Source organism: Myotis daubentonii, chromosome 3, assembly GCF_963259705.1.
Source record: "Myotis daubentonii chromosome 3, mMyoDau2.1, whole genome shotgun sequence".
NCBI classification, from domain to species: domain Eukaryota; kingdom Metazoa; phylum Chordata; class Mammalia; order Chiroptera; family Vespertilionidae; genus Myotis; species Myotis daubentonii.
Genome location: NC_081842.1, coordinates 149,358,336 through 149,646,693, shown reverse-complemented (window position 1 = coordinate 149,646,693; position 288,358 = coordinate 149,358,336). Strand labels below are relative to the sequence as shown.

The following is a 288,358-nucleotide window of genomic DNA, read 5'->3' as shown; positions in this document are numbered from 1 at the left end:
TGGGCTATTCCCAGAAATTCTGATTCACTGGGTCAGAGATGGGGCCACGGATATCTGCCTCTTAATGACTCTCTCGGTGATCCCAAAGCAAACAGACCAGACTTTCAGAAATAATACTGGAGACATAAAGCCTATTAAATCATAGTAATAAAAAGAGACCACATCATAAGTATCTATTCGCGTCCACTGCGAATTTCATAGGGAAGAAAGGGGGAGTCCTACGGGAGGAAAGGGTGGGGCCCTAGCGCCCACCCTAGAGCCTGAGCTATCAAAGGAGGACAGGAGGTGCAGAGAGGGAAGTCTTGATCTGAAGGCTCAAACTGAATTCCGCCCCTTCCCTGCCCTATGACACTGGGCTCCTTTGGAACAACTAAGCATTGACTGTGAAGTAATTTGGGGATCCTGAGGTGTGACCCCCCTTGGCTAAGTGTTACCCTTGGGAAAGTTATCCTTCAAAAATCACATTGACCCTCTGCAGGAATTGGTGCTAATTCCTGTTTGTTTTCCTTTTGTGCGGTGCATCCCAGCCAAGAGTTGCTCAATTTACCTTTAAAAGGGCGGGGAAAGACTCCCTCTCTGGAACTACCTCTGCCTTCTGAGCCTTGGTGACAGTGGTTTGTAGGGCACAAACTAAACCACTGCTAGTTGGACCGTCCAGTTCACTTAGCACAGTAATAAGCAACAGCCTTCTCTGTGCTGACTTGCTCATCTTACTATCATTCCTGCTGGGTAACACGAATATTGTAGTTCACTCAACTTGTTTGTGTCCTGTGGTATTTTAAACAAATGACGTACATTCAAGAAACCTAACGACTAAATCATATTGTTGCCATCCTAGAATTTTTAACTCTTTGAAAGCAATAGCAGCCTTGTCTGTGTCTTGGTGTGTGTTTTCCAAGGAAACTGTGGCCATTTCCAAACGTCACCTGTGTCCTCTGTGGTTTAATCTCCCACACCATCAACTTCTTGGCTGGGTATGGGGTGATTGTTAACATGAAGGAAGAGCTGGTAAATTTGATACCAGGGTCCTTCACTCCTGTCTTCCTCCTCCCCTCCCCCCACCCCTCATCCCCCAGTCACCTAGGGTGTGCGCACACATACATGCACACACACACACACACACACATCACAAACAATGGAGAGCTCTGTGTTAAAGACAGAGGTCAGACAGGGTGTTTTTCCCAGGTTTTCTTATCAAGACCCCCTTTCCTTCGTTCGGTGGGACAGGAAACTGGAGCTCACAGGACATCTTTGACTAACAGTCAATAACAGAGTGAAAAGCCACAGAAATGAGAATATCATTAAAAGTTCTCAACCAAGGTTAATTTGCCCACTTTTAAAAACAGCTATTATTCATTGAGGACATGCTCAGTACTGTCCTTTGTGCAAAGCACTATGCACAGTGCTCTTCATGCATGAACACAGTCAGTCCCCTAACCACACGTTACAAATATTATTATTTCTATTTTATAGAAAACCAAGGTAGGGTCCTGAGGCTCAGGAACTTTCCCAAGCTCACAGAACCAGTAAAGAGCAGAGCTGGAGTTTGAACCCAGCTCTACTGTGTATCACATAATGCTGCCCTTGTGCCACCTTCTCCAAGACAATGCAGCTTCGTGGAGGAAGCACTGAATTTGGAGTCAGAAAGCTTTGCTCAAGCGCCAGCTCTGCCTCCAAATGTGAACTTGGGCAAGTAATTTGAACCTTTTGATTTCATCTGTTTTTCCTGTCTATAAAATCCCAGCAGGATTATTGAGAGTTTCACAGAAGATAACATATGGAAAACCACTTTGCAAACCGAGGTGTGCTCTAGAAGACATAATTATTATCATCAAAGCCCGCTGTCCCATGGTACAAATGCACCGCGTCCCTTTCCCTTTGCTTGAATTGCAACATGGGCAATGGATAAAGGCCTGTATTAACATAGCTCATGAGCCTTGTGGTTGGATTTCACATCAAAGGGAAGAGTCCCAATGGTTGTGAATCGGGGGCCCAGCTAGTTTTTAGCCTGTACATCATACTGCCCAGAGCAGCATCTGCAAGGCAGGCACTGTGTCTTTCCATAAAGGAGGAGAAGTGAAAGGACTCTGTGCCTCTGTAACTTTACAGTGTAGTAATTCTTTCTAAACAGAGCTCAAAGCACACTGTTTATGGTCTTTTGAAGAGAGTGGCAATGGGAGTCAAAATGCCAGCACAACCAGAGATATCCTCGCCATTGTAGAATGCATCAACGCAGAAATTATAATAGACATTTGTTTCATAATTTGTGAGTTGTGCTCTTCAGCCAAGATTATCACACCCCAGTCCCCTAACAAAATATAACCTCTATTTCATTTGTAATTTTGGGTGAGGATGGGAGCCGAGGTTAGCATTCTAGCATCTAATGAAAAACTATTTCCAGATTCAGTTTTGGTTGGGAATTATCCACCATTCCTCCCGCATGTAATCTAAGTGCCAGGGGTCCTTCTGGGGTTAAGCCTTGAGCCTTTCCTTGTTTGAGCTGGTAGCACAATCAGTAACTACCTCCATCGAGGAATTTGATAGTACTAAACCAGGTACTTGTAGACATAAGAAAGCAATAATTGAGGCAGTAAGCCAAATAATTAAAAACAAAAAATCCAATCTTTTCATTCATCAGATATAGGTAGAGAATGCTTTTAGAATTCCTCTTGACTCTTTTTACCACCTTGTTTTATAATCTATATATATAAAAGTCCAATATGCAAAGTGTCCCCTCTGGAGTTTGACCTACCAGGGGTTCAATCGCTTGCTATGACGTGCACTGACCACCAGGGGTGGAGTGAAGGGAGGCCCCAGCCTGCAGCTGGGGAAGGGAGGCCCCAGCAGGAGGCCAGCAGCCACTAGGGACCCTACCCATGCACAATTTCGTGCACTGGGCCTCTAGTATCTGTATAAAGACCCTTATGAAATCAATAAAAATAAATAGGAGAGACAAAGGAATTCTGAATGTAAAATACATAATATGTCTCATATTTATGTCAACTCCCAGACTCCATGACAAAGAGACCATTTAAGATCAAATTTATGTCTGGAAAAATTGTAAGCCTATTAATGGGATGCATGCAAACAAAGGCATGAATACTACCAGACCATACTCAAGAGAGTCTTTAATTTTATTTTTCGCAAGGCCCAAAGGAGCTTTTTCTAAAACGTGAGCTTGAGATCCCAAATGGGATTTGGGACAGTAAGCCTATGTCTATATCCGTAGCCTAAGCTGCTCCTGCGGTCTTGGGCAGCGGTTTGAGTCCCAGGTGAACCAGTAAGAGTTGCTGTTCTAGGCCCTCCACCATCCATTGTGACCCACATCAGATGTCTTGACATTCCCAGTGATTCATTACAAAGAGTAAACATGAGAGAGGGTGGGTGGATTCCACTCAACCAGTCCTGGAAACACATGTACTAATACCTGAATCTTCTCTCTCTCTCTCTTTCTTTCTTTCTTTCTTTCTTTCTTTCTTTCTTTCTTTCTTTCTTTCTTTCTTTCTTTCTTTCTTTCTTCCTTCCTTCCTTCCTTCCTTCCTTCCTTCCTTCCTTCCTTCCTTCCTTTCTTTCTTTCTTTCTTTCTTTCTTTCTTTCTTTCTTTCTTTCTTTCTTTCTTTCTTTCTTTCTTTCTTTCTTTCTTTCTTTCTTTCTTTCTTTCTTTTTTACAGAGAGGAAGGGAGAAGGATAGAGAGTTAGAAACATCAATGAGAGCGAAACATCGATCAGCTGCCTCCTGCACATCTCCTACTGGTGATGTGCCCGCAACCAAGGTACATGTCCTTAACTAGAATCAAACCTTTAGTCTGCAGGCCCACGCTTTATCCACTGAGCCAAACCAGTTAGGGCTGTATCTTATCTTTATTACATAAAGGGCCCATTAAGCCCTTGGGTCTGCCTAATTTTGAGAAAGGACAATGAGATAAGTTGTAATCAGTAGAGAATCACTATTTAGACCAGTGGTTCTCAACCTTCCTAATGCCGAGACCCTTAATACAGGTCCTCATGTTGTGGTGACCCCCAACCATAAAATTATTTTCATTGCTTCTTCATAACTGTAATTTTGCTACTGTTATGAATCAATGTAAATATCTGATATGCAGGATGTATTTTCATTGTTACAAATTGAACATAATTAAAGCATAGTGATTAATCACAAAAACAATATGTAATTATATATATGTTTTCTGATCGTCTTAGACGACCCCTGTGAAAGGGTCGTTTGACCCCCAGAGGGGTCACGACCCACAGGTTGAGAACTGCTGATTTAGACTTACTGATTAACCTATGGCTTTACGTTCCAGCATTTGGGAAATTTTAACCTTTCAGAAGCCTTTTGGCAAACAATGAGTGGGGTAACATTTTTAGGACAGGATAATGGGAAAGATGGATGGCTAGTCTATATGTTGATTTGAAAGCTATATTAGGTGGGTTTGATGCTCTGGGCAGCACATACTGCAAACACCAACCCAAACTGACTGAAACAATAAGGACATTTATTACTTCACATAACAGGAAATCCAAAGGCAGGTGTGCTCCAGATGGGATGTGTCAGGGTTCTGTTTCATGTATCACTGACTCTCCTTGCCTGGCTCACCCCGAGTCAGCTTTACCCTTGACTGAAAGCAAGATGGCTGTCCTGCAAGTACCATCCCAAACATGGCAGCATCCACAGGGAGAAGAATCTGTCTCTTCTTGCTCCTCCTTCTTGGGGGCAAGAAACATCTTTCCCCAATCCCCCTCAGCAGACCCCATCTTTCATTGGACAGAATTGGATCACATGTCCATTCCTAAACCAATCAATGGGACTCCCATGAGTCGCTTAAACTGAATTTGCTTATGAAGCCAATCTCCTGAATTATATTGAGAATGGAAAACTGAAAAAAATCAGAGTTCTATCAGGAAAGAAGGAACAAGAAAGAGGAATGGAGCCTCAGTAAGCAACCAACCGAGTCTGGTACAGAAAATAGTCTTTGTTGAGTCTGAGTATAGCATTACCACGTGCTTTATCCTCTTGAGACAACATCACTTGGTTTACTCTACAGTTTTCTATCAGATGTGTGTGTGTGTGTGTGTGTGTGTGTGTGTGTATGTGTGTGAAGCATCATTTTTCTCTGAACTTGGGCTACAATCTTGTTCCTTTTTTCCTTAGCCGAGACCACAATGGAAATCCTACTCCTACTATAAAAACACTCGAGTGCTATCAGAGGATCAGACCATATAAGGTGCTGGGGACCTTTTTATTTTAAATAAGAAACAAAACTATTTATACTTTTACAAGGAGTCTGCCCTATTTTAGTAAATATTTGGCAAAGCTTCTTGATGAAAAGAGCAAACTGACCCTTGTTCTGCAGGGTTGTTTGGCCATAACTGAAATCGTTCATTAATTTTCTGAAAATAGAAGCAGCGAGTGTGTGTTCTTTTGCACCAGAACTAAAGTAGTGCTTACTTGCGATTTGTTTTAAGCCGTGTTTACTGAGGCATTGCTGGTCAGGTGTCTTTTGAACCTTGGTCCTAATCAGACCCTGTTCTGAGTCACCACCACCAAATGGTATATTCGGATGGAGCAGAGATACATTAATCTGGCCCTGGAGAGTGTGGTGTGTTTGACAATACATTTCAAATGGGATTTCAGAGGTCCTGGATTTGGTAACGAGCCCCAACTGTTTTGAGATGCAGTGATTCCCGAGGTTATTAAACAGGACGCATTCTGAGAAGCTTGTTGAGTACCATATGTTCCTGATTCATTGGCAGTTAACTCATTCTGTGGTGTGGGGCTTGCAGGAAACACTCCAAGCCCAACCACCCTTGCTTCTTTAAAGGTATCCTCTTGCCAGCTGGATTTGGAAGGGTGTGATACAGCTGCAAGAAGCGTTTTAAGTCATTCTCCGAAACTTATGTAGGCCAGCTGGATTGGAAATTATCCCAGGGTGCCACACAGCAGACTGGGCTGAGGCTGGATGCAGGGTCTGGCATGGCTGCCTCTGTCCCTGTCACAGTCCAAACGTGGCTCTGCCTCCAGAGGTCTGGGCAGACAGTTTCTGATCCTAAATCAAAGCCGCTCAGAAGAAAAGCAGTCACTAGGTATCAAGGAAAGGATTTAGAATTCTAAAATTCCAGGACTGGAAATTGCCTTAAAGATCATGTAGTTCAGCCCGGCCAGCGTGGCTCAGTGGTTAAGCATCGACCCATGAACCAGGAGGTCACGGTTTGATTCCTGGCCTGGGGCACATGCCCGGGTTGCAGGCTCGATCCTCAGTTGGGGGCATGCAGGAGGCAGCCGATCAATGATTCTCTCTTATCATTAATGTTTCTATCTCTCCCTCTTCCTTCCCCTCTGAAATCAATAAAAATATATATATATATATATAAAAAGAAAAAATAATGTGCAGCCTGTTTCTGTGGATCAGGTGTGGGGCCAAGATCTGGCATTTTTAACCAGGTAACTCAATGCTGCTGGTCCAGGGACCCGCCCCCTCTCTGACTTGCTATACAACGTAAGGGCAGCATTCTGGTGACCAGGCCCACAGCGGCCTCCAAGACCCTCAAGTTGTCCAGCTGCAGCACCCAGGGACAGGGCAAGTGACATGCTGTTCCTAACGATTCTGCAGGAAGTGAATCTCGCTTGGTCCCTAGTTTCAAGGTCTCACATGTTTATTAAGCCGAGCCTTCGGTCTCAGGGCAATACCATTTTGCAGATCTCATGACTGTGACGTCAGCATTCTAGAGTCCCTCCCCTAACACTGGTTCTTATTCCTTAGCAGTTAATGCTTCCAGGCTACAATTGGGCTAGGTGCCAAGGTTGCATTTGGAGGACAGGTGTGATACCAGGGGACAGGTGGATGATACATTTGATTCAGGCTGGGAGCTAAATTATGTTTAAAACAGTTGCTGGCCACCTTACAAGCTTTGGTGCAGTTGGGAGCAGGAGTGAAAGTAGAGGCAACAGCAAAATCTCACAAAGCAGCCAGGAAAATTGTGAATTAGAGGAAAGAGACTTGAAAGCGAAGTGTTTGTGGTTTAAGAGAATTGTAGAAATTGTTATGGGCCAACACAGCTGAGAGGCCTTAATAGGCTGCAATTAAAGTGGGTGGGTAATTTTGTGTTTGAAACTCTACATTGGGCACTTCTGGAGAGTCAGGAAGTTCAAAGAGTTTCAAGAACGATTTCTATACCTAGAGATGGGGTCCAGAGATGACCATACAAGTGTAACTTTGAGTTTTGCTACCAGTTGCCAGGCTCTTCCTTTTTTCTGACCATCTGTGGTTGGCAGAGGGTACAAAAAGATGGCTGTGGGCAGAGAGATGAGATCGAAGGTCAGAAAAGCCCACCTGCTTTATCCTATATAATAAGAGCATAATAAGCAAATCGACTGAACAGTGGAACGACCAGTCGGCGGGGGGCGGGGCGGTGAGCAGGTGGTGCCAGGCCAGCCAAGGCGCATGCCAGCAGGCAGAGGGAGGGAACAGCAATGGGGGAGGGGCAGCAACCAGCGGGGCAGAAGGGTGATGGGGGGGGGGGAGTGCTGGCACTGTCCCCTGATTGGCCCATCTGGTCGCCTCCCTCAGAGGGAGGCCAGACTTCGGGAATGGGCCTTAGCCATCAGTAGGACCTCCCATGAGGACTCCCAGACTATGAGAGGGCACAGGCTGGGCTGAGGGGCCCCTCCACCCCCAATGCACAAATTTTCAAGCACCAGGCCTCTAGTATATATATTTTGATTTTTTGATTGATTTCAGAGACGAAGGGAGAAGAAGAGAGAGATAGAAACATCAGTGATGAGAGGGAATCATTGATTGGCTGCCTCCTGCATGCCCCTCACTGGGGATCAAGCCCGCAACCCAGGCATGTGCCCTTGACCGGAATTGAACCCAGGACCCTTGAGTCCACAGGCTGACGCTCTATCCACAGAGCAAAACCGGCAAGGGCAGTAATTCCAGCTTTTGCTTCAAGACTCAGTTCACCTGACATCCACCCACCCCCTGTCTGTCCCCTGAGCTGTATCCCCAGCTCCCATCACAGGCCCCATCCCAGCAAACAGCTGGAATGAGAAGGAAGGACAGAAAAGAGGAGAAGGGGGAAGGAGGAAGAGAAAACCGAGGAGGAAAGAAAAAAAGAGAGAGCTAGAACAAAGCACTGGGAAGCCAGCCTTTCGGAGTTCCAAGAATGTTTTCCAAAATTCTTCCAGCCCAGGTCCTATTTAATGGCTCTGCTTTCCAGCTTAGCTTGACTGCACGTGTGTAGTAAAACTAAATGACGTCTGAGTGGGATTAAAACGTGACCCTCTCCGAGGCATTGGCTGTGGCCACACCAGCCGGAATATGGAAGAAGACCTGGCTGTCTAATTTGTAGCTTGTGTGGATTCCCTGTGTGTTTGCAGCCAGGTGAAAGACGAAGCGGGCAGGACACAGGCCCCCTCCCTCAGAACCCAGAGGGCTGACTCCTCAGGGGGCCACCTCCGCAGACAGGAACAGAAGCCTTAGGGCCCCACGGCTCGCTGATGCTGCATTTCCCCCACCCGCTATGGGAGACTGTGTTATTTCAGCCATGCTTCACTGGACGGCAAATATGTGAGCTGCTTTATGAGGATCCGGGATGTTGCCAGGTCTTCAAGTTCACAGCTGAGCTGCCTCCACACGAGTTAATCACTCACACCAGACGCTGTTTGCGGCGTGGCTGGGGAGCATGCACATCCCCCAGCACGTACAGCGAGGAGGTGTGCTGAGCCCAGAGAAAGCTCACATAAGGCCACATTTCCCAAAACGCAGGGGACTCCTGCCCCAATTTCTTTTGGCAATGGCAGTTGTAAAATAGTTGCACAAGGAGTTTCCTTGGCACACACTCACTTGCATATACCAGAAAACGAAGCTTTATTTATTTATTTATTTATTTATTTTTTTGGGGGGGGGGTACCAAATTACTTTATTGGAAGGAACGGTACAAATGACAGACATGAGTGGATGATCTGGTACAAGTTATAGAAAAGGTAAAGGTCGCGCCAACATGCAGTACTGCTTGGGGGACCAGGAAGTCTCCCCGAGGCCACGGGAAGCAGCCAAGGCTTAGCTCTCATCGCTGTCCCCCAGGGTGTGCTTGTCAAAGAGGTGCTCGGCCATCCCCGCTTCAGGGGCCCCCAACCTGCGCAAGTTGGTGACGTGGTCGCCCAGTTCTTTGATGGATTTCACCTGCTCATTCAGGTAGTGCGTCTCAATGAAGTCACACAAATGAGGGTCATTTTTCTCAGTGGCCAGTTTGTGCAAGTCCAGTAGTGACTGATTCACACTTTTTTCCAAGTGCAGCGCACACTCCATTGCGTTCAGCCCGTTCTCCCAGTGGTCGCGGCCTGGTTTCTTGATGTCCTGGAGGAAGATGCGGCCGCCGCGCTGGTTCTGCAGCTTCATCAGCTTCTCCGCGTGCTCCCTCTCCTCGTGCGATTGGTGAAGGAAGTATTTGGCAAAGTTCTTCAAAGCCACATCGCCGCGGTCAAAGTAGTAAGACACGGACAGGTAGACGTAGGACGCGTACAGCTCCAGGTTGATCTGGCGGTTGATGGTGGCCTCCGAGTCCTGGTGGTAGTTCTGGCGCACCTGCGAGGCGGGCGCGGTGGACATGGCGGCGGCGCTGGAGCGCAGGCGGGGGGCCTTGGGTGGTCGGGGTCCGGGGCGCTGCGAGGAGGAGGCGGAGGTGGAGGCGGTGGCGGCGGGTTCCGTCCAAGCACTGTTGAAGCAGGAAACCTGGGCCGCTCTCCGCGGAGACTGTCAATTTTTTAAAAAAATTTGTATTGAATTTATTGGCATGACTGGTTAAAAAATTGTATAGGTTTAAGGTGTACAATTCTGTAACACATCATCTGTATATTGTATTGTGTGTTCACCCCCCCAAGTCAAGTCTCCTTCCATCACCATTTATCTCCCCTTTATCCTCTTCTACCTCCCCTCACCTCTCTTTCCCTCTGGTAATCACTGTTGTCTGTGCCTATGGTTTTGGTTTTTTAATTTGCTTAATTTCTTCACTTTTTCACCCAGCCCCCATTTTTAAATTTGCTTAATTTCTTCACTTTTTTCACCCATTCCACCGGGACACAAGATGTGACTTTGGGTCCAAATTGTAACTTTCGGTTTGGTATTTCTGTTCTTATAAAACTCAATGTTGGGAACCAAGATGGCGGCATAGGTAAACGCCTGTACTTGCTGCCTCTCACAACCACATCAAAATAACAACTGAAAGGCAGAACAACGACCACCCAGACCCATGGGAAAGCTGGCTGAGTGGAAGTTCCACAGCTAGAGAGGTGAGGCAAGCGCATCGGGACTGGCAAGAGGTGCAGAGGCGTGGAAAGTGCTGGCACCTGGATGTGCTGTTCTTTAAACCGACAGGGTACTGGACTGTCTGGCATCGAGCCAGAATGTGAGGGCAGCTTTCTCTCAGAGGTGCTTGTAGCCATCATTGTTCCTTCTAGGGAGCGCGGGACACAGAGACACGGGGACCTCTCTGGTGCAGGGCTGACTGGCAGGCATTGCTGTTTGCTCCACCTTGGTGATTCCCAGAGACCCCACCCCACCCAATTTACAACAAGCTGTGCACATTGTCTTTTGCATATGAATGGCCTGTGCTCTCTCCCCCTAAAACCTGTCAAACTGCAGCTGGGTCAGAGAGCCCCAGAGCTTCCAAAAGAAGGCCCAAGGCTGGCAGCAGCAGCCGGCCTTGCTTCACAGCTGGGCCTCGTCCAGGCACTTCCAAACCCCATACAACAGTGGTTCTCAACCTTCCTAATGCCGCGACCCTTTAATACAGTTCCTCATGTTGTGGTGACCCCCAACCATAAAGTTATTTTCATTGCTACTTCATAACTGTAACTTTGCTATTGTTATGAATCGTAATGTAAATATCTGATATGCAGGATGTATTTTCATTGTTACAAATTGAACATAATTAAAGCATAGTGATTAATCACAAAAACAATATGTAATTATATATGTGTTTTCTGATGGTCTTAGGCAACCCCTGTGAAAGGGTTGTTCGACCCCCAAAGGGGTCGCGACCCACAGGTTGAGAACCGTTGCCATACAAAGAGGAGGGATCTGCCGATGTTTCTGTGGCTCCTGCTGGGCAGCCCCAGACTGGCTGACCTTGCACCTCCTTGGAGATCCATTAGCCAGGGTACCCAGTGGTCAGTGTGAGACCGTACCAGATTATAACTCTTCACATCCATAAGAGACATACTCAGGGGGCAGACTCAGTGAGCACCAAAGCCCCACTAAAGCAAGTCCTGCCCCATAAGGGTGTCTCCTGCACAACCGATCTTCCAGCGTAGACACAGCTGGTCATCACAGCCAATTGGCCTGGAGGTCAATTCCTCCCAGTGATACCAACAGCAATAAAGGCTTAACTACAACAAGACTGTGTGCACACCGCCCACAAAGGAGTGCATCAAGAGCGACCACTTCCGGTGACTGGGGAGGCTGAGCCACTGGGCCCTATAGGACACCTAGCACAGAAAGCCACTCTATCAACTCAAGGACACTTAGCAGCTACCCAGTACATAAAAACAAACACAGGGAAACAGCCAAAATGCAGAGACAAAGGAACAAGTCACAAATGAAAGAAATAAAAGAAAGAAGACTACTGGATATAGAGTTCAAAACCACTGTTATAAGGTTACTCAAGAATCTTCTAGAAACCTCCGAGAAATTTAGTGAGAACCTCAAGGATATGAAAAAGGACCAATCAGAGATTAAGCATACATGGACTGAAATAAAGAATAATATACAGAGTTCCAACAGCAGACTACAGGATCCCAAGACTCAAGGCAAAAATTTGAAATACGAAGAAGCAAAAAACACCCAACTGGAAAAGCAAAAATAAAAAAAGAATCCAAAAACATGAAGATAATGTAAGGAGCCTCTGGGACAACTTCAAGCATACCAACAACCTAATAATAGGGGTGCCAGAAGAAGAGAGAGAGAGAGCAAGATATTGAAAACCTATTTGAAGAAATGACAGAAAACTTCCCCTACCTGGTGAAAGAAATAGACTTACAAGTCCAGGAAGTGCAGAGAACCCCAAACAAGAGGAATCCAAAGAGGACCATACCAAGACACATCATAATTAAAATGCCAAGAGCAAAAGACAAAGAGAGAATCTTAAAAGCAGCAAGAGAAAAACAGTTAGTTACCTACAAGGGAGTACCCATAGGACTGTCAGCTGATTTCTCAACAGAAACTATGCAGGGCAGATGAGAGTGGAAAGAAATATACAAAAGGATGAATAGCAAGAAACTACAACCAAGATTACTCTACCCAGCAAAGCTATCATTTAGAATCAAAGGTCAGATAAAGAGCTTCACCGACAAGAAAAAGCTAAAGGAGTTCATCACCACCAAACCAGCATTATATGAAATGCTGAAGGGTATTCTCTCAGAGGAGGAAGAAGAAAAAGGTAAAGATAAAAAATTATGAATAACAAAGTGACAACAAATACATATCTATTAACAAGTGAACCTAAAAATCAAATGACTAAAAAACCTGACAAACCGAACAGACTGGTGAATGTAATAGAATCAGGGGCATGGAAAGGGAGCAAACTGACAATTCTCAGGGGGGATTGGGCGGTTGTGGGGGGTGTGGGAAAAGATTGGACAAAGAGCTTACACCTATGGACAAGGTCAGTGTGTGTGTGGGGGAGGTCTGGAGTGGGGTGGGAACTGGGTGGAGGGGAGCTATGAGGGGAAAAAAGAGGAACATCTATAATAATCTGAATAGTAAAGATAAAAACAAAACAAAACTCAATGTTGCTTGCAAGTCTACTTTGAGTCCCTGTATGAGTCAGTGGAGTGCCTTAAAACACTTCTAAATGTAGAGACCGTGTAAGGTGTCAACTCAGCCACCTTGAAGCCAAGTCTCCCAGAATGCCCTTCCCTCTACTATTCCAGGTGAGATTCGGGAGGCCAAAGTGAGGCAGTGGCCATTTTTATGCTCTGAAGTTCCTGGCAGCTCACATGTTTGCTGTTGGGCATCTACGTTATTGGTGAATTCCTCTGGGTCCTGCACCAGGTACGTGTGCAATTCTGACAAAGGGCACCAGCTTCTTTTGCAGGTCACCCACATCCTCAAGGCTGTGAATGGTGAGACAAATGCAGGTACAGTTGTCCTCATGAGTTCCAGTTTGTCTTCGCTCTCCATCACTGCACAGCCAGTTTTAATCCTGCTGACTATGGCGACTTCAGTCCCAGCACCCAATGTGGAGGCAACAGCAGTCTTGCACACACTTGCAAGAATAAGGTGCATAAGTGACACCTAATAACGGCCAACCCTCATTTTAGTCATTAGTTTGTTGTCCCCTTTCTCAATGAGGACTTTTCATCATGGGTGTTGATGACCAGTTGACCAAATTGCTGCTTTTAATACACTTTTTATTCTCTCTCTTCCTTTCTCTGTGGTAATTGTTCTACATGGTTTCATGCCCTGACCCGACTCCCAGGAGATAACCTGCTCCTCTGAAAAGATAGGGCCAGCTGATGCAAACTCTCACACCTCAAAATGTCCCTACATTTTTACCCATACCCTCTCCTTCATATCTCTCTGAGTAATAACTATTCTCCCTTGCCCATACTGACCCCTCTTCCTGGGCCATGGGCCCAACTCCTGTCCCTCATTCCTGCTTGTTTCACCTGTCTCTCATTCTCTTAACATCCTTCTCTCCCGTTCCACAGTATCCCTCCCCTGGTCCTCAAACCCATGTGGGTCACCTAGTCCATTGTTAAAAGCACCTTTCCTTGACCCTGCTATTAACTCAAACTACTTTATCTTTTCCTCCCATCAAACTCCCTGAAAGGGAAACTGTTACCCCACTGCCCCAGCACCCTTTTTTAATTTGGTTCTTGAAAGCAGACTGTGACCCCCACCTTCTATAGCAGTGGTTCTGGGCTTTAGCTGCATTTAGGAATCACCTGGAGCCCAAGATGCTCTTAAAGGCGGAAAGAGACAACATTGTAAAACTAAAGCAATTGAAGAAAATAGAGAGGAAGTGGACATGTTTGCTACCTAAAAATTTTAAAGCTTTCTGGTAAATTATCTTATTATATTAATGAGCAAATTTTGCATATTAATACCCAATGCTGGTGAGAACAAGCTTCTCATTCATTGCTAATGACTGCATAACTAGATATAATCTTTTGGGAAAACAATCTAGCAAACTATATCCAGAGACATAAAGATGTACATATTATTTAACTCATTATTTCTACTTCTAGAAATCTATCCTAAGGCAGTAATTCAAATACTAAAATAAGTTAAAGTCTCCAAAATGTGTATTTCAGCATTATCTACACTAACAAAAGACAAACATGCAAATTGACCAAACATGCAAATTGACTATGCCTTAAGCCACACCCACCAGCCAATCAGAATGACGGTATGCAAATTAACCCAACCAAGATGGCGGCCAGCAGCCATGGAGCTGAAGTGAGCAGGAGGCTTGGTTGCTCCAGTGATGGAGGAAGCCAAGCTTCCCACCTGCTGCAGCCAGCTCTGAGCTCCACTCAAAGCAGCAAAGTTTCAATTATAGAAGTTAAATAAATCCCAGAATAAAAAAGAAAAGAAAAAAAGGAGAGGCTGGGAGCTTCCATCGCTGGGGGGCTTGGCCAGCCTGAAAACGGCCCTCAGCCCCTCACCCAGACTGGCCAGGCACCCCAGTGGGGACCTCCCACCCTAAAGGGGGTATGGCCAGCCTGAAAACAGGCATCAGCCCCTCACCCAGGCTGGCTAAACCTCCATGGGGTGAGGGTCCCCACTGGGGGGGCTTGACCAGCCTGCAAACACCCATCAGCCCCCCACCCAGGCTAGCCAGGCACCCCAGCAGGACCCCCACCCTGATCCGGGACACCCTTCAGGGCAAACCAGCCGGCCCCCACCCGTACATCAGGCCTCTATCCTATATAATAAAAGGGTAATATGCAAACTGACCCTAACAGCAGAATGACTGGGAATGACTGGTCACTATGAGACACACTGACCACCAGGGGGCAGATGCTCAATGCAAGAACTGCCCCCTGGTGGTCAGTGTGCTCCCACAGGGGGAGCTCTGCTCAGCCACAAGCCAGGCTGATGGATGCCAGTACAGCGGTGGTGGTGAGAGCCTCTCCCACCTCCTCAGCAGTGCTAAGGATGTCTGACTGCAGCTTAGGCCTGCTCCCTGCTGGCAAGTGGACATCCCCCAAGGGCTCCCGGGCTGCCAGAGTGATGTCTGACTGCCATCTTAGGCCCAATCCCCCGGGGAGTGGGCCTAAACCAGCAGGTGGTCATCCCCCAAGGGGTCGCAGACTGCAAGAGGGCACAGGCCAGGCTGAGGGACCCCCCGAGTGCACAAATTTTTGTGCACTGGGCCTCTAGTTTATAATAAAATTGTAAACAACCTTAATAAAGAGAATAGTAAATGTATTTGTGGTGCATTCAATGGTTGGACTATTAATGTACACATTAAAGCATAATTATAAGGATTATAACGTTAAAAAACCTTATGATATAATGATATGTGGGGGGGAAAGCAAAACATCTATACTAATAAAAGGGTAATATGCTAATTAGACCAGACATCTTCTGGACGACCTTCTGGACAAAGCCATGGTGGCAGGGCCAAGGCAGAGGCGGTTAGGGTGATCAGGTCAGCAGGGGAGAGCAGTTAGGGGGTTCAGGCTAGCAGGGGAGAGCAGTTAGGGGGATCAAGGAGGAAGGCAGGTGAGTGATTAGGAGCCAGCGGTCCCAGATTGAGAGAGGGATGTCCAACTGCCAGCAGTCGGACACCCCCTAAGGGGTCCCGGATTGGAGAAGGTACAGGCTGAGCCAGGGGAACATCCCACCCCCACCCCATGCATGATTTTCGTGCACCGGGCCTCTCGTGTAGTTACAATGTAGGGGAAAAGTCAGTTAATACATTGTATAAATCAAGCCTGGCTTAAACTAACTGTGTGGCTTTTTAAATTTCACATTTTAATAATGATTTCTAACCATTGGAAATTTGGGGCAAATAGGCTTCTAAAAAAACCCCTTTTTAAAAAAAGCATTCTTCCATGCCGTGGCAGGAATGGCTCAGTGGTTGAGCATTGTCCCACGCACCCAGAGGTCCCCCTTTGGTTCCCCAGCAGGGTACATGCCCAGGTTGCTCCCAGTAGGGGGCCTGCAGGAAACAGCAAATCCATGTTTTTCCCTTTCCCTTCTTCTCTCTCTCAAATCAATAAAAAACCATATTCTTTTTTTTAAAAAAAAAAAAAGCACAAAAAACACTCTTCCAGCCCGCTATAAATTTTTAGTTTTGCCTTAGTTGACTTCTTCAAATATATTTGGCAACAAGGATAGCAGGCTGGTTTTGTCCTAATTGTGCTCAGCCTGAACTTGAGTCTTGTAAACATGGCTCGAGATGATAACACAATTCCCTTCAGCCACATCCCTTCTGAGGGAAGCGGTTCTCATTTCCCCAGCTGCAAGATTTATGGGAGACATTGGACTTTATCCTCTCGTTTCACTTCCATCGGCAACATGATTTCTCTAGTGAATTATTTTTTTTTCTCGTGGCAAAAAGAAGAAATATTCAGGCTTGCAGTTGAGTGCTGATTCTAGAACTCAATCCTAAGGGACATCGTTCTCAGCTTTCTCTGAATTCCCCGGGACAACATTTGATGATAATTGTGTTTTGGATTCCCCATTTGGCCTGGGGAAGGGACTTGGGTAAAAGAAAAAAATGATAGTTTCATATCTTCATTTTAATTTAGTGATAGAAAAACATCCCACAGTGAAACAAAACATGTGACTGATTGGAAATATAAAGATGGCCTCTGAGATTTTTTAAAAAAATCCAAAACAAGGAGAGGCTTATAGTAAATATGGAGGAACACCTCAGACTTTGAAAGGCCCACGTGCGGTGTTTCTCCCACCTGGATTTTTGCCAGGTGTGGTCACCATTTGCCACCCCCTCCCACTGAGGACCGGGGTCCTCTTGTAGTGTAAGCACGGTCTTGTTCCAGGTTAGTGTTTCATTTAGAGAACAAGAGGATGTTGAACTTTGAGAATAGGGGTCAGATGGTGTCACCATGAAATACAGCACCGGCTGCACTGCTCGGGGCTTCCTTGGATCAAGGCGAACACTGAATCCTGTGGGGACGAGGCTCAGTTCTCTAAGAGAAGATACAGCAAACGCCTCCTCTCCCCACTCCCAGCCCTGCTTCTGGCGAGGACGTTTGATGTCTCTGCAAACAGGTTTAAACACACCTTTGCTAACCGAACTGAAAATATCTTGCTAGTTGGTGCTGAAAAAAAGCACAGATTTCTAGTTTCTTTTTTTTGTTTAACGTCCTAACTTGCCTGCAGCTGATTCCTTGTAAGCCTGCTGTACTTTGCGTTGGAAGCCCAGGATTGTGGCTTCATTCCCCTTAGCCCAGAGTTCAGTTTGACTCCAACATCCTGTTTTAAAAGCTCCAACTTTATTTACTTGTGTGACCTGGGGGCATTCACCTGTTTTTGTTTTTCCCCTCAGTGGACTCCAGGGTAGTGCATGAGATATGGGCTTAAAGCAAAGTACTATACAGTATTCCAGAAAGAGCCAAGCTATGCAGAAACACACCTGTTTGTCATTGTTCAGTTTGGAAGCCTTTTATACAAAGGACAGCGAAGCATTTATGTTGCCTGTGGGAATAGCATAGAGTTTGAGATCCGTTAGTTCTAGTGATATATGATGCGCCATTTTCTACTTCCAATTACAGGAGCATTTAGGCAAAACCCAGAGTTCACTCTAAACGCAGCCTCGTGAGCAGCCTTTGCACACAGGCCCTTCCTGTCGGGCGTGCTCTGGAGACAGAGGAAGGTGGGTGGATCACGAAGCAGCCATCCCCGCTCCAAGCACATACTCGTGGGGCTGAGGCCCACTTTCATGGTAAAGGAAGAGATACATCGGAGATGTTAGAAGAGAAGGCAGCCAACACTGACTTTTCTATTCAATTTTTTGTTTATCCCTCATTTCCTGAGGAGGGTTCTTTGGGGCCTCAGAGCCGAGCTGGGCTGAGGTCAACTTGGGTACTGTGTTTACATTCAATAGTGCAGCAGAGGGACTGGCAGGAAACTCCCTGAGGCACTTCAGTGATAGGAGACTGGTGACACAGAGGGAAACCGAGGCCGTGGGCTGCAAACGTGTCATGGGTAACGTGGACTTGGAGCCCCGTTTCCCAAGCTTGGGCATAATCTTTCTTTTCCTAAATAAAAAGTGACTTTTCAGGAAGCAAGTGGGAACCTGGGCGTGTGGGAACGTTGCAGCAGGATGTAGTTAGAGCCTATGCTGAGAATTCAGATTCGGTTGCATTCTTCCCGGTTGTGCCCCAAACCCACTGCATGAGCTTGGGAAAGCTGCCTTATTTCTCTGTGCCCTGCGGCACAGAGTGGGGAGAGGACAAGTGAGGGCACCATCAAAGGCTGAAGCACTTTTCTTAAGTTTTCCTAACCCTTTAAGGCAGCGGTTCTCAACCTATGGGTCGCGACCCTTTTGGCGGTCGAACGACCCTTTCACAGGGGTCCCCTAAGCCATCCTGCATATCAGATATTTACATTACGATTCATAACAGTAGCAACATTACAGATATGAAGTAGCAACGAGAATAATTTTATGGTTGGGTCACAACATGAGGAACTGTATTTAAAGGGCCAGAAGGTTGAGAACCACTGCTTTAAGGAGATGAAATCAAAAACACGTAAGAGAAAAGCAAAGTCAGTGATTTAGGCTTCACTTGGAAAATAGCCCATGTTTCGTTTACCTTCTCCAGGAGCTTATCCTCCACATAGCTGTGAAAGACGTTCCTAAAACTCCCATCAAATTCCCCTGCTTCCCCTGCTTGAAGTCCACTCCAAGCTGCCTGTTCCCTGTAGAACACAGGTCAGGTTCCTTGACTCCACAGCTCAGGACCCTCTGTGTCCCACCCCTCCCCCCACGCACTTCCAGGGGCTCCGGAAGGCTGTACTCAGAGCGGTAGAAAGGACCCCACTGCTGTGGCCACAGTGGAGATACATAAGAGCATGAAAAGGCCTCATCAGAGCATCCACCAAGGCCAACTGCGTAGAAACCCAGGAGGTGGTGTCCTTGGCCACCCTGTGTGCTATTACTTCCAAGAGTCAGGGTGTCTCCACTGATCTTCCACAGATGTTTCTTATCACTCCTCGTCTTTGTTCTTGACCCTGGTTTGCTGAAACTCTGTTTCTGTGCTTGTCTGTCAGGTTTGCTGAGCTCTCCAGTCCCAGGAGTAGCGAAGGGCACAGACGCATCAGTCCCAGGAGTAGCGAAGGGCACAGACGTGTCTGTCCAGGGCCTGAAATACACAAACACAGGTAGTGAGCTCCTGACATGTCACAGAGTTCAGGCTGCTGGCAAATTGCCAAGGGCAGAGAAGCACAGGGTTCTGGGTGAGCATGGCTCAGGGGAGACCCAGCCCCGATCTGGGCCTACCTCCCCTGCCTTGGGGCTCACAGGCGCCACATTTTCTGGTGTATACTTTCTGGGGGAGGGGCATTTTGCTCCTCTGTCCTCAGGCCTCCTACTGAATTGGTTTTACTAGTTCGGCCCTAGAAGTGTTCAGTTCTCTCTGGACACCCCAGCTATTTAGCTGCCCATGAGCTCCAATGGCTTCATGATTCTATCTTGGAAAGGACTGAGTCACCTTACGAGGTCCACCAGAGAGCAGTCCCGTCTCCCTCACCTTCAGATCAGATAAACAAGTGAGTCAAGAATAATTACAGCAATCTTATTCTGGGTAGGTAAGACTGGGCCAGCCCTTTCCTGCTTTTATTCCTCTCCCTTATACTCTGATGAAGCTGTTATCATACCCATTTTTTAGAGGTGGAAGCGCAAACTCAGGCTCAGTAATATACTGCGGTTAGAGCTAGAAATGAATGGAGCTGATATTTCAATCAGGTCCAATTCCAAAGACTGCTCTCTTCCATTGCACTTATTATATTGTACTTACTGGGCTAGATACTTTACTAAGTACTTTACTTGTAATAACTCATTCAAGTTCAGGAGGAAAGGACTATATTCTCCATCTTACAGATGAAAAACTAAGGCCTGGAGAGGTTAAGTAACTTGCCTAATATCACACAGCTAGCAGAGACAGGATTTAATCCAGCAGCCTGGCTCCAGAGTCTGTGCCCCTTACCCCTGGGACCCACAGACTCTTCAAGCCCCAACTTCCTAAGGTTGGCAGCACAACCAACATTGCTCAAACACCTGTCTTAAGCCAGCATGGTGTGAGGCACGGAGAAAGGAACGTAGAGGGATATATGTCATGGCACCAAGGAGTTTACGAGGTCCAACTAACAGGTCACGGCAGTGTGAGGCCTTTACAAAGGTATGCTGAGGGTCATGTCCACCCTGCATCTCCAGGTTTACTTCTAAAAACTAGAACAGAGTTCCTTTTTGGAAATCTTTACAATGCACAGGCTTCTATGCTGTCGGGGGAGGCTGAGAAATAGCAAAAGCCTGTCTTTGGCTTTATCTCCTTAGATACAGGAGAAATCTGCAGTTATGTGGGATCCGAGGAGAGCCAAGCTTTTGATACTGTCCAGTTCTGCCTGCAGAGAAAGGCAGCGGCCGGAGCGGAGGATGGCCATGGAAGTCTGACCCGGGGCAGCTTGGCAGCAACCAAAAAAGCCAGGTGCCCCCAGCCTGGGCCCAAGCCTTCCACAGGCAGCCAGAAGGCTTTGTCCAGCATCTGTTCAACGTCTTTAGTTCCTCTGGGCAAAGTTGGGGCGGGGGCAAGGACTAGATCCTCATGGACACCCTGGTTCAGAGCGCATGGTCAGTTAAGAACACAGACTTTGGAGCCAGATAGAGTGGAAATCCAGCTGTGAGGCCTGGGGCAAGTTGCTGGCTCCCACTACGCCCATGGTTCCTTTATAAAATGGGGCTAATATCAGTGCCCACCTCATAGGGCTCTTGTGAGTGTTAAATGCAAAAATCGTACTAAATCTAGGATCTGGCACATAGCCAGTGCTCTGTAAATGTTAACAATTAATAATAAATTCTAAAATCCAAGTCAACTGTTCACTCTTTTCTGAATCCTTCTGCCCCTTCCCTATATCCTTTCCCCCCAGTTAGCCTCTCCCTTCTCTGAGCTTGTAGAGTGTATCTATCTCGGCTGTGGACTTATCATGCTGAATGGTAATTGTGTCTGCCTGGCTCCTCTACTAGACCATGAACTCTTATCGGGGAGCTGAGCCATATCTGTGTGCCCACACAGAGGCACTGTCAGTCCTGGCGGGAGGAGCTGATTAAACACAATCCTATCCTGTTCTGCCTTATTGACCTGAGAGGCCTCCTACACCAGGGTCCCATGGACCGTGACTGGAGGCCTGAACCAATGTGTCTGCTGTTCCAGCAATGCTTTCCTCTGAAGATCCTCTTTGCTACCACCTGGGCCTTCACCCAGCAGCGGAACACAGGTAAGAAAACAAACAGGAATTCAAACCCTGAGCCGCGTTTCCAGATGGGGTCAGCAGGAGATACAGCAGACTGTTCAGCCGCCCCGAGTTTTTCGTGTTGCAACAGTTTCCTAAATTAGCCCCCACCTTTTTATTTTTTTCTCTTTCCTCCAATTTTTTTTCCGCACACCCGAAGTGCTTCTCGAAGTTTTACATGCATACAAGCCACCTGGAGCTATTATTGGGGTGAGGCCAAGGTACTGCGTTTCTAATTAGCTCCCGGGAGATGCAGGTGCTGCTGGTCCTCATTCAACACTTTGAGAACCAAAGCTGTGCTCTGCTGCCAGAATAATCTTCCTCATGCAGAGCTGTGATCACGTCACGTCAGTGGATTTGAGCAGATCTTTCACCCAACAACATGTAAGGATGGCAAATGAACACATGAAAAGATGCTCAACAGCGTTAGGCATTAGGGAGCTGCAGAGTAAAACCGCAATGAGATGCCACTACACACCTGCCAGAGTGGATGAAACTAAAACATAGAGTCCCATGTGCGGATGAGAATGCACAATAACTGGGACTTCCAAGCCCTGCTGGGGAGAACAGCTGCTTTGGAAAACAGTTTGGCGGTGTGTGTTTTTTTAAGTGAAAGATACACACATAAACACGTGACCTGATCATCTTACTCTTACTTGCTTAGATATTTGCCCGAGTAAATGGAAAACGTATGTTCACACAAAAATCTGTACATGAATGTTGTTAGTGGGTTCATGCAGAATCACCCCAAATATCCTTCCGCTGATGAACTGAATGAACGAACTGTGATGTATCCACACAGTGGAATACTACTGAGGAAAAAACTGACTCTTGACCACAAAAACATGATGAATCTCAAATGTGCTATTCTATGTGAAACAAATCAGACACAAGAAGCTACTTGATCTATGATTCCGTTTATAGGACATTCTGGAAAAGGCAAAGCTAGAGATAGACCACAGAGCGTGAGTATGAGGGGCTAAAGTAGGGGCGGGGTTGACTGCAAAGACACAACGGAACTTTGTGGGCTGCTGGGAATATTCTATAGCTCGATTGTGATAGTGTTTACATGACTATATACGCACATTTGCAAAGCTCGGAACACTAAAAAGGATGAAGTTTAGTGCATGTAGGTTAGACTTCAAAAATGTTGTCATCAATAAAAAACCTTTAGTGACTCCCATTTGCCCAAGGAATTAAAAAATTCCAGACCCTCTACCCTTTCTAACCATCTGTACTATTTTTCCTAAACACTGGCTAAACTTAGCTTTCACCCCAGGGAGTGAGTTTTCTTCTGCCCTGGATTTTCTTCTCTTCTTCCATGAAATAGATTGATAATAAACACTGAATGAATGAACGGCTTCTCCCAATAATATTCCTCAATTCCCCATTGAGCAAGGATGGTCCATGGAAAGACAAAACGGCAGCCCTGCCCTTTCCCTCAGTGAGGAGCTCAGTTATTTGTAAGGGTTTTTGTTTTACTCTGGTTGATTCTTTGGACACTCAAGCCCCAAGTGTGCTCAAGAGGCAGCAGTGAGCAGGCAGCTTGCAGCCGCGGAAAGGGCCTGGCCTGGCACATGTCCCACAGCTCAGGACGCGTCCAGCATAGGTGAGGAGAGGCCCGCCCTGCTGACAGGAGGGGCTGCGGTGGTGTCACCAGGCTGGCGTGATTGATTCGCCTGTCCTCACTCGCTTGTTAGCAGAAGGGCTCCTCACGTCCCCACACCCACTGCCTTCCTCTGGGGGAGGCTCCCGCCCTGGCAGGTCTGTCCTCCCTGCACTGCCCCTCCCAGGGCCTCTCACCAGTTCATCAGTCCTCACCACTCTTTCTCCTCAGCCCTGGCGCTGACAGACGTCCAGGAGGGAGCTGTGTGGGGATGGATTCTGAGAGCTGACTCCCTGGTTGTTTACACTGAGAAGGCAGTTTGGGAGCCCTAACCAAGCACCCTAAATCTTTGACCAAGTCCCTACGATGAAGCTAAGCCCCGAGGGAGACGCACATACGCCACACACGTACACACAGGGGAAAATTCTATTCCTCAGTGGGTCTTTGGCCGCAAGCCTCCACATTGTCTGCTGTTGAGCCAGGAGCAGCCTGGAGCTGTATAGGCTACAGGCAGGTCTGGAGCCTTAGTGAGAATCTGGCTGAGGGGGTCCAGCACCTTTATCTGGACTTTATGATTCTTGAGGAAAGGTAAATAAATAAATAAATAAATAAATAAATAAATAAATAAATAAAAATAAGGGGGCAGGCTGTTTGCCCCATTCAGGCTCCTCTGACAACATGGCCCCCAGCCTCTTCGCTTGGCCTCTGGCCCAGGCATTCCCTCCTTATGAGGAGGAGGTGAGGAGGGGGCCCAAGACTCATCTGGGGTTCGAGGATGGTAATATGGAAAAATTCAAAATACCTGCAACGTGTATATAAACTCCCTGCCAGGGCACAGTGCAAAATGAAAATGTAGAGTCTCTTGTTCAAAAGGCAGGAAAAAGTGCCTTTAAAAAGTATTAAAATAGCCCTGGCCAGTTTTTCTCAGTAGTCAGAGCGCCGGCCCAAGGACCGAAGGGTCACAGGTTCAATTCCCAGTCAGGGCACAAGCCCAGGTTGTGAGTTCAGTCCCTTGTTGGGGCACATACAGAAGGCAACTGATTGATGTTTTTCCTCTCTCTCTCTCTTTCTCTCTCTCCCTCTTTCTCTCCCTCTCTCCCTTGCTCTCTCTGAACATATCCTCAGATGAGGATTAAATTTAAAAAAAAGATCCTCCTCACCTCCTAAATACCATCACACTGAAGATAAAATTTAAACATATAAATTTTGGGGGGAAGTGGTGGATACAAGCATTCAGTGTATAACATCCCACCTGAAACTTAAAGAAAGGAAATAAATTATTAACTTACAAAGCTTTTCATCCATGGTCTCTCTTTATTTTCCATGTTGTTGTTGTTTTTTAATTTATTAGATATATAGTGTTGTTCTAAGTAAAGAAAAATGAACATTTTAAGTTATTAGCATGACTTTTGCCATTCGTTTCTATATTATTCAATGCCTGTTCTAAATGCAAATATGAGAGCATCTAATTCATATGTGTAATCACTGAATTATATACTCTGTATTTCATAGCTCACATTTGCCTATGTATTTCATTCTTACCAGAACAGAGGAGATGCTGCCAAAATGAATGCAATTGATTTTACTGCACTGTGAACGTGTTCTACCAATACTCTCCCTGCAGCTTACTGGTGAGTAGGAAGGACTGAAAGGAAAGGAAGGATGATTTGGCCCGTCTTTCCTTTTCCTTCTATGTCTTCCTCTCTCCCTCTTCCCACCTTCTGGGAAGGTCACCGCCCAACCCTGGCTGCCTTCCCTGCTTCTTGGGGTGACTCTCCCGTAAGAAGGCTGATGTCTGCACAGAGGGTGCAGGCTCCGGTCCTCCCAGAGCTGCAGGCCTCTCCGAGGCCCAGGAACCTCAGCACCGAGACACATCTGTGTATCTCATGTTCGGTCATTAAAATGGTGATATAACGGGAGGATTGAGCATTTAGTATGCAGATGTACACCCACATATCAGAACTGCTTCTGGCCTGGCGCCTCTCAGAGTTCTCCGGGATAGACGTTTCTCCTGCTTTCGCCTGCAGGCCTCTCTCCTGGAAGCTCAAAGGTGAGTCGTCAGGCTGGGTTCTGAGGCAGAGGAAGTGGGCAGAGGACATCTCAAGCCAGATCCCTACTGTCCTCTCCATTTGCATAGGCCCCTATGCGTCTTTGAACTCCCTCCATTCTCTGAAGGACCCACTTGTACATCATCCTTGTGGATCCCCTTGACCATCAGTGAGATGAATCTCAGGAGAAGCAACTCAAGCTAAAGGGAGAGCCCAGTACATAATCTCTCTCTCTCTCTCTCTCTCTCTCTCTCTCTCTCTCTCTCTCTCTCTCTCTCTCTCCCCCCTCCAGGTTCTTCTCCTCTATTCCTAAGTGGGTCTTCACTCTCACAGGTTCTTCACCCTTGCAGGAAAGATTTCAAGGATGAGTCAGAGTGCGAACAAAAGCAAGTTTTATTCAGTAGAGACAAAGACAGAGGCCAGATGAGGCCGATGCTGTGAAAGAAGTAAGTGCAGTCCAAGCGGACGGGGTGAACTCGCGAGTAAGTTGCGCACATGGTCAGTTAGTTCTTGGGATTTTATACTTCCAGTTTTTGAATTTTGTGGCGCTAAATTCTGTCTCCACCTCCTGGCTGGTGGGGAGAAGAGCGGGGAGGGGCCTTGCTCCTAGCATGGTCCATTCCAAAGTGTCGTGGCATTTGTCCCCCTCGGCCCCTTCTACTTGTGGTGCCAGCTTTCAGGATAATGATGGTATAACCAGCTCTGGGGTCTCCGGTAAATTTTCCCTCCATCTTGATCTTGTGTTAGGTAGTTCTTAGTGACTTCTGCAGCCACCACAGAGGTTTCCTGCCATAGACTGTTTCTCTTCGATCGTGGGTGGAGGCGGGGGCACTGGTGAGAGGGCCTAGGGGCTTAGCCTGTGCTGTGGGCTCCGACTCCCTCGTCCCACTTGTCAGGATCTTCCCTTAACTTCTTTCTCTCCTGTCTCAGTGCTGTACTGAGGGTCACTCCCCTCCCTGCCCTCACTTCCCTCCCTCCCCTCCCTCCCTGCTGGACACGGTGGCTTCTGCAGGAACCAAGCACCCTGCCCTCAGGTACTCCATCACATCATGATGTTATAGTTTCGCGACAATACTTACCATTATACTTTATTAGTTACCTACTTGTCAGGTGTCTCCTATCACCCGGGAATGTTAGCTCCATGAAGAGAGGGTCCTTATCTGCCGTGCTGCCTGCTATAGTGACAGAGCACATAGTAAGCACTCAAAATGCGTTAAATGAACAAATGAATAAGTAGGTGGTATTTTGTTGATCTTGGTTCCCTTACTTAGCACCTCACTGCCCATGTGCCCTCTAGACTCTCAACAGCCAAGAGATATTGGGTCTCAAGCTTTGTCTCCCTGGGAGTAGAAGGGGGTTACCATGGCCAACAACTGGACAGTGGATCATAGGGGCTTTGGGTTGATGTGAGAGATGTCTGGGACCCCCCTGAGCACAGCCAGCAGAAACCCCTCATACCCCCACTACCACCAAGGCAAAGCCAGCACCTTGCACTCTATCCTTTTCCATACCTCTCAGGCAGGGTGCCGCCATCTGTGACGCCTTTTACCCTTCAGCTTGCCCTTGGGGTTCATTTGGTTAGGGTGTTAGGGTGAGGGTAACAGGACCCTTCATCTCTGAGGGTAGTAAGGGAGGCGAGCAGACGGGGCCACCAGCAGGCACCGGAGTTCCTGAGCAGGTGCTGCTGCTCACCCCTGAATGTGGACCTGCCGCAGGAAAGAGGGTCAGCACAGCCGAGCGGCAGACCCTCCCAGGCCCCGCTGCCCGCAGCATGGGTTAAGAATGTGAGTTATGCTGCCCTTATGAACAAAGTGGATAGTTTCACTTTATGGGTTGATACCAGGATTAATCAGCTCAGGGAAATGAAGGGGAAGGTTGCAGCCATGACCCTGACAATCCTTGGCCTGCACTCTGTCGGCCAACCCACGTCATTAGCACTTGATTTCGGTGCACAGTTTGCGTCTGCTGGTGGAAGGTCCAGGGTCTTACCCCATGAGTTTCCAAAATAAACAATTTCTAAGTGTCCTTAAAAAAATAACATTTTTTAAATTTTTTAATTAGTACATAACCACTATAGAAAACCCCAAAAAGAACAGATAACTATGTAAATATTAGTATAAGCCAGTTTAGTATTTTTCAATATATATGCATATATGTATATAAAGCTTTGCTTTTGTTGATTTTGTGGGGGAGGGGTTAAAATTAAGTTCACATAAAATTAGAGTCTGCCTTTTTACTTAGTAACTATCATGAGTACTTCTGTATGCTGTTAATCTCATTTTTAATGGCTGCAGAGTGTGGCATTGTATGGATGGATCACAATTTACCTAATCATCTCCTTGTAAGTGGACATTTATGTTAACTTATGATTTATTAATATAATAAAAACATGTCAGTAAACATATTGTGAGTCAAAGGTAAGCACATGTATATGAAAGAAGAGAAACTGCTTAAACGTTGTGTGTTTCCAAAACTTGTGCCACCTCAGAACCTGTAGAATCTACACTAATAAAAGAGAAACATGGTAATTGACGTACGACCGCTACCCTTTTCATTGGCTAATCAGTGAGATATGCAAATTAACTGTCACCCAAGATGGCAGCCGGCAGCCAGGCAGCTTGAAACTAACATGAGGCTTGCTTACCTCAGTGACGGAGGACTCCAACGTTCCCCACCTGCGGCTGCAGGCCTCTGAGCCTGCAGTTTCAAACATTGTAACAAATACCGCCGGACTTCAGCCAGCAGGTTCGCAACATTGTATGCAAAGGCCAGAAACCAACTTTCAGCCCAGGCCTAAGAGCTGGAGCCAAGCCTCAAGCTAAAGCTGGCCCAGAATAAATAAATAAAAAGGAAAAAAGGAGCGTTTGGGAGTTCAGTCACCCCCAGCCTGAAAACAGCCCTCAGCCCCTCACTCAGACTGGCCAGGCACCCCAGTGGGGACCCCCACCCTGAAGGGTGTGTGACCAGATGCAAACAGCCATCATCCCCTCACCCAAGCTGGCCAGGCACCCCAGTGGGGACCCCCACCCTGATTCAGGACACCCTTCAGCAAACGAGCTGGCACCCACCCATGCACCAGGCCTCTATCCTATATAGTAAAAGGGTAATATGCCTCCCAGCACCGGGATCAGTGTGACTGGGTGCAGGGCCCCAACCCCCTGATTGCCCTGTGGCTCTGTGTGTGACAGGGTGTGGCGCCCCAACCCCCTGATCGGCCCTGCTCTGTGTGTGACAGGGTAGAGCCATAACGTCCCCATCAGCCCTGCCCTGAGTGTGAGAGTGGCGGCGCCCCAACCCCCTGATTGGCCCTGCTCTGTGGGTGATAGAGGGCGGCGCCCCAACCCACTGATCCGCCCTGCTCTGTATGTGACAGGGGACGGTGCCCCAACTCCCCTATCGGACCTACTCTGTGAGTGACAGGGGGGAGCTCCTCAACCCCCTGATGGGCCCTGCTCTGTGCATGACAGGAGGGAGCTCCCCAACCCCCTGATGGGCCCTGCTCTGTGCATGACAGGGTACGGAGCCCCAACCCCCCTGATGGGCCCTGCTCTGTGCATGACAGGGGGCAATGCCCCAACCCCCAGATTGGCCCTGCTCTGTGCGTGACAGGGGGTCGCCCCGCAACCTCCCCATTGACCCTGCCTTGAGTGTGACAGGGGGTGGTGCCCCAACCCCCCAATCGGCCCTGCTCTGAGCCCGACCAGGGGCTGCACCTAGGGATTAGGCCTGCCCTCTGCCACCCGGGAGCAGGCCTAAGCCAGCAGGTTGTTATCTCCTAAGGGGTCCCAGACTGCGAGAGGGCACAGGTTGAGCTGAGGGACCCCCCCTTCCCCCCGAGTGCACAAATTTTTGTGCACCAGGCCTCTAGTCTTTATATAAAAGCCTAAGCTACCGTTATAACTGATCGACCGGTTGCTATATATTTACTAGAGGCCCAGTGCACTGGCCACCAGGAGGCAGACACTCAATGCAGGAGCTGCCCCCTGGTGGTCAGTGTGCTCTCACAGCCAACCTTCCATGCCCAGCCAACCTCCCATGGTCCCTCCCCCTGGCCAGCCGACCCCAATCGGCCCCAATCACTAGCCAGGCCGAGGAACCCCACCCATGCATGAATTCGTGCACCAGGCCTCTAGTTTCTATATAAATTACATATGAATGTATCTATCTATTCCAATAAAAAGGTAATATGCTAATTAGACCAGACATCTTCCAGACATCCTTCCGAGCAAAGCCATGATGGTGGGGGGCCAAGACAGAGGCGATTAGGGGTGATCAGGCCAGCAGGGGAGCAGTTAGGGGGCGATCAGGCTGGCAGGCAGAGGTGGTTAGGGGCAATCAGGCAGGCAGGCAAGCGAGTGATTAGGAGCCAGCGATCCTGGACTGTAAGAGGGATGTCTGACTGCTGTGGGCTTAAACCGGCAGTCGGACATCCCCGACGGGTCCTGGATTGGAGAGGGTGCAGCCAGGCTGAGGGGAGCCCCTCCCATGCACAAATTTCATGCACTGAGCCTCTAGTAAATATATAAACAATGATAACTTTGGAAATTATCCAACTGCTGGGGTCCTGCTGGCACTCAGCATTTGCTCTTCCATCTGACAAGTTCCAGCAAGGAATGTCTGCTAATGTCAGTTTGTCCTTCGAATAGAGGGTCTTCCCTGTGCCTAGGTAACACTCTTGTTCTCAGTACACACAGGCTATTCTCAGCTGAGTCTAGAAGCTCGTCTTCCGAAACATCCCTGGCTGAGGCATTAAGCAGACTTTTGGCTCTGGGTTTCTAAATCACCCCCAAGGAGAGGCTGTGCATTCAGGGTCTGTCACCTGTGAGCTGGAACAGAACTTCGTCACTCAGCTTAAAGATTCAGAGCTCAATGGTATCAGAGCACAAGGGACTGAGACCAGGAAATATGCTTGGACTGAGGACCAGCCGAGTGCACACGTCTGTTGGCACAGGTAGCTAGATATTAGTAAAGAGAGTCAGACATCAAGCATAATAAACTAAGCCTGGTTCCCTACGAAGTTGCAGCATTCATATGTGCCTCAGGGGAACAGATCATTGCCCTGCCAAGGGGATTACTACCCCTCCTTCCCGTGTAGGGATGAAGGACCAGCTTTCCAATCTCCACACGGTACAGCTGGTCCCTCGCCAGGACTAAGGGAGGGAAGAAGAAAACAGTAGTGGGGAAATTCCTGTGCTGGGTACATGTGCAGAAGAAGCCAAGATGGTTCAGGGGGAGGTCCTTCTATGAGGCATGTGCAGGAAGAACTAAGATGGTGACCATAAGGGCAGGAGCCTAGCCTGGGAGAAGGATTGAACTGGAGAAGGGACACAGAACCCTGTAAGATTTAGGAAATGGATTGGTTAGGAGGAGGACCCAATACCAGCCCACAAAAGATTAGGAAGTTCATTGGTTAGTTTGAACTTAGTTCATTGGTTAGCCTGGTCCTTCCCAAACCCAATATAACATAATCCAAACTTAACAAAGCGGTCTCTCTCTCAACACACGCTGGCCCAGCTCTTTCATGCATTCTCTCTTCAGAGAGCCCTGTAGCCACCTGAGGCCCAGCAGCTGCGTGGACTCCAAGCGCCGGCTCCAAGCCAAGCCTGAATGGGGCAATGCACGCCAGGCAGAGTGCAGCTGGGAGCAGACTACGCTAGCTGGACAAGGGCAGAGGCCGAACTGGACGAAGCTTTGGCATGGCACAGAAATTTTGGACACTGGCCTTTCTTCTGGGCTTGATGAAAACAAAGCTGGATTTTTCCCACAGCAGGACAGAGCTGAGCCCAGAACTTTTGCGTTTGCTCCAGCATCAATAAACCTCACCACTACCTCTCATCCTCCCATGCGTGGCTCTTCCGAAATGCTTTGCTTGTGACTCCATGAAAGGACCCCATGTCTACTGGCAGCAGAGGGACACCACTAAGTTCTGCTTTTGCAAGGGAAGGGAAGGGCAGCTACAATTTATTTGCTCATGCACGCCTTCATTCGTCCCGACTTTTTGGCTCTTTGGCAGAGCCAGAAAGTGGGGAGAGTCCAAGTGGCACTGGGGTCTCTTGAGCCTCTGGGATTCCCAGAGGCTGAGCAATCCCAGAAAGTCTAAAGCCTGTCTACCATTTGCCTGCGACTGGTGCCTAGTCCAGATGACATGGGCCTCTTCCAGGTCTCCCAGATGCTTCGTGTGGGTCCAAGTTATGCTAAAAAGGATCCAGCAAGTTCCCAGTCTGGTCTACACCCATAATTCCAGGATTGAGTGACTCAGGGTTTCAGAAGATATTTCAATGCTAACTTACCACTCTGAGGAAAGGGCTGTGTCACCTGTGGGCCAGAAACAAGTTCAAGGCTTCCCCAGCCCAGCTTTCATTTTCATCCTGGGGTTTATGATGGGGGTTGGCATTCTGCTACCCCATGTCCAGCCAGAATATAGTGACAGGGCCACATTTCACAGAGACTCCTTAGAGACCCATGGTGTCCTTGTCCACCCTCTCCTCTTAGCCAGCTTTTTAACCAAAGTAGAGAGAAGAAGGGTAGATGTGGGATTGGAGGTAAAGGGGGTTGTCTACACAGCCTGGAGCCCACCTGTGAGGGACCATGTGTGCAGCTCTCAGGCACATGCTGTAGGTGTGTTGCTGGTGAAAATGAGGTCCTTTCACGGACTTACGAGGAACGCATTTCAGGAGACCCACGCACTGAAGGATGAGACGTAGCGGTAAGGCTTATCAAGCTGAGCACACATAAAAGCCTGTCCTGGGTTCAGTTTTGATTGCCGCCACAGTGCCCTACCCAGGCTCACTCTTGGAGCCTGCGCTTGGATTCCACATCATCCAATATCCGCTGATCAGCCCATGCATTGCAAAGTCATATTTAGCCTTTTGCTTTTTCCTAATATACATCATGATGTTATTTGCTCCATTTCTAACATTTGTAACTTTCAGCCTCCATTGTGCCTGCAAACAGGTACCCTGGCTTTCAGCCCTCTGGCTTTAAGATCTTCACAAACAAATAAAATCCTGAAAAAATAATATAAAAACTCAAGACCCTATCATCTGACTTTAATAACCTCCTCCCAGACTCTGAGTTAAGCAGATTAGGACAGGAGGTTTTTGCATTCCTGACGTATTTGGTGAAAGGGTGCTCACCCTTTCCCCCGCCCCCCACCCCTACCCCCTGCACTACAACGCCTGTTGTGGGATTCCTGGCCTCAGAAGCTACTCTGCCCTGACTCCCTGGGGCGTTGCAAGTAAACTGGAGTGGCCTCCTCCCCTCCAGGGCACCCACAGTCCTTTCCAAGGACGGTCTTGTTGCCAGATTGTGGGAACATCTGTACTATATGCAAAGAAACCAAGCAGATGAGCTTGGTTCAGAGTTCAGCCACAACTCAGCATGGTCTTGTTAATGACCACATGTGTGGGGTCACCATTTCCCAGGGGCTGCCTAGAGAGACGGGCTCATAGGCACAGCGGCTCAGGAGTGCATTAGGGGAAGCTCCTCAGACAGGCACTGTGGATGTGGCAAGGAGGGAAGAGAGCAATGGAGCCCGAAGAACTCCTTCGATTGGAGATAAGTGAGGACTGCCTGTGGGAAACTCCTCGCCTGCCCTCCCTGACACACGTCCCCTCCTCAGCCTGAATGGGTCCGCCCACAAGACAGAAATGCAGAAGAAAGGAAACAGAGGACACGCCCTCTGGAGCCCGATTTGCTGTCCCACAGTGTGTACAAAGGGGCCAAGGTGGTGGCCCTTTGGCTTGATGGGGCTGGTCAGTAGCAACTAAGATGTCCCAACCTTGTGCTCTGTGGTCAGTGAAGCCGATCATAGAAATATAGACTTTTCAAGAGGCAAACTCTGTCTAGTGGTGCTGCTGTCCCAGTCCCAGTCTAGAAACGAAGGACATGGTTGAGTAAGAAGTGGGCTCAGTGCTTGGCAGAAGCCCGGTGTTGTCTAACCAGGCTTGTACCTGGAGTCACCAGCACCTGGACACCTTGTCAGTAGGGCTCAACTCTGACATGCGAGCCCACTGGTGTGTGTCCTGTCCTGAGCAACTTGGCCTGGAGCAAAGTCACCAGAATCATTAAGTAAAGGTTCCCTTACTTAAAAAACTCATAGACAAATATTAAGACCTAGTCTGCTTATCCTCATATCAATCTATATAAAAGGCTAATATGCTGAGTGTCCTTCCCACCTTTTGACCAGTCATTATGACGTGCAGTGACCACCAGGGGGCAGACGCTCAATGCAGGAGCTGCCGTGATGCACACAGAGAAATAGCACCACGGACCTGGCACCCACAAAACAACACTTGGCTTCTCCCAAGTGGGACACAGGCCCTGCCACCACCCCAGAGCAACAGCCCACCAAATCACAGCCGATGCTGCCAAGACCCCATGGCACAAAAGGCAGCCCATAGCCCAGCCCAGCCCAAAATGGTTGCTGTGAGTGCCAGGTAATGATGTCACGTAGCAACGCCCAGCTTCCTCTCCCTAGTGATGACTAGCCCCCTTACAGTTTCTTCAACCCAGGAACACAACTTGCTTTATAGCCAGGTGGAAACACTTTACATTGTAACCAAATGTCTGTGAAGCGTTTTCCCATGCCTCATCTCATTTGATCCTCACAGAAGTCCTGGAGTAGGTAGATAGGAGACTCGGTGGAATCCTATTTTCTTTTCATTAGTCAGAAAACAGAGATTTGGAAAGCTTAGAAACTTGACCTGACTGAAAACAAGTAAGAAATGGTGGACCTTGATGACTTAAGGTTTTCTCACTGCGCAGAATAGAGTCAGACACTGCTGCGGTTAAATATTTCACCCTTTGTTCTCCCTGCGTGATCTACAGTAATAATCTGCTTCGTGTTGATATTTACTGCTGTGTTGCTGACAATTATCTGAAAGAGAAGTTGGGGTGCTTCACTGGGCTGGAAAAAGTTTAGCTAAATCAGAACACAGGTCTAATTAAGCAAGTTTATTCTATATATATAAAAGGCTAAGTTGACTCGCGCATGTGAGATACATATAAAGCTCTTGTTGGCACCAATCCCAAGTGTGTGTTTTGATCTGTCATTGTCGATCGTGAATTTGGTTGACATTTCTATTATAGAGAAAGGGCGGATAGTGATATTAAAATATTTCTTCTAATTAATTTCCTTTCAGTGTGCACAAATCCGTGCACCAGGCCACTAGTTTTAAAATAATAACAGCTATCATTTAAGGAGGCTCTACTATGCTTCCGTGAATATACTGGCCATTTTGCATTATCTCATTTAATCTTTATGAAAACCTTGGCATTTTTTAACATACCATTTTATCCCCCCTTTTCAGATGACAAAATTGAGGATTCAAGAAATTAAGTAATTTTTACAAGTTTATATAACTAGTAGTGGCAGAGAATTTTAAAGCAGGTCTGCTTAATTTTAAAACTCATCTGGCCCTAGCTGGTTTGGCTCAGAGGATAGAGCATTGACCAGCAGACTGAGGGGTTCCAGGTTTGATTCTGGTCAAGGGCACATGCCAGGGTTGTGGGCTCGATCCCCAGTAGGGGGCATGCAGGAGGCAGCTGATCAATGATTTTCTCTCATCATTGATGTTTCTATCTCTCTCTCCCTCTCCCTTCCTCTCTGAAATCAATAAAAATATATTTTAAGAAAAACAGAACTCATGCTATCACTCCCTCCAAGCCCCCTTACGTGATGCACAGTGGCCATGCTATTACATTCTGATAAGGACTGAATTCTGGAAACAAAAAGGAAACAAGGAAAGGACCTGGATTCCTAAGGTCTTGACTCAATGACTCTAGTTCCCAGTTACCAAGTCCTGGGTCTAAAATACACTTTTTTAAATATTCAGAGAGGAAGGGAGAGGGAGAGAGATAGAAACATCAATGATGAGAGAGAATCATTGATCAGCTGCCTCCTGCATGCCCCTCACTGGGGATCAAGCATGCAACCCAAGCATGTGCCCTGACCAGGAATCGAACTGTAACCTCCTGGTTCATAGGTTGACACTCAATCACTGAGCCACACCAACCGGGCTAAAATCTGTTTTTTTTAAAAAAAAACCGCAAACCTTGGGTCTGGAGTGGCTGAAACCATAGGCTTGCCTCAGACATAGATACAATGTAAAATCTTTAATTCTCTCTCAGGGTTTAGAGCCATCTGCTGCTCTGTCCCTGGGACCAGCTTTCCCAGGTAGGCAGCCATTGTTTAGAATGAGCCACTCCCCTGGGTAGCTCTTTTCCCCCAAATCACAGCATCGGTGATTACCACTGGGAAAAAATGCATCCATTACCTCCGCAGTGATTTCAACTCTTAACCCTCACATGTTGGCTTCCTCTGCCTTGGAGGATTTCAGTAAGTTGAGTGGAAAGAATAACAAATATTTTTAGAGTACTGTATTCGGTTTACAAAGGAAATTGCTGGCTTATTTATTTAATTTTTTGTAGGTCAAGAGTAGTGAAATATCGACTTCTTGTTCAGCCTTATGCAAACCTTGCTGACTGAATCAATCAATCAATCAATCTTCAATTAATGCACCAGCCAGCTCTCCTCTCCCTCATCCTCTCCCTCATCCTCTCCCTCAACCTCTCCCTCATCCTCTCCTACAGTAGGGAGGGCAGATACAAATGCTCTCAATTACTAACAGTGAGAGATGAACAAGTACTCACTTGCTCTGCTCCTCAGTCTCTACCTTTCCAAATGATTCCTAGAATAACTGCCTCAAAGGGTATGTTTATTTATTCATCCAACCATCCATTCATTCATTTATTCAGCAAATGGCATTTCTCAAGGTGAGGTCCTGAGGGTGACTGGAGAATGGGGGACTTACCGGTAGATGGGCAGAGAGGAGGGGGAGGGGCAGGAGGAGCAGCCTAGCACAGACACTGAGCCGGACTACACTCCGCATATCTGGGTCAGGGAAAGAAAACAGCTTGATGGAATAGAGGAAGCATTTAGGAGGGTGTGGTCGAGTAGGTTGGAGAAGGAATGGGGTCAGATCATGGAGGATCTTAAAAAATTAGGCAGGGGAGTTTGCATTTTAAAATCATCAGTCATCGCGCTGGAAGGAAAGAAAGGAAATATCTGTCGCAGCCCACAGATTTCAGACAGGAAAGATGCGACCTTTTTTTCTTTATTGAGGGAAAATATGATCTTATTTATTTATTTTTGTTATTTCTTATTTTTTTTAAAAGATGCTACTTTTTTTAAAAATTGATTTTTAGAGAGCGAGGAAGGGAGAGGGAGAAATGAGAAATACGGATGTGGCTGCCTCCTGCATGCCCCCCACAGGGGATTGAGCCCGAAATTCGAAATTCGGGCATGTGTCCTGACCCAGAACCCAGCCAGCACGGGATGATGCCCTCTGAGCTGCACTGGCCAGGGCAAGTTGCTACTTCTCAATTGTACGAAACACACAACTTAGAGGCTGGCACTGCAGAGTAAACTAGAATTATTTCTTGCTTCCTTGTCTGTTGCTTATTATACCTCATCACACTGAACTGGACTTGCCCTTCAGATTAAAAAATAACTTTTACCTAACAAGCTGTTTTATTTATAGGCTGTTACTATTTAAAACTCTTTGACATTTCTAAAACTGGCAAAAAGAAATCGTAGGTTCTTAAGGAGAATTTCTTGGCAGTGACATAACAAAAGTGTTTTAGAAACATTCTCCTATTGAGAGTATTCTAACTAGACCAGAAAAAAGAGTGACTGGAGTCAGGAAAAGGGACAAATCAGTGAGGCCACAGCGATGCATTGGAGCAAAGGCCAGGATTACAGATGAAGCCAGAAGATTGGTGATCTTCTGACAACACTGGGGGGGGCCCGACAAGGGCCAGCTCTGGCTGGAGAGCAATGTTAAATTTAAAGGAGAGAAGCTGATGTTTAGAAGGAGCTTGGAGACACAAGACTAGACATGTAGGTGAGGCTGACACTGGAAACAGATTCAGGAATCATTAGCACTGAGGTAAATATGGAAACTGTAAGAGTGGATGAATTGTTCACCAAGGGTGAGAGTCTTGTGAGAAAACCCCAGGTCTATGGTGGAGACAGCCAATTGTGCTTCAAAATCCATGTCCCGTACCACAGAATGGAGGTGTTGCTGCGGAAGAGACTTCCCAGCCACAAACTACTGGTATATTCTCCAGCTCCCCGTGCACCCGAAGTGATCTTGGGACTAGTTATCTCCTATGGAGAGTGAGTGGAAGTGATCGGTGTCATTTCCCGGCCAAAGTCTTAAAGCAGCTGTACCGTTTCCACTCTCCTTTTCCCCTTTGGCCGGCTGGATGCAGGTAACATCAAAACCCAGGAGTCCAGGGGGATGGTGAGCTGTAGACTGGCAGAGCGTAGTCCCTGGAGAGGGGAAACCCACCGGTCAACAAGGAAACCGCTGCGGACTAATCCATGAGCAAGACATCGACTTCTGTGATTGGGCCATTATGATTTTTGGAACTATTTGCTATTGAAGGTTGGCCTACAACAAGGGCTCTGAAGGAATGCCAGGTTGGTGAGGTGAATGGTAGGGCAAAGGGGATTTTTAAAAAAGCAGAATATTCAACTAAGGAAAACAGAGGAGTGATTTGAGAAACAGGAGAAAAGTGCAGCGTTATAGACATCAAGGTAGGAGCACATCCTCAAGCAGAAAAGAACTGGTCAACAGTGCGCAAGGTTCAAAGATACACGGAAGGGTGATCATAAGGGAGAAAACATTAGACCTGCCCTTAAGAAGGTCGTTCGCAACCTTCCACAAACAAAATGCAGCTAGGAGCAGGCGTTTCAGAGAAGACCCAAGGCCACATGGCCGGTATTCTCTTTATTTCCACTTGTTTTGCTGTTGGGCTTTTCTCTCCTGGCTCTGAAGGATCCTGAACTTCAGAACATCCCCAGAGGACTATGAAGCACAGCCCAGAAACAATGGAAAAGTGACGTGAACCCTGCCATTAGGTAATGCCGTGGAAGAGCCCCTTGGTTGGGCTGCTTTAGAGGAACCAACTCCTGACACATCTGGGACTGCAAGCCCGGGAGGACAAACAGGGGAGGCATTTTTGTTTGTAAGGGGAAAGGAAAAAGAGAGTTCCAGCCTTGACCCAGACTGACTGCAGCACCCCCCTGGGAAGCAGCAGGTGGGGATCCTCCTGAATGTGTTGCAAGAAGAGGCAGCACCTGCAGGTCAGGGGAAGGGGCCAGCACTGGGGCTGGAGCCAGCACAGAGCAGGAGTGAAGTCGGGCCAGGCCTCAAGCCAGGAACTTTCTGTATTTGGGGAGTCTTCAGGAAAATAGACTAAATCTTGTAGTCTGCTTCTCCTGCCTTATGTAGTTATATTCGTTTAAATGATGTACAAAAACAAAACAAATCAAATCCTCAGTAACATTTAAAAAGGCCTTTCTGCGCACCCTGAGGTCAGCCTGAGCTTTGGAATCAGACCAGGGTTCAAATCCTGACTCGCACCACATGATGCCAAGGAGGGCCGGGGGGCGGGCTCGGCGGGCTCTAACCCCATCTCCATCCGTCTCCACCAGCCACCCAAAGACAATATAAAAAGTGCACCACAAATGTCAGCGATGTAAACTGTAACTAAATGCATCGTCAGAAATGAAAATGGAGCAAGTGCAGCTTCATGATAAGTCTCCAGGCGCTCATTTCAACCCCATTGTCACCCCTGAGCCCCTTGCACGTCATGAATGGCTCCAGGAATGATGTCTTCTCGTTCTTGGCAAGTTGTCTAGCTCCCTTTCATCTTGGGTTCTTTGTCGGGGAAGCAACCTCCCCCGGCTGTGGTGAGGAGTACCTGAGATGACATATAAACTATCTGCTTGCCCCCCCGCCCCTCTTTTCCTGACAGAAGCTTGGTCATGGTCTGCTTCTGAAGTATCCTTTGCTACCGTGTGAGTCGGAAATTGTACAGCACAGGAGAAAGCGGAACGTGCCTTTCCTGGGCCCTCATTTGTCTGGATGCAGCCCGATACTCGGCGTCCTCACAGGTAAGTGCTAGGACAAGCCAAGTCACTCATCCGACCCAGAAGGCAGAAACCTTAGGGGAAAAACTCCCAAACCAAGATCATTACAATATGGATCACAGAGTCACCCAGCTTCCCACCCAATATCAGAATTTCTCCCCACAGCTTCCACAATGGGTGATCAGCCAGGATCTTCTTGACTAGGATCTTCTAGTTCACTGATTTCTTTTTCCTTTTTAAAAAAAATTTTTTTAAATTGATTTTAGAGATAGAGAAACATTGATGAAAGAGAAACATTGATAGGCTGCCTCCTGCATGCCCCCTAACAGGGATCAAGCCTGCAACTTGGGCTTGTCCCCTGACCGGAAATCAATCCAGCCTTTTGGTGTGTGGGATGATGCTCAACCAACTGAGCCATACCAGCTAGGGCACTGCTTTCTTTATGAGGCCTTCATTCCATCGCCAACCAACCTTATGTTGAGTCAAATCCACTTTTTTGGTGACTTTCTCCAAGTGATCCTTGTTCTGCTCTTTGGAGCAAACCAGCATAAATATAATTCCTTTTCCACATGACCACCATTTGAATATTTTACCACCATTAGCAGGTCCTCCCCCATCGTCTGTCCACAGCATCTCTTTTTCAAAGTTAACGACCTCCACTCCCTCAACATGATACACAGACTTTTAGCATCCTACTTATCCATCTTTGACCTTGCTCTTATTCATCAAAAACCTTTTAAAATGTTATTAATAATAGGGCCATAGTGATCTATACAGAAACCAAGATGGCGGCATAGGTTAACGCCGGAGATTGCTGCCTCGAACAACCACTTCAAAAAACAACTAAAAGATGGAACAGACATCATCCAGAACCACAGGAAGGCTGGCTGAGTGGAAATTTTACAACTAGGAGGAAAGAGAATATCATACCCAGACTCAGAGGAGGCGCAGTGCTGAAGTGAAATACTAAGGTGCGGCTGGAGGCAGAGGGCGCAGTTGTTGTTTTCAATCGGGAGGGAGTTTCAGACTCTGAGTTTCAGATCCAGGCGAGTCTTTAGGGACCCAGACTCAAACGGGAGAAGCGGGACTGTCTGGCTTCGGTCGGAACTCGAAGGCAGCTTTCTCTCCGAGGTTTGCAGCGATTGCTGGGACTCTGTGAAGCAGAGCCCCTAGGGACAGAGCTGAGAGCAGCCATAACTGCTCACTCCAGCCCGCCCTGTAGATCCCCAGGGACCCGCCCCGCCCAAGCCCTGCTCAGAGCCATTTGCTGGATAGCCTCAGGCAAACGCTAGATTAGCACCACCCTAGAGATCCAGCACAGAAGCTCTCCCACTGCAGACACAGCGGACTCTCATAGCCAGTTAGCCTGGAGGTCAAATCACCCCCGGTATTGCTGACAACAATCAAGGCTTAACTACAACAAGACTGCTCACAAAGACCACTAGGGGGTGCACCAAGAAAGCATAAAAAATGCGGAGACAAAGAAACAGGACAAAACTGTCAATGGAGGATATTGAGTTCAGAACCTCACTTTTAAGGTCTCTTAAGAACTGTCTAGAAGCCGCTGATAAATGTAGTGAGAGCCTCAAGAAATCTAATGAGACCCTCGATGTTATGATAAAGAACCAACTAGAAATTAAGCATACACGGACTGAAATAACGAATACTGTACAGACTCCCAACAGCAGACCAGAGGAGCGCAAGAATCAAGGCAAAGATTTGAAATGCGAAGAAGCAAAAAACACCCAACCAGAAAAGCAAAATGAAAAATGAATCCGAAAATACGAAGATAGTGTAAGGAGCCTCTGGGACAACTTCAAGCGCACCAACATCAGAATTATAGGGGTGCCAGAAGATGAGAGAGAGCAAGATATTGAAAACCTATTTGAAGAAATAATGACAGAAAAATTCCCCCACCTGGTGAAAGAAATAGACTTACAGGTCCAGGAAGTGCAGAGAACCCCAAACAAAAGGAATTCAAAGAGGATCACACCAAGACACATCATAATTAAAATGCCAAGAGCAAAAGACAAAGTGAGAATCTTAAAAGCAGCAAGAGAAAGAAACTCAGTTACCTACAAGGGAATACCCATACGACTGTCAGCTGATTTCTCAACAGAAACTTTGCAGGCCAGAAGGGAATAGCAAGAAATATTCAAAGTGATGAATACCAAGAACCTACAACCAAGATTACTTTATCCAGCAAAGCTATCATTCAGAACGGAAGGTCAGATAAAGAGCTTCACAGATAAGGAAAAGCTAAAGGAGTTCATCACCACCAAACCAGTATTATATGAAATGCTGAAAGGTATCCTTTAAGAAGAGGAAGAAGAAGAAAAAGGTAAAGATACAAATTATGAACAACAAGCATGCATCCATCAACAAGTGAATCTAAGAATCAAGTGAATAAGTAATCTGGTGATTATAATAGAATCAGGGACATAGAAAGGGAATGGACTGACTATTCTTGGGGGGGAAAGGGGTGTGGGAGATGCGGGAAGAGACTGGACAAATATCGTGCACCTATGGATGAGGACAGTGGGTGGGGAGTGAGGGTGGAGGGTGGGGAGGGAACTGGGAGGAGGGGAGTTATGGGGGGAAAAAAGAGGAACAAATGTAATAATCTGAACAATAAAGGTTTAATTTAAAAAAACAAAAAGCAAAGTGCAAAAAAAAAAAAAATAGGGCCACAGTGGACCCAAAGCACCCAGGTGTAACTTAAACAAGGAAGAGTACAAAGAGAATACTGTCAACCTTGATCTGCAGAGTAAGATAGTTTTTTTAAAATATATATACATATTATTGATTTTTTACAGAGAGGAAGGGAGAGGGATAGAGAGTTAGAAACATCGATGAGAGAGAAACATTAATCAGCTGCCTCCTGCACACTCCCTACTGGGGATGTGCCTGCAACCAAGGTACATGCCCTTGACCGGAATTGAACCAGGGACGCTTGATCCGCAGGTTGACTCTCTATTCACTGAGCCAAACCGGTTACGGCTATAAGATAGCTTTTTTCAGTTGCTTTCCACCCCCCCTCTCCCCCCCAGTAACCAAGTACTTTATATTGACCCGTATCCAGTGTGGGTCAACTAAAACTATTGCTTTTTACTTCTGATTTCAAACAGCACCAGGCTAACTGCCCTGGTAGAAATTTGCCTAAATTTCTTCTAAAGTACATATGAAGCTGCAGAAAGATAAAACAAAAACAAAAAAACCCTTTACCACCAAAAGCTAAGACCAACAGGAAACTACTTGCCTAAATCTAGAAGAAATTTATATTTAAAAAATGTTTAAATGAACAGGGAAAAACAACTGGCTATCATTCTGTCAGTTTCCACTGGAAATGGGGAGGGAGGTCTCTAACCATCCAGAAGACGGCAGGAAGAGGTTTTATTCCTTCTGGCTGTCCTGTTTCCCTGCTTAGAAACCTGGGGTCTATACCACAAAAACCTGGTAGCTATTCCTTTACCATGTGGATGCTACATTTTGAGTTGATACAAATATATATATATATATATATATATATATATATATATATATATATACATATCCATTACATATAGCCATTTCCATCTTTCACCATTCATTTAGAGCAGTGATGGCGAAACTTTTGAGCTCGGCATGTCAGCATTTTGAAAAACCCTAACTTAACTCTGGTGCCGTGTCACATATAGAAATTTTTTGATATTGGCAACCATAGTAAAACAAAGACTTATATTTTTGATATTTATTTTATACATTTAAATTCCATTTAACAAAGAAAAATCAACCCAAAAAATGAGTTCGCGTGTCACCTCTGACACGCGTGTCATAGGTTCGCTATCACTGATTTAGAGACTAATTCTAGGAAGTATATGAAACTGGGAGTGGTCAATGCATTGCATTCTTGAAGGAATAATCACCAGATAAAATGCTGTCGCTGGGGATATGGCAAGGTGTCCTGGTGACAATATACAGTGAGGAAGGTATCCTAGGAACAGACATGGAGGGAGGAATTCAGCAAACAGAACCACACTAGGGAAATGATAGCTAAATTATCAAAATTGGGCAGACATCAAGTCTCATCAACCTATAGCTCTGAGAAAATTCCATCATACCAAAATGTCCATTCACTAGAACCAAATAAAACCCACACACCCTGTCTGTGGTTGAATCTGAAACTGGCTCTCTTTTCATTCAAAAAGGAGTAATCAGAAAGAGAAAAACTGTCATTGGAAACATGAAAAATGATTACACGGAAGAAGACCAGACGAAGAACATTTCTCTGAAAATGACCTCCTGCAGGGGAACGAGGAACCATTTTTAGAAAACTGTGTAATATCCTCAGAAAGATGCAAGAAGACGAGGCTTTTAAGAAAGAGGTGCAGATAAGTCACAAAGAGAAAACAATGCGAGATAAACAGAGTGAGATAAATAGAAATGAGAGATAAGTGAGGTAAATAAGAATATTAACAGCACTACAAATGTAATGTTTCATATTCAATAATATAACATGAACGTGTACATTGGAATGAATAAACAGCAGAACTAGCCCTGTGGAAAAATAAGTGAGAATTCTGGAGGTCACAGTTGAGATATTCTGTAATACAGAGGAAAAGAATGAGGAAATAAAAATGGTGGGTGAGAAGATGGTAGACACAGAGAACAGAAAACATGATTCAATCTAATGAGCATGATGGGAACAAGACCAACAGAAACTGAGACAAATCAAAGACATAACTGGAAATTTCTTTCTCGTGATGGAAAACATTTGCGCATGCAGGTGGACGAGACTCATTAGGTTCTAGGTAAAATGAAAGAAAACTGACATATACCTAGATGCATCCTGAGCACATTTCTAAAATGGAAAGAAAAAAAAGAAAAGAATCCTTCAGGAATCAGGTTAAAAATAATAATAATTTACTTACAAAGGAGCAGAAACTAGATTAATCTCTGACTTCTCGGCAGTGCTAACTGACAGAAGACAATGCAACCATATCTACAAATTTTTGATGGAAAAAGATTGTGATCTATGAATTTTGTATTTAACCATGCGGTCGCTGATTAATGAAGACAACACAAAGACATGCTCAGATAGTTAAGAACTCAGAAATAGATCACCCATGGTCTTTTCTTAATATTACTTGAGGACATACACTGACCAACTGATAAAAAATTAAAAAGTAACAACACACACACACACACACACACACACACACACAATGGAGCAGGACTTTCCTTACACAGTTTGAAATCACATTCATAAATAAGTATATTGTGTGTGCTGTGTAGATATTGTGTAGTTCAGAGATCTCTTAGCCCTTGTGAGAAACATTGTTGGTTGCTACTGAACATTTTTCTTCCTTCCTCTTCTTCCAGAACCACCCCACTTTTGTTCATATGCTTCTCCTTACCTAACCATGAGCTTCAAAGAAAGCTGGTCTCAGTCAGACGCAGGGTGTGGACTGTCATGGGCTATCTCCAGTTTATAAATGGCTTAAATGTGGACATCTGACCTAATCCTGACCTATACTACATGAAGGAAATCTGTAGGTATAGTTTTCCACTCTTAAATAGAACATGTAGAAGGCTCCTCTTCCCTGGTCATTGCCAGGTTTGGAGCTGGCCTATGGACTATGCTAATAAATAGACCTCGATGGCAAAGCCAGAAGAGGCAAGAAATCTAGGCTTTTGCTGATATTATTATTAGCTAAATTAACTAAACCTGGGCCTGCAGTGTGATACTAGGTGTATTTATTATTTAATACAAACGAGCCAGAATTTTCCCACTTACACTCAACAAAGCACTCTAAGTGACAGCCCTGAAATGTTAACTTAGCCATCCCTCTACTGCTTCCACCCCTCTCTGTACCAAGAAACATATTTCTTGAGCCATATCCTTTAGCCTACAGTTCATATGGAATCTCTTGCGTTATTAGATGACCATGTATAACAATAACTGGTGCTGTTCTTGTCCAGATTTTTCTAACAATGGCTAAGCTTATTACATAGTGAAGACTCTGTGCCAAGAAAACTGCTCAACAAAAGATCTTTTCTCTCCCTCTTCACAAAAGCAGTATTGCATCGAGTGACATAAAGAACTTTTTCATTGCTAAAGAACTTGAAAAATGATTTTTATGCATCTTTAAGGCTTGTGTTAAATGACCCAACTTATTGGAAATTTCTTAAATGAAGAAAGACAATAAATCATCCAGGGACAGATATTATAATCATTAAATAACCTCTTTCTAAATCATATGACTTGTGGCTATTTCTGAATTAAATGGCACTTAAATCAGCATTATTATTATCTGAACTCGGTAAATACATAGAAAACACCTAATAAAATAGTAAATAGTAAAAACTGAAATTGTTTATGATGATTCTTTCTGCATAGTGGGAAATGGTTGATTATTACTTTCTTCTTTAAACTATAGATACTTAAACTCACTTTTGTCACATCTCTTCCTTGTTTTCTAAGTACATGATCTTCCCTGATCCAGGAAGTACATGGCACCAACCCCTTTTCCTGAAAAGAGCAAAGTGAAACATTCCCCTCCTGTCAGCTCTGAAGAGCAAGTATATTTTCTTTCCCAATTCAGTTTTTCCTGAATTAGATTTGCATTTTTTTTTTTTTAGCTCTAGCGAAATCTCTCCCACTGAGGTTACAGATCTGGCCTCTCTCCCTTTGGTGCTCTTGATGGGTTCAGATCATCCTAATTTGTTCCTCAGGCACCAAATTCTGCCCATTTTACCTCTGCTCTATCTTCTTCCAAGAACTAGTTTCTTGACATTCCACTTTGGAATTCTTTCTTTATATTACTTCTTTCATCCTGACTAGAAGTGAGATAGATAGATAGATTGATAGATAGATAGATAGATAGATAGATAGATAGATAGATAGATAGATAATAATTTCCTAGAGGCCTGGTGCACAAAAATTCGTGCACTCCAGGGGGTCCCTCAGCCCAGCCTGCGCCCTCTCACAGTCCGGGACCCTTCAGGGGATGTCCTATTGATGGCTTAGGCCCGCTAAGTCACAATCTGGCCTCCCTCCTCAGGAGGCAACAGGGCTGATCAGGGAACTGTGCCAGCCAGTGTGCCCCCCCTCATTGCGCCACCGCTGGTCGCTGCTGCCTCCCCCCATCGCCATCCCCTTCCTCTGCCCACTGGCATGCACCTTGGCTGACCTGGTGCTGCCTGCTCGCTGGCCCCATCCCCCACTGATTGGTCATCCTGCTGATCAGTCAATTTTCATATTATGCTTTTATTATATAGGACATATATCCTATATAATAAAAGGGTAATATACTAATTTACCCTCATGCTGTCGCAAAGATGGCGGCGCTCACAGCCAATAAGGAGGGAATATGCTAATTGACTGCCCTGCCCTCAAAGATGGCGGGGCCCACAGCCACAAGATGGTGGCGTCCAGTCCCCTCAGCCCTGCTGGGGTGGCAGGCACATGGCAAGGCTAGGCCTGGCCCCAGGCGGGCTCGGCTGCTCCGCGCGCCTGCCTCTGGAGACCCCCAGTCCCTTAAGGCCCCCAGCCGCCCAGGGCCAGCCCGAGGCACAGGCAAGCCTCAGATGGCCAGTCACTATGAGGCACACTGACCACCTCTTGGTCCCTCCCCCCAGCTGGCAGGCTCCGATTACCTGATGGTGAACGGGGAACCGAGGGTGGGGGGTGGGTGGTGGCAGGGGGTGGGGCCGGAAGATGGCCCTGATCACAGCCCAGGCCTAGGGACCATACCCATGCACGAATTTGTGCACTGGGCCTCTAGTGTATATGTGTGTGTGTGTGTGTGTGTGTGTGTGTGTATAATTTTTTTTCTTCATTGATTTCAGAGAAGAAGGAGAAGGCAAACTGCCTGTTAATTCTACCTGTTCACTGCCAAGACGTCTTAGGAAAACTGCTTTTAATTCTCTCCTGGTGCATTTGTACCTGGAGGGCAGATCAAGTTGATTTTGATCACCTGACATTCTACTTCCTACAAGGGTGTCTCCTAATCCTATTCCATGAAATGCTGAATGCCATGGACCCCAAGATGGGTAGGGCCACTCGGGCAGATTCTGACTGTAACAGATAAATTAATTATTTGTTTTGAGGATGCTTATTTTGATGTGGAGGAACAGAGGCTAGACTGTAACTAGCTCAGGAAAGGGGGAATACATTTTAAAAATAAACATGAGGGGAAAAAAAGATCAGGAATGATATAGCAATTTAAGGGCAGAAACTATAGCATGGCTGGGCTCCACGGGAAAACAGACCAGGATCTGGAAATCTAGGAGATCTGCTTCTCTCTGAGTGACTGTTCCCTTCTCCTCCCCAAGCTGACCAACTTCCTTTGCTTATCCATATTTTCAAATCCCTCATAACTTTGTAATGCCTTTGACTTACCATAGCCACCAAGGATTCTACCTAATAGCAACTTTCTTTTTTTTTAATCGTCACCTAAGGGTATGTTTTTTAATTGATTTTTAGAGAGAGAGGAAGTGGGGTGGAGAGAGAGACATTGATGTGAGAGAGAAACATTGATCAGTTGCTTCCCATACGTGCCCTCACTGGGGAGCAAACATGCAACCTAGGTATGTGTCCGACCTGGAAACGAACCTGCAACTTTTTGGTGTACGGGATGATATTCCAGCTAACTGAGCCACCTGGACAAGGCCCTAATGGCAACTCTTTGAAGGTTATTTGTTTAGTTTTATAATAGGTACAACTTAATAGATAATAGATAATGAATTCCCCCCAAACCTGTCATCCAGCTTTCAATTACCAACATTTTGCTAAACTTTTTTTTAAAATATTTTTTATTGATTAAGATATTACATATGTGTACCCTCTCCCCCCCCCCCCCCCCCCCCGCACATCCCCTCACCCCCCCGTTGTCCGTGTCCATTGGTTAGGCCTATATGCTTGCATATAAGTCCTTTGGTTGATCTTTCCCCCTTGCCCCCACCCTCCCCTACCTTCCCTCCAAGGCCCGACAGTCCAATCAATGCCTCTCTGTCTCTGGATCAGTCCTTGTTCATCAGTTTATGTTGTTCGTTATATTCCACAAATGAGTGAGATCCTGTGGTATTTATCTGCTCTCCAGTTCCATCCATGCTGTGGCAAATGGTAAGAGTTCCTTTTTCTTCTTCCTCTTCTTAAAGAATACCTTTCAGCATTTCATATAATGCTGGTTTGGTGGTGATGAACTCCTTTAGCTTTTTCTTATCCCTGAAGCTCTTTATCTGACCTTCCATTCTGAATGATAGCTTTGCTGGATAAAGTAATCTTGGTTGCAGGTTCTTGCTATTCATCTCTTTGAATATTTCTTGCCACTCTCTTCTGGCCTGCATGGTTTCTGTTGAGAAATCAGCTGACAGTCGAATGGGTACTCCCTTGTAGGTAACTGACTGTCTTTCTCTTGCTGCTTTTAAGATTCTCTCTTTATCTTTTGCTCTTGGCATTTTAATTATGATGTGTCTTGGTGTGGTCCTCTTTGGATTCCTTTTGTTTGGGGTTCTCTGCGCTTCCTGGACTTGTAAGTCCATTTCTTTCACCAGGTAGGGGAAGTTTTCTGTCATTATTTCTTCAAAAAGGTTTTCAATATCTTGCCCTCTCTCTCCTTCTGGTACCCCTATAATTCTGATGTTGGTACGCTTGAAGTTGTCCCAGAGGTTCCTTACACTATCTTCATATTTTTCGAATCTCTTTTCTTTTTTCTTTTTTGGTTGGGTATTTTTTGTTTCTTTGTATTTCAAATCTTTGACTTGATTCTTGGGATCCTCCTGTCTGCTGTTGGATCTCTGTAAATTATTCTTTATTTCAGTCAGTGTATGCTTAATTTCTAGTTGGTCCTTTTTCATGTCCTCCATGGTCTCACTATACTCCTTGAGGGATTCATTAAATTTATCGGCGGTTTCCATAAAATTCTTGAAAAACCTTATAAACGTGGCCTTGAACTCTATATCCAGTCGTTTGCTTTCCTCCGTTTCTGCCATTTGTGACCTTTTTCTTTGTCTCCGCATTTTGGCTGCTTCCCTGTGTTGATAGAGTGGCCCTGCGCGCCAGGTGTCCTGTAGGGCCCAGTGGCTCAGCCTCCCCAGTTACCTGGGGTAGACACTCTTGGTGCCTTGGTTGTTGTAGGATCACTGGGAGGAATTGACCTCCAGGCCAATTGGCTGTGGGAATCAGCTGTGTCTGAAGTGGGAGAATGGTCCCCCTCTGACCACTGGGTACAGTGGCTCCTGGATCTAAGGAGGTGCTAATTCAGCCTCTGCCTGAGGCCACACAGCAGGAGCCACGAAGAGGCTCAGCTGTGAAGCAATGCAAGCCGCTGCGGGGCCTTGGGCCTTCTCTTGGAAGTTCTGGGTCTGCCTGGCTGGGCTGTAGTTAGGTACATTCACATGCAAAAGCCTCTGCCGCAGCCTGGGTGGGGCGGGGTCTCAGGGAGTCAAAGGGCGGTGAAAGCAGCTATGGTGATTCTCCACGCCCGGAGTCGCGCGTCTCAGTGTCCCGGTAATGGCTGCAAGCACCTCTGAGGGAAAGCCGCCCTCAAGTTCGCCCGCTGCCGCCTGACAGACCAGCCTCTCCCCGTATGAGCCCTGGGTCCCCAGAGACCCGCTGGAACCTGAGTTCAGAGCAGTCGGGAGCTTGTGATTCAAAAAGACAGCCGTGTCCTCAGGCGCCACCCCCTTTCTGTGCGCGTGCGAGCCGCCTCCGTACCTCTGCACTTCACCTCCGCACCTCTGCACTTCACCTCCGCAGCTCCCCTGGCTCTCAGCATGCCCCTGTTTTCTTCTAGTTGTAGAAATTACACTCAGCCAGCCTTCCTGTTGTTCTGGACGATGTTTGCTCTGACCCTTGCGGCATTCTTCAATTGTTGTGTGAGGCGACAATTTCCCGGTGTTTATCTATGCTGCCATCTTAGTTTCTCTCTCTTGCTAAACTTTTGTTTCTCTTTTCTTGTAGAATGTTTTATAGCAAATCTCAGAAATCATTTCACTTTACTTCTAAATACTTTTATTGAATTTCCATAATTTAAGATCATTAAATCCGTTCTAATAAAAATGAATCTGATTGGTCTATCTCATTATTTTAAGCTTAGCCATACAAATGGTTACTGGACTGTCCATGGAGTGTATGTTTTTGGGTCAGATTACCAACCCAGTCCCATCAAGAGGGACTGGGGAGAACAGTGGCTATTGACACAAAATAAGCCCAACTGCACTGCTTCTCCACAAGGTCAAGGGTGGAACAGTTGTTTTATAAGGGATTCAGGCATGGTACGTATGCATTGTAACATCTGACTTAATCATCCCTGGATCACGGAGTCACCCACCAGGACGAGGATTAAGATGAGGCAAGTGAGGCACTTGTGTAAGGCACAGCATTTAGGGAAAGCCAAAATACTTAGTGGCCACGATAAGTAATACTTTAATGCAATTTTTCAGAGTCAAAATTACCTTTAGAAAATCCGTGGTGAACATAATATCAAAACGTTAAATAAGGACAAGCTCAGCTCACAACAAGAGTAAAAATCGTCCTTCATTGAATGATAATCTTATATGCTTCAGGCATTTTACATTCATTAGATCATTCAGTCCTCATAATAACCCTATGCGGAAGGTATAACGAAATATCTTTAAAAAATTATTGATATAAGGCAGTGATGGCGAACCTTTTGAGCTTGGTGTGTCAGCATTTTGAAAAACCCTAACTTAACTCTGGTGCCGTATCACATATAGAAATTTTTTGATATTTGCAACCATAGCAAAATAAAGACTTATATTTTTGATATTTATCTTATATATTTAAATGCCATTTAACAAAGAAAAATCAACCCAAAAAATGAGTTCGGGTGTCACCTCTGACACGCTTGTCATAGGTTTGCCATCACTGATATAAGGCATCAAAAACTCAGTCAAGACACATACAAAAAAAGCAACCACAGTTTCTGTTTTTAAAATGTCTTCTTCAATTTTCCTTTTCCCGGTATGTGCAGTTCAATGACCTAACTTGCTTAGAAAAATAACAAGGCCTTTCCAAAAGAAACAACATTTAAATCAAAGAAAATCCCTACAACAACAGTGTTTTTAAACATGATTGTTTTAATACTCTGATATTTCCAACAGGCTGAGTTTTTGAAACCTCAAATTGGGGTGCTTCATCACTCAGGGGACTAATACTTCAGGGGAGTTTTATAGCTGCATTTGGGAGTTGCTGGGAGAGGTTATTTTGCCTTTGAACTATGATACTTCTTCAACAAAAAGGAGGTTTCCATTATAATTATTTACACTGGAATCTTAGTGACAGGCAGCTACTATTAATCATTTACTTATTCAGCAACTATTCATTGGGTGCTTTCATGGTCCAAAGCCTACGCTTGGGACACAACTTGGAAATGAGACAATCAAAACCCCTACCCTCATGAGATTAACATTTGATGTTTAGTATTATTGTAGAGCCGAGTGGCATGTTTGATTTAGAACCTTATTTAACAACATTAAAAAGAAATAATTTTAACTTGTGCAATTATAACAAAAATCAGAAATACATTCAATTTCAACTGGTTATAGTTTGAATGCACTGGAATATCCCCTAATCAGTAAAGCCCTAGACCCGTGGTCGACAAACTGCGGCTCATAAGCCACATGCGGCTCTTTGGCCCCTTGAGTGTGGCTCTCCCACAAAATACCGACTTCTGCGCATGGGCCACGAAGTTTCAATCGCACTGTACGTGCGTGCCCGCACGTGGTATTTTGTGGAAGAGCCACACTCAAGGGGCCAAAGAGCCGCATGTGGCTCACCAGCTGCAGTTTGCTGACCACTGCCCTAGACTGATGTTACCATTCTCCTAAATATTCTAGCTCATTCCCAAATAATGGCTTATTAGTCCCCCCCCAAGCTACACATTTAATAATTAACAGATTTGCTCATGCTACACGGTTATTGTGAGTTGGCAAGTCTTATATTTTTTTTCCTTCCTGCTTCTAGACTGTCTTTCTGAAAACAATTCAAGAACGTAATAAGGAGTTAGTGAATTCTGCCCTTTATGACTTTATCATGAAAATGAATAAGGGTAGTTAATTTCATGACAACTTTAACCTACTTTTCAAATTATTTCTGACCATAAAATGTTTCCATATGTTATCAGATGGCTCCCAGCTGCTCTATGAGCTGAGACATGCCTTTTCTGGTAATGCCATGTGATTCCAACGCTGACAGTCCTCATGCACAGAGATGCTCTCTCTGACTTTCCAGGACTTCAAGACAATTCTTAGGAACCGAGGCCAGCATTGCTGGAACAAATCTTTTTTAAGGTAGGTGGGTGCTCTTACTGGTTCTATAGTTTAAATTACCCACTTTGATAACTTACTCATTTGCAAAGACACTTGTTTTCTTGAACAAAATTGTCTCAAGGCCCCATAGTTACACACTATCTTTGCATTAAAACGCAATTGCTGAGATATCAGGAATAGTACAGGGGACATCACTAATGAGCTTAGAGAAACAAAAAGGATTATAAGGGAATACTATGAGCAACTATGTCAACAAATTAGATAACTTAGATGAAATGAATAAATTTCTAGAGAGAAAACTGACTCCAGAAGAGGTATAAAATATGAATAGCCCTATAACAAGTAAAAAGATTAAATCACCAATTTAAAAACTTCTCCTAAAGAAATGTGCAGGCTTAGAAGAAGAGGGAAGAAATGTGTCAAAGTATACCACTACAAAACATCATCAAGTCACAAAGAAAACATCAAGAGAGGGAGAAAGAAATTACAAAACAGCCAGAAAACAATTATTAAAATGGAAATAGTAAATCTTTACCTACCAGTAATTACTTCAAATGTAAATGGATTAAAATGTCTAGTCAAAACACAGAATGACTGAATGGATGAAAAAAAAAACAAAAACAAGATCCAACAATATACTGCCTACAACAGCGGTCGGCAAACCGCGGCTCACGAGCCACATGCGGCTCTTTGGCCCCTTGAGTGTGGCTCTTCCACAAAATACCACGTGCAGGCACGCACGTACAGGTGATTGAAACTTCGTGGCCCATGCGCAGAAGTCGGTTTTCGGCCGGGGCGAGTCTATTTTGAAGAAGTAGCGTTAGAAGAAGTGGGGGGTGTCGGTTGGTCAGGCGATGGGAGACACAGTGCAGATGACACGCAGGCGGGCCTCGGGATATGCAGCGGGTGCGGGGGGAGGCGTGCGCGATTCATGCATGAGTTGAGTGAGCCAGTCAGTCAGCAGTCTCATTGTGCAGTGGTTAGTGCTAGTCGCGTTCGCAAATCACACGCAGGTGACAAAAGATAGACGAAATAAGTAGACAAGACGAGTGTGGATGGGAGAGTTGGAAGGGGTCGACCTCACCGAACGTACCTCAATCAGATTGAGGCCGTTTTTAGCAAAGGCCAGCTTAGGAGTACCCTAATTAAGTTAATAACAATATACCAACCTATATAGTTTAAGTTTAAAAAATTTGTCTCTCAAAAGAAATTTCAATCGTTGTACTGTTGATATTTGGCTCTGTTGACTAATGAGTTTGCCGACCACTGGCCTACAAGAAACTCACTTAAGCTTTAAGGACACACATAGACTGAAAGTGAAGAGATGGCAAAAGATAGTTCTTGCAAATGGTAACTAAAAGATTTCAGGAGTGGCTAACCTTATATCAGACAAAATAGACTTTAAGTCAAAAATTGCCAAAAGAGACAAAGGTGGTCACTATATAATGATAAGGGACCAACTAATTAAGAGGATACACACACACACACACACACACACACACACACACACACACATTGGAGAACCTAAATATATAAAGCAAATATTACCAGAACTGAAAGGAGAAATGGATAACAGCACAATAACAGTAGGGGACTTCTATACCCACTTTCAATGGCTAGATCATACAGATAGAAAATCAGCAATGTTGAACTTGAACCATATTTTAGACCAAATTGACTTAAGGGATATACAAGAACATTCCATCCAATACATTATTTTCAGGCACATTCTCTAGGGTGTGTCATATATTAACTCACAAAATGAGTCTTGGCAAATTTAAGAAAACTGAAATCATACCAAGTAATTTTTCTGACCATAATAGTATATAAAACTATAATTCAAAAACAAGAAAAAAATAGAAAATTCATAACTATGTGGAAATTAAACATATGTCTGAAAAACCAATGGGTCAAAGAAGAAATCAAAAGGAAAATTTAAAAAATATATTGAGACAAATAAAAATGGGAAGACAACATACCAAAACTTATCAGATGCAACACAGTTCCAAGAGAGAAGATTATAGCAATAAATGCCTACATTGAGGGGAAAAAAACACACACCTAACTTCACACTTCAAAGAACTAGAAAAAGAACAAACTAAATCTAAAATTATATGGGAGAAAATAATAAATATCAGAGTAGAAATAAATGAAATAGAGAGTAGAGAAACAATGGAAAAGATTGATGAAACTAAGAGTTGTTTTTTTGAAAAGATTTTTATTTATTTTTATTTTTTTATTTTATTGATTTTTTATAGAGAGGAAGGGAGAGGGATAGAGAGTTAGAAACATCGATCAGCTGCCCCCTGCACACCTCCTACTGGGGATGTGCCTGCAACCAAGGTACATGCCCTTGACCAGAATTGAACCTGGGACCCCTCAGTCCTCAGGCTGATGCTCTATCCACTGAGCCAAACCGGTTAGGGCTTGAAAAGATTTTTAAAAAGACAAACCTTTAGCTAGACTAAAAAAAGAGAGAGAAGACCAAATGAATAAAATTATAAATGAAAGAGAAGATATTACAATTGGTACCACAGAAATACAAAAGATCATAAGAGACCACTATAGCCGGGTTGGTGTGGTTCAGTGGTTGAGCTTCAACCTATGAACCAGGAGGTCACGGTTCAATTCCTGTTTGGGGCACATGCCAGGGTTGCAGGCTGGATTCTCAATAGAGGGTGTGTGTGTGTAGGAGGCAGCTGATCAATGATTCTCTTTCATTGATGTTTCTCTCTCTCCCTCCCTGAAATCAATAAAAACACATTTGAAAAAAAGAAGAGACTACTATAACACCTATATACCAACAAATTGGACACATTTGAAGAAATGGATAAGTTTCTAGAAATGTAACCCTACCATTGAGGTTTTAAAGAAACCATATTATAAAAAACAAACAAACAAACAAAAAACAGAAAATCTGAACAGACCAATAATGAAGAAGGAGATTGAATCAGTAATCAAATACCTCCCAACTAATAGAAGCCCACACTCTTTCTCTCCCATTACTTAGAATCTTAGTTACCTTCTTGAGTACTATTTTTGTAACATTTACTGTGTGTGTATTTTTACTAAAAAAAACAAATGCATATTCAATGCAGAAAATTTATAAAACATAAAGAAAAATTTTAAACTACTCAGAAATAATGTCACTAATATTTTTCTGAGATGGATTTTTTAAAATGAAACTGGGGTTATACTACACGTACTGTCTTGAAGCCTGCCTTATTCATTTAACAATGCATTATTCCTTTAACACTGCGCTTCTACAGCCTCATTTTCAATGGTCCATAATAAATGCATTCCTAATTGTTCTATTAGGCTTGTTCTCACTTTTTGGTATTAGAAGCAACCCTGTAATGAACATCATTAACTATTTTTGCACAGATTTAACTAATTTCCCAGAAGAGCTTCCTAGAAGTTTCCTTTGAGCTGCTGGCCCAAAGGCATTCTTAAAGCTCTTAGTTATAGGTTGCCACCAACATAATATTGATTGTCTGGGCTCACAATTTACAACTGAAGACCCCATTGGGTCCCCGGCTTCCTCCCTGAGGAACACGGCAGGACAGAATTATAAACTTCAAAGCACTTCAAATCCAGTCTTTTTTTTCCTGTTTGACGCTGTGGAATCACTTTATCTCTCTATTTTTCAATGCCTTCTTTTGCCAGATGAAGCTACAGCACTTTCCTCAAGGCAGTGAAAAAGCCCCTTAAAACGATTATGACTTCCCAAAGCACAAATTATTTAAACCAAAGAATCCTTAGAGACCAGGCTCTGTCCTCAAAATCATACTTCATCTGCAAAAGGGGGAACAAGTCTGCTTTGTCTTCCAAGCCATTTTCTCCTGTTTTATTTTTAATCACATCTGGAACTTTACTGAATTGAGAACTGGGGAAAGGGAACCAAAGGGCTAGAGAACGAATTGTCAGGAGCTGCAGCCTTCACCGCTGTCTGGTGCAAGTGGGCATTTCCAGCCAGGAGGCCTGGGAGGAGGCAGTGAGCTCTTCCTTCTCAGCCGGAGAATTCGAGAATTCGGGTTGGTGTGGAATAACGCTTGTTGAACTCTGAGGGGATGGGCTGAGCTAAGCCTGCTGACCCAGGGCGGACGCTCCCCACCCTCCCCCCAGGCAGGGGAAGGAGGGGTTGGGCTGCCTCCAGAGGGTGTGCTGGGAGACAGGAGTGGTGGGAGCAAAGGAGAAGCAGAGGCCATGGTGGCCTCTGTAACTCTGGGGACACGGTCCCTCAGATCTCACTCCCCAGCCACCCTTGGGCATCCAGCTTTTCTGCATCCTGCTGATGTGGATCCGTCTCAGCAGAGAAAGCTGACTGTCCTCATTGTGGTTGTATTGGAGACATGGATGTGAATGAAGCAGAACTGGAGTCCAGCACCAGACTCTCGTTGTCCAGGTCACAAGATCTCCAACAACTTGCTGGGCAGCCATGCTTTTCCAATACTCAGCCACCCCAGGGCTTCCAGGCCATGAACTTCAGAAAACCCTAAGCAGAAGATCTGAGGCATTGGAAGAAGGCGCCCTGATCCACACTCAGAGCTCTCCAGGAAACCTCAGGGCCCTTGGTTTATACATTTGGATTCTTCTGGAAACCCTCAGCTTCCCCAAGTTACATGGCTTTCACAGCACCCCAAAGGGACCCAGTTGCTTTTTTCGGGTGGAGGTACTTGCTTGCATGAAGTCACTTCACCCAAGTGACTCCTCAGACTGCCCAGCCGCCATTCTTCCCTGACAAATGCCCACGGCCCTCCCTCTTGGCTTCTCACGTGGACCACGGTTCAGGATGGCGCTCCTCAGAGTGCAGCCAGTGGCCCTGCACGTGACCCAAGGTCCCATGGAAACCACAGCAATGGCAGAGATCCATCCTGTGTCATCCTGGCCTCAGAGATCTGCCCCTCAGGCAGGCTGGCTGGATGTCACAAAAAGCCATTAAAAAACAAATTAACTGTTGGGGTGTTAACCCAGGCTTCACAGGGCAGCGAGAGCTAATCTGAGTCATTGTAAAATGGGTCCCGGTGGAATCCAAGTAAACAGGGAGGTGCAGGTCTGGCCCACTGCCTGCTGAGTCAGAGCAGGCCTCCCTCTGGCCTCCCCCCTCGCCCCCCCCAGATCCTGCTGCCCTGGTCCCGTGGGGGCTCACTCCTGCTGCAGGAGAGGACAGACTGATGCCTGCCCAGGGAGGGGGACAGCAGGTCACCCTTTGGCGGTTTTCCCCAATTACCCAATAGTCAGATAAGCATGTGTTTATGGTTTAGTAAGGTCGGAACAGCCCAAGAATTGTTTGGAAATTGTTTATGTCAATCTGATATTATATCATATACATGTGTATGTATGTATATATTATCACATACACAGATATACACATCAGAAAAATCATGCCTTTGCTTAACTTGTTGACACTTTCTTTGTGGTTTAGTTTAGTTTTTCTTTTGAATTACAGGGGAGTACATGTGCATAAACACCATCATCTTTCCTGAGCTCAGAGCTGTTCAAGTCGTGCGAGGGGTCGGAGTTTTGAGAAGCTGTGGCTGGGTTAGTATGGGCGGAAGGGAGACAAGCGTGGTCCATAGCTGTGTTTAAGAGCTACAATAATACTCGGGATTGTCAGTAGATGTGAGTGGTGTCAGCTACTTTGGGGGCAGCAGATAATAGAGCGTCAAATGCACAAACTTTGTGGTCACACAGGCTGAGTTCAAAGCCCAGCCCTGACATTTATATCCGGGCTGATCTCAGCGAGTTATTCATCTTCTCTGAGGATCAGTTTTCTCATTCAGAAAATAGGTGGCCCTGCGGACTGAGTGAGCTAACATGAGTAGACCACTTGAAACATATAGTAAGTATTCAGTAAATGATAGCTGTTAGTTTAAGCTTAAGTTTTAAATGCAATTCTGCTGTTTGTATTATTAAGACTTGCCACATGATAAATATTGCCTCCTTTAAAATGTTTTCTTGTAAGTAAACTATTAGGTTTTAAAAAAATATACTTTTGCTCTTTAATATAGAAAGATCCTCTGTTAAAGGCTGGTAAATAAGCCAGATAAGCCCTTAGATTAAGAATGTAAATATCAATATAGGTATAATATATTAATTTGCTCAATTGATAGAATTAGTATCATCATGGAAGCCAATGAAGTTAATATATCAATTTCACCTATAATTAAAAAAAAAATCTAGAAGGAGTGGAAGAAACGCTGTCTTTATCTAAGCTATGTTCCCAACGTTGGAAAGGACAGGAAGTGAAAAGTAGCAGACCCACTGAGACAGAGCGGGTAAGTGTTCCCATCTCGTTAAAGACCAAAACAGGAGTCCAGGGAAGCAAAGATTCACACAGGAAAGGCCTAGAAAACTGACAGCTCAGTGGGGGGCTCCCACCAGCACGCTGCTGCCCCGTGACCGATAGCCCCCATTGTGTCCGAGCCTAGTGCTTCCGGCGGGAAGTCCCAGCCTCCGCGCCAGGATAAGGCCAGTGAAAGCCAGCCTGGGAGCAGGGCCAGTGAGGGCATCTCACTGCCACTTCCCACTCTCCTGAGCAGGCGGGGCTCAGGCTCCTTTCCCAGGACCTCAGGGTCAGGGCGAGTGTGCGGTGGGCTGGTGGGGAACCCAGCCTCTTCTGTGGAGGTCGGTTGTTAAAGCCAGGCCGGGGGGTGGGAGTGGGGTGCTGGTTGAAGGTAGGGGAGTGAGAGAAAAAGAGTTTGAATGTTCGCAAGGTGGCTTATCTTTGGGGAACAGAATGAGGTCAAGGGTTATGGTAGACGGTGATTTGAGAGCTGAGATAGGAAGAATTCTCTCTCCCCTGTATACTGTTTCCCTAGTTTTAACTTTATATTTTGGCTAATTTGGTTAATAGATTAAGACAAAATAAATCTTGAGTTTTTTCTAAAATCTGCTTACTTCAGAGATGGTAATGTTGAGCCCAGGGAGGCCCAGCTGGGGCTCTTTCCTGGGATCCTGATGACATATCCTAGTCACAAGTTTGGGCTAAAAGAGTCCCAGTATGTGGGCATTAAAATGCCTGACCTAGATTTGCCTCTGCCCATGCATTTTTAAGGATAGGATGAGAGAATTTTTAGTGATAATAAAAATAATGATGCTGTTATTGTGATTAGCTGGTTAATATTAATAATAGGAAGAGAGCAAAGGGGAGGCCAGACTTTATAAGCATGGCCACCTGGGCAGCTCCACCAGGAAGCCACAGCTTCAGGCTCCCCAGGGAACCGCGGTCCGTTTCCTGCAGACCACTGGGGGAAGGGATCCAAGAAAGGGGGAGATGGGCACATATGAAGTAGAAGTCGGAGGGCACCGGAGAGGTGCTTGCCTATCAGTCTGGCCTGGGGAATAACAGATTGGCTAGGGGGTGGACCCCACCAGAAGCATGAAGAATCTTGAGTTAATTGGTCAATTTGAAGACGTTCCTGATTAAAATCGCCAGAACTCCTTGCTCTTGTTCTCTCTGGCTCTCTCTTGCTCATGACCCGCACTTGCCTGTGCACTGGCCTGTTCTCTCGCCATAGCCATGTAGCCTTGAGCAGCCCCATCGTGTATGACCCTGCAGACCCCACACACAATGGACTGCAGCGGGGGACGCGAGCTGAGCTAGGCAGATGCTGGAACGGACTGGACTTTCACACGGAGCAGAAACTCTGGGCAGTGGCTTTAATTCTGACCCTGCTGATGACAACACTGGACTTCTTCCACGGAGAGACAGACAGAGATGGGACCTTGGACGGAACCCCCTTAATTTTATATCATTAATAAAGCTTCCCACAAACCCAATCCTCCATGGGGGGCCTCAGAAAGTTCTTTCCCTCAAGACATCCTGACCTCCACTCCCACCGATAACAATGACAATAATAATAACAAATTCATATAGCACTATGCTAAATGCCTTAGATCTGATAACTCATGTAATCCTTATAACAACTCCTTAAGGTAGGAAGTAATATTATTTCCATTTTACAGAGGTAGAAACTGAATAACAGATAAGTAATTTAACCAAGATCACATTGCTCATAAAAGGGAGAGCTGGGAATTGAACACCAGCAGTCTGATTCCACTCTCCAATTTCTTACCAGCTACACTATGTTGTCTTTGGTTAAGTTGTAACTTCATATCTTAATTTTAAAACAAGAATCAACATTTTATTACAACTGCTTTTTTAAAAAAAAATCACATGATTGCTTTATTCTCATTATAAAATGTATAGTTACTGTAGAAAATTTGAAATAAATAAAAATAATAAAAAATTTTATGACTGCTCTTTTAAAAAAAATCACGTTATTGCTTTTTTCTCATAAAATGTATAGTTATTATAGAAAATTTGAAAAAGAGAAAACATCGCCAAAAAAATTAAAACTGACTTTCTGCTTGCCACACAGAGATAACTACTATTAACACTTCAATGTATTTTCTTTCAAACACTTTACCACACATAAATACATGCACAATATTAAGATAATACTCTACAGATTATTGTAACCTGCTTCTTCCTCTGGACAAGAATTCAAGAATGAGTTTTTATGCCATGTGGTAGTCTACAACTTAAGTATCCCATTATCGCGTTTCTATCATTTATTTAACCAACCGCCTGCCATTTGGACATTCAGTAATTAGTTTTTTTAACTCTTAAAAAATTCATTCTGTGATAAGCATAACAATCACTGTTAAGTACATTATTTCATTCTGCTAAAACAAAGAGGGTTCATTAATGTGGCAATTATCCAGTGAGTTCTAAGTTTAAACAGAAAGTTCTGAGGAGTTTGAAAGGCCACCTAAATGCAGTTTTTTCATTCTTCGCTGGCTTGCAGGGCACACTGATCCGGGCTGAACCAACGTGGAGTATTCATTCACCTCGACGGCTAGTATTTTTTGGACACCTACTATTTGACAAGCACTATTTCAGGAGCGCTGGCTTGCAAGGCACACTGATCCGGGCTGAACCAGCGTGGAGTATTCATTCACCTCGGCAGCTAGTATTTTTTGGACACCTACTATTTGACAAGCACTATTTCAGGAGCAGTGGCTACAGCCTCCAGAGCATTCATGGCGTTTTATAGCAAGAGCCCAGGGTCCTGGAGTCCCTAGGAAGTTTGGCTGTGTGCCTTTGGGCATGTAACTTTGAAGCTTAGTCTCTTCATAAGTGAAGATAATAGTACCTATCTCGTAGACTGTTATAAAAATTAAATAAGATAATACTTGTAAAGGTTTCCTACAATGTCTGGCACATACTATGCTCTACCTATTACTGTTAGCTCTGGCCCTGCCCTTCTGCCTTTACTGGTCAAGACCTGTCCACACGAAGCTCTAGTCTCATCTCTCAATAATTTTAAACCTCTCTATTATCTACACTTAAAATAATCCTTCTCCTCTCCTCCTGCCAGAGCTTAATTGAGGGGACCGCCTGACCTCTTATCGCTTGAGTGGTGAACACTGTCAAGGAAAAAGGAAACACGAAGTTAACAGATAAAAATACAGACTTCAGCTGTTAGCCTTCCAAACAACAGTAGGTACTTGATTAATCTTGAAACTTAGAGTCAACAAAACAATGACTTAAATTGACTCTGGACAAAGAGATTTGCCCCTGCGAGAAAGTCCTGCCCAATGCCTCATGTTCCGTGGAGTTCAGTTTACATTCTGAGGCTGTCTGAACCCTCCAGCTACTCTTCTCCAAGTCCCATCTGCTGTGACCCACACCATGACCGCCTCACTGATGCTGAGTGAGAGGGTGGGAGGAGCAGACCGCTTCACCCCAATCAGGGCATTTCAGCCGCTTCTGCGCCCAGGCGCTTCCTGGGGTTCCGGGGTTGCACAGCAGAAAGGCGCTGGGGCCCACGTCTGTCGCAGTGGTCGCCCCACCCATTTCACTCTTTCCTCTGCAGCATCTCAGCAGCTTGGCCATTGCATTTCGTTTTCATTCCTTGACAGCACTAACCTTTTCTTTTTTTAAACTTTAACTTATATCATTTAAATAGCAAATTACAGTGCAAAACTGTGCTAGTTGAAATGGAGATTTGCAAGGTGCTGGGTGGAGGGGAGGGGGGATGCCAGAATTATAGCCATGAAATCACAAAGGGCCTCAAGTTTGCTTAAAAATCTTCTCAGCTATTTATCCACAGTCTTTTCAAAATGCTGCAAGTTGTGGGAAATAAAGGCGGCTTTCTGTAATCCCGGAATATAGCATTTGGGCAGGAAATGTGCTTTTTCAGGGAACCAAATTTAGGAGTCCTCGAGGAGGCAGCGTCATCTAACAGGTGGAGGATCAAACTGGATTTTCTGTTCCTTCACCCATGAGCAGCAGGGTTCTAGAGCCGGCTGGACACTTCACTTCTGGTGTTTTAGTTTCCTTTTCTGTGAAGTGAGAATTGCGCTGCTAGGTAATCTCTAAAGTCCTGTGTAAGGTACTATGAAATATTTTTTAAAACATGATTTTGTACATTAATTAGAATTTGGACGCCTGCTAAATATGTTTGTCAATAATATAAGATGGGCAAAGAGCATGAGCAGATAATTCTTTAAAAAAGACAAATAACTAAAAAACCTCTCTAAAGAAGGTCAACTTTATTAATAATCACAATTTTCTACTTACCCAAACAATAAATCATTTTAAGAAACAATTTATACTGTAAAGGTTTAAAAAAAAGCGCCTGGAGAGTTGAGATCACCTTGCTTGCTGGGAAGGTCATGTAGGTACAGGTACACCTACGCCAGGCGGGGTGTGAGCAGGGGAGGGACCTGAGGCCACAGCCTGACCCTCCATCCCTCCGTGGGGTGGACCCGGTTGGTTTTGTGTGTGAGCACTAGTTGGGCAGCCACTCATTCCTACCTCGCAGGAATTTCCCATTTGCTGTGGGGATGTTGGCAAATTCCCGGTCAGTCCAATCAAACACAATCCTGAGACTTTGACCAAAGTATCAGGAAAATGAGTTTCCTTTCTGCTGACACTAATAGATATAAGGAAACATCCTAATCTAGAATGATGGCTGTCAGGAGCTGGGAGCAGAGGAAGACGAAGAGTTGTTTAATGGGTACAGAGTTTCCATTTTGCAAGATGAAACGGTTCTGGAGATCTGTTGCACAACAGTGTGAATGGACTTACCGCTGATAATTGTACACTGGCTATTTCTAAACCACAACTGAAGACATTTTAAATTAATTAAGAAGGAAGGAAGAATGAAAAAGAACCCATGCACCAGGAGGCCTTGTGACCCATGACGAGGGCTTCATTGAAAGTGAAGCCAACACAGAGAACGCAGAGGTGAGCCATCAAGCCCTGATGACTTCATGTAAGTTCCTGAATCCAGTCATCCCTGAAGCTGGTCCTATCCATGGGCTTCAGTATTTTTTAAATTATTATTTTGTGACTAACAACACTATTTGTTGAGCCTCACTAAACATACTTTTAATTTTTTAAAAATATTTTTATTGATTTCAGAGAGGAGAGAGAGGGAGAGAGAGATATACACATCAATGATGAGAGAAAATTATTGATCGGCTGCCTCCTGTATGCCCCACACTGGGTATCGAGGCCACAACCCTGGCATATGCCCTGACTGGGAATCGAACCACAACCGCCTAGTTCATAGTCAATGCTCAACCACTGAGCCACATCAACCGGGCAAATTTTTTAATTTTTCACGAACAGTTGATATACAATATGTTGTTTTAGTTTCAGGTGTATAACATAGTGATTAGACATTTATAAAACTTACGATCACCTTGATAAGTCTAGTACCTATCTGACACCATACAGGGTTATTACAATATCATTGACTATATTCTTCATGCTGTATCTTATATCCCTGAGACTGTTTTTATAACTGAAAACATTTTTAATAGGTTTTTCCCCAAAACTTTCATCTCTTGACTCTAGAGACAGGAAAGGAGAGAGAGAGAGCAAAACATCATTTTGTTGGTCCACTTACTTATACATTCACCCGTTGATTCTTGTATGTGCCCTGACCGGGTATCAAACCCTCAGTCTTGATGTAGTGGGACAACAATTTAACCAACTGAGCTGCCTGGCCAGGGCTAAAACTGGCAGTTTTATAACTGACTTTTTATGTCATTATTATTTTTGAAGTGATACATGTACAAAGTTTTAAAAGTAAAATAATATTATCCTATCTAATAATAGACAAACATGGTAATTGACCATACCTTCGCTATGCCTCCCATTGGCTAATCAGCGTGATATGCAAATTAACTGCCAACAAAGATGGCGGCTAATTTGCATACCGCAGGCAGGGCGGGACAGCTCGAGCCGCCAGCGTGCTACCATCCAGGGCAGGCCCACCCCCGCCTTGCCGCCCGGGACCGATCAGCGGGTCCCAGGGGGCAAGGCAGCCCGGCCTCAGAAGCCCCAGAAGCCGCCTGATATGGGAGTAACTCTATCAGTAGGCACTCTGAAAGTCAGTGGCATAAATGCACCAATTAAAAGACAGATTATGAGGGTGAATCAAAAACAAACCCCACTTTAAATATAAAGACACACATAGATTAAAAGTAAATGAATTAAGCTGCAGCCTGTTTTGCTCAGTGGATAGAGCATTAGCCCATGGACTGAAGGGTCCCAGGTTCGATTCCAGCCAAGGGCATGTACCTCAGTTTCTGGCTTGATCCCCAGTCCCTATCAGAGCATGTGCAGGAGGCAACCAATCAATGTGTCTCTCCATTTCCCTTCACTCCCTCTAAAATTCAATGAAAAAATATCCTTGGGTGAAGATTAACAAAAACAAAGTAAATGGATTAAGTAACATTAAAGATATTATAAGAAAAATATATTCCAAATTTTGTTAGTTGTATAATGGTTATGTTTAAATTATTAACACCTAAGAAATTGGGTGACGGGTACATATAATATGCTGTACTAGTTTATAGTTTTTTTTACATGTATGAGATTATTTCAAATTAAAATATTAAAAAATTAAAAATTAATAAAATATTAATTGAAATGTATCTGCATTACATGAAAAATCTCCTAATTGCTTCTAGCATAATTTATTAAGTTGTGCTAAAATTTACAAGGGTTCAATTAAAAAATATCTTAATTCTAAATGATATAATAGAAAATATATAATAGTGCAGTTATAAGCACTTATCTGAAAATAAAAATTTAAAGAAGTGAATTTAAAGAAGGGATTTAGCCAAAAAAAATATATGCACAACCCATGGACACAGGCAACAGTATGGTGATGGCCAGAGAGAAGTGGGGGGCAAGAGCTGGGTAGAGGGGGCAAAAGGGGGGAAATAGGGACATCCTATCAACACTAATAAAAGAGAAAAATGGTAATTGGCGTACGAGCTACCCTTTTCATTGGCTAATCAGGGCTATATGCAAATTAACTGCCAACTAAGATTGGCAGTTAACTGCCAACAAGATGGCGGTTAATTTGCATATGTAGGCACAATGCAGGGAGGCAAAAGGGAAAGCAGGAAGAAGCCCCCTGCCACTGACAGTGATCGGAAACCCAGGGGGGAGCTAAGAGCTGGGGGGCAGGGCAAAGGCGGCCCTGGGGCCACCTTTGCCCTGCCCCCCAGCCATGATCGGAGAATCAGGTGCCTTTGCCGCCCTGGCCAGTGATAGCAGGAAGTAGGGGTGGAGCCAGCGATGGGAGCTGGGCACGGTCGAAGCTGGCAGTCCCGGGAGCTAGGGGTCCTTTGCCTGGGCCTAAAGCGAAGCCCACGATCGCGGGGCCGCTGCAGCTGCAGGTCCCCGCTGCCCGGGCCGGACGCCTCAGCCAGAGGCGTCAGGCCTGGGCAAGGGGCCGATCCTGCGATTGGAGGGTGATGGGGGTCAACGCCTGAGGGCTCCCAGTATGTGAGAGGGGGCAGGCTGGGCTGAGGGACACTCCCCCCACACACACACCCAGTGCACGAATTTCGTGCACCGGGCCCCTAGTATAATAATAATAAGAGGCTAATATGCTCATTGACTAAATGGCAGAATGACCGGTTGCTATGATGCGCACTGGCCACCAGGGGGCAGATGCTTAATGCAGAAGCTGCCCCCTGGTGGTCAGTGCACTTCCATATGGGGAGTGCCACTCATCCAGAAGGTGGCTCATGGCTGGCCAGCACAGTGGTGGTGGCAGGAGCCTCTCCCACCTCCGTGGCAGCACTAAGAATGTCCAACTAACGGTTTAGACCCGATCCCTTGGGTGCCTAAGCCTTTAGTTGGACATCCCCCGAGGGCTCCCTGGCTGCCAGAAGGATGTCTAACTGCAAGCTTAGGCCTGATCCCCCGGGGAGTGGGCCTAAGTCGACAGGTGGACATCCCCCAAGGTGTCCTGGACTGTGAATGGGCACAGGCCAGGCTGAGGGACCCTCCCGAGTGCACAAAGTTTTGTGCACCGGGCCTCTAGTGAGGTTTATAAACAACAATAGTCCCCTGCCTACTTCTTTCCGTCTCCTTTATCTTCCTCAAGTATTTTCTGCTCTTCATGTCCGTATGTCTAACCCATAGGGGTATACTGCTACTCCTCAGGTCAATACTTTTATATCCGTTAGCTTTCTACAGAGAAGATGAAGATTTAGCCCTATTCCTCTTCATCAGTCCCTTACCCTACTTCACTCTTCCAAAATAGATATTTTAAAATGTTTGGTTAAATCACTGTTTAGCTTTCATCTTACTATGACATGTAATATGATTACATTTCTTTCTTTTGCCATTTGTTCTTTCTATAGTAATAATTCCCCCCCCCCCAACTTCTTTTCAGTTTTCATTATTATAATTTCTTCTTGCGCTCACAAAAGCATTGTAGAACCCTCTGGATTCAACTTTCTTTTTCAGTTACACATCTGCTGTTCCTTCAGCTCCATCTGTTCCCTGGAGACATTCCCTCCTGCTGCCTTCCCTCTGCCTGTCTCAATCGGACTAATCAGCTTCCAGGCCTGATGTGAGAATTCCCTGACTTTGTCTTGCAGCACTTCTAAAACAGACCCTTCCTCTTCCTGAGCACAAAGCAAGACTGTGTTCGCTTCAGCTGGTGGAACATGAGCAGAAGTGATGCTCGCCACTTATGGACCTGCGCCATCAAACACTCCAGAGATCCTCCCCTCTTCCCCGGGGCCACACTGGCAGCCAGGAGTTAAAGATGGCAGAATCTTTGTCAGCTCAGCCCGGAATAACTTTGTGGGGGAGTCCCACCCCGTTCTGCTACCTTTATCACTCATTGAACTCATATGAATGAGAAAAAAAGTTTACTTATTCTGTGATTGCTCCATTTTATGGTGTATAGTTTCTATTTCGATGATGCACTATCACCTATTATGTGTCTGAAGACACTGAAGGATTTTTGTCACTGTTTTCAGTTTTCTTTTTTGCTGCCTGCGTTGTCTATTTCCTCTGAGTTCTTTTTGCCATCAATCTGCCTTTGCGACTGTCTTTCACGTTGTTCTTCCCCAAGTATATCAGTCTCATCATGGACCATATTTGAGAGTGAGGTACTAAAAAGCGGATTAAAAGCTATGTGAAATTTTCGGAATATGAAAATCAGATAAAAGAGGTTTATTGCTCGGTAATCTTTATTAGGGTGACAAGATGACTGGCTTGCTTTTTTTATTTGAGAACGGTCAAATCTCACTGTGGTAGGTCTTTTCTCTTGGGCTGGCCAGTCTCCTTAGAGATGAATTCCCTGTCCAGACTCCTGCCTGCTGGGGTTGGTGGTCTCACCACTCAGAATGTGGAACTGCCCATTTTTAGAAAATTGTCTTCACCTCTTCCATTTTCAGGTGCCTCCCAGGACACTCCTGCCATATTTGGAATCTCTGCTCTGGAATCTCTCTGGTTGAAGTTCTCCACATTGTGAATCTTCAGTCCTCCCCCAGGGCTCAGGAGAGGTGGGGACCTTCTCATATACACTTTCACTTGATGCCTCTGTTTTCAGCATTAGGCCTCCCCTCGCCCTCAGACACTCTTGTCCCTGGGCCTTGCCCAGGTTCTGTGGTGTGAATGGGTTCACTTCTCCTTTGAGTATCTTTGTATTGAGGGGTGGGGTGCACCACCCAGATATTCCTTTTTTGACCGAGGCTCTCATTTCTCAGCTGTTGGACTTATTGGCTGGTGGAGGCTGACGGCTGAATTCCTTCCCAGGAACTGGCCCTGGATGAAGGGACTGGCCTCACCCAACGTTATCTTCCTTCTGGGGAAGCCACATCCAGTGATTGCTCCGTGGAGGGATGCAAAGGCCTGCGCCCCTTGTCTCTGTTTGGGACCGCTCTAAAGCGCTCCCTGGAGTCTGTTGAGACCATTGTGACTGCATCCCCGTTTCACGTCCTCCTCTGCCTGGTCCTGCTTCTTTCACGCCACAGGTGTGTTTCCAAGAGCTCCGCCCAACGAACTTCCTGCATCAGAGCTCCACCTCCGCATCTGTTTCACAGGGAGCTCAATCTAAGACACCTCTCTGCTCCCTAATGTGATTTTCATACTCCAACAATTTCCTGGCATTTCTCATCTACTATTGTCTTCTCTCTTTGCCTTTGTGAGTTTACGCCTATTTTTTTTTTCTGCTCTATTCTCATTTCAGTGGTATTTTTACAAGGCAGCTGGGATAAACACATGTGGTTAATCTATTTTGTTTAACCAGAAGTGTGAAAAGTATTCATAACATCATGGACCATATGAGCCCCCCAGCTTCATATAGGTCAAGTGAAATGTACTAAATTAACTCCATTTTGAGCACCATTTGAGATAAAATATTAGGAAATAAGAACTGTTAGGGTAAATATGACAGATCCAGATCATCAGTGGAAAAGCTAGAGAGTAGCCTCCATGCCTTCCTGGCACACCCTTGCCCAGTGAGTCTGCACCGAGCTCGGAGCCTGCTCTCTGTCTTCTCCAGGCCTTTGTACCTGGTGCATCCTTGGCCAGGAATGTCCTTCCCTCATTTCATCTGGAGGGATGCTCCTAATCTTCCAGAATCCTGTGTAGAACACCATCAGGCCCCATACCCAGCATCAGGCCAAGTACCGACCTGTTACTCAAAGCACCCCACACCAACCTTCATAATAGCACTCAGAACACCAGGAATATAACTGCCTGTGATTTTGAGCTCTTGTGCACAGGAACTGAATATTTTTTCACTCAAATATGTTTAAGACCTAGGATTTCTCACGGTACTGGACAGATAGTGGATGCTCAATAGTGTGTGTGTGGAATAAATGAATGGCTTGATGGCTGGATGATTTGAACCTGCTCTCCGTGGAGTCAGCCATAGATGAGCAAGGCCTCAGGTTTGAGGAGAAAAGAAGAGTCCAAATTATGAATGGGTTTCTCCTGTCCAGGCCCTCACCAAGGGTCACCTTGGTGAACAAGAGCCCAGAGATACTAGAACGAAGGAATCATTCCAGCCAAACCAAATTAGGTTGGCAGAAATGGACGATGCTAAATTAGCTACTTTGAAATACTGATCTCAAAAAGACAGAAAGCAGAGGCTATACATAAAAATTATTACCAGCCTGAAGTGGCAAAAAACCACGAAAAAGCACCTCCCCAAGAGCCTAGAATACTTGCAAGAGCACTGCTACGAACAGTTGTATTTAAGGGACTTTAAAAAGATCGGCATAAGTTTTAACTCATTGTATGTTCACAATAGTCTTATGAGTGGGTGCTTGTTTATATTTTATAGATGAGAAAACTGAGGCACAGAAAACTTGCCCAAGGCCATTCAACTAGGAAGTCACAGTGCCAGGAGTTGAATCCAGGAGGTCTCTTAACCACAAGACAAAAGCCTCTTTCTCTCCTACCATTTCTTGATGTCACCAACTCACCACCCACCCGAAGCTGCTAGAAAGGAAATTCACCCTTTCCCGCCTTGACAGCATTCCCAGCTGTGTTCAGTCTCACAGCCCCCGTATAACTAAAGTTAGGTGAGGAAACAGCCCCGGTATAACTAAAGTTAGGTGAGGAAGGGAGCTGGGAGGGAGAAAGGCCCAGTTGGCTGGTGCTTTTATTTCTCTTCTTTGACAAATGAGTTCTGGGAAGAGTCAGTGTAGAGGACAAGGCGGGGAGGGGAAATCTTCGGAGGGGAGGCCCAATTGGCTGTGCCTCACTGCAGGGCGGTCCCCTCCAGGCCTTGTCGCAAGGACTCAGGGGTCTGCTATCAGAAGATGGACTTTCGTTTATGGACCCAGGAAGAAGGGGTCACTGTGCAGCAGGGATCAAGTGAGAGCCAGTGACTCACCCCGCACGGGGCCCAGAGGTTCAGGAACACATCACAAGATGCTGAGACACGTCTCAGACACTTGCCAGCTGAATCCATCTGGAACATGACTTCTGAGCATGAAAGACCAGGGAGACGAGGGGAGGGGCCCTAAATGTGAGGGTCAGTGAAAGCTGACTCAGAGATGACTCTGAAGGTCTACAGGGGACGATCCGGCCCTGTCTCAGACCAGCCCCAAAGTGCTACGAGAGGTCATGAGAGCTGCAGGGCTGAGCCTCGAGACGACTTTCCCAAGTAGGGAGGGAAAGCCGCTCCAGCGTCGCCCAGCTCTTCCCCATACCCACCCCCTTAAGTCTCCTTACTACTCATATTAGGACTGTCTGTTTTCTCAGGATGGCCCATCCCGACATGTGGGAGGCAGAAGAAAGGGGCGGCCATCAAAAACCCCAGGGATAGTCTCCTTGCTGTTCCTCTGACTTCCTTGGAAGGATTGCAAAAGGACCTTGTAAACCAGGCCATGGAATTGTTCCCACTAGACTAAACCGAATTTTCACACTTGTAATGATTGCATTTGTTTGTGGAATTACTTATTCCATCTTTCTTTCTCACTGGGCAGTAAATTTCACCCGGGGTCAGTTTGGTCTTGTTCACCAGTGCCCAGGAGAGGGCCTGGTGAATGAATACATACTGGATGAGTGATGCACGGTGCATGACTGTATCCAGCCCTTAGAGATTAGTATGAACAAAACTCTCCCCACGCCTCTGCAGGGACCAGCCTTCAGAAGCTTCAGATGCTCTTGTTGCCCCCTCCCCAACTGACCAGAGCCTTGGGGAGTTTGTTGTTGTTGTTGCTGTTGTTGCCTTTGCAGAGTTGGCAATTACAGCTCTGCAGGGAAATGACTTGGAGCCAGAGCCCAGGTCACATGGCTGAGGCCCCAGTTACAGCTCAGGTGTCAGGGGCTGGGGTGGGGGTTCTGGGCTAGGAGGGCAGGATCTCTGGGAATCATTTGGAGACTGAAGGGCTCAGATGAAGAATTTGAGAAGGTGGGCAGTCACTTTTGAAAGGAAATGTCAGTAACTCGGGAAAAACGAGGACGAAGGGCGAGCTCCTTGGCTATGAGGAAGTGCACTGGCTCCGAGTCAAACTGGCTCTCTTCCAGATTTTTATTTCTGGTGTTTGGTGGTTAAATAAAAAAAGCTTATAAACTTAACTCCAGTTAGAAAAAAAATACAACTATTTCAAATATTGATCCTGGATAATCCTTTCAAACCTGGCAGGGGGACCACCCGGTGTGAAGGGACTGGAGGCGGCCCAGTGGGTGGGAACCAGGGAAGGGCTGGGGCCAACCATGGCTCTGTGGCTGCTGAACTGGAACAACACATTGCCATTGTGGGCAAGTGTTTTATTGGTCACCTTTCTCCCTCCGTTGGGTTTTAAGGACCAAGGAACAAAAACAAAACACAACAAAAAAAGAAAAAAGAAAAATCAATTTTTAGGCATGCAGCCTCCAGCAGTGATTCTCAAATGGTTCTAGATTGCTCACATTCTAATATTTATATTCAGCACTTGGTGACTCTTATTTCTCTTGGTGGAAATAACGTGTAATTATATATTTAAAATGGAAATGAATTTATTGGATCAATAAAAATATGACAAATCCCCAAAAGAAACAAATGCCCAATAAACACCTAAAAAGATGTTCACTCCCAATAGCTGTTAAAGGAATGTCTTTCAAATTCAAAAAGGATGAAAGAAATAATGTTATTTGCATATTTTAACTGTTGGAAAACCAGAGGTAACTGGAAGACTACAGAATTGAGACCTCAATCAAGTGACTGGACACCATATTCTTAGTAAATAGTTATATGATTCCCAAACACCCACCATAGCCAGTTATAAAATGTGAAAAAAGATTACATTCATAGTAGCAACCATCACAACAAGATTAAAAATGCCCAGGAATTAATATAACAAGAAATGAGGGACCTATATAAACAAAAGCATTCCACAAACAAAACAAAATGACTGTGGTAGGCAGTGAGGCAGACATGAGCAGCACAAGGACGATGGGCCAGGTACAGAAGGTCACCAGAGTGGAAAGTCCTGGATGCTTAGCAAAGAACAAATGTCAGCGGGACCTCGCCCCAGGGTGACCTTCCCTCCCCCAACACAGTTTTGGTCATTGCATTTGGTCCCCTTGACTTTCCCTCCCTTTCCTAACTGTCAGAGATAACATCTAGACCTCAGTTGTATTTCAGCTCCAGGCCCCAAAAAAGCATCAAAACCAGACAAGCAACCCCATGGCTGACTTCAGGACCAGCTGCATTGCATAATGACCAATCCATCAGTGGACACCCTGACCCTGAAAGGACGCACCTGGAAAGCTGCTAAATATTCCAATGAGATCTTCCCCTGGGACCTCCCCCAAAACCTCCATCCTTAAAACCTTTAGGATGGAGGATCCAGAGAACTCTCCTTCCCAGGAGCATGTCTGAGCCTTTCCCTCCCCCCCCCCCTTCCATTAGGGTGCCCCCTCCCGATATCAAAAAGGCATTTTTTCTCAGTCTAGCCCAGTGGTCGGCAAACTGCGGCTCGCGAGCCACATGCGGCTCTTTGGCCCCTTGAGTGTGGCTCTTCCACAAAATACCATGTGTGGGCACGCACGTACAGTGCGATTGAAACTTTGTGGCCCATACGCAGAAGTCGGTATTTTGTGGAAGAGCCACACTCAAGGGGCCAAAGAGCCGCATGTGGCTCGAGAGCCACAGTTTGCCGACCACAGCCTATTCGCTAACACTCTTACTCTGCTCTATTTCTCTGCATGTTTGTTTATTTGATAGACTTCCCTAGAATGTAGGTTCTCTGAAGGCTTGTCTGCTGTTCACCGATGTGTCCCCGGCACCTAGAATACTACCTGACACTCAGTGTTAGTTGCTTGAAAAAGTAAATGAATGCGTGAACTGCCACAGAAGAAACATGACCTGGTAAGCTTCTTTTCGGGTTTTTGGAAAGTGTTCTGTGAAACTCAGGGGGCACAGGTAACAGTAGAAACTGGTATACCAGCTGCTTCTTTTCCTTTTTTTTTTTTTTCCAGTCCAGGGTTTTACATTCTGTATTTTTTTTATTCTTATCATCATTCAAAATGCAGTTCTAAAGCCTCATGGCTTCTATCCAAACCAACACGGTTTATGACATGGCACAACCAAACTCCTTCTTCCTTACCCATTTCCCCAAACACATCCACATCCACACCCACAATTAACCTTAGCAAACAAATTCCTCACAGCCAACCAAGTATATAAAAGGCTATATTTACACAAAGATTAGGAGGAGTTTATGCATTTCACAAAAGGATCCTTTGCTTTGGAAAAGTATTCACCACAGGAATCCTTTAAATAACCAGTTCACTAAATGAGTTTAAAATAGGACTTGGCTTCAAGCATCTCCCCTAGAAAAAACATCACCACCTACCTATGTTCTAGTCAGTCTGCCTGTACTAATGGCCATTATTTAATCAGGGATATATCTAGTTATTACATCAGTTTATTTGTATCGTTTGAGTTTCTTTGAGCATTATAAACCATCATATTCTTTCCCAGGGAATACATAAAAATATGTAGCATTCTGTGGTTTTTTAGTCTTGGGGAAAATAAATTTTACACACCTCTAAAGCACCTAAGGAGGCAACTTCCATTTCTAGCCATTGTAATATCATACTAGTTTTCCTCTGTAAATACCTCTTAAACTGGCAAAAAGGTATGAAATAGTTGTTTTCAGATTCTAAACAGGACTATCATTCTTGAGAGAAGGTAAATAAATGTGATGAACCCTTCTGTTGCCCTAACTTTGTGCCCCACTATGGTACAGGGAGGGGCCCCTCAGAGCACAGCCGGCTTGCTGAACCGAGAAGATAGAGATCTGAGTTTGGGGCTATTGTGGTGGTTGGAATGTAGGCACTGGAGAGGAGGGAACTCTGCAGAGGATAAACTCTAGACATCTGTTCAGGGGTCCCCATGAATCTTGGGCTGCATATTAAGCAAATACAGGCAAGAATTCACAAGGCTGGGCAAAGAACCACTGCCAGAGGAAAAAACCACCACTGAGGTGCTATGAACTAAAAGATGACTAAAACTCTCCCAGGACCAGGAGTCATTCAAGTTCTGACCAGCCAGATGGAATGATCTCACTGAACCTGCAAGCAGTCAGGAGAATGGTAATCTATCCTTTGAGTAAAGTCTACTCTAGACGTAAGTTGATTCACAAGTAAATCAATTGCCTGCTAAAACAGAACTCAACTCTCTATTAAAGAAGATAACAAAATCAAGCACTCAACAACTTAGCATCCATAATGCCCAATGATTACCAGACATCTGAAGGAGAAATACAACCCATAATAAGGAGAAATATCAGTCAATAGAAACATACACATTTACTTTCAAGAATGAGAACTGATTCAGTAAGAAGGTAAATGGTGTTCGATTATTTTGTTTAAAAGTCAGAAAAGTATATAATACTCTTTAGAAGGATTTACATCCTTTTCAAATGGTAAAAGTAAAAAAATAAAAAGATTTTGTACTTTGACAGGTAAGCATTACCCCTTTGAAAATCACTCTTCATATGAATAATTTATAAAATCATCATGCTGTAAGGGAACACAGAGGACATCTATTCCACGATTTAGAGATGAGAAAACCTAAGCCCAGTGACTTGCTCTGGTAATAGCAGCTGAGTAATCACTGAGCCAGGTGAGGTTCCTGGCTATGTTTTCTCCATGCTGCTTCTAGAGCCATCTTGTTAATTTTTAAATTCCACAGTATTCATTGCAGATCTGGAGAGCACTGTTCCTGACACTGGACCACAGAGAGTCTAATGAGGCCCTTTTCTCAAGGCACTCACATTCTAGTGGGAAAGACATGCAACGAGCAAAAACCAAAAAAACAACAACCACACAAATGATTAATAATTCCAGATGGTTAACAAGACTTATTGTGGTGATCATTTTGCAATATATACACATATCAGTTCATTATGCTATATGCCTGAAACTAATATAATGTTATAGTCCAATAATATCTCAATTCCAAATTGGGAGAACTACTTAGAAGAAAACAGAAGCCAAAAACCAGCAATAACAAGGTAGAGAGTGATTGAGGAAAGTTGCCTAATTGGGTTGGTGTGGTCAAATAAGTCTTCTCAAAGGAGATATCTGCTCTGAGGTCTGAATTATGAGGAAGAGCTAGCCATGTGAAAATCTAGAAGAAAAAAAATCCAGGCAGAGGAAGTAGCAAGTGTCAAGGTCCTGAGGTGGAAATGAGTTTGGCATGACTGAGGTAACAGGGAGTGGGTAGGAGACTAGTGATGAAGAGTCAGAGATGGCGGATTTATATCCTGGACCAATTGCTAATTTACTGAACCTATTAGTTAAGTCTAGGTGACCACAAAAATCCTGTCAGACCCTGACATATTATAGTTCTCTGATATATTGAGCATGTACAATGTGCCAGTAACAGTAGGTGCTATGCAAAGGTTCAAGAAGTAAGATGTACCATAAGAAGAACATGGGCCCTGAAATCAGCAGGCCTCCTGGATCCACATGTGCAAACCATATGTTCTTGGGCAACTTCTTTGGGGCTTAATAGAGCTTCAGCTTCTTTATTGATAAAAGTGGACACAATGCTGACCAGCTCAGAGTGACCAGAGGACTGAGTGAGATGTAAAATAAAACCCAGTCCAGTGTTTGGCCCATACTGGCAGCTTTAAAATATGTTCTTTTCAATCCTCTTTCTAGGAAATATGAGAGGTGACACTCATTCTAAAGGTAAAGGTATGTGAAAATGTCTAAAGAGAGAGTGAAAAGATACATTGATTACATGATCTGTGTGACATGCCTACTATGTGCCAGGCACTCTTTTAAGCCATGGAGATAGAGTGGTGAGCAAAACAGACCCTGTTTATCTTGGAGCATCTATTCTGGATGGGGAGAGACTGATAATAAACAAACTAAAACAAATAAGAAAAAATATCAGTGAGGAATAAGTGCTACACAAAGAATTAAACGCAAATGGCGTGATGGAGAGGAACTGGGTGTCTTCTAAAGACTGAAAAGCCTTGGTTATGTGATACTTAAGCTGAGATCTGAAAAAAAAAGGAGAATCTGGTTGTATGATGATGAACAGCATTCCAGGCAGAGGAGCAGTGAAGGTAAGGCCTCAGGCAAGAAAAAGATCATAGCACAATGTGACTGGAGCATAACAGGTGTGCTGTAGACCTATGCTAACTGAGGCCAGAGATGAGGAGGCGTCAGATCCCTATGGCTTTAAATGCCAAGATAATTACAGTAAAGGACCGATCTCCCCAATATAGAAAGAATTCTTAGAAATTGAGCAGGTAAAGGACAACAACCTAATAGAAGAACAAGCAAAGGACAGAACCGTTTACAGAAGGCAAACAACAGATGATCCTTATACTTATAAAAAGATGCATAACTTCATTCATCATAAGATAAATTAAAATTACATCGAGATTCCATTTTTATCCATTTGTTCAGCAAAAATACCAGAATTGAATAGTACCCTCAGCTGGTGCAGCTGTGGGAAAACAGGCATTGTGGATAGGAACACAAAATGATGCAACTTCAATAGGATACATTTGGTAATGTTTATTAGAAATATAATCGCATGGACTCTTTGGTCTGGTAATTCTTTTTCTGGAACTTTATCCTTGAGATATGCTTGTACACAAACCAAAGAACCTACATATAAGGCTATTCATTGTATCTTGTTTATAACAGCAAGCGATAAAAACAAACCCAGTGTTCATTGAAAAGGGGCAGACTAAACAGATTATGTGTTCCCACAGTAAAATCTCACATGGCTATATGGCTATAAGAAAGGAATGAGAAATTGCCTCATTCTGAGATGGAAATGAAATATATTAGGTGAGAAAGTAAAATGCTGAACATGAACATGTGCTACCATGGTTTATATAATAAAGGACAATATAAGGAGAGATTCTTATTTGCTTGCATTTACTTTAAGAAACATGACAAACTTGTAAACGTGATGATCTATGGGGAAATCAAATGGGTAGACACAAGAGTAGGAGCAAGATTTACTAATGTATACTTTTTTAATATCATTTAAAGTTTCAAATCATGTGAATTGTATTTTTATTTAAAACTTAAAAAATAAAAAAGCCAAAGACATGAATGGCTAAATAGGAAAACCTACAGCTTGAACTAAGAATACCTGAAGGCCTTGATAAAGAATTTGGAATTTATTCAAAGTGTGATGGGAAGTCATAGAGTTTTAAACAGGGATTGACAGGATCTAGCATATTTCAAAGAGAGAGAACTAGCCGCAGAATAATGGGGCATAGAGGATGCAAAAGTCTGCTGGGTGTGTTGGTTCACCTTGGAGATGTGGATGCCTTAGACTTGAATGAGTTGGTGGAGATGGAGAGAAGCAGAAATGTTCTGGAAGTAAAGTCAAAAGGACTTGCTGATGGATCAGCTGTGAGGGCTGGGAGAAAAGAACAGTTGTACTTTGAGCAATGGGGTGGATGATGGTGCAACCAGAGGTCAGAGGTGATAAAATAACTTACAGATGGAGCGGTTCATAACGTTTTATGGAGAAGATTGCGAATCAACACAGCTGTGAAGGGCGTCAGGATCTGAGGAGGTGGTGAGAAGGCATTGCAGATGGAAAGGAGGGGATGGAGCAGGCAGGGGGCACAGGGCAAGGGGCAGGGGACAGAGGGCAAGGGGAGGTCTCTCCTAATTGTGGCTTGTTTTTCTCCATTTCGGCTCAGTTCAGACTCCACAGGCATGAAATGACTTGAAACCAAATCCTCCATTTCCATTAGCACATGCTTCTTTTAACTGCTTCCTACACTTCCTGTGACTGTTTCCTTATAGCAACTGAAGAGTTTCTATCACGCACATTGGTATTCTGAGAAATACAGTAAAAGGGAAAAATCGACCAGTCAAAATGGGGACTGTCTGGCTGTTTTTAAGATTTGTGGCTTTTTCCTTCGCCGGCACTGTGAAGATTAATAAACAGAACCTTCATTTAAATTGGATGTCAATCACCCCAAACAGGAAGAGCAGTACCTGGCATCTCCAACAAGTAGATGTTTTTCTACTCCACTACTTCAGCAAGAAGGAGGATTTTCTCCACAACCACTCAGTCGAGGAGACTTTAACAACTCAGCCAATGAAAAGCCACTACTCTTCAAACTACCATTGTCTCCAATGGACTCTTTGTTTACGACAGCCCCTCTGAATCCCCCCTTTCCTCTGTAAAACAAGGTCCCTCTCCTTTGTTCTCGGGACCTGGGCATGGTTTGCCATTAGAGTGCACATCCCTAATTGCAGTTCTTTGTTGCTCCTGAAAAAAACTCATTTTGTTGGAGAAATATCTGGCTATTTGTTTGAAGTCAATAGAGCAATACCTGAATTGCCTTCTCTTGGAACTGTACTAGAGTGGCGAAGAACGGTGAATTCCCCTAGAGTCCAGGTTGGATGTTCCAAGAGATACTTCTACTTTTGAGGCTAAGAAGCTCTTAGTTTTTAACTCTCCCCTCCACTTAGGAAAAACATGTGATAACTAGACTCTTCAATGCAGACACTCTGGTGCAGGTGCTGTGCTTATCTTGAAAGAGTAGTGGCCACAGAAATTTGTGTTTCTGGTGGAAATACTTGAAGCTCTGGTTCCCACTTAGATTGTTATTCTCTGGGTTGGGTTTTAATACCAATAATCCAGTTTTCTCCCTTCCCACCCTTCTCCTCTACTAAACAGAATCCATGTGTTTTGTCCCTGTTAAAAATCAGCATATTTCAACACTCTTGTCAAGAGCTCTGTGCTCTTTGCAGGAACTATGTCATAGGCAGTTTATAAACTGGACAAGTAACAGACCGGCAAAAGCTGCTCCACCCAAGTGACTTATGAAGGCTTTCAACTCTGGATCTTTGATTGGTCAAGTGAAAGGAACCAAGTTGGGTTTTAAAACGGAAAAATGTTTGTTCTCCTTGCCCATCCTTCTTGTCCAGATGGTGTGCAGTGGTATATAAAAGGATCATGAGATCTGGGGCTTCTGAGCTGAAAGAAATATTGATAGCATGTTAATTAAAAGGAAAGCAGAGCGCTGGCATGTGGTTAGAAGGTCAGCCAATGCACCCCAGTGTCACAGGTTTGATTCCTGGTCAAGGGCACATACCTGGGTTGCAGGTTTGATCTCTGGCCTCAGTCTGGGCTTGTGGGAGAAACAAGCAATCAATGTGTCTCTCTCACATCAATGTTTCTTACTCTCTCTCCCCCTCCCTTTCTCCCTCTCTCCCATTCTCTCTAAAAAACAATGGGAAAAATAAGTAAAAAAATAAAATTTAAAAAGAAAGAAAAAAAAATGGCTGAGATATAAGTTGTGTGTGTGTGTCACTCTCGAACCTCATTTCTTTTTATGTCAAGGTAGGGTTCACTTCAGCTTGTAGTTCTACCTGGAAGTTCTTTCCTTTAAAAAAAATAAATAAAATCTCAGAGGCAGTAAATGGAGAGGTCATTAAAAATCAATTTAAGCTGTGATCTCCTGAGGAATGGGAGGTGATGTGACCTTTATTTTTGAAGTGTGAAATCAAATCTACATAAAGTGTTTCATTCCTCTGAAGAAGTTGAAATTTATTTATTTTTTAAAATATGTTTTATTGATTTTTTTACAGAGAGGAAGGGAGAGGGATAGAGAGTTAGAAACATCGATGAGAGAGAAACATCGATCAGCTGCCTCCTGCACACCCCCTATTGGGGATGTGCCCGCAACCAAGGTACATGCCCTCGACCTGAATCAAACCTAGGACCCTTAAGTCCGCAGGCCAATGCTCTATCCACTGAGCCAAACAGGTTAGGTCAGAAGTTGAGATTTAGACACAAAGGCAGCAACTATGCCAAACTCAAACTTTAGATTATCAATGACATCTATAAAATTTAAACCAGCCACTTGACCATTTTCAAACACATTGTATTGGGGAAGAGCAACGCTATAGGTTTCACTTGCTTTGAAACCAAAGAAGATGTCAATAATCACATACCTCACAATGTTACCCCCCACCCCATACCTCCAAGCACCACATAGTCATATCAACACTATTCATTTACACCCCATGCTGTACCCCACATCTCTGTGGTTATTCCTGGGGGGAGGTGAACACTTTGAGAGGTATGTGATTGCCTGCACACTGTGCTGAACACCTGCAACCAATACAAAGGAATGTATTATTTCATTCATTGAAGGTGAGCTGTAATTGAATAAAAAATAGATGTCAACATTTTCCTTGAAAATGGCACTTGGTAATTTTACTTCACTTTACAGAATTATTCTAACATTTACAAGTGCTAGAAGAAATCAAAACTTTACAAATGATGTTTGCTTAGCTAATATTAATTTTTTATAAACTTTTATGGGGAGGAGAGAAGAGGAAAATAGTAGCAAATCACAATGCAAATCAACAGTTTCTTAGTCTGCTCAGGTTGCTATAACATAGACGGGGTGGTTAAGCAGCACACGTCTATTTCTCAGTTCCGGAGTCTGGAAGTCCAAGAGCAAGGCCCTGGCAGATCTGGTATCTGGTGGGACCACTTCCTGGCTTGTAGAAAGCTGTCTTCTCATTGTAACTTCACATGAGGGTGAGTGGAAGCGAGGCCTCTCCTTGTCTCTTCTCCACCTTCAGGACCTGATTACCTCCCACAGGCCTTTCTCAAATAACTTCGCACTGGGGGGTAGGCCTTCAACATAAGAACTGTGGGAGGATGCAAACATTCAGTCCATAGCATTTCACCCCTAACCCTCCAAATTCATGTCCTTCTCATGCGCCAAATACACTCATTTCATCCCAACAGTCCACCAAGTCTTAACTCTTTCCAGCATCAACTGTGAAGCCCAAAGACTCATTTAAATGTCATCTAAAGTAGATATGAGTGAGAATTAAGTTAGGTATGATTCATCCTGAGGCAAAATTGGTCTCCCCCTATGAATCTATGAAACTAAACAAGTTATGTTTCCAAAACACTATGGCGAGACAGGAAGAGGGTAGATATTCTGAAGGGTAGCAGAACATGCCACCCCCAACGATGACTGCAGCAGTTCAGGATATGCTGCCCCAAAACATGCTGCTTTGTTGTATTGATTATTTTAAGCTGTAGGCACTTGAAAAACAGCAAATTCAGGAAGAGGCTTTCTCTGAACTCTCCTTATCTGCCTAAAGACAGATCCTCCAACAGGAACTTAATGGTCATAAATCCTCCCCCTGGGAGTTTTAGCAACCAAGGAGGATTGACTCATTACAGGATAGAAGACTAGACATAGACACCACACCCAAGCTTTGTCACAAACTATCATACCCCCCATTTATTCTTCTAAGGGCCTGTTCATCTTTCCTAAAAACCATTTACTCTCCCCTAAAAGGCCTACATTCCCTGCCCCTGCCCCAATTAAGATTGCATTTAATCCTGAATTCTAAAGCCACCTCCTTGAGTTATTCATTTTTCCCTGGGTTTCTACCATGTATGCATGAGGTATACATGTTAATAAACTTGTTCGTTTTTCCTCTTGTTAATATGTCTTTTATTACAGGGGATCTCTCAGCCAAGAACTCAGAAGGGTAGAAAGAAAATTATTTCACTCCATCACAATTCCCATTTCAAAAGGGAGAAATAGGAAAGAAGGAAGGGGTGATGTGCTCCCAGCATGTCCAGAACCTCACCAGACCAACTCCAAGGCCGGAGAATAATCTCTTTAGCTCGATGCTCTACCCTCCAGGTCCATTGAGGTGACAACATCACCCACACAGCCCAGCCATGTTGAACCATGAAAGCTCTGATTTTTTTTTTACATTGGAAATTAGACAGCATATATCATAGAATCCTTTAAGAATCTAATGAAAATTATGACTAGGACCTACCACCCCAAAGGATAACTGCAGCAGTTCCTATAGCTACCCATTTCCTTTGACCTTCCATCCCCAAAATAAAAGAATCACCATGACCTTGTTGTTGACTACTTGGTACAATTTACCTGTAAAACATTTAACAATGTTTTTTCTAGTTTCTTAACTGTTTTTTGTTTTGTCATATGTTAAGATCCTAATGAATTATATCTATTTCTGGTTTCTCTATCCATCTGTTTGAGTTATCTATTTAAATCTTCCTATGCTACTACCTTACTATTTTTACTATCAACTTTTATACTAAATTTTAATATATGCTAAAGCCAAATGACTCTCACCATTCTTTTTCAAAATTTTATTTCAATGGGAAATAGATGAACTTTTAAATAAATGCTTCTGGTAGAATTGAATAATCATCTGGAAAAAAAACCCCACAATAATAGACACCTACCCTCAAACTATCCTAAAAATATGAAATAAAGATCTACATTTTAAAAGTAAATTAATAAAAGTATTAGTATATATCTAAAGAGACCCTAAGCAAGATAGGAAACCCAGAAGCCAAGAGGAAAAGATAAACATATTCAACTACATAGAATTAAACACTTTATCTTGGCAATATCCATTATAAACAGAATGAATTAAAAGACCATCATGCCCTAGCCAGTTTGGCTCCGTGGATAGAGCATCAGCCTGCGGACTGAAAGATTGTGGGTTCGATTCTGGTCAAGGGCAAGTACCTTGGTTGCAGGTTCAATCCCCGGCCCTGGGTCAGGGTGAGTGAAGGAGGCAGAGGATCAATGTGTCTCTCTCTCACATTTGATGTTTCTCCCTTCCACTCTCTCTAAAAAAAAAAAAAAAAAAAAAAAAAATCAGTAGAAAAATATCCTCCAGTGAGGATTAAAAACAACAACAACAAAGACCATCATGGATTAGAAAAATATTTAACATACATTACATATGACATTTCATATCACTAATATGGAAATTATTAAGAAAAATATTCTCAATAAAAAAATGGGCAAAGTAAATGGAAATTACAGAAAATCCTGAAAAAGACCAATGACCATCCTATCTAATAAAGAGGGAATATGCTAATTGACCCTCACACTGTCGCAAAGATGGTGGTGCCCACAGCCAATAAGGAGGGACTATGCAAATTGACTGCCCCACCCTCAAAGATGGTGGCGCCCACAGCCACAAGATGGCTGGCAGGGGAGGGCAGTTGTGGGTGATTAGGCCAGCAGGGGAGGGCAGTTGGGGGTGATCAGGACTGCAGGGGAGGGCAGTTGGGGGTGACCAGGCTTGCAGGGGAGGGTAGTTAAGGGCGACTGGGCTGGCAGGCAAGGGCAGTTGGGGGTGATCAGGCAGCAGGGGAGGGCAGTTGGGGGCAATCGGGCCAGCAGGGGAGCAGTTAGGCATCAATCAGGCTGGCAGGGGAGTGGTTAGGGGTTAATCAGGCAGGCAGGCAGAAGCAGTTAGGGGCAATCAGGCAGGCAGGCAGGCGAGTGGTTAAGAGTCAGCAGTCCCAGATTGTGAGAGGGATGTCTGACTGCTGTTTTAGGCCTGATCCCTGTGGCCTAAACTGGCAGTCAGACATCCCCCAAGGGGTCCCAGATTGAAGAGGCTGCAGGCTGGGCTGAGGGACAACACCCCCAGTGCACAAATTTTGTGCACCGGGCCTCTAGTATAATAATAGTTTAAAAATCACTGGCAATAAGGATAACAAATTGATATAATGATACAATATTTCAAGCATCAGGTTGGCAAAATTTAAAACATGTAGTGTTGGTAATAATAGTATATGTTTATGAAGTGATTAGTGTATCCTATATACTTTATGTAGATTACCTCATTTAATATTCATGACAATTCTAAGAAGGAGATTTTAAAATTTTTGTTTATTGATTAGAGAGAGAGAGAGAGAGAGAGAGAAAGGGGGAGAGAGATATTTGTTGTTCCACTTATTTGTTCATTCATTGGTAGGTTCTTGTATCAAACCCTCAACCTTGGCATATCAGGACGACACTCTAACTAACCTAGCAACCCAGGCAAAGCCAAGAAGCAGATTTTTTTTTTTTTAATTTAAGGAAATAGCTCAGCTAGCAAATGGTGGAACCAAGTTTCAAACTCAGGCAATCTGATGCCCAGGGCCCAAGTTCTGATTCAACAGCCCAATGCGGACTGGGGAGGGCTGTGGCAGTGTGATCTGCTACAACGTTTAGAGAAAGTGATGTGGTAATAGAGACTAATATTTAAAAACTCATTTCCTTTGACCTGCCATCCCCAAAATAAAAGAATCACCATGACCTTGTTATTGACTACTTGGTAGAATTTACCTGTAAAACATTTGACAATGTTTTTTCTCATTTCTTAACTGTTTTCTGTTGTGTTGTAAATTTTAAACCAGTGATTTTCTTAATGGTTAAATGTACTTTTGATTTTCTGTTGCTTCTTGAATTGCTTCTGGCAAATTATTTATTCCATGAGATCGTGTCATTTACTAAGGTGCTGTCTCTCAGTTCCCTTTTCCATCTTCCTGGTGGTCCTGGTGCTGGGACTCAGCAAACCACTCCCAACTCTAAGTCCCTGCACGCCCCAGCCGACATTTACCAGCTCTGTTGCCTCAGTGTCCTTTTCACTTTCCAACTATCCAACACCTGCTTAACCAATTCCCTGTATTACTGTTGTGCTGAAGTACCTAGTGTGGTTTCCGTTCACCCACCAGGACCCTGACTGGCACATCGCCCACATAGTCTGTTTTCAAATTAATTGGAATAAAGTTGTTCATGGTGACCCCTTGCTTGTTACCTCTGTAGCATGTGTTTTGTCCTCTTTTCATTCCTAAGGCATGCGTGCGGTTTTTGTTTGTTTATTTTTTACTTAATTTTTGTCTATCTCTAGTAGGCTTTTTAAGTAATAAATAGTTGTTGGTATTTTTTCATAATTTTTTATATTAGATACACTTTCATTTTCAACCTCTTTTCCCCTGGTATAAACATTTTACAACTATAAATTTCTCATAAATTATTGTTTTGTTTGTTACATGTTTGGATTTAGAATTCTTAAGCCTATATATTTTTAAATTTCTATTATGAATACTTAGGAGAAAAAATTATTTAGAAGTGTTTTAAAATTTCCAAATGTATTGAGTATTTTTAAATTCTCCTTTTCTGATTTTGAAACTAGTTGCATTGTGGTTATGGAACTTGATCAATATGATTAAGTTCTGTGATGTTTGCTGAGAATTTCATTATGATCTAGTAGTGGTCAATTTTTATAAATATTCCATATGTATAAAATTCTCAAATTTGGGGATGCAGGATTCCATATATGGCCATTAGTTCAAGCTTAATTGCATTGTTCAAATCTTCCATATCCACATCATTTTGTTTTGTCAACTTCTGAGAGTAATATGTTAAAATATTCTACTGTGATGATGAATTTGTCCGTTTTTCTTTGTGACATGGTCACATTTTTGCTTTAAAGCACTAGAATGCAAGGGCATATAGTCAAGGATATTAACTACAACAGAATACCTTGGCAAAACCCTGAAAATTGACTAAATTCATTGCACGAAATATTAGACAACAATTAAAAAGCATGATTTTATCCTATATTTATTAATTTAGAGGAAGATCCATGTTACGTGAAAAAGGCAGGTTTCAGAGTATGTACATTGGGATCCTGTTTTAGTAAACAAAACAAACATTTCTCTATTTGTGAATACATGTTTTGATATGTTTGAGTTAGAAAAAAAAAGGCTGTTAACATCAGTTCTTCCCAGGCAGTGACTGAAGGGGGTGGGAAAGAGTATTGACAAATAACTGTTTTATTTTGCCTCCTACAATGCCATGTTTTACTCTGGCAACTTAAGGAAAGTCTAGTAAAATAATGATGACCAGCACTCATCTCATGAACCCTCGTTGAAGATATGCCATGTGAAGAAAGCAAGTCACACATGTTATATGATCTTATGATAGTGGCATGTACATGCTGATAAGGAGACGTCTGGGAACACACACACTAAGTCAGTGTTATCTCTAACTGTGAGGATTAGGGGGGCTTTTTCACTGCCACCTATGCCTGTATTGTTTGCATTTATTTTATATATACATATTAATGTGTGTGCTATAAAAATAATTGTTTTAGAGGATGTAAGTACAAAAAGGCTATGACTCTCTCACCAAAGAAACCCAAAACAACAAAATCTTAGAAACTTCAATGCAAAATTTTACTATAATATCATGTAGTCGATAGCTTCTTTGGAGCCCCTTTATAGATCGCCTAGGTTTCTGCTCCATAGACACAAGGAGAGTTTAACGGCAAAAAAATTAGTGGAACTGCTGCCCTGGCTGGGTGGTTCAATTGGTTGGAGTGCTGTCCCGTACACCAAAAAGCGTTGTGGGTTTGACTCCCAGTCAGGACACATACCTAGGTTGTGGGTTCGATCCTGGTTGGGGTACATATAGGAGGCAACCTATCAATGTTTCTCTCTCACAATTCTCACATCATGTTTTTCTTCCTCCCTCCCTCCCTCCTTCTATCTCTAATCAGTAAAAACATATCCTCAGGTGAGGATTAGAAAAAGAAATGAGTGTCACTGCCAATTTCTCCCTCTATCCTCTGCGAGAGGCGCTGGCTCCAAGGTGTAATCTTGGTACTGGAGAATGGCTGGACTCCCGTCTGTAACAAGAACTCCAGCCGCACTGCAGGGAGACGCTGTGTACGCCCCTCGCACTGTTCCTGCTGTGTGAGCACCTGCCCGTGTGAGTGTGAGGGGTGGTCAGCTGGCCTGGATACCTTTTCAGGTTCCTATTTCTAACTCTCTACATTATTCATTCTGAAAAGGGCAGGAGATAGGAATGTAATAGTGTAATATATAAACACATATTCAATGTCACAATTTAACTTCTGATACTAACAATTTACATTCATCACATAAATGTATCTGGCGAGCTCGAGAGAGGTGAGTGAAGTGGCTGGGAGGTGGGCAGATGATTCTCTTCCAACCAGGTTTAGATTGAGCTTTAGCCTGAAGGCGAGAGGAGGTGTTCTGAAGGTGGGATGAACTTGGATTTATTGATTTGGGGGTGTGGGAGCCAAAGAGGAGTCAAGTTTGATGCCCAGGCTCCTGGCTTGGGCAGCCAGAAGGTGGCAGTGCCATATTGAGAGGGAATACCACAAGGAGCACTGGGGTATTTGAAGGAGATAAAGTAGATCCAAAGTACACATTATTTCTCGTTCCCTGCCTCTAGGAGATTGACAGAAAGCCCAGGAAAGGATTCCAACGCTGACACCCACTTCTAGGTCCCCTGCCATGTGCTTCCGGGAGAGTGACAGCTCCTGCTGCTCTCCCTCTGGCCTGCCTCGCCTTCCCTCCGCTCCGGAAGCCTGGGGTAATGTCAGCCTCCCCCTCTCCCCCTCTTCATCTCAGCTGTATCAGATACATTGAGGAGACAGTCACAGTGCAAAAGGGTTCTATCAGCCTGAGGGTAGAATTTAATGATGACCAAACAAGACATACATTAATAATTGATATATATCTTTTTATTATGCACAAATAAAGTACTTAAAACGGTGGTTATCAAAACTATACATCTAAGCATGTTCACAAAATTGCCGACACATTGAACGGAGGAAAGACTACATATAACAGGGGTGTTCAAACTGGCCACAGGGATTTTAAGGGTACTCTTTTTACCCTCATAGATGATGAAAAACAGCAACAAAATCAGGCTCATTCAGGAAAAACCAGAAGAGAGAAGCATTGTACTTGGAAACTGATAATAGTCCTTTTCAGAAAAACGTCTGTCAGTTTCATGAACAATCCCCAGCTAAAACAAACAGGAAAAAAAAATCACACACACAATTCACCCAACAAAATGTGCTCTGTTAACACAACCAGCAGTACAACCATCACTCAAACCATGAGGTAGTTACAGTACAAAAAGACTGGCATGCGAGTGCGCGCCCCCCACAGGCCCACAACCATGCCCACCACAGAACACACGCAGGGAACGGGTTTACAATCTCATTACAGACAAGGAAAAGAACGTTTCTGTTGTGGTGGTTTGGAAAATGCTACAGAAACAGCTTAGACAGAAGGCATTTCTGACTTTTAAAATACAGAGCAACAGCTGGTAAACCCCACATGGGGAAAAGCTATAGGATGTTTCACGATAATCTGCCTTGGAGTTTAGAGCATTTTAACAACAGCCTGAGCATCCAACAAAACAAAACAAACAAAATGGCTTCTGCGCACTCAGGGAATAGCCTGCAGAAGTAACCAGAGGCAGCAGGTAGGAGAGTTTAACTGGAATATAACAACAGTTTTATAGAAACTTGCAAAATGTGTTATAAAGTTTAGCTAGTATTTTGTATTAAAACTGTGAAGTCTGAAGCAACTGGAAATGCTGTAACAAGAGGCTAGGGAGAAAACACTATTTTTTTTTTTTAAATGCTCATTTTTAAAGGAACATTTCAGAACTACTTAATGACATTCACTCTCCAATTAACATGGGATCAAGTTTTATCACCACAGATTTCTTGATCTGAATAATACTTCTGACAATCAGACCCAAACAAGCAAAAGTTGACTCTTTTCTTCTCTTTCTTTTAAAATCTTTTGGTTTGCATCTATAAATTTGTAAATTAATTTTAAATCACTTATAAAATCATTGGCAATGTAGCATCTCTCTCAAAAATATACATTTAAATATATTACAAAAAGTTTTAACCCTGTCCATCTAAAAACTGGATCTTTTAATACTTCTTTAATAACTAATTTTCTTTTTTAACAGAATGGAAAGGGTTTTTTAAAAAGCAAAGAACTGATCAGAAGAATTCACAGTAACTGAAGTTAAACATTTCATATGGAGTAACTTTTTAAAAAATCTAAAACACTTAAATATATCTTTATACACAATTTTTTGTAGTAAAATATAGCTATAAGTGACTTAAAGACTCTAGTCTTCTTTGAAGACATCTTTAAACCTTTTTATACATAGAATATGCTAAAACAATACATTCTGCTGAAGGTTAGGCAAAGCGCATTATTTTCAAACACAGGTAGCATAATCTAGTCCTGCACTCTGATACCTTTATGTTAAGAAATGTTAACTAGAGGGGAAAAAATTATCTAATCTCATATCTTCATTTGTATGTGGAAATATGCAAAATTATAGACAACCCAGAAATCTTAGCCTTCAAGTCATCCTTTTTGGTTAAAATTGTCCAGATTGAATGTCTATGCCTCTCAAATAAGTCAGAAGATTACTCTAGAATTGAGTAACCTTCTTGTTTGCCTTGCAGACATTGCCCTTAGGTCTTGGGTATCATCAACATTTCCTACTGAATGTTTCATTCACGGAGAACCAAGCACAACTTCCTTACTTAAGGGCAGTAAGATTTGCTTATGAATATTTTGGGGTAGAATCTAGCCTGTTCTATTTGTAGAATGTTGAGTTGTTTGGGGAGGGGAGAGGCAATCTGGAAAAAGAATAATATTTATTTGTAATGAAACTATCCTCAGTAGTAAATGATTTGGCATGGAAATTTTTCCTCTGGCTTCTTTTTTAACATAGAGGTATCAGTTGAGCTTACTTTAATTGCAAAGTGGCATGATATTATTCTATTTTCTTCCACTATTCCACCTTAAATTCTGTTCGAGTTTGGGATATATTTAAGGCAAGAGAACTACAGCAACCCAAAGGAGTGTGCCCGTCCCCTATCCCAGCACTTTCTTGGCAGAACTGGTGGCACTGTTCGCACAGCAGGCTCTGCCCTGCTTTTGCATTTTCCAAGAGCTTGTTTTTTACCAAAGGGTCTATTCAAAAGGTTGACACGTTTTGAGTGGAAACACTAATTCTCCCAAATATATTTAAGAATACACTGAACTCTAAAGGTATAGGAATTCTTAAAAGGGGAATTTTTTCTTCTTCACAACTACAAAACGCATGTGCCAGATGACATGCTTTTACTGGCATAAATATCACCAAGCAAATTCCTCCTTAATTTTATAACTAAATTTTGCCCTGATTTTATAATTAATTTATCAGAACACAGTGTCATAAAGGGGAACACATCTGCAGTCCCAGATTTTGGCCATTTTCAATTTCTCTAGGCCTATAAAGAAATGGGAAATCTGCATTAAGACGCTTGCAGTGGGTGTGCTGGTGCAGGAAGAGGGAGGAAGCTGAGGATGTGCTCAGCGTTGGTTTGGGCCCAGGGCACAAGAAAGGAATGTTGCCTTGCTGTGTGTCAGGATGCAGCCAGGAGGGCAGCGTCTATTAAGCAAGACAGGGCCTCCCCGGGGTGGCAGCAAGGTGAGAAGTGTGCACCCAGAAGGCGCGAACTGCGGGTGGAGGAACAGAAAGTCTTGAAGCATCTCGTTTGCTTTACATCTTGGTTCAGCTATAAAGGAATCTTTGGCCACATCTCCCTGGTTCTATCTGGCTGTCATCCTTTTACCAACTCCTTGAGTCCTGGGTAGAGCTCAGGGCCCCATATGATAGATGTTCTTACCTGGACAAAGCAGCATTTTAAAAACTGGCATGTGTTTCACATTGTAAGCCCCCTAACCTGTGAGGCGCTGGAGGGGAAGGCCGCCACCTTAGCTTTCTCACACGGAGGTCCAGGGGGCACATGGAGAGCCGCCCTGGGTTGGGGGGTGAATACAACAGGTGATGTTTATAGTGAAATTCACTCTCTCTTTACAAAGGAACCACGATCAAGCCTTTCTGGAGTCTGGCCACCCGTGCTGTCCGGCCGAGCCTGTGGCAGTGGCGGCTGGGCTAGGCCGTGCTGCTGCTGGAGCAGGGCGTGCTCTGCGTGCTGCCGATGCTGTGGGCCGCGCTGCTGTTCTCCGAGGCCGGCGGGGAGGTGGGGACCTGCTGCCTTCCCGCAGTCTCCCCTGTAGTTGGTAAAGAAAAGGGGCGAAAAAAGACACATGTTACGGGCGTTCATTCCCCCAAAGACCCTTTCTCTTTCTGCCATTTTATCTGGTGTTCATCTCCATCACGGGCAGAAGCAACTAGACCAGAAGGCCTTCCACCATAAGGTTGTTCTGTTTGCTGATCTTTTGTTGTTTCTATTTTTTCAAATACGTTTTTATTGATTTTTAGAGAGAGGGGAAGGGAGAGGGATAGAGAGAAACATCAATGAGAGAGAAACATCATCGATTGGCTGCCTCCTGCACGCGTACTCCCACTGGGGATCGAGCCCGCAACCCGGGCAGCATGTGCCCTGACTGGGAACTGAACCGGCGACCTCCTGGATCCTGGTTTGACACTCAACCTCTTAGCAACACCGGCCAGGCAGTGTTTTGTTGTTTTTAAAGTCTCCTTCGTGGGAAAGCTAGAACTGTTTCCTGGGTGACTGACAGGCAGTTACAGTGGTTAACACCCCTGATAGTTGAGGACGAGTGCCCAGGATTCCAGTGCCTACAACCTTGGAAGGAACCAGCACCACCTGTAGCACGTGACCCAACTGACCAGCGCTTGATTCAAGAAACACTGTCCGTCTCCTCTCATTGTAGGGCTTGGGAGGGGAGACCCTTAAACTGTAACACGAGACCATTGGCAGTTTGGAGACCTTTTTGTCGATGCATTCAAAACGTGGGTGGGTGAAGCCTCGCTTTCGCCCTCGTCACAGCAGAGAGAGCCATGCACCCCAAGCACACACCCTACAATCGGAGGAGGCGGCGCCTACTCTCAGAAAAACCTTTTGGGGAAGCTGTCCACACATGGGGACTGTGGTTGCCAGGGAACACCCCCTCCCTCTTAGGCTCATGTGGGGCGCAGGGCGAGTATCTCCTAACACAGTCAACATCCCACTTTGCCTCACGTGCCCACTGCCTTTGCGCTAAGCCCATCCCCGTGCCAAGTGTGCAGTGCTCTGGAGCGGGAGGAAGCCCGGGTCACACACATGGTTTGCATTTAGCGCCGCAGAAGCCTGAGAGTTAAGTGTTTTCCTCCGTGCAACGGGCCTCAGGGCAGCCCTCAGAAATGGCTCGAGGTAGGGAAAAGTGATCAAGGCTCTCCGATGACAAACACTGCCTTTTCTTGGAAAAGTCAGGGCGCACGCTTCATGAAGGAGTGGTCGGCAGTCTCCCCCGACCCCCCCACCCCCCAAGGTCTGTTTATGAACGAGCCTCCTCTTTCCTGTCCTCCTTCCTGTCCCGCTGAAAACACGCAGCTATCAGCTGAAAACACACGCGCAAAGGCTCTGCCCTCCGGGCTCAGGAGCTGAGTCCGTTCCCTTCCAGGGGCCCCTCCAAAGCCTCTGCCAAAAACACACACACACAAAAAAAACAGTTTTGCAAAAGGTAGACCTGGCTCATGCCCCTGGGTCCGGTTACAGCTTCCCCACCCCCACCCCCATTTCAGGAACCGCAGCGACAACACACATTTTCACATCAACCTCGGGGCATTTACATGCTTGTCGCATACTTGGCCCTTGCTGTATTTCCTCCCATTATCTTTTCTTCTGGGATTGGTGGGATGGAGAGGAACTAGGAGGTCAATATTCGGCAGAAGCGGAGAAACACTATTTTTCCTCTCTCTTTTTTTTTTTTGGCAATGTGTATTTCGGACCCTCCCCAGCACTGCCCTCTACCCGTCCTGTGTGTATGTGATTAAAGGCGGGGAAGTCTGCTTCCATGACAGTGACTTTCTGCCACAAACTGCCTTTCCCCACAGTGGGAGCTTTATTTCTAAAAAGAAATCAAATCTCTTAGTTATTCTGATGTCCGCCCCCCCTCCCCCCCCCACACCCCCTCACCCCCCCCCACAAACCCAAAATAACAAAAACCTCCAGAGACCCAAACACTCTCGATATACTTAAAAATCCAGCCCCTCACAATCCGCATGTGCATCCACACCCAGCTGCCTCCTCATGTTATTAATTAGAAGGACCGACGTGGCTGTGTGTGAAGCACATTGTAAGTGTGTATTTTCCCCCTTTAAACAAAGGCTGTGCCAGGAAAGCAGGAGGTAAGCCAACACCCCAGCCGCTTATGGCTCACCTGGGCTGCATGTGTGCAGCCTGAGAGCAGCGCAAGCAAGGAGGCCCGGGCTCCTCTCTGGACAACCAGCAAGTCTGCCCCATCCTGACTTTGACATGTGCCTGATTATTCACACTCAGGAAAAGTGCCAGCACGACTCCCTGCCCAGGAAGTCTGAATATTTGCTTTCTGATGTCTATTTGCCAAATAGAATTTGTTGCCATGTCAGTTTATTTTAATCAGGGCCCATTACAAAGGTCTTTCAACTCCCCGAGTTTTGGACACTCGAGTGCTGTTGATGCAAAACACTGTCCCAAATGAAACCCACGCAACACAAAACAAAGAAACCCCTTATGCTGAAGATGGCAGGATGCATTGTATTAAGGTGGCTAAGTCAACTTAACCTAGCAATCTGTGGACTTGAGCCAACGATGTGCCAAGGAGAGTCTCTGCGAATCTGCTTGGAAACGTTGAAAGTACCATCTTTTTATTTATTTATTTATTTATTTATTTACAATAACTCCCATCGTTTGGGGGCTGATTGTTGGGTTTTTTTTGTTTGTTTGTTTTTTTATTAAATATATTTTTTATTGATTTTTTACAGAGAGGAAGGGAGAGGGATAGAGAGTTAGAAACATCGATGAGAGAGAAGCATCGATCAGCTGCCTCTTGCACAACTCCTACTGGGGATGTGCCTGCAACCAAGGTACATGCCCCTGACCGGAATCGAACCTGGGTCCCTTCAGTCCCCAGGCCAACGCTCTATCCAGTGAGCCAAACCAGCTAGGGCGAAAGTACCATCTTTAGACTATCCCTCCTACCTCTGTGGCTATTTTTACATGTAAGACATGGCATTTCTCAATATAACCAAGTTGCCAAAAACTTTTGTACGTTTTGAGCAATTATGAAAACGTTTTTTCACTGTCAGATGGTAGTGGTACTACAGAAAAAGTCACCATGAGAAGAGGGGGTTAATGTGCAGATGTTTCTGCTTAACAAATGAAAAAAACCCTGGGTTTTCTGAGATGGATTCTCTGCTCTCTATCACAGTGACCTCTGACTTCTTGGAGCACTGACTTTCTCTGAAATATCCCTTGCGTGACAAATACAATCAGCCTAGTTCTGGAGAAGATGGGCAGGGAGGGCCCTGGGGGGTAAGCAGGAGGCCAACTGAATCAATGGAAGGAGTTTAAGGAAAGCTTCTTGCTCATAAATACCAAACTGGGCCATCAGGAATGTCTTCGGTCTTCCTGTTTTGCTCCTAAAATCTCAAACCACATCGAGGAAGAGAGACTTGGGGAAGAGGGAGAGTGAGTAGAGGAATGAGGCATTTGGTGCATGGGGTTCACAGAAGGAGGGTGTGTTAGGACATAGTTTAATTATACCCAGCTCTGTGGCTGAGCCTACATATTGCCAGAGAAGCTTTCAGAATATATATATTTTAAGGGATAATCTGTTTTACTTCTTTAGCTCGGCACGGAATTGTCCGGATCTGATTTCCTGCCACCTCTTTTTGGCGGTCTAACTTTACAACCGGGCTCTTATCTCTAAGTCTTTCAGCACGGTGGGTCCTGGGGAGGAAACCTGATTTAAGAAAGATCGGAATGACATGGAGAGGCGCTATGGGGACACCACAGATGGAAGAATTTTAGAGAAAGGTGAGGGGAATCTCGATTATTTAGCCCGAAGGAGACTGTTTGCAAATGTTGTCCATAGAGGATAATTACAAAGAGGAACAGACAGCTGTTCTTTATCTCCCTGAGGGCAGAACACAAGGAAATGAGTTTAAATGTCAGGGACAGGGATTTAGGTCACAGAGTAAAGAACTTGCTGATAATGAGGACCGGTGAGTTCTAGGGGGAATGTATAGAATTTCTTCCTTGGGAGATCTGTAAGCATTGGATTGAAAACCGTGTGCCTGGGGGCGATTTAGATTTAATATTACTCGATGCTGGGAAAGAAGACAGACATTTTCCTCAAGGTCTTTGTGTTGGTTGCAATTTTGTGCCAAGTAATATCTTAATCTCTTGATATCTTAACTGTAATTTTTTTCACAAACTCACTCCTGTAAGAAGAGCGAACCAGACTGCCTTGGGTTAGAGAAGCGGGTCACTCTCACACATTGACTCACCTCACTCTCCAAGCTCTAAGAGACCGTATTTTTGCAGCCAAGACTGCAGGGGGGTGGATTCGAGGTTGCTGTAGGTTGTGGGGAAGGGAGAATTGTTCCAAGGCAGGAATTGAAATTTCCCCACATGCCCTGCCTACCACTTTCTGTCTGTATTCCTGCAGGACGGCCCACCTGTCTGCACCTGCACCTGCGTTTTGGGTGGGTGTCTCCCTTTAACTTACCCGAGCACTTGGGTGGAGAGCACATCCTGCCTTCTTTGCGGTCACACCAGGGTCCTCCCTTCTGTCCCAGCTGCATTTTTCTGATCCCTGGACTTAGTCTCTTGCCTCTTACTTAGTCGCATGGTAGCCTAACTCTGGCTGTTTCTCCCTTCACCTGGACCAGAGGGGGGAGCTGGGAGAAACTTCAGCCCTCTAAGAACATTCGAAGCCTCCAGACCTGTTCCTAATGAAAAGCCGTTAACCTGACTCAGGCAGAGCTGGGCATGTGCTTTAAGAACGCACGCTCTGTGCCTCCGAGGACTGCTGGATAGAAGCCCCTGGGGATGGAACGGGCACACCTAATTCAAGACCCCGGCATTTTATTATGCTCTGTGAAGCATGGGGTTCCTCCACCCTTACATTTTTTTCCTGCCTACACCTACAAGCAACCTTAGATAGCTTATATTTTTTGTAGGACTTTGGGTTTCAGAAAGCTTTCACACGCGTTTCTTCTTGAAGCACTCTCACCTCCGCTAACCCTGTGGAGTAGGGCTCGCCTCCATGTTTACTGAAGGGAAATACAATCCCTGCGCCTGGGTCAGGGGATAAGCCCAGCAGTTGAACAAAGTAGAGCTTCAAGTCCAATTTCCGATGACAGCCCACACCTACAGGTTCTCCAGCCCGCCCCCACCTTGTCCTTCTCTTTCTCCTCTTATTCTCATCAAACTCTGAGTGCGCCCTGTTCAGGGGACATAAAGGCACGTTCAAAGTAAAGATAAATGATAACAGCTAACCTATCCCTCCTATAGAGTTTCCCCATGCAAAAGGGAAGTCTTTTAGCTGGGAAAACAGGGAGGAACCCTTTTGAAATCAATAACAAGTGACAGAAAACGTCTCTAACTGAAGGAGTGAGCTCGTGAAATAATTACAGTTAGGATATCAAAAGATCGAGACATTAATTGGTACAAAGTCGCAATCAACTCATAGGCCTGGGGGAAAATCTCACCAAAATGGCAATTTACAGATTTTTAATTTTACTTAACGTATTTTTTGACCACTTAAACCATTTTTATGCATATAATACAGTGACATTAACAACATTCCCAATGTTGAGCAACCATCACCATTATTTAACTATTGAACATTTTCATCATCTCAAACAGAAACGCTGTACCCTTTAAACAATACTCATCACCTCTCCCCTCCGCCCCTGGTAACCTCGATTCTATTTTCTGTCTTCACACATTTGACTACTCCAGGTATTTCATAAATAATATCATCCAATATCTGTCTTTTTGTGTCTGGTTTATTTCACTTAGTGTATGTTCTCAAGGTTATCTTTGTTATAGCATGTTTAGCATTTCATTCCTTTTAAAGGCTGAGTAATATTTTATTGCATATATTTACTGCATTTTGTTGATACATTCACCTGCTGATGGACATTTGGGTTGGGCTATTTACATCTTGTGATTATTGTGAATGCTGCTGCTATGAACACGGGTGTGCAAGAACCTGTTTGAGTCCCTGTTCTTAGTTCTTTTGGGCATATACTTAGAAGTGGAATTGCTGGATCATATGGTATTACTACATTTAACTTTTGAGTAACTGTCAAATTGTTTTCTGTGGTGGCTGCACCATTCTACCTTCCCATCTGCCATACACAAAGGGTTTCCATTTCTCCACATTCCTGTCAACATGCTATTTTCTGTTTCTTTTTTATAACAGCCATCTTAATGCATACGAAGTAGGTATCTCATGGTTTTGATTTGCATTTCCTTAATGATTAGTGATGCTGAACATCTTTTAATGTGCTTATTGGCCATTTATACATTTTCTTTGGAGAAATGTTTATTCAAGTCCTTTGTCCATTTTTTAACTAGGTTGTTTATCTTCTTGTTGAATTGTGGGAATTGCTTATATATTCTTGATATTAACCCTTTATCAGATATATGATTTGCAAATATTTCTCTTATTCTGTGGGTTGTCTTCTCATTGTTTTTTAAAATGTATTTATCTTTATTATTGAGGGTATTTCTCTCTCACATTGTTTCTCCCTCCCCCTTCCTTCTCTCTACAATCAATAAAAACATATTGAAGAAAAAGGAATTTTGGGGGGTAGAGGAGCATAACTTGAAAACAAAGAGCGTTTTTTCACCATTTGTATTTGTTTACAATTCATGAATATATATTTTAAAAAATTAAATAACTTTCTAGAAAGAAATGAGAATTTTATGTTTATCAAAGAGGATAGGTCAAGAAATGTTGGTTTAAACCATTAGTTAGGGACTCTGGTGGGCTCAGTACCTAGGCAGATGTGGTAATAAAATCTTGGCTTCCCTTTTCACTTCCTGCCCATTTCTATTTCTATTCTGAAGTCTTTAGCATCAGGGGAATAGTTTATATTTCCAGTTTGTCTATATTACCTTCCTTTAATTAAACACAAGCCACAAAGTAGCTTTATTAGAAGCTAAACTTCACCAACATCTCAATTGCAATTAACGTAAGTAGTTTAAACAACCCTTTTCCTAAAACTGTTTAAAGCAAGTTATATTTTTGCAAAACCCAATTTAAGCCAAATGTGTAAATGTGAGACTAGGGGGAATGAACTTTCTCTCTCTTTCACTCATTATCTCATCCATCCATCCATGCAACGGAACCCTGGGAGTCAGCAGGCACACGGGACGTGCACCAACTACTATTCAACAGTCACACTGACCTGTGTGGGAATAGATGTACCACAGAGCCCCCGTTAGGAGCGCTCCAATCACAAATGCTGCAAACGCAATGCCCATCACGGTTACGGTGTCCAGGCCATGGAAAACTGCTGAGGAAGAGAAATACTTTATGTTAATCTGCATCAGACGTTGCAATTTTATATCTGTTTCACAAGCACCATCCGAAAGGCTAAGCCCCAACTAATGCAATCTGAGAGGATTCCAACAAAACATACTGTATTTATAACTTGCAATTTTTTTCTTTAAAGAAAAATCAAATGATCAGACTTCCAAGATTCCTCAGTTTGCAATTGTTTTGAGCAACAAACTTACTAAAAAGATCAGATTTGTAAACTCTGTAAAACCTTAAGTCTCTGGTTCATTGTCTATTTGAATGGTAAAGAGGCTTGAAAATTCAGAGATTAAGATGCTTTGGAAAATAAGGTGAACTTCCATTATAAAAATCTGATTAACTGCTTTTTACTCACTGAACACTTCCAGCAATGAGACACTACACAGAAAACACACTTCAAATACTTGACAAACATATTTTATGCACATTTAAAAGTAGGAAAGATAACAGGAAGAAAGGAGTGAAAAGGAGAAAACAAAATGAGGATAAACTGTTCCTGTGGATTATAACATTTCACTGATAACCTCATATTAAATCCTCAATCTTAACAACTACACATTGTGTCATTTAAAATAACCTACTTTTTAACACGTTTCCAACCGTGATCTTTCTATGAGGGGAACGGAAATACTTCTCAGTGGGGAATGATGTCAGTTTTATGGTCAGCAAAACATATAAATAGAACCAATTGTTTCTCTGTTTGGCAAAGATTTTTATATTTGAAATCAATTCCAGGCCACAGAAATAGAACATTTCCTTTAATTTAAGAGAACTACCTGCTTTGAATCCCTTAAGAAAAGTTAAAATCAGTTTCCAAGGGAGAGGGGTTTTCGGCAGAATAAAGATTTCTAAGGTCTCTGTTTTTATAATATCAATTTAAGCGATAGGCTCTCCCCGTTAGTTCAGTACTGTGTCTAGGTTCCTCTCCAGTCAGAAGTGACTCCAGGTGACCTCTATGTAAATTAAATCTCTTTGCCTTTCAACTCACTTTAGTGTAAAAGATCCAGTTATAGAAAAAATGTGACCCTTGAGCAGGCCCAGAAAAGGTGCAGGAAAAATATGTCATGGTGGAGAAGATTCTGGAAGATGCAAACTCCCAAGTTCCAGTCCCCAGTTGTCTAGCCAATACCCACTGATGTTCATTTAACTTCTGAGAAATTGGGGCTAGCCCTCCTGCCTGCAGCAGGTGAACAGAAAGCGCTTGTGAAAGGGCTGGGGATCCCCGAAGGAGGAAGAAAAGGGCAGAACGCTCTGGAGGTTAAGATGAACCTAGCCATCTGCCTCATTTAATTTAATCTAATTCACAGAACGGATGTTAAAAGATGACTTGCCTTTTTACACCTACAGATCACAAAGTGGGGCAGGGTTAAAGTTTTTAGTGAAAACATTCTAAAATTCTAGAGATGGAGATGTCATTTATGAAAATCTGACCAGGTAAGTATGAGAGCATGTGTCCATGTGTGTCTCCTTCTGGGTTAATGGTACTGTTCCATGATGGCGTGAAGGTAACGCACTCATTTAATAGAATGTTTGTAAAGTGCTTTGCATAAAGGGATTCTCCAGGCTGTATGCGAGGGAGTCAGCCACGGAGACTAACCTGGACAGTGTTAAGGAAGGAAGCAACATCATCTAGAAGAGCTCTGGGTGTACAGGCAGAAAGCCAGGTCCTAGTCCTCTGGGCTTTTCATTACAACCTCAATGTTAATTACAACCATGGGCAAGTTACTTCATTGTTTCTGGGTCAGAGTTTTCTTCCATATAAAGTGATGAAACTGGCCCAGATAATTTCCAACGCATCGTTTCGTAGTAGTTCCTCTCTCTCTCTCTCTCTCTCTCTCTCTCTCTCTCTCTCTCTCTCTTCTCTCTCTCTCTCTCCTTATAAGCCGTCTTCCCCCAAGGCCCTTTGGACTACAGATTGTCTTGAAGGTACAACTAGTTCCCTTAGCTTAACAAGTGAATGCTGTTGACAGTGGTAAACAGTAAAGCAACCACTCCCATAGCTGTACACTAATGCTTTCAGTTCTCAACTGATGTACGTATGTAGATAACAAACTTCTCTCTCTAAAGCTAAGAAAGTTACTACCTTTCTATTAAGGTTATACACACCAACGGGTCAACAAATTCACATTTAAAGGTGGTGAAGGTACAGAGGGAAAAAGAAAGGAGAATGAAGTAAGGACAGAGGGGAGGGGAAAATAAGTATGAGAAAAAAAGAGGGGAGGGAAAGTAAGAGCATAAGTCTCCTTATCAAAACTCAAAGTTTGGCATATGCTCCATAACCAACTCATTCTTATAAAAGCCCAGGAGGCTTTATTTCGAAATAGTTGCATAAAGACTTACGTGGAGAAATTGGATTCGGTTCCTTAATGTTTGGACTTGTTCCTGAAACAAAAACATAAATCACGATGCATCACCCAGAGAAATCAAGTTTTAAGCAAAAGGTCATCAAAAACTCCACAGACTCTGACACTTTTCTATTTGTTAATACTTTGTGAAAGTTCTGTCAACTGTCCTCTTAGATACCAGAATTATAACATGAATTACTCAGAAATTTTAAGTGGTAAACTCTAACCATCAATGGCACAGGCTTTCTGGTTTGAAAAAAACTTGAAGGCAAATACCTAAATGTAAGGAATTTGAGTCTGACAATTTGTGTGTGTGTGTACATCTTTATAGTTAGTTAGGAAAGGATTCAATACCTTTAAATACCATATTTCTCCAGTGTGTTATAATATTATTCCTAATTTAATGTACGCAAATTCTAGAAAAGTATCTTTACTTTAAAGCTTAATGCTATTGTAGTTGAGGTCCTCTTCATCACACATTTGCACTATTTTTTAAAAATGTGTTCTTATTGACTTTTAGAGAGAAAGGAAGGGAGAGGGAGAGAACAGACACACCAGTGATGAGAAAGAACCATCAATGGGCTGCCTCTGGCATGCTCGTTACTGGGGTTCGAGCCTGCAACCAGGCATGTGCCATGACCAGGAATCAAACCAGTGCCCTCTTGGTTCCCAGGCCGATGCTCAACATCTGAGCCACACAGGCCGGGCTGCACTATTACAGAGCTTCCCTAACTGCTCTCCTTGTCTCCACCACTGCCCCACTCCTACTCCATATTTCCTACTCCACGTGTGCCTCCCAGAATGAATTTTCCAGAGCCCAGAGGTGGTTATGCAATTGCCCTGATTAAATGGCTCAATGACTCCCCTTCATTTATAGGGAAAATATTCAAACTCTTAGCGCAGCACATGAAGTTCTGCCTCCCTCCTCTTCCCACCTCTCTCCAGCCTCCCTTCCTAATGGAGTCCTTCACCTACTAGTATGCTGGGCTCCTCATTTATCTATACTAATAAAAGGGTAATATGCTAATTAGACCAGGAGACCGGCCAGGGAGGGCAGTTGGGGGCCATGAGGCCGTCAGGGGAGGGCCTAAACCAGCAGTCAGACATCCCCCGAGGGGTCCCAGATTGGAGAGGGTGCAGGCCAGACTGAGGGACAAAAGAATAATATTTCATGACATGTAGAAATTATATAAAATGCAAATGTATTCCCTACGTAAAGTTTTATTTGATCACAGCCATGCTCATTCATGTACATCTGGGCTGTGGCTGCTTTCATGAGGTAACAGCAGCTCTGAGTAGTTGAGGCAGGGACTGTATGAGCCACACACTGAAAAGACTCACTACCTGGTCCTTTATAGGAAAGGGGACTGAGTCCTGGCACAGATGCTGCCCCGTCTCTTTAGAATTTAAAAGTGGTAAGTGTTGAGTGCCTCTCTTTTCATCTCTATTTTCATTCAATGAAGAAGGAATACACACTGTGTTGGACTCCACGGTGAAGTGCAAAGAACTTATGAAAAATTGACCGAAAACAATCAACGTTTGAGCTGCTGTTTACAAAAATAAAGAAGCCAGACAGGATTGTAAAATCTCAGGAGTAGCCACCTCAGCTGGGCTGACCACATCCTCGCAGCACAGGGTACAGTGCTCCAGCCGAGGGGGAGGGATGCTACCACTGAACGGTGCCTCCTGGAGCTGTGCAATATGGTGGCACTGGAATGAGTTATACTTAAATAAAATTACTAAGAAAATTAAAATAATTGTGTGATTTTAAGAAAATCTAATTCAGTATGCAGAACACCCACCACCAACAACATGCCCACAAGACACTCTTTCCTGGGAGTTTGGTTCTATCAGCCTCATTGGCAGCAATAAAATAATGACGATGACACTTTATATTTGTACATCTCTATAGTGTGTTACACTTGACAACAAGCTTTTACTTATATTTTTTCATTTTAAACTCCCCAGAACCCTATGAAACAGGGGTAGTTAACCACAACATTCTCCAACTTTCAAGAAGTAGTGGTTTGATTTGCTGAACTAAGTCCAAAGGCATTTAAAGGTCTCCACAGTGTGCATCATGTGAGAAATATACACACTTCTGGGAACAGTTCCATCTAATTAACTATCCATGGCTCAATTTTGTCACTTAGAAATCCCTAAGAGGTTTTAAATAATGATTCTCCCCCAAGGAGACCTCCCATGTAAGAATTTAGCAAGGCCTGTGTGATGGATGGCATTGTTTTAAATTTCTTAATGGACTTATGTTATGATCTAATTCTCTTCCCCCACCCCAAATGGGGGCCCTCTCACGGAGCTAAGCAGAAAAAGTTGTTGCTTATGTCCCGGGGGTAAAGCTCCTCCGTGATTCCTGTGCATAAACAATGACAAGCACAAGCTGCAGCACTGAAGTTGGAGGGTTTTTACCCTCTAACTTCTTTGTTCCAAAATCCCTAGTAAGTTTGGAGTAGAACTAAGAGAGTTTGGTCTCTACGGAACCCTGCAATCGAGTTGGCACGCTGAAAGGAAAAGAGTGGCCACAACAATATTTACTTTGGGTTTAAGGGTCAGATTGTAAGAAAGGAATCCTAGCTATTACTGCAAAAAAGAATTTTAACAATACAGATTTCTTTACAGAAAGAACAAACTATAATCAACATTCTGACTTGAATCTTTTCGTATACTCTGAGCAAATTTTGGTCAACCTCTAGAACCCAAAGTTTCCTCCTTGGAGAGGCAGGCATGGTTTTCCTAAACGGGGCATTTCTGGGGTTACGCACGAGTAACTGGCCACAGCTTTTTGGCCTCCAACTTTCACCTCAGTTCTCCTCAACATGCTAGAACGAGCAGGCCCAAAGGAAAACAAGCTATCTAACTGGTACCCGCATCTACTGGTATCTGGCAAAGAGGGAGGGATGGGGAGATGAAGCTGGAGACTCAGGAGGCCTTTATGAAGTCACATTTAAGGTTCAGTTTTTACTAGTACTCACTTTACTTCACTGAAAATGAGCCCCTTCTCTGGGTTGTTTCACTATTTATGGCATTTGCTGCAATTGCCCAGTCACTGATCTGTACCCTTCCCCCAGGATCAATACTCCTCACCTGAGCCTGATTTTTGCGTTCTGCCCTCCAGGGGACATTTGATTAAGTCTGGAGACATCTTGGGTCGTCAGAGCTGATCGTGGAGGAGTGTGCTATGGGCAACTAGTGGGTAGAGGGATGCTGCTCAACAGCCTCCAATGCACAGGAGAGCTCCCCACACAAACGCCATTTGGACGTTATCCAACCGAAACACCCAGAGTGCTAAGGCTGTGAAACTGTACTATGCCCTGAAGGCCGTAAGGACAGGGTAATCTATTTACTATATGCCAAGCATATAGTAGGTACCCAATGGACATTTCTTTTTTTTTGCGGGGGGGGAATAAGTAACCATAAATATCATGTATACTTTTATTTTGATCTTAGCAGCTCTCTACTGGGATCTTTTGATGGGTCTTAACTTTCAGAGGTGCACACCGGAATATTTATGGATGAAATGAAATGTCTGGGTTTCCTTCAAAACAACCCAGGGACAGGAAGTGATAAAACAAGATTGGCCACGAATTGGTAATTGTTGAAACCAGATGGAGGAGGGTTCATGGGAGTTCACTCTATTTTTGTATATGTTTGAAATTTTCCAGATTAAAAATTTTTTAAATGTGAAGCACATTGAATTAAAAAAAAAAATGCCTACGATACCTCTTCTCTCTTACGGGGTAGAAACTAAATGTCTTGGTGTGTCAATGAAGTATTTCTATATTTCTTTCTTCTCACCTTCCCCTCATTTCTACCTCAGGCTGAGGACAAAACCTGGCTGGTGCTTTAGAGTATTTTTGTTCTGGAAAAATCAAATGTGTTCCAAAAAGTAACGCCTCTCTTGGATTAACTTCCAACTGACGTTCACAACTTTCCCTTCCATCCCCTTCACCTCCCTCCAAAAACTCCGTTTGGCTGAGAGGTTACGGGGAAGGAAAGGAAATTAACATTTATTGAGTGCCCATGATATGCTGGGTGCTGTCCTGAGCACACTTTTATTGTCTAAAAGCTATGTGGTAGAACTATGGGAAAAATTCAGTATTTTCAACATTTAATTTGTTCATTTTAACTCGCTGAGGATTACATATTATATATAAATCATGGCAAATTGGGTATGACATTCATTGTGGGATTTTTGGTGCCCATTTTTCATGTGTATGTCCAAAATTTTAGAGCCCCAAATTTCAGAGAAATTACTCTTCCCTTTCACAGTTAAAAACAAAACAACACACATCACTGACGTGGTAAAACCAATTTTACTGTGGAAGCCTAAGTGTTCTCAAATGCTATAAAAAGTGGTCACAGCATCCAAAGCAAATAGCACGCACATGCCTATACTTCAAAATATGTCAGAAAATATGGCAGGATGGCATCACCTCAACTATTTTAATTGTTTTGCCATAAACCATAATATGCATACACTATTCATGTTTTCTGAGCGTTTTTGTGAGTTATAATTCAAAGTCACAGAATGTCTCCTAAACTTTAATACTCTCTTAAATAGTTTACATGTTTCCCAATATCTTAACCCTCTGGGGGAAGAGATTTTTTTCCTAAAAATCCTCATCTTCTTTTCAGTTCATAGAGTGTAAACTATTTACTTGTAGTTTTTATTAAAAATTGGAATCAACTTCCACCTCGATTAAGGCATAGGGTTTAAGAGCACAGGCTCTGGAATCGAAGTGCCTGGAGTCGAATCCCAGATCCACCATTTATATGTGGTGTGACCCTGGCCAAGTTACTGAGCCTCCCTCTCTACCTGCCTCACAAAGGGGTTAAGAGGATTAACTATAACCCCTATGAAGCACAGAACCTTGTATTAAGTAAATGCTCACTAAATGTTAGACAATCATTATCACCATCATCTATTGCCGAAAGTATCAACAGCAAAAGATGGCTCACCCAACACTGGCTCCCAAGCAACTGAGAAATAAAAACTGGCAAAGATGTGTTGCAGGAGCTCGGGAAGTTTCCACTAAAAACAGTGGCTCAGAGGAGGGACCCAGAATTATTTATTTAGTCTTGATGGCCCGTTCTCCCTGCCCACAGAAGGAAGAAACCTTGCTTGAAATGTGTCCATGCTATTGGCAGGAGCCCCTGAGAAGACCTCTGCCTGGCTGTGAAGTTGGCACTGAGAGCCTTTATCAGCTGCCCCAGCAAACTCAAGTATTGAGAAATACGACAGACCCAATGGCCAGGAGGGCCAGAACTTGTGTGGCCTTGAGCACCTGTGTCAGTAAAAGGACAGTAAAATGTCCCATTGGTTGGAAAATTTTTACCCCAAATGTCAATCCCAATAAGAGCCCTGCCCACTTCCAGAGGGAATATAGGATCTGTGTCTTACTATAGTAACATACAACGCTGTCTGGAAAGAAGAAGAAATTCGTGATTCTATTATTCAAATAAACAAGTGCTATTAGGCAAATGTCACATTCCCTTTTCAACTGACTGTCCCAATGCACTGAGAGGCAGGGGAAAAGCACAGACTCAAAAGCCTGCATTGAGGAGAAATAATTTAGAGTCAAAGGAAAATAAACATTAAAGGTAAGAGGAGTCCCTCCTAGAGCTGAAAACCGTCAGAAAACCTACCCCATTCCATGCAAAGTGAGAAAGCGTCTATGCACACATACCCTGGGAAGTGGCCTTCAGTCCAACCTCCTCCATTTGTTTAACAAATCGAAGCAGTGAACTTTCGTCACTACACACTTCTCCACCAAAATCTAGTCTCAATTAGCAAATCTCCTGAAAGTGCTTTGATATTTGGTAAAACTTTCCCCTTGAACTTCATATAAAGAAAACACTCACCCTTCAGAATAATTACACGAAGTTTAAATAAAAGCAATTGCCTAATTTACAAGAGGAATTACTTAGAAAAATACTACCGGACTTAAAAGAAGAATGAATGAATTACTGGAAGTTATATTGCTGCAATATTAATGCCTAATTATTGTCTGGCCTAGGAAAACGCAAGCTGCTGCCTTCAATTACCAGCAGAATTACTGCTCTCAAAGTAGGTAGGAGTAACAGCGGGAGTACGAAGTGGCTGCTGCTATTGTTAAACCACGTGCCCAGTGCAAAACAGAGCCAGCTGCAGCCCGATTGTGATACACTTTACAACACAATTAATTTCTTTTTCCCCGGACCCCATAAACAAGAAACTAACTGAGCAATCCATTTATTGAAAGACTATGACTGCTCTAACTGTTTCAAATGGTTAAAAACCAACTAAAAGAAGAAGATAAAACAAACAATATCTACAATGAAAACACTGCTGAGGAACCACTAAGCAGCTATATTCCACACCAACTTTTGGATGGCCGGGAAATGAAGAAAAGATTAGTTTGCTTCTTCAAACAGGATAGCTGAGGGTTACAGCTCACACTCTGAAAGGCCTCTGGAAGTCATCTGGTCCAAACCCCTCCTTTTCCAGATAAAGAAAATGAAATCCGAGGCCATGCAGGGAGATCTCCTAAGTCCCACAGCCAGTTAGTTATCAGAGAAAGCTAAGAGCTACCCCCAGGCTCTGGCTCTACACCAGCGCCCTCCCGCCACCCTCTCCTGCCTTTCTGAATGGAGCCTGTTCCTGGGAAGGGGGCAGATGTCGTCACCAGATATGACAGTAGGAATGGCACTGCTATTTTCACAGAGGTCACGCCACTGGACGGCATCCACATGCCTCTGCTCCGTTCGGTCCTGTTTGCTCCAGGGCCGCCCCTGCTGCCTACTCTTGCCAAATCCAACAAAGCTCGGATCAGAAATGCCATCCCAGAGCTGCCCAAGCCCAGATCTGGTGTCAACACCATCCAGCAGGTCTCCCAGCTGATGCCCAGCAACTGCAGTCAGGCTGCTCACTGGCTTTTGTCAAGGCCCTGGGTGCCGGTGACAGGCTCCTCTCTGCCCCTCGGGTGGTAGAAGGCAGCCTGGGGCTCCAGCCCTGAGATATTTACCCCAGAGGCTTGAAATCCACTCTCACCCTCCCAGCCTTCTCTTAGTCTGGCACCTTCAGACAATGTTTCTGTGATAACGGTAACTGCCCAGATGACGTTTGGTCGTTGACAGCTGCCTGGTGTGTTCTCGCTTTTTCATGCCCTTGGCTGGAGCGATGCTGCTCTGTCAGGTCAGTCCACAGGGCCTCGCAGCCACTCCGAAAAGCCCCTCAGAGCCCGGCTCTGCCCCCCGCTGGTTCGGCTGGCCTGGCCTATGCCAGATCTGCTTTGCCCCGCCGTCCTCCCAGGTACTGGTACCCCCTCTTAGAGTACACCCTTCCTTTTCTCCTAGAAGATGCATCAAACTAAATTATAAAAACACATCTGAATACTAGTTCTCAACCTTCCTTCTGCTGTGACAGCTCAGATGGATGGTGCTCACATACATAACACCCTCCCCAAAGGCATTTGCGATCTCGACAAAACACCACAATAGCTTGTAGCCAGCACCACCATTCCTAGGAGATCATGGAAAGTCCATCTTTCCATGCCAGGAAGAACTCTAATCCCTTCTTACACAGTCAAGAAAGCATATTTAAATGCAAGAGAGAGAGTGACATTGTGACCGGGACAACCTTGACTCTGATCAAATAATAAAGAGGAAATCATTTGCAAAGGTATCCCTGACCACTGAGCTCCATGTCAGTAGGACAATGAACTGAATAAAAAACTCCTCAGGCAAAGAACCCTTTTCTAAAATTACTAATTGGCCATTAATGTATCTTTTGAATAAAACTGGACTTACGGTATTGGAACCTCCCAATGAGCAGCCCTGAGCCCCCCATCCTCTGATTGAGCCTCCCAAAACACACCTTTAGATTCCACTTCCTGATGGATCACAGCGAGAGGCTTGGTGAACGTCTTCTTATTCTGCATCATGGCCCAGATCATTGAGGCGTCCAGTGAGGTGCAGGCTTCATCGGGAGGCACGCACTGCAGAGAGGCAGAGCAAAGAGAGTCAGGGGTCACTCTATAGGCTTCACCAGCTCAGCCTGCACAGCTGTCCTGTGCCCCTTCTCAGACTGCTAACAGCTGGTGGCCACAGAAAAACAAGAGATCTGGGTGTTTTCCAAAGAACTACAAATAATCTGGGAGATATAGTGGCAGGCCCCATGTATTCTCAGCTGCACTGAAAGATGCAAATATTACTGAACAGCTTATAAATATTGTCATTCCCCCCTACCCCCCAATCTTCCCATGAAACAACTGGAGTTTTTAGCATTATTTAGTGTGAAAAATAAAGAAACTATCCAACAAATGTTGGCCCTAGACCAAGCCGGCTTCACATAAATGGTTCATGTTTACGATCTGTGATTGTGGGAAACTTCATGTATTGCATTATGAAGGTGACAGATTTTACATCTGTTGTCCAAAAAGATAATCATGTTGTCAAGTCTGTTTGATTTAAATCCTGGTAAAGGCTTGTGCAAAATAAAGCTTCCCAGTTATCTGTTTTTTCTTGTTCCCAGAGTTCAGGGGAGCTGTACCCAGGTGTGGATGCCAGGAGATCAGCTGCTTCTAGCTATTTTAAAGCCCCAAACTTAGAACTAGTGTGCCCAAGCCCAGTGGACCTGTTTTTAAAGAGTATGATTACATTCCATTACTTTTTCTTTAAAATAACTTTGGTTCCTTGTCTATGCTCATGAATAAGTGAAACTCTAATGTCACTGACATCTATTTGCTTTTGCTGTAAGAAGAAATATATCAACCATTTAAAAAGTCTATAGCAAGGCACCCCTGAAAGTGAATTAACTTCAAGCTCTTCCCATCACAAAAGAACAAAGACTTTTGGCTTTACCATCATTGCTGCTTTGAGAAACATGCAAGTCAAACACATAGTATAAACAGACCTCCATCCCCAAACAGAGATAAGCCTTTACAATAGCCCTCTTGTCAAGAGAAACAGTGGACTGTCTGTGAAGGGGCATCATTGTTGAAAAGATTCGCATTTTAGGAAAAGCTTTCTTACTTCCCTACTGGTTCTTCAGTCACGTGAAGAGCCTAAGATTCTAGGACTAACTCACTGCGTGACTCTGGGCAAGACACTGTTCTCTCTGGCCTCAGCAAAGGGCAGGGGTGGACTCAACAATCTTTGAGACTGCCTCCTGGAAGATTCTTTGGGTCTATTGTCACAGAAAACACTCAGCAGTCACTGGACATATAACATTAACTATAAGCAGTGAACAGGGAGACAGTGGTAACAGCCATCCTAAGCCACTGCGCTATAAATGGGGAACTTTCTCATTTGCTCCTCTACCCGAGGGAAGCCAGATACTATTATTTCCATTTTATAGATGAGGGAAGGCTGGTTTTGAGAAGTCATGGGACTTGCTTAAAGTCCTTGTCAGTCACCCTGCTCTTTCCACTGTATCTTACCTCAGGTATAAATAGCGACTTTAGGTTTTGGGTAACACCCCATGTCATCCACTGGGACTTACAGTTCTCCTTAGAATGTTGGGAAGAAAATATTAGGACTAATTTTCACAGATGAACACACTATGAAGCTGGGCCTCTACAGTCTAGGCTCAGTGCAAGGTAACAGCCGAAGCCATCAATAAACACCCAGTAACTGCCAGGCCTCCCCTACTAGATCCCTTACTCCTAAAAGTCCTCCACTGCCTGCAGGAAACAGCGGGGTCTCACAGCCAAGCATTCAGTTCCCCGTGGCTCTCTACCACCGCCCATCACGGCCCAGCCTTGCTGGCCACTGGAAGGTGAATGCTACAAGGCTAAGGCATCAATGTTTCCCAGAGCAACCTGAAGAACACGGTCTACATCCCCTTATATGTAGGAACTCCCTAATGATTACGATCAGATTGGCGGTATTTTCATATGCACTACAAAATATTATTTGATAGTAAGTGGATGCCCTTGGGAATATGATAGTGCAAAGGATTCAGATCAATGATAATCTATCTGATTCTGATAATTTTCACTCCTACCTCTACACCTATCTCTTACAACCTATGCAGTGAGAGAATTCCATACCTACAATGCATTATTAATGTCACAGCTCAATGATTAGACTTCTAGACATGGATTTATATGTGACTACAAAAGGATGAGAATTAAGCTTACGCTGTGTAAAATATCCACAGAATAAATGCACACGTGAAATTATCCATAATTACGGCAGATCACACAAACGAAACCGTGGCAGAAGACACCCTCCATGCGCAAGGTCAACTTTATGAGGTAATTACCTTGCTGACCCCTTTCTTCTCCCCTCCCCCGCCCCCAGTAGCCATTCCAGCAAGCTCAAAGGGTTCTGATTTCTGTACAAAATGTACTGGTTCGATATGGGGAGTGGTACGAAGTAAACATGATGAACCGATATGGGACCAAGAAAAATTTAAATATTTGTTACTTTCCCTTAGAAGTCCTCCTGAGACAAGTCAGCCTTATAACTCACACAGAGAAGGTCAAAAAAACAATTGCAATACAAGTCTCAGCGGGGCCTGGAAAAATCAATCCTCACACTGAACTTGTCCTTTCGGCTCTCGGCACTTTTGGCACCGCACACTAACTGAATAGCAAAGATAAAGCCAGACCTCTCCCTCCATGGAAAACAGTCTTGATTTATCATCCATAAAATACTATTACTTAGCATGCATGGAAAAAAAAAATCATACTGCCAGGATTTATTGTCTAAGACTCCAGAAAACTCACAGTTCCCTGCTCACACGGACTTTATTACAGTCGGGCCTTGACTTACGAGTTTAATTCGTTCCGTGACGGAGCTCGTAACTCAAATTACTCGTATGTCAAATCAAAAAGTGAACGAGTGAGACACATGATGCTGGGCTGATGTTGTGGCGTTCACTGTGACGTTCGCTGCGCCAACTAGCGGTGGGGTATCTGGAGCTGGCTCCTCACCCGAATTTTAGCTCGCGACTCAAAGCAAAAAATCGGCCGAGAGACGGCTCATATCTCGAAAAACTCGTTAGTCGGGACACTCGTAAGTCAAGGCCCCACTGTACTTTGATAGGGCAGTTCCCAAACCGAAAACCGCCACCTGTGATAACCTGTGGTTAAACGCCTCTGGTAAGTCACACTGACTCACCTAAAACTGTCAAAGTAACAGTACACGTGGATGAAGGCCCACTAACCTTGGGTAACTTCTGGGGGTCCTTTTCCTTCTTGGTACACAACGTGAGCTCACACTGCAGAAAGAGCAGTGAGGTGTTGAAGACGGGCTTGAAAACAAAGCTGAACCGCTTCTTATCTATCTCGGCGTGCGGGATGGGAAAGTGCACTCTCTTGGGATTGTAGAATTTCACAGAATCATCTTTGGGGCAAATGTTCTCAATGATGGTGTAATCAGACATCCGATCGGGGTTCGAATTTGGAGAGATAAAGCACGTTTGGATGGCAAATCCCAGTTCCTGGTCAGCCTTAGTAACAGACACCTACGGAGAACAGCGAGATCGACACAGAAGCAAGTTAGCATCTCATTTTTACTTTAGGCACAAGGGGAACACACCAACACAGTCCTTCTGATGAGAGACATTTCTTTATTCCCATAACATCCATCTATAGTCTCCTTTCTAAAGATAAAAGCAACATATACATTCTTTGAAGAAAGAGATATTTTCTATTGAAACTCGATATGGATGGTGACAGTGAATTATTTAGTTCCAACGCCAGCCTGGAAGATTCCAGTACAAAATGACTAAGTCTCTTCAACCTCCCATAAGTCCTCTGGGAGTTAAAAATAAAAGCAAAGTGGATTTTCCAAAATAAATAAAACACCAACAGGCAAAGCTCCTGATGTCACAACAGTGCATCTGTAAGGCAAGCTCTGCTCTTCTTAAAAATTGCTCAAAAAATAGAGAGGAAGAATCTACTTAACCTAGGCAGGGAGTACCGGACTTCTAAACTGCACAAGTCAGAGTGGGCCTAACCCATGGCAGGGAAAGCTACCGAGTCATTTAGAGTCCTGCTTCACTGGACAGGCAGAGCTGGCCCTGTGGCTGGATGCCAGCTACGGTGCGAGCTGGTGGCGATCACGGGCCTGGCCAAGTGTCCCAGCCGCTCACAGGTCCAAACCAGGCCTTGCCAAGTACTCTCCCTTCACTCTTTAAGCCCAACGGTGTTTTAAGGGAAATCTAATCTGGAAACGTTTCCGACTCATTTACACTTCCCTCTTTCAAAACATTCTATGGGCTATGGCCAAACCTTGTTAAGGTTCTTTTCTTTAGAAACAGGAAGTAATGTTTGGCCCAGTGTAAACAGAATTCAAACCTCAACTATCCTGAACTCAGCTAAAATCCCTGCACCAGACTGGATTCTCCATTTGGTGATACACCGATGGCCGTGCGAGCTGCCTCTCCCCTCTATGCTTCATTCCTTGACTAAACTTAGAATCAAAATAAACACTTTAGAAATAAAGTGAGGCCTTAACCATAGGCCAATAGCTCCAGAATCGTTTCAAAAGGCATGGAGATGTAAACACACTTTCCACTCTGAGAAACCCAGGGGAAGTCCCTGACACTGCATGCGGCTCTCAGTCCACAGCACTATTTTGCAAGATCCCTTCATGGTTAACTACAAGACACTCAACAATGGAGATGATTACGATTATGTCACTCTGTTGTGCCTTAAAGCTTAGTCCCTCAGAACAATCTGATGAGATAAACATGTTCTTCTCCACATTATAAACCGAGGAAAAACTGAGCATATCGAATAGATAGCTTGTCAAGATCATATCTAGCAAATACTGGGCATAACCAAAGTTTAAGCCCAAATATTCTGATCACAAGTCCATTTTCTCTTTCCTATTTCCCTGTAGCTACAGGGTCAATTCAACCAGGCCCAATAAGTGGCCCTGGGAGAACACTTTGTAGGAAATATTTCTAGCAAGTAGTGTTTGATAGTCTGTAAATAGTCATGTTGTTATTTTTGCAATATTCCTGACAAATATTTTATCTTGAAAAGATAGCAAATTACACATACCCCATTTAAACTAAAAAAGTCTCCTTTTCATGAATTTAGGACCCACAGTGCAAAACTGTGTGATAGAAGAAATGTAAATCTTTTCTCTAATCTCAAAGAAATATGAAATGGCAGAATGTCTAAGGCAGTGGTTCTCAACCTTCTGGCCCTTTAAATACAGTTCCTCATGTTGTGACCCAACCATAAAATTATTTTCGTCGCTACTTCATAACTGTAGTGTTGCTACTGTTATGAATCGTCATGTAAATATCTGATATGCAGGATGGTCTTAGGCGACCCCTGTGAAAGGGTCGTTCGACCGCCAAAGGGGTCTCGACCCACAGGTTGAGAACCGCTGGTCTAAGGTATCCCAAAAAGTCATTTTGGAGGAAAAAGGTTATTAATAAGTCTTTTACTCTAAAATGGACGGGAAATGGGTATGGGAGGGCTGTGGGCTTTGGAGTGAGACAAACCCCAGGAAATCGTGTGCGCTGCTGCACATGAACGTGAGCTCTGAGCCTCAGTTTCCTTCCCTACAGCCTGAGGGGGACTACCTACTAGGTCCGGTCATTGTGAGGATGTGTAAAGTCAAAATGACATGCAAACAACACAGGTCCCGGCTACTCCAGGAACACCAGCTATTATTAGTGGTATTACTCAAGATTTATATGTGGGGGATTATTTACAATTTTTTAAATTCCCCAACTCAAATGAACCAAAAGAAAAGTTGCCATTATGTGACCAAATATCACTCAAGATGACCAAAACCCAGATGGAAAAACTGATCAATTCTTGGATTAATAGAAGGGAGTATGATCTAGAGTAAATAGAGGATTCTGTGAGGGGATATGATAAGGATGGCCAGGAGAAAAAAACTTGGAAATATTTCTTTAGGCAAGACTATGATTAAGTTTTATTTACCCTAAGAAAAAAAATTCTAGAGAAAAATTTTTTTTTAAATTTTCTTATTAGCAGTGAAATCCAAACTGGGAAACAAAGAAGATGCATAACTGCTACCCTGTTTAGCAAAATATTTACAGATCCTCTCTCATGTTTAGGTCGTCTAAAACAACTTTAAAATAAAATAGCGTATAGCGTTTCCCCCCTGCCCAAATTCTCCTCAATGTACTTGATATTTAAAATGGTAGCAAAAGATTTGGTTCATTTCTTTTTCATCACTTGACAATGTCTTTGACAGAACTTAATTGTGAAAAACATAGATGATATATGACAAGATGTAAGTGGGAAGATATGAATAAAAAACAAATAAACCCATTACCTTAAGTAGGCCCACACTGGAGGGAAAGGGAGAAAAACCAAACACCCAGGGTTGGATACACGAGGAAGATTGGCCACAGATTAGCATAAAGCAGCTGAGCCATAAATTAGCAAAGCCAGGCGCACATTTGGAAAACAAACTGCAGTGAAGCAGAGCCTCTAAAATCTATAGCACAACAGGGAGTCACGGACCGACGGCACACATGGACCGCGCAGCCAGAAAAGCAAGACGGGAACAGCGATCTTGGATTAGAAGAGATCTATGATTAGGAACAGCATGTAGAAAGCAGTATATTTTCCCCAGTGGAGAGAGAAGGTGTACCCAAAGAAAGAGAATACCTCTTAAAACAGGGAATTAAAAAAGAGAAGAGATCCAGGAAAATGTCTAGAGTCAGCAGGCTCTGTCCCAGAATCAGTACAAATACAAGAGTTATTTGTCTTTCTAAAATAGAAATTATGTGCACTGCAGTTACTGTAATATATAGAAGAACCCCATTTGACCGTTATGCTTCTCACTCCCCCCACCATGAAGCAGAGCACTGGCTTGCAGCTTAGCACCACAACTAGCTCATCAGAGGGTGACTCCTCTGTAAGACCAGCAGATATCCTGGGGCCATTAGGAAAGTTATCGTTTCTAGAATCCTATCTGAGAACTTGGATATGTGCACTGCTAATACGTTACATTTTCTCTCCTTTCAAATGGCACTTGAGAATACATGATAGTAGCATCCAGTGGATAATAGTGTGGGCTCTGGGGTGAGTCCTGACTCTGAACTCTAAGAGGTACTACCTGTGTGACCTTAGATAAGTTTTGCCTCGATGTCCTCATCCACAAAATGGGGATATTAGTAGTTCTGTCTCAGAGGATTGCTTTGAAGAATATTTCATTACAATATTTATAACTGAGTTTGGCACAAAATAAATCCGCAGTAAATGCTAGCTGTTGCTATTTCATTATTACTACCACTACCTAATATTTTTGTAGCCATTCCACAGACTTATGCTGTGCATGATCATTATCATTGTATATAGGAAATAGTTTTAATAAAAGTATAGATACATCTAAACAATGATCTAGGAAAAAAAGACAATCTTCATGAGATATAGTAGCACATAGCATTTCACTAACTTGTGTGCAGTTTAAAAGATAATATGCGAGGTGGTTTGAAACATTTCATGGTTAACTCTGACACTGCCACTACTGAGCTACTGTTCCAAAAATGCTAAGCAAGAACAGGCTTTATTAGAATTCACACTTTAAACAACGTTTTTAAAACATTCATCTATAGAACACTCTCCATTTAGGATAATGTAGCAAGTCCTGAAATTTTCTGCTTTGGTCAGAAATCAAGCTGGAAGCATTTTCACCCAGAGCTGGTCAAGGGCTGTAAGGAAGAGCAGGGCAATTGAGCTCACACCCCAGGAGCTACTACAGCTGCGCACTAACCTGAAGGCCAAGGCTAATGTTGTAATCTCACCTCAACATAGACGTGTCCGTTCTCCGCCACCGAGAAGACGCCCTGTGAGGGCACCAGAAAGAGGTCAGTGCTGTACAGCTCCATGTTGAAGGTGATGTTTCTGTTGGGCGGGTCCTGGAAACTCCTGGGATTCCCCACGTGCCGCAGGCTGCAGTTAAACTGGGGGAAAACAAGACCGAGGACAATCAGTCAAAGGAAGGATAAAGGATAAATGCCCTGTAGCTTTTTGAGCTTTGGACTTAAACATCTAATCCACGCCCCCCCCTCCCCCCCACCGCCCTGAGAGTTCCTAAAGACAACATCTTCCACCTACTACCTAATACAAACAAACACATACCACCACAATTTCAGGTCGGCTGAAGTGGGAAGAATCTCCATCATCCATATCTGCTGGAAATCCATTATCACCAGACTCCAAATCTTCATAACCATCTGGCCAACCACTACTACCCCCAGGGGACGGAACCTGTATCACAATCTAAAAGGCAAAGATACCACAGAGAACGTCACAAAAACACCAAATCACATACACTTGGTTTTCACGTGCATGCGCGAAAACCACACACACACACACACACACACACACACCTCCAAGTGGGCTTAGGATTTCTTCTTCAAAGAGACAAAAAATAAAGAGAAACCCAATTCATGTTCAAAATATGTATCTTCCTTTGTGAAAAAAATACAAATAATTTCAAACAGTGAGAAAACACTAGACACTGAAGTAGGGTTGAATGGGGTTATCAATAGACCTGCCTATCTAGCAGGATAGGGGAGCGTCTCTTCATATTAAAGCTTTCACTAGGGGGCTTCTCTTCATATTAAAAATTCTCTTCACATTAAAAGTTCTAAGAAATAGCAAGAGCTGGCTAATGCAGGGAGCTCTTGTTATTTGTATCAATCAGGATTTGTAAAAAGTTTGGTTTGAGTTAGAAGCAAATGACTTAATGTTTACTACTGAGCCATTCTCTCCTCATTTTTTCTCTCGTACTCCTCTATTCCCCCCCACCCCCCGCCACCACCACCACTTTCTTCCTAATATATTTCTCTATGGTGTAGAGATGCACAAAAGTACATTATGTGTTATTCCATGGCATTGACTGAAATGATTATTCTAGGTTAGCTGTGGATAAGATGAAAAAATTCACCTAAGGACCATGACTCCATAAATAATTTCTCTGCATATGTAGAACAGTCATGCTGTCTTTTTGTTTTACTTATTTTATTTTTTGCTTTACATGCTTAGATTATGAATATGTTCCAAAACAAAAATATATAGTAAGTTTGACTACTACAATCATAATTGGAACAAATAGCTAAAATATTTACTGAAGGCAAGAGAACAGGAAGAGAATGTAGGAAAACCACCTCTCTGTTCTTTACCAGGTCCTCAAAAGAAAGTACTGATGCAATTAAAGCAAGCACCTAGGATACTGCTTACCCTAGAATCACCATCTCATCATCATAATAACCACCATACTACATACATATAAGAAGAAAGGGTTTTCAAGGGCTCATGATACACCTTTCTCTTCTGAGGCAAATGACCCTTTTTTAAGTTTTTATTTAACAGACAGATTCTCATAGCCTCTTATTGTTGTTAATTTACACACAAGTTTTAAATTCCAAAATTAAGTGCAGTATATCAGTAATGTGCCATTCATTATATCTGGAAAAAAAATAGATAAATGCAACAAAAATTAGTGTTGGCATTGGCAGGAGGGTGTTCATCACAGAGGTCAAAGGTCCATAAATTATTCCAATAACAAAGGGAGATCAGCAGGGCTAGCCGGTGTTGAGGAAAGATGAGTGCACGAGAGGTCGGGAAGCTAGATTCAGTCCCGGCTCTGTTGTTAACTAGGTTCTCAAACCTAAGCAAGCCTCTTAACTCCCTGGAGTTCAATTTCCCACCTGTGAAATGAGGAAGTTGAATGATGGCATCTTAGGGTTCTGTCCCGCTCAAACATTCTAAGCTTGTCTGAGGCTTGATAAACTTGGGCTCACAAGGAGAGTCGGTGCCCACATGAGCCACGGTGACTGGAGTACCTGATCGCCAGTCTATTCTCTAGATGGGTCAAGCGTGTCTATCCATCAGCAGTGGAACGAAGGGGAATGAGCAGTCTCTCCCTCCCTGTCCCAAGCCAAAGCTGGGACAGGCGCTAAGGACACACACGCCGTGTCAAAGCTGGACATAGGGATCTTTGAGCCTTATTTTACCATCAAAAGTAACGTTCTTTTGAGACATCATGTGCCACAGTCTTCTAGTATTTACTGCCTAGGGTCATCTCTGCAAGAATAGGTTTAATCTGAAAGGCTTTAGATGCACTGACGAGAGCAATTTCAGAAAGGCTTGCAATGGATGATCACTGGGGGATCTGGAAAACCTCCCTCCGGGAAACTTCCGAAATGAGATTTTCTTCCATCCAGATCTTTCTTAGAGGCGGAGAGAGAGACTAAGTAATAATTTCTTAATAGCCCGTTCTGGATTTCTCTCTTTTGGCTCTTTTGTTCATGGGGGAGGGAGAACTCTGGGCAGGACTCAAATGAGGCCAGAGAGGACGGGGTCTGGTTGGCTCCGTGTGTAGATGTGCTCACTCATAGCCCAAGGGCTTGGATTTCAGCCTAAGGACCAGGCCTTTGACCCTGCAGCTTAGCCAGAGAGAAGGGGCATAATTACCTTGCCAGCGAACCCCTTTTCACCAGGATATGGAAGAGAGGACCACCGATGCTCCAACCAAGAAAACAGGGCCTCCCAACTCCCACAGATTCACCAATAAAGCAAATGAAACAAAAATGTCCAGGGTCGAAGTACATCTCATTCTGTTGAGAACTGACACTTGCTTGGTTCGGGCCTGGGGTATATGCCCCTCCTCATTTTCACAGAAATTTTAAGACTAGTTTTCAGGTAACACCCTGCCAGCTCTGGAGGACACTCACGGAGTTGAAGTACACCACGCCATCCGGGGCGGACCGCCGGTGCCGAGTCCCGCAGCCGTTCAGGGGAGACTCCAAAATGAAGTGGGTGCCATTCATCTTGGCCTTGCAGGTAGGATCCAACAGGGTGAGCTCCATCCCCGAGTAGCTGTTGGACTGAAACAACCACCACCAAAACATAAAGGGGGCCCACGGGCAGTTCTGCAGCACACAGTTCACAGTTTGCCTGGTCTTCCAAGTAAAGGTTGCTGGAGGCCTGCGTCCCCCGCCCCCTACCAACCGCCTCTCAAACAGGATTGTGTTTGTTGGCCTTGGAAACCCAATAGCAAAATATTGACACACAAGGATCTGGAACCCCCCTTGCTGAGAGCAACAGAAACCGGGTGAGAATCGCAGCGGAGGGGAAGTGAGCCCGTCCAACTGAGAAAACAGTATGGAGCCTCTGGAGTCCCGAAGTGAAAGAGCTGGAGAGAAAGAACTAACACGTACTGGGGCGAGATGCGGGGGGAAGTGGCCTTCTCTTCCCTCCTTTCAGGAACTGCACTGACCTGAAAAGAATCTTTTTCTACAGCCACGGTCATCTTTTCATGGTCACATTTGACTGACAGGGCAACATCCATGCTGCCCTGCACCTCCTCAGGCTCTCTGGGACCAGGAAACAGTCGTAAGCCGGGGATGACAGGGTCCTTTGGCTGCGGGAGCCCATCTTCTCCCCCTTCCTTCTGGCCTTTCCTGGGGATGTCCAGGAAAGGAAAGGGGAAACCTCCACTCTGGCCTCTCCCTCCCCGGATGGGTGGGTTGTCCAGGTTTCCAGGGTCCAGCAGGATCCGTAACTCGGGAGGGATGGTGTGGACCTCCTCATCTCTCATCTCCTCTGGTGGTGACAGAAGAAAGCAAAACATCATCAGTGTCTGATACCAGGGCACAATCATCATTAAAGGCAAGAACAGGAAGAATCAGCATGGAGTGTGTAAAATTTCACTTAACAAATAATGTATGAAGGAGATGAGTAGTCTGGAAGCCTGAATTTTAGTCCTAGGGTTTTTTCTAACTCACTAAGTGGCTTTGGGCCAGTGGCTTATTTCTCTGTGCCTCAGTTCCCCAAGTTTTAAAATTAAGAGATTTAATGATTAATGAGATCAAGTGGTTCTAAAATTGGTTGCACCACTTTGGAAATGTTTAAAAAAAAAATCCCTTTGCCCAGGCTGCACCCCAGACCAATGAAAAATCAGACCCTCTGGAAAACCCCAAAGACTCCATAAAAAAATTACTAGACCTAATAAATGAATTCAGCAATGTATCAGGACACAAAATTAACACTCAGAAATCTATGGCCTTTTTATACACCAATAATGAACTCACAGAAAGAGAAATGAAAAAAACAATCCCATTTACCATTGCACACAAAAAATTAAGATACCTAGGAGTAAACTTAACGAAGGAGGTAAAAGACATATAGTCGGAAAACTACAGGACATTGAAAAAAGAGATAGAGGAAGACATAAACAAATGGAAGAACACACCATGTTCATGGATTGGTAGAATCAACATCATTAAAATGTCCATACTACCCAAAGCAATCTACAGATTCAATGCAATTCCCATTAAAATACCAATGGCATATTTCAAAGATCTAGAACAAACTCTCCAAAAATTCATCTGGAATAAAAAAAGACCCCCGAATAGCCACAGCAATCCTGAGAAAGAAGAACAAAGTTGGAGGGATCACAATACCAGATATCAAGCTATATTACCAAGCCACGGTTCTCAAAACTGCCAGGTACTAGCACAAGAACAGACATATAGACCAATGGAACAGAACAGAGAACCCAGAAATCAACCCAAACCATTATGCCCAATTAATATTTGACAAAGGAGACAAGAGCATATAATGGAGTCAAGACAGTCTCTTCAATAAAAGGTGCTGGGAAGTTTGGTCAGATACATGCAAAAAAATGAAACTAGATCACCAACTTACACCATACACACACAAAAACCTCAAAATGGCTAAAGGGCTTAAATGTAAGACAGGAAACCATAAAAATCCTACAAGACTCCATAGGCAGCAAAATAGCAGACATATGTCATAGCAATATCTTTATAGACACAACTCCTAGGGCAGTGATGGCAAACCTATGACACGTGAACTCATTTTTTTGGTTGATTTTTCTTTGTTAAATGGCATTTAAATATATAAAATAAACATAAAAAATATAAATCTTTGTTTTACTATGGCTGCAAATATCAAAAAATTTCTATATGTGACACGGCACCAGAGTTAAGTTAGGGTTTTTCAAAATGCTGACATGCTGAGCTCAAAAGATTCGCCATCACTGTCCTAGGGCAATGGAGAAGGAGAAAATAAACAAATGGGATTACATTAAAAAAAAAAAAAAAGTTTCTGCACAGCAAAAGAAACCATCAACAAAACAACAAGAGAGCCCATTGCATGGGAGAACATATTTGCCAATGATATTTCCGATAAGGGTTTAATCTCCAACATTTACAGAGAACTCAAACAACTTAACAAAAGGAAGATAAACGATCCAATCAAAAAAATGGGCAAAGGATCTAAATAGACACCTCTCGAAAGAGGACATACAGAAGGCCAAGAGACATATGAAAACATGCTCAAAGTCACTAATCATCCGAGAGATGCAAATCAAAACAACGAGATACATCTCACACCTGTCAGAATGGCTATCATCAACAAATCAACAAATGACAAGTGCTGGAGAGGATGTGGAGAAAAAGGAACACTTGTGCACTGCTCGTGGGAATGCAGACTGGTGCAGCCACTATGGAAGACAGTATGGAGTTTCCTCAAAAAACTACAAATGGAACTCCCATTTGACCCAGTGATCCCACTTCTAGGAATATATCCCAAGAAACCAGAAACACCAATCAGAAAGGATATATGCACCCTTATGTTCATAGCAGCACAATTTACAATAGCTTACATTTGGAAACAACCTAAGTGTCCATCAGCAGATGAGTGGATTAAAAATCTGTGGTACATCTACACAATGGACTACTACGCTGCTATAAAAAAGAAGGAACTTTTACCATTTGCAACAGCATGGATGGAACCGGAGAGCATTATGCTAAGCGAAATAAGCCAGTCAGAGAAAGATAAGTATCACATGATCTCACTCATTATGTGGGATATAATGATCAACATAATTTGATGAACAAGAATAGATCCAGAGACAAATTATAGGGGAAGGGGAGGTTAGAGAGCAACCAAAGGACTTGCATGCATGCACATTAGCATAACCAATGGACACAGACACTGGGGCAGTGGGGGCTTGCCCAGGGTGGGAATGGCTGAGGAGGGGGGGGTCCATTGGGGAAAAAGGAGACATATGTGAAACTTTAGAAAATAAAAAAAAAATGAAGTTTCATTTGTTGCCAAAAAAAAGAAAATCAGACCCTCTGGAGTGGTACCTAACCGGTAATATGTTTTAAAGCTCCCCACACGAGATTCCAGTGTATAGCCAAGGTTGAGAGCCATGGGGTTAGATGATTTCTAAAGCCCCACAAGCTATAACAATCTATGATTTGAATAAGTTATGCGGGACAATATAGTCTATTCGTATGCCATCGAAATGCTTCCCTTGAGTCTAGAGATTGTTTAGAAGAGCTTCTCTAAGGATTTGTTAGACTCCTTAACTGCTAAATTCTAACAGGTATCTGGGCACCATGGCCTTTAGAACCTAGACCTAAAGACGAAAAGAAAAAGCTGCTTAGTTTAGTTTTGTTGTTGTTGTTTTTTTCTAAAAAATAGCAGCTTAGCTACTTAGTCTTTCAAAGGGACGAACATATTCCCAATTGAATTGATTCTTAGTGTTTTTTCATATTGTCAACAATGCGGAGGGAAAAAACCTCTCCCCAGTATTCTCTGCAAGCAAAGCCAATAGATATATGCTTGAGGTCAATCCATCTCAGTGGGAGTTGGAAGTGGAGATGAATAGGGACATTAACTCTCCTCCAATACTATCTTTCTGGAAAAGATAGCACAGCTGTATGGGTGCAAAATAAGTCAGAGCTTTGGAGGGCTTTACAATTTTTCCTTTGACAAAAACCTTCACAACAACCCTGTGAGGTAGGCCCTATTGTTCCCCTGTGTTACTGAGGAAGAACTTCCCTCCTCAAACCATGAATAAATGGCAGAGCTGGGACTCGAGCCTGCACTCCTATCCTTCATTCTACTGGCACTGCTCTCAGGACTTTGGGTGAGGAACAGGTCTGGGGCTCAGAAAACTTGGTATCTGAGTCCCTCTGGCTATAAGGTAAACCTCAAGAACTTGTTAAGCATCTGCTTTCTGCCCCATCAATCTGGGGTGATAGCTCCTACATTCCCTCTGGGTGAGAATGAGAAAGCACATGTATGAGTCCTCATGCCTATTTCCATGTAAGATGCGGCCTGACCTAACACGTCTTCCCTGCATCTCAGCTGCAAGTGATTATTAGGTGCCTCTGAGGGAGGAAGCCAGGCTAACATAGCCTTAACGTAATCAGAGTGAAGGTGATCTACATAACAAAGTTCTCCAACATGCAATCAACTCTCTGCTACTAAAAGCAAATCTTCATTAAAGATAGTTTCCTCAAAATAATCTACAATTCTACATAACTTTAATAAGCTTTATAGTAAAAAGTAGTCAAACAAACTATTAAAACTTGCAATAGAAAAGCAGGACTATGTAAGCTGAAATGAGAGTTCCCCATTGGAAAGCTTCATTTGAGGGATACTTGTAATACAGTTTTTAAAAAAACCATACTTACCATTGTTTTCAAGCCGAAGATGAAATCTGTTAGCCACAGGAGCCACTGTGTATGATGTCAATGGACTGTAGCCATTGTCCAAAGCCCACCTGATTAGATTCTCTTGGGTTGAAGGAATGTCATCTCGTACTGATTTGGTCATTATCATGGATCTTTCACTCTCTTTCCCAAAGCCAATACTGTTAGGAGCCTGAAGATAGTAGCAAAATTTCACTTATGAGTCTAAACAGTGCTTTAGATAAGAATAATTAAATATCTAAAACAAATAGAGTCTATATTGTATATGAAGAAATTATTCTTTTAATCCCTATTTTCCTTGGACTAAGAATATGAACACTGATGTGGAAAAAAAAATTATATATATATATATATATATATATATATATATATATATATAATATATTCCTCACCAGAGAATATGTCTATTGATTTTGGAGAGACTGGAAGTGGGAAAGAGAGAGAGAAACACTGATGTGAGAGAGAAACATGGATCAGTTGCCTACCCCACATACCCTGATCCCCGCAACCTAGGTATGTGTCCTAACTGGGAATCGAACCTGTAACCTTTTTGGTGTACAAGACGATGCTCCAACTAATCAAGCCACCCAGCAAGGGCTGATGCAAAAATCTTTAACAACAGATTAAGAGAAATCTATTCATGCTGTTTGATCATAGCATTTGGGTTGCTTATGTTGATAAAAATAATCTAATGATAGCTAAGCTACATACTAAGTATGTCTAGTATGTTATTGCAGAGTTAACATTTAAACTATTAACACACACACTCCAAATACGTATGTATACTGAACTTTCCCTTATTTTTATTTATACAGATGTGCATGTTATATTATATATAAAAAAAGTCTGTTTCTACTTCCTGTAGCCTAGATTTACATGAAAGAAAGCACAACCTAGTTACTTCAGTAGTAACTAGGAGACTATCTCATCTATGTAAACTATTAAATTCATATGGTAAAACCATTGTTTATATTTCATTTACAATTTATGATCTATTTAGCAATCCCGTAATTGCACTCATCTGCCAATTCCATTAACTGAATGGGCTTAGATCTTATGCTCTAAATATTAGCTAATTTAGGTTACTGTGCCTCTAAATCAATATTTTATCCAGCAAAACGAATCAGTCTTAAAATTGGCTTTCACTGGTAATCAGTTACAAAGTTAAAACTGAATGATAGAAATCTTTCCAAGAAAGGACCTAAGAGGACTCTGAGGAACCTGGACATGGGAGGTAATTTTCCAACCACCTCTGACTCCTGCAGCAGTGATCGTGTCAGATGATGAGGGAGCTGACTGCGGTACAGAGGACCCCAGCGGGAAGGCCCGAATTGTCAACAACAGCTCCACAGGCTGAAAGCCCTGCCAGCCGGCAGATTATGGCACTTCCATGCTGCATAAAAATCACTTTAATTTCCATGCCCAATGCTTTTCTCCTGCATACATACAGCATTTGCCCTAAATTCCCCATTTGTTTCCCATTCTGTTTGCCCCTAACATGACTAAATGTTAATCCTTTCCCACTGCAAAATCATAGAGGATTCACAGGCTCTACGTTCTCTTGGCCTCTTTGGTTGTGGGAGATTGGCTGAGGACACATTTTCGATTCAGAGGTTAAAGGCGCTCACCCAGTATGTTTTCTATAACCCAAGGTGCTTATCTGAGAAAAACAAAACAAAACTGCACACTGGGCAGGCAGTCATGTGCAAAGGGACGGACAGCTTCAACCAAGTTCTGTGGCCATTTGCAAAAAAACCCCAAACCTCAGCTTCATAGGTTTGGAATAGTCTAACTCTCATTCTGATTCAAAGAAAACTCCCCGAGGGAAGGAAGGGTTAAAAATAGAAAGAAAACTAAACCGAGGTAAAGAAGGATCCAATCTGTTCTTACAACTTTTTATTCATTTAGTCAACAGCAGTCTCTTAAGCACAGCTTCTTCCCAGCCTTTCAAAGCAGCGTATCGCTTTGATTGGCTGGGGCTGCTTGGCCTCATCTGCCCTCGTCTTTCATGTTGTTGGACAGCTGAGAAAATACTGTATTTCCAGAATACTATCATCATAACTGCCACCTGTCCTTTCTGTACCCATGTGGAGTGATTTGTTTACACCTTTCCACATGAAATCTGGGAGCTGTCAGTACAGCTCACATTGATTATGCCTTGGGATTTACAAGGCTACAAATCTATCTACACGTTTGTGAAGCCGCGAGGCTTGCAGCAATGGCAGGCAAGTTGGTTGCCAGCAATGAGTGAATTTCTCACCCTGTATTTCTGGGAGTCCCCAGGGTTTCCCAAGGCCTCGGCGTAGCTGCTCCAATGGGAGTGTTCAAGGGGGGTCTCCAAATACCACTGCCACCTTTCCCACTCACAGCTTCACGAAGGATGAGGAGCTAGAAAACTCTGAGTGCCTCCATCTCCTCCCCGACCACCCAACACACGTTTGCATCGGAACTTGGTGTAGGGGAGGGGCCTGCGGGAAGGGCTGGGCGGAGAGTGTGGTCCATGTTCTCACTGGGATGAAAAAATGTCTAAGAACAGACTGGCTATTGCCCACCTTGAAGTCCTCAGGCCATGACATAGTACAATGATAAATTTCTAACATGTTTCCTCCATCTATTCTTTTGTTTTGGAGGTTCTTCCAAAATGTGATTATGCACAGTCCATAAGAACCTAACGGAAAAGCCAGAGCGTGCACAGCAAGGCAGACGCTTCTGGAATTCCCATTCTTGCCCACAGCACAACATTTGCATCTCTTTGGACCATTGTGTCATTTGGAGGGTTCATTCTGTGCACACCCCACCCTTCACACATACACATGCCACCCATGCTCTTCTTTAAATTACCCCATTAAGTTCCTTACAATCGTTTAGTAGACAATTTTCTTTGTTTTCACTTTGTCTAGAGAAGTTAATTGCTCCTATAGACAAACTTTCAAGGGTTGCTTATGGAAGAAAGATGAACTCCCTCTGTAAGGCACGCGTACTGTGCTAGGAGCTTTACCTAGGTTATCTCATTTAATGTCCCCTAAAATATAAGGAGACAGGCATTGCTGTCTCTCTGCTGGGGAAGGGGCACCTGAGGCTCACAGAAGTTTAGGAGACCGGCTGAGAACTCACCCGGTGCAGGCAGTGCGCCACGGATATTAGATGAAATACCCAGTGCCCACTTAGCAAATACTTGTTAAATGAATAAATTAACGAATGAACAAACTCTGTTAAACCTCACAATTACTCTCAAGATGACTACTATCATCGTATCCATTTCACAGCTAAGGAAACAGACTAGATAGAGTTCAACTGGCTTACTCAGTCTCAACTGGGAGTACTGACCATTGGAGATGGGATTTGAATCCAGCCCTGTCTGGCAACAAGGCCAGGACTCTTTCCACTCTACCATACTGTCTTTAAAGGACATAGTAGAAACAAGGTCACTATAAACCATGTTCCTCTTTCTAAGCACGAATATATGCCTTCTTATTAGTAGGTAACTTTCCCTCACAGCACAGTCAGAATTCACATCTGAGACAGGGAGTTAGGAAATCACAAAGCATGAAGCTGATTGGGGGAATAAAAAAGAACATCATGAAACATTACCTAATTGTTTAGTAATGTTGCCATGCAGTGTCCAAAATTGGCCTGGAACAGGAGCACGGCCAAGGAGAGAAATATAAACAGATCTTACACTGAGATGAGCAATCTCCAATTCGTAGAAGTGGAGGCATTCGGAGCGAACCCCAGGACTGCCACGGGCCAGCCACTCACACTCAGGGAGCGACAGAGCACTGAAGGGCCGGGGCTGAGAGAACATTTACACAAGAACTCCAGCAGGGAAATAAAATGTACCGTATGTCTTTGTCTTTCAAAGCTTGATTCCCTTTCCTGTTGTTGTTATTCTGAAATTAAAAACATTTGATTGGTGTGCCAGGCAGCAAAGGTTGCAGACACCTCAGGTCACCAACATCCCTCACATGCCATGCCAGGGAAGGCAACCAACACAGCTCTGACTTCACAAAATCACTGGCGGGCCTTGTGCTCAACACCAAATTAAGGTATCATCATTACACAGGATGGCTTGCTTGGATGCCTTCAAAGTTTAAAAGAAAAAAACCACAGGAACCAGAAACGATTACTTTAAATTAAGATGTGTGTGTTCGTGGCTTTGCCTGCTGCCTCTGGTGAGCGCCTGTACATGATGTTGCCTAGGGAACCACTGGTTTTGCTCTCTGCTGTATCACACGAAGGTGCCATGAAGAAATAATACCCAAACCAAAGGCTTTCCTCTCCCAAAACATAACACCCCCTCCAATGGATTCAATGCAGATGCAGAAAGACGAACTGGCCACAATTTTTAAAAAAGTGCGCAAAAATATGAGCCTGCAAAAGAGATGCTAAACAGGTTATTATCGTCTTAAAAATCAGAAGGGGGATTTTTCTTCGACTTTCGTTATGATTTGCTCCAATATTCTGTCAAATAGTCATTTCCCTAAACGTATTTGAAAAAGTTTCATTTTACCAAATTTCAACATTCAACTTTTCAAGAACTAGTTGCTGTTTGCCTATCAGGCCAACCAGCTAAACCCCTTCGGCATATTTCCTTCATGAAACATAATGCTTAGGGAACAGGTTGGGGGCGGGGTTCCTCTAGTGTCATCCCACTCACGTTTCCATTATTGTGAATCTATGATCGGTGTTTTGCCCTGAGAAAAGACATGCCAATATCACGTGTTAACTCAAAAGTCGAGTTCTGAGTCTTCCAGGACTCAATCATGATGGCTGCATTGTATTCATTATCTTATACTTCCCCTGCTGGGAAACGCACCAATATATTTCAGACATGTCACATGGGACAAGCGAGGTCCAGAGAGGTTACAGGACTGGACTGGCCCAAGGCCACAGTTTGTAAATGGCCGAGTCTGCACTCAAACCTGACCCCAGGAGCCATCATTTTAACCATCACTCTATGCATCCTCATCAGGAGGAGCCAAGGAGCAGGCTATTTTACAAAGTGGAAAATTGCTGAGAGAGCTGAGAGAGAGTCCAAGGAGGCAGTCACTTGACAATGATACCACATATAAACATGGCTGAAATGACTGCCAGTCATCAAAACGAAGAAATGCTCAACCAACTTACAACAACTTTCAGGCTTCCCTTAACATCGAAAGATTTGATCACCCAGTTGACAGACTTCTTGCACTTTAAGATCAAGACGAGATTTTTGACCACCTCAGGATCCTTTCGAGAAGGTCTTATGTCAATTATGATATCCACCTGGAAAGCACTGGGAGTGGAAAACAAAGGCAGAGTTAGGACCCAAATGCCAGAAAGTTGCAACTATCTTCCTTCTTCCAAGTCTTCATGTTTCCAGTGTCTGGCCAGTTGATTAAAAAGCTGGAGCCGATCCCAGGCAAATGACATGTGCAAAACAGATTGTTAGTGCACACACAACAAAACAGCCTTACATAACAATAGGAAAATATGCCGCTGATAATTAGCCACTCATATTTTTCTCCTCTTTGAGTGGAAAAAAAAGAAAAAAAGGTGGTTAATGCAGCCACGGCTTGAAATGGACTTGACCAAATCAGAAGAGTTTGCTTTTGAAACAAAATTATTGCTTTTGCAACCTTCAACACCTTTAGTGCTTCCTTGTGTAACTTTCCATAATGCTATATGTTCAAAATCCTTCAAGACCAGAAGTGGGCAGCAGTTTGATGAGTGGGAGATAGCGGGGAGGCGGGAGGAATGGCAGTAATAAAAATAGGTAACTTCAGAATAAGAGGCAAAAGTCTGAAGAATTTCTTGACTTATATAATAAGGTTTGCTTAAGCCATTAACATTTGGTACCGAATCCTATCTGCACTTACTTTCCCAAACTTCTGGATATACAGTTATTAAAATAAAGAAAACAGATGGCCAACCAAGTGATTACTGGAAAATTGATGAACACAACCCAAACTTTGAAGACTTCAGTATAAAAGATAATTTTTACCAAACAATAACATCTCTGTCATTCCGAATTTAAAGGAAAGTCTTTACATTGTGGTTTTACACACTTGTAGAGAACAAAATGAATGATATGAATGAAGCCTTAGGCTTAATATTGCAGCATTGTTTGCCATACTGCTTCTATTCTCATTCCCTTTTAATTTTTCACAAAATTCTCCATGTGGGACAGAATGGAATCTTACCAAAACTCAACTATAGTTGATTCATTTTTTAAAAAAATCAAAATTTGATTAGAATTTTAACTTCAACATCCCTCTACAATATAAATTGACATTTTTAAGTCATTAGTCCACATGAAATGCAGACTAAAGTGGAAGAAGAGCTAACTTTTCCCCCTTTTTATTTCTTTTTTTAAAATTCCCTGTTCATTCTTGATAGGGAGGGTTAAATTTCCAGGCCTGACTCAGGAAGTTGAGGGGGGAGGGGAAGAAGGGGCACAAGGGAAAGGTAAGTTACATCTAACAGCTGTTTGGCATGTCACTATGAAGGGCCACCCCCAACACTCATACACACAGCTTGGAAGTAAGCAGTTATGAGTGCAAAGGTGCTTTGATGACACTAGGAACAGGACTCTATAAACACAGACTATTATTCAAGTAATAATTATGGTGATGAGACACATTGTGTAATTTTCTTACCAAGGATAACCTCCTAGGACAGTGGTTCTCAACCGCTTTGGCGGTCGAACGACCCTTTCACAGGGGTCGCCTAAGACCATCCTGCATATCAGATATTTACATTACGATTCATAACAGCAGCAACATTACAGTTATGAAGTAGCAACGAAAATAATTTTATGGTTGGGTCACAACATGAGGAACTGTATTTAAAGGGCCAGAAGGTTGAGAACCACTGTCCTAGGAGATAATGATAGATCGAGAATGACTGTGTCCTGAGGGGGAGGTGGGTGGGAGAGGGCAATGGAGGGGGAAAAAGGACGTATGTAATACTTTCAGCAACAACGATTTATTAAAAAAACAAAACCAATACATTTTTAAAAATTATTATTATTTTTTAAATGACTGTGTCCTAGTAATTGGTACCAAGAAGTTTGGAATAGGCTTCAGGAACTCAACTGCAATGGAGAGGACCTAGAGACAGAGGCAGAAAACAAGACGGACTGCTGGCGCCTTTCCTCCCTTCTTAAGGCTTCTGTGACTCTCACCCCACGCACGCGGCTCCCGCCCTCCCGCACAGGAAGGGCCGCCCCTCTCCCTGCCTCCAGTCAAGAAAGGTATTTATTTTCATCTCGTCTCCATTCAGAACACACACTCACTCACCTGTAGGGGTTAGAGTTGGGGGTGATTAACTCAATGATATGCACTTCCTTGTCCCGGGGCTGCCTGGATATCACACACCCTTCTGCTGCTTTGGGCTGAAGGTACTCAGCCAGGTAATTGAGCGAGAGGAAATTCTTCCCTATGTTGCACGCAGGAGGGAACACTTGATCTGAAAGGAGAGAAGCGCAGAACAACCTGTGGAACCACCGATCTCCATGGTAACCAGATTCAAAAGAAAGAAGGGCAGGGCACCAAGGACCATGAGTGCAGAGGAGGGGGTCTGAGATGCCTCCTCTCTGGTCACCAGTGACCTCCTACGGATCCGACTCTCGGGGCCTCTTTGGGTCTCAATCCCCTCCTTTCCTGTTCGCTGGGATACTGCTTGGTCCTCGTCCATTTCCTCACGTATCTCTCAGGCTCTTTCCCCGGCTCCTCCGCCTCCGCTCATCCTTTACACACCGGTGGTCCTCAGTCCTAGGTGCACATCAGAACCCACCACCAGGGAGTCTGATCCAGAAGCCCCAGGGGAGCGCAGGAGCTTCCTTTGTGGAAAGCTGCACAGTTGATCCTGACAGAACACCAAGGCTACGAACCTCATTTCCTTCGTCCATCTTTCTGTCTCATAGTCTTCCTGCATGACCTCAATCACTGCCATAGCTCCACGTGTTCCCAGATCCCGGGGCCTTTTCTGAGCTGCAGACCTGTACTGTCACCTATCTACCCAGCACCTCCCGCCTAAAAACCCACTGAAGATTTCAGTCAGCACACCCCACACTGCATCCAAGGAGCTATCCTACCCCCGGTATGCTCCTCCTTGGCTATTGGTTACCTCAATTAATAGGAGAACCAGCTACCGAGGTAACCTCTGGCCCACCACGCACAACACATCATTCCCTCCTATGTGTTCCTCACAGCACTTTATACTCTCAGGACTGAAGGCAGCAGCTTGCAGAACGCAATGAGGGCAGACTCTCATCCTGTCCCACAATCTTGACCCAGATGACTACTGTTTCTATGGCGCTGTACAGTTTACAAGGTGCTCTCACAAGCACCGTCTCGCTGTGCGAGGGCTGCTCGTCACCCCCACCAGGGAGAGTGATGCAAGGCCCCAGGTCTGAAGACACTCCCCCAGTGGCACACGCCGCTTGCACAGCACTGGGGTTGATGGGATTTCCATTCGGTGGTTTAAACGTTTAAACAGAACTTGAAGCTGCTGGCATTGTGACAGCTGGGACCAGCGTCAAGGAAGTTCTAGGTGCAGCAAACCCTTTTCAGGAGGGGTAATTAATCAGAGGCCTGGCACTTTAATGAAACACACTTCTGCCCTTCCCATTGAATGGACAGGATGCCAGGGTTCAAATTCACGTGCGCGTCTCACCGGGGAGCGAGGAATCAGCCCAGGAGGCCCCGAGCTTGGGTTGATCATGCCCTCCCTCACCCCTGCCCAATGTGTGCCACCTCCCTCCTGCGGAAGTGCACAGCACACACCGTGGCAACAGGGCTCCATGCACCATGGCGCCCCCAGAGCCATCCCTAGAACAGAGGGGACCAGAGGAGCTCCCCACCTGCAGCTCCTTCCAAGAGAGCGTTAGCTCTGCACTCTGCATTCTTCCCTAATGACCCCCTCAGAGAGAGGAGAGCCAGGGCTCCGCCAACTTGGGCTGCTGGAGCAGCCTCCCGCCACATCTGCCGAGGGGTGTGCCAGATGAGCAGATGAGGAATGCACACCCTGCAGCTGCGGCCCTGCGGATGCCTCCCCCAGATCACAGGACGGAAAATGATACTGGGGCGGCAAGGCTGAAACTTCATTAAGAAGAAGAGGGTGTGTGGATGGGCCAGGACAGGCCACTCCAGAGACCAGAACTCTCCTGGGACTCCAGCCTCTAAATTCAGTTCACAGGGGTACCCGGTAGGGTAGGTCCATGGTATAGGTTTCCTGAATTACCACACGGTGATGTGAGATTTGAAACATTCACAAAGCACTCACCTGCATTGTGACCCTCCCAAGCCACCAGGAAAGGCTGAATTGTTTAAAAGTTGCTATTATTAAGGGCTCAGATGCCACTGCCACTAAGTTGAATAAGCTAATCATTTCTTATTGTGTATGCGTGCGTATGTGTGCGTGCGTGCTTGTGTGTGTGTGTGTGATTTTCCCCCCAAATGACCTTCTGCATGCCTGGCATCAAAACTTACATCAACTGCCAAGTAGAAAGGAAACCACAAAGGGGAATCCCCGGGTAGAAACCTGGCATGTTTGGGGTGGGGGAGGGGGCAGTCACATGCTTATTTGTATTTCAGGAAAGGGCTGACAAATGACTTTGAGACCTTGAATGATATTCTCTGAGCCTGGGAGGTGGTGCAAACTCCAAATTTTCCTGCTGCAGAAACTGAGGCTCCAGCGGTAAATGTGAGAGCTGCTTGAAGCCTCACAATTAACGAGACCGGCTGGGATAAGCACCGGGAGCTCCGCAGTCCTTCCCCTCAGGTTAGAGCCGTGGTTCTCAGACATTCGTGAGCCCCCGAATCACCTCCAGTGCCCCTTCAAACGCGGGTGACCGGACCCACCCCCAGCGTTTCCGATTCAGGGGCCCAGGGTGGGCCCTGGAACTGACATTTCTAACAAGTTCCCAAGTGACAGGGAGGCCGCGGGGTGGGGCCCACACTTTGAGAACTACTGAGGCTAGACTAGAGCAAGAGGAGGCTGGGGTCCCTGGGTTGTAGGGTAGAGAAAGGTCGGTTTCTGGGAAGCTAGCTGAAGAGGCTTGCTCAGTGGACGCAAACCCACGGGGAGACGCAACATCGCCTCGTGGTCCACTGACAGCCCTAACCCAGGACTCTCATTCCCTTTAGCTGCTCCTCTCCATGGTGTGGGCCAAAGTCTTAGACCCAACTGGTGGCTACAGTCAAGTGTCAGGGGCTCCAACGGTGTGACCACGGAGTAACCCAGGTTTCACTGCACTAGACACCACGTCCTTCCCCGACCCAGTGTGTGGCCTTGGGAAGTCACCGAGTCCCTCACCCGAAGAGCAGGGATGGCTGGGCACCGGGGCTTGTGCACAGCCAAGAGAGCAGAGCCCAGCGTTCTGAATGTTACCGTAACACATGTTCTTATTCTAACAAATTCCAACGGGGGTCATCAACATTCTTTCTCGCTGCTAGAACTGTTTCAGAAATGCAGACCATTGGCCAGGGCTTCGAGCCACTGTGAAAAGAGATGTTTTATCTTGTTCCAAATGGACCTGACTTCTATTATGAGCTACCTGACTAGCACGACAGTTTAGCAACAAACTTCAACTTTTTAAACCCGAATCTCATCTCAAACTCCTCCTCTCTTTGCTGAATAATCCTTTCCATCCAGGTGGCCCACTGTTATTTTCAGGTTCTGCTTATTCCGCTAAGACTTCACACACACCATCAGGCAACACGCCCTAGACTCAAGAGTCAGGAAACCTGGGTTTGAGTTCTGGCTTTGCCACGTGCTAGTCATGTGGATTTGAACAAGTTAGCTTCACCCTCCACTAACCCCTCTGTAAAAGAACGGAAATAAGGGCCTCCTGGGACTCCTGGCGGGGTTGGCGGGGCGGGTGCATTTGAAAGCACCTGCTGTGGCCTCTGCACACAGCACACACTCCAACGTCAGTGCCCACCTTTCCTGCGTCTGTCAAACAGCCCAGATCCAAAAAGGGCTGGGCACAGGCACGCAGTAACCCCTGGGAGCTGCCATGCTGCGTGCAGAGGGGGTGGTAGCCACTGTAAATGCACCAGAAAGCAGATGGACGCTGAGGACCTGAAGTGCAGTTTTCACACAATCACCTGACTATAACAAGGGCCCTTTCACAAGAGTCATTATTTCTAGTAATTTATGGGGGTTCCAAACATATTCCACTAGAAATAATAATGAAAAAAGTTATTAAAAATAATAGGCTTCCAAAATTGAGTCACAGAATATTTATATCCCTCTGCACGGCAAGGAAATTAAAATGGGCGATCTTCTATCAAGGCTATAACAGTTAGTTACTTTCTCTAATAATTTACCCTTGCACCAGGCCTTAGTATTAAAAATATATACAAGCACTTTTCCCCTGCTGTTGTCCAAAATTTAACTGACATCTCAAAATCATCAACTGACATCAGCTTCAAATGTTTGCAAAATAATAGGTAAGAGGAAGCCCTAACTGCTGACCCATTCTGCCAGCAACTCCTTCACACCCCCAGTGATCACCTCCTTCCCCACACTCTCGGCTTCTCGCCCGCAGCTCACTTTTCTAACTTCTGTATATGGCTGTCTTCTAAATCCTACACCACAACCCAACCCCCACTTCCCCCACCCCACTCCTCTCCCAACTAGGCTACTCCGCCATTTCTCACCTGGCCATGTTAGCTCAGAAGGAACACAGGAAGGAGGGGAACGTGGGGGGAACGGGCCGCAGGGATCCCTCAGGTCCCTGCCAGCTTCGACTTTCTGTAATGACATGATTCCTTACCCTAACCACCTGGTCTCGGGAAAGAAAACAATGGACTGCCGTAAATCAGCCATTAACTGAAATCACATAAAATTTACCTTCCCCCACTTTAATATAAATGTTTCGTGCTATCTTGAGTTCGGTGAACGAAGTGACTGCTCCATACTCCTTTCGGGCCCAGTTTAACAGATGTTCATTTCCATGTGGGAAGCTCCTTTCTTCTGTTTTTGCTGACAATGAGAAGTTTCTGGATGAGAACTGGACCGCAGAACCCTCAGACACCTAGAGGAAAGAGAATTGCACACTGAATGTGGTGCAGTCACCTGGAGCTGAGTCATAATTAGAGAGCACTTACCAGACAACTGATGGGTGTCTGTCAATCCAATCTCTTCCCTTGTCCCACAGGCAGGGTATCTTTTTTCAGCAGCTGACTACAGAATAACCTCAAGCCTACTTCTCCCCGCTAATGAAAAAGCTACCGAGGACACAGGATGTCCCTTTACATTTTTAAAGAACTTTGTGGGGAAAGATTGCGGAGTTGCTGCAGTCTGTATCATATGAATTATCATGGCTGTTTTCCAGATATCTAAATTGAAGACCCATCTTTCAAAGTGTTTCAAGTCAAGTCTTGGTGAGTGTCGTCATGGGCTTGGAATGAATGGGCTTCAGGATCAGGGCAAGCAATCCCCAAGTCCTGCTGGCAGGGGAACTAGACTGCCAAGTCTTCCCCTGCTGCAGTATCACCACCACAGGGACACAGCAAGAGCCCCTCCGGATTATGTTCTCCTGAGCACAGAGATACCAAGAATGGCCAGAGAGTGCCAGTCTTCTAACCCCTCACACTACTTCCTGGCAGTGAGATGAATGTGCACTCAGTTTATTTTTTAAGACACCCTCCCATTCCCACAGATAATGAAGTCAAGAGGCTGTTACACTCAGCCTAATAAAACTTCGGTGATGATTTATGCAAGTCCCACACTTTTTAAAAAAAATATATTTTATTGATTTTCTACAGAGAAGAAGGGAGAGGGAATAGAGTTAGAAACGTCAATGAGAGAGAAACATCAATCAGCTGCCTCCCGCACACCCCCTACTGGGGTTGTGCCCGCAACCAAGGTACATGCCCTTGACCGGAATCGAACCTGGGACCCTTCAGTCTGCAGGCCGACGCTCTATCCACTGAGCCAAACCGGTTAGGGCAAGTCCCACACTCTTGCTGAACGTATTTAAATGAATGCTGGCTTAGCAAATGGTTCATCCACAACTGAGAAGCCCTGTCCTGGCGGGCACTGAGGGATCCGTAATTTGAAAAACAGTCATAGGTCAGGCCCAGTGTGGGCACCTCGAAGCTTCCTCTACACCAGGGCTTCTTCACCAGAGGGGATTTGTCTCCCAGGGGGACAATGTCTATGAACACTTTTGATGGTCACACTGGGAGAGAGGAGCTACTGGCAGCTAGCACATGGAGACCAGGGTGCCGCTGAATATCCTACAAGAATACACAGGGCAGCTCCCACTATAAAGAATTATCCAAATGTCCACAGTGCTGCGACTGAGAAATCCTGGTCTGTATTTTGGACTGTCTGAATGTTACTACCACTCAAACATCTCCTGGGTCCCCAAACTGACAGCTCTTTCTTTATTTAAAGTACTTAATGAAGAATAAGAGAACCTTTCTGGTTTGTATTGGCTTGGGAGGGCCAGAACTAATTACTAATAACCTGACCGTAAACTATGACCACTAACAGTCGTTATCATTTGTTGAACACCTACTATGGATTAAGCTCCACACAGTGCTTTCAAGTGTGGTAAGGACATTTGCTAAATGTCCCAATGCCAGTTATAAATAAAACCAATGGGTACTGCTTAGCTTCTGCCTTGTTTTGACATCTCCTGCATAAGAAAAAAAACCCTGAGCCTGGACAGTGCGGCTCAGTGGTTGAGCGCCGACTTATGAACCAGGAGGTCATGGTTCGATTCCTAGTCAAGGTACATGCCCCGGTTGTGGGCTCAATCCCCAGTGCGGGAGGTGCAGAAGGCAGCCAATCAATGATTCTCTCTCATCATTGATGTTTCTATCTCTCTCTTCCTCTCCCTTCCTCTCTGTAATCAATAAAAATATACACTTTTTTTAAAAAAAAAGAAAACCACTGAGCCATTTACCTGCCAAACAATTGCCATGCCAACCTATGTATAAATCATCTGAGGCTCAACTACTTATCAACACGCAACTTCAAACAATGTTTATCTGGTTTTCTGACTTAAGCTCTGCAGTAAAATCTTCTTTACACTGAAAAGCACTTGTGTTAAAAAGTCATTTTTATGCGGCCTGTCACCGAAACAATCCACAGCAGTCCAGAGGCCTTTGTCCCACCGCCAGCACAGTGCTGAATGCTTAGGCAAGCATCCCTGGATGTTCTGTTCCTTTTGTTCTCATTCATGTTATGGCCATAAAATAAATCCCCCGGGTTTTAAATACGTTATACACAGAGTGCATTTCTTCAAAGTGGAAGGTGGGATACGTCACCCTGGAACATTCCAGAGGCAAGAATGTGAACAGCGTCGGTAAGAGGAGAAATAGGGAGCAGCTCCGGAATGTATCCTGAAGTAACTGAAGAGTGATAGCATGGGGTAGCCAGGAACTCCTGGCCGATCCCTCCAGGCACCATCAGCCTTGCTCTCGTCTGCCTTCTCCCGGACCAGGAGCAACAAGGGTCCTACCTTCAGGGCTGAGGGATTTGGAAAAGGAGTTACTGCCACTCCGCAGGCACATTCCAGTAAGGAAGTAAAGCTGCCAGGAGCAGTGAAGTGTCCCTGACTGTAGGTCAGTGGAAACTTTCTGTGTGGCAAGGCGTTAGTCAGCACTCCCACTGGCCACTAGTTCTAGCTCTGAAAACGCCTCTCCCAACCCCCAGCGAGTTTTAGAAGATCCTGTCATTCCCACCCGACCCTCAGGAACACCGACAAGGTGATTTCCCTGGCAGAGAGGAGGGAATCTCAGAGAAGCTGATGCTCATCAAGGTCAGAGGACGGCACCAGGGCGAGCTCAGAACAGGAGACTGACTCCTGGTCACAGATGGCTTCTGCTTGAGCCCTTCCAGAAAGAAGGCCTTGCGAGCTCCCAAGGCAGAGGATCTCTGTTCTTACTTTCTGTCCGTAACATCTGCCTCCCACCCACTGAGCTGTGTCTTCCAGACCAAAAAACGTCTCCCTCTTTCCTCCAGGAGACAAGCCTTCAAATGTTTGAAGATGTCACTCAACCCTGCCCACCACTTCCCTTCTTTGGGGCACTGTAGCTAGTCCCCAGACACCGTGGCAGCAGTCTGAAATGTGGTGCCCGGGACAAGACTCGGGGGTTTGGGGTGTGGTCTGACAAATGTACTGTGATGGGGAACTTTACGTGTCAATTTGACTGGGCCATAGGGTGCCCGGATATTGGGTCAAACACTCTTCTGAGCATTCCTGTGTGGGTGTTTTGGGATGAGATTAACATTTAAACTGGTGAGTAAGTAAAACAGATAGCCCTTACCCTAATGTGTGTGGGCCTCACCCAATCACATACTAGTAACGGCCTGAATAGAACAAAAGGCTGGCTCTTCCCCCAGTAAGAGAGAATTCCCCTGCCCAGCAGCTCTTCCTGTCCTGCAGCAGCTCGCTGGCCTTAGACCTCGAACTGGGATATCAGCTCTGCAGATTTTGGACGTGCTGGCCAATTCCTGACATAAATCTTTCTATAATGGGGACAGTGCATCAGGCCCATGATTGCATCAGGCCCAACATCACATTAGCTTTTATATCAGCTGAACCCTGTTATTATCTCAGGTTCATTGTTTTACCCTTTAAATATACACCCAACAAATATTTACTGAGTGCCCACCTACTCTGTGCCGGGCACTGTTCTAGGTGTTGGGGATATAATAGAGAAGGCGAGAGACAAAAATTCCCCCTCCTCGTGGAGCTCCCAGTCTAGTAAGGAAGCCAGAGGAGCAAAATAAGTACAATATTTAATAATCAGTGCTACTGCAAAATTAACTGAGAGAAGAGGAGAGAGGTACTATACTTTTACATGTTGTGCTGGGGAAAGTCTGAGAAAGTCCCTGAACAGTCAGAGACCGAAAGGAGATAAAAGAGCAAACCATGAAGCCCTGGCCAGTGTGGCTCAGTTGGTTGAGCATCATACCTTGCACCAAAAGGCCACCAGCTTGATTCCCGATTGGGTCACATGTCCGGTTGCACGTTTGCTCCCCCAACTGATCAGTGTTTCTCTCTCTCCCTCTCTAAAATCAATAAAAACACATTTAATAGAAAAAGAGAGAGAAGATACTATTTGAAAAAAGAGAGAAAGCACTCCACGCTGATGTCAGGGAAGAGCACTCATGATCAAGACAGCAGCAAGTGTAAGGGTTTGGCGCGGGGAGGGAAGAGCAAGGAGGCCAGAGTGGCTGCAGCACAGGCGTGAGGAGGAGACGGGTAGGAGAAAAGGTCAGAGGGGCTCAAAGAGGACACCAGCGAGTCCAACTGGACCTTGCAGACCCTCGTTAAGGACTGGGGGATGTAGTGCAGGTACGATGGGCCGCCACTGAGAGTTCATCAAAACACCTAACAAATGTTTTAACAGGATCACTCTGGCTGCCATGGCCAGGCTACACTGGAGAGAGACAAGGATCAGGAAAGCGGTGGTGGGCTTCTGGAATTCACCAGGGGAGAAAGAGTGGCAGCTCACACCAGGGAGGTGGTGGTGGTGATGATGTACCTAAATCCTTGGGTCTTTATTTTATTAAATCAAGCCTCTTCACGTCCTTCCCTTACACCATAAATTCTTTTAATATGAAAACAAAGACTTCTATTTATTCTTTAAATCCATATTTCAAGCCCTTAGGGACCCCATAAAAATCTTTATTCTGCTGGCTGTCAGTATCTCTAAATTTTATACGTGTACCTTCTACACGTTCATCTAAATCCCCGAGGAGCTGGACAAGACAGGCTCAGTTCTGTGACTTACACTCCTCCCACGCATATTAAACAGCACTTGATGGGGTCCCAGGGTCTTCGCCAACTACAGGTGACCCCACGCACTGCCCCCAACCTTGTCTGTGAAAGAATCATGCTAGAACCTGTTGAGAGCCCTACTGAAATAAAGGCACGCTATGTCAATGTCATTACTCTTCTAGTCAAAGCTCTAGTCCTGCCTCATCTTCATGGCATGGTACCCTTATTAGAGTCTGGCTTAGGTTAGCATTCGTGGAAGAACACAGATGTAAAGAAATTAGCAAAAAAAAAAAAAACAGAGAGGAAAAATATTTTTCTAATATGAGGAAGGGTTATAATCCCCATTGCAAGGAAAAGAACTACATGAGTGAATACGAAACCGTTTAAAAATGTTAAAAGCAAGAATTTCCAGGGCTGTTTATTCTAGCCACCATCCTCTACCTTATTTGTAGGTCCTTGCTATGCTACTACCTCATTTCTGGCCCCGACATCTCAACTAACTGTTACAGTAACCTCCTACTCTCCAAGCTGCCAACTCTGCCTCCCTGCCCCCCTCCCCCACACTGTCAGCTGGGAGGCCTCTCTAAGAGTAAACTCATGCCGATGCAGGAGAGCACCTCAGCATCTTCACTGGCACATGGCCAGAGAGGGACTCTGCCCACCTGGCTTCCCACCGCTCTCCCACGTACCCAGGACTTGCAGGTGGCGTCACTCGCGGTGCCAGAACAGATCATGCTGTTTCAGGCTCCCGGGTCTTTGTACAGCCTGCTCCCTGGCTGGACCGCTCTTCCCCGCCCCGCACGCCTGGTGACTGCTCCTGGTCCTCCCACAGCTATCCCCGTCTCTGTGAAACCACCCAGGCTCCCTTTCTCTCCTCAGGACGGAGCCACCCACGGTGCCTGGCGCACACCTCACATGAACTGCACCGTTCATCAGCAAACCTGCCGCCCTCAATGGGCAAAGGACGCCTCGAGGGCCGAGGAAGCGCCCGTCCATTCTGAGTTTCCTGGGCCTGGCACACTGCTTGGCACAAAGCAGGGCTCCATCATTTCGTGTTGAATGAAAGCGCAATGCTGTTCCAGGAAAGACGGGGCCAAAACGTCTTCATTCCCGTAACCCTTACTTCCCTCGCTGCCCAGGAAGTGATCATTCATCCAGGCTCTAAAGCTACCACATGATCTGATTTTTCACCCAATAACTCCACCTAAAAGCCAATTACTAAATCATTCAGTAGTTCCTTGTCTTCCCCCGGAACCCACTGAACCTTCTCCTGCTGGCTAATTAAAGCCCAGTCCTCTGACGTTCCCTGACGTGATGAGCGTCTTCCTGTGGGACTGAACAGAGCGCGGAGCGCCAGGAACCCTGATTCTTAGCAAGCATCTGTGGAAGGGGCGAGCGTGAGGCGAGGCGAGGCGAGGCCCTGTCCAACGAATCCCGGGCTGCTGAGATCCACACGGAGCCACCTCCCCTCCTGAGCACTTCCTACTTAAACCGCACGACATTCCCATTTTAAATTCTAGCTACGCTACCAGAGTTTTTTAGAGAGCAGCACATTACTCTATCTGCCAGTGCTGGAAGTTTTATTGCAAGAACTTACGGCTAGGCAATGAGAGCCAAGTTTATTATTTTTTCTGGATAAGATTCAACAACCTCATCCAAACGAGCAAGAAAAAAGCAAAAGGAAAGGGGGGAAAAAAAGCCAAACAGGCAACCGGCCTTTTTGTTTCCACACCTGTATTTAAGCTTTAACTCTTAAAGTCCTCAGCGGATCCACCGGAGCTCAGGAGAAAGCTGCCAAGCGGAGGGCAGGGAACAAATCCTGGCTCGTGGGTGCAGTCACCACTTTCCTGGAACTGAGGCTCTTGGTTTTAGCACTTATCTCAGCACGTCAGCTGACTCAGAGGCCTGGCACTTGCATCCGTCTCTCTCTCTCTCTCTCTCTCTCTCTCTCTCTCTGAGCTCCCCCCATGATGTTTTCCTCTTCAGTGAGGACAGTGCCATACTCTAAGGCCTCACTTAGTCCTACCCCTCTCTTCCCTCTTTCTTGACCCAACCCCTAAAGGATTGTACCCCCATGAACAGTCCTGATGAGAATACAGGCCCATGCCGGCCAGTGTGGCTCAGTGGTTGAGCATCAACCTATGAACCAGGAGGTCACGGTTCGATTCTCAGTCAGGGCCCATGCCCCGGTTGTGGGCTGGATCCCCAGTGCAGGACGTGCAGGAGGCAGCCAATCAATGATCCTCTCTCATCACTGATGTTTCTATCTCTCCCTTCCTCTTTGAAATCAATAAAAATATTAAAAACAAAAAAAACAACCAAAAGAAGAAAATATGTCCAAGTCACACTAGATCGTGGGTGGTAATTAAGTCTGATCTAAAAGTTTCACCTCACTTCCTTTAAGTTCACTCCCATGTTACCTTCCCGATAGGGTCTATGTAAAATGACAATCCCACCACCCAGGAGCCCCTACTCTAGCAACCTTGACACCCCCCAGACCTGCTTCACATGTTCTAGCTCCTATGGTACAGCACCGCCCAGTCACCTTCCCAACTGCCATGCAATTTGCTTATGCACGTGCTTATTACCCACGGCCTCCCACGAAATGCTAGCTCCTTCGGAGGCTCTGCTCAGATCCCAGCGCCTACAACAGTGCTGCGTACAGAAAAGACGCTCAGTAAGTACTTGTCTAATGAGTGAATAAATCTGAAGGTCAAATTAACTGGCAGTGCCTGCCTCATGTTCTTGCTGAGCAGGGTTCTGAGGTTCTACTCGGGAGGAGTCAAGAAACGGGAATGAGTGCCACGTGTCTGTCCCTGCTGTGCCGCTAGCCAACGTAGCAGTCACGAGCCGTGTGCCCCCACTGAGCACTGGAGATGTGGCCAGTTAAACTGACCTGTGCTGTAAATGTACACACTTACCAGACTTTGTAGTGTCTTATAGTTAAAAAAAAAAAATGAAAGAAAGAAAGAAAGAAAGAAAGAAAGAAAGAAAGAAAGAAAGAAAGAAAGAAAGGAACAATCTCTACTTTTTTATTGATTACATGTTAAATATCATTTTGGATATATTGGGCCAAAGAACATATGCTATTACAAGCAATTTCACTTGTTAATTTCTAAATTCACTAACAGAAGATTGAAAATCATCTGTGCCGTTTGCATCTTATTCCAATTGGACAGCACTGCTCTAGAGCCTCCTCCAATATGGCCCTAAGGAAGGATGAATGATCACTTCCATCCATCCTTCCACCCATCTGCTCTTTGGTCTCGTCTCAGAATATAAATCAATGTCAGGAAGACATTTCAAGCCCAGTGCTTCCCAAAGTGTGATCCTTGGACCAGTATATCACAGACAGAAGTATGTTAAAATGCAGATTTTAGGTGAAGTAGGAATGTGGGGTCCAGAAAACTGCATTATAATCTCCATGTACCTCCCCCGCCCCCCCCCCCCCCCGAGATGCCAATGCACACTTCAGGGTCACTGCTCTAGGCCACAGGTAGGAATATTATTTAAACTCCAAATAGTCTTTGCAAACCATGCAGGATTATTTGAAAACAGGCAAGAATATTTTCCCCTTGCATTGGGGGTGGGGGGGAGAAAGGGGAGGGAGAGTAAAGCCAAGTCATGAATGGAGTCATCTTCTTGCACATCTAAAGAGAAAGAAATGAGCCTTGTGAAATAAGAGGAGCCATGGCTCCCCAATGATATAGAAAAGCCTGCTGAGATCTCAGAGGAAAACCTGTTCCAGGAATCAGTCTCTCTCTCTCCTTTCTCTCTCCTTCAGAGAGAGAGAGAGAGAGACTGTGTACGCGCACGCTCAGCTGTGGTCCATTTAGAGTTTCAGTTATCAGTTGGGTGAGTGCCTGCTATTCAGGTTGCAGCTCCATGGGGCTGCTCGAACCCTCATTCCCAACTTCTCACCTTTACCTGACTGACATTGGGGAAAGTTCCACACCTGCACAATAAGAACTAGCTCCTCTCCCTCTTTTGTCCTGCCCTACACCCAACTTCTACCATTCCTATTCCTTTTTCCTGACTCCTGCATACAGACAAATCTCTTTTTTGATACTAAGAATAATATTTATTACAGTGTCCTCTTTATTAGTAAATATGAGTAAAATTTATTTTTTTATTTTTTTATTTTTATGTGTCAATAACAGTTGACTTTAATATTATTTTATATTAATTCCAGGTATACAGTATAATGGTCAGACATTTATATAATTTACAAAGTGACCCCTCCCCCCATAAGTCTAGTACCCAAATAGCACCATACATAGTTATTACACTATGATTGCCTATATTCCCTGTGCTGTATTTATACCCCTCAGACAAATCCCTTCTTGGAGTTGCCTCCTTAGGAAAATAGAGCAAAACAAGGAAAACAAATGAGGCGAGGAAAAACACTGACATTTCAGAAGCACCTGCCATGCCAAGTATTTGCTAGTTCAATTCTAGGGGGGAAGGCATATGGTAAAGTAGAACAGGCATTTCTCTAGAATTCAGGACTATGTATAAGTAGGATCTATGCAGGCTGGTCCTAGAACGTCTAGCAGTGCCCACATAGAAAGACACTAAGGAGAGGATGTTTTGATGTATTTTGTGCACAAAGTCCGGCCAAAACAAACTCACATAGGGTCCTGGAACAGTGTTGAAACCTTTACCTCCCAGATGAGGACTGAACCCCACATCCTGAGAGGCAAGTCACACGTTCTCCCCACCCAATTTCTGGGATGGCTGTGCTTGCCTATTTCCTCCAAAGCCACGTGACGGGAGACGTGATCTGAAGCATGTCTTCTATTAACCGTATATCATGACTCAATGTTTTCTTAAAGTTTGTTTTAAAGAAATAATAACTTCCATGGCCAGGAACCTACAGTCATAATTTGCAAAGCTACATATTCACGAGCCATGTGCCAAGGGTACCTGTCAATCGTGCATTCAGAACACAGATCCACACAACCATTGAGAAACCATCGGGTGTTTTTATTCTGTATCCACAACCAGAATACTTCCTTTCAAAGACTAGACTTAAAACATATTCAACAACTTTTCTCAAAACACTTATGATGCTCATCCTCTGCTTTTAATTTTTATTTTTGCTGAAATACAAAGAACTAAAGGATTGAAACTGCTCTCTGTTCTTAACACCCTACATGTTTCCGCATGTCCAAGAGGAAAGTTCTGAGATGCTGCCCTCCGAGTATAAACACACACAAACTTGAATGTGAGTCAGTAAAAAAGCAATACTCTAATCTCCCATGGAAATGTTACAAAAACGACAGCCTATGGGAATATGTATATATACAGAGAGAAGCAGAATATCTCACTCCATCTGAGAGACAGACTCAGTCCCCACAGCAGAACAAATTAATGAAGTGTGAGCTGCTTTATAATGTAGAGTTTCTCAGTGTAGAGTCCCAAGCCACAAAGGGATCCTTGCTGACCTCCCAAAATGACCTCTCCAGACTCCCAAATTTACCCTTTCGCGTCTTCCAACGTTAGCATGACGTTAGGAGGAGCCTGACCCAAAATTTAAAGTGCATTTGCCATCCAAAGGGTGTTTTTCAGAAGAAAAAAAAAAATGTTGGCATCCTTACTATTACTTGCCACGATCCTCAGTCTATTTTTGCCTTTCAAATGTGCTTCTGGGAAATCCCTCGCTGGGGAGGATTATTTTATTTTTCTTTTAAATTACATCCAATCTGCCAATCCTGGTTCAAGGGCACAAACTGAATTTTACAAAACACTTGGCTCCAAATAGGTTCCTAGAATTCTCTTTACAGAGAGTTCCTCTTCATCAAGACTGATAATCTACATTCCAGTTTACAGAGAAGGAAATTAAGGTTCAGAGAAGCTAAAGAATCTGCCAGGGTCATGGAGCTGGTAGAAAGCAGGGTGGCCAACAGAACCAGAGACCTCACTTCTCGCTCTACAGCGCTTTCTCCTCCACCAACCAAAATCAAGAAGTCAGCAGTGCTGGGTAGACAGAACTCCTCTTGGCCCCTACTAATAGGAACAAACACTGGGAAGTAATCACCATGAAGGCTCTTCCTGATCACTTACTCAGTTTCATAGATTCTGAATCCGCACATCTGACAATTGAAGACACTGGGGCTCTGAGAGGTTAGGTGACTTTGCTTTAGCAAGGGAACAAGTGCAGATCCAAACTATGTCCGCTGGACTCCCAAACGAGGCAATACAAAGCCAGGCTTTTAAGAGAGTGAAAAGGGAAAGCAGTGAGGCAGAGCAGGGGTAAAAGGCAGGGGTCATGCCTGTCCCTGCCTCTTACACAGAAATTCTTCCCATTGGGTTGTTTCCTTCTCTTTCTCCCCTTCCCAGGAGGGCTGGCTGGGGAGCTGAGCTGGTGAAAGTGGAGGAGAAAGGGAATGAAGGGGCAGACAGAGAGTAATGACTGTTATGGAAACAAAATAATTGCTTGGCTGGAAGAAGGAAGAGCTCTTATAGCAAACAAGGACAACAAAACCTGGCCAAGGCTCTGGGAGTGACTGAATAGAAACTATGGTAGATACAGCACAGCAAGAATATGAGATTGTATAGATTTAAGATGTAAATGCCTCTGCAATGGTCGGTTCTATATGTTAACTTGGTGTAGCTACCTACTGCCGCTATTCACTCAAACACTAACCTAGATTTGGCTGGGAAGGTATTTTGTTGATGTGATTCAAATCCATAAGCGGGTGGCTCTAAGTGATGGAGATTATCCTAGATCTGTGGTCGGCAAACTGCGGCTCGCGAGCCACATGCGGTTCTTTGGCCCCTTGAGTGTGGCTCTTCCTAAGCCTTAGGAGGACCCTAATTAAGTTAATAACAATGTACCTACCTATATAGTTTAAGTTTAAAAAATATGGCTCTCAAAAGAAATTTCAATCGTTGTATTGTTGATATTTGGCTCTGTTGACTAATGAGTTTGCTGACCACTGTCCCAGATAATCTGTGTGGGTCTGATTCAGTCGTTGAAAGGCCTTAAGAGCAGGGCTGAGGCTGGGCTCATGCCTGAGAGGTCCAGCTGCCTCTCCTGACCTCTGGCCCCGCAGATTTCTGACTTGCCTTGCCTGACCCCACAATGGCGTAGGCCAATTCCTTGCAATAAATCTCTTCATATATATCTCCTACTGGTTCTCTTTCTCTGGATGATCCCTGACTGATACAGCTTCTGTGAATTGCTGATACAAGCCCCAAGAGGAATGGGACTGCATATTCTGGCTCAACGACCACAGGCCTAATAACAGTGTTGTTTTGGGGGAAGGGGCAGGGGAAGATGGGGTTCTAAAGAACATATCCTTGGGGATGGGGATGAGGTAGGATGGAGGTGGGAACTTCAGCTCCAAAACTGGATGCTTTAACCAAAGACAGGCCATGTTCCTGTACTCACCCCCATTTTCCAGTCTAGACTGAACAGTCCCTGGTGAGGACCAAGGTGACTGCTACGCCACAATGTGAACTGAACACATTTAATGTCTCTGAAGAAAGGATCCCCAGACTGCCAAGGGCGATTTAGATATTGAGCAGGGAACCCTAGTGCAGCCGATCCAGAGATGGGCCGACCAGAACCAGAACATGCTGCTGGGAAGCGGGTCAAGAAGCAGTTTTAAAACTTTTCCCCTAATGGAATACTGGTGTGACCTAGATCCCAGTACTTAAGCCATTCACAATACACTTTGCTGAAATGAAACCTGATAGGAGAGTCCACGCCGCTTCCTCACTGGTCAGTGAGTGATACCTTGATGTAGCTTGAGTTCAGTTTTTTGTTTTTTTAATATATTTTTATTGATTTCAAAGAGGAAGGAAGAGTTAGAGAGAGATAGAAACATCAATGATAAGATAGAATCATTGATCGGCTGCCTCCTGCATGCCCTCCACTCAGGATTGAGCCCGCAACCTGGGCATGTGCCCTGACCAGGAATTGAACTGTGACCTCCTGGTTCATAGGTCAACACTGAACCACTGAGCCACACTGGCTGTGCACAAGTTCAGTTCTAAAGTCCTGCGTATGAAACAGTCATTAGTGGCTCCAGATTGGAGATGATATCACAGTCATACCCCTGAGTCAGGCGGTGTGGGACTGTCCCAATGAGGTCTCCATTTACCCTTCTGGAAAGTATGGGGCACCTGGATCATAATCTGTCTCTCAGGAGGTCACCCAATTACCGTCCTTACATTATCTGTGACTGGGGAACAATGACAGAGGCTCCAAGCAAAGGGGGGGAAGTCAGGAAAAAATGGACTGCAAATACCTGGGAGGTGTAACCAGTGTTAGAATGCTATGCCATTTTTAAAGGGGAATCCACGTGGCTAACTTCCAGCCATTGGTAGAGCAGCTGCTGACACTTTCTGAAGCTTCCCATGGTGTCAGAAGTATTGTGATTATCTACAGTCGGGTGTGCTCAGGGCCACCTCCCACATCTGGACCTCGGGGGAAATCACTTCACTTACGTGTTTTCCTTTGCAAAAGGAGAACCCTCCCAGGACACAGTGGACAATTAAAATCCAACGTCCCTGGCTACCCCTACTTGCTCAGATGATCAAAGCATAACTTCATTCAATCCCAGGATCAAAATCTGGGATATGTGATGTAAAGAAAGTAGGAGAAATCTAACCCCAACCGCTAATCCCCATCATTTAAAAACATATTCATTATCACTATTGCTAACATTTATGATGATGTTGAGCACTTACAAGGTGCCAGAGACGATTCTAAGCCATGGATTACGGCCACCATTTACTAGCTGTGTGACCAGGCACACGTTAACCTCTCTTTGAATCAGTGTCCTCATCTTAAAGTGAGAATAATAATAGTTCCTACTTCACAGCCTTCTTACGAAGATTAAATAAGATAATATATGTAACGTGCTTAGAAGAGTGCCAGCACATGGCGCATGTGTGTGTTAAATATACACATACAGGTATACACATCCTCACGACAGGTCAAAGGGGTGTCTGACAGAGCAGGGTGGACAGGCCCCAATTCATTCCTGCTGTGGCAGGACCATAACCTTCTTGTCCAAACTGCTAGGAAAGGATATATGAACCCTGTCCAAGGGCTGGAGCAGTGTTGGCTCCAGACAGCAGTTCTGAATCATCCAGAAACTATAGGCGCTGCAGAAGAGGCTCCCCATGATACAGATGGAGGCGCTACAGATCAAATGGGCAGTAGGCTTTTGCCAAAGGTGGCAGGTGGATAAGCCCCTGACTCCCAGGCACACCCTGGGCCCCAGCTGTGCCATTTACCACCCAGATGGGACAAAACGGAAGCAGACCCATGATGACTACCTGGCCCAGTGACGTAAGAGCCCCCATTTGCAACAAAGACCCCAGGCCATCTGGGGACAGGGTGTGAGGACTAAGGGCAAAAGCAGAGCTTGGCATAAAATGGTAACCTGGACAGAGAAACACAAAAAGCTAAAGGGGCTCCTTCCTGGCCGGCAGAAATCTGCTTCCGAGCCAGGGAGCGAGGTGATGGGGGGCTGGAGTGCCAGACCCGGATGGCCTCAAACACCCAACGACTCTGCAGCTAGGAAGGAGTCGGTCCACCCTGCCGTCCCTTGCAGTGGCTGGAACTGTGGGCTCCCTTCGGGGACGCTCACCAAGGGCCTCACTGCCTGCAGGTTATGAGAGGCCCAAGGCGCAGCTGAGCCTGCGGCCAGCCCCACCAGGACCTCCCAAGGGACCGATCTCTTTCCCTCCCTCTCATGACATGAAAAAATATTCTGCATCCTCCCTTAACAAACACTTGCTTTTCCTACCCAACAGCTCTCTGGCGGCTGCTCGCCACACTAACCAAGGGCACCGGAGATGTTAACATTTCATACGGTTGCCAAACCCATGGGAAGGGCAGCAGCATCAGATCACCAGATTAGCCTCCGACAGTAAAACCTTAAAGGACGTCATGGGATTCCACACGAAGAAACACCAGCCTTCCCCGCCCAGGGAAATCGGGTTTATTTAACCTCAATCTGTTGTATGAAAGCAAAGCCCTCACAGGGCTGGGGCCCCTGCCTGCACACAGACATGACACACGGCTGGTCCAGCAGAGCCAGGAAAAGTCTACGCCTGCCCGAACCTCCAGGGCAGGATGTCGTGATCAGAAGAGTCCACCCAGGCAAACTCCGGAGGCCAGGGCCACGCATGGGCTCGCTGGCAGCATCTCCAGCCTGAACCCAGGAGTCAGGAGACACCCCATCAAGTCTTTCCAAAGGTCCTTCTGAACCAGGACTACCAGCTGAAACTGGACTCTTTCCACCATGGCTCTGGTTGCCATGGTGACATTTAGGAAGAGCTCTCACCACAAAAGGGCCAGAAATGATTCCTAGGAAATAGGGTAGTTGTCGAGCCTAGTTCAGGAGAGGCCCAGGCCCCTTATAATCAGGGCTCTTCGAGACAAGCCACAAAACCAACAGATGAGCAGCCTCTGCACCAAAAAGGCACAGGACACAACCACTGGGGCTACCCCACAGGACACAGTGACTCATTCCACAAGAGACGTTTTAAAAAAAGAAAAAAGAAACAAATCTTGAAACAGTCAGCTGTGTAATCTGCCTGGAAGAGAAAACTCAGTTGGGGAAAGGCCTTACTTGGAAATACAAAACGGTATATCCAGACCCCTCATCTAGAGGGGTGACACTGCGGGTTGAGCAAAAAGGCTGTGCGTGTGTCTGCAAGCCCGACCCATCGGCCACACGCTGCGGCCCAGGCAGCCTCACGGCGGGAAGGGAGCTGCCTTCGTCGTACTTGGAATGCAAGCATGCTCATCTTCTCCCATTTCCAGCGCCCAACCTCATTGCAATGAACTGAAATTCCTGATCTCTTAACCGGCTCCCCCCCTCCTGAAATGCAGAGCTCCGTGAGGACAGGCAATGCACCGCCTTTCTCTCTGCATCCCCCACACTTGGCACAGGTCCCCGCCTCCTGCCGGCACTAAAGACGGGGTGTCAAAGGAATGAACAAGTAGATACATAAACCGTCATACCAGGTATGCTAATGTCATGTTTTGCTAAACGTGGGAAGGATTACCAAACAAGGGAAAGGAGACAATTAGAAAATAAAAATAAAAATACATTTCCAGATTTCTTGAATGCAACACAGCAGAGAATACAGCGCTTTTTTTAAAGTTCCCTCCTGCACAAGCAAACTTGAACGTCTGAGCTATTTGTAGGGCACGTGTGGACACCACAGCCCTCAATTACACATCTCCTGGATTCATGAAGAGAGGACTGGACGGCTCAGCACACATCTGGGGCTGTTTAACAACTGATTGGAAATTTCGCCTTCTGATTTCCAGTTAAATACTGGGCACAGGAAAACAAATAGCACTTGTTTTTCACTGAGCCTTGTCAGCCATCCAAACTGCAGTGCAGAGCAGAGAACTGCCTGTGGTGTGGTGGCAGGGGCCCAAAATATTTGGGACCTTCCTCCCCCTGCCCCCCAAGTTTAAGTAAAAGGAATAAACCAGATTTTGGCAACGTCAGCTTCTTCACCCATTTCTCCCCCCTTTTTCAGAAACACAAAGCTAGGTTTTAAATATTAAGCATGGTCCTGGTATTAATTTACATTTTTTCATTAGGATTAAATTTTTATTTGTTTTTAATCCAAAGCCAATAACATCAAATTTGGTTTCTCTCGGTTATTTCATCTGCCCTGCCCTTATATTTACTTGGATTTGCTGAAGAGGCAATGTTCAGATTACCATTTTTTTGTTTCTAATTAAACTGGGATATAATATCTAACGGGTATCACAAAATCAGAGTTGGAAAGCTGGAAGGGACTTTAGAGATCGGCTAGTACCGATCTGAATCACCCAGAAACTTTGGAGTAGAATAAACTAAGGCTTGCCCAGCCAGCGTGACTCAGTGGTTAAGCGTCAACCTATGAAACAGGAGGTCATAGTTCGATTCCTGGTCAGGGCATATGCCCGGGTTGCAGGTTTGATCCCCAGTAGGGGGCGTGCAGGAGGCAGCTGATCGATGATTCTCATCGATGTCTCTCTCTCTCTATCTCTCTCTCTCCCTCTCCCTTCCTCTCTAAAATCAGTAAAAATGTATTAAAAACAAACTAACTAACTAAGGCCTGAGTAGTTAAGTGATTTTGTCCAGTGATATACTGGTATAACTAGTTAGTGGTAGAGCCAAGACTAGTCCCCAGACCTGATACCCAAGCTAGGGTGTTATCTAGAAACAAAAGCCCAAGTTACTTCTGAGTAGAGATGCCAGATAAAATACACAACACTTCGTTATATTTGAATTTCAGCTAAATAACAAATACTTTTTCAGTAAAAGTCTTCCCCAAATATCACATGGACATACTAAAAAATTGTTGATTATCTGAAATTCAAATTTAATTGGTCACCCTTTATCTTTGTTAAATCTGGAAACCCTACCTTGGAGACCAATATGCCCTACCTCTCCATACCTCCAATCAAACACAAACATTTGTATTCATTTATTTCCTGATTTTAATGATAAATGGCTGGAAAAATTAACCACAGCACAGTAATCCCAAGAGTAAATGATGTTGGAAGTTCCTGCTTATTACTTGAGACTTTCCTAATCTTTTAGACACCTTTTTTCCTTACAAGCAATTAAAGCAACTAATCCTGACACTAAGAGTCTGGCCAAGACCTCTGGACTCGAAATTTTATGTTATTAGAAGCCAGGCATTAGGGTCTCATCTTGAAAACTGCCACTTGTCGAAGGACTTCAAGGCTGCAGGCCCTGCAGGAGACAGGGTTCATGTTCATGTTTGGAACACACACAAAAAAGGAAGGTTTTTTTTCTTTAAAAAAAACACAAAAAACAACTCTATAGGTACACAGAATAAAGTAAAAAGATTTTAGCCTGGCCGGTGTGGCTCAGGGGTTGAGCACTGACCTATGAACCAGGAGGTCACAGTTTGATTCCTCATCCAGGTTGCAGGCTCAATCCCCAGTGGGGGGCTTGCAGGAGGCAGCTAATCAATGATTCTCTCTCATCATTGATGTTTCTATCTCTTTCTCCCTCTCCCTCCCTCTTTCTCCCTGAAATTAATAAAAATATATATTCCTTAAAGTAAAAATATTGTAAAATTTAGTTAATTCTAAAACTATCCCTTTTAAAAAGTGTGATGCGGCAAGGTTTTCTCTAACAGCTTTATTGAAATATAATTCACCCTCATTGTAATTACATAAATTACATAAACATAATAATATAATTATAATTCACCCTTACTATTCACTTTATTGAAATGTCATAATATTCACCCTTTTAAATTGTACAATGGTGTTTTTAGCATATTTATAATTGTGGTAATATTCACCACTATCTAGTTCCAGACATTTTTTTCACCCCCAAAAGAAACTTGATGCCCTTAGTGGTCATTCCCCATTCTCTCCACCCACCAGCCCCTGGCAACTACTGATCTATTTTCTGCCTCTATGGATTTGACTATTTGGGACATTTTATGTAAATGGAATCATACAACATGTGGTCTTTTGTGTCTGGCTTCTTTCATTTGTAGTGTTTTCAAGGTTCGTCCATGTTGTAATATGCATCACTTACTTCCTTCTCTTAATGGCCAAATAATATTCCATTGTATGAGTAAACCACTTTTTTTTAATCCATTAAGTCAGTTCATAGACATTTTGGCTTGTTTTCGCTTTTTGATTATTATGAATAATGCTGCTATGAACATTTGTGGACAAGTTTTGCTGTGGACATAATGTTATGTCCAACTGTTTTCCAAAGCACCATTTTATATTCCCACCAGCAGTGTATGTGGGTTCCAGTTTCCCCACATCTTCAACAACACTCGTTATTATCTGCCTTTTTTATTACAGCCATCCTAGTGGGTGTGCAGTGGCATCTCATTGTGGTTTTAAATTTGCATTTTCCTGATGACTAATGATATTGAGCATCTTATTTATTTATTTATTTATTTATTTATTTATTTATTTATTTATGTGTTTGTTTATTTATTGGCCATTTGTGCTTTCATTTTGGAGAAATTCAAATTGTAGCATTTTTTTTTTAAAAGAATCTAGTATTGTAGCTCTTCTCAATCTTTTCTGGCAAACTCAGATTGAAAGTTCAGACGTCTATCGCCCAGTTGACCTACCCTACTTTTTCTTCAATGTGGAAATAATTACATACGTAAAAATAAGCTTAGATGATTCTTCTAAGAGAGTTTTACTTGTAGTTTCAACCAGACAGACTGAAAGGGTAGGATTATTTTTATTTCTGATTGTACTGAGGAACAACTCTAACCTACCCAATATTCTCTGGGTCATCCCTGTACCATGCAAAGAAAAACTAAAAGGCTTTGTATGACAACTTCATCGTGTCAGAGTGTGTGTGTGTGTGTGTGTGTGAGAGAGAGACTATTGGAGACTCAGCCTGAAACAATCCCACTTCTGGCCACTTCCATTTCCCAGGTAACGAGAAAAAACAGATAAAGGGACTACACGTGCAGAGGAAACTCAATCCCACTTTCTCCCTGCCCGGCACGCTCCCGCTTGCCTGTACTGTGGAATCACAAGGAGTACTGGAGTGATTTGACAAAGAAAAAAAAAACTTTATTAGATAGTAAGTCCTCCTTAATGTTGTTGACAATTTTTGAAAACAGAGACTTTAGGCAAAACAATGTATAATGAAACCAACTTTACCATAGGCTAATTGATATGAACAAGAGTTAAGTTCCTATGGCATATCTCTGGTTATAAGCATCAACAAACTTCTAAAGACCCAAAACACTTCTACTAGTAATCACTGAAATAAGTGTGAGCTGCACATATATTTAAGAAAGGTTAATAAAAACAAGTAAGAAAAGTCATTTCCTACTTATTTCTGATCACAGTTGAGGGTGGCCAGAGCCCATGCTGGCAGTCAGGGTGCAAGGTGGGAACCCACCCTGAAGAGTGCCCTTCCATCGTAGGGCCACACTCACCCACACTCACTCGACTGGGACCAGTTAGATGTGCCAATGAAACCAGTGTGCACATCTCTGGGACGTGGGAGGAAACTGGAGTCCCCAGAGAAAACCCACGCAGACACGGGGACAACGTGCAAACTCCACACAGACAAGGCCCTGGCTGGGAATTGATTGTTTTCCCCTTTTCAACAGTTATAACAAAATGATGCCGAAGGGAACAACGTTATTCGAGGACCTGCTAGGTAATGTTTTTAGTCAGCCTCGTGGGTGGCTGAGGCATTCTGAGTAACACAAGGCCCTGCTAACTAATTATGAAAGGTTTCCTTTTCTAATTTGGGTAAACAATGCAGACATTCGACTTAAATTAAAAAGTCACCCTGATGGGCGATTAGATGCCTTTATTTGAACTTTTCTCACCACCTTACTTAAAAAAAAAAATCTGTTCAAGTATTGTAACTCTACCTAGAAAGTAAAGACAGCTTTAAGACAGCAACACAAATCCTTCAGCAGCACATCAGGAAGGAAGCAAGGGCCTCTGCAGCTTAAACCCAGAGTCAAGAGACCCAGCATCTCTCCTCAGCTCCTCTAAGGAGAGGACAGTGATGGAAATAGCCAAATTTCCAAAGAGTCCATGGGTCTTCTGAGGTGTTTGGACAAAACACTTTATGCAAAATAATTTAGTTATCTCCACACTGTTACTCAACTACTATAAACAGAACACACTGTGATTCTCTACCCAGCAGCTGAGGCCTCTGCTGCTGTGAATGCCCAGTGGAAGAGTAGGCCCTGAAATTCCCTTCAGACTGCAAGAGTCCCGCCTTCTTCACTTAGCGCACTCTCAGGGGAGCTGCCCAATGCTATTTCAGATAAGGGTTTAATCTCCAACATTTACAGAGAACTCATACAACTTAACAAAAGGAAGATAAACAATCCCAATCAAAAAATGGGCAAAGGACCAAAATAGACACTTTTCGAAAGAGGACATACAGAAGGCCAAGAGACATAGGAAAACATGCTCAAAGTCACTAATCATCAGAGAGATGCAAATCAAAACAATGAGATACCATCTCACACCTGTCAGAATGGCTATCATCAACAAATCAACCAATGACAAGTGCTGGCGAGGATGCGGAGAAAAAGGAACCCTTGTGCACTGCTGGTGTGAATGAGGACTGGTGCAGCCATTGTGGAAGACAGTATGGTGTTTCCTCAAAAAATTAAAAATGGAACTCCCATTTGACCCAGTAATCCCACTTCCAGGAATATATCCCAAGAAACCAGAAACACCAATCAGAAAGGATATATGCACCCCTATGTTCATAGCAGCACAATTCACCATAGCTAAGATCTGGAAACAGCCTAAGTGCCCATCAGCAGATGAATGGATTAGAAAACTGTGGTACATCTATACCATGGAATATTATGCCGTTATAAAAAAGAAGGGACGTTTACCATTTGCAACAGCATGGATGGAACTGGAGAGCATTATGCTAAGCGAAATAAGCCAGTTGGAGAAAGTTAAGTATAACATGATCTCACTCATATGTGGGATATAATGACCAAAATAATTTGATGAACAAAAATAGATCCAGAGACAAATGGCAGGGGAGAAGGGTGGTTAGAGAGCAACCAAAGGACTTGTATGCATGCACATTAGCATAACCAACGGACACAGACACTGGGGTGGTGGGGGCTTGCCCTTGGGGTGGGAGTGGCAGGGGGGTGTGGTCAATCGGGAAAAAGGAGACATATGTAAAACTTTAAACAATTAAAAAAAACACACGTACAGATGGGAGAGAAAGCTGTTTTCCTTAAAGAAAGCCTGCTGGACAACAGGGCCGAGTTCAGATGTCCCAGAATTTAAATCCTTGATTTCTCCCATGTTGGTACTTTTAAATTTATCCCTTGATCTGCATTCTCCTTACATGAGATTAACTCCCAACAGGGATGATGTTAAATTGTTTACAAAAACTCTCTCTTCTCCCCCCCCCCTCATTGTTAGTGTGCCTTAAACTGATGTCCAAGAGGCAGTTCTTAATAGATCTTTAACAAAATTAAATCAGATAAATAATAATTAAGAGTAAGATGCTTTCCCTCAGAACCCATGGCAGGGCAGGTTGAAGAAGGAATCCAGAAAGTGACCAGTCAACAATGATATAGGTGGCTCACACATTTTCTCTGGACCCACAGCCCAAAGAAACTGGAACTCCTTTCAAGGTGGGGTTGGCTTCATAATTATAAATGTAAGTTCAACATCCTTCCCAAGTGTTCCTTACTATGACAAATAAATAGCAACAGAGAGGACAGGTAATGTCTCTGAAGTTACTGGTGCCAAACGCTGCAGTAAACATTTTATATCTAATCTCATTTAATCAAGATAGTAACCCCAAGACGTAGGAACTATTACCATTCCTGTAACTGAGGAAAGTCAGGCTTAGATTAATTAAATCATTTGCCCCAGGTTACTGCTTGGATTCAAACCAGGATAGGTAAAGCCTTTACTCATAACCTCTTCATTCCTTGCCCAGTGTGTAGCCTCAAGCTTCACGTAGCTACTGAGCACCTGAAATGTGGCTCATGTGCCTAGAAACCGTACTGCTGATTTTCGTTTACATTTAAATAGCCACACTATATTGGATAGCATAGTTCTGCATTATAAGGGCTAAATGGGACCTTGTGACCACAAATATCTTTAATTACAAGAGACTGACAATGAATATGAAGGGAGCCAATTTACCATTTGATTTTTGTAGAGTAAGTCCTACCTGGGTTGTGTCCCAACTCTAGTCGTTATTTAGGTCCCTACTTAACCTCTCTAAGTCTCAGTTCCTCCTCTGCAAATGCATCTGTTAAATGAGGTTAACACCCACATCATTACAGGGTTATTGTGAGAATTAAATGAGATAAAGTATCAGAGGGCTTACTGTAATACCAAGAGCTAAATGAAGTGCTAGTGATAGCAACAACTCTGACTTTTGGCCTTTTTAATTTAGAAGTGATGAGAGTTTTAATTCCCAAAAAGGCTATAATTTAAGTTATTAGTAACTACTACCTTATAAATGTACTTTTGAGCTAAAAACTTTTTATTGTGAAATAAAGTCACATTTACAAAATTGCAAATATTGTACAAGAACTCTTATGTACCCTTAAACTAGATTCTCCGGTTCCCAACATGTTGCTATATTTGCTTTATTAGTCTATCTATACATCGGATACTTTTTTGAATTATTTGGCCCTTTATCCCTTAATACTTAAGTGTACTATGTTTCCTAAGAAGGATAACCTCTTATATAACAATAGTTCAATTATTAAGTTCAAGAAATGTAATGCTGATACAACACTTCAATCTATAAGCCCAAGTCCAGCTTTGCCTGTCATCCCAATAACATCCTTTAGAGCAGCGGTCGCCAACCTTTCAGACCTCATGGACTACCAGTGGTCCTCGGTCCACGGGTTGGCGACCACTGCTTTAGGGCAATGGCCCCTTCCTTTCCCAAGAGGATCCAGGTCAGGATCGCCTGTGTCTTCTGAGTCTCCTTCGATCTGGAATGGCACCTGAGCCTCTCTTTGTCTTTCATGACTCACATTTTTTAAGAGCACAGGCCAGTTATTTTGTAGAATGTCACTCAATCAGTTGTTCTGCAACGTCTCCTCCTGATTAGGTTCAATGCTACACAAGTGATGCTGTGTTTGTTCTCTGTTATCACACCTGGAGGTGCACAATGCCCGTCTGCACCATGTTGATGCGATTCTGATCCCTTGGTGAAGGCACTGCTGGTATCTCCACTACATTTAGTTACTGTTTTTTCACTTGTTACTAATAAGTCCTTTCATTTGCTATTCATAAAACTTGCAAATATATTGTCCCCCACATTCCCTCCACCTCCACTGACTTAGCTTGTATTGATGATTCTTGCATAAACAACTTTTACTATGATGGTTGCAAAATGATGGTTTTCTACCTCCATCATTCCTGCTACATTTATTGATGAGCATCCCACTATAAAGGGGATCTTCCCCCTTTTACTCATCTATTTATCTACTTATTAACTGCATTGATTATGGATTTTTCCTTTATTTGATGGGTACCACTGGATTTTTAAAAGTACTCTTCAAATACAAGTGACAAAAAACTACAGATCTAGATTAATTAATTAGGAAAAATGTATCCATATAATGCCAGAGAAACGCTATTAACTGAGGCCTCTTACTATTCTGAATGCTTGTGGGCGAGAGAAGTATAAAAAGCCGACGGCTCTGTACTGGAGGACATTAGCCTGTAGCTCTAGCAATAGACAATGTGAGCTATCACTGTGAAGTGCAGTGTGGCTCATCATCAGACATGATATCATACCCCAAAAATCCATCCAAACAACCCATCAATTTCTCCACCACTAGCAAACTTGAATGTTCTGGCAAACTCAAAAGGACATGATTTACAAATAGTAGGTAATATTTGGATCTTTCCACAAGAGCTGGGTTCCAGCTTTTTTATAAAATACAAATGTTTTCACTGTGTCACTTTCTCAACAAACAGAACCTCGTATCAGAAACGAGGCCCGTGTTATATATACAAATAGAATGGGTTTGCGCGTCGTTGGTTTGTGGTCAGAGACCACACACCCGGTGGCTGTTTACAGTATTTACATTGCTCACGATGCCGCGAGGGGAGTCTCAGAGCCGAGACAAAGCCCAGGCCACACAGAGTATGACCATGGGTCCCGCTCCACCGTGCAAACTGGACGTGACGCTCCATCCACAGAGACGGCATGTGAGTGGTGTTTGTTTTCTGTGGAAGCTTATCGATGTCATCCAAATATCACTAAGAGCCTACTCCAAATTGAACACACTGACATTTCTGGTATTACTTCAATGAAAAAGCCTTGCAGAGTTTTAGGGTCATGACATCCTTGTGCTACGGATCTCTGTGGGGAGGCTTCAAACACTTACCAAAAAAAGTCTGGAGACGCCAACGGCAAGCCGCTCTGTCTTCAGATGCCAGACGAGGGGCTGCGGGGAGTTGAGCAGGAACACGACAGGCTTGTGGTGAATGTGCACTGAGGAGATGGGGTTCAGGTGCAGGGTGACCTAGGAAGCACGAGAAAGAGGACTCTTAGGACTGACTTTCCACTACAGTCACTTCGGACAGCACCTGCAATACTTTCCCGAAGCTGAGCATTAAGAGAAGCAAGCGTCAAGTTAGTTCAGATTCCTGTCCATGGGTAAGACATATTAGATTGGAGCAGATGATTTTGCCAATATTTGACTCTTTTTCACTACAAAAATGACTATATCATATGATTCAACCCGCACTAATCTCAACTAAAACATGATTCAGCTCCCAGTAACAGCGGAACACAAATAAACAGAACACATTGTTTCCAAAGTTGGCAAAGGCAGAAGTTACCTTCCCTCAGGACTGCCTTATCCTGCAAGTCACATGACTAAGCTGACCCCTGGAGCCCAGAGGTGGGTCATCCCTCTGGGTTGCCAGAGAAACGACTTTCTTCTCTTCCAGGTAAGCTCCAACCTCTCTAAAGCTGAGTTCTGCCAAAGAAAAGTGTCGAAAGCTAAGGGAAAGGGGCTGCCAAGCGGAGCTGCCAGTGCTTTCATCATCCCAGCTATTAGCTTGAAGGGGTTTTCCAAAGAAATGAAGCACAGAGAACACACAGAATAAAAACTGATTGTATAGAGAGCCCCAGTTAAAAAAGAAAAGAAAAGAAAAACAAAACAGGGAAGAAAACCATGAGCCTGGATCGGAACACTATGGCCGCTTTGACCGATCTAGGATGTTGTAGGTTACCAGTCGGCATGGGCAGCATCAGAAAGCACCTGTGAGGAGAGTAGGACCCAGGGGTTCAACGACATCCTCCTGGAACACAAGGTCAAGCAACATGAACATAGGAAAGCAAAGTGAACCACGACGTGATAAGGAAAAGACAGAAAGGACTTCAGCTGGAAAGACACAGGCTGTGTGATACACTGGGAATGACCACATCCCAGTCAGAATCCTGGTGAGGATGAAATGGTCTAGATCAGTGGTTGGCAAACTGCGGCCCCTTGAGTGTGGCTCTTCCACAAAATACCACGTGCGGGCGCGCACGTACAGTGCGATCGAAACTTCGTGGCCACGTTCAAGGGGCCAAAGAGCCGCAGGTGGCTCGCGAGCTGCAGTTTGCCGACCACTGGTCTAGATCTATGCTTGGGTCTATACAATCATCAGGGACGGAGCGCTGAAAGCCGGGCCACTCACATCTCCCAGCGGCTGCTGGCTCCTGCGATCCGAGGTTTCTTTACCTTTTATCGTGGGGGTGGCCTCCCAGCGTCACTCACCCCAGCACACGCTCAGGTCACTGGTAACAAGGCGCTAAACTTTACTTAACTTTCAATACCAATACCTGGCACATGGCGGCCACTCAGAAAATGACAACTGAATATTTAATTTTCAATGATACAAAAGTATTTTATTCTATGAATAATATGCACTATAGTATATAATACCATCTCATTCACTAACTGTTGAGTGTGTGTGTCCTAATCTCTGAAACAGACTATAACCACTCTGTAGGCAAAAGACATCTTATATTTAATACCATGCTTAATACATAGATCATTTTAAGTGATTTATCACAGAAAATTCATAAGTGTATGTTACCTAAAAGGTTAAAAAAAAGGTTAAATATATTAATAGGTATAAATAGCTAATTTACAGAAAAGTAAAAATAAAATTTTTTAAATGAGCAATACTCAAACTATTTCTGCAAGACAGCTCGGATCATTTTTATATCTGGCATGAGGAAAAGTACTGAAAGTACTAAAAGCAGACTACGAATGAACAGTACATCAAGTATAGCCACAGCAAAATAAAATTTTCCTTGGTTGTTCCGACTCCACTTCACAGCATTTTGGAGATGCTATCTGCATCTAGTAATAAACAGATCGATCACCACTGTAAACAACAGAGGCTGTGGAAACAGAGTGGGGCATTAACTGTAGCGTCAGGTAAACAAAGATGCACACTACAAAAAGCACACAGTAGGGAGAGTGAAGAAAGGAGAGATAAAACCATTACTCGTCGAAGAGTACCTGAAAAAAGAAACACTCTGCCACTAACAGTACATCAGTAAAAAGTTTTCGGACTTATTCCTTCTAAAACTGTTCACTGAGCATCATCATGGCACAAAGAATAACAATGCATACCCACAGAGGGGACATCAACTCCTCTCCTGACGAATTTCTTTGCAGCCCTCAGGCATACATTTCTTCTTGGACGACATATTTAAAATAGTAATAAATATATAACTCAAATGAAAAAGATTTTTTTAAAAAATTTAGGAAACGAAAAGAAAAATAGGTATGAGACAGATATTGGTGTTTCAGTCCAAAGTTTTCCAGATGGTCAAAAGTGTCAAGGCCTGGCTCACACAATCAAGGAAAGATTTCTAGGAGCCCCAGTTCTGGGAGCTTTCCTGGAAACGGCTCCCTCCTCAAGATGTGGCAATGTCTGGCCAAGATGAATCCTCGACTCTGGCACATGGGGCTTAGGCAAAGCCCCAAAAACCATTTGGCAAAGAAGAATTCACACTATGATTGGGAAATTAAAAGAAAAATATTCCATACTTTTTTAGAAAAGATCATTTGGCAGGAACAGAAAGTCCCCCTAGCACCCGCTCATCTAATCCCTCGGCAACCTTCCTCTTCTAGCCTTTCTCCACTTGAATAAATCTTGCTGAAGGGAAGATAAAGGACAACCAAAAACAACCAACAAAAGAATGAAGGTATAGAAGCTCCTGAAATATCTCTTAAAGAATTCCTGCCTAAGGTATCTAATTTCTATCAGGCAGGGGGAAAAAAAAAGATAAAAGAAAAAGAACTTCCTCTTAAGAACCAATTATATAGTTCAGGATAGATTACAGTTACAAAGATAAGAATATACTGCTGCCCAGCTAGTGTGGCTCAATGGTTGAGTGTCAACCCATGACCAAGAGGTCAATGGTTTGATTCCCAGTCAGACCCCCCCGCCCCCAGTAGGGGGTGTGCAGGAGGCAGCTGATTGATGTTTGATGTTTTCATCTCTCTCTCCCTCTCTCTTCCTTTCTCTCTAAAATAAATAAAAACATTAAAATATATATATACTGCTGAAGATTTTCATGGGTAGATTATTGTCAGGTGATCATTGTCTAAAGACCAGAGCTAAAGCAGAGTACAGCACAGGAATAGCCAACGGAGAAATGATACATATGGTATCCAATAATTTTCAGCTTGAAAATCCACACAGTAATTTAAAGAGCTGACACTCAATCCCACGTCGAATTTGCAAAACAATAAAGGCTATCAGTTATCCATGGGCTTCATAAGGAACAGAGAACTGAACAGGGCCATGTGACTCTGAAGGCTCTTGGGGCAAAGTGGGCTGCATCCTAAATGAGGGAACAATGATTAGTCTCTAAATTAGGAGCTTTTCTGTTCATCTTTGGGAGTCACAGAGCATTAGACTTGAAAACTTAATGTAAAATATGAATCTGCTCCACAAATGCACTCACACACATACAAAATCCAGATGCCCACCAAATTCTGTAGACAATGTCAAGAAAATACATCCATCACAGGACCCATGAACTCCATACTAAACACCCATTGTAGAAGAGAGGAAAATCTAATGGCAGAAACGGAAACAAAACAAAAAGACTTCATCTAATTAAACCAGAAATTACACCTCTGGTCTGAAAATGCCACCCTCTCCGAGAAACAACTTAATAGATGACAACTCAGAACTAAAAAACTTTCACACGCAGTGACCTCTTTTTACCGTACTTTGGCCACACAGTTGCCAATACAGCCTAATCCAGAAGCTCCTGCTCTAATTATGTCTGTCTCAAACAGTGCTAAATTTCAGTCTTCCTAATGGCGTGAGAAAATACAAGCAAATCTGGTCTGTCACATTCCATATGTAGACACTGCCCCTCAGACAATTCTGATCCTTCCTCAAAATGAAAGAAAGCTAATTGGTCTAATCTGTCCTACCACATCTGTTTATATCAGGTCTTCTGAGGTTATCTGTTCACTCCACAAACTACTAAATATAATTAATGTATTTCTCCTATTTTATAAAGAAATTTAAAGTAAAACTTTTCCGAGCACTTTCCTGGGGAATCTGAACACAGTTTTGACCAAAGTCACGGCCAAACCTCAGGAGCAGAAAGCCTCTGAGATAACCTTCTTTTTCCCCACTCAGGAAGCGTGTTCTTCCTTGCCCACGTTTTCACCAGAATGCAACAAGGATGATTTTTCTCTGGACCGTGTTAGGGTGAAGACGTCTTGTTTCTCCAAAGATTATCTTTCTTAAGCAAAGCCTATATATTGTCTCAGACTCTGTAAATCATGTTATGAAAATGAACTGTGTACTACCTTACAGGAAAGAGGGGAAAAAACAACACCTACTCTCTTTATGGAAAGTTGCCATATAAAAATGGTTTTGAATTTCCCAAGATTCATAGTAGAGATGCAAGACATTCTCCTATAGTGATTTCAGAAACGTCTTATTAGACCTCCTACTTCTGGGATTTGTTACAACAAACAAAAGCAAATTGAGTGAAACAACTGATAAGAGAACCTAACAGCTGTCCAATTTTGCGAATGCGTCAGGGAGGCTCTGTTTCCACATTTCTGATTGTTCTAACAGCCCCTATGGGCTTGTGAAACAATGAAGTCATCCATAAGCCTACCAGAGAGACTCCTGTTCTCTAAAACCAGACCAAACAATGCTCTGAAAGGGATGATCCGATCATCAGTTTACACAGAGATAGATAAGAACTCTAGCGGCGGGTCTATAACCAAGACCCATAAAATCACACCCTGGTCTGTACGTAGCAGCCATCTATCCCCTCTTCAGAGATAAAAAGATATCCTCATAGCAACAGTGTTGGTAATAATTGAAAACGCCGTGAATCTGGGTCCTGTAGCACCCATAATTTACACAGACAGACAGTGAGACACAAATCTATTCCAGGACACCAGAGTGCCATGGCTGAATTCGAATTTCACTTACATTTGGACAATATGACTTTTAGGAATGCAAATCTGACCCCAGATGCATCAGAAATGTGCAACCAATTGATGGGAATGGGGGACAGTAGTTAGTTGCTGCTGGAGTGTTTTAAAATGTATTCCGGTCTGAGGAACCCTCACAGCTGACAAGGTGTCATTGCTTGTCTTTCACCATTTGCGAATTTATATCAAAAGTTTCCTTAAAATTGTCTTGGAGGGATGGATTTGGAGCTTTTAAAACTTTCCTTATTCTTTTACATTTCTCTGAATTCCTAGAGGCACGTCAATCAGTTGGGCTGAATTCAAGGAATTCTAACCCCCTTAGTGTCTCTAGCCCCACCAGGAGAGACAACTTACCATTCTCCCTGGTCCCAACAGTACTTGGGTCAAAGATTTCACCCTATAACAAATGATACCAAAATGATTTCACCTTGCTATCCCAAATGGCATAAAAAAGACTTCACACTGCTCACTGCTGTGGCAAGTGACATCAAGCTCCTTCCTAAATGGTTTTTCTTAAAACTCTTTAACATGGCAAGAGGAACACAGCCCATCAATTCCAAAACGTATTCCTCCTCCTCCCAATGAGGACGGGATTCAGGATTGCCTGGGAACCTCTGAATATAATCTAATATGATCACAACATGGGGGGGGGGGCAGGAAGAAGGAGGGGACCTAAGTTTGAAATGTGATGCAAAAATAAGTCTGCCCTCTCTGCCTATATTTTGATCTAGAGGCCCGATGCGCAAAATTCATGCAAGGGGCTCGGCCCTCGCAGCCCTGGCTGCCTCAAGGCCCCACAGCCCCGCCCACTTGTCATTCTGGAAGGTCATTCTGCCGTCCAGTCTAATTAGCATATTAGCTCTTTATTTTATAGGATGCCCTGGAAAAATACTCAGGACTAAATTTGGGTTGGGTATTGAGGCACAAGAGCTCATATAAACCGAAAAATATTTCTGAAACAACAGGTCATGATCCCCTAAAGGGGTTCTGGGAGAGTTATAAGGGGATTCCAGAGACCCTGGACCTTCCTTCCCAGAGCAGCCCACAGCTCGGTCACTGTGGGGAAGGGAGGCAGGGAAGGGAGGCACTGGGCGTGATATGCTCCGGGGTAGGAACCTGCTGCTGGAGCCCTCAGCAGGCTGTTGCTGACTCACAGGCACCTTCCCACTGCCCTTCATACTGTATGTTACTAACACACCATGACCTTCCAGGATCCTCGTCTGCGGCACCCTCCCACCAGCTCAAGATGCAATTTCCAGTAAATCTTTCCCCATCCTGCAGGCAGAGCTGGAGCTCAGCGCTGCTCCCACAGACCACACTCATGTGTCTACTTCCACAGTAATAATCTGTTTAGATGTCTGTCATTTACTTCCCACCCCTTACACTGTGAAATTCTCAGGGCATTCTTCAAAGGCAGAAACTGAGTCACACTCATTTCTGCATCCTTGGGCCTAGCACAGGGCAGGACAGCTAGTAAGTAGTCAACAAGTTTTCTGGAAGATTCTATAAAAGTTATTCAGGAAATGTGGTTCAAGTAATTATTATAGAGCTATATTGTCAAGTCTTTCTGGCCAAAAAGGAGTGGGGGAGGGTACATCTAGTAAGGAGAACATTAACTTCATATCAAGTATGACTTGAACTTTAAAAGAGTCAAGAAAAGCAGATTCTAACTCATGCTCCCAAAATGAATGCCAGAGGCTGCCTAGAATGCATGTTGGAGAGGAATCGGGGCCACCTCCAGGCTCTGTGGGAATCAACACCCAGACATTCTTGACTGTGGAGCAGTACCTATGCCGTGTATGGGAATTACACTAGGCTAAAAAAGAAAACAGATTTTTAAAATATTTAATAGTTATGCAAACACAAATATGTAAAATGGGGAAAAAAACCTACGGAAAATGTTTTCCTTTCCAGGGATAGATAACAAAGATAAAAAATTTTGACCAAATGTTCTACTAGCCTTTAGAGTAGTAATTTTCAACTAGTGTACCCCAAGAATTTTTAAAATATACAATACCTAACTATTCAGTCAGGGTCACTGACCTCTTTTCCCTTAGATTGTCAAATAAAAAAATGACAACAAGCAACACAACAACAGTCGTCTGGTGTAAATGATTCAAAATTATACCATTTTTTTTTTGTCAGATCAACAAAAAATACATTTTTGGCGTGCCGCATAATTTTAGTAATTAGTTTATGTGTGCTATGAGATTAAAAAAAATGGTTAAAATAACTGTTTTAGAGGCATAGAATTTTAAATGCTTTTCTTCAGGCAATAATGTGTTTTAGAACATTAGGAATTAAAATTCTAGACAAATTCAAGGGACTCAATATTTGCACATTGATTAATGTGAAAAAAGTTGTGTGTGTTTTTTCTTATATTCCTTGTCTCACTTAATAGATTCATTCCAAACACTTCATATTGTTTTCTAACTCTAATATATAACCAACACTCCATATGACTATGTACTATGTAAATTTATTTCCTCTCAACTTCTACTTTTTATAATGAGCTTAAATTTGTTTTCTTTCTACTTAAAGAGTATTTTGACATGCATATGTCTATAATAACAGGACCACAGAATGGTCTGTGTGTCAGTACTATGGTGAACAACAGAACTGTATAACAAAGAGAATCACTGCGGTGACCAGTGGAAGCTGATTTCAAAAGTAGGCATAGCAAGAACCTGATTGCTACATGATCTGAATACTGGATTAATCATTTGCATCTGCCAATTGCAGTCACAGATCTCAATAAAGATTGCTGCTCAAGCACCATCTTAAAGTTGGTACATTTGAAAAGGCAAAAAGCCCCACACAAAGTACACTGGTATTCAGGTCGTAACCTAAGATACTTCAAGCATCAAAGACTGGCATTTGAATTCCCTGAGCTAGTGTATTCACCTGAAGCTGATAAGCAATTCCAAATGGGCATACAGTGTCAGCTTCCTAGCACAAAAGAGAAATCTGGAGAGGAGTAATTCCTAAGATACGGATGTTCAAAAAGTCTACACTTGAGTCACTGTAGTTAGCAAGAATAGTGGTGGCAGCAGTAGTGACAGCCACCATTGTTTTCTTCCAACAGAAGACAATAGGCAGGCCCAGGGTGCTTCTGTTGGGTTAAGACTTACTGCTCTCATCAGAAGAAGGTGGTTTGAATAATTACCTATTTATTCCCAATGTAAAGGTGAAGAAATTGGTGCCTAAAGATAAGTAGTTTTTCCAAAGTCATACTGCTAGAAAGTGGCAGTGCTAGGAGAATGAATGTCTCTCATCATCTGTTCTCTTTTTTTTTTCTCCCTACCTTCCTAATCCGCCCTTAATTTTGGGTATTGGCCTTGAAGGAGAAGACAGGGAGCTCCTCTACAGAAGTAAGAGGCAGGAACTATTTTGCTTCTGGAAAAGGAAAGGTAAGGAAGAAAAGACGGGGACTGAGTTGTGAGCAAGATGGCTGGGAGCTAGCACAACCAAGGCTGCGAAACTCCACAGGGATGGATCAACAAGTATTTTGGGAACAGTGCTATCTACAGTGTCAGCTACAACTGTCTGGATTGCTTTGATGCAAATCGCCCTCTATCTCCTCTACCAAAGCGTTAATAACGCTCGCTGTCCCCACGAATGAATGCTCAATGGAACTCAAAATGGTGTTGGTTATGTTTCAAATCCAAGTGAGTCAAGTGTACCTGAGACACATCCCATGAGGAATTATAAACCCGGAAAGTGGAGATGGCCCTGGGAGCTCTAAGGCTCTGACAATCTGCAGAAATAGGCCTTCCTCTGGATTTCTAGAGGCCACGGAATTAATAGAGGTGCAAGCCAATCACACCCTGAGCTCCAGGGCCCCCGGCTGAATATGTGGATGAGACCAAATTACTCTCTAAGGAAATGGAATTCTGGTCAGGGCAGGAAAAGCTTGGGAATTCTATGAAGTCTGCTTTCCTTTGAAAGCTCTAACAAAAACAACTCCTGAAGTTCTCAATATCTACCCCGCCCTTACCCCTAACCCCCCCCCCCCCCACCCCGGCTCCCTGCCTGCCCCAAGGCTATTCTGGTCTCATCCATCCAGATTATGATGTTAAGTAGAAATATGTTTAGAGAAGCTTTCATTTCAGTGTTACATGGCCTATCTTGACAGAGGGAGAAACATCTCAGAAATCAAAGCCACGTGGAGAACATGTGATCATTCTGTGTTTTGGGAGCACTTTTCCTGAAAAAGTACTGTTTTCTTTGAACAAATGTTCCACTATCCTTTAGAGGCATGGAGTTTTAAATGCTGTTAATTCAGGCAGTGAGCTGTGTCAGAACAGCCTAACATACAATGGAGCAAATGCACTTTGTAGTGTTTGTATTAGAGTTCAGTACTTTGCCCCTCTTCCTTCTCAGAATCCTTTTTCCTTGAGCCCTGAAATGAGTTTTCAGGGTAAGAACTACGAACACAGAAAGCAGAGGGAAAGATGCCAAAATACTTACACAGAATGTGGCATGCTGCAGTTGTTAAGCGCCTAAGATGGGACAACATCTCCTTAAAGCCAGTACTGAAGGGTTTATGAGGCAGCATTAAACATCGTCCAGCCCTAGCCAGTTTGGCTCAGTGTATAGAGCGTCAGCCTGCAGATGGAAAGGTCCTAGGTTCGATTCCTGTCACGGGCATGTACCTTGGTTGCAGGCTGGATCCCCGGCCTGGTTGGGGCAGCGTGTGGGAGGTAACCAGTCTATGTGTCTATCTATCTCTCCCTCTCTCTTCCACTCTCTAAAAAATCAATGGAAGAATATCCTCAGGTGAGGATTAACAACAACAAAAAAGTAGTTCAATACATTTGTTCTAACTGGAAAGGGACAAAGCTACAATAAGGAATATGATACCGGGTAACAAATTGAGTATAGTAACTCAATATCCTTAAAACCCTGTAAGCAGTTATTAATAACCTGGAGGGAAAAAGAAAATAAAAAGTAACAGAAAGAAAGAAGCAAAAGAATTGTAGGAAGTCTAAACAAGGTTCCTTATTTAGATCCAGAAATCCTGTTGATGTTATTTATAGGTAAATCAGAATTGAGTGCCATAGCAGGGACTAGAAATGCATTTTACCTCAGAATGTAACAAGTGCAAATTCTAACAAAAATTATTTGATACTCAAGTTGTATGACTAATACTATACCAGTCAATTCATTTCCCAGTAATGAAGAGACTGTAACCCTGTCAAAACCATACACGTAGTCCTCAAAATTTAAAGCCTGATAAATCAATATTATTGAGAATTCATAAATGTATACAGCAATAGGGGAAAAACAATTCATTTCCAAGTGAATAATTAAAATTGCTTCCCCTATGTGACACAGGGAAATATGAGGTTCTTCCTTAATATTTGGAAATGCTAATTGTGTCTTAACTTTATATACACAGTCTCATTTTTTTATGCTTAACATGAGAAAATATAAGCATCTACTCTCTAAATTTTGCTCTGTCTGTTCAACATGGAAGGCCTGCGTGCAGCTGGAACATCGGTATTTAGAAAGAGTTTGAAAGTGTTATAAAGGCAAATGGAGAAGGTGCAAGCTATTTTTCATAACGTATCTCTAAAGAACTTGCTCATTCTGAAATCAGAATCTAGAAGGCACCTAAAAGTACCAACATCAAACAACAAAGCTGGTTTATAATTCCGTCACGTCCCAAACGCCCATGAAGTCAGCAGCTGCTGGTCTTCTACTTCTCACTTTCAGCAAAACTACTCTAGGCTACCATTCTGCCTCTGACTCATCCTTTGAAAATACCACTAATAAGCAGTAAGCAGAACCAAAATGGGAAAAGTAGAATGGGGAGAGGGGGGAGGCATTACAAAACATTCAGGCTTAGATTATAAAGTTAAACATTCCAAAATTACCAGTATCGTGTAGAAAAAAAATTAAGATTCTCTGCCATTCATGATGTTCCGGTAGAAATAAGAAATTTGACTCATGACCCATCTCTCTATAAAAACGTGGTTTGAAATAAGCAAAATGTGGTATATCCATTTAATAGGATATAAAAAGACGTAAGTACTGATACACATCACAACATGGATGAGCCTTGAGAACATGATGTGAAGTGAAAGCAGCCAGGTACAAAAGGCCACATGTTGTGTGATTACATGAGAAGTCCAGAGCAGGCAAATCCACAAAGCAGAGTGGAACACAGTGCCAGGGCCTGGGGCTGGGGAGAATGGAAGTGACTGCTAATCGGGACGGAGCTTCTTTGTGGGATGATGAAAATGTTCTGCAATGAGATAGTGGTGATGGTGGCACTACACTGTAAATGTACAAATGCCACAGAACTGTACACTTTCAAATGGACAAAACGGTAAATTTTACCTTCTGTGTTTTTTAACACACCCCAAAAAGATGTGACTTGAACTTCCATATGGGACGGACCAGACCAAGTCTTGAGTTTCAAATCTCATCTGGAAAGACCTTCGTGTGATACTACAAGGAACACAGCCTCTCAGGAGGCTGAAAAGTCACACCAACCCTCAGCACTTCAGATCCAAGGCAGTCAATGCTGAGCCACACATGAAGTAGCTTGCGTTTCCTATGCATCTTCTTTTCATTTATTCAGACAGCATTAGTCAAGTACCTACGACATGCCAGCCTATCTTGCCCAAATGTGCTCACAGTCCAGAGGGAGACAGGCACATGAAGAGATTATTACAGCCGTAGCCAGTGCAGTGGGTAGAGTGTCAGCCTGCAGACAGAAGGGTCCCAGGTTCAATTCCAGTCAAGGGAACGTATCTCGGTTGCAGGCTCAATCCCCAGTGGGGGCCGTGCAGGCGGCAGCCAATCGATGTTCCTCTCTCATCGATATTTCTCTCTCTCATTCCCTCTTCCTTACTCTCTCTCTAAAAAATAAATAAAAACATATTTTTAAAAATTAAATAAATAAAAAGAGATTATAATAATATAGCACCAATGCTGAAATACGGCCAGGTGTGTGGGGAGAGAAGAGGATGTCAAGAGTCAAGAGAGGCAACAAGCAGCTCAGGCTGGGTCTCGAGGCAAAACAAATCGGACCCAAACTTCTCTGTTAAGAAACAGGAAAAATCTGCCAACATGATAAATCTTCTTCTCCCATTCCTTCTTAATTTCCTGAATTACTTGGATTGGCTAGATGACCACTTGTCAGAGATATTTTAGAAACAAAATTCATAAGCCAAGTATAAGCTGGACTGGATGAACACTAAGACTCCTTCTGACTCTACGGATTCCATGACTTTATTATTGAATTCCTTTCTTAAAACTTTCAGAATCACTTTACCCATGTCCTATTTCACTTCTCTACAGAAGTTTGCTAAATTTGTTTTTAAAAGTCCATATATTTAACTAGGGACCCAGTGCATGAATTTGTGGACCTTGAAAGGAACTCTGGGCCTCAAGGCTGCGGTGGGCACAGGGGCGGGTCTCAGCCCATCCTCTGCACCCCTGCCTGGCCCCTCCCACCGCACCCCAGTCTCCTCTCTGCCGACAGTCCCCATCCCCTGCTCCTGCCGCCGCCACTCCCACATGCTGAGGGCACCGGCCCACTTGCACCCACTGATGGCACGGAGTGATTGTGGCTGGTGCCAACAGCGGGTGTGAGTAGCACCAGCACTGTCAGTGGGTCTGAGTGGTGGGTGCTGCCCCAATCACCCCTCAGGAGCAGGGGGAGGTGGAGAAGCCTTCAGGGGTGATCAGGGTTGGCAGCCACTGCTTGCACCCACTGACAGTGCCGAGTTATCGGGACTGGCTCTGGGCACCAGCAGCGGGTGTAAGCGGTGGCTCTGGCATCGGCTGTGGGTGCAAGCAGGGCCGGCGCCAGCAGCAGGTGTGAGCAGCAGCTCTGGCACCAGCAGCAGGTGTGAGCAGGGCCAGCGCCAGCAGCAGGTGCAAGCGACGGGCAGGACTGCGGCACACGGGAGCAAAGACTTTTCAGTAACCACCAAAGGCTCGCCTCAATGACAGCAACTGGCGCCCTGCCTTGGTCTGGGGCCCCCCACTCGCCTGCTCCACCATCCCGCCACAGCCAACGCCCACCATGTTCCACGCATGCCCCCTGGTGGTCAGCATACATCATAGTGACCGGTTGTTCGGTTCTTCCACCATTCGGTCTAATTGCATATTAGAGTTTTATAGAGAGATAAGCAATACAATAAATTCTTTGAGTTTCTTCAGAGTAATTATTTCAAAAGAAAATGATACTGGGATACAGCAAGTCTATTAGGGAAGTGATAACAGTTCTTTAGTATTTCATAAAGGTTCAGGATACTGTTGTGGTGGGTTCAGGTCACATCTGCCCATGTCTTGGTATATGTGAGTCTGTGGGAGTTTTTTGCCTCTTGTTTATAAGCTCAGATTCTAAAATTATAAATTAGCTTTGAACAAGCCATTATTCTTCCTAAGTTATTAATTAAATCTCTACTAAACCTTGAAAGAGATCAAGCAATCATACAGGATTGTTGAAAAGGTTAAATAACTTATGTTTATTATAAATATAATTCTCTGTAAACTCTGAAGAGTAAGGAAATTATTATAACTGTCTCAAAGAATACTGATGAAAAGTTAAATTTGTCCAGACCATTACAGGTGGCAAATATCCTAAATGGTCTTTGATTTTTAGAATAGAGAAACCTGATAGAATCAAAGTCATCATCAAATTCCACATCCTTAAGCAATTCCACATTTTTAACCAGAGCTAACAGGTGGCAAAACTATATGATTCTTGTGTCTCCTATTAATTTTCCACTCACCATGGAAAGTTCCGTCTACACTGAGAAATAAAGTATGAACAATGTGCAAAATGAGTGTCATCCCTCCTACAATAGTGAATGACCTGTTGTTTCACGAGGAGGAGGGATCTTATATTAACCTCAAGCTACTCTAAGAATATCCTAGCACCAAGAAACTGTCTTTCGATTGCTACTTTATGGCTTAAAATGGGATGCATAAAGTAAAATATGACTAACCAGCACAGCATAATGATTGAGGGCATGGACACTTGCACCAATCCCCCCGAGTTCAACTCCAATTCTATTAATTCCTTAGCTGTGTGACCTCAGGCAAATTGCTTGACCTCTCTGTGCCACTGTTACATCATCTAAAAAACAGGGTAATAGTAGCTACCTCTTGAAGTTATTATAAATAATAAATACTAGTAAAGCACTCACATGCTTGCCTCATAGTTAAAAATTATGTATTAGTTACAGACAGGCCTGCAGCAGATTTCAGGAATTTTGCACAGTAATCACCTGAGGTATCATGGGAGCTTTCTCCTTTAAAGCTGAATCTCCCAGGCCCTTTTCCTTCTTGTGACGTGCTCTCCATTCACTACTCTGGAAACTGCTCCTACCAGCTGTTTATAAAAGGGATACACTGCTCCACTGTGGTTTAGAAATTCTCAAGAACAACCTAAATACAAAGTCAGCAAGTCAGACCTCTCAATTCTGTTTAGAAAGGTAGAGGCGTGTATTAATATACTTAACTTCATTGGAGTTTCGTATTTTCACATGGGATCAATGTTATTCACTTCATGGAGAAAATGCCGTGCTTCTAACGAAGGTTTTGTGTCATCAATGCCCCCAGAGAAAGAAGGTGGCTCCTCCCACTGGGTGCCCCTGACCTTTCTCTTACAGGGGCTCGCACCTGCTTCCGCGTAGTAAGCTAACTTTGAACATGTAAGCTATCTGAAAGGAGAGGTTGGGACTTGTCTTTTTATCACCTTAGATCCTAGTCTAATACCTGGCACTAATCGGGTACTACATAAATATTTAATGATGAGTGAATGGATGAACAAACAAATCAATAAACACATTTTAAAGTGTCAAAATCCCTCCCAAGTTCTACACGTTCTCCCAAGGTGGCCAGTGTCTCCTGTAACCCTATCATTTGGGTCACTCTGCCTTCCTTTCTAAATTGCAGGCAATCTGACCTAGTGGTTAAGAGCAGTGACTCAGAGCCAGTTAGAATCTCAACTCTCCACTTACCCGCCGTAGGGCCTTTGAGCACGTTAAGACTCTATGGGCATTAGTTTCATCAGTTGCAACATGGGGATAATAGCTGTGCTCTTCCATCATACGTCAGAGGATTAAACATGCCGTACGTGTAAAGCACTTAGAACAGTGACTGGCACGTAGTGAAGGCTCTTTCAGGGTTAGCTACCATTACTCTCACCCTCTAAAACCATGGCTATTTTTCTCCATTCCCTTGGTTCCTATGGAAGGAAGGTCTTCTCTACAATGTCCTCTGAAGTTTAAAGTCAAAATGGCTTTCCTCACAGTCCTCCAAACACCACACTGTTGGCATCCTTAGACTCAGCCCACACCCTCTTCCTAAACCAACTTCTCTCTGGGCATACACAAGCCCCATTAAAGCTTCTCCTTCACCATTACGCTCTTCCTCCCCACCTGGTAAGTCTATAAACGTCTTCAGCCATTCTCCCAAAGCTCTTACTCATATCACTATCATGACCAACATCTCTATGGCTCAGTAAACTCTGGCTTCAGCCAGACTTGGAGATACTTCAAAGTCCCATATGACTGGGGAGAAGGATAAGGGAGCTGTTTGTTTTGAAACACATCATGTCCTGAATGAGATGCCCTGTTTCCACATATGTGTTTACCCGGACACAAACTGACCGCTCCGAGGCCTGCTACGAGCTGGGTGAAGACCTCCACCAGATACACCACCAAAAAGCTTGAGACAGCTGCAAAGGTTTCTGTGTCCCTGGAGATGGAGTTTCACGGAAGGCTAAGAATCGCCACAGCAACCAGACTACAAAAACAGTCCACGGGCTTCAGCCCCGCAACTCTGGTAAAGCAATTTGTACTCCGTGAAAAGGCTGGGGCACACAGGTTGAAAAATGATCAAAGTAAACACTGCTCTTCAAGCACCCTTTTGCTGTGCTGATTTCAAGGCATCAAGTCACAGCATCGAAGTTGTGGTATGAAAGACGCGCATCAAGTGCCAAGGCTCTGCGAGGCTGAACTAACTGCTCGGTGTGAAGGGCTAGAGAGATTCCTAGCACATTCTCCAAAACAACCATTTCAAATGTGCTCTAAGAGCAGAGCCGGGTAAAAATGTGTGCCATTATATCAAGTTACCTTGCCCCTGCTAGAACAGCTGTTGATCCCAATCTTGGATTTAAAAAAAAAAAAGAGGTGATTTTTCTGATAAAACCTGAAATAGAATTTATCCTGTACCTTACATGTATTAGTTCCCATATATTCAAGAAAATAAGCCTTATTTAACACCAAATGAGAAACACAACCTGACCTAGGTTATCTGATCTACTACCCTCAACCTACAATAGAGTTTACATGGCAAATAAAAAAGCATAGTATATTACTTCTATGCTTTATAGAAGCAGCAATTATGAAATTTAGAAACAAATTTCTTCATGGATTTATAAAACCTTTCAATATCTACTAACATGATTAAAGTTAATTAAGTACGCTAACTATAGCTTGAATATACAGAACACTTTTACTTTATTATTTTAAGGAACTCAAAGTGGTGCACCTAAGTAACCTTACAACATCCTCAAAAGTTAGGTTAAAAAAATATTACAATTCCCAATAGCAAGAATTTATAGGAAGAAGATCCTCAGAACTCAACATATATTGGCAGAGCTCAAATTACCCTGGAGGGAACATTTAGAAATTCGGTTAGAACAATGTGATGTGTACACACACTGATAATAATGCAGGTAGTCTATGAATATTGTGAAAACCGTGGAGACATATAAACTTGTATTTGGAAAGCATCACTTTCTATGAAAGGGCTTCAAACACAAATTAGGTATGAAACTTGCCCTCAAGAAATTCAGCTTCATGGGGCAAAAGATACAGATGTAAATGTGTGTGTGGGGAGCAGAAAGGGGGCACTTCTGCTGGACCCTGAGGGTAAAAAGGGCAGGGACAGGCAGGACTAAGGAGACAGGGCAGGGAGAACCCTGAGAGAAATGTCAAAGAGGCAGGCAGCGTGTGTAGGTTTAGGGAACATTTAAATTCCAATGAAGTTGAGGAAATATACGAAAGAAAATAGATAAAGTTGGAAAGGTAGATTGGGGCCAGCTCTAGAGGGCTATGACAGCTAAGCTTAACTAATCAGTAAAGGCCATTGAAAGAAGAGCATGTAATGTAATCCACTAAAATGTGGCCATGGCTTGCTTCCTGATAAAAAAAAAAAAATGGGTATATCAACTCTGACACATCAAGTGTCACTTCGTTAATTTCATTAACGCATTAAACACACTTCAGTCGCCTCACTTATTTGTTCAAATGAAAATCTATAATAATAAGAGCGTAATATGCTAATTAGGCTGGACGTCCTTCCGGATGATCTTCTGGACAAAGCCAGTGTTGCCAGGGAAGCCTGGGTCCCAGGTGCCAGAGGGAAGCCGGTGCTGGCAGCCAGGGGAAGGAAGGCCTACTCTTGCACGAATTTCATGCATTGGGCCTCTAGTATATTAGAATAGAACTAAAAAAAAATAAAAATAAAAATGCCATTTTGTATACGATCCCATTCCAAGTTACAGACTGTCATTGTTACTAAGTTACCAAGGAGCATCTTGCATAGTGAGAAAATTAAACCTTTGTCCTCAATCCCAAGTCTCCTAGACCTGAGGAGCTGAGACACTGGCTTTGTCCCCAGCTCACAGGGCCTCAATAAACACTTGTTGAGTTTGGGGTATATTTTAACCATAAATAATCAATGAATCAGGCAACTACTGTGAGTTACTAGCCTTGAGCATTTATGTAAAAAACAACTATCAGGGTCTCATGTGGCCTGGTCGTTCTGATCCTGGTCATATTATTCTATGCAAAAATTCTTAAATCCTACCCTTAGTTCTCTACTAAGTAGAAAATGAGCCAGATCAAGTGTCTTATCTCTTTCTATTTTACTGTCACTAAAGGAAAAACAGGTTACCATTCTCCACCCTACCAATGTCTTCTTGAGATGCCCTAAGCCTTGGCAAGGCCTCACGATGCTTTACCAGTACACACCTGAAACAACGCTGAGTCATAATCTCTCTTTTCAAAAAAAAAAAAAAAGCAAGTAAACTGTTGGTAAGTGATTTTAGAATAAAATTAGGCTTGTCTGATTTACAGAAAAGGATTTATTGTTTGCCCTCAGGGGAAGGAGCTAATTATCTATGCCTGAGAAACAGAGAAAAATAACTTTCACTATAAACCACAAACACCAGTGCTTTCCAATCTTATCTTCCTCTTCGTGTAAGATTCTGAACACATCATTCATTTAAAAAAAAAAAAAATGTTCTGCGGAAGTATCTCACTTTGGGACTTAGTGTCCCCGTAAATGAAGAGGCTACAGCTCACAGAGCAACTGGTAAAGTCACTAATGGTCCCAAGACAGATCCCAGGAATAGATGTAGCTGACAAAAAAGAGTAAGTGGGCTGATGTCTGAATTATCCATTCAGAGACACCAGGTCACCCAAAATGATCTGTGTACTCAATTAAAGAAAAAGATTGACAAATGTTTAGCTTAACCTGCCAACGTGAATATAAGAGAGTAAAATAGATTTTTTTTTCTTTCAAGAACTGAAAATATCCCAAAATGAATTTATCAAGCTTGTCAGACCAGTGTGAATGTATTTTAGAGAATTTCTTTCCTTTCCTTTCCCTTTTCTTACTTTAATTCTGGGTCAGTGTGTGCCCTGTAGTTTTATATGCTTGGCAGGAGCAAAACAAATGAAATACTCAAAGCTAATCCTAAGGGTAAATCAAGATTTACCAAGTCTTTTAAAATAGGTAGTGTTGACAAGATAATAGTCTTAAGACAAGTTAATTTATTTGGTTTTGCTGATTTCTTTTAGATATGCTTTTCAATGAGAGAACTAAATGACTTATACTGCTTGTCAGGAAGACAAGCAGATTTTTCTATTTTCTATTGAAATATACAGCTGCCAACAAATTATGATTTAAAAACAAAAGAGTCAACACAAACATTATTACACCATCAGGTTCTAAAACCACTATTTTGATATGATAATCCTCCTCAATAAGGACGATGGTTGCTCTTGATTAAACCATAAATCATGAGGCTGAGAACAAGTCTCAGTCATTACAATCAACTCATTTGATGACTAGGAATTACTGGAAATTCTTCCAGGGCAATGAGGTAACTTGTGTGTTGGTTAGGCACACTGGTCAGCTCTGGGTCCAAGTGTGAAGTTATGAAGTTCTCTCATTTTTCCTGTATTGTTTACTTCTTCTTGCCCCCCCCCCCCACCAAATACTTCACTGGCTATTCAAAAGGCAAAGGAATAGGGCAAGGGGTGAAACTGGAACCAGTGGACTTGGTTATTGTAATCAGTGCTGATAGAAGTCTGAAAGAAGATAAAACCCAAGATAAAAAATTTTATTGAATAAAAACCACTGACTCTTATTGATGGAGGAGATTTTAGAAATATTCAACTCCAGACAGTTGTTGTAGATAAGTACATTGAAGCCCAAAGAGGTAAGGACATACCCAAGTTCCAGACCTGGCTATGTCATCACTGAAACTAGGACCCAAATACCCATCCCAGTAACCCAGCTTCTTTTATCTGCCAGTGGAACTACCCACACGTTTTCTTAGATAACCAATTCTCTGTTACTGGGAAAGAAGGGCTTCCCGAGTCTTCAGAATTCAGGGACAGCCTTTTAAAACACTGGACAAGAACACAGAAATATAATAAATGGCAAGGAACAACTTCCCCTACAAAGCACCGTATGATCTGACCCTTGACTAATTAATCCCATTCTACCATGCTCCTCCTTTATCTATTCCAGCCACACAGGCCTTCTCACTCACCTCCAATAAGCTGCTTCCTAGCTTAGGGCCTTGATATAAGCAGATCCTTTATCTTGCCTGATTTCCCCTTGGATCTGTTCACGGTTCACTCCCTTTCATCATTAAGGTCTGTCTTCAAGTGCACCTCCTCAAAGAAGCCTTTCCTAACCACGCTAACAACTACTCCTCCTGTCACTCAAATACTCGGGTACGTTGTGTTCAAAACCACGTAAGCATCATGAGGGCTAAAATTCTGCCTTATGTGCCATTGTATCTGTAGTCCTAGAGCAGTGTCTGCACATGGTAAATACATTTTTAGAATGAATGAATGAATCAATGAGTGAGTGAGTGAGTGAAAGACAAAGGAAAGAAGAACCAAAATATGGTTGATTCCACTACATGGTGCCGGGAAATCCTTCCATTATGCTTTTGCTTTTTTTTTTTTTTTTTTAATTGGAAGGAAAAGAAGGCAGCTATAGATATAGAAAGCTTACTGCCTTCTAGCTAAAGCATATCTCTAAGGTAGTTCTGATAAAAGGTCATTGCCAATAAAACAAAAATAACCAATTTTCAGCCTCCTCAAGATATGCAAGAATTCAAAATCAAGTCATAATATATTTCAGAGTTCACCTGATTCTGCCAGCAAGAGGCCTGCAATGCTGAATTTCTGGGCATGTGAATGATACATTGTTTTATTGAAACATTTTCCAAGACTCCTTTCCAAATTCAACTTCATGGGTTTTGTGTGTTTTTTTCCCCCTGAAGGGCAAAACACTAACCTGTTTCCAAGCTATCTGGTAATATTTTGGCACAGATAATCCGGTAAAGAGAGTTGTTTGTATAGAAAAGAGCTATCAGTAACAGGACGCCCCAACCTGCCCCTCTTTTTCTAAGCTCTTAACCTATAGATGACAACTCAGCTACTCACATTAATTCTTACCAGATGGCTCTTTTATTGCAGCTCAAAGACTTACCTCCAATGTGATTAAAGTAAACAAAAGTAGGAGCAATATTTAAGCCCGCATTTAAGGAGAGCAAAGAGGTTGAAATCATCTCAATGGGAGCAGGAGCAGGGGGAGAACGCGCTATCCACACATGATCGCTACCTTTGGCAAATACTCAAGGTTAGGGGTATCAGAGACGACCAGTGTCTGGCACTATGCCTGACAAATAACAACAGGTGCTTAGTAAATATGGACTTCATGACTGAATCAATGTCTAAACCTTGAGAAAGCCCACCTCGCCCACAGCCACTCAGTGCACACTGACTCCATCTAAAGGAGTTGTACGCTGTAGATTCAAGCTTGGGCTCTAAACATTTCTTCCTAGCTCTTGGCCTTGGGTAGAATATTTGACTTCTTTTAGCCTCAATTTCCATTCCTATCAACTACAGCTAACATCAACTCCCTTGCAGGGTGTTGAGAAAACTGACCAAAATGGCAATTTTCAAAATCCTCTAAGAAAGCAGCTTACCTGTGTTTGTCTTTGGCTCCAACCAATGTGGTACCATGACCTGAGGCCTGCAGGTTCCTGGATGTTTAAACAGGATCACAAACTAACAACAGTTGCATACATGACCCTCAGGCTTCCAGATAAAGAACAGCTTTTCTGCCATTTCCCAGCATTCCCCTTTGGATTTGGGTCTCAATAAAGACCCAGCCTGATAGACCAGTGCAGGCAGCACGAATGCAGTCACCATCACCACCTGGGCTCTCGTCTCCCCTGGTTACTCCTGTTAAGGCAAGGCAACTCTGACCAGCCTCAAGTCTTGCTCTCCAAGCAATACCATATTCATTCCACATCCAACCCCAACACCACATCTGCTCTGAGGCCCCAAATACTGGAACAGAAACTCAATCACCTGCCTTTCTGTCCTAGAGTATGCCTTCCAAAGAACTAGGAACACAGGAAGAGCTAAAGCCATGAACTCCTTCCAAGGCAACTGAAATCACCGGACTATGAGGTAAAGCTAAATGTTTCTCCCAATGTGTGGCTGGGAAGTTTGGGGACAAACATTCATCTTGAGAGATAAATTGCTCCTTCCGGTGTTAAAGATTATACCCATTCACCCAGTGGGGAAGACCTGCAGTAGTAGTAGTACAGCTGAGTACCGCTTCTCCCACCATGAACACCAACAGGCAAGGCCACCAGACACCAGGTCTCCCGGCTGCCAAGGTACTCATTGTCCTCAACATGGTTCATGCTCCTTAACTCGGTCCATTATTTACCAGCCTCCTCCCCTAGTCTTTAAAAATTCTCCCTCCAGCCTGCAGCCAAGCCACATCCCTATTTCAAACCTCTCCCAATTCTCACCTCCAAAACGCGCTGCCAGGCCAGCACACCTGGCTCCAATTACTGCAGCAACACGCCTCCCCGGCCCGCGTCCTCCCAACGTGCCTGCTCCCCTAGCACTTCTGTTTACTTCAGCCCAGCTGCAGTTGATTAAGTCTATTTGGTTAAGTTTCTAGCATGTGTGTTTAGGGCAATAATATGTTTCTGTGTCTCCGTCCTTTCTGTTTACAGGTGTTGTTCTCTGCCCTGGTCCACGCGGGATGGCGAGCTCCGCGGCTGCAGCCGGCGTCGCTCCCACAATGCTTTGCACCGAAGCCCAGTCCGTGGAGGCTGCTGCCCAGGGCTGTCCAGCTGCCTGGTTCTAATTACGCGGGGAGGGGCCCTTGCTCTGCAAACTGAAATGATTAGTTCCCCTAATCTCCTGTATTTCAATAAATAAAAGACAGAGGGAGAAAGATCCTTTGTATGTCCTCTGTCTGTTGAAACAGTGAAGCCATTTGGAAATCAGGAAATTTCTACTCTGCAAGGCAGTAATATCTAAGCGATGAAACTCAAAAGCATTTTCCCAAGTATTTGGGGGCCAGCTTTGCCCCCAGATCTGTAAATCCTACTTAATCCAGGTTTAAAAAAAACACATAAGGAGACACCAGATACCCTCCGTTTGCATTTCAGCTCGTAGATGGCTCCCACCCACTGTCTGCCGAGGGTTTATTTAAGGGTACTTTCTAATTTAATAATTTCCAGAAACACTTTCAATTCTGCTTTTCAATTGGTATTTTTTAGTAAATGTAAATTATGTTGTTTTTCATATTGGAGGCCTGGACTAAGTACATTTTTAAAATATGCCCAACTTTTAATGTAGACCCCCCCCCCCAAAAAAAAAAACACCAAAAAAAAACTAAGATGAACCCAGGAGCACTGAAAGAAATATTAAATCTGAATCTTCACAACATCTTTATATTGACAAATGAAGAAACTGAGACTCCCATGCTCAAGTTTAAACAAAGAAGATCTTGATAAATGGAGGACCAAGTCCACTATTAAGACTCACAATACAATGCTGTTTTCCACACTTTGAAACTTGGGTTAAGAAATATTTATGACTGAACCATACACAACAATACCAATAACCAGATTTTCCAAAAGATATAAGAAATTTACAGATAAAAAATTTTCAAACTCAGTCTGTTTACTAAAGCTAAACTATTACAACTAACATATTCACTTGTTCATTAAAGAGTTTATTTCACATATATTTATTGAGAGCTCACTACATGCTGGGTGTATTCGAATTACTAGAGATAGTGCACAAAACAAAGTATCTCATGGATATTTTAGTGGAAGGAAAAGACAATAACTATGTTTACATAAAAAATATGTTTACATATAACTATCAGGTGGTGATATGAGTTATTATAAAAATGTAAAACATTGGGGTGGTAAACACACAATACAATATACAGATCATGTATTATAGAATTACTAAAGACCTGGTGCACAAATTCGTGCACGGGTGGGGTCTGGCTGGCCCACCCTGATTGGGGCTGACTGGGGCCATGCCAGCTGGGGGGAGGGGACATGGGAGGTTGGCCAGCGGGCCCCGCCCCCAATCAGGGTGGGGGGGCCCGTTGGGGGCTAGGCCGGCTGGGGGGGAGGGTGCCACGGGAAGTCAGCTGGCTGGCCCTGCCCCTGATCGGGGTGGGGGTTCAATCAGGGGTGGGGCCAGCTGGTGGGGGGGGGTCTGCGGGCAGTTGGCCAGCAGTCCCTGTCCCCGATTGGGGTGGGGGGGGCTAATCAGGGCCACAATGAGCATCAAAGCAATCAGTCATTCCGGTTGTTCCAGTCATTCCAGCATTCTGGTCACTTGGCTTTTATATCTATAGATACCCCTGAAACCCATATAATTTTATTAACCAACTAGAGACCTGGTGCACGAGATTCATGTACCCTCAACCCAGCCTGCACCCTTCCCAGTCCGGGAACCCTGCTGGCTTAGGCCTGATCTTATAGTCCAGGGCTCTTGCAGTCCAAGACCCCTCGCTCCTTACTGCCCACCTGCAGTGGAGGTGGGAGAGGTTTCTGGCTGAGCAGTGCTCCCCCTGTGGGAGCACATTGACCACCAGGGGGCAGCTCCTGCATTGAGCGTCTGCCCCCTGGTGGTCAATGCGCATCTTAGCGACCAGTCATTCCACCGTTTGGTCGATTTGCATATTACGCTTTTATTATATAGATTGTCACCCCAACAAAATCAATTAAAAATTTTACATTAAAAATATAAAACAGAGTTTCGAGACAGTAGAAGGGTGTGGCTGTTTGAAACGGAGTAGTCCATGAAGGGCTCTGCAGAGGTGGACTGGGCGGGCCTGGATGGAGGGAGGAACAAGCCTTGTGAATAACCATGCTTCAGGCAATGGGTGGGAGGCAGGAGTGCGCCTGCTCTGCATCTCGGAAGGGCAGCAGGGCCAACAACTGCAGTGAATATGGTGAGTGGTGGGAGAACGCTGAAAGTTCTGCTGGGGGTTGTGGATTTTATTCTAAAGGTAATGGGAAGCCATTGCAGGAAATTGAGCTGGTAAATTTTGTGACTGGACTTAAGTTTTAAAGGGATCATTCAGGCTGCTATGTGGAGAATACAGCTTAGCGAATTATGATAGTAGCTAACATTTATTGAGTGCTTATTATTTTCTAAGCACTGTTCCAAGCACTTGTCACAGTTTGTCACAGCAACCTACTAATTAGATACTATATACAGGGTGTGCACCCCAAAAATGTATACACACTCTAACAGCTGATAGCCCAATTTTGAAAATGAAATGCATTTTAATAAACACTGCCTTTATAATTATTCAAAGTGTGTGTATACATTTTTGGGGACACCCTATAGACAGCATAACTTGCCCCAAGTCACAGAGCTCATACAGAGTGGGACCAGGCTTCCAACACAGGCACTCTAGCTCGAGATCCTGCCCTCTTACGGGACCTGAGTTAGGGTCCACTGTGTCTCAAGTAAAGATGTGATGATGGCTTAGACCAGTGGTTCTCAACAGTTCCTCATGTTGTGACCCAACCATAAAATTATTTTCGTTGCTACTTCATAACTGTAATGTTGCTACTGTTATGAATTGTAATGTAAATATCTGATATGCAGGATGGTCTTAGGCGACCCCTGTGAAAGGGTCGTCCCAAAGGGGTCGCGACCCACAGGTTGAGAACCGCTGGCTTAGACCAAAGGTGGTGGTGGGGACTGAGATACTGAGATGCAGTGGTGGTGGTGGGGTGGGGGGGAGTAGAGATTAAAAGTGGGTGAATACAGAATATATTTTTATGGTAGAATAAATAGGACTGGATGTGGTATCTGAGAAAACATAGAAAATCATGGATAATGCCAAGGATTTTGGCCTTGGTAACTAGATGGCAGCGTTTTTCACAGAGATGGGGACATAAACAGGGAACGAAATGGGGACAAAGGCTGCATGTCACTCAATCTCCCACACTAATGTGAGATAGGGAATGTATAAGTTTCCTTTGGCTGCTGTGACAAATTACTACAAATGTGGCGGCCTAAAACAACAGTAATTTATTCTGTCATAATTCAGGAGGCCAGATGTCCAAATTCAGTGTTACTGAGTCAAAATCAAGGTGTCAGCAGAGCCGTGCTCCCTCCAGAGGCTCTAAGAGAAAATCCATTCTTTGCCTCTTCCAGTTTCTCACAGCTATTGGTATTCCTTGGCTTGTGGCTACAATCACTCCGACCTCCACCTCCACGGTCACATTGCCTTCTCCTCTTCTGTGTCAAATCTCTCTTGTAAGGACACATGTACAGTGGGGCCTTGACTTACGAGTTTAATTCGTTCCGAGACCGAGCTCGTTAACTCAAATTACTCTATCAACTCAATGCAAAAAATCCACAGAGAGACAGCTGGTATCTCAAAAAACTCGTTAGTCGGGGCACTCGTAATTCAAGGCCCCACTGTAATTGCATTTAAAGGCCGGATAATCCAGGAGAATCTCCTCACTTCAAAATCCTTCAATTAAGCACATCTGCAATTTTTTTTTTTTCCTATAGAACATTCATATATTAACATTTACAGGTTTGGGGGATTAGGATGTGGGCATTCCTTTGAGAGCCATGACAGAGCCAACTACAGTCAGGAATACAAATAATAAGAAGAAAATCCACAGGTGCAAGCAAAGTATTAGCAAAATGTATTCCTCTTCTACTTGAGAATTTGATCTTCTGTTAATTCTATTAACTCTGTAACCCTGGTAATCTTGCTTATAGTTCTAATTACCCTGATTGGTTAATATATTGAGATTGGAAAAAATAAAAATATCTGATAGAGATACTTAGGGGCATTGCTAGGATCAGTGAGCATGTAAACTAGGCAAGCCCTTCATGGGCACCATAGAAACGGTTCTTATAGAGCATGGTTGTCGATTAGCTCATTCGAGGTGTGAGGCTCTAAACCAGGGCTACACACACACACACACACACACACACACACACACACACACACACTCTTGGCATTTGAGCCCTCAATTGGAGAGCTCTGGATGGCTGTGTGAACTGATGTGTTGGCAGCCACAGGTATCCAAAAAAAGAACACTCTGGCCCTCGCCAGTTTAGCTCAGTGGATAGAGCGTCGGCCTGCAGACTGAAGGGTCCCAGGTTCGATTCTGACCAAGGGCACATGCTCAGGTTGCAGGTTTGATCCCCAGTAGGGGGTGTGCAGGAGGCAGCCGATCAATGTTTCTCTCATCATTGATGTTTCTATCTCTCTCCTCTCCACTCCTCCCTGAAATCAATAAAGAAATATATTTAAACAAAAACAAAAACGAACACTCTGCTGCTCTGCTGCAAGCAATGGTCTTTGTCCTGCAGCCTTTTGGGGAGAAGCCATCTCTGGCCCGTGACAGTCTCCTGGGTCTAAACAGTTTATTTGAAGCCAAGAAGATCCCCAGGATATTGGTTGCCACACGTAATACAAATATCACTTCAGTTTAATTACTTCCATTTCTTCCCCCACCAAACCCTTTAACACAGTGACCGGCAGGGAAAAGGAGTGGAGCATTTGTTCCATCAAGTCTCCCTTGGGTGGTCTCACCCATAAGCAGCAACATGACTAAAAGGGGCCAAGGGAAAGGGGAACCTGGAAAACACAAATTAATGAATTCACAGAAACTGAGGTGACTGCTTCCCCAGGGAGGAGGCAGTGCCCCCAGAGGCCCATGTCAGGCTTCCTGCACTAGGCCTTCCCGAGGCCTATTCTGCAGGATTAAATGTGAGCGTCCCGACCCACATCCCTGCTGGAAATGCACAAGTGGGCTCACCACTCGGAGCCAAGATAAAGGAGAAACCTTTATGAGTACCGTAAGTATGAGTCATAAAAAATAGGAAACACATGTAGGTCATATACACAGTAATAGTACCAAGCCAGGGAAAGTGTTTAGGAAATGTATGTAAGAACACATGGCAAAAACAGGACAAAAAATTACCCTCCTGCCCTGCTCCAAAACACACCCAAACACTCACAGCACGTCAAGGGGTCACATCACTCTGGTCTCCAATAAACATAGGTCAGTTCCCTATTTGGAAATAGGCAGGCACCTCCCCCCACCCCCTTAATGCAAATAGAAGGAGAACTGAATAAAGGAAGAAAAAAAAAACTTGGATTAGGCTTTGCAAGATTTTATGATTTGGGAAATTTGAACGGCTTCCAACGAAAACACTGGGAATTAGATATTAACAGCATTAAAAATGAAAAAAAAATATTTTTCAGAGAAATACTTGTTCACAATGGTAATATTACCATTTCATTTAGATTCTCGCTATTTTAACAACCAGCAGTGATAAGGGAGAAAAGAGTGGAATCTTCAGCCCATAAAGAAAGCAGGAAACAAAAATAAATAGCAACACATGCACTGCCCACCAACAAAGAGCAGTAAAGGGCCAGCATTAAAAGCATCTGCAGGACGCTGGGCTCAGCAGAAAGGACGCACAGCGGGGAACGGCCGAGCCCCGGGGCCAGCTGCACCAAATCAAAATCCAGGGGGTGTTCGGAATGGAAGGGAGGGTAATTGGCCCCAAAAGATCTCTGCGGCCAGATGATGGAGGCACCATGCCCAAGCATGACTCATCATTGGAAATGAAGCTCTCCAGTTGCCTTTGATTCTGGAAGACCCCCAAATCTGAGCTTGAGCATGGCAAGCACAGGAGACACCCTAGATGCCCGTATGTCTCACACCCAAGCATGCATGTCCGGGTCCAGATGGACCTCTGGCTCCCTGGAGCTTCAGCTTGCTCCTTTCTCCTCAGAAACTTCTGATTCCCAAGGAGAGCATTACCTGCACGTCTATCTACCTGAGGCTGAGAGGTGCGGAAGGATGCGTAAAGTTTTTAACTTCATTAAGTGTTCAATGTACCTAAGACGTCAAGAAAGTCAATGCTTTTTAAGAGCTATTCTGAGGTAGAAACATCAATATAACTCCCGCCTCCCAAAAACCCAAATGTAGAGCACTAATGAACAACCCCACCCCAACCCCCTACCCCCAGGAGCATGGCTAAGCTAAGTGATGTGATAAAACTCATTTTCTCTCCACCTTTCATTTCTCAGTCCTCTTACCAGCTGCCATCTCCCTATTCCTCTCTCACACATCACCTGCACTCACTAGGAGTGAGGCCACACCTGTGCGGGGCTCACCTCTTAAGGTTTGAATGCAGCCTCCATTCAAAGCAGTGCACAGGTATTGAGTAGCTACCCTGTGGTAAGCCCAGCGCTGGCCACATAAAACCAACAGCCATGTCGCCAACTTGCTGAAGCAAATTCAAAAAGAATCAGGTGAGTGTACACATGTATCAACAAATGGAAATTAACTCTGAATGTGCACAATGTGGTGTGTGGGCTCCAGGCAAGAGTTAGGCTCTTGCACTGATCCTGCATCCTACAGCTGGCTCTCCCTGGCTCACAGGTAGGCCCGGGAACATCTAATCTAGTCTACCTTCAAAGGAAGCCAAATCATACCTGCAACTTGCCTCTTTTCCACCCCCAGGGATGTGAAAATTCTAGATGCAGCCAAAGGACTCTGTGGTTTGGATGAAAGTGCCACAAATATAAAGCACTGTTGTAGGGTATCTTGGACTAGAACCCAGCTAGCGCCAGATGACTGTGGGCAAAGGACCATACCTAGGAGTCAAAAGCATAGCTATTTCAGCTTAGTTTTAGTTCTAAATGAGGAGTGCACTCAGAGCAAAAGCCTCCCCGAACCCTAGAAAATATATAAAAACTTATAAAAGCCAAAACGTAAATTGTTATTAGTTTAAAACAGGGGTCCTCAAACTTTTTAAACAGGGGGCCAGTTCACTGTCCCTCAGACCGTTGGAGGGCCAGACTATAGTTTAAAAAAAAACTATGAACAAATTCCTATGCACACTGCACATATCTTATTTTGAAGTAAAAAAAACAAAACGGGAACAAATACAATATTTGTATTTGCATGTGGCCCGCGGGCCGTAGCTTGAGGACCCCTGGTTTAAAAGGACTAGCTAGTATCTGGCCATTGACATTTTAGCATTTCAGACAAGGCCAAGGGGCTCAGAGAAAGGCCTGTTTCAATGAACCCACAGCCTCGGTGTGGTGCCCTGGCCGTCTGGAGAGGAAAGCACAGGGCACAGAACTGCAGTGGGAGCCAGGGCAGCAGGTCCTCCAGACGCAGATTCGGATCCCTGTGTCTTTAAGACCAGACCCTCATAAATGGACTGCTTCTGCTGGACACCATGCTCTAAATAAACAGACTCTTCTGGCCGACACACAACTTCCTGTAGGGTTCTGGTGGGTAAGGCTTGGAAAGGCTGCCAAATCCAATGACCAGCAACTTTTGAGCTGACTTAGAAAACAAGCTAGAAAGACTTGGGTCCAGAGTAAACAAAGGAAAAAGCCACATTAAACAGGGAACAAATTACTATACAGGCAGGGATATTTTAAGTGCTCCCTGAGCAAAAAAAAAAATAAAATAAAAAACCAAAAACCCAAAATTTTAAAAATCAAGTTATTAGATATTTAACAATACAAGGTAGAGCAAAATGACCTCTTTCAGCTGGAAGAGCCGAGGTTGGTTCATACCAGCCGTGTGAAGAATTGGCTGCATGTCATCCCCCTACACCATGAGGACAAATCATTCTCAGTGGCCCGGCTTCAAACCTGGCTCACATCAAACGCACCACCCCAGGGAGCGGAGCAGCATGGAGTCAAAAACCATTTATAGCTTTTACCCTGCTAAGGGAAACACTAACTAGTTGACCAGCAGATGACTGAAATCCGTAAGAGTAAAGAAAAATGTAGCAGAACTCCGAAACAGGCTGGGGAAAGGCTGAAACAGAGACCTGGAGGATTCAGCGTAAACTGCAGTAGCCTGAGATTTAATTAGGAAAAATAAATCAGAGCAGTAATGCAAAGTGAGGCTACCGGCTCAGCCGCAGCAGGTAAGAGCAGCCCGGGGACAGAACATCAAGTCCACGGATATAATGCAAGTTAACTGAAGGTGCGCTGTGGGAAGGGGAAGTGATCCTTAAATAACATCCCGGCACCATGCGAGAACCCCCGGCGCACAATGCAGAAGAGGCCAAGACTTGGGTCCTGCCCTTAATAAGGCTGCTCTCCAGCTGGGTGTGCAAGGTTAACATACAGGATGCGGCAGCAAGTAATTCGAGAAAACATATCATCCCATACTCTGGGGAGGAGCAGACTGTGCTGGGGTAAGGAGGGGATTCAGAGCAATGGTAAGAAAAGAGGGAGGTAGCCCAGCCAGTGTGGCTCAGTGGTTGAGTGCTGACCTATGAACCAGGAGGTCAGGGTTCAGGGCACATGCCCAGGTTGTGGGTTCAATCTCTAGTAGGGGGTACGGGAGAGGCAGCCGATCAATGATTCTCTCCCATCATTGATGTTTTTACCTCTCTCTCCCTCTCCCTTCCTCTCTGAAATCAATAAAAATATATTTAAAAAAGAAAAAGGGAGGTGGAGGAGGGTTAAGGAATCAGGAAGGGTTTGCTGAAGAGTTCAGACTTACGCATGGGCTTCTAACATGGGAAGGATTGAGAGAATGAAGAAAGAAGGTCGGGGAGAATTAAGAAAAGAGGTGTGGGGCAATGGATTCAGCTGAAAGGTCAGGAGTGAGGCTCAGGAGTCTGCACTCACCCATCTCCAAGGGATTCAGACACAGGGGGTTCATGTACCACACACATTTGGAGAAAGACTGATCCACAGGATTTAGTCCAAATCCTTACTCGTGCTGCCATTCTGTTCTCATCTTCCATTTCCTGGCCCCAGCCCACACCGCCATTGTCCTCACCATTGCTGCCACCCTATCCCAGGACTTGGCAAGCTGTGTCTGCAAGTGGCCAGATCATAAATATTTTAGGCTTCGTAGGCCGTGTAGGCGACACTACTGTCAACACTACTCAACTCTGCCACTATAGTGAGAAAGCAGCCCTAGACAATACATAAAGGAACAGTCGTGACTATGATTCCATAAAACTTCACTAACCAAACAGGCATCAGCTGGATAAACAAAATGTGGTATAGCTATACAATGGAACACTACTCAGGAAAAACAAGGAATGAAATAATGAATACATGGATGAGCTTCAAATGCATTATGAAAGTCTCCCATATTCCAAGATTACATTGAAAGAAAATATCTGGAATAGGCAAATCTATAAAGAATGAAAGTGGATTAGTGGTTGCCTAAAGCAGCAGTTGGGAGTACAGGGAATGGAGAGTGACTGCTAATGGGTGCAGAATTTCCTTTAAGAGTGCTAAAAATGGTCAGGAGTGAGCTGACCAAATTAGACGGTGATGATGGCTGCACAACTCTATAAGTATATGAAAAATCACTGACACATACACTTTGATACAGGTGAACTTTACGGTGTGTAAATAGTATACAGGGTGTCCCCCAAAATGTAATATGCACTTTAATAGCTGATAGCTCAATTTTGAAAATGAAAAGTATTTTCATAAACACTGCCTTTATAATTATTCAAAGTGTGTGTATACATATTGGGGGGACGCCCTATATATACAAAAACGGGCAGCAGGCAGGACTTGGCCCAAAGGCCATAGCTTGCCACTCCCCAATCTGTACGCCAGCCACACGCGTATATGAAAGAACTTTTCTTCACACATAGTTTCTGCTCTTCCCTCTGTGTATGTGGAGGCCTCCCTTTTCTTCTGCACAGCAACTTCTACTTAACTTTCAAGCCCTTCATCAGTGTTCTCTTCTGGGTATCCTTCCCTCCCCTGAAAATAAAATTACCACTGCCTCTGTTAGGATCCTACAAAGTTTTATTAATTTTATAACAAATAATGGTCATATTATTTGTCATATTGTATTGAATTTATTCTCTCTTACAGGCCAATAAGTGATGAAGATATAAAGATGAGCAAGAATCTAATAGCATGTCTACCTAGCACACAGTAGGATCTCAATAAATAATTCATTGAATAAGTCTGTAAATGAATGGACAAGTAAATGAGTTATGGGAGTATTTTTTAGAGAAAATTGGTTTTATGAAGTAGTCCGCAAGCCAGACTGAAAGAATCAGGGCGTGAAGGTGCCAGTCCCAGGAGACAGGATAAGGAGGCTTCAGGGTCAGTGGTGAGGAACACAGAGATTCAAGAGCAATTGCAGAGAAAATGTCAATAAAACTTGGTGACTGATCAAATAGAGGGTTTGAAGGAAATGAGTAAATCCAAGATGACTCAAAAGTCCCAAGACTGATGGTAGCAGCGACATTGATGGTATAGGGATGTTGGACTAATCAGCTAGCACGAGGGTAGCAGAGGGCTTGGGAAGATTCTTACATTCAATTTTAGAAATATGAAAAAGGGCTAGCATTTGATCATGTCCTGTGTCCCAGGAACATACGCCAGCCCTGAGTGCAATAGAAACTTCTCTCAGTCCTCAGTGAACCCTCTAAGAACTGCTACTATCATCTCACTTGGCAGATGAGGAAATTGAGGCTCAGAGAATTAGAGAGCTGAGGCTAACCCACTATCTGACCTTACTGATAGCCACTCCTCCTCAGCACCTGAGGCACCTGGGAGCCTGAGGTACGTCCTGAGAGGTAAGGTGCCTCAGAGGCCTGACTGGAGCTTCATTTGAGAAGGTTGGAGAGAGGCTGGGGAGTCTTGGCATGGAGGTGACAACTGAAATACCAAGAACAGACGAACCAACCAGGGAGCATAGTCCAAGGAAAACAGGACCCGAGGACTGCACTTCAGCCAAGAACCCCTGAGAAGGAAGAAAGAGACGCTGAGAAACAAACAGAAAAACAGACGGAACGATAGAAAGAGGCCTGGCCGGCATGGCTCCCTGACTGAGCGTCCACCCAGGAACCATGAGATCATGGTTTGATTCCTGGTCAGGGCACACGCCCAGGTTGCAGGCTTGATCCCCAGTAGGGGGTAAGCAGGGGGCCGCAGATCAATGACTCTCTCTCTCATCATTGGTGGTTCTATCTCTCTCTCTCTCTCCCTCTCCCTTCTTCTCCAAAATCAATAAAAATATATATTTTTCAAAAAAGATAAAAAGAGAACCAGACTAAGGTAACATCCTAAAACCCAGAAAGAGAGATGCCAGAAAAGAGGGTTCAGAAAAGGAGCTGAGGAGTATCAGTGGGGAAAGGCACTGTGGTAGAAAGAACTCAGCGATAGGATAGGGGCCTCTGGGTTTCCACCCAGCAATGGCACCAATCTCTTAGTTGGCGGTGACTAAGTCATCACTTCATCCGCTGGTCCTGGTCTCCTCTGTAAGGTGGTTGGGACTAGGTGGTCTCCGGGGCACCTCTCCGGTCCTAGCACCCCAGGAGTTGGTCAAAAGGGCATCATTGGGGACTCCCCAGAGATAAGCTCAGACCAGCAGTCAGGCTGCAGAGAGGAAAGAAGGGAAGGGCAGGGCACACAGACCTTCACCCATTCAAGAAGTGAGAAAGGCAAGGAAAAGCGGAATAAGATGGTGAGGAGAGGTGATCAGCAGGACCAAGTTCATACATGGCCCCTCCACTGTGGGAGAAAGAAAAGGAAAACTAATTAAATGTGTGTCTAATTTTCACAGGAGTATTTAGAAAACACAGCGGGGGCATGACTGAGAGCAATCTTATACATACTTCTGCAGAGTCTGAGTATTAAATCAGACATTAGCTGTAAATTTCCTCTTTATTCTCAAACAAAACGTCAGGATGGCTCCCCAGCAATGGAAACGGGAACGCGTGGCTGGGTCTCTGGATGTCCTGCACAAGCTGGGCCTCTGCCCGGGGCACATCTGGCTTTCGGGCTGTAGATCTGCTCCTTCCTTCGGTCTATGGCTTTTTAAAGTACGCTCCGAAAAGTTAGCAAAAGAGCAAAAAGTCACATTTTCAAACGTGGAGGATGCTCTTGTAGAAGCATTTTCTAACAACATTTTCTGGAAATTATACAATTTTTGAAAAGTCAAGAGAAGTTACCATAGCAACGACAGCGTGGGTCAGGGTTGTAACCCTAACTTCCATAAAAGATACACACCACGCGGGTTGGAAAACGCTGCTGCTGGACACATTTGAGAAGGGGACGAGGCAGTGTCTCCTCCGGACTGGGGAAGAGGCAACCATAAGAGGTCCTTTCCATCGGCCAGCCGCCAGCCAGCGAAGAGCTTGACCCAGCATTACCTCATGCTAAAGCGTCCAACCAGACCCAGTCCCTCTGTGCCTTCCTAGGGCAATTTTACAGCGTCTGGATGTTACTGTGCAGTGACAGGATTTAAGCAGTGTGGCCAGCCAGCATCTTGATGAGAACTTGTAACTCCTTTGCTTCGCTTATGTCCTGGCTTGCTTGCTAAACCCTGATGTTTACGCTTACCACTCTGATTTCTGCTTTCGCTTTTTCTAAAATTCCAAGGCTGAGTTTTTCGAGAATTCCTACTCGAAAGCTGAGTTTCAGATGGAACATCTTGCCCCAGTGTGTTAGAAACCGTCCTTGACTGGCATGGCCAATTCTAACTGGCAGACACTGTCCTCTGCTGAGACAGCAGCCGGAGGTCTAGTTGTCTTGCTGTTCCCAACCCTGCTCCTCTGTCCAATCCTGGCACCTCCATACTGCCAGGCAAGGGGTCATCCATTGAAGCCCTAGCTGGTTTGGCTCAGTGGATAGAGCCAAGCCAAAGGGTCACGGGTTCAATTCTGGTCAAGGGCACGCACCTTGGTTGCAGGCTCCTCCCTGGCCTGGGCCCTGGTCAGGGCTCATGCAGGAGGCAACCAATCAATGTGTTTCTCTCACATCAATGTTTCTGTCTTTCCCTCTCTCTTCCACTCTCCCTAAAAATCAATGGAAAAATATCCTCGAATGAGGATTAAATAAATAAATAAATAAATAAATAAATAAATAAATAAAACTTTGTTATTGTCAATAAAGTAAGTTTAAAAAAAAAATAAAGTGCATTGAGTATCTTCAAGTGAATGGGCAATTGTTTTTAAACAAGGTGACTGTCTTATTTATTTAGGGCCTCCAATCCTATGTGAGTCCAATTCAGTTGCCAATCAAGTTAATGAAAAAATTTCTATAGCAGCACTCAAATGAATGGAGGAAGGGAGGAGGGAGGGAGGGACAGAAGGAGCGAGGAGGGAACGGGGGGGGGGGGGGGAAGCCTCTGGGAAATGTGACCCTTGTTGTCAGTATAACTTTCTAGTCTACCTGCTGTAGGTCTGCAACAAGGTGGCCAGCTCAGAGGTAATCTTTCCTGTTAGTCCGGGGTGATTTCCAAAACAACCTCCATTAAAGGAACACCAGGCAGTGTTTATATATGGAAGGTATTTGTTTAGTAGCTGCATCTCACCACTTTCCATGTCTCTGTTTGAGGGATTCATTTTGACGCTTGCTTAGCATATACTATCTATAAGATCTCTAAAACATAGCCTTGAGTTTGTTTTGATTTATTATTATTTTGTTTTGCATAGACACAGGGCTAGCACTGGGAAGGCATTCATGAATAACAGTGGAGGAAAAATTGCCCCAGACAGAGAAAAAATATTGCTCTCACATATGTACTTTCAAAAAGCCTGTTTGAAATTTTGCATTAGTTCTTTTAGTGGTAGTGGTTAAAAAGGTAAGCCACACACCCATTCCCTCCACCCCACACACTGATCTGTCTATACCTGAGGGGGCGGGAAAGAGAGAACATGTCCACCTACTAATATTGTAGAAATAGGGGAAAGACGACATTCAGACAGGTAGGTGCAATCCTCAAAAATACTGAACCCCTGAGCTGCCAGATTCCTCAAAGTAGCAAGAAACCCATCAAATCAGATAGCAACTCCACATACTGAAGCTCTTGCATTTCGTGCATAGCAGGAAGAGTCCTTTATCAGACAGTCCAAGCAAATTTGGTTACAAGAAGTTGTGGATTAGAAGCAGAGAACAAGCGAGTTACTTTTGTAAAGGCAGCTGAAAGCCTTACGGGGGAGGAGGAAAATGATCAACTGTGAAAACAATTAGGAGTGGCATTTACTAGTAGTGTTGGTATTAATGGCCACATAGAGTGCAGGGCTTCTGAGCTAAGTAATAACCTTCTACACCAGAAGAAAAAAAGAGACACTGCCACACACAGACCAATCTTAATACGGCCCCAAAGCCACAGCGAGGAAATGAAGAAGGGAAAGAAAGGAACTTCGAGCACTGGAAAAAGCAATCGCAAGACTACGTGCGAACCCCAACCCGGGTAGGAGATTCTGGCTCACCCAGCAGGTAGAGCCAACTGAGATAGGACAGGGTAAGAGCTACAAGGAAAAGGGGAGTGGACTGAAGTGTGGGGGAAGCTTGGACTATTGAGTCCAAAGACATGGCCAGGGCCCATGGTTCAACCTCCTCAGGCCTCCCCCGCTTTCAGGCTGATGAGGCCTGGAAGCCAGAACACAAGAGTGCACAGGTGGCTGGCCCAGAGCAGGCGCCTCTCCACCCCCACCACCATAGCTGTTACTGTTATTTGGTGGGGGTGGGGGTGGGGGTGGGGAGAGAAGAGAGTGGCGATAAGGGAGCTGTCCAGAGGCAAGAAGAACAGTTAGCATTTTAGATGTGTTTACTGCCTTCTCTTTCTCCCAGTTATGATCCTTCCTGCCCTCAGAAACAACCAGGAAACGGAGGGCTTTATGCCCCAGTCCTCAGAGAAGGTACAAAGTAAAACTGACTTGGAGCCACATGTGTGACGAACCATACATCCCACTCAGTCCCGCCTGCCAAGAAGCTTGGAGCCAAATTTCAAACCCAACCATACCGACCACATTCACCCACATGGCTAACAAACTACGCTTTTCTTTTTTTCTTTTGTCCTCACTTCGCATTTCTGCTTACGCTGTTGGTACGTCTTGTTGTTGTAAGCCCATCCCAAAGCCTTTTTTGGAATGAAGGAGAGAATAAACAAACGCATCAAGGATGGTTCTGAGTTTTCTGACAATAAAGTTATTAAATGTGGCCCCTTTCCCACGACAGCGAAGCCTCCGGACCCTCACCCCACCCCTGCAGCCAGTCACTGGCATGCCGTTAACAGTCGCTCCTTTATGTCAAAACACATACAGACATGTAAACGCCCATATCTCCTGCAGGCGTGCTTTAGACATCTCGTGGGTGTGACTCCAGACCACCGCAATAAAGCGAGTCGTCATCCTTTTGCTGGCAGAGGGTCTTGCCTTCAATTTGTAAAAAATGCAACATCTGTGAAGCGCAATACAGCCAAGCGCCCTGAAAGGAGGTCTGTCTGTATCCATATATGTCATGTTAACCAGGCGCTGATCCTCAGCAGCTTTTCCTAATGCGCAAGCAATTAGGTTGGAAATAGAAAAGACACCTCGCCACATAAAAGCAGTAAAAATTAGATGATAGGAAACAAAATTGTCGCCATTCTAGCAACTAATGAAAGGATGTTACTGTAAACAAGCCAGTGGTGGTGCTGTACCCCCACCCAGAAACCAGGAAACACCGGAGGACCAAAATCTGACAGAGGGTGGGGGTGAGGGTGCCTTTCACTTTGACGTCAAAGAGCAGAAGGCGCTGGTTTTTTAGGGTGAGCCCCGTGCCACCTGCCTGCTGATTCAGACAAAGCTGACATCTCGGGGCTGTTTCCCTCTTCTGCTCTCTGTGGCCCGAGAGTCTTTTCCCAGTTTCCTGTTCCCTTCGGAAGCTGTTGTGTGCAAAACCAACGATGACAAATGAGAGGCGTGGTCTCAGATGAAAACTACAGCGATAGGTCTGTGCTGTCCTGATGAGAACCCAGCAGGGCGGCCAAACGGCTTTGCATACCTTATTGTGGCAAGTGGGTTTCTGATACAAATTCTCTGCTCGCCTATAAAACTGTTTATCTAACTTCAGAGAAACTGATTCCCCGGATCTTGTCAACCTGCTGTGGTTACTGCATCCAGGTAAAGGCTCTGTCAGCTCCTCCAGCCAGGAACAGGGGCAGCCTCTCTCAGCTGACGGGCAACCTTAAGGTGCCTGGGAGGTAGGAATGTGGTCCAGTGTTAGGGAGGCGTGATTTATAACAGGTCTTCACGCTGATCACGCACCAACAAGCCGAGGGGAAACAGGGTTGATTTAGTAATTCCCTCACATTTAAGGAGGACATCATGAAAAACAACTATAGCTGTCATCCAACAATGGCTTGGAGCCAGGGTGGCATTCTTTTTGCTAATTTATAAGCAACAACATTTATCATTTCCTTTTGGAAAAGTATTTGCCTTTAACATCCGGTAGAGACACGCACCAAGGTTGCCTCTGGTCTTCCCACTACTGCCCCCAAAATGGATCGGCTGTGATTTTTAGCCCAGACCATATCATCGTATATCTATAAAAATCAAGTCACCCAGAGAGAATAAGGAAGAGTTAGGTGAGTTTAGGTTGGAAGAGAAAGCAATCTTGGTTAAAAAAAAAAAAAAAAAAAGTGAATATGGCTAAAGTAAACTTTATGGACTAATTACTGGCAAGTCAAATGACTGGTTCTTTTAAACAGCTTTCCTGAGATAAAATTCACATACCATAAAATTCACCTACTTAAAGTATAATTCAATGGGTTTTAGTATATTCACATTTATCAATGGTATTTATCTATTTTTTTATCTTGCCTACTTGGGATCTGGCTTTTATTTTTTTTTTAATTTTTTATTGATTAAGTTATTATAGCAATGGTATTTAGTACATTCATATTCAACTGTGGAACCACCACGAAAATTTAATTTGAGAACGTTTCAATCCCCCCCACCACCCCTGCCCCTCCAAAGAAATCCTGCACTCAGCAGTAGCTCCCATTTCTCCCTTTTGCCCTTCAGCCCAAAGCAACCACTCATTTACTTTCTAGCTCCATAAACTTGTCTATTCTGGACATTTCAAATAAATGGAATCATACAATATGGGGTCTTTTATGTCTGTCCTCCTTCTCTAAGCAAAGCATTTCAAGGTTCATCCATGTTGTAGCATGGATCAGTTCTTCATTTTTATTGCTAAATGATATTCCAGCGTATTCTTCTACCATATTTTATTTGTCTATTCATCAGCCGATGGACATTTGGTTTGTTCCCAGTTTGGGGCTATTATGAATAATGTTGCTATGAACATTTGCGGGCAAGTTTTTGTGTAGACATATGTTTTCATTTCTTTTGAGTACATATGTACTTTGGAGTGAAACTGCTGGATCATATGGTTTAAATGATTTTTGAAAACTGTTGGCATGAGTGCAGTAATGTATGAAGAAGGTGAGAGAGATTTAACATTTCTCCATCCTCATCTTACCACCCATGAGCAAACCCTTTCACTTTCTCTGCCTCGGCCCCTCTGCTCTGATGTCCTCCACACCACCCCTACATATCAAACACGCAGTCCGCCACGTGAGTGCAGCTCTGAGCTGTGAAACTCCCGAAGGTCACTCATCCCCTCTTGTTTTCAAACAGGACTGAATTACAACCATCTAATTCTTAAAAGTCCCCAAGGACAGAAAGAACACAATTCCCTTAATTGCCTAGTCTCAGAAATCTCTTCAAATCACTTACCCAAAACCATACACATACAATAAAAATACTGAAGGAAGATGAAGAACGGCCAGGTTTTTTAAACAAGCTTTAGAGACTACCCCCCACAGGCGCTTTCTTTATTTCCTCACTGAACACACTGTCCCCTGGCGCCATCTAAGTTTCCTAGCACGTATCCTAGGTCCTGCTGTGGCCTAAAGTGAATTCCACGTTGATCTAACATAACAAAGCCAAGTGTGGGAGAGCTGCTGTCATTCCTTGAGGTGTTTTTCTTCTGCTTCGATAGTCTTATTTGAGTCTGTTTTCAGAGTCAGCAACTCTACCAGAATGTTCTCCTGTTGCTGCTTCTGTGATAACTCGAACTCTCTTTCTCCTTGGTTCCTCTGAGAAGCATATATACAATGAGTCATTACTGCTGCTAAAGAATCGCTGGAGTCAGCAGCGCTTCTTAGGAACTGCATTTCCTCCTCCCCCCTCTTCCTCCCACCACCATCTCTCCCCCATAAGTTAAGAATTAAAGACATATTACTGGGATAAAGAAATCTGACCCGAAATATGTGTTGCAGCTACAATGGCAAGCAACCAAGAGCATTAACAATAATTTCCAATGTAGCTGGAAAGGTTAGATGATTTGTCTTTGAAAGGCGCCAACTCCGCACACTTTCATAGGATTACAATCAGTTTGCTTTTCCTTCTGGACACCTCACCTCTCCTATTTCCGCTCCCCCAAAAAGGCGGAGTGGTTGACGCGCATAAACAAATGGTTCTGGAAATTAACTTTCTTGACCAGAAGAAAGTTCAAAAATAAATTCTGTTCTACATTAGTTTTCCTACACTTCACTGTGATCAGAATTTTTTGTGGTTTCTCCCTCCCTGGAGAGATAATACTTGAGTGATAACATTTCTGACACACAGAAGCTCACAAACTGAAAGACTGACAACTGTGTTCCCTTCGGCCCACAATCTAGGTCATTTCTGAGCTGCAGGTCATTTCTGAGCCACTGACCCTGAGCCAGTGAGTTCTCTGCGCGCCCGCCTGTCACATGGACAATGAGGACAGTGACAGGACCTCACGGAGTAAATGCGGTAAGTGCTTCAAACAGTGCTGAGGGCCGAGTAAACGCTGAGTCACTAGGAGCTTGGATCATCACCGCACCACCACGACCACCACCATCTTTGAAAAGCAGCCGGGACAGCATAAGAAGCTACGCCCGGGCCTTTCATGTAAGTACCAGGTGTCGTCATCTTTATTCCAGCGTCTTCCCATTTCCCTGGCTCACCCTGCAGGAGCCGCAGGTGCATAAGACAAAGCAAAGAAAGAAGACAGATAGAGCACAGGCGAAGACGGAAAAGACATTTACAATGACAAAGCAAGGGCACGCAATTGTGTTCTTTCATAGCCATGTTGGAAAGACGAAATCCGTAAGAATATTCTTTCCAATGGGAGGGGCCGGGAAAGTTAGAGAAAATCTCCAGAGAGGCAAGTCCTAGAGTTGACCAGTCCAGAGGGCAATCTGGTAGTTGAAATCTTTTTCTCTCGAGTGTCCATTGTATCCTCCTCCCCACGTATGTTCATACATGATCATCCTTGTTAGACCCTGAATGGGAGAAAAGGACCCTTTGTTCATGGGTAGAAAGCTGGCGCCTGTGCCTACCTCTCTCTGCGGCTGGCCGGGCCCCGGGTCCGGGCCCCGGAGGTTGAGGACGTGCACCTCCTGCGGCAGCCCCGTGGTGCCTCTGCTGGCACAGCCCGAGAGGACGGTGAAGCTCTCCATCAAGGCCTGCACCGGGTGGGAGGCGTTGACCGGCGACAGTTCACACTGGGCACTGGGCTCTGGACCTGCAGGCGGAATCACAGACACCCGTCAGAAACCACAATCGACTGCGCCACAATCAAATTGTTCTGGATGGACAAGCCACTGCCAGCCCACCCAAGGAGTCCCTCCAGGTAAGTTGTTTCCAGAACTAAATGACAAAAAAGCTAGCCTAGTCTTCTAAAATTCCAATCTCTTAAATTCCTTTTGGATGATTTTGATGTGTATTTGATTACTTCAATTCCCTTTTAGATGCAAAAGTCATGAATGTATTCCTTTGGATGGAGGAAACCTCCCATTTCACATCTGTGTTTAATTCTCCCTTCTCCTCTTACAAGAAAACCAGAAATAAATGAAATAAATTGCCTGAAGTTCCAATAACATTATGCATAAATAATATTAAACACCTAAAATGATACCCCAAGAAGTTTAAATCCCTACCTTTCAAGTGCTTCTGCTACTTAGACGAAGCAAAATAAATGTAAGGATGATACAAAATAAGATGCAATGAGTGGAGGCAAATAGCACCTCCATTGCTGTACCCTACGCAGGCCTCCTCCCTGGTGTGCTAGGTCTACTTCAGAACTCATGGACAGGCTGTAGGCTGGCAATAGTCATCTCTTCTGCAATGAAGTATGTACCTTCTCAAATAATTACTCCCGCCCTCCGTGTTCCTGTACTGCGTCCAACTGCTTTCTGAGAGGCAGTGAAGAAAGATGTCACAGCAGCAAAGGCAGAAAGTACTGAATGTACAATTCCCTGAAGTTCCCACACCTGCAAATGGTAGGAGCAGGTGTGCCCCATGCTGCTCCCCTCCTGCCTTCACCAGCCACAGTGGGATGTCTGGTGCACTTCACACCCCAGAACTCCAGAGAGAAGAGTCTCCTACTCCACTCGGGACACACAGCGGCTATGGCCGCTCACATTGGAGAGCCCTTCCGAACAGGTTTCATAGCCGCCTACCATTTGTCATTATCACAGACTAAGCGCAAATAAAGAATACATTTCAGTTCCATTCTTTATGTACAAAGCTCCGACTGGGCTACAGTTCTACCCAAAACACATCTGTAAAAAGGCTTGCAACCTCCTCCTGCTACCATCACCCAGCAGGTTTTCCCTTAAATCTCCACACTGCCCATCTCCACACCAGGGTGGAGGCAAACACTCCCTGGAAACAACAAGAGGATAAGGTTTTCCACAGAGAAGGAGGGAGCCAGAGAGGGGATGTCCCCAGTGCTGAGGACGAGGACGCCTTTGTCCTGCCAAGTCCAGGACAGGGCAGACCCCACTTGATGGGCTGCAGTGCCACCCATGGCTTAGACAAGTCAGTCCAAGGTCAAGGAAAGGAGAAAGAATGCACAGGGCACACGCTGATCAAGCGATGATTTGTTTAATGTCTGCATACACCCAAGGGCTGCAGAAGAACAGCCTCCGATCATTCTGCTCATTGCTCCATCCCTTATATCGGCGTGATGCCTGGCACACAGCATCACTCAAATATCAATGAGGGAAGGTGGTAAGAGAGGAAAGGGGAAAGAACCACGATGTAATCCATGCTCAATGGGTTTCCTACCAATAGGAGACTCTATCCTAGAGTTCCTTTACTCTAGCTAATAGCCGAAGCTTCAATCTATATAAAAGCCTAAGCAACTGTTACGACCAGTCAACTAAGCAACCAGTCAACTAGTCGCTATGATGCACACTGACCTCCAGGGAGCAGACACTCAACGCAGGAGCTGCCCCTGGCGAACAGTGCGTTCCCACAGCCAACCTCCTGTAGCTGGCCAAACTCCCGCAGTCCCTCCCCCCAGCCGGCCGGCCCCTGATAGCCGGCCAGGCTGAGGGACCCCACCTGTGCACGAATTCATGCACCGGGCCTCTAGTCTTGTAATAAAGGGGAAAATTCAATCATGAAATAAAGGAGGTGGCATTTCGGGTTGCTAATAATCAAGTCCCAGCCCTAGCCAGTTTAGCTCAGTGGATAGAGCATCGGCCTGCAGACTGAAGGGTCCCCAGTTTGATTCTGGCCAAGGGCACATGTCTGGGTTGCAGGCTCGATTCCCGGTGAGGGGTGTGCAGGAGGCAGCCGATCAATGATTCTCTCTCACCATTGATGTTTCTAGCTCTCTCTCCTTCTCCCTTCCTCTCTGAAATCAATAAAAAATACATATATTTTTTTAAAAAAAATCAAGTTCCAGCTGGGGCTTCCCCACCCTCAAATGTCACAGAAGACAGAAACCCAAACCTGCTTTTGTCCTATTAACCCAGACACTCTCCTGGCAAGACCCATTTCTCCCAATGGCACAACATTCCTGTCTCCCCCATCAGCACATCAGGCCCCAGCCTCATCCTGCTACCTCCTGGGTCCACCCCAAGCCTTCCTACTCCTCCCCCTGTGGCCACAGCCAACCTCCATGAACCGGTCTCCCATCCTTTCCCATTGCCCCATAGTGGTTCCTCCCACAGTCTACCCACACAATGCCAGACCCGTCTCCAGTTAGAAAAACTGCCATCCGGCAACCAGGTGACCCGCCCCCAGCCTCTCCCACAGATGCGTGAGGCAGCGAGGCCGCTTTGATTCTCGCTTGACCACCATGGGGCCCAAGTGTAGTGCTTCAGCCACAAGCATGCTCCAAAACCCCATCTGACTCATCTGCTCACTTTCGTGGTGACCTGTGAGCTCCGGAGCTGCTAGCTCAGGCTCTCACTGACAGCGTCGGAAGGCTGGGAGTTTCTCTTGTGGCCACTGCTGGAAACCCACAGCCCTTCCTTCCCTGAGCAATCTCTACCCCACAGTCGGTAAGCAAGCGAGCAACAGGCCCTGCTGCTGATGCTAATCAGCACGGCAGGCGTTCCTCACCACAGTCAGCACGAACCAGGGCACGGTCATGCAGAAGAAACGCTGGCTGAAAGCAACATCCTAGGCACGCTCCTGCTACCCTTGCACCGTGCTTTCTAAGCAAAAGGCGTTTTACAGACCCGGTACTGTCGGAGGCCTCCCAGAAACTCTGTAACATGGGTAGAACAGATTTCCTTCCCATTGTAAGTAGATCGTTGCCAGGCACCGAGCTGGGCGCACCTTTCAGTCAAGTGCTTCCTGGCAGTAACGCACCTCCAAAGACAGTCCTCACTGCTGCTCCCAATCTAGATATTCCCGTTTCTTCTGGGCATCCAGGACCTGCCCTGCCCGGATTCTTTGGGCGTAATTTCCAAAGCAGCCTATCTTTCTCTTGGCCTCAAAGTCTGAGCTGACTTGATCCTTCCCCAATGCTACTCAGCAACCTGATCTCAAGGTCCTGGGCATTGGTTTCTTTGACCTGTTCTCCTCCCTCCTAACCTGATGTCAGATTCCATATCTCCAGCTCAGGACACCCTCCTCAGCCATCAGGGCAGACATACGGCCTCTGTCCACCCACAAGTTGCTGCTTCTATTAACTAAACACATTTACTGACTAAAGACAGCACAGATGCAAGTAAACCCTGTGGTGAGAAACCCTGCAGGTGACCCCGACCAAGCAGCCTCTTTCACAAAGCAGGGCCCCTCCGTTCAGCAGCTGGGCCCCAGCAACACTGTGAAGCAAATGGTGGAACCCATTAGGCTTCCATCCCCCTAATGAGCCAGGGTTTGATTCTTAATGAGTAAGAATTATCATGCTCCTTGTCTGGGCCACACGCTGTGCACATATCATGTCTAATCCTCATACCACCACATAAAGACAGTGTCAAAACACCCATTTTGGAGTTGTGAAAACTGAGTCTCAGAGAGGTTAAGTAACTTGCCAAAAATCACACCCCACCAATACCTGGCAGGATGGGATTCGAACCTGCGTTTCTCAAACTCCGGGTCCAAGCTCTTCCCATGACAAGGCACTGCCTGCTTCTGCCATGACTTTTCCAGTCCTTCACCTCGGGACTTGGTCAACATACTTCTGGGACAAACATACATATTAACTCATGTCTGAGAAAATATAATAAGCTGCTTCGTTCACACTTGCAGCCTTTCGGTTGACTTAATAGACTTCATAAACTTAACGAGAAAACACAAGCTCATTTCTCATTTCACCAAATGTCTTCCTCTTTTTCACGAATGCCTGCTTATCTGCACGTGGGAAATGTTTCTAAAATCTGGCTATAACATCAATGTCTAAATTCCCAGTTCCACTTAAAGAAAAAAATGCAAATAGACTCACCCTTTCATTATGTTCTTTTGCTACAACACAGCATTCCAGTCTCAGTTACAGAACCCCCACATCCACGCTGGCGGCAGGCCAGCCCGGAGACTTGACATAATACAGACAAAGCATTTGGGAACAGATGCATTTGCTGCACACACTTTAAATTTAATCTGTCCCCAAAGAAATTAATATCACACCTCATGCAACAGAGTCAAATATTGGGCGGGGAGGGGTAGTTATTGTTTGGGAGAGGATATAGTAAGTAATTTTCACATTTAATAAATGTGATCCTTACGCATTCTAAATACCAATGCATACCACGTTGACACAAACATCTGGTACCTATTCCACATAATTTCCAGCACGCTGATTCCCCATATCACCCAGGGTACTAATGAGGAGCGTGTGTTCAGCTGTAATAAAAAATGGTAAAGATGCAGAGGGAGTCAAGGGGTAACCTTATAGCCTGGGACCAAGACACTGCAGTGGGGAGATTTTATTCCAACAACACCATTGGCTAATAGGGGTTTCTGTTATTGTCCCACAGGGAATTCTGCAATGCGGTCAGCTGCAAAGAGGGACAAACTCCCACAGATTGTGGAACTGGGCACTGCAGGATCAATCTGCCCCTGAGCCGAAAATCCCTCCTACCCCCATGGGGCGCAAGAATCCCTAAGAAAGGGCGTCGGAGATGGTTTCCCAGCCAATAGCACAGCCTGGCTCTAACTGAGCTTTATGGGAGGGAAAGTGACCAACACTAGGATACGATGCAAAAGCAAAGCTCCAAGAAAAAAACACCTGGAAGGCCCTGGGCTCAGGAGGGCCTGCAGTGTACACAACATGTGCTCGTGTTTATACCATCTCAAATGACACCTCAGTGGAGCCATAGCCCCCTGAGAACAGCGCTGCGGAATGTACCGCCAGTAAAATCCAAAGCGGGCCCTTCTACCACAGCCCCCACCTGGGTTTTTCAGCAATCAAACTTGGCTTAAGGCTGAAGCGTACCCCTGGTAAGAAAAAGACAAAGCCCTAAAACCTCTAATATGAATTTCGGGGGGGGGCAGATTTTTCTATAGCACAACCCCTCAGGCATAGCTTACCATAGTTTCTCTCAAGCTCCAAGTGAATATCTAAATCTAAACCTTCCTCTTGACAAACCGACCCTCTTCCAAGAAGTCAACTGCCAGCGTGTTGGGCCGAAAGCCAGTGCATATTTGTCTATTGTTGTGCTGAAACCATGGCGCAACCATGTTGGAGAATTTCCTGTTCAAGGGTGTTTTTAAATGTTCAAAGGAAAACAATGGGCAGAGCTTCTTTAAGAATCTAAATTCTCCAAGTGTTGGGAAGTGCCAAGCTCCCAAGGGTGCTCACTCTTCCATCTAAGCAGGATACCTCTATACAGCCAAGAGGTATCAGGAGGGTTTAGACAGCTCTGTGAGGAAGTGGGGGTGGTTCGGTTTGGAAGGGGGCGGTGGTGTTTATAACCTGAAGAGAAAAGGAGGCAGAGAGGGGCAAGTTCCAGAATTCACCACTGGGTAGGGCACAGGAAAAGAGCTTGTATTAAAGACCCAGTGGGCTAAGAGGAACATGGGACCAGGGGATAGAAGAGCTGCATTTTAGACCCAGATCTGTCACTTATTAGTTGTCTGACCTGTCTTTAAGCTTCTCATACTCTCCCTCTCTCTTACTCTATGACAGGCTTGACTTGTAGATCCAGTGAGGTACTCTACGTACACATTCTTTACAAATTTCAAGTACGGTTAGAGACATACAGTTCCCTGGGGGGGAGAGAAATAAATGAATGAAAACACTTTCTCCAACTGGAAAAAAATTGTTTTCTTTATGAGCTTTTAGAATGATTAATATACTATCTCAGATAGGATGTTCTTATACAACTCCCTAGCCATTACTCCCCAAAAGTTATTTCTAAGAGTTGCACTGGGAAGATTTAAAATAAAACTATGTACAGTATTAGAGAAAAAATTCCTGTTATCTGAGCACACTCTGAAAGTGCAACTCCCAAAGGTGAGAACAGCCCATGTTTCTCTCCCTCCCCTCCCCCGGGGAATTCCCAAAATCAGGAAAGGGGTAATCTGGATCGCTCCATCGTGGCTGACTTTCTTGTTGCTTACTTTCACTCTACAAGATAGTACACCTGTTCCTGTGCTTTTAAAAAATATGTTTTGTAATTGATTTCAAAGAGGAAGAAAAAAGGAGAGAAAGATAGAAACACCAATGATGAGAGAGAAGCACTGATTGGCTGCCTCCTGCATGCCCCCTGCTGAGGATTGAGCCCACAACCCGGTCATGTTTCCTGACTGGGAATCAAACCATGACCTCCTGGTTCATAGGTTGACACTCAACCACTGAACCACTCTGGCTGGGCTAAGACCTAAAGGAAGCTGAGAATGAAGGAGACACTGGCCACAGTACTCATTTATGAGGAGATTAGAACTTATGGGATGCTATTGCCTAAATGGCTCAGCACAGAGACCAACAACAAATCTGAAGTTTGGAGAATGAGAGAAAATAGAATCTGTTTTCTCCCATCATGTGAGTTTGAGACACACAAACTAATAAAAAGAATGTATACTTCTTTATTAAATGGAAAATACTTAATTGATCCAGGTTTAAAATATTATACATAATTTAGACTCATAACCTATAAAAATTATAATTTAACTAGAGGCCCAGTGCATGAAATCATGCACAGGTGGGGTCCAGCCAACCCACTCAGATTGGAGTGGGAAGGGGCAACCGGGGGTGGGGCTGGCTGGGGGGAGGGGCCACGGGCTGTTGGCCAACCAGGCCCAACCCCTGGTCGAACTCCCGGTTAAACTCCTGGTCAAGGGGACAATTTGCATATTAGTCTTTCATTATATAGGATTCCTACAAGTGCATTATTTTGTGGCAAGTCTGGAAAGCTGCCCCCCATTAACCCTGAGGGATGCCATCACCAAACTCCTTCATCTCTCACACCTCAACTTATACGCAAGAGAGTGGCTAGACTAGCTTTTTCATTTTTTTACCTCTAGCAAGCTGGTGTCTGATAAGAAAGAAAAAGATGAGAGGCCTCGCTGGTTTGGCTCAGTGGATAGAATGCCAGCCTGCGGACCAAACGGTCCCGGGTCTGATTCTGGTCACGGGCACGTACCTCGGTTGTAGGCTCCTCCGCAGCCCGGGCCCTGGTTGGGGCTCATGCAGGAGGCAACCAATCGATGTGTTTCTCTCACATTGATGTTTCTCTCTGTCTTTCCCTCTCTCTTCCACTCTCTCTAAAAGATCAATAGAAAAAATGTCCTCAGGTGAGGATTAACCAAAAAAAAAATAAACAAATAAACAAATAAATAAATAAATAAATAAGATGAGCGAAACAGAGGTAAGCATGTGCACAGAAACACAGAGGTCTAACACTGTACAGGGCATTCTCTGGGGCTGGTGAGCCCTCGGTTAGGGTTGGGGTGCAGGGGCTGGACAAGTGACAAGACAATATGTTGTAAGTGGGGGTATGGGCAGGAAGGGCGGAAAAGGTAAACCGTAACTGCTGGGAAGTCAAATCACAGCCTGTAACCATTGTCTTGATTATAGACAGGAGACAAGAGATTAAAAAAGGAAAATCTGCCAACTTTTGGGTTGGCCGTGCAAAATATTACTAATTACAGCCATGTGTACAAACGGGGCCATGAGCTGAAAATACGGCTTCTTTAGGATTTCATATATTCTCAGGGCACTCAACAATTGGGTTGTGAAAGGCATGAAGGAAATGCTTCACACGAATGCTGGCCTTACCAAGGATCAATAGATGCGGTGAATCCCATAACAAGGCTAAACCGCAGTCCTTCCCCCTCAAGCTGGGGAGCTCACTGCCCAGGTGCTTCTTCTTTCAAGAGGGAAAAGAGAGGACGGTTTGTAGAGAAATCTATGAATAACTAGTGTGCTCTTGCTCCTTTCACGGGGAAGCTCACAGGGCCCAGGGGCATCTACGGAGCTGGCGTTTCCAGGTTTTGCATCAGTTGTGGGCAAACCAAGCAGCACATGGATGGCACGCTCAGTGCAGACCGGGGAATCCTGGGCCTCAGAAAGACAGAAGGGTTGTGCCCAGCTAAGTAACCCTGATGCAGAGCCACATTTTTGCACCTCAGTTCCGAGATTCTGTAAACCTGTTATACCCGTCATACTTTTCCATTACAGCCAATATCAGCTTTTAGTTGCAAATCTACCGTTTCATTAATGTGGGCATGTGCGTGTGCATCTTCTGCTTCCCTGGGAACCCCGTGAGGGCAAGGACCATGTTTCTCCTGCTGATCCCGCCTATCCCGGTGCACAGCACAGCGCCTGGCATGTGGCAGGTGTTCACAAATACTTGTTGGGTGGTGAATTCCTCAGTCAAATAAACAAAACCCTAATTCTCTATGGACCAGGGAACCATATCTCAGCCCTGCCACACTTCAGCTTTGTAACTCGGGGTCATTATTTAACCACCCTGTGTCTCTGCTATCGGGAGGGGGTTATAATAGTATCTGCCCCAGAAGACTGTTCTTAGAAGTAACACATTTATATTATCATGTAACTGTACTTATTATGACCATCTCTTCAACTATGGGATGTGTTCTGAAAAAAAAATACTTTTTAATCTATCTCAACCTTCTTTTAAAGCATTAGGAGTCAGAATATTAGAGCTCAATATCCTCCCTATCACCCAATGGGTTTTTTATTTTATTTTAAATATATTTTTATTGATTTCAGAAAGGGAGAGAGAGATAGAAACATCAATGATGAGAGAGAATCATTATTTGGCTGCCTCCTGCACGCCCCCTACTGGGGATCGAGCCCACAACCCAGGCATGTGCCCTAACCGGGAATCGACCTCATAGGTTGACATTCAACAACTAAGCCAAGCCAGGCTTTGAGAGACCGTTATAAACTAGTTGATGAAAAGGCCTTCTCTTCCCTTCCTTCCTAGTTTTCAGACAAGTTCTGCCATGGCTTCCGATCCTAAAGATGCAAATTAATGTACCAAGATAGGTCTGACCAGGATCCCCAGTTTTAGTGGGCTCTATTAGAAAATTTCATGATCCAACCAAAATGCCATCTAAATGCCTTTATTATTTATATACTCAACTACCTCTAGAAAGGAAATCAAGGGGCTTTTAATAAAAAATAAACAAAAACAGGCCCAGAAAATCCAATTCAGCTGGCAATCAATTAAAAAGTGGCTATGGAAGAAGAAGAAGAAAGAAGAAGAAAGAGGGAAGAAGGAAAGAAAGAGAGAGAGAGAAAGAGAGGAAGAGGAGAGAGAGAGAGAGAGAGAGAGAGAGAGAGAGAGAGAGAAAGGAAGGAAGGAAGGAAGGAAGGAAGGAAGGAAGGAAGGAAGGAAGGAAGGAAGGAAGGAAGGAAGAAAGAAAGAAAGAAAGAAAGAAAGAAAGAAAGAAAGAAAGAAAGAAAGAAAGAAAGAAAGAAAGAAAGAAAGAAAGAAAGAAGAGGAGGCGGCGGAAGAGGAGGAGGAGAAGGAGAAGAAAAGAAAGAAATCTTATTGAAGCACTTAACTAAAGGAAACTACTTAATTTGAGCACCAACCTAGCTCTGAGCTTCCTGACAGCCAAGGTAAAAGAAAAAGTGATGCTTACGAGATTTCATAAAAAGGAAACAAATCAGCTATTTGGATAAGAAAAATATTTTTCCTAAGTCTGAATTTAAGAGGCCTATAATAACGTGAGGATCAATGATTTCTAAAAGTCACTTTACAAAACCATAAACATAACTTTTTTATATGGCCTCATTAACAATAGAGGGAATGGAGTCCACAGCGAATTTCATTCAGGGCTCCAGGCAATTCTCTCTAGTGTGCACACAAACATTTCTACCATTGGAAGATTTTTTAAAACTTTTAAAACCAATAATTTGCATTAATGTAGGTATAAAAGCAAAAAAACAAAATGACATTAGTCTGCTAAAGGCTTTGGGGGATTTCGTGATCTTGATTTTTAAAAACATGCCATGCAAGAAGTCAAAAATGTTGGATTTTGCCGTGTGGATCAACAAGTGATTTTTGAAAGAATAAAATCTAAACAGAGGTATCAGTTTAGGGTTAGATTCAATCCAACTGTATTTGACCTAGAGATACATATAAAATAAATTAGTGTACTGTTGCTTCATAAACTCTTCCCCAAGACTTAAAACTGGGATAAATGAGATACCTGTTCAGAAAAACAACTACTGGGCATGCTCAGGAAAAACCTCACTCACAGTAAAGTACTGTAACACACACATCTGTACCTGACAAAGCACCCTTTCAAAACAGATGGGTCATGATGTTTCAAAGCTCAACTTTTTTTTTTTTTTTAAGTTTGTCACATTTAATCAAAGCAATTTTTGTTTTTCTGAAATCTGCGTGTTATTTTGGAGAAAACTTTTCTGCGGTGTTTTTCCACTCTGGATCAACTAGCCCCTCTCTTTTCCTCCCAAGTGAACGTCGGAAACCACTGTGCCAGAGGGAATTCACCTTTCCTCACACAAAGACAAACTCTAATACTTTCAAATGGTCAATGTGAAAATAAGATCCTGTGTGCCAATTTCTAAAACAAAAAGGACTTTGTTGCATGATTTGCACAGAAAAATGTACCAAAGTTACACCAATCTATTATTTAAAGTAATAATAAAGTCCTTCTCTCATTTTATATCATACTCCCTCTTCTCATCATACTTCACCTGGCCCAGCTTACCACTAATACAATAAATGCCTCATTTATTCAGCAGTGACTAATAACGAGATATCTCACATATGCAGACCTTCCAAATAACTAAGGTTTTACCCCTTTCAAAAAAGGAAGTGACTTTAGTCATTTTAAAGGTAATTCTACCTAAAACATATTGCACATGTAATTACTTCTTGGCCGCCTTAAATAATTTTTTTTTACATATATGTTTTTGTTGATTTCAGAGAGGAAGGGGAAGGGGGAGAGAGAGAGAGAAACATCATTGATGAGAGAGAATGACTTATTGGCTGCCTCCTGCACGCCCCACACTGAGGATTGAGCCTGCAGGTATGTACCCTGACCGGGAATCGAACCGTGACCTCCTGGTTCATAGGTCGACCCTCTAACACTGAACCATGTAAATATTTTGAGCATCCAGAATATCGCTTATTAAAATTTTTGGAGGACCTATATGGCTATCTCTATAACTACTGATTACAGATTATTAAACTTTGCATTTCAGTATTTATCTCTACACCAAGTGGTCCCATATGTCTATATTTTATAGTCTGCCTACACTTCCTAAACCTCTATTTTTCTCAACTCTGGCTTCAGGCCAGTTACCACCTGTTACCCTCAACTCTAAATTACCAAGCTCTGGATGAGGCCCCTCCCACCTAGAGTAACCTATGGGGACTTTTGACAGCTCTCCTCCTTATAACCTACCAAACATTTTGGCTACCTTGCGTGCTCCAGATGCAGGGACCTGCCAAAAAACCGATACTGTATAATAATATTAGTGACAATATTTGCAACAGAGTAGCAGCACTGTCCACACTAATCTAATGTGAATGGCAAGCCATCAAAGAAAGGGGAGCTTAACCCTTTGAGTGCCAACCAATATCCTAGGAACTATGCTAAAATTGCCAAGGCATTTTTGCTAATTTTACAGCATTTAGGGAAAAAATTATGAATCACAAGTAAATGAAGTTACATATTCAAAAACTTAAGGAAACCTTTACTACATTTGTTTTCATCTTTGACATATATTGTTTGCTGACTGTATTATAAAATACTAGTAGAAAAAAAAATGAACAAAACATATAATGTTAAAATAAAGCACTCCTGGCACTTTTGGCGAAAGACAGGAGCAGCGCGATCGCGCTTCCCGGCACTCTAGGGGTTAAGCACTACTGTGAACTGTTGGGAATTTTAAAACTGTGCTAAAAGTCCTACTCTCCCATTGCTCTTGCAAGCATGTCAAACTCATGGCCAGCAGGCCACATGCCTCGAGTTTGACATGCTTGCTAGAACTTCAAGCATTTTAGAAAGTTTACCTTTTTAAGAAGAGGAGAAAGCAAATATATGAATAGGATATATATATATATATATATATATATATATATATATATGGCCTGGTGCACGAAATTCATGCACTCGGGGGGGGGGGGGGGGCGTCCCTCAGCCTGGCCTGCACTTTCTCGCACTCTGGGAACCCTCGGGGGATGTCTGACTGATGACTTAACAGGCCTAAGCCATCAGTCAGACATCCTTAGCACTGCCATGGAGGCAGGCGAGGCTCCCACCACCGCCACTGTGCTCCCCAGCTGTGAGTCTGGCTCAGGGCTTCTGGCTGAGCGGCGCTCCCCCTGTGGGAGCTCCTGCATTGAGCGTCTGCCCCCTGGTGGTCAGTGCACATCATAGCGACCAGTCATTCTGCTGTTTGGTCAATTTGCATATTAGCTTTTTATTATATAGTATACTATATATAAAGTTCTCTTGGTGTCTCCTGTCTTATTTATTTTTCAGGACAAAGAGATTTAACCTGCACATCCCAGATTCATTATAATTTTGGCATCATTTGCACTCTCTTCCACTGTAGTTCCTCAGTGGAACTTGTAATCCCCATCCCTTCCTGTCTTCCCTCTCCCATCAGTGAGAGCAGGCACCGTCATGGAAATCAGTGGTCCCTGTTCCCGGTCAGTACAAATGAGCTACTGTGTCCAGTACAGTGCAAGGCAGACTGCAGGCTGGACAGAGAAAACACAGAACAAGGCCACTCAAAAAGCCCCTGTGCAGTACAATGGTACCGTCTGCAGCTCTCTAAAGTCAAGCTGGGGCATGGAATCCCCTGGCCTTCTCTGTCAGAAGAACCAGTCAGACCAAACTCTTTGCAAATCACGGTTACATAAGGAAAGGCATATACATAGACTATTGCAGTTTTGCAGACTCAGGGAGACTCACTTTTTAAAACCTCTTTTCTGAAATGAAAGCATTTCTTTGCCCCAGAGATAACTCATAATTTATCCTAGATTTCAACCTTTTTACTGTAAAAAATATAGGAAATTGCGTGGAAACAATGAATGGAAGTGCACTTTTTTTTTTTAAAATCAAACAAGAACAGGAAACTTTCAGTAGTTTGTGGTAAAAACTACGCATTTGAGCCAAAGAGAAATATTAAATCACCCTCTTTTAATGCCTAACTGTCCACCCTCTCCCATCCCAAACATAAAAAGAATATACAGAACTGACATCCATGAAAAAAATCTCAAGACTAAGAAAAAATGAACATTTACAGGCTTCAAAAATATGTTTCCCCCAAATTACTTAATGAACTCTTCAACGAAGCCTACACCTACTTCTTCTATTATTGTATGGCCAAATGAGTCATAATAAAACTTTGGAATATTAAAGACAATAAGTGAGGAAATTCCAGAAAATATAAAAACTACTTCAGGGAGGCAAAACAGGGCTCTATTTGTTTTTAATGCATAGGAATGAATAAACCAGCAAAATAACACCAGCAATCACAACAGTGAACATGTCTGGTTACAGTTCTAGAACATGAAATCTTCCGAATTTACCACCTCCTTCATGCTAAAGATTTAACTTCCTTAACCTCCAGTACCCTCCTTACCCTAAAAACTTCTACTATTTAAAAATGGATATTTTTTATTTCCACGACATCTAACAGATCAACTGACACCCAAAACAGGAAGGAAACGCTCACATTTAATTCTCATTCACTTTATTCTTGGTCCAGCCTTGTCTGAGCCATGGTTCCAATTCCTAATAACATGTCACATCCCTGAGCCTCAGTTTTCTCATCTTTAAAATGGACATAATACTTGTTCTATCTAATTCCCATGGTTGTTAGAAAAACAAATGAGATCATACATTAGAAAGGTGATTTTTGTATGTGGTGTTTTGTTGTTGTTGTTGTTAATCCTCCCCCGAGGATAATTTTCCATTGATTTTTAGAGAGAATGGAAGGGAGGGGGAGAGAAAGAGAAAAACATTGATGTGAGAGAGACACATCGACTGGTTGTCTTCCTCATGTTTCCTGACCGGGGCCAGGGATCGAGCCTGCAACCGAGGTACGTGCCCTTGACCAGAATCGAACCGGGACCCATCAGTCCATGGGGCCAACGCTCTACCCACTGAGCCAAATCAGTTAGGGCAGACCACTGAGCCAAATCAGTTAGGGCAGAAAGGTGGTTTTTATATTAAATGAGGAAGATCTATGCTACTATGAAGATATTACCAATAAATATATGAAAAATCAGTAAAAAAAGAACCTCCTTTCTCCTTACCATCCTACCCTCTCCTTCCAAAAAAGAAGCTCACAGCCCACAATGCAGACCTTAGAAATTTAAAGGAAAGAAGGGTAAACATGGCATTAGAAGACCTGGGTTCTGGTCTCAGCTCCGCCACTAACAAGCTGCTTGACCTGAGCCACCTACTTAGCTTCCTCCCCTGTAAACTGGGGCTAATACTACCTGTCTTGCCAGAATAAATGAAAATGATGAATAGCAAAGTATTCTATAAGCTTGAAGGTAAGATCTATATAAGAAATTAATGAATCGATTTGCCTAACAAAAAGTTCGGACTTTTTGTTATGAAAGTGATTGACAAGGAAAGCAGCTGGCTGTGATCAGACCTTCGCCAAACACCTGATGGAAGAAAGCTAAACGGAGACAGAGAAGCTCCCACAGGGGGACTCACGGACTAACTACAGAAAGAAATGGGGGCTTTAGAAACTGGAACTGAGAGCAAGTAACTGTGGGTTAGAATCCCTTGAGTCCACTTAAACCTGTGAATTGAAATATCAGGTCAGATAGTCTCCATTCCCGGTTAAGACAGAGGCAGGCAAACGCTAATTCTACCCAGCATTCCAGAATCAACAGCAGCTCCAGCAGAAAGCAATAGAAGCAGCGTAAGAGGAGAAAATAGATCAACAAACTACAACCAACCGGTCGCTTAGTAATTAAAAGGAAAAAAAGAAAAGAAAATAACCTCTTTCAAAGTTCAACTCCAGGCTGAATTCCTATCAGAAACCTACTGGAGGCCAAAGCCCACATCTGCATAATATTTTAAATCCGAGGCTGGTCTTTGAGAAAACATTTGGCAAAGATTATCAAAACACTGATTTCTCATTCTTTCTACTCATTTTTCTCAAAAATTTTTATGCCTAATCCTTGAGCTTCATTACCACTCCTGCTTTCTCAACTGCAGTCAGCAAATACATATTAATTTGGACTCAACAGACACCATGTAACATATTCTTCTGTACGTATTCTTTTTGTGTGTCGCTATTTCCCTTTTGTAACTGAGTGAACAGCACACGTCCGATTAACAGCCACCGAGATGGGCGGGCGCAGGAGTCGCTCCTGACAGCTACTGGCAGCGGCGGGTTCTGCCTGGACGCCCACATGTTCACTTGAACTGAACACACCATCTGAGTCAGTGGTGGGTCTCTTCATCTTCACAAGATTGTGTCTTTGAAAATCACTAGAGACTGTGGTTCCTACCTATTGGCCTCAACTGAAACTTTAGGCTCATGTGATGTGTTAACATTCAAGAATAACTGGACTGAGTAGCAGCACATCAAATGTAAAATGAAGCATTTAGGAATGTAATGACGTGCCTTATTACATATTCCTTTACATACGCAGGATAAAAAGCACTTATTTAACTTCCCCCCGCCCCCAAATGAATACAGGATTTTAACTATATTGAGATCTGATTATTTTCAATTAGTCCCATGGAACAGATATTCTTATTGAAGAAAACACCTTCATGTAACCACATTATGAACTCACCCAACCCCCGAGGACCTTTGCATTAGTCGTCTCTCAAGTACACGTTTCACAGAATCAAACTGTGGCCTCGAGTAATGAGAATGGCCGGCCTCGCTAAATACTCAAGAACCCAGCACACAACAAGAACCCTAGCTGTGTATGTTCTTTAAAATAAGGACAGTAACTTTTAACTCTACGCTTTAGACTCTGCCTCTGGCCTGGTTTTTTTTAAAGAGCTACCATGAGACCTAACTCCACTTAGCTTAGTGTATTAATGCAAATCAACAGCCATCTGACGGTATCTTTACACACAGAGAATCGTAAGAACATACGTTTCAGAAGGCCCTTTCAAGGTCCTTTCAAGGTCCACATTGGACAATCCTCGGGATAGGTCCGCGGGTGTTAGCTCAGTGTAATAAATGCGACGCAACCCCCTCTTCACGACAAGTCACTTGCAAAAGAACACTCTGACCTTGGCCGAGTTCTCAAAGGTTCAGACAAATAGGGACTGCAAGAAGAGGTTTTTTGTTTGTTTGTCTTCAAATACTGCCTTTTTTAAATCGCCCCCTTGATTTTTAAGCCAGAAAGGATGCAAATGTCTACATGACTATAGTCACCTTCCTCCCACTGCTTTTAACTGCCTATAAAACCGTCTAAAACTGCCGGGCCTTGCCAGGACAAACGTTGGCCCCTGTATTCCAGAAAGGCCATGAATATTCTGAAGGTCAAACAAAACACGGATTCTTTCCACCCAGAAAGGAAGTCTGTGCTTTCTGGGAGGTGGCCCCCCAGCTCAGCCTTGACTTGGTATGCAATGAAGCAAGTAAACCAAGAGCTGGAAACAGCCTTGAGTTTTAATCAGTACTTTCTGAAGGATGCTACTGATAGCAGGGGCGGGGCGGGGGGGGGGGGGATTTAAATGTAATTGATGTTCACATTTCTCTGTCTTGGCTTTTCTCCTCTTACAGATGCATATACAGATGTGTGAAATAACACTTCACCAACAAAGCTTTCAATTCAAGTACAGTACATAAATTTGGATTCCTGCACCATTCATGAAAAAACTTGACTCATCACTTGGGTTTTTTTTTGTTTTTTTTCCTATTTACCAAGCAAGTTTCCACAAGTCCTTCTTATAGTAAAAGTATCTTAGTGATAATGGTGTTAAAATGTGAGGGGGGTGGTAAGAAAGAGGGAGGAGGATAGCTTTTTGCTGTCTACTTTCCATAAAGGGCCAAAAACCTGTTTTCAAACAGTAAGGCACACGACCAGCGGTAGTTGGCACGCCGACACTACAAACACAATGAAAATTTCTTTCTTTGTCATATTGAAACAAAAAGAGATCTCAACTGTGTTGTTTGCAGATGAGGAAACTGAGGCCCAGAGAAATTAAGGGACAGTTTAGCTTGGTGGCCAGCACTTATCACAACACGGCCCCACTTTCTTCCGGGGCCTGGCCATCCAGGAAGGCCTCGCGCTTCCCCAGCTCCGGCACCTCATCTTCACGCCCTCGCTGCCGTGCGGAAAGCCCACCCAGACTTTAAAGCCCAGCTATGGCCGTCACCGCCTCCATAAAGCCTCGTGGCCACACACACCCTTGCCCTCGCCTCTGAAATCCTGCGGCACCAAGCTGCAAAGCTGAATGTGCTACTGAAGTCAGAGAACGAGTTTTCTACTTAATCCGCACAGCACCTAGCTAGGATCGCGTACATAATAAGCATCCAATAAATAGTTCTTAAATGGAATTATTTGATCGGTTAATGAAAAAAGTGACATTTCCAAGTAAAATCCACGCTCCGTGATGGCAGCGTCTCTAGCTTGTACCACAGGGCCCCAGAACTCCACGGCGGCCTTGAATGTATGGGTGCGGCGAGGTGTGTGCTATGTTGTGTGCACACACATGCAAGTCTTCACAACCAAGGAAAGAACAGTGGGACTTCCCACCGTGAACTCAGTTTTGATATTTCTGTAAGTGCCGCCACAGCCCTAGCTGCTATTTTATACTTTCACTCTTCACTAAGAAAAATTTTAAGCGGGATCATTTCCTTCCCCCGCCCCCTCACCCCCCCGCCTTTTTTTGTTTTAAAGAAAGTTTAGGACAGCAAGGAAAACTGCTGAGCTGAGACACAAGGAATAGCTGAGTCTGCACATGCCTCATTGTTTTCCATTCTCATTCCAGCACGGCTGTGGCTGGAAACCAGCATTTAGGATTCCCGGCGGGCCTGCATCCCTGGTGTTCCAGAATGTCACACTTGACACACTGCTCTGTGAGGTGAGCGCCCACTGAGTATGTTCCCTCATACATACCCCGTATCTTTAGGGAAGTAACCAAAATATGTGCTTGGGAAAGGAGAGGGAAAGGGGCCGAGGGAGCGCTCGGAGATGTAATTACAGCTACACAAGTGGGACCTTTTGTGTGTGTGTTTTGGAGGTGGAAGGTTTAATGTAAACATTAACTTCATTTGTGCTGCAGGCTTTTATAGACACACTGCGTCGCCGCGCACTTGAGTACACATCTGTTAACAGTGCTGAGCCACTCACTATGAGAACGCCATTTACTCCGTGGGTCTGCGTTCTGCTGCGCTTTGTTTTGTTTTCGGATTTTCTTAGCTTTCTTCCTCAAGTGCACTGATGACTTAATTTTAAATTTTTGATTATTTTATCGCTGATGAGATCCTCCTGTGATCCAAGGACACAGGTCATTTTGCCAGAGAGGAGAACGGATTCCTCTTTCTAAGCTGCTCCGATTCCACCTCTGGGAGGAAAGGCTGCTCACGCCAACTTCGGGGACCTACACACACAGGGTCCAGGTAGAGCGGGAAACAACCCTGAAATCCTCACCATCACCCCACTCCACTGTCCCTATGAAAGGGACCACTTCTCAAAGAGCTAAGCCATCCCACAGGCTGAAAGTAATCCTTAGATGCATATAGACATTAAAATGCAAAGCAAGCTGAGATAATGCATCCACTGAGGGCTGTTCTGCTGGGAGAGGGCCGCCAGGAGTCGGCTGCATCTAAACTGTAATACAGCTTTCTTGGCAGTGATTTCTCTTCCTGAGCTTGATGCAAATCCACGGCTGACAACAGCGGGACATTGCTGTCAGAGCACCCAGGGCTCTGTGTTGCCACCACCACGGCCTCCTTAAGTCCTGAATCCCACCTCCAGCCTGATGGCTCCGTAGAGGCTTCAGCAGCCCCAGCCCCCAATTTGAGGGAGCCTGCTCTTCCTTTCTCTACCCAGGCGATGATTCCATTATTTCAAAGATAGTTTACGTTTTTATCATTTTTCTCAAAGTCCTTAAGAAGAGAATGGGCCAGCTTCAGGACAACAGGGAAAGGACACTGAGTTGGTCATCATCAAACAAGGATTCAAGTTTTGAATCGGCATCTTAGAAGCCATGTCACTTTATGCAATTCACAATCTTCCTGACTCTTGGTTTCAGACAAATGACGAACAGTAGGACATGCTTCACAGTATTGTTAAAAGATTTAATGAGCCCTGGCCCATGTTTCTCAGTGGTTGGAGCATCGGCCTATGCACCAAAGGGTTTTGATTCGGTCCCTGGCCCCGGCGGTCAGGGTGCATGCAGGAGGCAACCAATCAATGTGTCTCTCTAATCTCTCTCTCTCTCTCTCTCTCTCTCTCTCTCTCTCTCTCTTTCTCTCTCTCTCTCTCTCCCCCCCCTCCCCCTGAACCCCCCTTCCACTCTCTCTGGAAATCAATGGAAAAAATACCATCAGGTGAGGATGAACAAAGAACAAACAAAAAGAATTAATGAGATAATACATAAGAAAGTACCCAGTGCATATTAAGTACTTCCTAGCCTTTTACCTATAAAGCAACCATAATGCTCAATTACTACTTCTCAGTGGGTTTGATCATTTGTCAATAAAGACCCATAGGGTCATTTTGAGCTTTTTGCAATCTTAACAGGTTCGGGTAGCAGCTGAGGTGCCCCGAGTCTCTGTAACGGTATTGCGCCATAACTGCAATTATGCCATATTGTAATTGGTACAACTGTAAATACACCAACTGCATTACATCATAACTTCACAACATTACTGAAAAGGCACTGCGGTGTTACACACATAGGTGTTAACTGCCATAATATTTACAATAGGGAAATACAAGAAATAACCTAAAGGCTCGTGAGGCTACATCTGTACCATGAAATATATATGCTGCAGTTCAAACGGTACTATTTGTACTAGCAGAAAAAGCTTAATGACATATTGTTAACCTTTTCCAACACTGCAGAATATGAAAGAATGATATAACTCATGAATTCCCCTAAAACTATGTGTATATATTCACACATATGTAAGTGCCTAGAGAAAGGATTGAATACATAATTCTAACGGTAAATAGTCCTGACCTAGGCTGGGGCAGTGCTAAAATGGGTCAGAAAGATAAATGGGAACTGTGACTTCGCTCTCTGCTTGCTACAATATTTAACCCTTTTTGCCATGTAAATGTACTTCAAATATCGCTTGTATCATGAAAACAGTTTTATTGTGTCATTAAAAACTAAAAATGTATACCCTACTTTATCATAAAAATAATTCTGATAAAGCAAATGCTGGGTGATTCATTTTCTGCTCTGGATGTCTTATTTTGGTTCAGCATGACACGTGGTTCCAAAAAAAACACCCCAGTGACTCTCTAGGCCCAGACGGCCCTGGCCTACTCTACTCGCATGACAACAGCCTCTCCTGCCTTGAGGACTTTGACCCAACCGCCTCCACCTCCATGCTCAGTGACTGCAAGCCTGGGGTCCTGCTGATGATGCAGTGCTGATGGCAGAGCCGTGTGCCATCTGAGACTGTGCCTGCATTTCCTGTCTGTAGAACAGGGAGTCATCTGCACTTGGCAGGGCTGTCACAGAGCTTATACTACACACACTAAGTCCTCAATAAATGGCAGCTTTTATCATTACCATTACTAACCCGGAAATTCTCGGGGTCTCAAGATGAATTCTCATCTGTGAAAGGAGGGCCTATCATTTGGTTATTTCTAAAGCTCCCAGCTCACATAGTCTATGCGCGGGTGCTATGGGGGAAAGCGGACAAACACATTCTGAAGAGTGCAGCCTGGTGGCTGGGGCCAAAGGGGTCGACAACCTCCCAGACGGCCCTGGCAACGGTGGGACCCGTGTGACTGTTAGCACATCATGGGGTAAGAGGGTGAGAGAAGCCTGTTCTCTCCAATTTAGAAGACGTACAATTTGGAGGAAAGAATAGACAATAGACATAGCATTCATATTCTTCTACTGGAAAAAAAAACCACACTCAAAAAAATACACACAAAAAACATTTTCAATATCCCCTAGTGCCTGCTGTAGGCCGAGAACAGCAAAGCATCACAAAATAGATGAATTTTAGCGTGTGAACTGCCCAAACACAGCCCTCATTTTCCAGCCTCCTCAATCTTTTGGGACAGAAGTCCTAGTCAAGTCCCTTGAGAACCAACTTACAATAATATCTCTGCCACCTACATCTAACTTTTGGGGCTCAGCTGAAACATCCTCCCCCCGCCTATTAACCTTCCCAAATCCTCCCCATTAAAGCCATCTCTCTCTCTTTGAACTCCTACAGACTTTGTTCTATAATTCTATTAATTTCTACTTTATACTACACTTATTTGCATGCCTGTTTTACCTCTCTTACAGGACCATAAACTCCTTTGTTACATTAAAAAATGTCCAATTCATTTCCGCATTCACAGGCATTTATTGAGCAGCTACCTAGAGAATGAGTACTAGCCAGTGTCCTGGGGATACAGAGATAACAGCATATTCTCCATCTTCAAAGAGCTCACAATTTAACAGGAAAAGAGAGCAAGTGAGCAATGTCAATAATCAAGGTGCTGTAGGAGCACGGAGCCTCTCCAATCCACCGCAAGGGAGGGGAAGGTGAAGGTGAAAATGCTTCCTAGGCAGACGATGTCTAATGCGTGGAAGTTAGCTGAAGCTACCTAAGCAAAAAGGAATAGGAAAGGACAAATCTGTAGGAAATCAATATAGGTGCATCAACTTTGAAACTGCATGGCAGTTTCTTATAAAGTAAAGCATGTATTTACCATACAACTAAGCAATTGCTCTGCTAAATGAGAACATATGTCTTCATAAAAGACATGCTTGCAAATATTCACTACGATTTTTCATATTCAAAGGAAACAACCCAAAGGTCAACCAACAGGGAATGAATAAAAAAATTGGGGTCTGTCCATACAGCGGACATACTCAGCATCAAAAAGGAACCAACTGCTGACACGTGCAACACTCTAGCTGTTGCCTCAGGTTGTGGACCAGATCGTTGAAACTCAGAAACATCTGGCTGAAAAGAAGGAGCAGATACAAACGAACATAAGAAATCCTGAAATAGGCAAAACTAATCTAATAGTAACAAAAAGCAGATCAGCCTGTGCCTGGGACCAGAGATTCTGACTGCAAAGGGGCACAAGAGAATTGGGGTGGACCCTAGCCAGTTTGGCTCAGTGGCTAGAGCGTCAGCCTGCGGACCAAAGGGTCCCCGGTTCAATTCTGGTCAAGGGCACGTACCTCAGTTGCAGGCTCTTCCCCAAACTGGGCCGTGGTCGGAGGGCATGAAGGACGCAACCAATCAATGTGTTTCTCTCACCTCGATATTTCTGTCTTTCCCTCTCTCTTCCACTCTCTCTAAAATCAATGGAAAAATATCCTCCAGTGAGGATTAAAAAATAATAATAACAAATAAATGTTTAAAAAAAGAGGGAATTGGGGTGGAGGGAGGTGATAGAAAAAAAATATATATATATATTCTATATCTTAATTATAGTGGTTATTACATATATATATATTCATCAAAACTCAAACTATGTGCATTTTAATTTATATAAATTATATTTCAATAAACCTGATTTCAAAAGAAAAATATAGCACAGTGTTTAAGAACACAGTCTGGTGCCAGACTGCCAGCCCTATGAAGAGTTAACCAATAATATTAGTAGTATTACTACTCATATTCTAGGCAGAGGAAAGAGCACAAGCAAAGATCTAGAGGTAAGAAACAACATGATAGCATGGAGACTACAAAACAATTTACAAGGAAAGATGTGAAAGAGATGAGGTCAGAGAGGTGGAGAGGGTCAAAGGTTACCCATCTCAATGTCTTCACATCTAACAGAGAGCTTCTGACACATCCAATTACCTGTTTATTTTTTCAATTGATAAATACACACCACTTGACATCCACCTGGATGGCTATAATCAAAAAGACAGATATGAACATGGATTGGCAAGGATATGGAGACACTAGAACTCTAATATATAGCTGCTTTAAATGTAAAATGATGCAACCACCTTGGAAAACAGTTTGGCTGATCCTCAAAAGGTTAAACACAGAGTTATCACGTAATCCAGCTATTCTACTCCTAGATATACACAGAGAGGAATAAAAACATATGCCCACACAAAAATTTATACATGAATGCTCATAGCGGCATCATTTGTGTTATTTGTAATAGCCCCAAACTGGTAACAATACAAATGGCCATCAACTGATCATGGATTAATAAAATATGATGTATACATACAATGGAATAGTATGTAGTCATAAAAAAAGAAATGAAGTACTGATTCATGCTAAAACATGGACCAACATTGAGAACATTATGCTAAGTAAGAGAAGCCAGGTACAAAAGTCACGTATCGTATGATCCCATTTATATGGGATGTCCAGGATGGGCAAACTCATAGAAACACAAAGTAGGTGAGTGGCTAGCAGGGTCTGGAGGAAGGGACGAGTGGGGAGTTACTGCTGGTGGATATGGAGTTTCCTTTGGGGTGATGAAAATGTTCTAGAACTGACTGTGGTAGTGGTTGCACAACTCTGTGAACATACTAAAAAGCAATGAATTGTGCACTTTAAATGAGTGAATTGTATGCATGTAAATTATATCTCAATAAAGCTGTTATAAAACACTTAATGAGCAATAGGATGTCAAAGGTCCACTTATTTCAAGTAACATTTGATAGAAGTTAAACACAAAGGAAATTGTTTAATTCAATGTGTCCAAACCCACATTAAGTTCTGACAATGTGCTAGGTATGGTGGCCACAAATACTGAGTAAGACAGAGAGCCTTAACCTTAAGAAGCTGAACTCCAGGAGTGAGGAGAGAGGCCAGTACGCAGAAGGCCCACATCAGGGCTGTTTAAGGACGGAGGGAACACAGCCAAGGGCCAGGACCGCCTCTCCATTACCCTGCCCGTGACCTTTTATCCTTCTGCCATGGTCCTACTGGATGTCCGCGTCTTCTATGATAAGGTTTCCTCGCATTTATGCTGGTAGGAGGCCCCTGCGGTGAGCAGTGGGACTGATTCTCAGCTGAGCAGTCTAAGCCAATCATGGCAACTCCATTACTCTCTGCCAGTGACTGGTTCGAGGATGGGCAGGCCTAAGTCAGTTCAGCCAATGAATGCAAAGAGAGGCCTGCTGGGAGTCTGGGGAAAGCTGCTCTCTCACTCCTAAGAAACCTGAAGGCAGCATCATTCTTCTGTAGAACTATGAACAAGACCACCCCCCTGATACCTACTGACAGCCACTCCCACAACCACCAGCAGAACGGCCTTCAGTTAAGATGACCCTCTGGCTGGTAATGTGAGGAAGCAAAGCCACCTACAGACTGCATGGAATTAGGCAAGCTCCCAGTTTCTCCTGTCTACCACTAAGCTTAGAAGCGCCTGACGGTGCCCCATGACGTTTCCTCTTCCCTCACCGTCAGGAAGCACCTACAGCGCAGAGACTATAGCTACATCTGTTTCATCTCCTCCCTCCGAGTCTAGCACGTTGTCAACCATTGCAAGTCACGTGTTCTGAAAGGACAGAAAACAACGGACAGAGTTGTTAGTCTGTTCTCGTTACGCTGAACCCTAAATATTTTTAAAAGCAGAATTTAACAGAAAAAAAAGACATTTAACTAAATAAAGGCCTTCCCTATAAAAACAGACATAGTTCCCATTATTTATTCCATCAAGGACCGTATTTTACGGAGAGAAGGCCCCTGTCCCTTCCCCTCTGCCGCTTCCTGTGGTGCACGGGGGGGGGGGGAAGGCCCTGCACTTCGAAGGGAAGGGGAGCTGCTGCACTTCGAAGGGAAGGGGAGCTGCTGGGGGTAGGGACCCTGGAGGTGTGATGGAAAGTGCCAGGCAAATGACTGGCATTTGATGTTAAGCACCGTGGCAACAATCACAACAACAGAACCGTGGGGCGTGTATGGACTGGCGATTACAACATGGAATGGCACTGGTTTCTATTCTCAGCATGTGTCACTGACTTACTGACAAGACAGTTAAACATAAAAAGGGCTCATTATCAGTGGCCAGTGGGGGACAGAGTCCCTGAACTAGAAGGAATAAGAAAACTCCAGCAGAGATGCCCAAACCTATTTCCCAAAGTTTCCACTTCTTTCTCCAAACCGTCCCCAAAACTGCTGTTACCAAAGTAAACTGATTCAGGTTGACTCCACGTCCTGTCCCTGGTGTGAAGGCACCAAAGGATGAGCAGAAGAGACGCAGAAGACCCCCATCAGCCTCCCCTTCTTAAGGAGGAAAAGCCTGCTGCCTGAGACCATTCCGTAACTAAGAATAAGTTACTGGTTGTGATCACACAGCGCCAGGCGCACAGTAGGCAGAGAAATGTTTACTAAATGACCACAGGAAACGAGGAGAAAACATCTGAGTGCTGGACGGGGAGACACACAGCCTCGACTCTCCCAGGTCCACTCTTTGGCCAACCTGTTAACAATAATAACGATCCGTGTCACCAAGAGCTGAAAAGGGCCAGTTTTGCAGCCAAGGCCGCTGCTAGTCACTGCTCACCTAATGAATAAACCTGTTCAGTTTCTCTGACCCCCGTCCAGGGCATGAGTGAGTTACGGCCAGTGCAGGCATGGACTCCAAGCTAACTTGCCATTAACCCCACTAACTAACTGGGAATAGACACTAGAGAAACCCGTTTGGCATCAGACTGTCTGGGCCATCACTTGGCTCAGGCCTCATCTAGTCCAGGGTAGTGGGCGTCCAGATAACCCCACGGTCTGCTTTTCAAAGCCCAAGAGAATCTGAATGTCATGACGGTTGTAGAATAAACCTGGAGAAGTTTATTCTTCCCCTGATTACAACTACTCAGAGCAAAGCCCGGGGTTCACTTGCACCAATATTCACACCCATGATGAACGCCCAAATATAGCCGATCAACCCTGTCAGCACCTTGGCTTCGTGAACCAAGCAGCCAGGGGAAAAAGGGTTTGCCCAATGACCAACTCACACTTCACACAGGTATCTCAGCCACAACAGGATGGAAACATCACCTCCACAGCCCCGTGTACAAATCTTCAGCACTGAGATGAATGGAAACCAACAGGATGCTTGTGGTTATACTTTAACTTAAATCCACAGTTAACGGAAAACTACTGCTGATTTGGTTTGGTTTATCAACAGGAATGTTCATAAAAATTATCGTGAGCAAACAATGGCCGCCACTCAGTACAGCACGGGTGTAAACAGTGAAGGAGGAGCAGGTGAACTCAGCTCCACTCCCTGCCCCGCAGCGAAGGGTCCCTCTGAATGGATCACCCTCAGGGCAGCCGCTGTTCCAGCCCCAGGGCTCACGGCTGATGTGAGGGACAAGGGCTGCTGGGCGGAGGCAGACCTGGATTCTCCCAGAAGGAACTCTGTGACTCTCACTGCAGTCACAGCCAGTGGCACCCCCACTCCAGGCCCTTCTCTCCCTTATGCCCAACTCCTTGACATCTGATCAGATCAAGAAGAGCAGGTGGGAAGCCTTGAGGCCTCCTCCATGCAGTGAATGGGTGTTTTAAACTTTAAAGCTAAAGCTAACTTACATGGATGTGAAGGAGCCCCTCTTTCTTTGAACATGTCATGTTCCTGGGCATCTCTGCTCTGTTGGCAAATCACCTCTCGACCTCCATCACTCTCCCTCCTCTGGGATACCTCAGCCACAGCCTGAGCACACTCTCACAGGGACGGACGAGGCATGGGGTGGGGAAGGGAGCTCTCAGTGGAATCAGAAGACCAATGCTCTGGCTCTGGCTCTGGCTCTGGCTCTGGCTCTGGCTCTGCCAAACTAGCCAAGTGCCCTATCACCTGGCTTACACACGTCTTTAAAATACAAAGAGTCTGGCCCAGCAGGTGTGGCTCAATGGTTGAGTGTCGACCTATGAACCAGGAAGTCAGGGTTCGATTCCCGGTCAGGGCACATGCCCGGGTTGTGGGCTCAATCCCCAGCGGGGGGCGTGCATAAGGCAGCCAATCAATGGTTCTCTCTCATCATTGATGTTTCTATCTCTCTCTCTCTTCCTTCCTCTCTGAAATCAATAAAAATGTGTTTAAAAAAATAAAACAAACAACTAAAACATAAATAAAATATAGGAGTGTGGTTTGATGATTGGGCCCTTCCAGCTCCAAAATTCCAAGTCTCTGATGTGGCTTACAGTTCTATCCATCAGGGCCACAACGAAGTATCCAGTGAACATCTACGTGAGGCCAAAGGGCACAGACGCTGGAAGAATACAGCCATGGGATCCGAACCTAAGAATATCAGAAGTGCCCAGGACACAGCAGTCTCCTGGAAAGAAGCTCCGGGTTTCAGAGTGTGCTCAAAGTTGTCCCTGGCTCACCATTTCCCAAGGGAGCCCTGACTACCAAGGGTGCTTAGGACACAAAGGACCACCACTTTGGAAGCAAGGACTCAAAGAGGACAAACTCCAAACTCAGTTGTTCTAGACAAGAATCCAGTTTTAAGGTACAGACCCAAACACAGCTTTCCCGTTTACATAAAGGCAGAACCTAGAATAAGATTTTCAAAGACTTAGATCCCTGGCACCAAACAGTTTCCTTTTAAACCCACAGCTAAGAGTCCAGGCCTGTGCAATACAAGGATCCATTTAGAAAGCTGCCCATATGGGTACCAGGGTCTCTGACATCCCTAAGATACACTCCCCCTGGCATAGTTTGGCAACCGGGCCATGGTGCACGTCCCCTAAGGGCATAACACTTCCCTGGCTACTCTTGTTTGGTGCGCCTTTGTTTTGGTTTAGCCCTGGCAATCTGGCAGGCGATGTATTTCCAGGGGGAGCTCTGTCCATGGTGTAGATGCCCCAGGCTTGAGGTCTTCATTCATTTTCATAAACAGAGCCCAGTTGCCACAGCGACTGGTGCTAGGAGCAGCTGTTAAATAGCAGAGGTCACCCACAGCTTTCTTTGGGTTCAACAGTCTGGGGCTCTCTGTTCCTACGCCTCTGAACAGTGGGGTCAACGGGAGCTGCAGTCACGCCAGCCAGTCCTTCATATAGGAGCTGGGCGCCGAGGAGGAACTGCCAGGCAAGCTGCTAAACACCAATGTGAACTCAGGGGCACCCAGACCCACCTGACAGATTTCAGCCTGGGGGCAGGAAGAATAAAGGGCAGAGGAGTGGCACCTTCCTCCCTGCAGCTTCCACACTCCCCAGTATGAGAGGGGGCATGGCCAGAGCTCAATGCAAAGGGGAGGATCTTGGAAAAGTGCATGCAGAGTTGGGCGTATATAAGCAGAGCAGGTGTGAGGCCCAACCCGTATCTGGAAACACGTGTGCCCCTGCCCACATCCCCGGGGGCCGTCCTAATGATCAGCTATTACTGATCATTTGCTAAGATCAGTGATAGCTGTTGTATACTCTAAAAAGCACTGCTTCTGTCCTCAAGGTAGCTGCTTTCAGATACGAACAGCTATTTTAAAGAGAGAGAGAGAGAGACTACTCGATAAGGCAGCTCCCTTTGGCCCTTACAAAACCAAGTCATCTTGGTTGGGGCCCACGGCAGTGGTAGAATGGAATTGAACATAAAACTCACTTAACATCTCTCAGCCCATTCCCATGTTAACAATGTGGAAGTAATAAACATTCTTTGGTCGCAGAGCCAGTTCCAGAGACAAGTGATCATTTAAAACTTAAACAAAATGAAAGCATACCTTTCCCAGAAACATATGCTTCTGTCTTTATCAACCATGAGCCAATTACACCGCTACAAGGAGAAGAAAATGGGATGGAACGTTCCCTAATTCTTCAGTGTAACTCAAAGGTAAACCTGACAATTTGGATCAAGCATGCTTTGCAAACAAGACCCAAATGTTTGATGCATAGATGTTCTTGCATTAGTCCCGCCACTGCAATTTATTATAGGCCTGAGGAAGCCTAAACAGTTAAGAAGTTTGTCCTTAGGCAAATAGTTCAATAATTTAGACTTCAAAGACTTCATATTAACCTCTGTTTACACAAAAGTAATGTTTCCTTTGCTCACTGAACGTCAAAATAACTTCCCAATTAATTACCTCTATTTAAACACACACACACACACACACACACACACACACACACACACACACACTAAAGCCTGTTAAATATAATGGCCAATATATTTTAAGGGGGAAAAAAGCATGTTCAAAACCTCCTTCACTCTACAGAGACAAAGTGATAATTGCGACATCCATGGAATTTGATTAATGTAGACAATTATTTAAAAAAAAAAAAACACTTTCCCTTCAAAATTGTAATTTTTAACTATTTTCCCCCATTTGCCTATCAACACTGTGAGTCTAACATGGGAACAGAGTGAGTTTTTTACCCCCTATATTCAGTCAGTACTTTTCCTCAGAGCATTCCAAGTTCATGATTAATGGAGCACCCCAGAAAACGCCTCACCTCCCACAGGGAAGTGTAAATCAAGCACAGCGAGGGGCCCTAAATGGGGGAGGGGGGGAACTTTGCAAATACTAAGGTCATCACAGGAGATAAAGAATCAATATTCCTTTGAATTTGTATAGGGTTTTTAAATTTGCGAAGTTCTATTTTCCACTGTATTACTCTCAAAACATCCACATTTGGCAACAATGTTATACGTTGTGCCAGGGCTCTCTTCTAAGCACTTTACTTACATTTACATATTTATTTCTCAAAACAACCTCGAGATATACTACGATTGTCACAGATGAAAAAACTGAGGTAGAATGATAAGCAACTCACTCAAAGCAGGAAAGTCACTGACTTCTGAGTTACTGACTTAACTGACTTAAGAGTTAAATGACTAAGCGGAAGCCAGGCGGCAGGGGGAGGGTGGGACCTGGGCTAGAAGGCCTTCTGGTTCCAAATTCAAAGAGTTTTTCTTCCTAGAAAAAATGCTGAATCAAGCTATCCCAAGGAATACGCCAGATGAGTGCTGACCTAACTATATGTCCTCATTCTATGGAAAACTCAGCTACCGGAACATTACAGAGGGACACAAACACCAAAGAAAAAAGGAGGCTCAAATTTCCTTCATTAACTGTTGAAAGCCCTCAGGTAAAGTCATTTTACTTTTTCATCTATTTCCTACCACATTAGATAGTCTGCGCAAATTACCTGAGGAAAAATTTAAGAGCCTTCAGAAAAATGAAATTCTGTGTGGACATTGTCTGTTGGCATTTTCACTACATTTTTCTCCTACACTGTAATATCTGGATGGCTTTTTACAACTCGTGTTTCTGGAAAACTTTTTTCTTTAGCACTCACAGTAGAGCTAAGCTCGCAGAACATCATCCAGGCTGCAATGGGAAACTGCTACAGAGCCAGGTGGATTTAAAGCCTCAATTCTGATAGCATGGTAAACCGCTGTCTTTGACAAAATTAGAAACCTCTCCTTCCTTTCTAGAAAATCCTCACATTTCAAAACGGAAACAACTTTTTTTTCCTGAATGTGTTTGAAAGTTGCAAATAATCCTATTATATAAAAACCCAAGGTCCATAACGACCGACCGAAGGCTGAAGTCAGTCCTGCAGTCAGTGCTGTTTGCCGTGGGGACCCAGCACTGACTGCCCCTGGTGTGGGTGCAGTGACCCAGCACTGACTTCCGAGGGGGCTGCAGATCAGGCCTGAAAAGAGGCCCAGAGAGGGAGGCAGGGTCTGATCCACAGCCACTGTGGCAGCTGTTGATCAGCCGTTGCCTCTCTCTTTCCCTCCGGGCTTTGCCAGCAGCTGCACCTCTGTTTCTCTCCAGGCCACCGCAGAGGCTGCTGATCCAACCTGTCTCTCTATCAGGCCCAAAGACAGGCCTGGAGATGCTGACTGGCATAAAAACCGACCAATCAGAACCAAATCTGGGTGAACTGTGAGGAACCAATGGCTGCCTAGGAGGTAGAGCTTTTGATGCTGACTGGCATAGAAACTGACCAATCAGAACCAAATCTGGGTCAACTGTGAGGAGCCAATGGCTGCCTAGAAGGTGAAGCTTTTGACGCTGACTGGCATAGAAACCGACTGATCAGAACCAAATTGGCTGGTATGGGAGGGCAGTTGGGGGCGAGATCAGGCCTGCAGGGGAGGGTAGTTGGGGGCAATCAGGCAGGCAGGGGAGGGCAGTTGGGGGAAAGATCAGGCTGGCAGGGAGTGGTGATCAGGCAGGATGCAGAAAGGTTAGGGGCAATCAGGCAGTCAGGCAGAGGGGTTAGGGGCAATCAGGCAGGCAGGCAGGTGAGCGGTTAGGAGCCAGCAGTCCCAGATTGCAAGAGGGATGTCCGACTGCCTGTTTAGGGCCCACAGGGATCAGCCCTAAACCGGCAGTCAGACATCCACCAAGGTGTCCCCAGTTCGAGAGGGTGCAGGCTGGGCTGAGGAAAACCCCCTCCATGCACAAATTTTGTGCACTGGGACACTAGTAATAATAATAATTGAAGATACTTTTTCTGAGACATCAGTTCTTATTCTCTTATAGGCTTCTCTTTCAGCTCAGGCCCAAAGAACAGGCCATGACCAACAAGTGAAAGTGACATTAAATTGACAACAGTCACATGTGTGTTGAATCTTCAATTCCATCATTTAAATATTGAGCACCTGCTATTTCCCAAGGTCCTGTAGAGACACAGCAGTAAACAACATAATCAGTTTCTCCTCTACTTTCATGAAGCTTCCATTTTATGAAGGAGAAACAGACAATAAATAGATGAGCACGAAGAAGCTCCGCCCTCAGGAAAGGGCTCGCACAAGGATGCTTGGGGTGTTTCCTAAGAGCCGGCCTGGTACTGCCCTTCCCCTCCCCCCACCCTGGCTCACAGCCCTGCTGTAGGCTCTGCGGGGGAAATGTCTATGCCACATGTGTTCCCACCTAGCTCAGGGCAACTCTTATCTAGAAATATAAGCCTTCCTTCTTTTACCAACAGGGAGCAAAGTCCTTTGAGCTCCCCGCACTCTGACATACAATATCCAGGATCTATTTACTTCACGGTCACCATTCAGATGTGTGATTTGTTAGCCAAATCCTATATAGCTCCACCAGGCAGAACTAGGTGCTGAGAGTGATGGTTACAGCCAGATGGGTTCTGCAACACAAGAAAGAAGTTCCCAAGAGTCAAAGATATTTTAAATTCAAGCAAGGCTGGGGGCTCAGTCAACAAAATACTAGAAAGGTGATTTATGTATCCGGCTGAATTGGACCAGATCATCTCTAAGGTTCCTTAAAATACCAACGTACCACAAAGCTAGAACTCGAGTAGTGTGCCTCAGGAATGCAAAATCTTCCCTAAAGTAACTTATCCTAAAACATTACTTGAAGATAATGTTGCTAATAAGATAAAAATTCACACATTCTGAAGAAATAAGCAACCTCAAACACACCACAGGTTAGCTAAGCAATCATTTTAATCGGACACAAATACTAATGGCTGCAGCTTGGCAGTGCTCAGGGGGTGCCAGCAGCTTCTGAGCACGTGAAGCATGGCATCTCATTAAATCTTCAAGACAACCTAGTGAGATGGGTGCCATTAGGAGCTCCATTTTATACATGCAGACGCTGAAGCAAACAGAGTTACACAGTTACTTAGTGGCAGACCTGGGATTTGCACCCAGGCAGCTGGCTCTGAAGTTGTCTTGTTGGGAGATGGGGCGCGTTTTCCTCTTAGATTGAGTTACATGAATATCCTGAAATAGCTAACTTCTTAAAGGAACCTTTGAAATTTGATGAATGAAACCTTTTTGATATAAGATCATCCTACACATTTTTTCTAGATACAGTACATACTAAATTTACTTTACTATAATTTACTAAACTGTAGATGTGTTCGGAAAGTTAGTTCAGGCTCCAAATCTTATTTCCAAGTAGTAGCTCAAACACTGGAAGAATCTGGCTCAAAATCAATTACAAAATTTTCCGATGACAGTACAGCAAACACACTGCGTTAGATATGTATAATTCTGCTAAATATCAGAGATGCCCAAATTGGTGATTATGACAGAGCTGGCCCTCCACTGTGGCAGTTTCCATTACAAAAATCTACTTTACAGGAATGCGGGATCCCGTTTAAAAACTGATTTAGACTGATACTTAATAGGATGACATACTGTTGGCCTCCCCTTCTCCAATGTTTCCTCATTAAAGCCATCAAGTCTCCTTCCTTTTCAACTGAAAAATGAAAATGTCAGTTCCAAATTTTGGGATTCTTAACACCTTATAGCTGGCATTTTATGTCTATATAAATATTAATAATGTCTAAAGTCTTACAGTATGGAGTTTCCTCAAAAAAACTAAAAATGGAACTCCCATTTGACCCAGTGATCCCACTTCTAGGAATATATCCCAAGAAATTAGAAATACCAATCAAAAAGGATATATGCACCCCTATGTTCATAGCACAATTTACAATAGCTAAGATTTAGAAACAGCCTAAGTGCCCATCAGCAGATGAGTGGATTAAAAAACTGTGGTACATCTACACAATGGAATACTATGCCACTATGAAAAAGAAGGAACTTTTACCATTTGCAACAGCATGGATAGAACTGGAGAGCATTATGCTAAGCGAAATAAGCCAGTCAGAGAAAGATAAATATCACATGATCTCACTCATATGTGGAATATAATGATCAACATAAACTGATGAACAAAAATAGATCCAGAGAGCAACCAAAGGACTTGTATGCATGCATATTAGCATAACCAATGGACTTTGACACTGGGGCAGTGGGGGCTTGCCCGGGGTAGGAATGGGGGTGGGGGTGAACCGGGGGGGGGGGGCGGGGGGGGGGGGAGAAGGAGACATATGTAAATCCTTAGACAATAAAGAAGAAAGAAAGAAGGAAAGAAAGAAAGAAAGAAAGAAAGAAAGAAAGAAAGAAAGAAAGAAAGAAAGAAAGAAAAGAAAGAAAAGAAACAATGTTGAAAAAGAAGAAAAAATAATAAAAGTAAAGGTCACTCATCCTCCCCCCCCCCCAAAAAAAAATGATGTCTAAAGTCTTAAATTTTTTAAAAACCAAGTACTAAAATAACTAACTTCATGAAGATTATAATTATATAATGGATGTTATAACCTGAGCCTGCTTCAATAGAGACAGCAGTGGTATATCAAGATCCCATAATAAATAAAAATGATTTATATAAATATTTCTATATATGCACACAAAAGAAATTTATACAAACACAGAGAGAACATGATAGCAGAAAATTCTAGGAAATCACCCACTTTTTAACTTGAGATATATATATAAGCTGACAAAAATTCCAGCAAGAATCTAAAATCCTTCCTTACTCATTATAGTAAAATCCAATCATAATTACAATTCAGTTTATTTAAGGGGACAGTGAGATAAATTATTTTACTGGCTCAAAAAGTCGGCACAGGGCCCTGACATCCTTGCCTCACACATACTCCCATGTCATATCCTCTAGATACGGTCTTCTTCATTAACCTGGCCAATAACACCCTTTAGAAATTACTTGCATGGCTCCATAATGTCCGTGCTGCCACAGTGGCACCTTTGAAACCAAGGAATCATAGAACTGGGGAGCTGAAAGAAACCTGAAGTTCCTCAAAACATTCCCCCTTACCTGCAGGTGAGAAAGCCGAGGGAGACGCTGAGTGGCACCCCCAGGGCCAAGGCTCCCAGTGAAGCCCTAGGCTAGACTGACTGAATCTTCCTTTAGGTCAGAAGACAAGCTCCCCCCCACGCCCCTAGACACTTCTTCCTTCATTCAGAAAGCAGCCATCTGGGAGCGGTTCAGTCTTAGGATCCCTTTATGCTTTAAAATTACTGAGGACGCCAAAGAGATTCTGTTCAGAAGAGTTATTGCATTTACTGCAATAAAAATTAAAACTGAGACATTTATAAATTTTTACTAATTCATTTTATATATTTTTTAATTTTTTGTTGTTAATCCTCACCTGAGGATATGTTTCCATTGATTTTTAGAGAGAGTGGAAGGGAGGAAGAGAGAGAGAGAAACATCAATGTGAGAGAGGCACACTGATTGGTTGCCTCTGCACCATGGAGCCTGCAATGGAGGTCTGTGCCCTTGATCAGAATCTAACCCAGGACCCATCAGTAAACAGGCCAATGTTCTATCCACTGAGCCAAACCGGCTAGGTCTAGTAATTCATTTTATTTTTTTATTTTTGTAATATATTTTACTGATTTTTTACAGAGAGGAAGGAAGAGGGACAGAGAATTAGAAACATCAATGAGAGAGAAACATCGATCAGCTGCCTCCTGCACACCCCCAACTGGGGATGTGCATGCAACCAAGGTACATGCCCTTGATCGGAATCGAACCTGGGACCCTTCAGTCCGCAGGCCGACGCTCTATCCACTGAGCCAAACCGGTCAGGGCTAGTAATTCATTTTAAACCAATAATATTAAACCCATTGCATGCTAACACAAATAGTATCTTTTATGAAATATATTTTCTAAAATAGAACATAATTTATAGTGAGAATAGTAGCTTTGTTTTACGTTTTTGCAAATCTCTTTAATTTCTGGCTTAATAGAAGACAGCTGAGTTTTTGGATCTACTTCTGCATTCAATTTGTTGTGATACATTGTTCTGGTTGAAGGATATGAAGAAATCTGGCCTCACACAGATATGTAGTTAAAAGGGGAGGCCAATCTTCATAGTCTTTTCATATGCTTCTCACTATTTCTTCTTTGATATTACACCTAAACTCAATAAATAAACAGTCATTTCTTAAAGGTCAGTCAGCTGCAATGTGGGATCTGACTCACATACTAAACTTTTCATAGCTTATTATTTTAAATCCATTGCTCTCCCCAAAATACTGAGGGAAAAGCAATAACTTACAACAGAGAATTCTGGCAGGCACCACCTTAACCAAGGGATAAAGGTTAACATCACCAGTAATAAGACATATAAATATAATATAACCTTTATCCTTCCCAAAAACGCATTCTCTCAATGCACTCATGAGAGGACATCAGATAAACTCAAATTGAGGGAAATTTTCCAAAACAACTTATCAGTACTGTTCAAAAGTGTCAAGGTTACTGAAAGACAGAGATCTGTCACAGATTGGAGGAGACCAAGGAGGCAAGACAATGTGAGATGTAGAGTTGCGTCCTGGAACAGAGAAAGGACATTACTGGAAAAACTGGTGACTCCAAATAAAGTCTATCCTTCAGTCAGTAATAGTGTACTAAGATCAACTTCTTAGTTTTGATGATTGTTCTGTGGACATATAAGATGTTACCATAAGATGAAGCTGGGTGAAGGGTATATGAGAACTCTCTGTACTATTTATGCAATTCCTCTGTAAGTCTAAAATTATCTCAAAATATAAAGTTCTTAAAAATCAATTGCTTTTCCTTAGATTATCAAGCTGTGAGATCTTTTACCCACACATGATTTTGTAACATCATGTACTGGTCATCTGGAAAATAATGGTTCACTGAGTTATGCAAATATGCCAAATGTTGACACACTTCTTATACAATATCAAAAAAATCACATTTGCTAATATCTCCATGGGTCTCATTCGAAAAGTATTTAACTACTAAGAAACTGCCACAGTCATGGTAATGGATAAAAGTTTTCCAAAACTTTAATTTTTGCTTTAAAAATAAAATTTTATCATTGGTAACAAATACTGTCGATTGTTTTCCTTGAAATAATAGGCTCACTTTGTTCTTTTACAAAAAAATCTCTGCCAAATACTGAAGTCAGGATAACCAGCATTTGTCTGTCAGTCATTCTTTCAAGTAAAATGTTATTCCACGAAAAACAGGCTAGTTCAGCATGCAATTCAAACAATTGCACAAGTGCCTCTTCTCAAGACAACCAGCATACTTTGGAACGTAGAAATACTACGCATATACTTCCCATTTCATCATACAGAATATGAAAAAGACACATACTTGAAAGTGTTTACTGCTTCATCAAAAACATTGTTAAATGAAACTGGTGTGTGGCACTGGCTGTTTTATCCAATATTGATTTTACACCACCATTGCAATGTTAACCCAGAAAAAAAGACAACATCTTAGAATTCTTATAAAAATAGTTCTGGACACACAGACCTCCTGAGAAGATCTCAGATCCATGACCACACTTTGAGAACCACTGGTTTATAGAGCTAACCTTCAGGTCCTCAATGAACTATACCACCAATACTTCAGCCAACTTATAAAGTACTAAAAGAAAGTATTATGCTAAACTTCATATAATGTTTTCCAAGAAGCAATAGCTTGTTGTCAAAGACTCATAACAATTGAGTGATAGATCCATTACCTGTCTTTAAATCAACCATCACAGGCGGTTTTAACTAAGAATCTGAAAAGACAGTGACCCCTCACCCAGTCTTTATGGGGTAGCCCTCATCCCAACAGTGCCTCTTTCCCCCAACACTGAGTACATTAACATTCAATTTTCTTATTTTAGCGAAGTGTTTCTCTTTCTTGTACTTTATAAATGAGACAGCATCATAATTGATTTATTCAATAAATAGTAAGCACCCACTATGTGCTATGGACTGGGGATTTATCAGTCAACTGGCCCCACCCTCTCCCTCAAAGGACACATTCAAAGAGGGACAAAGAAGACGTGGAAACTCCCCTACTTGAGAATTTTTATATACAGGGCGTCCCCCCAAAAATGTATGCATGTTTTAACAGTTGATAGCTCAATTTTGAAAGTGTATTTTAATAAACACTGCCTTTGAAGTTATTCGAAGTGTGTGTATACATTTGCGGGGGATATCCTATTGGTGGAAAAAGCTGCACCAGCGCAAACTGACTTATCTTTTCATGGAACTTACATGTTAGTGGGGGAGATGAATAATAAGCATAATAAGTAAATTGTAAACATGTTTTAAGGTGATGAGTGCTCAGAGGACAAAAACTAGATCAAGATAAAAAGGAATGGGGCCCTAACTGGTTTGGCTCAGTGGATAGAGCGTCAGCCTGTGGACTGAAAGGTCCGGGTTCAATTCCAGTCAAGGGCACATGCCAGGGTTGTGGGTTCAATCCCCAGTGGGATGGGGGGGAGGTGGCATGCAGAAGGCAGTCAATCAATGAGTCTCTCTCATCATTGATGTTTCTATCTCTCTCTTCCTCTCCCTTCCTCTCTGAAAGCAATAAAATATTTTTTCTTAAAGAAAGGAATGGGAATACCAGGGATTGAGAGGGATTACAAATTTAAATAGGATGGTCGGGTGGAACTGAGCCCAGAGGTACCATACAGATGAGGAAAATTACCGATAGGTGGTCTCACTCCCTTGTTTCTGGGTTTTCCTATCTCCCCGAGCCCCAATCCTCAGAGCCACTACATATGTCTTGCTCATCTTCCAATTTCCAGCTAAAGGTCAAGTTATCTGGCTCTAGACTTAACCCTTCAGCTATTGCTCATTTCAAAGCCACCTGAGCCCTTGCGCAGCTAACAGAAAATAGTCATTTCCCAAAGAAATGCCCTGACCTGGCTTTTCTCTGTTGAAAGCACACAGCTAAACAGCAAACTCATTCTGCCCATCACAAATTTGTTCTAGCTGTTGTTGTTTTTCCCCTAAATTGTGTGGATCTCTAAATAATGATTAACTTTCAGAAAACCCACTATGCGCCATCACCTGCTGGCTGCTTTACATGTGTTTTAGTCTTTCAACAACCAACAGAATACGTATTTTTAGCAGTATTTTATAGATAAGGTAACAGAAGCTCTGGAGATCATAAACATGGGACTCAAACTCAAATCTTCAAAACAAGAGAATAAGAAGAGAGCTTTTTATTCGCAGCCTCCTCCCAATTTCATCAGTCCCATTGTACCACTCTGGTACTTACCAATGCACCATGCTGAGCAGAACATATAGAAAATAAAGGAACCTGGCATTGATAGAGTCTGTCTTATTGGTAGAGTCTAACACAATTGTATTTCAGGATCAGACCTATTTTTGCACCAACAATAGGCCTAAATAATAGACTCTGCAACTTTTTAAAAACTGAGTAAAATGGGCACAACTTACAATCTTTGGTTTCTGACACTGCCCCTAACTCTGAACTTTAGTGTAAAGGAAGAAATGCTATGGATACACTATGCTCAGCAGCACCAGTTTGAGCCTCAACTAAAGAAAATATTTCACACTGAGCTCTGACTTCCTACAACTTAGAGCAAACCCAACCAGGCCAATAACTCACTTTAGCAAGTTGCCTTAATTATTTGTGACTGAGTTCACTCTCCAGATGGTCAGAGGGAGTATTAGTTTTCATTATTATTAATAAAGAGTAGTTTGAAGGATAGAGAATTTTAACTCTAAACTAGATACTCTCAAACCTAATTCTAATAAAATAGACAGTCATGATGAATACCTGGACATTCTATAGTCTTCAAAATAACTACAGAAAACTACAAAAGCAGTGCTGAAAGAAAACCAAAATAAATGGAGGTATACTATGTTCATGGATAACAAAAGAAATATGGCACACTACAGATTCTGTACACTTTTCATTCTATCAATGGCAAGCCTAACCCCTCTCTCTCCCACTCAAATATATTTAAGGTAAGTAACCATGGTTGTTTTAGGGTAACCCTTAATTTTATTTTACATTTTTTAAGGAAATCACTCTTTAAAGTCATTAATTTAACTATTTGTTGGAACACTGGGATATGCCAGTAAGTACTTGACACTATAGCACAAAATTACTCTCTAAAATAAAAGAGTAATAAGACTGAATAAAATAAAACAGTGAAAAAAATAATAGTTATTTATTGGAACAAAGGCTTTATTCCCAACTGTAAAAATATCTTTCATGGTCCCTCACAGCTCTTAGATCGGCACACCTATCCACTCCATCAAGTTTGCTGGGGACCATCTGCAGAAAGGGTTAATCGTCCAAAGTTACCACTCCAGGCCTGCTGGTGAGGAGGAGGCAGGTTGTCCAGGGAACCAGGATAGCCAGCCTCACACAGAGTGAACAGAGGCCACTGTGCACTTAGGAATAAACGCCTCAACCAGCACATACTCTCCTGAGGTTTTTCAGGCAGGCTTTTCCCAACGGATTCCAAGCTGAGTAATAAACAGAAATAATAGATTTTCTTGGGCCTTCCTTGAGTTCAGGAAGATCTGACAATATAATGAAACAGCTCAACACAGTCCTCTGAAATTTTTCATTAGAATTCTTTTCTCCTGAATCATGTTAATAAGGTACAAATTGGCCCTGGGGTTTGTGCGTAACTACTTACGCATGGGCTGCTCCAGCTCGGAAGGACGGGAAAAGACTGAGGCCTGCCAGTAGGAGGCAGGGCCAGGCCCAGGTTTGGAAGATTTCTGGATGGAAATCCGAGCTAAATACTAATTAGAAAACAGCTCCCTTATATAACACCCGATTGGCTCTGAGGTGAGTCTAGAATACTGTTCTCTACTTTTATCTGTATCTGCTCCCAGAGTCGCCAGAACTGGCATTTGGCTCAACAAGCCTCAAATCACTTCCATCTCTTGTTTTTTAATACATTTTTATTGATTTCAGAGAGGAAGGAAGAGGGAGAGAGAGATAGAAACATCAATGATGAGAGAGAATCATTGACTGGATGCCTCCTGCATGCCTCCTACTGGGAATCGAGCCCACAACCGGGGCAGGTGTCCTGACCAGGAATCGAACCTTGACCTTCTGGTTCATAGGTCGACGCTCAACCACTAAGCCATGCCTGGCCAGGCTTGCTTCCATCTTTAAGGGGTAGCAACTTTATTATTTTTCTACAATTCAGCAGGCTAAGCTAACTCCAGGCATTATTATTCTGTAAGGTATTACAAATGCAGCAAAATGACGCAAATATATTCCCCTCTCCGTACCTACAGTACACCCTGAACTTAAACTGGCATGCACTTGACTTCAAATTGAGATATTTTGAACCCTGTTTTCCAAATGCAGGAGCATTTTGCTGCCCTGGGCCAGCTAAACAGAGGAAATGAGGAATCTGACTTGTTTTATTTAAAGAAGAAGAAGAAAAGAAAAAAAAAACTTTAAGGCCTGTTCCTGGTGCCTTTGAACATTTAACACTTAAAACCTGAATTGTTTCATAACAAACTAGGGCTGCCTTTCCTCTCTCTAAGAAGAGGCCCTTGGAGAGTATTTATTTAGCTAATGAATGTTAAGTAGTTGTGTTTCTCTCACAAAACAAAAACACAAAACCAGAAGATGCCCCAGCTCTGCAAGGCCACATGAGCTCCGTGAGCCAAGCGCCTGGAGCAGTAAACTGGAAATGTAGGGAACAGTATGGCCACAAGCACTTCTCCAAAAGGAAACACAACCCCCCTCTTGGCTCAACTCCAAAAGGCAATTGAGCCCTAATGTCCGGGCTAATCTCTGAACAGCCGCTCTGCCAACTTTCTCCTACAGGCATTAGGTTTTTCAGCGCGGGTTTTGCAAATAATCTAAAACAATTAATTAGAGCTTTTGAATACATCGGGTACCATTAATGAAACACTGCCAGGCAGCCTTTGATAGCATATTTCCAGAGCTAATTAAACGTGGCAAAGAGCACAGACTCCCCGGGCACCCGAGAGGGCCAGGCGGAGCCCCGGCGGGTGACAGTGAAGCCATCCCTGCAGGCCACCCGGGTGAGGAGGATGGGGGGCTGCTGGGTCAGGTCCTCCATAATATGCCAGACCCTGCTCTCAAATTATATAATTATCAGGCTCTTGAGATTGAAACTATTCGTTCACCCTGAAGACACTTTTTTCTTCTAACGAGTAGAAATTCTTAATACTTAAAAGTTTGGTATTGCTTCTAGTCCATATTTCCATCACCAAAGAGATTGGTTTAAAAAATATTTTTTAATGTACAGTTGTTTTTAAAAACTAAATATTAAAATGAATCTCATCCCCAAATTCCCTTCTTTCAGAGTCCTGCATAATCTAAGATTTCCCACTCCCATAACCTCAGTCATGTGGGAAATCTTTCTATTTTTTTCACTATCGAATGCCACACAGAATTCCAGACCGCTCCACATGCATGGCTAGCAAGGTAAACACATCTTTAGGAGGCCTAGGCAAAAGCTAGCAGGGGGCAAGAAGTAAAAATGTTGTTGCATTCCTCTGGACTTTTCTGGTGCAGTTTCAAAAACAGAACCACCACCACCTGCGGCTTGTGGCAAACTCCAGGGCGGCACTTAGCTTGCTCACTGCCCCTCCTCAGCACCCCCCATGCCAGTGATGAGGTTTGAGAAAGCAAATCAGAAAACCTTATACACTACTCAGTGGCAGAATAAATAAATGTTATGTTAAAAGACAACTTTGCAGTCCCAGGGGTTAAATCTTCTCAGTGTCTTATCTCAATTTTTAATAAATATTGTGTCAGGGCATTTAATGAATATTAGTAACAACTGAGGGAATATTTTTCCCTTCTGAAAAAAAAATTTTTTTTTAAGTTCTAGCCTGGAGTCTGATTATAAGAACGAAGTAGGGATCCGTGGGGAAGCCAGAGTTACAAACTAGAACAGCTCCCTCAGAAATGAGTTGTGCCTCACTAAACATTACCTTTTTATAGCACCCTTGTTAACCTACCTCACTTTTACCCAGTCAGCTGGTCCCGCCCCTCATTACCTAGCCTCCTCAGCCACAGCTGCATGTACCAGCGTCCTCTTGCTCACTAAACCAGCACAAGTCTCCTACCTTGGTCTACTAAGTCACAAGGCAAGAAATGAGAACAGGCAGCCCTGGCCAGTGTGAGTCGGTTGGCTGGAACATTGCCCCATACACCAAAAGGTTGTGGGTTAGATTCCTAGTCAGAGTATATATATTCAGGTTGTGGGTTAGATCCCCAGTCGGGGTATGTATGGGAGGCAACTGACTCTTTCATCTCTCTCTCTCTCTCTCTCTCTCTTCTCTCTTTCTCCTTTCCTCTCTCTAAAATCAATTTAAAAAAAAAAAAAAACACGTATAAAAAGAAATGGGAAAAGGCAAAAGAGGCACATAAAAGAAAGAACTAGGGGAGAATTCCTTCCTTAGCAACTGTGATGATTACGCCAAGGTGTAGCCCCAGCTAGTAAATAATAAAGACACACCTGGTTTCTGCAGGTGTGCCACACTTACCGCTGGAGAGCTAAAAGCATCTGTGGAACTCACTCCCTCAAACCAAGTTCCTCATCAACACATGGATCCCTCTGACTGGAAGGTTTTCAAGATAGCCATTCAAAGGCATGCTAAAGCCAAGCTCCCTTAATTTAATACCTAAGAGTATTAAATTATGGCAGTAAGAATTTTCTGGGTGTTTGCCGGGTCTGTGTTACAATTTGTGCATTAAGAAAAAAGACTGATCTACGCTGTCAAACGTAGCATCAACATCAGACGGGCCTGTTAAAAAATATACAGTCTGCCCCTAGCCAGTTTGGCTCAGTGGATAGAGCGTCAGCTGGTGGACTGAAGGGTCACTGGTTTGATTCTGGTCAAAGGCACAACCTTGGTTGTAGGCTCCATCCCCAGCCCCGGTCAGGGTGCTTGTGGGAAGCAGCCAATCGATGTGTCTCACATTGATTTTCTCTCTCTCTGTCTCTCCCCCTCCCTTCCAGTCTCTCTAAAAACCAATGGGAAAATATCCTCAGGTGAGGATTCATAACAAGAACAAAAAATGTACAATCTGAGAGCATTATGCTAAGTGAAATAAGCCAGTCAATGAAGGAAAAATACCACATGATCTCACTCATTCATGGACAATAGAGACCATTATAAACTTTTAAACAATAATAGATACAGAGGCAGAGCTGCCTCAAACAGATTGTCAAACTGCAGCGGGAAGGCCGGGGAGGGTTGGGGGGCAGGAAGTAGGGGGGTAAGAGATCAACCAAAGGACTTGTATGCATGCATATAAGCATAACCAATGGACATAAGACACCGGGGGATAGGGGAGGCTAAGGGACTGTCTAGGGCGGGGGGGAAAAATGGACACATATGTAATACCCTTTGTAATACTTTAAGCAATAAAAAAAAAATGTACAATCTGTGTCCCATTGAGGCCTACTAAACAGAATCTGCATGTTAACAAGATCCCAATATTCGCATGCACATTAGACTTTAGAAAGCACAGGCCCAATGTCTGTTGATAGCTTCCAATTCCAAAAGCAAGGTGGGTATACCTCACCCGCAGGCAAAACCAATTTGGAGATCCATATTATAAAACATTTTAAAGTGATTATTTTCTTTACAGAAAAAAATGTGCGATATGTATCAAGCTCCTTGCTCATACTTAATATGTAGTTTAATTAGTAAAAATGAGTTTATAAACAATACATTTATATACTACAGAAACTTAGATGCAACTGTATTTCTCTGAAAAACTAGTTTGTCTATGGGAAGCACCTTTGCCAAAGGTGGTAAGAACCTCAAAATCCATTACCCTGTAGAGCAGGCCACCTGGGGAATGACAAGAATGAGACCAAAATCAGGAGAATAAGGTGTAAAGATGGCCCAGGCTTTTAAGACAATGATTTTTCAAGAACAGTCATTCACAATGCAAAGAGTTTTTCTTTAAATGTTTTAAGGGATTGTTCTGTGTTTCAAGATACAGCTTTTACTGTTACATAGAAGTACTTATCTTTACTATTAGGTTATGACACAGTGTTCCACTGATATGCCTTTATCATCTTTCCTCCCCAAAATGAACAAATTGAAAGAAAATTTAAAAATCATTATTAATTTCATAACTATATCCCTCCCATAGGTCCTTCCTTCTAATTTCTGCTCCTGGTCACCATAATCTTGCCTCAATTATTACAATAACCACAAACCAGTATCCCCAAATGCGCCCTCACCCAGCAGTCTATTCTCAACACAGCAGCCAGAGTGATCCTCGTAAAACGTCCTTCAAATCATATCGTTCCAAGCTCAACGCCCCCAGTGGCTCCATATCAGAGTCAAAACCTCCCAATGGCTACGAGGCTTTGCGCAGCCCCACACACGCATCCCCAATTAACTCTGACCCTCCGCACCAGCAGCCACCTGTCCCTTGAGCACTTCGGGTAAACTGTCACCTAAGGACCTTTGCACGTTTCCTTCTGCCTGAGATGCTCATTCCCCCAGATCCCTACTCACCTCACCTCCTTCTGAGCTTTGCTCAAACCTGCTATAAGCATCTTCCCAGTTGAGGATGTCCCTAAGCACCTCACTTCCCACGGCGTACTCCCCCACTAATAATTCCCAGCCCCTTCGCTTTTTCTCCATTGAACCTGGTAACATTTCCATAATTTTTGTTTGTTTCTGGTCTGTTTCTCCCCACTAACATGTAAGCTTCATGAGGACAAGGATTGTTGTCTGCTTTGATCAATGCTTTATCTCCAACACTGGGAGGGGCGAGGAGGATAATGTCTAGAATGCTCAATAGATGCCTGTTGAATAAACCGATCGTTACCACTTTAGGAGACTTAACCATGTTATAGAAAGTGGAAAACTCATTGTTTGCACTAACTCCAAAGCCTCCCCGTTCTGTGACTCAGGAGCTAACAAAGCACCTGAGACTTGGGAGGCTCTCCAAGTTTGCTGGCCAGACTACAGGTCCTCATCTAAACAGCATTTATTTGAAAGTTGAAAGCAATGGTGAAATGATAAATGGTTCTTTCCTCTAACTCAAAGAAAGGGGAGGATAGGAGCTGATTGATTGGCCTTCTGCTTCACATGCAGCAATGAAACAATAATGTTGGCACGCACAGAGGCGTCCCACCGGAAAAGATGGTCGCGGCAAAGTGCTGCAGCAGTTGGTGGCATCACCAATGGAAATGACAGAGCAGGCCCACCTCCTGGAGCATCTTTTAGGTTGAGACAGGAGGGGAGGAAGGGAAGGAAGGGAGAGAGGGAGAAAGGGAGGAAGAGAGGGAGGGAGGGAGGGAGGGAGGAAGGTGTTATTCCTGAAGGCTCTAGTCCAGGGGTCCTCAAACTTTTTAAACAGGGGGCCAGTTCACTGTCCCCTCAGACGGTTGGAGGGCCAGACTATAGTTTAAAAAAAAAAAAAACTATGAACAAATTCCTATGCACACTGCACATATCTTATTTTGAAGTAAAAAAACAAAACGGGAACAAATACAATATTTGTATTTGCATGTGGCCCGCGGGCCGTAGTTTGAGGGCCCCTGCTCTAGTCTACGTCTAGGCCAGGTCTGTTATCCAGGCACGTGAGAATAAAGCAAAGCAACACAAAGAACCTAAAGCAGTTTTATTAGAATTTTTTCCTTTTGCCGTGACTACCACTTATTACTATACGGGTCCCTTCATTGACAACAGAGAGAATAACTTTAAGGGGGGGGAAAAAGCAACACTTCCCTTTGAAAGCAGTAAGATTTTCTACATTCCACTCTAGGCTTTTTTTTTTTTTTTTTTTTTTTTGGTAAGATTTCTAAGAGTTGGCAGGATAGGGCAGGAGAGTAGCTGGGCCTCGGTCCTCGGAGCACCTGCTGCCTCCTCCTTGGAAGGGACACTCTGAGAGCAGTGCATTATTTAGCCCTCTAGAATTCCACCTGATCTGCAGTCTCCTCTCGGAGAACAAAAATGTAACTATATTGGACTTCAGGGTAAATCTTTCCAGGCCACTCTGGCAGAGGAGGTTGTAAAGGAAAGGCAGTGGCTCGCATGGCTGCAGAGCAGGCCGGGCCAATCTCCCAAGGGGAAGCCCCTCGATGCCCCGATGTCCATGTGCAGGGCGGGCCTGAGGGAGGGCCTCACATTGGAACACTTTCCAGGACACTCCCGGCTCCTGCAACACTTCCAAACACCAGCTCCAGGAGCTCGGAGTTCTAGCAATGATTCAAGGTGACCTCAGAGTATAAGGAATTAGTTATCAAAGCAAACTAGCTGTAAAAAAAGCCTAATTTATATATATATATATATATATATATATATATATATATATATATACACACACACACGTACAATGTGTGAAGGTATAAGCTCTGAGCAATTAATCAGCTGTGTGGGCACATACAGCTCTGTCCTGATGAAAATATTTATCAGTATTTATAACACAGACCAACATCAGTGTCATGAATTAAATCAGGAATCTAGAAAGCAGGGTGGCAATTATACAGTCTAGGATAAGGACACAAAGGAGAGAAAAACTTGCTGATTTGTCTGAACGCAAATATATGTATCTTACGTTCTTGGTATGCACATCTGGTTACCCAACTATATGTTAGTAAACTCTCTTTGCAAATGAAAAAAGGGGGCGGGGCTTTAATTAGATATATTATTACGCTCACGGGCGTATGCATCCAGGGTAAGGGAATCTTTGAGAAATAAACTGATCTTGTTCTTGACTAGTGCTAACTGCCCCAACTCTGTGTGTGGTGTGCTGTGGTGTGCTATGGTGTGGTGTATGTGTGCGTGTGTTTACTGTTTCTGTGCAAAAGCATAAACGGGAAGGGATTTCATCATGCTTGGGTGTTCCCAAGGAAAACACGACTTAAAATGCAGGCCACTCTATCTACTCTGGGCTTGTTTTTTGTTTTTTAATTTATTGGTTTGAGAGAAGAAGAGATAAAGATAATGACAAAGACATAAATAGACAGAGAGAGAGAAACATCGATTTGTTGTTCCACTTATTTATGTATTCATTCTTTGGTTGCTTCTTGTATGTGCCCTGACTAGAGACCAAACCCACAACCTTGGCATATTGGGATGAGGCTCTAACGAACTGAGCTACCCAAACAGGGCCTACTTTGGATTTTTTTAATGTAGTTTTTCGCTCTTTAAAATAAATAGAAAGTAGGCACTGTGGTGATAGCTGGCATTACAATTGATGTAACTTTTCCCTGAGCATCCAAAAGTGTAATTAAACACAAAAGTGGTTATAATCACCATCTAAAATCCTATCTAATACTAGACAAACATGGTAATTAACCATACTTCCGACACACTTCCCATTGGCTAATCAGGGTGATATGCAAATTAACTGCCAACCAAGATGGTGGCCGCAGCCAGGCAGCTGAAGCGAACAGGAGGCTTGGTTGCCCTGGCGATGGAGGAAGCCAAGGTTCCCCGCCTGCCACTGCCAGCCTCTAAGCTGCACTCTAAGAAACAATGTTGCAATTATAGAAGCTAAACAAACCCCAGAAACCTGCTTTCAGCCAGCCGGGCCTCAGAGCTGGAGCTGCAACAGTGTTTCAATTATAGAAGCCAAACAAACCCAGATACCTGCTTTCAGCAGCCGAGGTCTCAGAGCTGGAGCCGAACCTCAGAGCTAAAGCCGGCTCTCAGTTCCAGTGACAGCCATAGAAGGTAAGTAAATCCCAGAAAAAAAAAAAGAAAAAAAAAAAAAGGAGAGGTTGGGAGCTTCAGTCACCCACCAGCCTGAAAACAGCCCTCAGCCCCTCACCCAGACTGGCCAGGAACCCCAGTGAGGACCCCCACCCTGAAGGGGGTGTGACCAGCTGCAAACAGCCATCATCCCCTCACCCAGGCTGGCCAGGCACCCAAGCGGGACCCCCACCCTGATCCGGGACACCCTTCAGGGCAAACCAGCTGGCCCCCACCTGTGCATCGGGCCTCTATCCTATATAGTAAAAGGGTGATATGCAAACTGACCCTAACAGCAGAAGGACTGGGAATGACTGGTCACTATGACACACACTGACCACCGGGGGCAGACGCTCAATGCAGGAGCTGCCCTCTGGTGGTCAGGGTGCTCTCACATGGAGGAGCTCTGCTCAGCCACAAGCCAGGCTGATGGCTGCCAGTACAGCGGTGGTGGTGGGAGCTTCTCCTGCCTCCTCAGCAGCGCTAAGGATGTCCAACTGCAGTAGGCCTGCTCCCCGCTGGCAAGTGGACATCCCCCGAGGGCTGCCGGGCTGCCAGAGGGATGTCTGATTGCCATCTTAGGCCAAATCCCCCGGGGAGCGGGCCTAAACCAGCAAGTGGTCATCCCCTGAGGGGTCCCAGACTGCGAGAGGGCACAGGCCTGGCTGAGGGACCCCCCTTCCTCGCGCCCCCCCCCCCGAGTGCACAAATTTTTGTGCACTGGGCCTCTAGTCAATAATAATCACAAGCCAAATCAACTAGCTGTGCCCAGGGATTGAGGGGTTGGCAAGAGAAGGCCTTGTGGAATTTGCTTTGAACCTCCAAGCCTGTCCCTCCTCTGTCCTTTCCATTCCCTGGTGGCGGCCCCCACCCGCACTCCCCCCACCACACACACCCGTCCTGCCATTATGAGTTGCAGCCTCTGATTACTCAATTGGCAGAAGGAAGAAACTATGGCAGAACCAGGCTGTTAATCTCGAGTCCAAGAGAAAGAACGCCAGCTCCTTTGGGGAGCGTAATAGAAAAAGTATGAGCTCCGCAGTTGCTTCCACCCTGCCAGTGACTAGTTTTATGACTGTACATAAATAACCACTTCAACTTTTTAAAAAATTGATTTCTCTCATTATATATTACATCTTTCTTCTCTAAGCCTCAGGTCCCTCAATGGTAAAATAAGTCTAACAACAGTAGTGGGAGTGGTGGCAGTGGTGGCAGTGGTAACAATGACAAGAACAGTGATAATGATAAATGCCTACCTCGCTGGGTTTCTGTGAGGATCAAATGAATCGATACGTGTAAGGTGCCCCTGGGTCCTGGTGGGTGCTGCTCCCAGAGGTGCTAAGGCCAGCAAGACCTGTCAGTCAGGATAGCCCGTCTGCAGAAGTGTGTTGAGTTCTGGTTTGACCGCGAGTTGAACCATCTTTCTAAATTGCTTTCCCTAAGTCTCATTATATTCTTTCTAGAAATGAAAAAAAAACAATACCTGCCTACCCCAGGGACCGCTATGAGAATAAAATGAAATACTAGGTATAAGAGTGTTTTGGAAACTATAAATATAAAATGATATTGCAGGCATACCTCAGAGATATACAGGCTGGGCTCCAGACCACCGCAATAGAGCGACCTGTCTTCAATATGTAAAAAAAGCAACATTGCCCGGCCAGCATGGCTCAGTGGTTGAGCGTCGACCTATGAACCAGGAAGTACTGGTTCGATTCCCAGTCAGGGCACATGCCCAGGTTGCAGGCTCAGTCCCCAGTAGGGGGCGTGCAGGAGGCAGCCAATCGATGAGTCTCTTTCATCGTTGATGCTTCTATCTCTCTCTTCCTCTGTGAAATCAATAAAAATATATTTTTTAAAAATCGCAACATCTATGAAGCACAATAAAGTGATGAATGTCGGTGCTGTTATTAGCCGAGCCTCCCCTGAGGCTGCCAGCTTGTCCCCTTCTAAACCAAGTATTAGCCAGCTGGCATCTCTACTTGCTGCCCCATGGACACAAACAGTTCAGAGCTTTCTTAGCAGGAAAATAGCTCCAACTAAAAACATCTCTATTTTCCTGTGGACTATACCTGGAATTCCAGGTACATCTAGGAGAGATAAGAAGCCATGTGCTCACTCAATAGAAATGTGTGTGCACGTTGTGGGCTAGCCTCCAAAAGGATGCGTCTGCACCCAGTGGAACAGTGGAGTGAGGGAAACAGCCACCCATCAACACAGCAGGCACCAAGGCCAAGCCCGTTTCTGCAGAGCTCACCTCAGCGGCACCCCTTCCACCTGGCACAAGAGGCCAGTGCAGTGGAGACAAGTCCATCCCTTCCACCCAAACCAATTTCCCTGAATTCTGTCTGTGCCTCTTTTTCTCGTTATTAAGGTTCCTGGGATCACAGCCCTATGAAACTCTGGCAAGCCTCCGAGGCAGCAGTTAATATTTTTTAAAGATGTGTAACACAACAGTTTTTAAAGTGAAAACGTAGTGAGCCTTAAACCCATAAGAGCAAGCATTTATTTTTTAAACTTCCCACTTTTCTTAAGAGAGATGACAGGATCGAAGGTAAGGTGCCAAAACCTAAGGTAGTTTCGAATCAGGAGGCCTTCTGGTCCCTACGCAGCTCCTGTTCGCCAGTGTGGCCCTCCCGCCCCACAATACTGTGCAGTAACCGAGGAACGAGGGAGGGAGGAAAGTGTGAATGTTGTCAAAGCAACCAGTGACGGTGGGATGTGTCTTGCTGCCCCCTGCCTCCTTCACCCTCAGCCTCAAGCAGAGAAGGAAAAGCCCAGGCCAATCCATAGGGATGGAAAAGCAGCCTCGTCCTCTTCTAACCTGAGCTCATTTTATGCGCTGCGCTCCATCCCGTCCTGGGCACGAATCTAAAGGAGGTCTTTTACAGCCTTCACCCTTCTGCTGCCAAGAACGCTGCAACGGAGCTCCATGGCCATGTCAGGGGAGTAAGAATGCAAGTACAGGAGGCCCATTGCTTGGTGTGCCTTCGGTTCTGATGACTTGCATATGTCTCTTCTGGGGCCAAAGGGGAGTTTAATCTTGGTTCCAGGATGTCTCACTGGGGCTCCTCAATCAAACCCAGAGGTTCCCTCATTCCGCAGGCAGGTTCTCCTCCACGGAGGCTGCGCTGGAGTGGCTGATGGGCAGGACTTGAGAGCCAACTGCGCCAGGGTTCAAGTCCCAGCTCTGGGACTTTATACACATTATTACCCACGTTGAGCCTCATTTTACTTGTCTGTAAAATGCAGATAATGATAATAAAACCGATACCCACCTCATCGTTTATCTTATAATGACAAAATAAATGAGCTGGCAGAGAAATGGCAGCCTATGTGCCAGGCGCTCTTGTCTTTGAAGCTAAAAAGGCCGTGTTCTCAGCCTCACTTTGTAAGCCCGCAATCTGAATTCTCAGATTAACAGTGTTTGCCTTTGGCTACGAGGAATGGAAGAAGAGAGAATCCAAACCTCAAAATGATATCCACAAGCCTCCCTCTGACATTTGAGGTCCTATACAATCTAGTCCCCTCCTTCCTTCCAAACAGACCTCTTGCTACATTGCCACACCAGTTCTCCAGGCCACCCATTCTTTAAAAAGCATCAAGCACCTACTGCCATGTTCTGTGCTAGCCACGCTCTCCCACGTGGTCAACCCGATGCCTCCCTCTTTTTAGATTCCGCCTGGCCTGCAAAGCAGACTCACACCTAGCGCTTCCACACAGCCGTCCCCAGCTGCTCCAACCCAGCAGGGCTTCCCCTCCTGACCCCTCAGAGGTCTTGTGGCTTTTACTCGGCATTCATCATACATGGATCATTTAGCTATAGGGTTGTACTTTATATGCCATGTAACAAAGGGATGAATCTTACATGTGTTATCTAGCGGCTAGTACTTTACACTTAGCAGGGACTCAGTCACTGATTTACTAGATGGCACAGAGCAAACCCATTGTCATTCCCTTACAACAAACACCCTTCTGATGATTACTCCCTCTAGCAGTGAGACTGAAAGGCTCAATCCACAGACCTAGACTAAGTAGGTTTATCGTTAAATCTGCCACTTGGATGTGTGACCTGGAGGAAGTTACCGCGCCTGTCTGCGCTTCAATTTCCTCATCTGTAAATGCGGATAAACAAAGTGCCCACGCTTTCTAAGGCAGTTATGAGAATGAAATTGAGATAACACTTTGAACAGGGCCTGGCACAGAGTAATCAGTTAATCACTCTGTAAATATTCAGTATTATTATCATTACTACTGTCTCCTGGATGTTCAACTCATCTACAATGTCCCAAAAAGCATTTTGTAAAGTATGCGAGGCCTATGCAGAAAGCTACTGGGTATCAGTACCTACAGAACATTTCTCTCTTCTTCATTCTCAGGCTGTTCAAAAGGCATCTCTACTTCTGTACTGCTGATCAGTTGACTCACGTTGTTACAGAATCTGTAATTCCACTGCACCTTCAATTTTACTGTACACCTCAGCAAAGCTTTGATTGCATATACAACTCAAAAAAGTATTTACCATGGCTTGAAAGAGGAAGGAGGGTCCTGGGCAAAACTGATTCACTATCAAATACATCAAACTCACCACTTTACTATGAGGTACCCTCTTCAGTTATGTTTTCCCATCTGTCCCCAGTGTCAATGAAAGCAGAAAATTCTGCCTCAAACCCATTAGGTTTGATTATACATCTTGTCATCAAAACAGCACATTTTCCATCAAGCCATTTCCCTCTCTCTACTACTACTTTTCAATGAGATTTTAATTAAGATCAGTTCTAATGCACAGGCTAAAAGGCAAATAACTCTTCAATCATGAGACAAAATGAAACCGCTGACAGAGAGAAAGGGCAGTTCAAATTCACATGCTGCCATTAAAAAAAAGAAAGGAAAAAAAACTAGCAACTTTCTCTCAAGATATTTGCAACGAGGAAGACATCCTGCTTTCCAATCTCATAAACCAAGTTCTGGAAACTGGCTTTTACTCAGTCTGTGCCACTGCTAGTATATGACTACTAGTCTGAGTCTACTGGAGCCCTAGTTGGTGGTCTGGCTTCTTCACTATAACACAGAGGTTAAGAGCATAGATGTAAAACTTGGCTCCTCCACTTCCCAGCTACATGACACTGTGCAAGTTATCTAATCTCTCCATATCTCATTTCATCATCTGTGAAAGGAGAAAAATAATCAAACCTACCTCAGAGTTGTGATTAACTGAGCTCATGAAATAAGAATATGCTAGTCATTGTTATATTCCATAGTTGGTTAGCCCAGTGCCTGGCTGTAGTGCACACTCAATAAATGGTAATTATCATTGTTATCATCTCAACTGTATGTGAATTCAATAGCCAAAACCAAGCGGCTAATCATTTGTCAAGTCAATGTGTTTCATGTTGAGACCAGCCAGCTTCAAGAACTGGTTCAACAAAACCATTTTATGTAGTCCATTATAGAACAGACACAAAGCAAATGACAACAAAACAGAGCAGATTAAGCTTCAAGTGTGTTAAGTAACCCTGGCTGCCAACACGAAGACACTGATACGGAGGATCTGATATTCTTCTTTAAGCAACAAGGTTCCAACCAAGTCATTTGTTTCTTCTCATCTCCGACCTCATACGCTGATGTAAATTTCAATACCTTTTAAAAAGTTAAAGATTTAAATATCTGAAATAGACAAAATTAAATACCTTCTAAGTAGCCTACGCCAAGTGTGTCTCCTTCATCTAGAAGATCTATTTATTTTGTAATAAAGAACAAAAATGGCCCTGGCCGATTTGGCTCAGTGGATAGAGTGTCGACCTGCGAAGGGTCGCAGGTTCAATTCCGGTCAAGGGCACATGCCCAGGTTGCAGGCTCGATCCCCAGTGCGGGGCATGCAGGAGGCAGCCAATCGATGATTCTCATCACCGATGTTTCTCTCTCCCTCTCCCTTCCACTCTGAAATTAATAAAAATATATATTTTTTTAAAAAGGAACAAGAAGGCCTTCTTCAAATTCCTATTTAGGACAATAAAGTAAATGTAACCTATGCATGTAATAAAATTAAATGGGATTAACCCCTAGCTTATTGGTTCTCTACCCACCTCAACACTGAAGGTTAGCTAGGTATCCGAATCACTGACATTAGAATGTCTAGCACCAGTCCTTCAAAATGTAACAGGAAATATACTACGTGTCTGTATAGAAATCAAATATTTTATTTCCCTGAAGAACATAAATACTCAAGTTTTGCAAAATGTCACATGTCCTAAATTTTCCTAAACTGAGGAAACATATATCCAAAAGAATATAATAAAAATGCAATTTAGATTATGCATCTTACCTGCTGTAGCTAAACAGGAACTCATTAGGGCAAACATGGCAATCACATGATGAGGAGTCATTTTCATTTCTCCAGAAGCGTGTCCCGTTCAGTCACCTTCACCAGCAGTTCTTCAGATTGAAATCTTTGCAAATCAGATGTGGCCTTAAAATCCCTCTTTCCAAGTGTCAAGTTGTCTGTAAAAATAAACATATTTCAAGAAGAAAACTTAATGCAGGAACTCCTTTTCATAAACACAGATTAGGGTGAAATGAAGAACTTCTAAAGAAGCTAAGATAAATTTATCTTAAAAGATGCCAAAACAGCACTCAAGCAAACGGCGATGGGGGTGATAACTACTTACTAAAGGTTTTTATAGCAAAATACTTTTGCAAAACCACAGTTACTTTTGACATTTCTTTCTAATTTTTTGTTGTTGTTGTTAGCCCTCACCTGAGGATAGGATAGTTTTCCTTTTTTTTTTTTTTTAGAGAGAAAGTGGAAGAGAAGAGACAGAGAGAGAGAAACATCGATGTGAGAGAGACACATCAAGTAGTTGCCTCCCAAATGTACTCCAACCAAGGCCGGGGATCGAGCCTGCAACTGAGATATGTGTCCTTAACCACAATCAAACCCGGGACCTTTTCTTTAGTGTGAGGGCTGACACTCATATCCACTGAGAGTGTAGGACTGGGTAGGACTATTGACATTTTAAGTCTTTAGTTTCCTACAAAATTGTCAGGACCACAGAAGAAAAGCAAGGTGCACTTATGATATAACATACCAGTTATATTGTGGCACTAAGGCAATCAGTGACACTTGATTCATGAATTCCCTAGTGCTAGCAAGAAGACACAGCTTGGCCATTGTGGCTCAGTGGTCGAGTATCAACCCATGGACCAGAAGGTCATGGTTTGATTCCCAGTCAGGGAGGCATGCAGGAGGCAGCTGATCAATGATTCTCTCTCATCATTGATGTTTTCATCTCTCTCCCTCTCCCTTTCTCTCTCGGAAATCAATAAAAACCTTTTTTAAAAAGAAGAAAATACAAATAGCTCTGACTAGAGACTCAATCTAATGTTAAAATGATAGTCATCACAGGAATCAAATTAAAATAGGTTTAGAATCAATTTAGAGAACCAAATAAAGAACCATTAAAAGGCAAGATTCTTATTTCAACTGTTTGCCAGCCTTCTAGCAGGAAAAAAGTCTTCCCTGTCTCTTAGCCCCATCTGTGACTACCTGGCTCCTGGACTAGAGGACCCAGTGGTCCTTTTGAACATTTTCCAATCCATAGAACCTTGAACGACAAGTTTTGTGGTAGTTTGCTTAACTTGACTCTCCTCCCTATGGCCCTAAAGATTACCTCATTTAGTTATTTCCAGTCTTGTATCCCTCAGCCTGCCACAACCCACAAAAGCTGTCCAATTCAACAAACATTTATTGAGCACCTGCTATGCTCCAAGCATTGTTTAAGACAGGGGTGAGGAAATCATTTGGTCTGGCCCTGCCAAGGCAACCATAGGCAGGACTCAAAATTCAATAAATCTAGGAGCTTTTCTCATCCTATATAATAAAAGGGTAATATGCAAACTGACCCTAACAGCAGAAGGACTGGGAATGACTGGTCACTATGACACACACTGACCACCAGGGGGCAGACGCTCAATGCAGAAGCTGCCCCCTGGTGGTCAGTGCGCTCCCACAGGGGGAGCTCTGCTCAGCCACAACCCAGGTTGACAGCTGCCAGTACAGAAGCTGTGGTGGGAGCCTCTCCTGCCTCCTCAGTAGCGCTAAGGATGTCCGACTGCAGCTTAGGCCTGCTCCCCGCTGGCAAGTGGACATCCCCCGAGGGCTCCCAGGCTACCAGAGGGATGTCTGATTGCCAGCTTAGGCCCAATCCCCCGGGGAGCGGGTGGACATCCCCCAAGGGGTCCCAGACTGCCAGAGGGCACAGGCCGGGCTGAGGGGACCCCCCCGCCCAAGTGCACAAATTTTTGTGCACTGGGCCTCTAGTAGTAATATAAATGTACATCAAGTGAATTATATTAAGCAAATGATGTTATAAATAGCCAAATGGCCCTTGGCAGAAAAAAGGTTCCCCACCCCTGGTTTAAGGACATGATTTCTCCTCATCAAGAATAAAAGTTAGCTAAAACCTAGATAAAAGCACAAACACCCTGCCTGATCGAAGCCCTGGGCAAGGCCAGATCAAGGTGTTTCCAGGAACCATCTCAGATAGCTGGGGATTGCAGCCTTGTCACCTTCACCCAGGAGATAGCACCACAGAACCAGCTTGCTACCTTCGGGGACAAAGCCAGTTTGGGCACTTGTAAGATACAGAACAAAAATATAAAGACAATGGCAAAATGAGTTTCTAATTGAGTGTTCTTAGTTCACTGCTTTAAGTGTTAAGAGGAAGATATTTTAAATGGCTCTTTAGAGTAGTAATGCTAATTTCCTATGAGAAATAGGGAGAGAAATAGGGTGGTTGTGTTGGCCTGGGTAGCTAGTTAGGTATTAACAAAGGGAAGGGTTGAGCTACACTGGCTAAGCCTGATTAGGTCAGGAAGCTACAGCTTCAGGCACCCCAGGGGACAGCAGTATTCCCTCCCAAAGGGACTTACTTCCCAGCAGGCAGGAAAGACCTGCTTTCCGATCTCCCTGGGGAATAACCAGGCTGGCTCACCGATTACCAGGGGAAGGGATGAACAGGAAAGGGGACGCTCTTTTGCGTGCCCAGTAGGAGCCAGATGAAGCAAACTGAAGCATGCCCAATAGGAGCCAACATGAGGATCATAAATGAGAAGAGTCTAGCCTGGGAAAATCTGGGGGAGGATTGGATAGGATAAGGGCACAGAACCCAGCAAATCCAGGAAAGGGATCCGAAGAATTAGGATGGAGACTGGTTATTTTGAAAGAAAGCTTACCCCTTCCCAAACCCAAGGAGATATAATCAAAGCTTAACAAAGGCGCCGGGTAGCATGTTCTCTCTCCGTAGAAGCCCCAGGCCAAGCACAGCGCCAAAAGTACCCTTCCAATAAATCTTGCCACCACACCTCAAATCCCCTATGCATGTATCCTTGAAATGCATTTTCTGCAATACCGTGTAAGAATCCTATTTCCAGCCCTGGCCGGTGTTGCTCAGTTGGTTGAGCACTGTCCTGTGCACCGAAGGGTCACTGGTTTGATTCCCAGTCAGGGCATTTATCCAGAATGTGGGTCCAGTCCCTGGTCAGGGCACGTACAGGAGGCAACCAATCAATGTTTTTCTCTCACACATTGATGTTTCTCTCTCCCTCTCCCTCTCACTCCCCCTCCCCCTCCCCCTCTCCCTCCCCCTCCTCCTCCCTCTCCCTCTTCCTTCTTTCCTCTCTAAAAAGTAAATTTAAAAAAAAAAAAAGAATCCTATTTCCAGACCTTGCCCAGGGCAGACCCGCCTTGGTCCCAATCTACCTACTGAAACAGTTGAAGGGCAGTGATGGGAAGGGACAGGAGCCTTTTCACTGAATTGCCATTTGAGTTTTATACCATTTGGGTTTTGAAAGTATTTCCTATGCAAATAACAATAAAGTTCTGATATCTAAAGGAATGTCTCGGACACATCTTGAAACTAAATTATATGTGCAAGAGGCACTTTGGTTCAATCTTAGTAAATGATAGTAATTAAAAGCCTCCTATGAGCCCAGCTGGTGTGGCTGAGTGGCACCAAGAGGTCACCAGTTCGATTCCCGGTCAGGGCACATGCCCAGTTGCAGGCTGCACCACCAGTCGGAGGTGTGCAGGAGGCAGCCGATTGATGTTTCTCTCTCATGGATGTTTCTATTTCCCTATCCCTCTCCCTTCCTCTTTCTCTAAAGTCAATAAAAACATTTTTTTAATCCTACTATGAATAGAACATGGATGGCAGTTAAAAGCCTGCCTAGGTTTGAGTCCTCTCTGCCACCTACCCAGTAGGTGCTGTGGGGCCCAGTTGGGCCGATAGTTCTCGATACATGAACCTATCCTGTGGGTTATTTTGAAGATTTAGTGCACACACACACACAGCACATTAACATATATTAATACTTAGAACAGTACCAAACACATAATAAGCAATCAATAAGTATTAGCTATTATATCACTATTTGGCCATTCTTTGTGAGGTATACAGGGTGGGCAAAAGTAAGTTTATAGTTGTGAGTATGTGAAACACAGGTTTAGCCTTGCATTATTATTTATTATTATATTGTTTTCCATACGATCAACTGCAAACCTACTTTTGCCCCACCCGGTATTTATGCCAACAAAGGAAAGCGGCTGGGATGTGGTTATTTATATAATTCTTAGCTAGTGTACAAGCAGTTCAAATCTTTTGTTTATTGAAAAATAAACATTTCAACAGACACTAAAAGGAGATAAGCTAAAGAATGGAATCACTAAAAGAACAAAATTGCCAGTCAAGTTGAGGCACAAATCACCGGTGCCACAATGAACCTGTCTCGAAAACTGACTAAATTATAAAGTTAGGGGTCATGAAATCGATGTCAATCACCCCTTGAAGTCCAACCTTTCTGTCGCTGTAACCCCACATCACCTCAGATGAAATGGAGGTCTCTTCTGTTACCTTAACGAACCATCAACAGCGAAGAGAATTTGGCCTTATTTTTTACCATCAACAAATTAGATTTCCTGACTAAACTGATTAAGAAAAACGCTCTCTAAAAAAAAAACAAAAACAAAAACACACAAATGCTAAAGGCAATTTTCATAAAGCACAACTCCATAAAGAGGTCTCAGAAGATGGCTTCCCGGAGGATGTTTATGGAACACATAAACCATAGCCAGCACGAGGCTAGTGGGAATAGTTAATGAGCTCATGTCACCCCCTGCCCGCAGCTACAGAGGGTCTGTGGGCTGGTGCTCGTTAATCCCGGGGCTTAAACCAGGTCTGAGTAAACCTGTGGAAAAGAAAGGCAAAAGGTTCTATTAAAAATATAGGCTGCAAATTGCTGACAAGAATATTGGGCAATTATTAAAATGCAGCAATTACAGATATAATAGAGCCAAGCTAAACAGTTTTGGATGCCCAAAGGCAAACCACAGCAAGTTTACACCGGATCTTAAAACATCTCCGAGGAAATCCAGGACAAGTTGAAACTACGCGCTGCTGCCTCTAACAAAGAAGGAACTTTTCCTCTTTTAGCTTAAAAGTCCCTCCATAATATAACTTATTCAAAAAGAAAATAAACTGCGGGGAGTTTTTGTCTAATCTCCCCAATGTGGTGACAGGATCCTACGGCAGAAGAGAATAAAAAGGGAAGTGTGTCATTCCCATTTGGTGGAACGCCAGTTTTGGCCAAGACGTGCACACATCAACGCCTTAGCACACAATTTAGGGGTCGGTTTCCCACCTGGAAGAATGCTGGATGATCGACGGCTCCCAAAAAGTCATAGATTTGAAGTAAAACGAGGGAAATACAAACTCCCCATTCTTCTGTGAGGTTCTATCACACGCAATGTGCAGAGAGCAGGACGTCCCACCTTGGTGTTCCTGCCCTCGCTGAATCTCCTGGACGTTATGAACGACACGCTGCTTCCTTTAGAAATACGAACAGGTACTCTGAGGCCTTGAAAGAACAAGTTAGGGTCCAGCCATTTTGCCCGAATTTCAAATGTGTTCTATCAAAGGGTACCAGAGCTTTTCATAGCCTCAACTGAACAGGAAAACATTTTGAGTGAGTGCTTACTGGATTTTTTTTAATCCTCACCCGAGGATATGTTTTTATTGATTTTTAGAGAGAGAGGGAAGGAGAGAGAAAGAAACATCATCCATGAGACAGAGAAACATGGATAGATTGCCCTAGCCAGGTAGCTCAGTTGGTTAGAGTCGTTCCGACACACCAAGGTTGTGGGTTTGATCCCCGCCCGGTTAGGGCACATACAAGAAGCAACCAATAAATGTATAAATAAGTGGGACAACAAATTGCTGTTTCTCTCTCTTTCAAATCAATAAAAAAAAATGTTTAAAAAGAAAGAAACATCGATCAATTGCCTCCCACATGCACCCAGATGGGGATCCAACCTGAAACCTAAGTATGTGCCCTGACTGGGAAGGGAACTGGCAACCTTTTGTATATAGGATGATGGTCCAACCAACTGACCCACTCGACCAGGGCTGGATAATTTTTTTTAAGATGAATGTGATACTTATTCTTCTAATTTAAGTTCCTCTATGTCTATATCTGAGACCATTAAACTGAGCATGCTGTCCCCACATTCCCTACTGACCCAATAGAGTGCACGGGTGAAGACCAAGAGTAGCTAAAAAACCCTACCCAAACACATCCTGAAAACCATTATGGGTTAAACCAATGTTCAGAAGGAATTGGTTGGGCACAGTATTCCCTGGGTCGACCAGGATGTTTTTTAAAAGAGCAGATCTTATTCTATCTCAGAGGAAATACATAGCAGAATGAAGTCTGGCAGCAAGCTAAAAGCCAGCAATAAAAATTACTAACTTCCCCTAGATGGCTAACGCAACTGGCTATATACTAGTATACATGAGATATTCAAAATCAGAACTTACAGTCAATCAAGTTCTCAATGGAAAGAATTAGCATGCTAAACATATGTGAACAGCTTTTAAAGTTGGAAGAGGTCAAGATGATGTCACTGAAGAGGAGCCAATCCTCAGGACCAGCACCTGCCCAAAATAATGCGGCAGAAAAAAATAATAACAACAATTCGGCAGAGTCAGCACTTGGAACTGGGTCTGTCCATGACCAGCACTGTACCTCCCAGCTCCAGGTCTGTTGCCACACACTAGGAACTACTTTCTCCCCCTCGATATTCAGTCTCTGAAAACAGAACGCTTTTCCATGAGGGGGAAAAGCCTGCCCTGGCTGCCATCAGACACTGGCATTTCCAGGCTGATATATGCGCTCTGCACAAATCATTGCTGGTCACAAACTGACTTGACTTCAGGACTGTGGGTAGCAGCTATAAAAAATAAACAATCCTTAGTAATGCTGCACTCCAAGTTCTTTGAAAATCCAAAGGGCCAGATGAAGCACAAACCTATGCATTGTTATATCTTAACACTAAAACTGTTCAGACCCCCATCAGGAAAATATTCAACAAATTTGAAGGTCTTAAAGACAGGGGCCTATCCAGTGGAATAAAAACATTACCACTCCCTAATGTCAAAAAGTAAATAATACCGGAGTTTCTCGTACCTTAAACATAAAATGGTTTTCCAACAAATCATTAAAATGTTTCTAGTTTGCCATTTAAGTAAATTTTGGGGCGGGGGGGGAAATATACTTTTAAGTCTGCAAATGGTTAAGTAAAAGCTTTTTTTACTTAAAAAAGGTAGAGGAACTGTCCTGATGGCTATTTAACCTGTTATTCAGGGAACTCAGAAAAGAGGCAGGATGGATGACATCAATATCTAGCTTGGCAGCTGTAAAAAGGGGTGTAGGACAGGATGCAGAACAGATACTGCTGTTTGTCTGATGACATTTGGATGCCCTTCAGGACCTGTACACAGAGAAAGCAAAGCCACCTCACTGAGTCACGACAGCAACTCTCGGGTTTCTCTACTACACAGAGAAACTGGATAGTTCCATATTCCCATTTTTAGTCAGAGTTGGCACAAGAGGGGGACAGGTCCTGGCTTTGGAGAAGAAATCTCTGGAATCGCATCTAATCACAATCAATATTCAACAAATATGCCCGGCCAGCATAGCTCAGTGGTTGAGCATCAACCTATGAACCAGGAGATCACAGTTCGATTCACGGTCAGGGCACATGCCCGGGGTTGCGCTTGATCCCCAGCGTGGAGTGTTACAGGAGGCAGCCGATCAATGATTCTCTCATCATTGATGTTTCTATCTCTCTCTCCCTCTCCCTTCCTCTCTGAAATCAATAAAAACATATTTTTAAAAACATTTTCAACGAATATTTTTTTTTAAAGTATTGGGCATTTTAATGAACTTCCCTCCATGTAGCTTCAAGCTACCAGGACACAGGCCCCACCAACACCCGTAATCTTCTCCTCGGCTCTTCTGCTGAAGAACTTGGCCTTCACGATGACAGGCTGCTTTGGGAGCCTTCCCTTCCCCAGAACTTTGTAGTAGCCCGATCGCACCACATCAATGATGGGAGCAACTCCAGTCTTGCTTTTGGCAGCCTTTACCCGTGTCTGCTCACTGACCAGGGTCCACAGTTTATCAAGGTTGACAGTTGGGCAGAAGCTCTGGTTCCTCTTCAAGTGGTAATGCCTCGTACCAACTTTCCCAAAGTAGCCTGGGTGATATTTGTCGAAGTGGATCCTGTGATGATGAGGCCGCCAGCATTCCCGCGGCCCCCCGGGTGCTTCCTGTGCTTGCCGATGTGGCCTTGGCCATGGCTCACATGGCCCCTAAGTTTCTGGGTCTTCCTCAGTCTGGATGGCATGTCGGTGGCCGAGTTGCAAGAGCTCAACAAATATTTTTTACTGAGCCAGGCACCGCTGAAGACGCCAGGAATATAACATGGAAAAAAAGGAGGCAAAAATCCTGCCCTCGTGGAGCTTATATTCTAGTAAAAGTAACGCCATTTATTACATAAGGCAAGATATTTAATTTCCTGCACATCATTTCTTCTTTCAACCAATCTTTATTTATTGCTTACTCCATGCCAGGCAATGGGAATATAATGGTCAAAGAGACATGTTCTTTGTCCTCATGGGCTTAAAGATGGGATAAACAATCACAAACATGTAACTGCATGCTATAAGAACTCTAAAGAAAAAAAATCTGCTAACTGAGAGATAAGAAAAGGGTTAAAAGGTCAGCTGAGGGATGACATTATAGGTAGAGGAGCCATTACAGGTCCCCGTTGGGGAGGGAACATGGCTGCAAAGCCAAAAGGACACGGAATAAGGTTCAAGAAAGGGTTTAAGCAAGAAAGCGATGCAATCCCATTGGGTTTTTTTAAATTTCCCTGGTACAGGGCACTGTGGAAAACAGTATGAAGGTTCCTCAAAAAACTAAAAATAGAACCACAATATGATCCAGCAATTCCACTTCTGGGTATATGTCCAAAGGGAATGAGATTTCTGTGCTATAGAGATATCTACACCCCTATGTTCACTGCAGCATTATTTACAATAACCAAGACATAGAAACAACCTGCAACCATCAGCAGATGAACAGATAAAGAAAATGTGGTGTATCTATACAATGGAATACTATTTAGCCATAAAAAAAGAAGAAAATCTTGCCATTTGCAGAAACATAAATGGACCTTGTGGGCATTGTGCTAAATAAATAAGCCAGACAGAGAAAAATACTGCATGATCTCACTTACACGTGGAATCTAAAAAACTGAACTCATAGCAACAGAGAACAGATTGGTGGTTGCCAGAGGTGAGGGGTAGGTAAAGGGGAAATGGGTGCAAGTGGCCAGAAGGCACACACTTCCAGTTATAAGATAAGTAAGTTCTGGGGATAATGACTATCATTAGCAATACTGTATTGTATATTTGCAAGTTGCTAAGAGAGTAAATCTTAAAAGCTCTCATCAAGGAAAAAAACATTTTCAACTATGTGAGGTGATGGATGTTAACTAAGTTTATTGTGGTATCATTTTGCAATATATACATATATCAAATCATTATGTTGTATCCTTTAAACTTATACATTATGTCAATTATATCTCAATAAAACTGGAAAACATAAATAAATATTTCCCTGGGTACTGTATGGAGAACACACTGAAGGGAGCCCAAAGTGCATAAAAGATCAGTTAAAACTCTTACAGCACGTCAGACAAAAAAGGAGGTTTAAATCAAAATGGAGCCTCAGTTTCATGAACTTGTAAGACAATAAAAAACTAACCTTACTTACATCACAGGGTTGTTGCAAGAATCAAATGAGATTGTAGATGTAACAGTATAAAAGTTACCATTTTTTATAATTAGCAGTTATCTCTACCAAACAGATTTTTTTTCCCCTGAAGCCTAAGATTAATTAAAGTCCCAATATTCAGTGGCTGTCAGTGGCAAGGAAAACACAAAAATTACTCTTGAGCCTGGACAGTATGGCTCAATGGTTAAGCATCGACCTATGAACCAGGTCATGGTTCGCTTCCTGGCCAGGGCACATGCTGGAGTTGTGGCTCAATCCCCAGTAGGGCGTGTGCAGGGGGCAGCCAATCAATGATTCTCTCTCTTCATTGATATTTCTACCTCTACCTCCCTCTCCCTTCATCTCTGAAATCAATAAAAATAAATTAAAAAAAAAAAAAGATTACCCTTGAACTACCTGTACTTGTGGGATGGAATTCCACATGAACACCCACTGGGTAAGGAAGCAGGAGGCACAGAGGGTACAGGGTGTGCAGAGATGCTGGACTCCACTCTACCCTGCACCTCCAGGCCTGTTCCACCCTCACTCCTGGCCGAGAGTGTGACTAACACACCTCTGGCCACAACATCCTTAGTTTCATTGGGGCTGACCTTCAATCAGTCCTTAAAAGGCCTTCTGTTTATCCCAAGAGCAACAGACCTCAGTGCCCAAGCAAAATACAGCACAAAGGGGAGGGTGGACATGAATACATTTTACAAGGTTGTTTTGTTCAGGCCCACAAATTAGGGCTGACTTTTCACTCACCCTTGCAATAGTCCAAGAACCACCTTTCACGTTTAATATTTTAAGATTTATGTGACTTATAATTTTTGTGACTTATAATTTTAAGCCAGAATTAATAGAGAACCGTATTTGAGCATTTCAACATGGCTTATCCAGATGTGTTACATTGGACAAGTCATTTAGCCTCCATCACCCCTCATCTGTAAAATGATAATGATATTTTGATTGTAATATGATCTAGAATATGGGCATGGTACCTAAAACAATACCTGGCCCACACAGTGCATTTTTTTAAAAACAAGAGTCACTGAAGCTTTTATGGTTAAAACACATCTAGACTTTCAAAAAAAACAAGCAAACTACCAATAGTGAGATAATATAGTTAGTTTACATCAAAATTTATATTAATTTGGGATTTAGACTTTATCCACTAGAATTTCAACAATTCCTTCTATCACCAAAAGATAATGATTCCAAACTCAATACGAGATATGAGTCCTAAAGTTAGTGAGAATATGGAAAAGTTCCTAAAGGGTGGTACAGCTACTGCCTCAGCATCTCTGGTGTAAGTTACAAGGATCTGACTGCAGGCCCTACTCAATTCTACCTGATGATTCCCAAATTAGCTTCAGGGGGGCCGCCACCAAACCAGCCAAACTGCCTGGAGTGAGGAATCCGCCATCACCCTACGGGCTTATTAAACCATGGAGCTGCAATTATCCCAGCCCAAGTCAGCAATCTGAATATTCTCGGGACACCCATCATCATCCCTTCGGCCCTCGCAAGCACCAGGCCATTAAAAAAAAGCTGTTGGGAAGCAACATCCACTAGACCTCCAGTAGACTTTGGACAAATATACAGTGATTCACTAAAATATATGACTCACGTGTTTCTTTATATCCATAGGGATGCTGCAAATACATGAATTTAGAATAAATGCTCCAACAACAGACTATTTTGCTAATTACCTCTAAGTATACTAGTATTACTTTTATTGATCTCACTGACTTCTAATATAAAATTTTTTCTCTTGGGTGGGGGTAATTCCTCAATCGATACATTTCAATTATTTAACTGATACTATTTGGTAAGGAAAGGGCTCAGCCGGCCAAGCATGTGAAACTTTAACAATTAAAACCCTTCACGTGGCTGCTGGATGTTGCCAACTTAGTCCAACCTCATCCTCTGCGTGGTCCAACCACACTCATCTCCGTTCGGTTCCACCAAAGGCCAAGCACTTGCTTCCAGAACCAATGTTCACTGTGTTGGGCCTCAATGACCCTCCATGGCCCCCCTAACAGGGCCTCTTTCTAACACCTTCAGGTCCCAGGTCTATATGTAAGCACTGCTTCTTTTTAAAAAATATATATATATTATTGATTTTTTTACAGAGAGGAAGGGAGAGGGATAGAGAGTTAGAAACATTGATGAGAGAGCAGCATCGATCAGCTGCCTCCTGCACACCTCCCACGGGGGATATGCCCGCAACCAAGGTACATGTCCTTGACTGGAATCGAACCTGGGACCCTTCAGTCCCCAGGCCGACACTCTATCCACTGAGCCAAACCAGCTAGGGCAAGCATTGCTTCTTTAAGAAAGCCTCCTCTGGTCCTCTCAGATGAAATTAAACCTGGACACCTGGAATGCCGTGCACGTCAACCCTGCAGGCAAATCTTCATGTAATTATTTTCTTCCAGGCATGGCTTTCCCACTCTCTGTTCACTCCAGAAGGAAGGCTCACAGTCTACCTAGCTCACGCTTGCTCATAGCAGACATTAGCTAAAGGTATCGTGCTGTGCACTTTACAATGAAAAGTAGTATGGAACGATACTGAATTATCAGAACATGTCCCAATAAGTAAAAGATAAACCAACAGATAAGAGCTTTGTCTAAGGAAGAACCTTTACCCCAGGCAGCCTCGAAGGAACAGGACAGGTGGGAGTTCTGGCATCAACGTGTGTTACAAGCTCAGACAAGTTACTTCATCCTGGGCTTTAATTTCTTCATCTCTAATATGAAGAGATTAAACAAGAAATCTTTTACCCTGTACCTTATTTGGAATTGCCATTAAATGGGGTATCAACTAATTCTGAGTCCCTCCTATAAAATGAGACTTCAAACTCACTGGTGGAAATTTGAAATGCATGACCATGTGATGGCTAGCAGGAACTGGAAAGTATCATTTAAGAAAAACATTCAATTTGACGACAAACTGTGCATAAAATTCAGGCATCCTTGTTTCATCGAGTTCTGCTTTCTCGCGTTTCGCAAGTACTGAGTTTTTCACAAATTGAACATTTGTGGTAACCCTGAGTCAAGCAAGCCTATCGTTTCTCCAATAGGCTCAGATGACGGTTAGCATTTTTTAGCAATCAAGTATTATTAAATTAAGGTATGTACATTTTGGTTTTGGACATAATGCTATTCCACACTATAAACAGACTATAATAATATAGTGTTACCTTTTATATACATTGGGAAACAAAAAAAAAATGTGTGACTCATTATTGCAATATTCTCTTTATTGTGGTGGTCTGGAACCAAAGCCATAGTACTCCAAGGTACGCCTGTACTAATACATTAGCTATTTTTAACACATATTTTATATAAACAAACAGATTTAAATGAATTATCTTGTGAGGAATGTAAGCACACACAAAACCTGGATTATGTCAGATCTACCCATTTCATCAAAATCGCCTTAATTATCCTATTCCTCAAACTCCATGAGTTCTACTTGTTCCACTCATCTTATTCCAAAAGCCAGTTCTGATTTTCCCCATCCCACTGTGAACACTAACTCTCTGCCATGTTATGTATAATTTGTTCCATGTTAAATTCTACTCAACGCCAACTCAGAATGTTAGAATAGATAACATCTACTCCAACCCTATAATGTTAGATCAGCAAAACCAAGAATTAGAAAGGCTCAACGAGTGGCCCGCGTTCCTCAACTAGTTAGTAGCACAGCCAAGGCCCGTCCACATGCTGCGTCGTCATGATTCTGTGTTTGTTCGTGTGCTTACACCACGTTCACCTTCCTATTTGAGACTAACACCCTGCTTTCCTCTTCTCACCTCACGCAACACCTGGCGACCACCTACTGAGCACCTACTGTGTTTGTCATAATTTCTCATTTCATCCTCTCAACAACCCAAGGGGAGAGAGATGTCCTCTCCTCCCCTTTGCAGTGAGAAAAGTGAGGCTTTACGATGCGAAACAACCCCAAGGCCGCCACCAGCTAACCAGTCCTGGCCCCAGGAGGGGAGCCCAGGTCTGATTCCACAGCCCATGCTCTGAACCACAAACAGGAACTCCTCCAACTCTGCTCACCACCCGGGCCCTGCACAGACCCTCTGGTGGTGCAGTGTGATCAGACCCAACATGAGGGATGTCATTTCATTTTGAAACCGGGGAGGCAAGACTCAATCAGCAGTTTTGGTTTCCCTTTTCATTCACTCAACAAACACTTACTAGCACCTGCCTTGTTCCTGACACTGTTCCGGACACTGTTCCGGGAGCTGGGGACACGGGGAACTAAACATGACACTGCTGTCATGGAGTTTACCTTCTAAAGGAGGAGACAGACCACAAATACATAATGTGTCAAATGATGGTAAGTCCTCTGAAGGAAAATAAAGCAGGTTAAGGAGAGAGAGTGATGAGAGGAAGGCTGCTGTTTTAGAGTGGTCAGGGAAGGGGTGATAGTGTAATTTATAATAAGAAATACATATTTGGTGGTCCTTCCTATTTCTGGCACAGAGCTGATAAAACCTTGGAATTTCCTAAGTGATGAGAGGAATAAAGGTGTCTTATCTTACTGAGGTGGCTTTTGAACCCCACTTAAAGAGGGGGCCAGTTGCCAGGAGAAGTAACCACATATTTGGAGGAGAACAGAGGGGCTGGAGGATAAATCAATGGCCGATGGGCAATGATTTTATCAGTCATTCTCACATGATGAAGCTCCTATAAAAACCTAAAATGATGAGATTCGGAGAGCGTCTGGGCTGGTGAACACCTGGAGATGCAGGAAGCGTGGTGCTTGGCGAGAGCAGGGAAGCTCCGTGGCCTTTCCCCACACCCCGCCCTGTGCATCTCTTCCATCTGGCTGTTCCTGAGTTACATCCTTTTATAATAAACCAGTGACCTAGTAGGTAAAATGCTTCTCTGCGTTCGGTGAGCCACTCTAGCAAATACATCGCTCCTACAGAGGGGGCAGCTGACCTCCAACCCATAGCCCGCAGGTCAGGAGCACCTGTGTCTGAAGAGGACTGAGCCCTTAAACTGTGGAATCTGAGGCTATCTCCTGGCAGACAGTGATAGTGCCGGAATTGATCTGAGTTCCCAGACGCCCTGCTGCTGTCTGAGAATTGCTTGATGGTGTGGGGGGAACACCCCTCCCTCACAGCAGAATTGGTGACCATAACCCTTTTTAGAAGGCCTCTCAGATGAGGTGGCATTGGAGCAGAGAGGTGAGAGACAGAGCTATGACAGTATCTGATGGGAAAACATCCCCGGCAGGGGGTGGCAAGTACAAAGGCCCCGCAGGCAGAGTACACTTGGTGTGTCCTAAGAGCAGAAAGTGTGGGATGCCACCCCCAGCTGAGCTGGGTTCAAATCCCTGCCTTGCTTCTTCCTAGTGGTGTCACTGCGGGCAACTTCCTAAACACCTCCATGCCTCATCTGTAAAGTGGAGGTAATGATTCTATTTCCCTAATGGGGTTGTTATGAGGATTAAGTTAGTTAACAACATGTGAAAGCACTTAAATACCTACTATGGCAGTGGTTCTCAACCTTCTGGCCCTTTAAATACAGTTCCTCATGTTGTGACCCAACCATAAAATTATTGTCGTTGCTACTTCGTAACTGTAATGTTGCTACTGTTAGGAATCGTAATGTAAATATCTGATATGCAGGATGGTCTTAGGCGACCCCTGTGAAAGGGTCGTTCGACCGCCAAAGGGGTCGTGACCCACAGGTTGAGAACCACTGTACTATGGTCTTAGGGTCCAGGAAATAGTAGCTATGATTATTGACCAGGTCATTGATAACTTAGCTCCATTCAAGACCATTTATTTTCAATTTGATAGTGTTGAGCCCCAGGGTTCAATTATGCTGCTGGCTTTGTACATGGCCAATCGCTTCCTCCTCAGCCTTTGACTTCCTTGGCTGGGCCTCCTGTCCTGATGAGGCGGGCTCTCTGGGAACCACACTGATGGCATCACGAAGAGCAGAAGAGCGGGAAGCAAATCACTCTGGCATCCCCGTCACCCTATGTACGTTAGCTCTTCCTCCACATCAGCTGCTTCTTCAAAAGTGCCATTGACTGGGCCGTGGATGTAAGTCACTGGTTTCACAGGCCTGAGTCCCAGCCGCGCCTCCTCACTGCACCTCTGACTGAAGGAAGCAGTCATTTCCTTTGCAACCCTCTGTCTTGAGAAGGGTTAAAGCCTCTCTTCAGAATTAAGATGGTAATTTAATTTTTAAAAAGTCCTTTCTCCAGTGTCCTTTCTGTCGAAACGTCCCATTTCTTTTCAAAGAAATTGGAACATCAAAGCAAAACTCAAAAGTCATCTGGCCTGGTGGTCTCCGGACCGTTCCTTAGAGCACAGCCCTGCAGCAACGCTGGAAGGTACAGCGAGCTGCCCCGGAGCTGGGCCCAGAGCCAGGGGAAGATGTCAGGGCCACAAGGGAAGTCTGCTCCTCTCCCTCCGTTCTTTCCTTTAATGCTGTGTTTACTTTTCATCTTTGTAGCCCCGTGGGTTAAAGGGCAAACCACAGGCAGACAGAAACCACAGCAAGCCCGAGCCTGTTGGAGGTAACACGGGAGTCCTCCCAAGCCACTTGTAAGGCTGGGAGATGGAGAGAGCCCACGGTTGCTGCTTCAAGTCAGACAACTAAAAGGAGGTCAGTGTTCTAGTCTGACAGGCCTCGAATGTGGCTTTTTAAACATCAGATTCTCCTTCTTCCAGACAGGCCTGAGGGTTTTCCCTTTTTAATATCATAAGTGTACATTTAACTGTAAGAAATACACAAAATCTTGCTTCTTCTTATTCATGTAGTCATCCAACAGATATTTATCAAGTGCCTGTTCAATGTCAAGACTGTTCTAGGTGTGGGGATTCAACAAGGAATCTATAATAATAATAAAAGCGTAATATGCTAATTACACCAGACGTCCTTCCAGAGTGCCAGAGGTGAAGCCAGTGCCGGCAGCCGGGGGAAGGAAGGCCAATTCTTGCACGAATTTCGTGCATTAGGCCTCTAGTAAAATATATAAAAATCCCTGCCATCATGGAGCTTACATCTAGTCAGGGGAGACTATAACAAGATATATAATTGTATATGAGACCAAAATAAATGCTAAGAAACAAGTAAAGCAGAAAAAAAAAAAAAAAGGAAAGGACACATTTGAGGGTCTCTGGTTTGGTGTGTTTCTTTGTTTTGAGTAAGGACCTATTGAAAGTGAACTTGGTAGCTATTTAGGAGAAAAACATTTCAAGCAAAGAAAACAGCACATGCAAAGGCCCTGAGACAGAATGTGTCTGGTGGGTTAGGAAAACGGCAAGCAGGCCATGGAGCAGAGTGAGTGAGCCGGAGTGCGGTTAAAGAAGTAACAGGCGAGGGAGTCAGGGGCTGGTTATGTATGACTTTACAGATCACTGTAAGTATTTTGATTTTTTTTATTCTGAGTAAGACAGGAATGGTAGAGTGTTTTAAGCGGAAGAATGACATGATCTGACTTAGGTTTTATCAGGGCCATTCTGGCTATTGGGTGGAGAATACGCAGAAGGGCAGAGGGAAGCACTATTTCCCAGCCATGTGACCTTGGGCAGTCCACATAACTTCTCTGTACGTGGTTCTTCTCATCTTTTGAGGGACTTAAAGAGGATATTTCTGAGCCCCACTCTACCCCCAGACTCTATGACTCTGTGTTGATGTCCTTTGCCTTTCCTATGGTTATGACATAATGATTATAAGCTTGCTGTTTCCCCAATGCTTTAACTGACTTGGAAGTGAGTTGAAGAATTCAATTTGACAACAAATATGCCAAGCCCATGCCACACACCCAGGATACAAAAATGGTAAGAATCTTGCTCTAGAGAAGCCCACGGTCTGGCAGAGGAGGAAAATGAGTTCTCACGAGACAAGAGATGTGCTGTAAGAGAAATTAAGGAGGGAAGCAACCAACCGCCTGCCAGGAGGAGCCTTGTAAAGAGTCCTGGATGAGTAAACTGGGGGCCTCCAGAGAGACGGGAAAGAAGGGGATGCTAGAGGGGGGACAAGTGTGAAAGGAACAGGGCACGAAAGCGCAGGGCACGCTTTGGAAACCATAAGGAGTCTGGGATGACACGCTGAGGTTCACGGAGGAAGTAGAGGAAAAATGGCTGAAAAAATGGGCTAACGCTGTGTTGTTCATGACTGGACATCCCGTGCCAAGGATAATGGAACAGCAGAGCTTTTTAAAACGTAAGAAACAAAAACAGATCTGTGTTCTCCAACTATAATGCGTTTATCAACCATAATAAATACATACTTTGAGACAGAGATGCTCAAGCCAAGAAAACCAACTGGAAGACACCTGTACAGGTGAGATGATGATGATTTGCAAATGGAGAAGAAAATGCCAATTGAGATCTGCTAAAGGTAAGACACCGTGGGGTTAGTGTGATCGGCCGGGAGAAGCAAAGACGCAAAAAGGAATTACTGGCATCGATGTGGCCATTGAGGCATGGAAATATGAGCAACTAAATAACAAAGAAGGGAAGGGGAAAACTGAACCTTGGAGAATGCCAACACCTGAGGATCAGGCACTGAAAAGGACACCTGAACAGAGATCAGGAAGGTAAGGGGGGAACCAGGAGAGGTAGTTTCAGGGAAGCCAAGATAATAAAACATGGGGAAGATGGGAGGATAAAGCAGCGATCGCAGCAGGGAGAGGGCAGGGAAGATGCTGACTGAAACAAGCGCAGAATTTTGCACCTTGCCCCTTTTCTAGCACCCAGTCAGGGTGTGGTGAGTGCTAAACTCCAGCAGCCCTGACAGACTCGTTATCAAAGATCCTGTACCACCAGGAAAGTTTTATTCAACACTCTGAGGAGGAGTAAGGTGTGAGAAACAGGAACTAAGATCTTCTGGGGGTGATGTCTCTTAGTTAACACCTGGGTCTCACGGGACCACTAATCCTGAAACTAGCAGCAGGCTTTCAGAAAGGCCATTTGCTTCTGACAAGTGCTGAGGACAATACGTTCACCCACACACACCATCCACCTTCCAGTCAGGCTTCTCACCTCTGTATTCTTCTCACACTAGCATCCTAGTCTTTCTCCCCCAGCAGAATAATGCTAACCAGCAGGACTATGTTTCTGCTCAATGCAGTGCAAAAAGTATAACAACAACCAACACCCCATAGCACCAACCCCCTGGTGTGATACTGGGAGCCCATACCCTAGTACTGTTCAATCAGGAAACATCTTTACCAAAAATACCCGTCAGTCCCAGCACTGTGACCAAACCCCTTAGCGTCAGCAGAAACTGCCTAACTGCTCTTCTATTTGCTCTCCGAGAAACAAAAAGGAGACGAAGGAGGTGAGAGTGGTTAATTCCAAAATTACTCTTAATTTCCAATATAGAAGGCTTGAGAAAAATTTGAAAGCCAACATAAAAACGAACAGATTTTTTTTAAGTGCATCAATGATCTTTTCTCCTAGACCCTCTATAAAAAAGCAACCCAACCACCAAATGATCATTTTTCTTGGCCTAATTTCCCTATTTTTTGTGATATATAATTGGAAACAGACTGCTTTTTCCTGGCTTCAGAGGACAGGATCTTTGGGGTTACAGGAGTTGCCAACTGCAGAACCTCAACCTTAGCAAAATTTCTTTTGCAAACCTCTTACCTATGTACATAACACATTTAAATCCCTTAGGTTTTCTTTTAAAATATATACTTTTTTTAAATTGATTTCAGAGAGGAAGGGAGAGTGAGAGCGAGAGCGAGAGCGAGAGAGAGAGAGAGAGAGAGAGAGAGAGAGAGAGAGGCAGAAACATCAATGATGAGAGAGAATCATGGATTGGCTGCCTCCTGCACATTCTCTACTGGAGATCAAGCCTGCAACCCAGGCATGTACCTTGACTGGCGGCATGGAACTGTGACCTCCGGGTTTATAGGTCAACACTCAACCACTGAGCAACAAGGGCAGGGCTAAATACCTTGGGTTTTCAATGGAATACATTTAAATCCCTTATTATTATGCAAAAGTGATTTTCCCCCCCTAACAAAATACCACGTGCGAGCACGCACATACAGTGCAGTTGAAACTTCGTGGCCCATGCGCAGAAGTCGGTATTTTGTGGAAGAGCCACACTCAAGGGGCCAAAGAGCCTCATATGGCTCGCGAGCCGCAGTTTGCCGACCACTGACTTAGAAGATCAGAAACTTCTCCCACACACATAGGGAAGACCTTACACTACATTGATGCAAAATGTTTGCAATGAGTCAATGGTACTTTCCCTCAAAGTTGAATTTCATTTGCACAAAGTCTATTGTAACAAAATGAGGCATTGATCCTTTATGGATACTCATTGAGTTTTGTGTTTGATTATGTTTTGTCTTAAAGAAAAAAAAAACAGAAAAGAGGTAACTCATAACACAGGGAATGGCATACAAAAGTACTTAGGGTACCCATGTGAACACAGGGCTTTGAGATTTGAATCTACGTATTTTACCTCAAATAATCTTCCAAGTATGAAAAAAGGCCACATTCTGCTCCTGCAATCACCATACAGTTAGTTAATTATGAAATAAAAGTGCAAATAGCCAGCAGTGTATTTTTGCATCCAATGGCCAATTTCATACTGTCAAAGCACGTAAGTCACTAAAAATGCTAACCAAATTATACTCCTAAAAGGGAATCTTCTCCCACAGCAAATGGAATTAAGTAGTCACCAAATTTCCATTAATACAATGGCATAGTAAGAATTTTTAAAAAACAGAAATCCGACTTCTGCTACGCTCTCCACCAGGTGTTCTTACTACCAATGGTGGTTGAGTCATCAAGCTTGTAAGACTACAGGCCCTCTCCCAGGGCAATCTGATCAACAACAACGCTCCAGGACTAGTATTTGTAAACACTGTTTTCTAAAGGTCATTTTTTCAAGGACTAAGCCACTTCAATGTGTTTTTACAAATGGCCCATCTGCAATTTCACACACAAACCTGACCTTCAGTGTGAAGCAGGGAAATGCAGTATGCACCTGGAGAGACAGACAATCAGGTGAGTCTTCCTTCTTCAAAAGGCACCCAACTCTGACGCCCACCTTTCCCCAGCATCCAGTGTCCAAGAGGTAGGGAGAGTATATGCTTCTGCTTACTATCCTTTTCCTTAAAGTAAAGACAGAGCTGACATTTCAGACTTAACTCCAAATGATGATTGTGGTGGCCCTGGCCAGATAGCTCCGTTGGTTGAAGAGTCGTCCCAACATTACAAGGTTGCAGGTTCAATCTCCGGTCAGGGCACATACAAGAAGCAACCAATGAATGCATAAACAAGTGGAACAACCAACAGACCTCTCTTTTTCTCTCCCTTTCTCCATCAATAAATAAAATTTAAATTAAAAAATAAATTATTATTTTGCAACAATTTAACATTAAATACTAAAATTGAACTCTACTATCCCTCAGCCTTCTTTCTCCCCAGACTTGAAGAAACTTTCAGCACAAACACCAGATGGTAATCTACCTTAAGCAGGACATATCAGGATGACCTCTGGGCATGGTTCTGAGACCCACGTTTCAGATCTTCAGGAACAATCTCAATTTTAAATATGGCCTCCATCCCTTGTAGGTATACCTGTAGTTGTCAGCCTATTAAGTCTTCCTTGATGTTTGGCCCAGAAAACTGAAGAATTTAAAAAAAAAAATGAATAAAGTCCAAATGAGATTGGCCTCACACTAAATTTTTAAGACGGTTGCATCAAACACTAACCACTGCACACATCTTGGTTAAGAGTGAGAATCATACTCTTTCCTAAGAGAAGAATGCTCGAAATCTGTGCTAAATCTGTGCAAGGGCTTTGCAAACAGAGAAAAGAAAGCTCAGAGTCAGTGAGCAAACAAGTGTGCTGTTTCAAAAGATATAAAACCAAAAATCTAGAAATGGGCAGAGCCCAAGAAATGGACCCAGATCCTTCCCTGAAGGCCCTTCCAAGCTGTGTTGATTTCAGCTTGACTAGAATCCCAACAAGTTGGCAATAGCTTGTGTTTCATGACATGCTACAGAGACAATGCTATGATTCCAAGCGTTACCCTGAAGATGCGGAACCAGAGAAGTCGCTGCCATGGATCTTGCTGCAGTGATACTCTTCCAAAGCCACAAGCGCCCTCACTGAAATTATTAAAGGCTAACTGTTATTTGTGAAAGGCTAGCTTTTCCTATAACCTAGATTCACATTTTCACTCCTAACTGTCCATGTTCCTAGAAGCAATACAAGATTATTTTTACATTTTGCCTAACTTGAGTTATGCAAATTTCAAAAAGTAGTTAAAATTGTTTAAGTTTTAAAATTTCAAAATAAGTTTAAAAATATAAGGAAAATGCTCCAGCAGACAGACTGAAACAGCAACAATGACATTTTAAAAATAATTTAAGAGAGCCCTAGCTGGGTAACTCGGTTGGTTAGAGCATTGTCCCGATACCCCAAGATTGTGGGTTCGACCCCCGACCAGAGCACATACAAGAAACAACTAATGAATGCACACATAAGTGGAACAACAAATGGATGTAAAAATAATAATAATAATAATAATAGCTTAAGAGAAAAAAATTCTCATTAATGAACCTGAGAATTACAATTAGTTTTTGCCCAAGAGCAAGGAAGGAAAGAAGACAAAAAAAATTTTCAAAGTGGACTATCAAGAAGAATTCAAAATGACCACAAAGCAAATTCACCCAGGAAAAATATTACAGCAATGTTAATACTTACCAGTCAGCCTCTAAATTCTAACTGTTCAGTCTGTGAAGCTTGAAATGTAAAGTCAGGCCCTAGCCAGTTTGGCTTAGTGGATAGAGCGTCAGCCTATGGGCCGAAGGGTCCAGGTTTCGGGTTCGATTTAGGTCAAGGACATATACCTTGGTTGCAGGCTCCTCCCTGGCCTGAGCCCTGGTTGGGGCTCCTGCAAGAAGCAACCAATCAATGTGTTTCTCTCACATCGATATTTCTCCCTGTCTTTCCCTCTCTCTTCCACTGTTTTTAAAAATCATTGGGAAAATATCCTCAGGTAAGGCTTTAAAATAAAAAAGAAGAAATGTAAAGTCAGAACTTACTACAGATTTCGAACCCAGGAAATCAGTCAACACTTAGTACAAAAGAAGTCAGAGTGATCACCTTCTTAGTACTCAGAGGACATCAAGGGACCTTTGGCAGGGCTGGTGTGGCTCAATCCCCAGCAGTGAGTGTGCAGGAGGCAGCTGATTAATCACATCAATGTCTCTCTCTCTCTCTCTCCCTCTCCCTCTATCTGAAATCAATAAAAACTTTTTAAGAGTCCTTCGGCTCTGGGCGCTTAGACCCAGATTCTGTCCTTAGAAAAGCCAGCAGTCACCTGCTTTTTACAAGATACAACCAAGTTTGCATGCAAAAGGGAAAGATTAATTCCTTTGAGCCTTAAAAAAGAATGGGACAATACTTTCCTCTAAACAAATCAATTTTGTCTGTCTATAAAGGCTGTCTACTACAATGGCACCCGGAAGCCTTAAGGCATCTTGGCTCCCTGCTATCAGAGGATTGAAAGAGGACAACTAATTTGCCAAACTCTAAGACCAGGAGCCATAAGCCAATCAGGGAGCTGGGGTTTGATGAATGTTTGCTGAATCAGAGTAAACTGGACGAGAGCACAGAAGATTAAATTAAATCCTAAATAAAATGCTACTCTAAAGTGTAAGTGCAATACTGAGATTTAAAAAGAAGAAACTAAATCTGAAAGTTATTTTAAAATAAAATCCCCTTGACCCACCCTAAATGGTTTGGCTCAGTGGATAGAGCGTCAGCCTGCTGATTCAAGGTTCCTGGGTTCGATTCCGGTCAGGGGCATGTACCTTGGTTGCGGACACATCACCAGTAGGGAGTATGCAGGAGGCAGCTGATCAATGTTTCTCTCTCATTGATGTTTCTAACTCTCTATCCCTCTCCCTTTCTCTCTGTAAAAAATTAATAAAATATATATTTTTTTAAAAATCCCCTTGAAACTGGAGAGCGGATAAATACCACAGGATCTCACTCATTTGTGGAATATAATGAACAACATAAACTGATGAACAAGGGCTGATCCAGAGACAGAGAGGCATTGATTGGACTGTCGTCGGGCCTTGGAGGGAAGGTAGGGGAGGGTAGGGGTAAGGGGGAAAGATCAACCAAAGGACTTATATGCAAGCATATAGGCCTAACCAATGGACACGGACAACGGGGGGGGGGGGGGGTGAGGGCATGAGGGGGGGGAGGGAGGGGGGGGTTAGAGGGTAACGTGGGGACAAGGACACATATGTAATATCTTAATCAATAAAATATATATATATATATATATATATATATATATATATATATATAAATCCCCTTGACCCTAACTTGGTAAATGAAATAAAGTTAAGTCAATAATACCTGATGCATAAGCAACAAGAAAGGAAACTGGCCTACAAAACTGCGAAGATCAGAAACCTTTTTTAAAAATCAGTTTGACTGTTTTCAAAACATGTTACTTCTTTAATATGGTTTATATTATACTTACAGGTATGAGTGTCTTTAGACACATCACACCTATACTAGACAAACATGACACTTCTGAACATACTACACTAAAATATAAGCTTCTGAGGAATCCCTTACTGTCTTGCACTTGGAAAATGTTAATGAAAAATTATAATCATAGGATTTTGAGCATACTGGCCTCCCTGAGAACAAATTCACTACATGCAGCTTTCTACAAGAGACAAATGAAGATCATTGCAAAAAGATTCACAAGGGGTCTCTCTGGACTCCCAGTTTTCCTCAATAACTTAAAATATTATTCAAAATACACAAAACTACTTGACAATCAACTCTTAGGAAAACAAATGGGGGAAAATTACATATGTATTTAATATCTGTCCAGCCACCACAGAGTTGACACATATCCAATATATACATATAGGCCTTGTCCTCAAGGTCATTCTCATTGTCATCAGTTGAAATTAAACCCAGTTCTCCATTGTAAACTCAGAAAGCAACCTGGTTATTTTGCTAGATAAATACAAAACATTTCCCACTTCTAAAATGTGTGCTTATTACCGTAAAAACTGGTTTACAGGCCTAATAGACATCAATAGTGTGTTATGCTCCCCCTGTTGGCTAATACTCAAAATAACAATGAATTCCCCAGGGGTTGCCTTTGAAGTGCTGGCGTTCAAAAGTAAGTTGGTGACTTTTATATTTAAAAACATGAGCTGGATCAACAGTTGTTAAGCAGAGCTGCCATGTAACGGTCAGATTCCATCAAAACAGGAAAAATTAAAGCTGACAAATGAGAAAGACAAACTGAAGGGCAAAAAAATATGCTGAAGCCTTGAAACACTAAACAATGCAGAATTAAAGCCAACAGCAGAGAGCACCAAGAAACAGAGCAACATCCTTTAACTGACACAATGGCATGAAATCAATTTCACTTTAATAGCCCTTGAGGGGATAAGAATTATTTCCCTGCCTCTTGTGCCAACCCCAAGCTGTTTCCTAGGGAAGACAAGTGATGCTGACCAACAATGTCTGGCGAATTAATAAAAGAAATGAAGAATAAAGGTCCATGTTCATTAACACAAATCGGAGTTCTATATATAATTACTTGGAACCAGTTTCAAAGGAGCTGTGATTTGGCACCCCCATAAGTATATCACCTAAATTAACCACAGACACCCTATCTGTGTTTGGAGAGATATGTGTTCAACGCAAATGGGAAGCTAAACAATAGGAGAAAAGCCTGGGTTCATGCATACAAATCTGTACTTGCCACTCTGCTGACTGACTAACTCTGGAGTCAGAATAGAAAGTTGTGTAGGAGCTTGGGCAAGTAACTAACCTTAGTGTCTTAATCTGTAAAATGGAACTGTTAATGTTTTTACCAAAGAGCTGGTGTGAAGATGAAGTGCAACTGGGTCGGAAAGGCATTTAAGAGCCTCAGGCACAGAGTGTGGGCTCAGTAAACGGTAGCTATGATTATTACTCAAAAGAAATTGCTCGTTTCACACTTAAGTAACTGCTTGCAGGCTAAAGTACCACCATCTCAGAAAAATTAAAAGGTCTTGACATGCGCTTTGCTACTTGTAGAGACTGCCACCCTCCCTAACCGCTCGCTTACTTCTCTTGGCGACGGAGTTCAGAAAATACCCGGCTCCCCTTCTCTGTCTGTTAAGTCCTACCATCCCCTACCCGCCTCGCGCTCCCCTGTCACCTCTGGGCTCGGGACAGGCAGCACTAACACAGCACCCCGAGGAGGCCAGGACTGCTATGATCCCCATCCCACAGCTAAGGGAATGGAGCGATTCTCTGCTCTGAGCTGGTGTTGTAATCCCTAAATCCATGAAGTGCTACTCTGGACAATTCACGCTGGACAAGCCGGTTCCCTGCACTACGCGGTCATGGAAAGTGGGCAAATGCCCTAATAAGAACAAGATTGCAAGCAGATTCTCCTAGCAACAGCCCGAGATTTCGAAGCTTGTTCTAACCAAATGAACAAGAAATGCCTTCAACCTAAACTGGGAAAGGCAGCTAATGAGTTACAGGGGGGAAGGGTGAGGGGACGTTCCCCGCTGGGGCTCCGGGCTGCAGGGCTCCGCGCCGCCCACAGCGTGCGCCTGAGGGTGCGGCCGGCGGGGCGCGCAGCGAGGTCCCTCCGGAGCCCGGGTCCCACGGCTGCAGCCTCCGCAGCGGCAACTGCGGGCAAACCCACAACAACCCTTCCCACCGGCGCTGTCACGCGCTCCGTGGGAAGTGGCCCGCGCGTCCCGCGGGAGCCCTAAGCAGCCGCGGAGAAGCGGGATGGCGGCGGGCGTGGAGGAGAGGTCTGCACCGCGCATCGCCCGAGCTCTGCCCGCCCGGGGCGTCTGCTCCCCACGCACCGCCGGCCGCGGGTCCTGGCTCCTCGGCGCCCGACCAGCGCCACCCGGCCAAGCCCCGGGGTCCGGGCGGCCGGAGCGACGCCGGCCGTGGAGCAGGCACGGAGCCCCGAGCAGCGCCAACAGGCACCGCGCAGCCTGCAGAGCCCGCGGCCGGGGCGGTGCTGCTGGGCTAGCGGCGTGCCCGGGGGTCCCGGTGCGGGCTGCGGAGCCGCGGGCGGCCGGCACGTACCTCGGAGGCGGTGTGTCAAGCGGAGATCCACCCGCTGCAAGTTGGAGGGAAGCGGAGGAAAGTTCCCCGGCCCAGCGCCCGGCGGCGAGCTCCTGCAGCTGCTGCCGCGGCCAAACTACGCCATCCGGACCCGCCGGGACTTTCACCGCCTGCAGGGAGCTCCGGGGACCACGCAGGGAAAGTGGCCGCGCACGACAGCCACCGACTTCCCTCCCTCACTCACTAGGAAGTGGAAAGCGCCGCTCGGCGTCCCCGAAACCCTCGATTACCCCCATCGGGCCGACCAGCGCACTCCCCAGCCTCACACACGCGGGCGGGGACGGGCAGGACGCCACAGCAATCAGCGCGCGGGGGGAAGGGCGCTCCTCCTCCGCCGGCCCCACCGCGGCTCCGGGCCGCGGAGAAACTCCTCCTCCCGCCGCCCGCCTCCTCTCTCCTCCCCCTTTTCCTCCCGGACTGATGGATGAGCACCGACCGCGGCTCGAGCCTGCGTTTCCCTTCGGACCGAGGAGGGAGGGAGAGAAGAAACACGCGGAGCAGCCGGGCCGCTGCGCGCCCAGGTTGGGGCGACCGGTGGGGGTCCCATTCCTCCAGGAAGATTGGGGTGGGCGGGCACAGGTACTCGGATGCGAGCTGCAGAGATCGCTCCCTCAAGCTAGGTCCCTCAAACTGTCCAGGGCTCTCTGGAGGAGTTGGGCTTTTATTTGGTTCCCTCCGTTTTGATGTAAAAATTCTAAAACCTCCAGTCATTTGATCACACCCTGTTGCCCACTCCCCAGCCCACGCCCCCTGCACGCATTGTGTCCCTGTTTGTTTTTCCCACCTCCAGTCCTGCCTGTTGTCTCAAGATGCGCGCTGCTGTTGGGCGCCCGTGGGATCCTGCCTCCGGGTCTCTGACAGCGGAGAGTGCGTTACCCAGCGGGCCCCCAGCTCGCGAAATAAGTCAATACCATAAAGGAGCGAGGTCAGCGCAGCTGGTGGCGGACGCTGTCCTACGGTTGGCACGATGTAAACCAGCCTGTCTGCGGCACATGTGCCGTGAACTACCCTGCAAAGTTGATGAAGGCAGCAACCAGAGCACCGCTCTCATACCCTTGTTTACACCCCGTTTTTCTTTTAAAAGATGCGCTTAAGTCACAGGTCACTGACTTGCCCGAGTGGCTCAGTGGTTGTGACGACCTATGTACCAGGAGGTCTCGGTTCGATTTCTGGTCAGGGCACACGCCCGGGTTCCTGGCTCGGGCTCGGGCTCGATCCCCAGTGCGATGATTCTCTCTCGTCATTGATGTTTCTATCTCTCTCTTCCTCTCTGAAATCAATAATAAAAAAATTAAAAAAAAAACATACGTGTGTGTGTGTGTGTGTGTGTGTGTGTAATCACAGGACACTTTTAGGAAGAGGCCAGTGAAATTACCATGGCTGATAGGTTACAGAGACAGGTTTCCAGTACTGACTCTGACCTTAGACTAGCTGTGGGACTTTGGACAAAGAGCTTAAACTCTCCACGTCTCTTTTCTCCTTTGTAATCTGAGGAGGTTGGCCTAGGAGACCTCTTCCAGTTTTAAAGTAGCATGACCCAAACCTTGGATATGTTTGCGAGTGGGATAGGGAGGCATTCTATATTATTACTTATATTATTATTTGGGAAGTTATTGGATTTGCCTACTTTGAGAGAAAGGGCGGTATGTCTCATCCTTTCTGTTTGGTCCCTCCTCATAGAGAATCACCCAAATGGAGAAACTTTTCACAAAGGTCCCATCATCATTGGTCACCTGGACTTCCTGCAGAAGCCTTCCCAATGAACCATTCATTCCTTCCCCGTGCTACTGAGCATCTACTGTGAGAGGCTTGAGCTGGGCCTTGGAGACACACGTAGGCACAATACCCTGAAGGAACCAACCGTCTAGGTGGAGTTTGCCTCAGCTTTGATATAATCTCTCTAGATTTAAGATGTTAGATTTCCCAAAGACTCAAATTACACATAGTATTCATGCCTCAAATTGTCCTTTTAGTTTCAAGTGTAGGCATGAACACTTGAACTGGGTGTGAATATTTAATCCTACATTTAAACGTATCAATCATGTTAAGGCTTTCTCATTTCTAGATAAAATGGCATAGTAGAAGAAGAGAGAGAATAACCAAGTCCTAGAAAATTTAGGAGTGTCCTGTCATTAAAGAGTGATGAAGTGACTGCTCACCAAAGGGCCAGGCTCTCAATGGTGTAACCATCAGCATCTGCTGAGCAGTGAGTTTCTCTGTGCCAGGCAGAGTCCTAAGCACTCTATGCATACAGACAGATTTACTTCCCACAGCCCTAGAAGGCTGTCCACAAACCTGCACATATACTGAGGCCTGACGACTTGCCAGCATAGTATAGCTAATAAGTGGGAGGACTCAAACCCACACCCTTCTAGCTCTGAGCCCAAGTGTTCAACTTCAAGATCTTTACATATTGGCAAAATGAAAGGTTGGGATCAGGGGGAGGTTGGGTTTTTTTTTTTTCCCCAAAACATTTTTAAAATTCTAGGCTATTTAATTAGTTTCTGTAAATGATATGGAAAAAGAGAATTTGTGTCAGTTTTTACAAAACTAACAAAGTCTACAGAGTCATTTTTCTCTTTAAACCTTTACACTAATAATGTGATATTATTTGCAGAAATCCAAACACCTGAAGCATAGAACAAAGGCTTAAAATAAACTTAAATTTTTAGTTCTCTAGCAACGCTCTAGAAACAGGGTTCCCCTACCTTTTATTAACTGACTAGGGGCCCGGTGCACGAAATTCGTGCACTGGGTGTGTGTGGGGGGGGGAGTGTCCCTCAGCCCAGCCTGCCCCCTCTCACATACTGGGAGCCCTCAGGTGTTGACCCCCATCACCCTCCAATCACAGGATCGGCCCCTTGCCCAGGCCTGACGCCTCTGGCCTAGGCGTCCGGCCCGGGCAGCGGGGACCTGCAGGGGCAGCGGGGGGGCGCCGCGATTGCGCGGGCTCCGCCCCTGCCCCTGCAGGGTGACTCTGGCTGAGGCGTCCGGCCCGGGCAGCGGGGACCCACAGCTGCAGAGGCCCCGCGATCGTGGGCTTCGCTTTAGGCCCAGGCAAGGGGCCCCTAGCTCCTGGAACTGCCAGCTTCGACCATGCCCAGCTCCCATCGCTGGCTCCACCCCTACTTTCTGCTATCACTGGCCAGGGCGGAAAAGGCACCTGATTCTCTGATCATGGCTGGGGGGCAGGGCAAAGGCAGCCCCAGGGCCGCCTTTGCCCTGCCCCCCAGCTCTTAGCTCCCCCCTGGGTTTCTGATCACTGTCAGTGGCAGGGGGCTTCTTCCTGCTTTCCCTTTAACCTCCCTGCATTGTGCCTACATATGCAAATTAACCGCCACCTTGTTGACAGTTAACTGCCAATCTTAGTTGGCAGTTAATTTGCATATAGCCCTGATTAGCCAATGAAAA

At 44.1% G+C, this 288,358-nt stretch overlaps 3 protein-coding genes and 1 pseudogene across 4 annotated transcripts; 1 reads left to right on the top strand and 3 right to left on the bottom strand.

Moving 5' to 3' along the window:
• Positions 1-8,907: 8,907 nt before the first annotated feature.
• LOC132230794 (ferritin heavy chain-like) lies at positions 8,908-9,628 on the bottom strand. The gene has a single exon (XM_059688798.1). It carries the CDS (start codon positions 9,609-9,611, stop codon positions 9,063-9,065), a length of 549 nt encoding a protein of 182 aa, XP_059544781.1. The 5' UTR covers positions 9,612-9,628; the 3' UTR covers positions 8,908-9,062.
• Positions 9,629-87,981: 78,353 nt separating this feature from the next.
• TGFBR3 (transforming growth factor beta receptor 3) lies at positions 87,982-285,049 on the bottom strand. 2 transcript variants are annotated; one of them, XM_059688825.1, is made up of 17 exons: positions 284,909-285,049; positions 257,943-258,118; positions 202,955-203,139; positions 161,074-161,211; positions 136,311-136,494; positions 131,750-131,918; positions 129,597-129,744; positions 124,452-124,641; positions 120,215-120,540; positions 119,670-119,822; positions 117,070-117,210; positions 116,733-116,891; positions 112,152-112,451; positions 108,855-108,975; positions 100,977-101,018; positions 98,506-98,613; positions 87,982-91,367 (listed from the first exon to the last, which is right to left on the bottom strand). In XM_059688825.1, exons 2-17 carry the CDS (start codon positions 258,007-258,009, stop codon positions 91,249-91,251), a joined length of 2,550 nt encoding a protein of 849 aa, XP_059544808.1. In that variant the 5' UTR covers positions 258,010-258,118; positions 284,909-285,049; the 3' UTR covers positions 87,982-91,248. The 2 variants fall into 2 exon arrangements, with proteins under 2 accessions (XP_059544808.1, XP_059544809.1); XM_059688826.1 differs by lacking the exon at positions 161,074-161,211.
• LOC132230793 (large ribosomal subunit protein uL15-like) lies at positions 261,368-269,166 on the bottom strand (annotated as a pseudogene).
• LOC132230811 (collagen alpha-1(I) chain-like) lies at positions 284,362-286,222 on the top strand. The gene is made up of 2 exons (XM_059688870.1): positions 284,362-285,468; positions 285,738-286,222. Exons 1-2 carry the CDS (start codon positions 284,600-284,602, stop codon positions 286,039-286,041), a joined length of 1,173 nt encoding a protein of 390 aa, XP_059544853.1. The 5' UTR covers positions 284,362-284,599; the 3' UTR covers positions 286,042-286,222.
• Positions 286,223-288,358: the final 2,136 nt, after the last annotated feature.

Bases quoted from the DNA above. Each gene is read 5' to 3' on its own strand.
- LOC132230811 (XM_059688870.1), top strand. From the start codon at position 284,600: ATGGCGGCGGGCGTGGAGGAGAGGTCTGCACCGCGCATCGCCCGAGCT. The intron at 285,469-285,737 runs GTTGGGGCGACC...TCCCACCTCCAG, and splicing joins CCGGGCCGCTGCGCGCCCAG to TCCTGCCTGTTGTCTCAAGA.
- TGFBR3 (XM_059688825.1), bottom strand. From the start codon at position 258,009: ATGAAAATGACTCCTCATCATGTGATTGCCATGTTTGCCCTAATGAGT. The intron at 129,745-131,749 runs GTGAGTGAGTGT...TTCCACTCCCAG, and splicing joins CCCAACTCTAACCCCTACAG to TGCTTTCCAGGTGGATATCA. The intron at 119,823-120,214 runs GTCAGTGCAGTT...TGGTTGTTTCAG, and splicing joins TAGAAAAAGATTCTTTTCAG to TCCAACAGCTACTCGGGGAT.
- LOC132230794 (XM_059688798.1), bottom strand. From the start codon at position 9,611: ATGTCCACCGCGCCCGCCTCGCAGGTGCGCCAGAACTACCACCAGGAC.